Source organism: Lagenorhynchus albirostris, chromosome X (genome assembly GCF_949774975.1).
Source record: "Lagenorhynchus albirostris chromosome X, mLagAlb1.1, whole genome shotgun sequence".
Lineage (NCBI taxonomy): Eukaryota > Metazoa > Chordata > Mammalia > Artiodactyla > Delphinidae > Lagenorhynchus > Lagenorhynchus albirostris.
Window position 1 is genome coordinate 88,273,466 of NC_083116.1, and position 242,879 is coordinate 88,516,344.

Consider the following 242,879-nt stretch of genomic DNA (forward strand, 5'->3'; position numbering starts at 1 on the left):
GTGAGTTCCAGTGTCTTCCAGTCGATGATTGTTCAGCAGTTAGTTGTGATTCTGGTGCTCTCCCAAGAGGGAGTGAGCGCACTGCCTTCTACTCCACCACATTGAACCAATCAGCCAGATTGCCTAATATTTTTAATCTATCTTCTAGTTCACTGATTTTTTTTCTTTTGCCAACTCTAATCTATTGTTGAGCCCTTTTTTAAAAATAAATTTATTTATTTATTTATCTATTTTTGGCTGCATTGGGTGTTTGTTGCTGTGTGCGGGCTTTCTCTAGTTGCAGCAAGCAGGTGCTACTCTTCGTTGTGGTGTGTGGGCTTCTCATTTTGGTGGTTTCTCTTGTTACTGAGCACAGGCTCTAGGCATGCTGGCTTCAGTAGTTGTGGCATGCAAGCTCTAGAGTGCAGGCTCAGTAGTTGCAGCGCATGGGCTTAGTTACTCTGCGGCATGTGAGATCTTCCTGGATTAGAGCTTGAACCCATGTCCCCTGCATTGGCAGGTGGATTCTTAACCACTGCGCCACCAAGGAAGTCCCTATTGTTGAGCTCTTTTAGTGACTTTTTTTCAGTTGTTTACTGTACTTTTCAAATCCATTCACTTTGATTCTTTTTTTAAATATTTTCTTTCTATAATTTTTCCTTTATGAGATATTGTCATCATACCTTCTTTTAATTCTTTAAGCAAGGTTTCCATTAGCTATTTGAGCATCTTTATAATGAGTCTTTGTCCACTAAGTTAATATCTGGGTCCCCTCAAAGGCAATTTCCTTTGTATGCTTTTCTCCTGTACATGGGTCATACCTTGATGTTTCTTTGCATGTCTCAATTTTTTGTTACAATGGAAATTTTAAATAATATATTGAAACAACTCTGGATATAGATTCCCTCTCTCCTGTCTTGGTTTTTATTGCTTGACTGCTTATTTGTGTGTTTTGTGACTTAGCTGGACTATTTCAGTGAGGCCTGTTTCTCCCTTGATACAGAGCTTCTGTTGCTCCTCAAAGGGTACAGCCTGAGGCATGCACACAGTTTTCCTGCCCACCAGGAATGACTGTGATCTTAGTTTGTCTCTCTTTGACTATCTCTTTCCCTGATGTTCTTGTTAAGCTCCTGGCTGGTCTGCTCCTATTAGTATTATACCCAGCTGTTTGCCTCTATTAATTGCTAGCTGATTGCTCTATTGTTTTCAACAATGCTCTGCAGCATAAATTGCTCCACAGTCTGATCTAATTGTAGTTGGGTTCCTTGGCAGAGATACAGTGTTGCCAGTCTTTTAGGCTCACTCAGACCTGCCTCTGGGAAGATATTCTGCATTATAGATCAGGAGCTGAGGGGTGGGATGGGAATAAGAATTGGGAAACTCATTATTCACTAGATGTTCCACCTAGATCCTCCCTCTGGAGCAGGTGATGTATGTGTGTGTGTGTGTGTGTGTGTGTGTGTGTGTGTGTGTGTGAGCATGCAGGAGGCACTGGTACATGCAGGAGGCACTGGTGTCACCCCCAGCTGCTGACACAATGTAGTATGGATTATTTTCAGTTCAGAGCTGGGGAGGATGGGATCTGTAGTGTTCACTGGCCACTGATTCTACCTGGAATAGGTCTTCTACCCTCCAAATTTTGGCATGATGGGAGCTACCACTCGACAGCCAAGTGCATTGGAACAGCTCTCTCATAAGACAGACCTCTGCAGGAAAGAGGGACTATTTTCTTCATCAGCTGCCCTGCCTGGATACTCCCTATATTGTGGGAGTTGGGGTGGAGAACAAGTGCCTCCTGGCTACTGCCACCCATTCTATATAGATCTTCCATGTAACAGAGCTGTGGAAAATGGGATCTGACGATGTTTAACAACTTCTGAAAGCACACAAAATAGCTTTTCCACCCCAGGGGTCTGGGGAGAGAGAATTGCCACTTGGCAGTGGAGACTGATGAAATAGTTCTTCTGCATGGCAGAGCTGTCAGGGATGGCTGCAGTCTCTAGCTCAAATACTATGGCCTCCCACTGTTCTTATTGAGTTTCTATATATTTTTTTAAAAAATGTTTCTTAACTTTTTGTAAGCCCTTTGCTCAATCTCCAAAGACTTTGATAATTTTGACCAGCTTACTGTTTTTCTGGGGTAGAGATTTCCTTGAGCTCCTTACTTAGCCATTCCGGAAGTTGGAAAATCCTCCTTTTTCCTTTTATAGCCACTCTTGTAGAATAAGTTGTTTACACTTAGTCTCTCCAATTCCTCCTTTCATTCCCTCCTCAACCTATTGAAGTCTGGCTCCTGCTCCTACTATTCCCACATGGTAAGGCTCCTGGTGAACTCCTATCTGTCAAATCAGTGGACACTTTTCAGTTTTAATTTCACCTACAACTCTTAGCAGAATTTGACTTTTGAAGTCTCTCCCATCTTGTTTTTGGTGATGCCATCCTCTCCTGAGTCTCCCCCTTTTCTTTCTTTTTCTTTTTTTAATTTAATTTTATTTTTGGCTGCACTGGGTCTCTGTGGCTGCACATGGGCTTTTCTCTAGTTGTGGCAAGTGGGGGCTACTCTTCACTGTAGTGCACAGGCTTATTGCTGTGGCTTCTCTTGTTGTGGAGCATGGGCTCCAGGCACACAGGCTTCAGTAGTTGTGGCATGCAGGCTCAGCAGTTGTGGCTCACAGGACCAGCTGCTCTGAGGCATGTGGGATCTTCCCAGACCAGGGCTCGAACCCGTGTCTCCTGCACTGGCAGGTGGATTCTCAACCACTGTCCCTCCACGGAAGCCCTACTTTTCAAACTATACTTTGATATTATATCTTTTAGATGCTTTTTTACTTACCTTCCTCTTAAATGATGGGTTTTCCCAAACTTCCCTCCCTGTTGCTTCTTCCTCTATAAACTCTCCCTAGGTAATCAAATTCACCCTCTTGGTTTCAAGTACTACTGATATTAAAGTGCCTCCCAAATCTGCATCTATATTACCTTGCCTGGAACTTGATACTTGTGTATCCAAAAGCCTGCTAAAAATTTTCACAGAGATATTTCCTGGGCTCTTCAAATTTAACATCTACAAAACAGGCCTTATCATCTACCTCGCTTCAACCTCTTCCTTCTTCTGTATTTTCAGTTTCAATAAATTGCACCAATATCCACCTAGCCCCTCAGGACAGAAACCAATAAATTATCCTTAATTGCTCTCCCTGATTCCCCCACCAATCCAATCAAGTCACCAAGTTCTATTGATTTTATCCCCCAAATAACAGTCAAATTTATTCTTTTGTCTCTAGTCTTACTGCCCCTGCCTTAATTCAACAACCATTACAACTAACTTTGACTTAATGGTCTCCATTTTCTAGTCTAGCCCTAACACCTCCTCATCCTTCACACAGCAGCCATAATGATGTATCTATAATATACAAATGATGTTGTCATTACCTTTGTAAAAACCCTATGACAGCTCCCCATCACCAATAAGATAATATTCAAATTTCTTATGTTCTATAAAGCCCTTCATGACCCTGACCCTGACCACTTATATGGTTTCATTTCTTACCAATTTCTTCCTTCCTCCATCCCTTCCCATCACATATCCCCTTTTTAACAAACATGTTTTCTCCTTTAGGTTAGGTCTCTGTTCCTTATGATAACAATTCCAATCAATTCATGATCTCTTTGTCTTACTCAGCAAATGAACCAGGCTTTTGATTGCTTCCTCATCTTCTCAGAAGCTCTTCAAAAAGTTAGAGTACCCCACTTACATATCTTGACTGCCTGACAATATCTACAAATTCTTCAAGATTCATTCCAATACCAGTTCCTCCGTGAGGCTATCCTTGACACTCCTGTACTAAATTAGGCATTTTCTCCTTCACTAGACCTGTGGGTTTCCAAGTGTAGTGTTCACCTCTGTATCCATGAGTCCTAGAACAGTGCCTAGTATATAACAGGTGTTCTGTAAATGTTTCATAGATACATGAGTGATAGCTACCACTTAATGAGTTTCCATTATGTGCAGGGTGCTATACCATTGCTTTTTTTATATCTGTTAGTACAACTCTGTCAATAACCCTGCACAATTTGTATTATTATTATCTCTCTTTTATACGTAAGGAAACTGAGGCACAGAGAAGCAAAACTCCTTGCCTAAGATCATATGGCTGATCAGTGGCAGTGTCTGAATTGGAGCTCAATTCTTCAGGACTCTGAAGCCTACTCTTTATAAACTTCTGGAATGAACCTCAGCTTGGGGGTATAGTGAGTAGCATAAACAGAGGTGCAGAACTGAGAAGATAAAATACATATATGGGAAACAGTAAAGAGTTCAGCTGGTTTATAGATTTGCAGAAGCTGGCACAGTAGGAAGAGATCTGAATGCAGATGGCCTCAAATGCCAAACAGAGAAGTGTGGGCTTTATTTAGCAGACATATATAGGAGTTACATGATGAATGTGTCCTTTTGAGAATATTAATCAGGTGCCTGTGCAAGATGGATTTGAGGCCAAGAGACTGAAGGACAGGAAATAAGTCAGGGCCCTTGATGCTGTTCAGCAATCTTGTTCCTCAGCACTTCCCTCTCTCCTTCTTCTCATCATGTTCCAAGCTTTTTAACACTTTTATTCAGCCCCTTAACTGCCCCCATTCCTTGTACTTTCAGCAACTGACCTTTATTGAGAGGAAATTAAAGGACTTAGGTAGGAATGCCTTCCATTCTTGACTCTCTACTGCTAAATTTATCTCTAGCTTGTCCCTAACCTATCTTCCTTAGTAATAGTAGCTACCATATTGAGCACTTACTGTCTCACGTAATCCTTACAACTACACTCTGAGAAAGGTCTAGTTATCCTCAATTAGTAACCGAGAAAATGATGCCTGGAGTGGTTCAGTGCTTCTCAAGTTCTCCCAGATAGCAAGTGGTATTTGGGATTTGAACCTAGGGCTGTCTGATTCCAAGATCACCTTATTACTACTACAGCCTGGGAGTGAAACATATCCATACCACTCTCCTCTTGGGCTCCATTCTACCCATTTCCTTCCACCTCCTTGGGGTCCTTTTCCAACAACTATCCCTTGTCTTTCTCCAGTAAAGTCAACCTCTCTATTTCTGTGGACTTTTTGCTCTTAGTGAATATATACCCTAAAGTTTCATGTACTAAAAAACAATATCAAGCCAACAAAAGAGCCAATTTCACCCACTTTTCCCTGTAATCCTAGTTCATACTCTTTATTCCATGTGCCTATAAATGTTTGTCTACCCTGTCTCTACTTCCTCACCTCCCACACTGGAATCTGGTTTCAGTCTCTACTACTGCATGATATCACTTTTGCTAAATCCACCAAACTGACAAATCTTAGTTCAGTCCTCATATTACCTAGTCTCTCTGTTCCAGTCTTTTCCTCTTTGTCCCTTTTCCACTGTGTCCTCTATTCTCAACTTCCATACCACTACTTTACTTCAGATCCTTCAGATCCTCATCATTGCTTGTCTGGATAAATCTTTCTCCACTCCTACCATCTCTAATCCATTCTCCACACAGGCCATAAGAGTGAACTCTCTAAAATGTAAATCTCACTATATTATTGCCCTGCTTAAAATCCTTCAATTCAAATACAAAACTACATAGTTCATTATACATGGTTCTTATAGAATTATGACACTTCTTTGTCTTTCAGCTTCATCTTTCTCCTCTCCTTCCTGCACACTCTGTGTTCCAGCCATATTTAGTGTCTTGATTCTTCATACCCTCATGCCTTTACATGTGCTTTGCACCCTCTTTTTTCACACATTTCTTCTCCCTGGTCACTGGTTGAAATTCTCTTCCTTCAAGACTCAGTTCAAATGTAGTTTCTTTTGTTCTATCTGATTCCCCTTCCTGCAACCTCTCCACTCCTGCCTTTTCCACATGTCCCAATCTGCCAGACACAGTTTGTTGCTTTTCCCTGTATTTCAAAACAGTACCTCTAATAGCTCTAACAGATTCCAATAATGATCATTATATGCCCTAATGAGACTGGTAATTCCTCAAAGACAAACTGAGTCATAAACATTGTTTTATCTTCAGTGCCTGCTACGTAGTAGATGCTCAATGAATGTTGAAGTTAAAGAATGAATTATATATATATATATATAATATATGAATTATATACATATATATAGTGAATGTCCATATATATATAATGAATGTCCATATATATAAAATAGCAGAGACCCAGCCTATGATAGCAGCCATAGGAATATAAAATAGAAGAGACAATAGGCTTTGACTGGGTATGGAAAAGAGAAGATGAACAAAGCAGCAAAGATAATTGGGAATGTTGGTATCAATGACAGAGAATGGAAGGCTAATAGGCTTGAAGCAAAAAATGCTGAAATAGAACTTGTTATTTTGAATGTAAACATGGCACATCCAGGTAGAAATTCAGAGCCATTGGAAATAGAGGGACAAAGCTTGGGAATAAAGTTGAGGTTTCCAATAACCTGGAAATAGCCCTCTCTCATAGAAAACAGATGTCATAACAGGATTTAGTTTGATTGAAATTTCCCTGTTTCACTTTCTTATCTCCCACAGATTTGGGGAAGATAGTTATTAAGACCTTCCTATTTATAAACCAGAACCAGATTACTGTGGTTGCACGTGTGTGAGTGAATGAGTGATGAGGACAGACATCCAGGTTCCCTTTCAGTCACCCATTTATTCAACAAATATTCAGCAAGCACCTACTTTCTACCAGAATCTGTGCCAGGTGCTGGTCTGAACAAGACAGATTAAGTGCCTGCCTTCATGTGATACATGAGATTGTTAGCAAAACACTATAAAACAAATAATCACGTGGATTTATATAAAAGAAATATAAATTAAAAGTTATGAAAACTATGATGTCATAAAAGTAGAGAATAACTGGGGAATTCCCTAGGAATTCTTTGAAGAAGTGATATTTAAGCTGAGACCTTAATTTTCATCAACTTTCTAAATAGTCAGCTACTTAGAAATAGGGCAGAACCATAAATTAGGAATCATTTAATGTCGGGGAGCTCAGTTGCACATCCAACTGATCCTCTCAACCTCACTCCCATACATACCACCACCACCATCATCCCCATTCCCACAAATCTGTCCAGTTGTAGCTGCAGAGAAGCAAAGACTATTGGAATTAGGGGATAGGATGTGCTTTGTGGTGGCTAGTTTCCAAAGATGATCCCCAATGAACCATACTTCCCAGTGTTCACACCCTTGTATAGTCCCCATCCCACACTGATTCTGGGCTGGCACCATGACTCATTTTCACCAATAGTAAGCAGCAGAAATAATGCTTTGTAACTCCTGAAGTCGGGTCTTAAGGGATCTGAAGTTTTTGTTTTCACCACTTAGTACTCTCCTTCTTGAACCCAGCTGTCTGGCTGTGTGGAAGCCCAAGCAATCTTATGAAGAGGCCTGAGTGAAGGAAAACCAAGCCCTCAGCCGACAGTCCAGCTGAGTTCCCAGTCAATGGTTAGTAATGTGAATGAGACCATTTTGGACCTTCTAATCATCCCAGCACATGAAACAGAACTGCCAAGTCAACACACAGAATAATGAAATGTAATAAACCATTGTCGTTTTAAGCCACTAAGTTTTTCAGCAGTAACTGAAATAAGTCCTAACATCCCTGAAAAACCAAAAGTAAGATAATATGCTAAGCCAAAGTTGCATATCTCCTTTGTGATTTTTGGGTTTTGTTTATTTTCCAACCATTTTTTCTCTTATAAGGATCAGTAATTGCCTTTGTAATTAGAAAAAATAAACATTTTAAGAATTTTAAAGTAGGAGCATACTGGGATGATTTGGGTGCAGTGTTGGCCAGAGGCTTGAGTTCTCAACTTGATAGATGACTGCCCACACAATCCCTTTGCTGACTCTCTGTTGACTGCACAAGTGAGAAATGCATGTTTTTTACCTAGTCAGTGCAGTATTGGTAAAGTATCTTCCTGACTCATGAGTCCAGTCCAGTGTTAGAGGTTGAATAAAAGGCACTCCCAAGTATTTGGATATTTGGAATAGAATGGAGCAAAGCAAGGAATAAATTCAATAATATAGAAAAAAAACACATCATGTAGCTAAAAGAGGCTGGAAGGTTTGGGGTTTTGAGTAGAGAATGGCTGGACTTTTCTGGAAACAGTTGAAACCCTGCTATTGGGAGAAAAGTCTCAAGCAGACCTTTAAGTATCTTAACAGAACACTTGTCCCTCTCAATCCTCACCTTCCTTTTGCTGAATTTCTTTGTTTGGCAAGAGATATGCAGATAATGCAGGTAAACTTCAACTTTCCAAATAAGCAGATCAAAATGATAGTTGGCCAACTGATATTCTCTATCAGACAAGAACCCTTCCTTCCCTTGGCAAGAAGGCATCCCAGTTGGCATCCAGAAGCTTTACAGCAGCAAAACAATGTAGGGGAATTGGACAAAAAAATGCATTTTCATGTCACTTGCCACAAAAGCAATGAGTTGAAAATTGCTATTTCAGCTTTTAAAAAAAATACATTTTTTAAAAAGCTTTCTTCAGATTTATGCCTTTGGCAAAATAAAGGTAAGTTTTGAATCTTTCCTCCTCTGTTATTCCATTCAATTAGCAGGTGACAATCCATTTCCATCCAATCTGTTGATTAAATGTGCATCAACTTATTCAGATTCAGTCAACCAGCAAACTTGGTGACAGTTTTCTCTTCAGTGTGTGTAAATGTAACATAAACAGATATTCACAGCTTGATTATAAATATTTCTGCTTCAACAACACACAACTGCTATTTATTGCTCACCTCCAAATTAGAAATAAACTAAATCAAAGCCAAGTTCAACATTCAAAATAAGACCGAAGTTACTATGAAACAGCAGAATGAGAGAAGTGCTTTAACAATTTCAAGACAAATCATCAGTCCCAAATTTGTGGTTTTGAAAAAAGCTTTGCTAAATCCTACTTGTTGAAAAAAATGGCCAAAGAAATGCACAAAGGGATGTGATTAGTAAGTTCCCTTCTCATACCTTGGTAGTGTGGGTGGTGGACTGTGCATGAGTTGATGGTGCAAGAAAATGGACTCGACAGCATAAAGTGCTCTACTTCTTATTCAAGCAACTGTGGTTTGAAAATAGTCTCCTTTTTATCTTCTACTAGAATTACAAAATGAAATTAATATGTAAATGTGTTCTGGTTCAGGCAAATACTGTGTGTGAAAACCAAGGTCTGTAGAAGCAAGAAACCTTGCCTCAGTGACACCTAGAAAGACTGGTAAGGAGGAGACAGAGAGATGAGAGCTGTTGGAGAAAATGTGGGTTTTGAAATTAATGATGAAAGCTTTAAAACAGGACCAGTTTCTTCAGGCGCGGGTATATAGGGAAGGGGCTTTGCTCTAGTTGATTCTGTAGACAGCATCTGAGGAAACTACAATATTTAAAATTGTACAGACTCATTTTTTGAGTCATCAGGAAAGCTGTAAGAGAATGCTCTCATTTTAACTGAGAAGTGGAATTCATTCATTTACTTATTTAAAATATATTTATTGGGTTACTACACCATACCATGCCTTGTTTTAAGTTCTGGGGATATAGCAGTGAACAAAACAAAGTCTCTGCTCTCACAGAACCTAAATTTTAGCAACTAAATTGAAAATGGCAGTGTACAAAATTTTTAAATGGTTGTAAGAGCAGGATCCATTTGTGAGTGATGTCTGTAATTTCACTTGTACAAACTGTGTCTGACTCCTGAACTGATTTAAATTCCCTTATGGGCATCTCTATATCAACATCAGGGAGCCATCTCCACCGCCAAGATTCTTCCCTTTCTGCTTTTGCTCGTGACTTCCCATCCTTTAACTCCCTGAGGCTGACTTTTAGGGGGACCAGGATGCATAACACCACGTTATGGAATAGGTCCCTCAGCTTGTTCTAGCCTCAAAGGAAGGTCCTAAGTGTCCCAGTCTGTTGGCTGAAGGTCATACTAGATGAGAGAAGCTAGTAAGTGTGAAGGCAGGACATAAGGTGGGGGATGGATCTGAATTCTGAGTCTGGTTGGTTAATTACTTCTAAGAGATACTTTGCTGTGGGACTGTAAAACCAAGACTACATGATACTGCCCAAAAGTAGTCAGAAAGAGATAAACACAGAGAAGGACCATAAGCAGATGGAAAGAATCTGAGATAAAATACAAATAATTGTACTTTCTAGATTAAAGAAATTTTATAACCTCCTGAATAAAAAACTGTATACATTTGCTGCCTTTGTGAGCAAAGGAAAAATTCAAACTGAAAAATAAAGAAACCCTAATCATAATCGATACACATAAGTATAGTGTTAAAACACACCTGCACCAGGATAACTTTTGAATAAGTTTTGAAGTGAAATTAAACATAATGTATAACTAGCATCATCAGGCTCTAATGCACTTGAAACTTTTCAGAAGTCCTCTTCAGAATTTCCACAAAACTCTCAATCTACCACTTCATCCTCCTCTAATTAAACCTGATTTTCCTCAAGCACTAACATTCCAAATAGGTAAAATAATTTCATATTCAATTTTATTGTTTTCTCATTTATTCATTTAAGAGTATAACTTTCTTTTTTTGCATCACAAAAGTTTCCATAATTAAATCAATTATAAAAGATTTTCTTTCTTTTTTTTACACAGACATATTTATTACTATCTAATTCAAGAAATATTTTAGACTATTTTCTCTGATAATGGGTTTTGAATTTCAGTACTTTAGTCTTTTTCCCCCAGATTTATTTAGGAATAATTAACAAAATTGTAAGATACTTAAAGTGTACAAAATGATGATTTTATGTACATTTACATTGTAAAAGCATTCCCTTCATCACCTTACATATTTACGTTTTTTAAATGAGAACATTTAAGTTCTACTCTTTTAGCAAGTTTCAATTATACAGTAGTCAAATATATATATTAAATATAGCCACCATGTTATACATTAGATCCTCAGACCTTACTACAGCAAGTAATAGAAGTAGTATGCAGAATTTATATGATCTCCCCTGTTAGTACTCTCAACCAAATTGAACACAGGGCAATACTGTGTTCTGCATATATGTGTATAGAAATCATTACATTCCCCTCCACATTATGGCCTATCTTTTTCCTGTACTCCTAAACTCAGTAAATAATACCACCACCCACCTATCTGTGCCAGGTGAAAAACCTAGGAAATTTTCCTTGATACATCCTACTTCATTCCCGCTTCATTCGGCGAATCCTGTAAGCTCAACCCCACAAACATATTCTGTACATATTCATCCACTTCTCTCCTGCTATACAAACCTCCACTGCTGCCTCCATAGTCCAAGCCACCAACATCTCTCATCTGACTACCTCAGTATCCTCCCACGTTCATACTTGCCACCTTCGACCAATCCACTCCACACTGCAGTCAGAATGACCTTTACAGAAAGCCAATCTGATCGTGATACACACATTTTAAACTACTCAGTGTTTTCCCACTACTTTTAGAAAACTTCTTAACATGGCTTTCCATGGTTTGTCCCCTGCTATATCTCGAACCACACCTCAAAGCATACACCCCCTACTCTCTATGCTCAGTCACACTAGCTTTCTTTCAGACTTTCCTCCTTCCAATGCCTCAACTGCCATGGGGTCTTTGAACACATTGTTCCTTCAGCCTAAAGTGTTCTTCTTTTTCTTCATTCTTCACCTACTTAGCTTTTATTCATTCTTCAGATCTCTACTACATAGCAATTCCCCAGTCTCAATTAGGCCCTCATAATTATTCTCTCACAGCACGTGGAAGTTTTCCTTCCCAGCACTTTCAAAGTTGGAACTTTAGATTTGCTTGAGTGATTATTTAATTGATGTCTGTCTCCCCCATTAGACTGTAAGCTCCGGGGGTGGGGGGGCAGGGATTGTATTTGTTTTACTTTCCATTGTATCACTGATGTTTAGCACAGTGAGAAACATAACAGTGGGTGCTCAAGAGAAATTTGAATCCAATCTCCTTGATCCCTTGCATTCCAGCTATATTAGCCCCCTTTCTGTTCTACGAACCTGTTCCTTGAACACTCCCATGCGGGAGCTTTGTCACTTGCTGTTCTCATACCTGTAAAACTCTTCCCCCAACTCACTCTCTTGCATTATTCAGGTCTAGGCTCAAATGTCTCCTCTTTGAGCAAATATCTGTGGTGTGAACCCTTGCATAAAGTGTTGCTATAGGTGATGGTGAGGATTATTAACACAGTCCCAGTGAAATATGAGCTTCACGAGAGCAGAGATTTTGATCTGTTTTTTTTTTCACTGCTATATCCCCAACTCCTAAAACAGCACTTGATATATAGTTGGTACTCAACAAATATTTGTTGAAAACATTGGGTTATTCCAGGCACCTAGCCAAACCTGTCTATATTATACAATAGCACAATTTGAAAGACCATTGAAAAATGAAGATCACTGGAAAATTAGTGGGAAGCCATCTGAAACAATTTGTGTGAGGAGGAAATGTCTGAAGATTTACCAGTTCTTGGAGATTCTCTTGAACTTAGCTTCTATCATTGAGGGAAACATCTTGAGGTCTCTCAGAGAGTCAAGTTTGGGTATGAAGAATTTCTCAGCTTATATTGTCTTCCTCCCAGAATTACCTAACACTGACTTAAAAGTTGTTCTCATAGGGATTAGTCTGATCTTCCTAACTACTATACAGTGTAAATTCCTTGAGGCAAGTGACTATATTTCCCTCTTGTCTCTAGGAGAGACTCAATAGGTGGCAAAACACATGGAGTGAGCCCCATTTAGGGAGGTGCTTCTGAAGCATCCTCTTTGCTTTTGCTTGGACCAGTGCTCCATTTCCCTTTTTCTCCCCTTTTTCCAGAAATACTGGAAGTCGTGGGAAGAGAGGAATGGAGCTGTAATTATTACTACAGAGATAATCTCTGAGTGTTCTCAGTTGAATAAGAATACTGTTTTTTTCCACATATGGTCAAATTAGTATATTACAGAAATAGACTAGAGATGTATTTCTTAATATAGTTAAGAGAGCTATAGCTTCTTCTCAATGGATACAAAGGATATTGGACTTCATAACTAAAATCATTGCTGGAAACAAATGATGGAACCAATTCACAACTCTATAGCAAGGTTCATAATTCATATCATTGAGAGAAGGGACTGTAGGATTCATCTAATCAGTATCATGGGGCCCTGAGTATGGTTCAGACATCAAAGACAAAATACAAAGTGTGCTAAAAGAAAGTTTTCATTTTTCCTGAGGTTACTTGTTAACAGACCTAAGATTTTCTTTGTTTATTTGTTCTTCCATGAGTTGTGTGTCCTTTCAAGCTCCTTAAACAGAATATAACAGAATAATGATTACGGAATGCAAATAGCCAGACTTTGGGTTCTTGGGTGAATATGACCTCAAACTACCCCTAACTATTCTTCCTAATTATTTCAGCAACAAGAGGAAAGGCAGTGGATGTCTTTTCCTTTATTCGTGTAAAGATAAGACATCAACTGAGCATTGCCAGGCTGTCTTTATAGAGCTGACAGGCAGTTACACTAGGGAAAGAACCAAACACCACAATATATGCCATTCAAAGCCTTCAACCTACCAGGCCCATTTACAATGGTCCTAATGTGTGGGTATGAAAAAGGTGCCAGGCAGGGGCCTGCATTGATACTGTGAATTGATTCTTGGTAGCTTCTAATCTCCTGTAGAGCTAACCCCCATCCACATGCTAGTCACCTATAAGCCTGTTCTGACATGTGAGACACATATTAAAATGCTCCCAAATATATGGACAAGGGAATGTCCGATGTGTAATCAGGAAAGGGAAATGGACTAGGAAACCAGAACAATCATACAGAATAAGAAACCAACTTCATCATCTTTCATAATTGTTTTTGTTTTGTTTTTTCAAAGGTATCCCCCAAACCCAACTCCTCTGTTATTAACTATCCTGCCTTATGACTCAGTTAGCAGTATCTGGAACCAGGCTGCTTCAATTCAAATTTCAGTTCTGCCATGTGAGCCTTGGGCAAATGAGTTAACCTCTGTGTGCCCGTTTCCTCCTCTGTAAAATGGGGAGACTAACAGTACCTACTTCCTAGGGTTTCTGTGACAAGAAAATATGTTTATAAAGGACTTAATGCAGTGCCTAACTTACAGGACTTTGATGTTCAATAAAGGGTAGCTATTATTATTATTTACCTAAGGGGTAGGGTAATTAATTAGCTGTATCAGCCAAGACAAACTATGCCTAAACTTAAGATCAGACAGCCATGATTTGTAAACTTATTTCCTTCAATATACTGGCATGCTGCTTTCTTTCCCCTTAGCTTTCAAATTTTTTTAAAGAGACTTGAATTCAACTTGCATCCATACCATTTACTATCTGTGTGATATTCATTAAGTTACTTAAGCTCTCTGTCTCCATTTCTTTGCTTACAAAAAAATTAAAATAAGAGCACCTTCATGATAAGGTCATGGTGAAGATTAAGTGGGCTATTTCACACAAAATCCTTAAAGCAATGCCTTCTAGGAAGACTGAGTGGGACAGGGGAAAGATTGAAGAAAGCCCGGGAAAGGGCCAGAAACTATCAAACTCTTAGAGAAAAACATAGGCAGAACACTCTATGACATAAATCACAGTAAGATCCTTTTTGACCCACCTCCTAGAGAAATGGAAATAAAAACAAAAATAAACAAATGGGACCTAATGAAACTTCAAAGCTTTTGCATAGCAAAGGAAACCATAAACAAGACCAAAAGACAACCCTCAGAATGGGAGAAAATATTTGCAAATGAAGCAACTGACAAAGAATTAATTTCCAAAATTTACAATCAGCTCATGCAGCTCAATAACATAAAAACAAACAACCCAATCCAAACATGGGCAGAAGACCTAAATAGACATTTCTCCAAAGAAGATATACAGACTGCAAACAAACACATGAAAGAATGCTCAACATCATTAATCATTAGAGAAATGCAAATCAAAGCTACAATGAGATATCATCTCACACCAGTCAGAATGGCCATCATCAAAAAATCTAGAAAGAATAAATGCTGGAGAGGGTGTGGAGAAAAGGGAACATTGTTGCACTGCTGGTGGGAATGTGAATTGGTACAGTCACTATGGAGAACAGTATGGAGGTTCCTTAAAAAACTAAAAATAGAACTACCATATGACCCAGCAATCCCACTACTGGGCATATACCCTGAGAAAACCATAATTCAAAAAGAGTCATGTACCAAAATATTCATTGCAGCTCTATTTACAATAGCCCAGAGATGGAAACAACCTAAGTGTCCATCATCGGGTGAATGGATAAAGAAGATGTGGCACATATATACAATGGAATATTAGCCATAAAAAGAAATGAAATTGACCTATTTGTAATGAGGTGGATAGACCTAGAGTCTGTCATACAGAGTGAAGTAAGTCAGAAAGAGAAAGACAAATACCGTATGCTAACACATATATATGGAATTTAAGAAAAAAAATGTCATGAAGAACCTAGGGGTAAGACAGGAATAAAGAAACAGACCTACTAGAGAATGGACTTGAGGATATGGGGAGGGGGAAGGGTGAGCTGTGACAAAGAGAGAGAGAGGCATGGACATATATACACTACCAAACGTAAGGTAGATAGCTAGTGGGAAGCAGCCACATAGCACAGGGAGATCAGCTCGGTGCTTTGTGACCACCTAGAGGGGTGGGATAGGGAGGGTGGGAGGGAGGGAGACGCAAGAGGGAAGAGATATGGGAACATAAGTATATGTATAACTGATTCACTTTGTTATAAAGCAGAAACACACCATTGTAAAGCAATTATACCCCAATAAAGATGTTAAAAAAAAAGATGAGGAAACTGAAATACAAAGAGATTAAGTAATTAGTCTAAAATCTTACAGCTAGAAGTGGTGAATCCAGGATTTGAGCATAGTCTGAATGTACTTTTTTCCTAGAGTCTTTTTTCCCTTCCCTGATTCCCCAATTCTCCCTTGCATGAACTGCCTTCTTTGGAGTAGTATATCCACTGGTCCTCAAATGTACCTTTCCCCAGGACATCTTTGCACACACTCTATCCCTTGTTTGAAATGTCCTTTCCCCTTCCTTAACACCTCTCTTGATCAGAGTCTAAATGAAATTCTACCTTGCAAAATGGAGCCTCAGTGACTTGGTCTCCAGCCCACACTGATCTCTTTTTCTCTCGACTCTGGAATTCTCAGTGTCTTCATCAAACTTCTGACGTTATTACTAGTGACTAACACTTACTGAGTGCCTAGTGTGTGCTCAGATATCATGCTAAGCATGATAAATTAAATGCATGATCTCATTTAATCCTCCCAAGAAGCCCAGAGCTAAGTACTTTAACAGCCTCATTTTATAAATGAGGAAACTGAGGCTCAGGAAGGCTAAGTTATTTGTTCATGGTTAATAAGTGGAGGAGACGGTGTTCCCATCTAGGCTATGTGATCCCTAAGACCACACTTTTCCCCATACTATTCCACTGGCTGGTGTCCTTAGGCTTCTCTTCACATGTTTCTCTCAGCTCCCTAGCTTGATTCTGAGCTGACTGAAGGGAACAACCATGTCTTATTTATCTTTATAGTTCCAGTGTGCCTAGTAGCATAGTGCTTGGCAAGGAATGGGTATCATAAATGTCTTTAATAAGAATCGGCTTCCAACTTAATCCACAATTTCACCTTGAAAATCAAACATAAACAAACATGAATCATGTTTATGGATGAAATTAGGCAAGGGAGTGTGGCTTGATCATCACTTCCATTAGTCATTAGTGGCAGGGTGATGTCTGCATATTCTGGAACCTGAGATAAGCTTCTTTTTGTCTTTCTTCACTCACTCATTCAACAAACTGTAATAGAGGTAAAATCATGCATTGGGTACTGTGGGAGCACAGAGAAAAGAACTCACTGGAGGGTGGGGTGGGTAAGGGGAGGGTGTTAGAAAACATTTCTCATAGACGGTGGCATAGCCTCGTTCAGCAGCCACTGCAGTGCCATTTCAATAAGTGAATGCGTAATAAATGGCAGTAATAATACCATTACCTAAATAAATAATGGAAATGGAATAGAGTTGGCAGAGATCACTTGATTTTAGAATTCTTAGTGAAAGCAAGTTAGGGAAAGGATCTCGAGGCTTAAGGGTATGGGATTTGCCAGGGCTTAAAGCATTGGTTCTTTATAAGAAATAAAAGATGGGGGAATAAAAGAAGAATCCCCAGGTACCTCTTACGTGCCATATATTTGATGTATATTATTTCATTTAGCACCCAAAAGAATCAGAAGTGATGAGTTTTTCCTACTATTTTATAGTAATAATGCTGAAGACAGGAAAGTGAAGTGATTTATAAATGGTGAAGATCAGTTTAACTTCAGTTTCAGTGATTCTTCCATGAATACTGGGAGCAAACTCTCATATAGACCTTATTAATTACAAAACATGTTTCTTAGGGTGTTACATTTATTGAGCTATTTAATCCTCTCAACACCCCAATGAGGTAGGTACTAATATTACCATGCTATTTTACAGAGAATGAAATTGAAACACAAGGAAATTAAGCAATTTGCTCTAGATCATATAGCAAAAAATGATAGATCCAGAATTCAAACACAAGTCATCTGTCTCTCAAACCATGTATACTAGGCTGCTTCCAATATGTTAGGCCTTATTAGCTAGGAGGAGTCATTTGCCTTCCCAATTCTACCAGACCATTAGCGCAAATTCTTCCCATAAAGGTGAGTGACTGGGGTAGGTATGATAGAGAATAGGAAAAGAGATCTGGAGTCAGCAGGGGAAATCAGCATTTCTTACTACCTCTTTTCTTCCCCTGCTTTACTCCAAAGTCAGAGAGGTTGTGGGTGGCAGCCAAGGGGCACAGAGGTCACAAACCTCTCCCTCACCCTTGTCTCTGAGTCTAACAAGGGCATAGTCAATCTTTCTAGAGATGCTCCATGATGAACCCCCTCAACCTCATCCTAGAGAAAGGCACAATGATTGGTGCTGGATCCTTAAATTTCTCCTCAGTTTGCCCTATTTTCTGCCCAGGATGTACCATGCCAAAGAGAAATGTCAGAGTTAACTCATGATGGGGGTGTCCCCTTTAAGGAAGTTTGAGGGGAAGCATGACATTTTCTAGTTCTGAACTGCACGGACCCAAGGCAAGGAGTGAAAGAAAGTCCTAGACCAAAGCAAGCCCCGTGAGAACTCACTGTCCTTCCAGCAACGAGCCTGTTGATTTGTCCTCATATAGGTTGTCAAAATTAATGTCTTCCCTGACCCCCTCACTATCCAACTTACCTTTCACTTCTGTTGCCTTGGTTTTTGACAAAGTAGCTGACTGTATGTCATCAACATTTGTCAGGTCACTTTGGTAAATGAGTTTCAGTAATGTTTGTTAGTTGGTTTTAATAGATAGTCAAGTAGGGCAGACAGGAGGGGCTGGTCCCGACTGTGCCTCCTAAAGGCACTTCCATCTGATACACCAATCACACGCTGCATGCCAGTCAATGACATTCAACTCAGGTTCCCCCACACATTCGGAATTGAGTTCATCTTGCCAGATCCCGACTAAGCTGACTAGGATACCCCGGCTTACAGAAAGGCATACACTAATTGAAGTGGGCACTCCCCAGTCCTACCATGAATAAGAAATGGCCCATATACTTGATCACTGCCCCTCAAGTTTCCATTCTGCAAGGCAGTACAGAGAGTGGTTTGTAACAAGCCAGAGAATTACCATTCTAAGTGTTTTCTGCAGCTTGACTTTATTACACCTTGAATTAAACCAATGTTGTGGCACCAACCCCCGGTAGAGGTGATGAATGGAGGTTAGCTCCGAGGATTTCTGAGGAAATAAAGTGCTTCTCCAACCTGTAGGCAGAAAAAAGTGTTGGCTGAAACCAAGCCTGCAGCAAGTGTTGTGTGAAAGGAAAGGGGGAGAGGAAGGGGGAGGGGGAAGGGAGATAAGAGGCTCATGGAGATGGGTGAGAGTAAGTGGAATACTGGATAGCTAAGACCAGAGAGAAGGTGAAGGATGCAACAGCTGCTGATCAAGCCCCATAGCACAGAGCCAATATATCTGGAAGTTTTTTTTTCCCTCTGGGAAATAACCAGATCAGTGAGCATGTTAAGAACCTCATTGAGCAGAACTGTGGCTACAGCCGCTTGGAGCTTCCTTCCGGGAAGGCAAAAGACAATCTCCTGGATGTGGGAATGACTTGACGGGGTCGGGGGGTAGAGGAAGATAGAGAATAGAGCGAAAGATGCAACAATCTGTAAAAGAAGAGAAAACAAACATTAAAGGTGGGATTCAGATGTTGACATTTTCTTTGCTGTTCAATGTCAGAGTCTTGCAGAGGAAGAAAGAATTATATAATCCTCAAGGTGAAAGAAAGACATGTGCCAAATCACTGAGGGGAAGAGAAAACATCAGTAAACCATTCAAATGATGATTTGTTGTCAGGATTAGATATCCAGTGATATAAGTAAATATTCACACAGAGACTGTGTGGTGGGAACATTAATAATTCATACATTGGGTTGCTTCCCAGGGATCTATTTGCTACGATTCAAATCTGAGGCGTGACAGAATTTGATGTAAGTTGGAGGCCCCAGGGATGGCTGCCTATTGTGGGGTTAGAAATAAAGCTACAAAGGAGAGAATCAGATAAATTTTAGAACTAAGAAATCAGCTAATTGAATCCTCCCCTTGACAGATAAAGACACTGTGTTTCAGAAGGGAAAGGCATTTGCCTTGTGAATTACTGTGAGATCTGGGCTTTTAAGCCAGGAACCAGTGCTCATCCACATACAATTGGTCACTGGTGCCATCTGTGTGGGCCTAGGATTGAGGAGAATTGGGACAAAGAGACACTAGAACCAAATGCAATCTCCCACCACCAAACTCATCTCCAGGAATCAGGAAGTGGATAGATCCTGAAATGGGTGTAAACAAAAGAGAAAAATGCCTGTGAGAAAGGTTGGGCCATCATAGCGAGAGATAAATGGGCTTTTCATCTCATTATCTGAATTAATTAAATAGAAACAGCATCATATAATATGCAGTCAAAATGACAGTCTAGCATCATCTATAAATTGAAAAGTATTTTTAAGGTGCTTTTATGTGTTCCATACTGTGTAAGGCTGTGAGAGATGTAGGTGAGACATAATACTTAATTTGCTCTCTCAAAGGAGATCTCCATGTGGGTGGGGAAAACAGCTCTAGCAAGTGAATCTGGCTACCAAAGGCCTGGATTTTCCAGATCAGTCCTCATTTAAAATATTCTGCTCCATGATCCCCGTTGTATATTCATAGCTGCAAAACAGCATCTTAAATGACTTGTTTTAGAAAGTTTGGCTTTTCAGTCATTCAACATATATTTATTGGGTGTCTGCTGTGTGACAAGCACTGTACAAGGTGCTAGGGATACAGTGATGAGCAAGACAAAGTCTCTGGCTTCATTGAGCTCGTAATCTGGTGAGAGACACAGACAAGTAAACACACAGTTACAGTCATGGAATATGGGTTATCATGGAGTTAAACAGTGCTACAGGAACATAGAGGAGGGGACACTTTTATGCTTCCTGGAGGCTGAAAAGAATTCTGAGAGGTGGTGATGGCTAAGGTAAAGACTGAAGGACAAGCAGAAATTAACAAGGCAAAAGAGAGTGAAGGGGATGGAAGGATATTCCTGGCAAAGGAAATAGCATGTGCAAAGTCCCCAAGGCAAGAAAGCTAAATATGGAAATTATTTAAGATCAACTAAGTGTCAAATCGTGGGTTGCAAATATTAAGTATATCAGAAAGAGGGGAAACTAAAGGGGTTTTTGCAGGGGAGGAGGCGGTGAGTAGGAATGAAGTCTGGGAGAAATTCCAAACTAACGGATGTTGGCAAATATAATTTTGACTTTCAAAAAATGGAAAAAGAAGGATTCTGCAAACTATTGACCAGTGTGTTTCGTGTTAATCCAGATCCATATTTCTAAATGTATTGTTAATGGACTAGTTTAAAAACATATTAAAAAAAAAAAAAACCAAAGCAGACCTCACCAAGTGTTACCCATGGCAGGCTAACTTCATTTTCCCTATTTATGGGATTATTAACTCAGGGAAATGCTACAAGCAGGGCATATCTGTGTGCCAGACAGTCTCTCCTGATATTTTTTTTTTCAACAGTTGGAGAAATGAGGCTGAATGATAGTAGAATTTCATGATTCCCAACAGGGTGAATGAGCATCCCCAAACATGCAAGTGGTTGGATATCAGATGTGATGAAAAACAAAATAAAGAGGCACAAAAATCTTTCTTATTGAGACTTCCGGGAAGATGGCGGAAGAGTAAGACGCGGAGATCACCTTCCTCTCCACAGATACACCAGAAATACATCTACGCGTGGAACAACTCCTCCGGAGCACCTACTGAACGCTGGCAGAAGACCTCAGACCTCCCAAAAGGCAAGGAACCCCCCACGTACCTGGTTAGGGCAAAAGAAAAAACTAAACAGAGACAAAAGGATAGGGACGGGTCCTGCACCAGCGGGAGAGAGCTGTGAAGGAGGAAAAGTGTCCACACACTAGGAAGCCCCTTCGCGGGTGGAGACTTCGGGAGGCGGAGTGGGGGAGCTTGGGAGCCGCAGAGGAGAACACAGCAACAGGGGTGCGGAGGGCAAAGCGGACAGATTCCAGCGCAGAGGATCGGGGCCGACCGGCACTCACCAGCCGAGAGGCTTCTCTGCTCGCCCGCCGGGGCGGGTGGGGCTGGGAGCTGAGGCTCCGGCTTTTGTCGGAGCGCTGGGACAGGACTGAGGTTGGCAGCGTGAACACAGCCTGCAGGGCGTTGGTGCGCCGCGGCTGGCCGGGAGAGAGTCCGGGGAGGGGTCTGGACCTGCCGAAGAGGCAAGAGACTTTTACGTCCCTCTTTGTTTCCTGGTGCACGAGGAGAGGGGATTAAGAACGCTGCTTGAGAGAGCTCCAGGGACGGGCGCGAGCCGCGGCTAAGAGTGCGGAGCCCAGAGACGGACATGGGACGCTAAGGCCGCTGCTGCCGCAGCCAGGAGGCCTGTGTGCGAACACAGGTCACTAGCCACACGCCCTTCCGGGGAGCCTGTGCAGCCCGCCACTGCCAGGGTCCCGGGATCCGGGGACGGCTCCCCCGGGAGAGCGCTCGGCTCGCCTCAGGCTGCAGCCTCACTCCGGCCTCTGCCGCTGCAGGCCCGCCCCGCACTCTGTGACCCTCCCTACCCCCCGGCCTGGGTGAGCCAGAGCCTCCGAATCAGCGGCTCCTTTAACCCCGTCCTGTCTGAGCAAAGAACAGACGCCCTCCGGCGACCTACACGCACAGGCGGGGCCAAATCCAAAGCTGAGCCCCTGGGAACTGTGAGAACAAAGAAGAGAAAGGGAAATCTCTCCCAGCAGCCTCAGAAGCAGCGGATTAAAGCTCCACAATCAACTTGATATACCCTGCATCTGTGGAATACTTGAATAGACAACGAATCATCCCAAATTAAGGAGCCCTGTGGATGAAAGGCTCTTGGTGCTGCAGCCAGGAGTCAGTGCTGTGCCTCTGAGGTGGGAGAGCCAACTTCAGGACACTGGTCCACAAGAGGCCTCCCAGCTGCACATAATATCAAACAGCAAAAATCTCCGAGAGATCTCCATCTCAACGCCAGCACCCAGCTTCACTCAACGACCAGCAAGCTACAGTGCTGGACATCCTATGCCAAACAACTAGCAAGACAGGAACACAACCCCACCCATTAGCAGAGAGGCTGCCCAAAATCATAATAAGTCTACAGACACCCCAAAACACACCACCAGACGTGGACCTGCCCACCAGAAAGACAAGATCCAGCCTCATCCACCAGAACACAGGCACTAGTACCCTCCACCAGGAAGCCTACACAACCCACTGAACCAACCTTAGCCACTGGGGACAGACACAAAAAACAACAGGAACTACGAACCTTCAGCCTGCAAAAAAGGAGACCCCAAACACAGTAAGATAAGCAAAATGAAAAGACAGAAAAACACACAGCAGATGAAGGAGCAAGATAAAAACCCACCAGACCTAACAAATGAAGAGGAAATAGGCAGTCTACCTGAAAAAGAATTCAGAATAATGATAGTAAGGTTGATCCGAAATCTTGGAGATAGAATGGACAATAGAATGGACAAAATGCAAGAATCAGTTAACAAGGACCTAGAAGAACTAAAGATGAAACAAGCAACGATGAACAACACAATAAATGAAATTAAAAGTACTCTAGATGGGATCAATAGCAGAATAACTGAGGCAGAAGAACGGATAAGTGACCTGGAAGATAAAATAGTGGAAATAACTACTGCAGAGCAGAATAAGGAAAAAAGAATGAAAAGAACTGAGGACAGTCTCAGAGACCTCTGGGACAACATTAAACGCACCAACATTCGAATTATAGGGGTTCCAGAAGAAGAAGAGAAAAAGAAAGGGACTGAGAAAATATTTGAAGAGATTATAGTTGAAAACTTCCCTAATATGGGAAAGGAAATAGTTAATCAAGTCCAGGAAGCACAGAGAGTCCCATACAGGAAAAATCCAAGGAGAAATACGCCAAGACACATATTAATCAAACTGTCAAAAATTAAATACAAAGAAAACATATTAAAAGCAGCAAGGGAAAAACAACAAATAACACACAAGGGAATCCCCATAAGGTTAACAGCTGATCTTTCAGCAGAAACTCTGCAAGCCAGAAGGGAGTGGCAGGACATATTGAAAGTGTTGAAGGAGAAAAACCTGCAACCAAGATTACTCTACCCAGCAAGGATCTCATTCAGATTTGATGGAGAAATTAAAACCTTTACAGACAAGCAAAAGCTGAGAGAGTTCAGCACCACCAAACCAGCTCTACAACAACTGCTAAAGGAACTTCTCTAGGCAAGAAACACAAAAGAAGGAAAGGACCTACAATAACGAACCCAAAACAATTAAGAAAATGGGAATAGGAACACACATATCGATAATTACCTTAAATGTAAATGGACTAAATGCTCCCACCAAAAGACACAGATTGGCTGAATGGATACAAAAACAAGACCCATATATTTGCTGTCTACAAGAGACCCACTTCAGACCTAGAGACACATACAGACTGAAAGTAAGGGGATGGAAAAAGGTATTTCATGCAAATGGAAACCAAAAGAAAGCTGGAGTAGCAATTCTCATATCAGACAAAATAGACTTTAAAACAAAGACTATTAGAAGAGACAAAGAAGGACACTACATAATGATCAAGGGATCGATCCAAGAGGAAGATATAACAATTGTAAATATTTATGCACCCAACATAGGTGCACCTCAATACATAAGGCAAATACTGACAACCATAAAAGGGGAAATCGACAGTAACACATTCATAGTAGGGGACTTTAACACCCCACTTTCACCAATGGACAGATCGTCCAAAATGAAAATAAATAAGGAAACACAAGCTTTAAATGATACATTAAACGAGATGGAGTTAACTGATATTTATAGGACATTCCATCCAAAAACAACAGAATACACGTTTTTCTCAAGTGCTCATGGAACATTCTCCGGAATAGATCATATCTTGGGTCACAAATCAAGCCTTGGTAAATTTAAGAAAATTGAAATTGTATCAAGTATCTTTTCTGACCACAACGCCATGAGACTAGATATCAATTACAGGAAAAGATCTGTAAAAAATACAAACACATGGAGGCTAAACAATACACTACTTAATAATGAAGTGATCACTGACGAAATCAAAGAGGAAATCAAAAAATACCTAGAAACAAATGACAATGGAGACACAACGACCCAAAACCTGTGGGATGCAGCAAAAGCAGTTCTAAGGGGGAAGTTTATAGCAATACAAGCCCACCTTAAGAAGCAGGAAACATCTCGAATAAACAACCTAACCTTGCACCTCAAGCAATTGGAGAAAGAAGAACAAAAAAACCCCAAAGCTAGCAGAAGGAAAGAAATCATAAAGATCAGATCAGAAATAAATGAAAAAGAAATGAAGGAAACAATAGCAAAGATCAATAAAACTAAAAGCTGGTTCTTTGAGAAGATAAACAAAATAGATAAACCACTAGCCAGACTCATCAAGAAAAAAAGGGAGAAGACTCAAATCAATAGAATTAGAAATGAAAAAGGAGAGGTAACAACTGACACTGCAGAGATAAAAGAGATCATGAGAGACTACTACAAGCAACTCTATGCCAATAAAATGGACAATCTGGAAGAAATGGACAAATTCTTTTTTTTTTTTTTTTTTTTTACTTTTTTTTTTATTTATTTATTTTTTTTACATCTTTATTGGGGTATAATTGCTTTACAATGGTGTGTTAGTTTCTGCTTTATAACAAAGTGAATCAGTCATACATAAACATATGTTCCCATATGTCTTCCCTGTTGCGTCTCCCTCCCTCCCACCCTCCCCATCCCACCCCTCCAGGCTGTCACAAAGCACCGAGCCAATATCCCTGTGCCATGCAGCTGCTTCCCACTAGCTATCTACCTTACTGCGTTTGTTAGTGTGTATATGCCCATGACTCTCTCTCGCCCTGTCACAGCTCACCCTTCCCCCTCCCCATAACCTCAAGTCCGTTCTCTAAGAGGTCTGCGTCTTTATTCCTGCTTTACCCCTAGGTTTTTCATGACATTTTTTTTTCTTAAATTCCATATATATGTGTTAGCATACGGTATTTGTCTCTCTCTTTCTGACTTACTTCACTCTGTATGACAGACTCTAGGTCTATCCACCTCAGTACAAATAGCTCAATTTCGTCTCTTTTTATGGCTGAGTAATATTCCATTGTATATATGTGCCACATCTTCTTTATCCATTCATCCGATGACGGGCATTTAGGTTGTTTCCATCTCCGGGCTATTGTAAATAGAGCTGCAATGAACATTTTGGTACATGTCTCTTTTTGAATTATGGTTTTCTCAGGGTATATGCCCAGTAGTGGGATTGCTGGGTCATATGGTAGTTCTATTTGTAGCTTTTTAAGGAACCTCCATACTGTTCTCCACAGTGGCTGTATCAATTTACATTCCCACCAACAGTGTAAGAGGGTTCCCTTTTCTCCACACCCTCTCCAGCATTTATTGTTTCTAGATTTTTTGATGATGGCCATTCTGACTGGTGTGAGATGATATCTCATTGTAGTTTTGATTTGCATTTCTCTAATGATTAGTGATGTTGAGCATTCTTTCATGTGTTTGTTGGCACTCTGTATATCTTCTTTGGAGAAATGTCTATTTAGGTCTTCTGCCCATTTTTGGATTGGGTTGTTTGTTTTCTTGTTATTGAGCTGCATGAGCTGCTTGTAAATTTTGGAGATTAATCCTTTGTCGGTTGCTTCATTTGCAAATATTTTCTCCCATTCTGAGGGTTGTCTTTTGGTCTTCTTTATGGTTTCCTTTGCTGTGCAAAAGCTTTGAAGTTTCATTAGGTCCCATTTGTTTATTTTTGTTTTTATTCCCATTACTCTAGGAGGTGGGTCAGAAAGGATCTTGCTTTGATTTATGTCATAGAGTGTTCTGCCTATGTTTTCCTCTAAGAGTTTGATAGTTTCTGGCCTTACATTTAGGTCTTTAATCCATTTTGAGCTTATTTTTGTGTATGGTGTGAGGGAGTGATCTAATCTCATACTTTTACATGTACCTGTCCAGTTTTCCCAGCACCACTTATTGAAGAGGCTGTCCTTTCTCCATTGTACATTACTGCCACCTTTATCAAAGATAAGGTGTCCATATGTGCATGGGTTTATCTCTGGGCTTTCTATCCTGTTCCATTGATCTATCTTTCTGTTTTTGTGCCAGTACCATACCGTCTTGATGACTGTAGCTTTGTTGGACAAATTCTTAGAAATGCACAAGCTGCCAAGACTGAATCAGGAAGAAATAGAAAATATGAACAGACCAATCACAAGCACTGAAATTGAAACTGTGATTAAAAATCTTCCAACAAAGAAAAGCCCAGGACCAGATGGCTTCACAGGCGAATTCTATCAAACATTTAGAGAAGAGCTAACACCTATCCTTCTCAAACTCTTCCAAAATATAGCAGAGGGAGGAACACTCCCAAACTCCTTCTACGAGGCCACCATCACCTTGATACCAAAACCAGACAAGGATGTCACAAAGAAAGAAAACTACAGGCCAATATCACTGATGAACATAGATGCAAAAATCCTCAACAAAATACTAGCAAACAGAATCCAACAGCACATTAAAAGGATCATACACCATGATCAAGTGGGGTTTATTCCAGGAATGCAAGGATTCTTCAATATACGCAAATCTATCAATGTGATAAACCATATTAACAAACTGAAGGAGAAAAACCATATGATCATCTCAATAGATGCAGAGAAAGCTTTTGACAAAATTCAACACCCATTTATGATAAAAACCCTGCAGAAAGTAGGCATAGAGGGAACTTTCCTCAACATAATAAAGGCCATATATGACAAGCCCACAGCAAACATCATCCTCAATGGTGAAAAACTGAAAGCATTTCCACTAAGATCAGGAACAAGACAAGGTTGCCCACTCTCACCACTCTTATTCAACATAGTTTTGGAAGTTTTAGCCACAGCAATCAGAGAAGAAAAGGAAATAAAAGGAATCCAAATCGGAAAAGAAGAAGTAAAGCTGTCACTGTTTGCAGATGACATGATCCTATACATAGAGAACCCTAAATATGCTACCAGAAAACTACTAGAGCTAATCATGAATTTGGTAAAGTGGCAGGATACAAAATTAATGCACAGAAATCTCTGGCATTCCTATATACTAATGATGAAAAATCTGAAAGTGAAATCAAGAAAACACTCCCATTTACCATTGCAACAAAAAGAATAAAATATCTAGGAATAAACCTACCTAAGGAGACAAAAGATCTGTATGCAGAAAATTATAAGACACTGATGAAAGAAATTAAAGATGATACAAATAGATGGAGAGATATACCATGTTCTTGGATTGGAAGAATCAACATTTTGAAAATGACTCTACTACCCAAAGCAATCTATGGATTCAATGCAATCCCTATCAAACTACCACTGGCATTTTTCACAGAACTAGAACAAAAAATTTCACAATTTGTATGGAAACACAAAAGACCCCGAATAGCCAAAGCAATCTTGAGAACGAAAGAAGGAACTGGAGGAATCAGGCTCCCAGACTTCAGACTATACTACAAAGCTACAGTTATCAAGACGGTATGGTACTGGCACAAAAACAGAAAGATAGATCAATGGAACAGGATAGAAAGCCCAGAGATAAACCCACGCACATATGGTCACCTTATCTTTGACAAAGGAGGCAGAAATGTACAGTGGAGAAAGGACAGCCTATTCAATAAGTGGTGCTGGGAAAACTGGACAGCTACATGTAAAAGTAGGAGATTAGATCACTCCCTAACACCATACACAAAAATAAGCTCAAAATGGATTAAAGACCTAAATGTAAGGCCAGAAACTATCAAACTCTTAGAGGAAAACATAGGCAGAACACTCTATGACATAAATCACAGCAAGGTCCTTTTTGACCCACCTCCTAGAGAAATGGAAATAAAAACAAAAGTAAACAAATGGGACCTAATGAAACTTAAAAGCTTTTGCACAGCAAAGGAAACCATAAAGAAGACCAAAAGACAACCCTCAGAATGGGAGAAAATATTTGCAAATGAAGCAACGGACAAAGGATTAATCTCCAAAATTTATAAGCAGCTCATGCAGCTTAATAACAAAAAAACAAACAACCCAATCCAAAAATGGGCAGAAGACCTAAATAGACATTTCTCCAAAGAAGATATACAGAGTGCCAACAAACACATGAAAGAATGCTCAACATCACTAATCATTAGAGAAATGCAAATCAAAACTACAATGAGATATCATCTCACACCAGTCAGAATGGCCATCATCAAAAAATCTAGAAACAATAAATGCTGGAGAGGGTGTGGAGAAAAGGGAACCCTCTTACACTGTTGGTGGGAATGTAAATTGATACAGCCACTGTGGAGAACAGTATGGAGGTTCCTTAAAAAGCTACAAATAGAACTACCATATGACCCAGCAATCCCACTACTGGGCATATACCCTGAGAAAACCATAATTCAAAAAGAGTTATGTACCAAAATGTTCATTGCAGCTCTATTTACAATAGCCCAGAGATGGAAACAACCTAAGTGTCCATCATCGGATGAATGGATAAAGAAGATGTGGCACATATATACAATGGAATATTACTCAGCCATAAAAAGAGACGAAATTGAGCTATTTGTACTGAGGTGGATAGACCTAGAGTCTGTCATACAGAGTGAAGTAAGTCAGAAAGAGAGAGACAAATACCGTATGCTAACACATATATATGGAATTTAAAAAAAAAAGTCATGAAAAACCTAGGGGTGAAACAGGAATAAAGACACAGACTTACTAGAGAATGGACTTGAGGCTATGGGGAGGGGGAAGGGTAAACGGTGACAAAGCGATAAAGAGGCATGGACATATATACACTACCAAAAGTAAGGTAGTTAGCTAGTGGGAAGCAGCCGCATAGCACAGGGAGATCAGCTCGGTGCTTTGTGACCGCCTGGAGGGGTGGGATAGGGAGGGTGGGAGGGAGGGAGACGCAAGCGGGAAGAGATATGGGAATATATGTATATATATAACTGATTCATTTTGTTGTGAAGCTGAAACTAACATACCATTGTAAAGCAATTATACTCCAATAAAGATGTTAAAAAAAATCTTTCTTATTAACCAGGCCATAAGTACTCTATAACTAGAATGACCATATAATTTATCATCCAAACTGGAACATTTTGAGAGTGACAGGGGTCATTTTTAACAATTATGTCAGTGAAATATGCATAAACCTGGACTGCTCCCAGGCAGACCGGGGTATACGGTCCCTGATCTGTAGTAATTTATCAAACGAATGAATGAACAAATGCATGAATGAATCTCATCTAAGAACACCACTTCTCCTTAAGTCCTTTTAAGTGTGCCACAGTCAGGAGATGGTATCAAGTATCTTTCTAATTCTCCACTGCTGCTTCCAAAGAATTACTCCTCATGTAAATATCCTTTTTTGAGGTTCGTATTTTCAGTAGGTGATCAATACCATGTAAAAATCTCCTGGTCATTCTTCCACATTTATTGAAGACTTTGGAACCTACCCCTAATATCTCCCTCTCTCACACAAGGTTCACTGCCATCCTCAGGGGACTTCATTGGTCACTAACCCATTCGTCCATGTGGTCTCACAGTTCTTTTTTCTCTCTTTAATTCTGGTGATCTTCTCTTTTCTGCTTCAATTGTAACCCTACCTTAGACTTTGTTGGCACTTGGAGCTGCTCCATTTCTAAAACTTGAACTTGAATATCCTATTATCCAACCATGCTTTCCTATGCTTCTAACTCTCTCACTCCCTTACTCCTAGGATATCAATTCTTCAGTCTCATTGAGACTTTAAGTTACATTCTTCAACCAGCATAGAACCCCTGAGCAATAACTTCACCTCTTTACTGTCCTCTCTCTGCTACTCCCTTTCCAACTTGTCCCTCCACTGTACCCTAACAACGCACCTGCCCTTTTTTCACCTATCCTAGGCTGAGTATGACTGGAGAAAAATCACACAAGCGTGTGGATTACTACCACTATAAAATCTTGATCTCAACCTTTGCCTGATCTTCAAATGATCAGAAAATCTTCCTATGTGACCCTAATCAGATTCCCTTTTCAATACCCTCAGTGGCTATTTGAAACTTTCACCAAGCACTTCAAGTCCCCTACCCACCATATCTCCCAATACATTCAGTAGATGAACTTGCCTCCTATTTCACTAAGAAAGCAGACATCATCAGGACAAAAACTCTCTCAACTTTATTCCTCTACCTAGAAACTTATCTTCACCTGCAACTACCCTAACCTCATCCCTCATGCCTCAGAGAAAAAGAGGTGTCTCCTTCTAACCAAGGTTTATTTCTTCATCAGTGCTCTTTATCTCACATTCTGTTTCCTCAAGAACCTTGCTCCATTATCTTTTCTCTCTTCTCTACCTTCAACATCTCCCTTTCTACTGAAATGGCCATTTTCAATGTCTTCAACTTGGACACAGTCATTTTCTTCAAAATTTGTTTAACTTATTTTGAAATAATTACAGATTCACAGGAAATTGCAAAGATAGTACAGAGTGGTCCCATGTACCCTTCACCCAGTTTCTCCCAATGATTATATCTTAATTATAGTATAATATCAAAATAGGAAATTGACATTGGTACAATGTGTGTGGATAGTTTAATGTCATTTTATCATATGTATGTATTCCTGCAATAACCACTGCAATCAAGATATAGAACAATACCATCACCATAAGGGTGTTCATCACGCTACTCCTTTATACTCCAAACACCTCCTTACCCCTGTTATCCTTAACTCAGTTAACCATTGAACTGTTTTCCATTTCTATAATTTTGTGATTTGAGAATGTCAAATAAATGGATTCATATAGTATGTGACTTTTTGAAATTCGCTTTTTTCACTCAACATAATTCCTTTGAGATCCATCCAAGTTGTTGAATGTATCAGTAGTTCATTCATTTTCATTGCTGAATAGTAGTCTATGATATTAATATACTATACTTTACCCATTCACCTGTGTAGGACATTGTGGTTGTTTCCAGTTTGGGGATATTAAAAACAAAGTTTTTAAAACTATTCTAGAACCTGTTCATTTCCATATAAATTTTATAACAAATTTGTTTAATGTCTACAAACAATCTTGTTGGGATTTTGATAGGGTTGCATTAAACCTGTATAACACTCTGGGGAGAACTGTCATCCTTACTATGTTGAATCTTCCAATCCATGAACACGGTATATATCTCCATTTAGATCTCTTTTTTTAAGTCTTTCATCAGCATTTTGTAATTTCAACATACATATCTTATACATGTTTTGTTAGATTTACACCTAAGTGTTTAATTTTTATTTTTTGAATGATATTATAAATGGTTTTGTATTTTGAATTTTGGTTTCTACATGTTCATTGCTAGTATATAGGAATAAAATTGACTTTTGTAGTTGATCTCATATCCTGTGACTTTGCTGAACTTACTCATTAGTTCTAGGAGTTTTATTGTAGCTTCCTTGGGATTTGATACATAGACAATCATGTCCTCTGCGAATACAGACAGTTTTATTTCTTCCTTTCCTATCTGTGTGCCTTTTATTTCCTTATTGAACTGATTAGAACTTCCAGTGCTGTGTTGAATAGCAATGATGAGAACAGAAATCCTTGCCTTGTTTTAGATCTTAGGAGAACATTCAGTCTTTAACTATTAAGTATGATGTTACCTGTGGGTCTTTTGTATATGTTCTTTATCAACCTTAGGATATCTCCCTCTATTCTTAGTTTGCTAAGAGTTCCTGTTGTAAAAGAGTGTTGAATTTAGTGAACTGTATTTCTCCATCAATAGATATGATCATGTGATTTTTATTATTTAACCTCAATGTGGTGGATGACATTGATTGACTTTCGAATATTGAAGCAGTCTTGAATACCTGAAATAAACACCAGTTGTCTTTCTGTTAGTGATTTCTAGTTTGATTCTATTGCAGTCATAGAACAAACTCTGTATGATTTCATTTTTTTTAAATATGTTGGTTTGCTTTATAACCCAGGGCATGGGCTCTTTTTTTTTTTTTTTTTTCTTTTTGGTGTATGTTATTTGAACACTTGAAAAGAATGTGTATGCTGATGTTTTGGGGTAAAGTGCTTTATAAACATCAATTAGATCCTGTTGAGTTCTTCTATATCCTTGTTAATGTTCTGAAAAGTTGTTCTATTGATTGCTAACAGAGGAGTGTTGAAGTCTCCAACTATGAGGAATTTGTCTATTTCTTCTTTCAGCTCTACCAATTTTTGCTTCACATATTATGTACTTTGTAGGTTTGTTTATATATATTTAGTATTCTTATGTCTTCTTGGTGGATTGACCCTTTTATTTTTATGAAATATTCCTCTTTTTTCCTGGTGATTTTCTTTGCTCTGAAGTCTACTTTTATATAAAATTAATTTAGCCACTCTTGCTTTCTTTTTATTAATGTTCTCATGGTATATCTTTTTCCATACTTTTACTTTCACTCTATGTATATCATTATATTTGAAGTGAGTTTCTTGTAGACAGCATTTAGTTAGAACATGTTTTTTTTTTTTTCAATTCACTCTGTCAATCTCTGTCATTGAATTGATGTGTTTAGATTATTTGCATTTAATGTAATTATTGATGTTAGGGCTTAAGCCTACAATTTTATTTTTAACAAATCTGGTTTTCTGTTATTTGGTTTTTCAGTTCTCTGTTTTTTTCTTATCTCTCTGTAAGTTACTTGAACATTTTTAGTTTAGTTTTTAATTTATCTCTTTGTATAGCATTTTAGTGATTAATCTTAGTTCTCTGCTATACATGTATAACATCACATTCTACTGGTGTCAATATTTTTTCTAGTTACAGTTAAATATAGAGACCTTACTTCCCTTTATGTTCCTTTGCTCTCCTCCATTTATAACATAATTGTCTTAAATATTTCCTCTCTATACATTGAGCACAACATCAGTGTTACCATTCTTCTTCAACCATCAAATATAATTTATAAACTTGTGAGAAGGAAAGTGTATTAGTTTACAAGGGTTGCCATAATAAAATACCATAAACTGGGTGGTTTAAACAACAGAAATTTATTTTCTTACAGTTATGGAGGCTAGAAGTCCAAAATCAAGGCATTTTTCAGGTTTGGTTTCCTCTGAGGCCTCTCTGCTTAGCTTGCAGATGACCGTTGTCTTGCTGTGTACTCACATGGTCTTTCCTTTGTGTGCATTTCTGTGTCCTAATCTCCTCTTCTCATAAGATCACCAGTCACATTGGATCAGTGTCCACCCATATGGCCTTATTTTATGTTAATCACCTCTTTAAAGGCTCCAATACAGTCACTTTCTGAGGTCCTGTGGGTTAAGACATCAACATATGAATTTTGGGGAGACACAGCTCAGTCCATAACAGAAAGCTTATTGTATTTACCCATATTTTTGCTCTTTTGGCTGTTCTTTCTTCCTTCCTGATGTTTCACGATTCCTTATTTTATAATTTTCTTTCTGTTTTGAGAACTTCCCTTGCCATTCTTTTAAGGTAAATAGGTCTGCCAGCCATGTATTTTCTTAGCTTCCTTCCTCTGAGAATGTCTTTATTTCTCCATCATATCTAAAAGATATTTTACTAGGTATAGAATTCCAATTCTGATGTTATTTTCTTTTAGCTCTTAAAGAAATCTTGTGCCATTTCCTCCCAACCTTAATGAGAAATTCACTGTCATTCTAATTGTTTTTCTTCTATAGGAAACATCATTTTTCTAATGCTGCTTTCAAGACTGTTTTTATTTGTCTTCAGTTTTCAAAAGTTTGACTATGATGTGTCTTGGCATGGATGTTTTGAGTTAATTTAGCATCTTGAATATGTAGGTTTGTGTCTTTTGCCAAATTAGAGGAAATTTCAGCTGTATTTTTCTCCAAATACTTTCTTAGTCCCACCCTTTTTTCCCCTCTCCTTCTGGAACGCCAATGACATGGAAGTTAGTGAGGCTTTTTTTTTTTTTTTTTTGGCTGTGTTGGGTCTTTGTTTCTGTGCGAGGGCCTTCTCTAGTTGTGGCAAGTGGGGGCCACTCCTCATCGTGATGTGCAGGCCTTTCACTATCGCGGCCTCTCTTGTCGCGGAGCACAGGCTCCAGATACGCAGGCTAAGTAGTTGCGGCTCACGGGCCCAGTTGCTCTGCAGCATGTGGGATCTTCCCGGACCAGGCTCAAACCTGTGTCCCCCGCATTGGCAGGTAGATTCTTAACCACTGTGCCACCAGGGAAGCCCGAGGCTTTTTTTTTTCAGCCTATTATTCACATTGGGTATTTTCTATTGCTCTATTTTCAATTCCACAGAGTCTTTTCTCTGCCTTCTCTCTTCTGATATTGAGTCCATCCACTGAGTTTTTGAATTTGGTTATTGTATTTTTCAAGTTCTAAAATCTCCATTTGCTTTTTCTTTATGTCTTCCATTTCTTTGCTGAGAATTTCTATTTCTTTGCTGAAACTTTCTCTTTTTTCATTTGTTTCAAGCATATTTGTAATTGCTCATTGAATCTCTTTAACAATATCTATTTTTAATTTTTTTGATAATTCTAACATCTGTGCCATCGTGTTGTTGGTGTCTGTTGACAGTCTTTTGTCATTCAAGTGGAGATCACCCTGGTTCTTAGTATGATGAGTCTTTTTTCTTAGTGAAGCCTAGACATTTGGGGTATTTTATTATGGGACTCAGGATCTTACTTAAATGTTTTGTTTTGCAGGCCCTCTCTGATACCACTCTGGTGTGGGACGGGTAGGTGCTGCCTCATTACTTCCACACCGGAATTAAAGTCCAGGTTCTCCATTAGGCCCATGTTGATATTCAGGGGGTGCATTTTTTAAAGTCTCAACTCTCCACAAGCCTTCCTCTGACATCACTCCAGCAAGTAGAAGGTGAGGTTCCTCATTACTGCCAGGTGGAAATGAAAGTCCAAGCTCTCCCTGTGATTTTTCACTGACACCATGGAAGGGTGGTCCTGTCACCTCTTGGTGACGATGAAAATCCCAGCTTCCCATTTACATTCTCTGACATTTCCCTGGCAGGTGGTGGCGTGGGGTTGGGTGCCTTGTTATAGCCTGGCCAGGGTGGAAGTCTGGACTCCCCATTTTGTCTTTGCTGACAATGATGGGGAGGTGGTCCACAGATTTTTCTGTGGTATTTGACTGGAGATTTCTGTCTTGCTACTTTCCCTCTTTCCTTTGTCTGGAGACAACAAGCTTTTCTAGGTCTTTTTATTTTCTGGGCCTATTGTTGTTGGCCTCTTCAGCACCCAATCTGGGATGTATGAAACACAAAGTAAACCCAGAGGATTCACTTCTATATTATTCCTTGGGGTCCAAGATCTCTAGCTGGCCTGCCTTCTTTTTTTTACCTTGTAGTCTTATTTTTGTTCTATAGAAAATTTCCAGGGCTTTTTGCTACATTTAGTGGACAGAATAGGGGAAACTATGTCTACTCAATCTTACTTGAAGTACGAGTCCCATAATCCCAAATGATTATCTTATATCTTTGACTTATTTGACCTCCCTGTAGCATTTAACTCTGTCAACTACACCTTCCTTCTTGAAATTCTCATATTTTGATTGTTATCTTACTCTCTGCTTTTCTTCCGAATCATCTTCCTGCTCATTCTTTGTTGACATTATGGGCTCCTTTTCCCCACTCATCTGATAGATTTGGGGGTTTCCCAGGTTACACATCTGATTTCTAATTTTTCACTCTATGCCCTATCAAGATTGACTTCCAGATCTAACTATCAAGCTCAGTTTCTTTGGTCAAACTCCCCATCCGTATATCCAATTGCCTACAGGACATAAACACTTGAATTTCTCACAGGTTTTGGAAACTTAACATATCAAAAATTAAGCTCATCCCTCTTGCGTCTCCCTCCCTCCCACCCTCTGGGGATATATGTATATGTATAACTGACTCACTTTGTTATAAAGCAGAAACTAACACACCATTGTAAAGCAATTATACTCCAATAAAAATGTTAAAAAAATTAAGCTCATCATTTTTCACCTGAAATCTGATTTTTTGCCCATATTCTTGGAGAGGTGGTTAAGGATATAGTGGTTAATCATACACACTCTGTAGCCTAGATTCCAAAGTTCAGTTTATTACTAGCTACATAGCTATGGGCAAGTTATTTAATTTTTCAGTACATCAGCTTCATCATCTGAAACGTGGGGTAGCAATTATCTCATAGGTTGTAGGATGGATCATTATGACTTAAAATTTTTCGGGCTTCCCTGGTGGTGCAGTGGTTGAGAGTCCGCCTGCGATGCAGGGGACATGGGTTCGTGCCCCGGTCAGGGAAGATCCCACATGCCGCGGAGCGGTTGGGCCCGTGAGCCATGGCTGCTGAACCTGCGTGTCTGGAGCCTGTGCTCCACAACGGGGAGGCCACAACAGTGAGAGGCCCGCGTACCCCCCAAAAAAATAAATTTCAAAAGCTTTTCCCTCCTTCAGGATCCAATTCAAACCCATTACCACAGCAAACAAGGTTCAGTCCCTCTTTTGACACCCTCCCTGTCACTTCCTCCTCTGTCATTGCTAATACAGTCTATACTCTGCTCTAATAAATTTGCAGCTTTCAGAATGTACCATGTTCTTCCTACCCCTACTGCCTGAAAGGTTTTGTCCTGCCCTTTTAAAATAACTCTTCCCATCTTTTAAGAAACTACACAAGCACTCAAACTCAAACTTCTGAAGAGCCTTCCTTGATTTATCTAATGCTTATATAATGCTTACCATGCCCCAGGAAGTATTCTAAAAGTTCCACATGCATTAACTCATTTTATTCTTACCGTTCTATGGATAGGTGATATAATTAGCCTTATTTTATTGATAAAGAGAATGAGGCACTGAAGGATCACACAACTAATAAGAGGATAACTGAATATACCACTCTAGGCTCATCCTTCCCAAACTGAAGCTTAGAATTGGCACCACTTTTATGTGCTTCTATATAACTCTCAACATACTTATTAAAATTTTTTATTGGAGTATCGTTGCTTTACAATGTTGTGTTAGTTTATACCATACAGCAAAGTGAATCAGCTATATGTATACATATATCCCCTTTTTTGGATTTCCTTCCTATTTAGGTCACCACAGAGCACTGAGTAGAGTTCCCTGTGCTCTACAGTAGGTTCTCATTAGTTATCTATTTTATACATAGTGGTGTATATATGTCAATCCCAATTTCCTGATTCATCACACCTCCCCCTTTCCTCCTTTGTATCCATATGTTTGTTCTCTATGTTTGTGTCTCTATTTCTGCTTTGTAAATGAGATCATCTACACCAATTTTTTCAGATTCAACACATGCGTTAATATACCATATTTGTTTTTCTCTTTCTGACTTACTTCACTCTGTATGACAGTCTCTAGGTCCATCCATGTCTCTACAAATGACCCAATTCCATTTCCTTTTATGGCTGAGTAATATTCCATTGTATATATGTACCACATCTTCTTTATTCATTCATCTGTCAAAGGGCATTTAGGTTGCTTCCATGAGCTGGCTACTGTAAATAGTGCTGCAATGAACATTGGGGTGCATACGTCTTTTTGAATTATGGTTTTCCCTGGGTATATGCTCAGTAGTGGGATAGTTGGGTCACATGGTAGTTCTATTTTTAGTTTTTTAAGGAACCTCCATACTGTTCTCCATAGTGGCTATATCAATTTACATTCCCACTGGCAGTATAAGAGGGTTCCCTTCTCTCCACTCCCTCTCCAGCACTTATTGTTTAAAAAAATATAAACACACTTTTAACTTGGCATTTATCTATCAGTCTTTTTATTGTCTATTCTTCCCACAATACATGGAAGTTATGAGACTGTTTTTGTATCCCAGCCCCAGCATAGGACCCAGCCCATTAAATGTTTTCTGAGTGGGAAATGAGTTAATGAGCTGAATGAAACAAAATGAAATTTAATAGGAATGAATGTAAGGAACTGCCCTTGACTCCCAAGAACCAGCTATGCAATGTAGGACGGGCAGCGTGTCTTCACACACTAGCCTGTATAAGAACCATGTAGATGTGTGGTTTGACAGTGACCCCCAATCCAGCCAACTGTAGGATGTAGCTGTCCAAAAATATAAAGGAATGGCAATGCTCATTAGCTCAACCCCTCATGGCTAGAATCACTGCAACTCAGCTCTGTCCTCATCATGAGCCTTCCTGACTTAGGCAAGGCATGGTAGTACATTGCAACTCTAAGATGGCATCAAGTGGGAGATACTTCCAAATTTTAAAAACATCAAAATGAAAAATTGCTGAGGGCCATTGTAAGATGCCATTGACTTTAAGACCCATTCTTTCTTCAAAGAAAAGAAAAGCATGCATCTTACAGTTAAAACATGAGTATTTGCAGTCTTAGCCCTACCACTTGATGGGACCTAAAGGAGCCTCACTAGCAATCCATTGGCAATGCTAAGGCTAAACACAAAGCTTTTGTATAACCTCTGAGTTACAGCACTTTCTTAAAATTTATTTCCCTTTTCCCACTTGTTCCCACTTTTCGATATTCGTCCAGGCACTACAACAGGGTGTCTGTCCTTCCCCATTTATTTCTTAAGATTCTATTCCTCTGGTTCTAAGGACCTACTCCAAACCCAAAGTCTATGTGGATGAGACTGAACCCAGATCTCTGAATCTTCCAGTCCCCAAATGCAATTTACAGTTAATACTGGCATTGAAGACCCCTATATCCTTTGGGTTTCTGACTCTCAACCAGCTTTTTCTGGTGGCCTGAAGCATGCCCTATCCTTTGGACACAATGCATTAGACCCACTGATGATCCCTCAAAGTCTGGCCTCTGCAGCCCAGTTAGTGTCCACAGTACTGCTCTGCTCCTCTATGAAAATCAGCCTCACAGCTGCGACAAGAGCTGCTCCAAAAAACACTTCATCATGGCTTGAAGCCTGCCGCAGTGTTTAAAGCACATTCGCTGCTTGATTATCAGCCTGTGGATCATTTATTACGTGAATTATCTGTGGTCATTTAGAGCCCTTGTTTGCTCCTCCTCCCAATTGCAGAGGCTGCATCCAGGCACCTCCACTTCCAACCACAAGGCCACCCCCCTCCCTTTGCCAACAATTCATGTGTGCTCAAGAAATGCAAACTCATTCTAATACTGGCCCAAGAAAAACAGAATTAGGAACAGAGGTGGCTATAAAAGAAATTCTTAAATCCATCTCTAAGCCAAAAGAAGAGAATTCAGAGCATATCAGTACCAATGATAACCTCGAGTAGTGCATATAATTAAGAGTGGGCTTGATTCTCTGAAGGCACGCTGAGGTACATACTAACATGTAATCTGATGAAATTCATGCAGCGAAAATAGGCACTGTATATATTGTAGCTGTCCAGAGGTAGATCACGTTTGATATCTGGCTGAGAATAGACTAGAAATCAGAGGACTAGATAAAACCCCAGAGAAAAAGATTGGAATGGTCTTAAAGCTCACTGCCACTGAAAAATAAAAGATTTATAGATGCTAAAGAGTTGGGGTGGGGAGATGAAGAACTAACAAATAAGGTAGAGGAAAGGAGGGGAAGAAGAAAAAGGGATGGGAGAAATACTTGTAGACACCCTGGGGATGTTAGATGGTAACAATGATGAAGATGGAGACTTCTGCTGCAGACTAGGGTAATGAAGGGGACTCCAGGGTAGTACACACTCTGGGGTGACTGTAGTTAGCAAGGGGCAGCTCAGGGCCATCTACAAGGATGAGCTATAGGTATTTGAATTCATTTTTCAACAGGCTCAAAATTTAAAAAGACAAGCAAGAGATGGGGAAAAAATGGTAAAAAGAAGTGATGAGTAAAAAGAAAATGAGAAAACGCCACCCTAAAGAGACTGGGACCAGGACAAAGAGAAGCATGTGGTGAAGATTCAAGCTAAAAAGTACTTGAGGTCCAGCTATTTTAAGAGGTGCCTGATGTGGAGAGCCAAATGAGACACAGCCTTAGTCATCATTATGCCCTCAATGCCTAGTTCAGTGCCTGGCACATTGTGAGTGTTCACAAGGATTTTGTACAATTCGGGATAGGTATGTGTGTGCATGGGCATGCCCATACACATGCATACTTCTGTAGAAAGTTAGGTGTGAGCTAAAAAATAAAATTCTCTTCAGAGATATGACAAATCTAGCAGAGTTTATTCCTATATCTATCTGCATGAATGCTTGGTCCTCCAGATCACATCAAGCCTCAATCATGCTCCCCTTCTTGGGACCCCAGCTGCCCTGTTAATGGTACCCATAGTGCTCTGAGAGTCTTATTATATGGATTGTTGCCTCTTCTGTGCAGTCATTGAGCGTAGAGAGCAGTTGCCCACAGCACTTCCTGGAGCAGAGCTAGACACATAGTAGGTGCTCACAAAAATGTATAGAGTGAATTAAATAAGTGGAAAATCCCAGTATTTTTAAGATAAATAACATATTGATCTGATTCAACAAGAAACTGTCTTAAGGTAAAAAGGAATGGCAACTTCCCAGCAATGGTGACTGAAGGCTGCTTATTGCTTCAGAGAACACGGCAGATGGGGCTGCTTGCTCGCTCCCTCTACCTTCTCCTCCCAGAGCATCCTGATCCCAAAGGTCATATGGGGAATCACAATCTCTGTTCTTAGTCAACCTACCTTCCTAAAAGTACCCCTTAATATATTCCTACTGCATGACGACAGCTCTTCTACATGCCAAGTGTGACCTCACATTTTAGGACAAAGGTCAATTTTAAGGCATTCTTATTTTTTCAAGAAAACAAATATATCTCTGTGTATTATGTTTAAGAGTTCCTATGCAGTTTGCAGGGATGAATCTCATCTTGCACACAATCAAAATGGTCCTTAGAAATGCCTTAAGAGAAATAGGATTAGGAGATGATAATGACACCTAACATTTGTGTAACACAATCTAGTTTGCAAAGGTTCCTCATGTCAATTGTCACATTTAATTCTCACAGCAAATGTGAGGTACAGTTTACACTACCATTTTATAGATTTTTTAAAAAACTGAACCACAATGGAAAAGAATATGAAAAAGAATATATATATATATATATGTATGTATGTATAACTGAGTCACTTTGTTGTATAAAAGAAATTAAAACAACCCTGTAAATCAACTATGCTTCAAAAAACTGAGGTTTTGGAGAATTGAAGTGACTTGAGGGCAAATGGTAGATGTAGGATCTGAAGCTGCATATATTGCAAGGATCAGCTCTACCTAGAAACTTTTGCTGCCCAGTCCTACCTTCAAGAGCAGCTTGTCATGCCCTTCTGAAGCTATGATTTAAAACTCTTTCCTTCAGGAACTCTTCTATTCCTCCATAAGAAGTCTAAGCCACAGCCTGGCTTATCCCCCTCACCCACTAGCCTTCTTTTAGAGGGCCCAGTCTTTCTCTTGGATGCAGGTGAGTTGTCTGTGTAAGGTCTGGCTGGATGAACATGAACAAGTCACTTAACCACTATGAGCCTCATCTCACCTCCATGGGGCAGTTATGAGGATAAAGTGTGACAATGCTCGTCAACCTTCCAGCACAGTACTGACAGCAATGACAACAATTGTTGTCAGACTATGTGATCAGCCATGTTTCATTTAAGAAAATATGACACACACAGAAACACATGCTCATACATGTGCACACATGCATGTACACACACACATGCACACATATTCCAAATCCATATTTCCAATGGTTGACTGGGTGGGGGTTAGCCAGTTGTTTACATTAAAATAATGTTAAGCTGTTTATTTGTGTTTCATGCATTTTTCTGTATGTATGCTATATTTCACACACAAAAAGTATTTTTAAAGTTCTGTTGTTTCCAATTGACAAAGTGAAGTATGTACTTGTGGAGATTGTTTGAAGTATTAAAATGTAGTAAGTGATTATAACACAGTGCTTCTGAAATATATAAAATTAATCAATTGTCTTTATTATCTCTGGAACAACATGTCACAAATGATAAGACCTCCATTAACTCTGAAAGCCCATAAAAGCCCATACTTTGCCCCTATTAAATGAAAGCAATCACCTCTAGCAGATCCACAAGGATTGGTTTGGGGTACAAACCTCTGAAAAAAATTGTGTATGTGTGGGTGTTGCTGTCCTCTAGGATCCTGTTGACATTATCTGGAGCCAAATGACTAATTCGATACAATGCTGCCATGGAAAAAACAAACATCCAAGAATGGTCATATCACCTCTCTTTCCCAACCTACTCAGGACTAGTTGGGAATATAAGAATAGTGGTAGCCTACTGCACTATTTGTTATTAGATATTTCTTTGTCTTAACCGAAGACAATTCATTAAGAGTGGCTAGTGGAAAAGAACATGATTGCTAAGGAGCAGTTGTACAAAATATCCTGCTACAGATTCAAATTATGGCAACACAATAAAATATCAGGAAATTATTATCTTCAGTCATCATATCCTCTCTGTCTCTGTCTTCCCCTCCCTGTACACCTCTAATCCTTACCACATGCTGCTTCCTCTGCCTAGAACACTGTCTCCCATTCCCACCCCAGCTCTTACTTGGCTAACCTATACTCATCTTCTATCTCAGCTTAAATGACACCTCCAAAAAGCCTATTGAAGTCTACCCAAGGCTAGACTTGATGCCATTCCTCTGCACTCCCATAGCACCCTGTACTACCCCTCTCATAGTCCTGATCACAGCAGATTGTAATGGCTTGCTTGTGGTCTGGTTCACCATAGTAGTCCCAGCATCCATCACAGTTTCTGGCACTTAGTGGGTGTTCAATGAAGGTTGTTGAATGAATAAATGAAAGAAAATTCAGTTCTATGAAGCCTTCCCCATCTCTCCCAGTCAGAGCAAATTGCTCTTTCCATGTTTCATAGCACTTTTTTACAGACCTCTATTCTAGGCTGTCTCATGTTATAACTAGTTGTGTACTAGATGTCTTCCCTCACAATGTTTCATGCTTCCAGGTGGCAAGGAATTAACCTTATTTATCTTTGTATTTTCCCTAGGACCTCCTTATTTGTACAAAGTAGACCTCAATAAATGTTTGTTGAATTGAATTGAATTTCTCTGCCCTCTAGCACCACCATCACACAGTTAATGATTAGTAATGATTGGTTCATGATCTGTAAACAAAAATTTAACTGCACTAGAGAAATTACTACTTAAAAGAACCAGTTAGCGAATGTTTTGGGATAGCAAAAAAAGAAAAAGAAAAAAAAGAATGTTGTATATTATGAATAATTATCTCTTAGCTTATCTTGTTTGTAAATCCAATATTTCATAAACATGTTTTTCTTCTTGCAAGCAGAAACGTACTCCTGTGATTACTTTAAATTTTGCAATTTTACTATTTTACTGTTTTGGCTTCTTGGAATTAATTCTGTCCCTCCTTTGCAAGGTCCAGAATTAGCATATATATATTAGGGAGGGACAGAATTAATTTTAGAGAACTAAATGAAAAGACACTGAGATGTCATATGCACACACACACACACACACACATATGGGAAAAGGGTTATAAATTAGAGAGAACTTTTTAGTCTCAGCTCTAACCTGAGAGGGTCCCAGTTAACTTAGATGAGAGGCAGCATAATGAACATAGCCTGACACTTTTGCAAGTCACTAATTTAAAGTCAAGGCATGCATATTCAGTCTTTTTAATTTGTTGCTTATATTGCATACTTGTCTGGTCACAACTTTGAAAAATTAAATGGAACATTGCCATCTCTACTCCACTGGTCTCCCAGTAGAAACTTTCCCTTACACAGTCCATTTTCCATACAGCTTGCCAGAGTGTTCTAATGAAAACACAAATTGTATCATATATGTATACTGCTTGCAACTCTCCAATGGGTTCACGTAACATGAGAACAAAAATCCAAACTCCCTATCTCAGTCTAGCAGACCTCAGCTGACACAACCCCTACCTACCTCTCTTAACTGTTTTCCACCTCGCTCTGATTTTTGTTCAGTTACTTGAAGAAGCCAAGCTATTCTCAGTTTAGAGACTTTGCAAATACTGTTCCCTTGTCTGGAATGCTCTTCCCTTAGATCTTCCCAGGGCCAGTTCCTTTCCATCTTCCGGGTCCCCGGTCAAATACCATTCCCTGACCACTCTATTTAGGGAAACCCTCCGTCCCAACATTGGTCACTTTCTAAAGTCATTACCTTCATAACATTTGTCACTGTCTAATATCATTATCTTATTTATATACTTGCTTATTGTGTGTCTTCTTCTTTAAGAAAGTAAGTTCTATTAAAGCAGAGGCCTTATACACTGCTGTATCCTCTGCAGCTAGAATAGTGCCTCGTACAGAGTAAGTGCTTAATAAATATTCATGAAATAAATTATTGTGAAAATCAGTTGGGATCCTTTTCAGTAACTGAGCTAGTTCAGTGTCTTGCCAAAGGCTGAGAAATTCAATCTGATTCGATTTAATTTAGTTCGGCAAGCATTTATTTGTGTTATTCACCTCTGAATCTCCAGAACCTAGGAAAAGGGCCTGGCACATTGTAGATGCTCAACTAACAATGGTTAAATGAAGGAGTGAACTGTGTACCTACTGTGTGCAACATTGAGATAGGGGTAGCCACTGGGGAAGAGGGCCACAATAACAAGAAAAGCAGCCCAGGAGGTATTTGTTGACTGCCAACTGGCCAAAGGCAGAGGCTGGGTCTGGTCTCCATGGCAACCTTTCAATAGAAAGCATAGGAAGGAATCTATCTTATACCTTTTCCCCAGGCCAAATAGGAGCTATAAGAAAGATGAAAAAAGGAGAAGATTTTTTTCCAAGGCTCCACGTCACCTCTCTTTTCCGCTAACAGGGTGTGGATCTTCAAACTGCTTACGGGGTCTGTTTGGGGAGGGGCCTTTCCATCAATCTTGTTCCCACCAAAGCTCACTGATGGAGGAGTACAGTACAGAGCCAGTTTTCTAGTAAGGGGATCCCTTGAGGCCTATCTGAATCACTGCGGAGGAAGAGTTTCCATGGAGAGGGCTGCTTCCCTTAACTCCATTAGGCCTAGGTGAAAGGTAGGGATGGCAAGGGGGAAGGGGCCTAGCCTAGATTAAAGCTGCAACTTGGGGAGCAAGAGACAGGTTCTGTGCCACCTCTGGGGCTCTTCCTATAGCTATATCTCTCCCCTGCTGCCCTAGTTACACTATTGGTGACATCTTTTGGAAAAGCACCATCTATACTGTAGATTTTACAGAAAGGTTCTTTCTAAAAGAACTAGTTGAGCAGGGCTGAGCTGGACTACCTATGAAGAATTGGCCCCAAGATATATTACTTCTATTTCTCCAAACTCTCCAAAGTAGGATAATACTGGCCCCATTTTACAAATGAGAGAACTGAGACTCAAGTTAAGTTTAAAAGCTCAGACTCTGAAACCAGACTACCTGAACTGAGCTCTATCACTTAACCCTTCAGAGCCTCAGCTTCCTCATCTCTAAAGTCAGGGTAAAAATAATACATAACTCCACAGAGATTACACACACACACACACACACACACACACACACACACACACACGCACACTAATCCCTTGAAACTGCTTAGCACATTATCTAGTATATAGTACATCATTGCTCAATAAATATTAGCTGTTCTCATTTCCAAGGTTACCTAAGTAGTGTAGAGCCCAGACTCAAACCCAGGTCTGTCAGGCCCCAAAGCCCAAATTCCTTCCATTATACCCATGTTTTTCAAACCTTAGCATGCATCAGAATGACTTAGAGCACTTGGTTAAAGAGCAGGTTACTAGGCTTCACCCCTAAAGTTTTAGGTCTGGGTGGAGCCTGAGAATTTACATTTCTAACAAGTTCCCAGCTGCTGCTGCTGCTGCTGGTCTGGGGACCATGCTGAGGACCACTGCACAAAACTCCTAAGTTGAAGCTTTGCTCTCAAAGAACATCTAAAAGTGGCTCAAGAGGTTTTAGATGATAATAAGGTGTGAATGCTTTCAGAGCAACTGCATTTTAAATAGGGGATTATGGAAGCTGAGAAACTGCAGCTTTTTTAGCGCCAGGAACTTGCCCCTCCAGTCAAAGTAAGCTGTAAGCCCACTCTTCATCCAGAGACTATGCAGCTATTGTGTGCAACGTAAGAAGGCCTAGGGGAGAATCTTCTCTTGACTGCTCCTCAGAGCCACAGTGACAAACAGCCAACCCTGGAGGGGAGGTGTTTGGGGCTTTTCTAGCCATGTCCAAACCACATTGTTGGCACTGGTTCATGCCCGAGCTCACACCTTGGGGATTTGGGGGATAATGGAAAATATGGAGCCTATAGGTCTGTTTTAACAGTGAATCCTTTTGGCTGGGATGGGCTTTTCCTTTCAGTGCAACAGCTACAAAATACTGCCTCACCAACAATTCATTTCAAAAAGGATAGAACTTTGATACATAGGCCTTCTCAGTTCTCCCACTAACTAAAGTCCATGCTTAGGAATTCTGCACCCTGAAACATTCATATCACCCTTCCTAAACTCCTATCTCTAGTCCAGCTACCATTGGAGTTAATAATGCATCACACATGGCTTATGCAAAGCCCCTCTCCCCACTGCTTCTTAAGGCCCTCTGTCCTATGTTTAATACCCATAGCAGCTATCCACTTCCATTGTAGACCCTCAATTATTTAGTTCCCCCTTATAACAACACCATCATAGGCAACCAGAAACCAGATTTTGATCTACTGATAGACAATATTTCCCAAATTTTCTCAGAAACCCTTGTTCAAAATGTAGTTCTTGGGCATAGGCTCCTCAAAATGCAAGTATCCCTGGCAGAATAACACTCCAAAACACAATAAGTCTTAATGTACAATAAGTCTTAATCACTGACTTAATGTCAGTGATTCTAGGAGTCCTTTTCAAGTGCCAGCAAACTAGGAAAAGATGGGGCATACAACACAAGCTTCTGGAGAGCTGGGTCTATGATTGACATATCTCCATATTCATACTCCCAGGAAGGCCCTGCTTTTATTTTGCCCTGTTTATTTTCATATTTTGTTATTTCTTTGGGAAAGGCACACACACTGTACATTGAAAATGTAGCACACATACTGTACATTGAAAATGTAGAAATTTTACATTACTGTCCCAGGTCTCCAGTTTTGAATTTTATATACAATAGATAGCTGGCTTTCCAGAGAGTGAAAGTCCTCTCTGGCTCTCTCTCTCTCTCTCTCTCTCTCCTTTCTCACACACACACACACACACACACACACACACACACACACACCCCACACATACACACATCTCCTCATGTAATGTTACAACTAGGAATTCCTTAACGATCATCTATTGCCAGTGTTTCTCAGTTGGAGGCATGTATTAAAATCATCTAGGTCACTTTTTAAAACCACAGACACCTAGGCCTTACTCCATATCTACTGAGGCTCCAACAAGGGGACCTGGGCAACCAGATCTGCAAAAAACGTACCTCCTGTTGCTTCTAATGCACACACTTTGTTGATCTAATTCAAGCTCTTCATTTTAAAAATGTAGAACCTGAAATCCAGGGAGGGAAGGCACTTGTACAAGGTTACACAGCCAGTTAGTGGCAGAACTGACTCCTCAGTCCAATCTTGAAACAGCCAATTCATTGCCTTGACTCACAACTTTGTCCAGAACGGCTCTGTCTCTTGTTGGTTTACAAACTTAAGTGCACCCAACAAAAGCTATAAAAGAGAGGACACGAAGAGAAGAGATAAAGGAAAAACGGGGAGAAGGAAAAAGAAAACACAGTGGATTTCAAACGATTCAAGGGCTTAGATGGGGATAAGAACCTGGGAAGGTCTGAAATTTCCAATACTTACTAACTGGACAGAATCTGCACAGAAACTATTTGAGAGTCACACTGCAAACACTATTGGGAGCTATACGATCCATGAGCTCAGTCGCTGTCATGTTTGTATTGCTATTAGTCACCTTAGCTTGGTCTTCCATCCCCCAGTATAATCTCTTCAACTGTCCTAATCCCCAGGCTGTGCTATGTGACACTTTCACCCCACACTGAATCCTACCCAATTTTCTGTCTCTTTGTGAGTCAGACAGGCTTCCATCTATCCTTTCTGTGTTAAAGCTGCTTATGGATGGGCAGAGACAATGTCCCCATGGACCTACTTACATGAGTTAGTTTTCTTTTCAGATTTATTTGGGGAAAGGAGGGAACTGAAAGGCTCCAAAGCTTTTTCTATCAACACATCAATGACATCCCAATCGAGAGGAGGGATTTTTTAGCTGTCACAATTGTCTGTTTGAAATAGGATTCTGAAAGAAATCAAGCTATTATAAATTCAAGATTAAGAAAAAATGGCTAGGGGACACGTAGCATCGATTACTCAACCACCGTAACCTTCTGCCAATAACCCCTACTGTGTGCATTTGTGATTTCTGCCCTTCTGTGCTTTTATAGCAGAGGTCATATAATTATGCTGAAGTCATTTTATACATAGATTTTGGCTCCTCCATTGCATTCCCTAGAGTATCTTTCACATACCTTCTCTGCTCAGTCAAGCCCCCTCTACTCAATCTTGCCTCCCACCTTACTGAAAACAAAGTCATTCTAAGTGAGCGCCATAGAATTCCCTTCTCCCTACATTTCTATGCAACATTCTGTTCCCTTTTTTTATCACTTACCTTCTCTGAAACAACTGCCTCTGTCCATATACTTGCCCTTTCCTTAACCTCCAGCCCTCCGGCTTCTTAGTCCCACCACTCTCCTATACTCTTCTACTTTCATCAGTAAACCCATGAAATGAAATGACAGTTGTAGAGCATATAGCACAGTTCATGGCACAGAATACATGCTTGATGACACTGTAGGTTTTCTCAAACATAAGCAAGCATATGTGTGCACCCATGCATGTGCATACACACACACACACACAAACACACAGGGTCAACTCGAATGACTTTCCCTCTTTCATTCTTTACCTCTTTGTGGCATTTGACACTGTTGACCACTCTCCTTCCATCTCTGAAGTTTTTTCTCTTTTCCTCCTATCCCCTCAAAATATAGTCACAGCCCAAGGTTCACAATGGAAATCCCTTATCTCTCTACATTGTCTCTCCCATAGAGCACTGCTACTCAAACCATAGTCCATGTACCAGTGCCGATCCTCACACTGTTAGTTAGTAGTCCACAATGATATAAGAGTCTTGTCCAGAATCACTCACATCACTAAGCACATAGATTAGTTCAGCTGGTATTTTTTGGTAACAAAGCTTTCTCAATGAAGTAAACAGTGTATTGATTTACATTCTGCCAAAAGTGTCTCCTCTCTTCACGGTCTGGTGCCATGAGTACTATTGCCTTTGAGGTCCTTGACATTGTTATGGCTTCAGTACTGCCTCTATTCAACATCTCTAACCCCAGCTTCTCCCTAGAGCTCCAAACCTGCATCTCTAGCTGCGTTAGATCCCAACCACCATCAACAACCTGGATATTACATTAGCTCTTTAAACTCAACAAGTCAAAAATGAAACTCATGCCTAAAATCCTTTTTGAAACAAATAAACAAAACTACACGTCTGCAGATATGTCTTTTAATATAAATTTTAATCATATGCATAATATGTAAATTCATTTTCCTTATAAAAATTTTTGAAGTTACAGATAAGACTCATTTTGCATACCATCAACAGTCAAGGTCCACTCCTCTCCTCCTCAGGAATAACCCTTGTTGACAGTTTAGATTTTGGTATACTTCTAGATCTTTCTCTACACATTTATATATATATATATATATATATATATATATATATATACACACACACACACACAGAATATGTACTTATAGAAAACGGCATTTGGGTTTTTTAATCTCAGTGTTATATTGCAATGTATCATTCTCAAATTGTTCTTTTCAATCAACAGAATATTCTGTAGATCTTTCCATGTCAATCTACATAGATATGTCTCATTCTCTTTTTTTAAGTGCTGAAAACTATTCTATGGAAAAGACATCCACAGCTTATTTAGCCATTTCCTATTGATGGACCTTGTGTCAGAGACACTATGTCCTCATAGCAGTGAAAATAGACCCACTCTATTTTCCTCCTGGGTACAGAAAAAGTTACAGGTGGACAATATGACTAGTTCTGGTCAATGGAATGTGGATGGAAGCGATACATTCTACTTCTAAGCCTTGGTGCTAAAATACAACAAGTTCCTCGGCTCTCTCTCTTTCCCTTCTATTGTGACCATGGGGGCCATGTGTGGAAGATGGTGGTATTACAAGATGTGTGAAACTGGATCTCTGAATGACTGTGAGGAGTAGATGATCCCTCACTGACTGCATTGGACCATCTGAGCAAACAATATATCATTGCCATATAAATGAACAATATATCTTTATGGCATTAAGTCACTGAGATTTTAGGGTTGCTCATTACAATATCTATTATTATCCTAACCAATATATACCTTTAGGTTGTTTTTGAATTTTAGTCACTTCAAACAATGTCACAATGAACAACTTTTGCACATGTCCAGTTGTTTTCCTGTGATAAATTCCTTTCTACACTTTATCCTCTGCTCTGGCTCAAACCTCATGGTCATTGTTAACTATTCCCAATTTTTGCCCTCCTCCCCATCCAATTAGTTTCAAAGTTTTGGTAATTTTTACTTGATAATGTCTCTTACATTTCTCCTTCTCCCACCCCGGTAATATCAACCGAGGTCAAGGCCTCAACCTCCTATCTGGTCTCACTGCCTCAGTCCTCTACCCACTCTAATCGATTCTCACAACCATAGATGATCTAAATTTCATAAACCTCCACTTTGATCAAGAAATGATCATTAGGGCTTCCCTGGTGGCGCAGTGGTTGAGAGTCCGCCTGCCGATGCAGGGGACATGGGTTCGTACTCCGGTCCGGGAAGATCCCTCATGCCGTGGAGCGGCTGGGCCCGTGAGCCATGGCCGCTGAGCCTGCGCGTCCGGAGCCTGTGTGCTCCGCAATGGGAGAGGCCACAACAGTGAGAGGCCCGCGTAACGCAAAAAAAAAAAAAAAAAAAAAAAAAGAAAGAAAGAAATGATCATTAGCTCCTCATTCCATATAAGATAAAATATAAACTCCTTGACGTGCCACTTAAGGTCACAATCTAGTCCCTTTCTACCTTCCAACTTCGACATTAGTTACTTCCCCAAAGAAACTCCATTTCAATCAGAAATACCTTCCCATAAATCTGAATTTGCTGCCGATATTTACAATGCTGCTTTTTTCCTCCCCTTCTTTATTTATCTGAGTCCTACTATCTTTTAGGACCAATATCATACCCTCTCTCTTCTGTGAAACTATTTCTGACCAGTTTACCTCACTGGAATCTCCAAGTCCACAAATTCCTTCAGCACCTTTATTTCCTCATTTGGCTCATGGACACTCTCTGGTTTTTAACCTTTTGAGCAATGTTTCATATCACCACCCACATCAAGACCTTTCTGTAGAATAATATAGCTTTCCTGCCTCACGACATCATCTGTTCTGAGATTTTCTACCATACATCTATTTTCTGCCCACTTAGGAGTCCTGTGTTACCTCCTTTTTGTCTCTCTTCCACCGCTCATAGTTCTCCTTTTCGTACTTTTTTTCATAAATATTCTCATATCTTCAAGCACAGCTGCTCTTTCTCTTCTGGCTCTTTTCCACTGATTCTCTCATCTCTTGTCCAAATTAGGGTCAAATGGGTAAGGGTGGAAGATTATAACTGTTGCTACTTCAAGGAAAGTGGGAGCAGCAAAGATTTTGTGGTCATGTGTGAGAGTTCTTGGGAATTTCATAAAAGAGGGCAGAGCTTAGGTATAAAAATGGGTAAAAGTCACCCCAGGAGTTCCAGATGAAAGAAATGGATGAAGCAGTCTGGGGAAGGGAAAAACCAAGGCAGAAATTGAAGCAGCTATGCGACTAGGTTCTTGTATGGAGAAAACAGGCTGGATGGAAACTAAGCACCAAGTGTTTAGGAGGTGAAAATGTTACCACTCCTAGGTATCCAAGAATCTATGATGGCCTTAACATTTTCTTCTTTGTTATGTTCGTGATTCAACCAAAAGCTCTAATTATGGTTGATGAGTGTAAAAGCAGTGCTGATGCAACCAAATTAACAAATTGACAGCCATGTACTTTAAAGTGAAATTAAACATGATAAAAAAATGTGCATCATCTTCTAAAGTCCTTGAAAGTGCCAGAAGTCCTATTCAGAAGCTCTACTAAAGCCTTCACCTTATTTTATCCCACTCCTAATTAAACCAGCTTCTCTTCAAGTACCAGCATTAAAACCCACATCTTATTCAACTTTGTAATTCATTATATTTAATTATTAGTACAACATTATTTCTCATACTAATTTTTATAACAAATGTACAGCATTTCAGCTATGTCACAGGACAAATTGGATTTATGGATGCACCTATAAAAGTGCCCATCTTTAGCAAGTTCCTGATATAAAATGCACTCTAAGTTCTAAGCAACCGCCTTACAACCCACCTTTAAAGACACCACCGAGTCTTTACTTTTCTATATGTTTGTTTCTTCCCTCATCAAATAGTCCATTTGAACCTCAAAGTTAGGGAACTTGCCATTTTCATCTCTTATTCCTCCCCAGTGTTTCCTCAACACTAGGCCAGGCATACTGCTCACATCTTCTCCAAAGAAGAGGACAGGGTTCAAATAAGAATTCAGCTAACTGGAAAAATAAAACTATGTTCTCCATAATTGTTCCCTTCACTTTCTCTCTTCCTTCACCACCACACTTCTTAAAAGAGTAGTCTGTCAGGACAAGTCTTTCTACCTCTCTGACTTAGTTTGCACACCTGTATCCTGGGGACACAGTAGTTTACATAATTGATGTAAAATGTTGAGGACAATGTCTGGCTATTTAATGAAAGTAGTCCATCATTATTATCTCTCTTCCTGGCTATCACTGAATTACTATTACAGATAGTGCAAGTCAGACTACCTCCCCCAGGTGTGCTAGAGTGAGAAAAGAATTAAGCACCACTGTCTGAGATGATGCCTCCATGGATTTCAGAGTTTAGTTTTCATAACTGCCTTGAGGATCCCTGGATTCAGGAGTGCTCCCTAGTTTTGATTTGCAGAGAAATCTTTATGCCCAGTAAAGTCACACAGAAAGAGGGGAATTCCCAGCATGCATAAATTCAGATGCTCCCAGGAAGGATTCATACCCTACAGGATAACATTCTCTCTATTCTGGGGCTGGGGCTGCTTTAAGGAAAGTAGGAGCTTTTCCAAAACCAAAGGAGTCAGTAAGTCTGTGGACCTTACTCTCCAGATGGGAGCTCCTAAACTGTAATTGATTGCTTACCCTATCAGAAACAAAAGACACCCTCATATATGTATCTTCATTTATGTGTATATTATATAAACCACAGTAAAATATACAAAAATAAATACTAAATATGAGATACAGATTAAAAGCATCTGTTACTAATCATTGTACCTCACTGTGCAACAGACCCTCAGGGCAAGGTTCATTGTTATTAGAATGTTTATAAATCCATATTTCAAAGTAAAAACAAAAGGGTAATCTCTCAGTCTCCACTTCCTTCCCTCCCATTTGTGTCTCAGCCCCCTTGGCCTGGGCTGCTTCTGGCACAGTTCTACTGAATATGCTCTCTGTAAGGTCACCAAAACCCCAAGTACTGAATCAGGTGGGCCCTGCTCCTATCATCATCTTTCTTGACCTCTGTGCAGTATTTGACACTGTGAACAAGACCTTTCATCTCTCCAAGTTTTCCTTCTATCTCTCTCATTATTCATTCTCCTCCTTCAACAACTTCTCTTCCTGTGCCTATCCCTTAAATATTGCTGTTTCTAGAGGTCCTATTCATAATGCCCTTTTCATATGTCTGCAAACTTTCCCAGGGAAATCTTTTCCACTCCCATGGCCACAACTACTACATTAATGATACATACATTTTAATCTCCAACCTACACATCTCTCCTCTACTCTAGACCCATGTGTTCAACTATCTACTGGATTTCTTCAACTGATCTCTATTAATGGCCCTGTCATCTATCAAGTCACCTAAACTGGAAATCTGGGAGTCACACAAAACTTTCTCTTCTCCCCGGTAAGCACATTCAATTGGCCACAAGGTACTATTATAATCTTCTTTATAATTGCCTCTTAATCATATTCCTTCCTCATTATTTCCACTGTCACTGCCTTTGTTCCAACACTTATCACCTCTCACTTGGATTTTTGACAGGCTTCTAATCAGTCTCCCTGCATTCATTCTTGCCTCTTTCCAAACTGTCCTCCATGTATTTGCTGGAGTGAATTTTATCAGTTGTCAATAATATTATGTCACTCTTCTGTCCACAAATATTCAATGCTAAATCCAAGCTCTTTAAGGAGGTCCTTCATAATCACCCTAATTTACCTTTTTAGCAAGATCACCTGACATTGCTTCAGTCAAACTGAACTTCTTGCAGATCCTTGAACACTCTATGACCCTTTACATTTCTGTTTCTTTACAAATACTGTTTCTTATGCCTGGAATGACTTTTTCTCTTTCTTTGAAACATAGCTCAAATGTCACCTCCTTTGTGAACACTTCTCTGGTTCCCCTGCAGCAAAGATAGATTATTTCTCTTCTGAGTTAGCATTTTGTCTAGGCAACTAATCATCACACTTATTGCTCTGTATTTCAGTGATTTGTGTGTGGCCTTGTCTTAAAGAGAGATCTGTCTGTACAGCTGTAGTTGCATCGAAGGCAGTAAATTGTATGTTATGTGTCTTTATACCTTCAATACCTATTACAATGCCTGGCACAGAGTAGATGCTCAATAGACTTTTGGTGAAAGGATGAATATGGTTAGCTGCCTAGAAAGGCACTAAACCAAAAAAAAAAACATAATAAAACAACCCCCTACCCAGAGTTGCATGTATGCATTGAGACCCATGAATTAGTTGGTACTCAAACATCTGGGGTCACAGTCAATGGCTATATGAACTGTATTCTAAAGGTGCCTAGGGCAATAATGGAGGATTCTATAGCAGCAACCAGAACTACAATAACTAAGAAACTAAGTTACTTAGTTACTTATGGCACTGTGGTATTCCTTTTTATTCTTTAGTACATTCATGCTCGGCGGCACTGAAGAAGAAAAACACTAACCCTTAAGTCTAGTGGTGGAAGTGGGAGTGGAAGGGGGAGTGAGGATTAGCTGACTCCTTCAGTCTCATTCACACTTTTTGGTTTCCATGGAGGAGAGAGAGAGCACACGTGTGATGTCGTCAAGACTACAAAATCTTTCCTCGTCATTCTTGTCTCCAAAGAAGTCAAACCTCTTTTAAGAACTCTATCCTCTGACTTACACTCACCAACATTCACTAGTCACACAAAAAAGAACCTTTATCAGGGGATGAAAATCTATGATATTTCAGTATGTAGTCAGCCAATCTAGTCACCTCTTTTATCATCATACCAGAAGTATGTCTTGATGAAGCTTCATATAGCACAGAAGAAACAGATTTACAGAGAAAGAGTAAAAATCTAACCTGAACTCAGCAGAAAGAAAATGGTTAACGGCAAAGAGTGAGTCATCCCTACAAGCACTACCATAGCTAGTGGTACCTAGGAAAACATGGACATCCATGCAAATATCACCTATGCTTGCTGACTGACTTTGTTGTCAGTGCTCTATATTCTCTCTGTATTGATTAATACTAGGGGGAAGGTTCAATGAGGGCCCAGAAAAGCAGAATGTGATCCTTTGCCATGAATCATGGATATGTTGAAGCCCTAACACTTAATGTGATGGCATTTGGAGGTGGGGACTCTGGAAGGTAATTAGATTTAGATGAGGTCATGAGCATGGAGGCGTTAATGCCCTTTAAAGAAGAGACACCAGAGAGCTTGCTCTCTCTTCACCATATGAGTACATAGTGAGAAGGCAGCCATCTGCAAGCCAGGAAGAGAGCTCTCGCCAGAACCCAACCATCTTGATCTCAGACTTCCAGCCTACAGAACTGTGAGAAATAAACTTATATTGTTTAAGCCACACAGTCTATGGCATTTTGTTATGGCAACCCAAGCTGACTAAGACATCCTCCTAGGCTTTCCCACAGGTTACAACCCCAAGTAATTAGCGGTGGGTTAATTTAGTGTATACTGTGTGCTCCCAGTTCCCTCAACTCTTCCATTTCTCAAGAAGCTCAAAATGCATTAAAATCACTTCTTGATCCCCTTGTTGTCCTCCTCTAGGCTATGAACAATTTAAATAATGTCCATTCTTATGCCTTTTATTCCTAAAGTTGTACAGAAGTTTGCAGATTGGGCAAAGTTCTCCTCCACTCCAAGCCCCTATTTCTTCTATGAAGAAGTTGTGGAGTAGAATAAGGCTGCAGTTCTGTGCTGCAGTTGGAATAAAGCATAAGAGAGGATTTTAAAAGGAAAGAATGGCAAGGCAAGAATGGGAGGAAGTGGTTAATGGGAGGGGGAGGAAGTATTGATAAAGAGCAGATGTCTTCTACCACAGGTATGGAGTGTACAGCAAATAGTAGGAATGGCAGTGGCTAATGTAATGCCCTTCTATCACTTCTAGAGACCCGAACACAATTTGTAGTAAAAACTATTCTCCCCAGAACTTTATTGATTTAGAAAGTATCCACTTGAAGGATCCAATGGTAATGAATCATAGTTGGTATTTACCTCACAGGGCTGTTGGGTAAATTAAATGAAATGATATATGGAAAGGGTTTAGCATGGCTTATAGTAATCACTCCATAAATTGGAGCTGTTGTTGTAGTTGTTGTTGCTGGTGGTGGTGGTGTTTAAATTAAGCTTTCCTTGCCATGGTAACTGTGTTCCTGGCAATGTTAAGTTTGCTCTGAGTCAGTTTTGTGGTGACATCAGTTTTGGTAGTGAGCGGATACAAGTGAGTTGATAGCAGTCCTGGAAAATAACCTGACAAACGGAGAAGCAAGAAATAGATGAAATGTACCAACCATCCTGCTACATGAGCTTAAGAGTCATCAGTGATATCTCTCTCTCTCTCTCTCTCTCTCTCTCTCTCTCTCTCTCTCTCTCTCTCTCTCTCTCACACACACACACACACACACACACACACACACACACACACACACACTCAATCTACCACCAAGCTCTATTTATTTATCCTCTTAAATATCTCTTGATTAGATACATAACTGTTCTCCCAACTTCTCTTATTCCTCCCTCATAGTCCATTCTTCACAAAAAATGTCAGTGTAATCTGCTTAGCATGTAAATTATGACATCCCATTGACCATAAAAATTTGAACACATGCATTTACCTCCACTCCTTTGGCAAACTCACTAAAATGACAGTAATTTGGGGAGAGATGACGATAACAATATAATTTTTGAAGCTAGAAAATAGAAATACAAGTAAAAATGCCTTAGCAGACCTAAGGAAATTGAATCCAAAGTGGGGAAAGTTGATAAGCTACACAATTCAAAACAAAAAACTTCCAAAGGCTCAGCAATTGGTGGTAGAAGTACTTCTGTAAGTGAAGGTGAACATGAGGCTGAAAAGGAGAATATTGCTTGAAATTTTTAGTAAGCAGTTAGATCCCAAGATCCCCTCTACAACTTCTCTGCCCTCCCCCCCCCAGAAGATGTGAGGTTTATTCTCTGGAGAAGAGTAAAACAGAGGTTTTCTGGACTGGGGGAACATTGAGCACAGTTGAGGCAGAGGTACTATATGGGAAACAGAAAAATGAAAAATTTTACGTTTTGATTGTTGAGACTTCTAGCCCTTTATCCCACTTGGTTCTCAGAATGCTAGCAGTCAGACTTACAACCGTCAGGCAGAGTATTGGAATATTACTCTTTGGCAATATGAGAAATTCAAGAAAAGCCTTCAAGATGCTTGCATAAGGGGTTGTCCAATGAAATGACTCAGCCAGATCATATTGCAGTGAAGCCCATTGTGGTAAATAGACCCTAAGGTAATATTCAATGAGTCCCACTTCCTGATATTCATACCTTTGTGTAATTCTCTTTTTTTGAATGCTGTTGGACCTGTGACTTGCTTCTAACTAAAAGAATATGGCAAAGGTGATGAGATATATTCCCATCGTTAAGTTATGCTATATAAGGTTCTGCTGAGAAAGGGTCTCTTCTTCTGGGCTAGATGAAATAAGAGCTCATGCTGGGTAAGCCCACATGGCAAGGAACTGCCAGTAGCCTTAAGGAACTGTGGGTGGCCTCTAAGACCTAAGGGTGACCTTCAGCCAACAGCTAGCAATAAGCCAGGGCCCTCAGTTATACAGGCACAAGGAAATAAATTCTGCCAAAAACCTGAATGAGCCTGAAAGAAAATTCTTCCCCAGTCAAATTTTTAGACAAGAATGCATCCTGACCAACACTTTTATTCAGTCTGTGAGACCCTGAACAGAAGACCCAGCAGTGCCAGGCTCTTGATGCATAGAAACTGTGACATAATCAGTGTGTCTTATTTTAAACCACAAAGTTTGTGGTAATTTGTTACACAGCAATTGAAAATTAGCGCACTCATAGTCTACAAGTCTCAACTAAGCACTCTGATCTTCTAATCACATTTTTTAGGAACCTACTCATAAATATGAGCAGAAAGCCAAGGATGCTGCGGTATTTAAGGAAAACCTCTGATATCAAGGACAGAGCTCTAAACCAACAAATAAACAAAAAATTTAAAAGAAATATAGAGAAAAAAATAACCATTATTATCCTCAAAGAGATTCAAGAAGCTATTGCATCCACCAACCAAGAATAGGATGATATATAAAGGGAAGAAAAGGATACTCAGAGAACAAAAGCTTACTCTTAAAAATTCCTGATCTTGAATTTCTTATTAGAAAGTGTTGTATAATAAGGAATTTGTCTGGTCTCTACCCCAGGTTCCTGGGAAGGAGCTTCTAAACCCTTGGAATTTCTTGAGTGATAGGAGTGTTTTGTTATTCATGGTAGACCTCTGGGACTGTGCCTGAATTTATGCTAATGAAGTGACTGATGGTGGGCCTCTAGATAGTTTCAGAATGGGCGCTGCTCATGCTCGAATGACCAACCACATGATTAGAGAGGTAGGGCTTTGAGTCAGATTATATAAGCCCAACTTGATATCTGGGGAGGGAAGGGGGAGCTGGAGAATGAGTTCAATAATTCAATCAAACATGTCTGTATCATGAAACCACAATAAAACTCTGGACACCAAAGTTCAGGTGAGCTTCCTGGTTGGTGAATACATTGATATGCCAGGAAAATGACGCATACTGATCCCATGGAGTCAGGGGAGGGAGGGTATGGAAGCTCCACTTTTGGGACCCTCCCAGACCTCAACCTATGGGTCTCCTCAATTGACTAGTCCTGATTTGCATCCTTTATAATAAAAATGTAATTGTAAATATAGCACTTTCCTGAGTTCTGTGAGTTCTTCTAGGGAATTACCAAATCTGAGGGGGTACTGGGAACCCCTAAGTTTGTAGTCAGTTTGTCAGAAATGTGAGTAACCTGGGGACCCCTGAATTTGTGGCTGGTATATGAAAAGAGGGCAATTTTGTTGGGAACTATGCACCTAACCAGTGAAGTCTGTGCTAACTCTGGATAGTTAGTGTCAGAATTGCATTGTAGTATTGCAGAAGGGTTGGAAGATAAAACTGAGGAAATCTCCTAGCAGTAGAGCAAACAGACAAAGAGAAACAGAAAATAAAATATACGCAAATTATAAGATCAGTCCAGGAAGTCCAACATAAAAATAATATGACTTCCAGAAAAAGAAGTCAGAAAAATTGGAGAGAAAAATATGAAGTAAATAACTCAAGAAAATTTATCAGAATTAAAAGACAGTTTTAAAATTTAAAGGGTCCACAAAAATGCCCAGCACAATGGAAGACAAGCACTAAGGTACATCAGTGTGACATTGTACATTAAAGGCAAAACAAAGAACCTAACAACTTCCAGAGAAGAAAAAAATTAAAGGTCACTTATAAGAGATCAGATATAAGAATGGCTTCAGGTTTCTCAAAAGTTAGGAACTAGAGGCAACGAAGCAATGCTTTCAAAATTATTAGGGATATTGCAGGATGAGTGCAGTGCCACAGATCTAGAGAGCAAATAAGTCATGTTGGAGAAATTCAAAAGGATATTTCCCAGAAGATGAAATTGATAGAAGAGCCAATGTTCTCAATCTTTCAATCTTCACATATTAGGAGAAGATTTAGTCAGTTGGAGAACAGGTTATACATGAAGTAATGTTAAGTATATAGAAAATTAAGAAATTGAATAAACAAGCCAATTATCAGCTCCATTAAAAACAAACAGATGTGCAAGAAAGGAAAGGTAATCATAGCATGCTACATAACTCGACTGTGAATAGAATTTCCATAGTAATAATAATGTAAACACTGAATATGGACATAATCAAATTATGACATAAACTATACCGGGAGAGTGGTGAAATGGGAAGTTTGTGTTTGTGTGTGCATGGGAGTTGATGGTGATGACGAGCCAAACTCTCCTTTTCCATAGAATGCTTTAATCTGAAAATTATGTATTAGCTTTATAAGTATGTTATTTGGCTAAAGGAGTTCAAAGTAGTTGCCTTTGAGGAGTAGATAATGGGGGGAGGGGACACTGACAGCTGTGACAAATAACTATTTGTTTCTTTAAACTGCATATAAAGTAAAAATTTTAGAAAATAAAAACTACTTTTAGGGGCTTCCCTGGTGGCGCAGTGGTTGAGAGTCCGCCTGCCGATGCGGGCGACACGGGTTCGTGTCCCGGTCTGGGAGGATCCCACATGCCGCGGAGCGGCTGGGCCTGTGAGCCATGGCCGCTGAGCCTGCGCGTCTGGAGCCTGTGCTCCGCAACGGGAGAGGCCACAACAGTGAGAGGCCCGTGTACCGCAAAAAAAAAAACCAAAAAAACAAAAACTACTTTTAAAAGAAAATTCAAATCAGATTATGTCACCAAATTGCTTAAAACTCCTAGTAGTTTACCATTACAATTAGAATAAAATCCTAACTCTTCCCCCATGACATATATGACTCATCATGATCTGAATCATGCCTAACTATCTTACTTCATCTCATACCACTCCCCTGCTCCACTAATATCTAGACTCTAGGCCCTGTGGTCTACTTTCTCTTCCTCAAACACAACAAACTTGTCTCCATCTCAGAGCCTTTGTGCTTGCTGTTCCCTCTGCCAGGAATCACTCTCCCCAGATCTTTGCATGGCTGGATCCTTCTTTTCATTCAGGACTCAGCTAAAAGCTGCCCCTTTAGAGATGCCTTCCACAGTCAAACAAATCCAAACTGAGGGACAGTCTAAAAGTCAACTGACCTGGACTCTTCAAAAATGTCAATGTCATGAAAGAGAAATAAAAGCTGGGACTAGTCTACATTAAAGGAAACTAAAGAGACAAGAACAATTACATGCAATTTATGATTTGACTATTTCTATTTTTAAAAAGCTATACAAAGCATTATTGGGATGATTGGAGAAATTTTAATATATATTGTATATTAGATAATATTAATGTGTCATTGTTAAACTTCCTGAATATGGTAATTATATTGTGTATGTACAAGAATGTTTTTGTTCTTATGAGATATATGCTGAAATGCTTTTGGGTGGAGTGTCATCTTGTCTGCAACTAATTTTCAAATGATTCAAAGCAGAGACAGAGAGAGCGAGAGACACAGAGAGAAAGTTGATAGTTTATAGATATCAAGTAAATGTGACAAAATGTTGACAACTGGTGAATATTAATGAAGAATATATGTGTTCACTGTTTCATTCATGCAACTTTTCTGTAGAACTGAAAACTTACCAAATCAAAAGTTGGTGGAAAAAATCTCGAACTTTATTTAGCAGGTTTGTTGATAGTAGTATTGGTGAGGTAATTCCAAACTATTGATATTTTGCATATGTTATAGGATTAGGCAAATGAGTAAAAATATCGACCAAGGTAGCCCTCTAGGCACTTTCCACCACACCATCCTGTTTTGTTTTCTTCATCATATTTATCATCTCTAAAACATTTATTTTGTTTTTGTATTTGCTTGTCTGTTTAATGTCAGCCCCTATCCCATAAATGTTATTTGAGCAGAGATGGTGTCTGTCTAATTTACTTGAGAATCCCCAGAATTCAAACAAGTGCCTACTTAGCACATAATAAATGTTCAATAATTACTTGTAGAATGAATGAAGCAATCCCCAAAACCCTTGAGTAGAAACAATGGTCAGGCAGCTGCAATTTTGCCCCTAGGGCTAAGTTAAGGCTCTGAGGCTCAGTTGGGAAAGGGTCTAGTTATTGCAGAGACGTGTGAAGTTGAGAGAGGAAAAGGAGAGGGAACTCAGCCTCGTTCTGGCATTTGGAATGTGGTTAAAGGGAACAAAACCTACTCAAAGTAGGAGTGACCCCAAAGGTTACAACTACAGGATAGGGACTTAAAACTAAAAGGTGAATATGATGGGGACGTCCTGGAAATGACTTCTCAATGCTTTAATCTGCATCCAAGACAACTGAGTTATGTGCACCTTGTCCTTGCAAGTCACTTCAATTGTGTAAAGAATATACGTTACCAAATGTAAGGAAGATAGCTAGTGGGAAGCAGCCGCGTAGCACAGGGAATCAGCTCGGTGCTTTGTGACCGCCTGGAGGGGTAGGATAGGGAGGGTGGGAGGGAGGGTGACGTAAGAGGGAAGAGATATGGGAACATATGTATATGTATAGCTGATTCGTTTTGTTATAAAGCAGAAACTAACACACCATTGTAAAGCAATTATACTCCAATAAAGATGTAAAAAAAAAAAAGACTCTTGCCTGAAATTCCCTCTTCCCACAGAGCCAATGAATTGTGCATTTCGAGCTAATGCTCAAGAATAGAAGAAAACTGCAGGGAGAGAGAGAACGAGACACCTAAGAACGCAGTAGCTAATTCTTTGGAGGAAAGGAAAGCTCCCTTACTCCCCAAGTCTTTTCATCACAGCAGTTCTGCTTATTAATGTCTCCTTTTTTTTTTTTTTTTTTTTTTTTTTTTGCAGGATCTCATTTCCTTGACCAGGGATTGAACCCGGGCCTATGGCAGTAAAAGCTCTGCATCCTAACCACTGGACAGCCAGGGAACTCCCCAGCTTCTCTTTTTCTTAATTTCCTTTCCCTACCTGTTTCTTCCTCCTCCATCATCCCTCCCCACCAGGCTGGTGCCAGAAAGAAGTGTTTGTGGACAGTGGTGGCGTAATAAATTAATTTTGTGTAGGGACAATCCTTACTAAAAGAATATTTTTTCATTTTTGGATAAAGACATACACACCACGAGGGTTCTAAGAATCTTTTCCAGTCTTTCTAAACACCATCACCTCAGGAATACTATCAGCTCTATGCTCTCCCTCACCCGCATCCTACCCTCCCACACACCTGTGACCTGTCACACCAAATTGTACCACTACTTTCTCTATGACATTAGAGCAATCTGTTTTCTCTTATTACTCCAAGCTCAGTTTAGGTTCTTGGCAGTTCTGGACTAGATGGCTGTTTCTCATCAGCTTTTCCCCATATCTAAATCATAGTAAGTCAAAGCTTCTACAAAGATCCATTTTTCTTATCCTCCTTCAAATTGTCCTCGATCACTTAATATGTTTTCAGGTCCACAGCCATCCCACTCCTGCCTGCCTAAGAAGACTTTTCTCTCATCTCCTCCATTCTGCTGGTCATTCATCATCAGTTAGAATTTCAAATTAGGAATTCCATTAGCATGTTGAGTCCATTGAAGCCAAATGACACATTATGGACTGAATCCAAATGTATAGGCAGGTGGTTATGCAGGTCAGGCCAGCAGCCTTGGCAATGCAGACCCGAAACTAGAGGTTGCAACAAAAATCAAGAAAGAATCATAATTTCACAAATGACCCCAAATTAACTGGATGCCAGCTCAAGGGGAACAAAGCAGATTTGTACATGCTTCCAAAACTAAGTACACTGTCAAGGATAATTTTTTTTTACTAGTTAGTTTTACCATGTCACCCCTATACTCAATTTTCATTGGCTACCAATTACCTTTAAAATCAAATCTTCAAACCCTTCAGTCTGGCATTCAGTGCCTTTTACATCTTCCCTTCTTTCTACCACTTACTCTGCTCTAACCTCATCTCTCAACAATCCTTGGTCTGTTCCCCTACCTCAACCAGCCTGGCGTATTCTCACGACCAGGTTTCAGTTCTTGCTCCTCTCCTTTCCACTTCCTTCTTACTGATCCATATTACACTGCATCATTCAAGACCCACTTCAAGTATGCGCCCTTCCAAGAAGCTTTCCCTGATTCACTCACAGTGTCACTGATATTTTGTGCTAGAAAAGACTTTAAAGCTAGCTGATCAAGTTCAACTTTATCCTCCCCCCCATTTTTCAGATGAGAAAACTTGAGGCCCAAAGATATTAAATGATATGTATAAGGTCATGCTGTGAGTTTAATGGTAGAAACTTAATCTGAAGCCAGAGTTCCTGACTCCCTTTGCAATTTCCTTTCCATACTGTCACACTTTGTTCCCACTGTCACACCCCCCACACACAATACAAAGTGTGGTGTCATAATCATAAACTGATATCTGTGTTTGGATTGTTTTTCACCTGTATTTGTCTTATCTCAACCACCAAGTTCTAAAAACTCTTGAGGGAAGGGATAGTGTCTAATATTTCTGCCCCATCTTCTCTTTCCCCATGGCACCTAAGAGGGCTGTATACACCTCAGACTGGCAGTAAATGCATCTTAACTGTGGAGTGCTTCACTTCAAGAAAATATAAAAACAGAACCAATAAAAGAAGTATGCTCTGGGTGGATTATTATATAATATACATATTCAAAAGGTTCCTCTAAACAGGGACCTCCTATAGTGAGCTTGGTTACAGATCATTAACTACCATCCAGAGAAAGAGTGAGAGCTGAGAAATCTCAGGATAAAAATGTAAGAATCACTTCTCCTCTTACAGACTCGAGAAATAGAAAGGCATTAAGGTAGGCTTCCCACTTTGCCATGGAGAGGATTTATGCAGCCTCTGTCTCACAACCCCCAACTCAGCACTATGCTCTGGGAGTTGAGTGACACAAGTCCTAAATGTCTGTTCCACCACTAATTATCTCTGTGACCTAAGACATATCACTTAATCTCAAGGGACTTGTGTTTTCTCGTCTGTAAAAGGTTAAGGGGTGGGGTTGTGGGATGGAAGTCCAGACTTGCTTCGCCTCACACATTTGTTGTGAGGCTCAAGTGAGATAATATACGTGAACGTACTTTAAAAAGCAAAAGCATTATATGAATACAAGGTATTAACTTTAAACTCCCAATCCTGGATCAATTAAATCCTAAGAGACTAGAGCAAGTGAAGGCTGATGGGTTTGCATGTTAATCCCATTGAAATTAATTGTCTGAATCCTCTACCTTCCTCAGTAAATGCTGTTCTTCATCCCATCTCTTTATTTTATTTAGTAGAGTATTATAAATGTTGCTATTTTGGCTTTGCACATTGCCAAGGTGGCAGAAGTGGGGGAGGTTGGCAGCTGCTAAGACTCAGGAGAGGCACTTATTTCTTCCCTAAAGGGAGGGTTTAGGAAAATGGAAGCTATTGGTCAAGGAAAAAAGGGCTTGCACTCTAGCTCTGCAGTGTCACACTCTCATTCAACAGTGAAAAGAAAATTTTTAAAAAGGAGGGATAAGAGCTTTAATTTTACCACATTTCTCGGGTTTTCTCTCCTTTGCCTCTCCAGAACTCCTAACACGCCTGAAATCAAGGATCTCTGTTCTGACTTGGATGGACTTTATTTTGAGTGGAATCAGGATAAATAAATGCTGGGGGTGGGTGTGAGATAGCACATTGCATGCTCAAAGATATGAGCCCACAGTACTGATCTATCCTTCATCCAGCGCGATTGGGCAACATATATAACATGACCAAAAGTCCCAGATTAGGGACCATGTCTGCCCCAGGACAGCCAGAATCATGTCCACACAAGCCTCTGTGGAGATGGTCATCATTCTTACTCTTACGTAGCTCTTGGCCCATATGTCAGTATTGTTCAACTAGAAAAGAACCTCTTAGGAGATCATCAATCATCTAAAATATCAAATACTGTTTAAAAGCAATGCAGTAAAAAAAAAAAAAAACAAAAAAGACACCCTAACCAGTAACCTGTAATGAATCATCTATTTAGCAGACATTTCTTTTTTTATTTTGTTTTTTGTGTGTGTGTGTTTTTGTGGTACGCGGGCCTCTCACTGTTGTGGCCCCTCCCGTTGTGGAGCACAGGCTCCGGAGGCGCAGGCTCAGCGGCCATGGCTCACAGGCCCAGCCTCTCTGCGGCATGTGGGATCTTCCCGGACCGGGGCACGAACCCGTGTCCCCTGCATCAGCAGGCGGACTCTCAACCACTGCGACACCAGGGAAGCCCGACATTTCTTTTTTTTGTTTTTTACATCTTTATTGGAGTATAATTGCTTTACAATGGTGTGTTAGTTTCTGCTTTATAACAAAGTGAATCAGTTATACATATACATATGTCCCCATATCTCTTCCCTCTTGTGTCTCCCTCCCTCCCACCCCCCCATCCCACCCCTCTAGGCGGTCACAAAGCACTGAGCTTATCTCCCTGTGCTATGCGGCTGCTTCCCACTAGCTATCTATTTTACATTTGGTAGTGTATATATGTCAATGCTACTCTCTCACTTCGTCCCAGCTTACCCTTCCCCCTACTCATGTCCTCAAGTCCATTCTCTATGTCTATCAGACATTTCTTGAATCCCTACTATGGCCTCAGCCCTGGGTTAGGTTTTGAAGAAAATACACAAGCATCCAAGTAAAGCTTCCTCTGTTAAGAGAATAGTAAACTATGGAGGAGAGGAAGGTATAGACAAGATATGGCAAAAGTGTCTCCGTAAGTCAGACACTAATCAGTGCATTCTAACCATCCTCCCCTTCCCCCCTCCCCCCGCCACACCATGGTCCATGCAAAGCATTATGTTCAACACTGGTCTGAGGAAAGAATAAAAAGCAAAACAAAATGTTGTTGTAACATAAGGCAATAAGGCAGCTTGTGATGTGCTGAGAATTTTTTAATTAAATTAATCATAATACAATCTAGCCAGTATATGTCTAGTAACCCACCCTAATGGAGCAAAAGCCAGACACAAAAAATTATTTTAACATTCACCCTCAAACTGATCTTGCAGCAAGAGTTTACATCATACATTTTGGACTCCTTGTGATTAAGTATAGAATTATAGACAAGAGTATCAATGAACATATATAAAGCAATAGCTCCAAGTTGTCCCCTGGTGGTGTCCTGCTTGATGACACCCGGTCTATGCCAAACCCCACTCCATCACTCTCTAACCCAAGAGGCCATTCTACTCAGTGACTCCTCTGCCTTCAGCCTTTCTAACTAATATGCCAGGGCTTAGTGAAAATAAGATTTAAATGTGAGATATTGGCCCCTTCTGAGGACAGAGATTTCACCAAAGTCTGAAAGCCTGAGAAGTGAGCTCCAAGCATAGGTTTACTGGCTGGTCAGACCTGGCATCTGTATGTTTCTGTCCTGAGCCCTTAGGGTTAAAAGCAGCTTGGCTGCTTGAGTGTGGGATAGAAGAGGAGTGTGGGATAGAAGAGAGGAGAAAGACACCAAGGAGGATGAAGAAGATGAGCCGTTTGTGTGGGTCTACTGGAAGGAGACCTGCCATCAGTGAGGAACTTGATAGACAGGGTTCACCTCCCCTGGACTTCCCCAGCCCCAGAGGTTAAGGATGGTCCCCCACTAGCTTAGTAGCTGCCAACCAGTGTAACCCTTCTCCAGAAGAGTGGGCTTAAGCTGGGATGCTTTAGTGAGGATCTGGGAAACACAGGTATCAGAGATTATGATCTTTGGAGGGGGCTAGGTGAGACTGTCTTCAACAGTGTTATCTACTGCTGGGATGTGGTGTAGGGAACAGAAAAATGCTGCAGGTTCTAGAAAATTCCAGGTGGGTCACTGTCATTTGGCAGAAGAAGAGGGATTAGAGTAGGATATGGTCTGAGAGGAGAGGGTGAAAGGAGGGGCTGCAGAAGGAAGGCTGCCATCCACAACTGCAGCATTATGTGTGTCGGAGATAAATTCACTTGTCATATTTCAAATTAGGTTTATAGGTGCTCCGTCCCCCACCCCCACACAGCAGTGGCTCAACGGGTGGTTTTCTCAATTTTTAATTGAAATTTTTCAGTATATTGGCGTCTAAAGTCTAGGTCCGACTGAAGTGATGGTTTGTATGTATGTGAACGTGTACGTGACTAACAATCGAGAGAGCTGCTGAAGTCTCCCGATGTGGTGGGAAGGGTGTTGCGGCAGGGACCTGCCGTTCTCTTCGCAAGAGAATCTTCCATCCCTAATGTCAGAGTGCTTCCGAGGTATCAGGAGGTGAAAAAGGTGTGGGTGTTGCAGTGAATTTCCCTAGCCCAACACACACACACACACACACACACACACACACACACACACACACATTAAGGAGTTCAGTAAAAAGTCTTCATGATGCCTGGGAAGTCCAGCTAAAGGCAAAAGGCAGTCTCCCATGGCGAAGGCGAGCCAGACAGACGCCCGGATCGCTGCGGAGACCCGCGCAGCCTCAGCTCCGGAGCGCGCAACCCAGCCGCCACTACCCGGGCACTCTTGCCTGGCTCTCGGGGCTACATCAGCAGGCTGCGGAAAGCCAGGGCTGCCGCCCACCCTCACCATACACCTTTCCCGAAGCACCCCCAAACCCTGGACCCAACGGCAAGCCTCTCGGATCTGGCAAAGCTCAGAAATGCAAAAACTGCGGCGGGGGACAAATTTTACTTCAATCCAAAGGATTGAGCGCGCACACACACACACACACACACACACGAATTTTACTTCAACCCAAAGGACTGAATACACACACACACACACACACACACACACACACACACAGATGCAACACCCCCAACCCCGCACCGCTTAATTTCTTTTCCCGGGTTAGAAAAAAGGATTACTTGCCCACAGAGGCTTGGAGATGAGGGGCAAGAGGTTGGTCCGAGGCTAGGATCACCTGCTGCTGAGGTGAGAGAGCAGACACAGGATGGAAGCTGTTCTGAGCAGCAGCTCACACTGAGTGGTTAGGGGGATTGCAAAGACCCTCAAGTTCGCCTCTAGCTTTTTTTTTTTTTTTTTTTTTGCATTCGCGTCACTAAAGGGTTAAACGCGGCCGGGCTTCAAACACTCCCCCCCCCAACGCCTCCCCACTCCCCCTCCCCTTTTTGCCCCCCCCCACCCCGCGCGTCGCTAGGAGGTCATCAAGCGCTCTGTCCAGTCCGCGTTCGCAAGCCCCTCTGCTTCCCGCCCATCGGGCCCGTGGCTGCTTACGAAGAGGTGTGCGCTCACCGAGGGGCGTGTTCCAGCACTGGGAGACGCCGAGCGCCCCCGGGTTAGACCTCAGAGCGGAGCCAGCCATGGAGCGGGGCGGGGGAAAGTTTGGCACCCTGGAAGGGGTTGTCAAACTAGGGTGGGCGGGGCGCCCGAGGGTACTTTAGCCCTCCGAATTCAGGGTCGCCCGCTGCCCGGACCTGAGGCGGTGTGCGGCCATGGACCGCGGAGCTGCCGCGGCCCAGGGCACTGCCCCGCCTCAGGTTGGCGAGCAGCCCGCGGAGTCTCCAGAGCCGCCGCCGCCGTGGCCACCGCCGAAGCCGCCGCCGTCACCGCCGGCGCGAGCTCCTCAGCTGCTCCACGCGCCTTCGCCGACACCGGCACCGCAGTTCTGTCCAGAGCCTGCTCCAGAACCCGGTCCGGAGGCGATCCCAGAACCAGCCCCAGAACTAGACACACAAGCGATCTCAGAACCAGCCACGGAACCAGCCCCCGAGCCGGCCCCAGAACCAGCCACAGATCCGGCCCCTGAGCCGATCCCAGTACCAGCCGTAGAACCGGCCCCCGAGCCGGCCCCAGAACCAGCCACAGAACCAGCCACAGAGTCCTGCCCTGAGCCGGCTCAAGTGTCCTGTCCGGAGCCGAGCCCAGCACCACATCTATTGCAGTGTCCGGTGGTCGCTCCAGAGAAAGGTCTAAGGACCTCGCCATCGCCACGAACGCTAGTGCCAGTGCCGTTGTCCAATATAAAGGTAAGAAAAAGATCCCCTGGGGCGGGAGGGAAAGAACCCAGGCGAGGCCGGATGGCTATCCAGCTTGCGGGACTCTGGGCACCCTTAGCATCCCATTTGGTTGCCACCGACTAGCAAAGATGCTGGGAAAGATGCGGGGATGGGGGAGCCCAGGGGACTGGGAAGCGGTTGGGAGGCGGGAAGCAACATGTGGAAGTGAGAGTGGGCTGTTTGGGGCTAGAAACGGGGGTGATAGCACCGGTTGGGAGTCGGAGCAGTTTTCCTCATGAGGAGAAGTGACAGTGCGGTGAGCGCCTATATCTTGAAAAAGAAGAGGAAGCCCAGGGAGCGCAAGAGACCTAGAGAGGTGTTAGGGGCTGGCCCAAGGTACACAGGGACGGGATTGGGGAGGGGGTGGGCGGTGGGATACACCTCTTAGCCGCGGTCACTGCCGCAGAGGCCCAAGCTGCGGAACAGCAGCGTCTGTTTGGCCCCCTCCCTGCCATTGGGGAGGGGGTTCCTCAGCTGGGGCACAACTGGCAACGCTCCAGGGAGGGGCCCGGAGCCTCTGTTGGCTACTGGGCGCTGGTACTCCGCGTGGGGATGAGGGGTTGGGCGGCGCCCACGCGCACTGCAGGGGAAGGGCAGGGTTCACAGGGGAGGAGGGGGAGAGCATGCGTATGTCGAAGCCACCATTCCATCTCTCTGCAGGATTTCCCGGCAGGTAGGTGCAAACACGGTGATACAGTGATGGGCCGCGTCACAAACGGTCAACTGGCATCCCGCACTGGTGCCAGTTGGGATGGTACAGGAGCCCCAGTTTAGATACACGAAAATGAGTTGGTATTTGAGAGCATGTGAATGGGAACCCTCATCTCTTCCAGTCTTCAGAGACGACTTCTTAAACGTTGCACTTAGCCGGAAGAAGACCAGTGGAGAATCCTCGGGCACCCGCCCACGGGGGAGGGAGGAGGAAGAAGGTTTTCAGTCCGAAGGTTTTCGGACCCTGAAACCCCGAAACCCAGTTTTCAGTCCTTGCGTTGGACCCTGAAACCCCGAAACCCAGCTCTTCAGAAGGAGTCTTTCTTACTTTCTCTGTGCTCCCCCTACTCTTCGTTTTTCCTAAACTTTGTTCCACAAGATTGTGAAAATCATAATAATGCATACATACACCTTCATTTAGCTTCCCCGCAGAGAAAAACAACAAAACACGGAAACAACACATCACACCAACGATGCCCGTCCATCCTGCTGCTTAGCAGGGCATAGGAACACGGCTCAGAATCCTTCTGCTCTGGACTGTACACTTGTAGAATGTAGGGGAAGGGGGTAGGGGTTGGCATCTCTAAATGGAAATGGAAGGGCTGGTTGCTTCCTGAGTTATGACTAGGGAGGCTTGAATTTGCAAAATAACTGAAATGATAAACGACTGAGAAAGAGGAACTCTAAAGGGAAAAGTTTCACAGGGAAAAAAGGGTGCAGAGGTTTCAAAAGAAATAAAATAGAACTGTAGGGTACTAATATATATATATATATATTTTAATCCAACAACCCCGCTCTCACCAAATGGTGGATCTCCACACACACACACACACACACACACACACACACACACACACACACACACACCCTTCCTGCATCAGAGCAGCCCTTCCCTTCAGTGATCTCAAGAAGGGAAAGGGCGGGGCAGCTAGACCTGGGAGGTCACCCTAACCAGGTGCTTGCTCTTGTCTTTTTGGAAGAGTTTGCATAAAGCTGGTGAGAGGGAGACCAATAAGGACCACCTAACTTGTGGCCTTCTTAAGTGACATTCCACGAACGTGACTGAGAAACTGACATCTGAGGGCTTAATTACCAGGATAGTCAGTGAATGTATGGCCTCTTTGGCCTCTGGAAGACTGACTGGAGGTCGGGAGCTCCAGGGATGAGCCCTGTGATAGTGGGAAAGCATCTCCCAGCAGCTTGACAAGAAAATTTCTATTGCCAGACAGATAAGGAGGATCAAGGTAAGGGGAAGCAGGTTAGCTTCCTCTACATAGTATCCATTCAGGCGTGCTGGCCAACTGACCCACGGGCACTTGGCAGCCCTGGCAGGGGACCAGGACCACCTCCCCCAGTTTCATTTTGCCAAGTAGAGCTGGTCTTTTGTTCAGTCACTTATCTTGCAGAGTGGGCTTCAAAAGGGCCATATAAATGAACCCTAGAGGATTTTGAAGGATGCAAAGATCTGGGTAAATGCTAAAATTCCTGGGAGGAACCCTTCTCCAACACTTGAGGTGTTGCTATGCTATTGCTTTCTGATGCAGATGAGAACATCTGATCTTCAGTGATAGGATCATTCTCTGCTGCATTCTCCTCAGGCAAATAGCACCCATAGCCAGCTGACTTGCATCTTAACATTCAAGGCAAACAGGTTGCCATCTTAGCTAGGGTTGCATTATTCTCAGACACTGCCTCCTTGAGGCAAGCTTAGGGAATGACATACGTGTGTGTGTGTGTGTGTGTGTGTGTGTGTGTGTGTATGTGTACACACACACAGAGAATCTTAGAGCTCAAAACTAAATATAGCTCTCATCGTACAATGAAATCCTACGTGGTAAGACACAGTCAGTACCAGTAGCATGAAACTAGCCTGATAAGTCAAAGGATAAAATGAGCAAAACAAAGGGTTTGAATGTGACTACAGATTTCTCCCAGATAACTTTGCCGACCAATACTGCAGTAAAAAACCCAACATCTTCCAGTGTGTGGTCTGCTCTCTTTGGGGGTTTCAGAACCTGCTGGTTGCAAATCTATGACAAGCATGAGGGTAGGGACTGAGAAAAGGGGGCTCATGTTTTCTTTCTGAATGCCTACTTGGATAACAGTCTGTGAACCAAACCTGTCTATTTCCTTCCTTTCTGAAATGGTTTAATTTCCAGGAAATGAGCCGTGGTCTCCCACCTGGTGGCAACAAGTGTAAGTAAAGATGTGTGAATTGGTTCTTTAACAATGCTATAACTCTCTTTGGGGGTGGGGGTTTACATGTAGACCATATTTGCTTCCTTTCACTCAGCTGTGGTTGAAGAAAGACAGTTTATATTTTTATTCATTGGGTTTTGACCAGCTATGAAATTATAATCACATCATACAGGTGATTAATGAAATACACTTTTATGGCTTTTATTTCTGGGTTAGAGAGGGGTCTCTGTATCTCTCACTCCTAATGACTACACAGCAATTACTATTACATCCCAAACTATAACAGAACAGTTTCCTGGTATTTTTTGCACACATTTTCTTGCAAAGTAGCAAGCATTTGCTTATATGACATCTGGTAATTCTTGCCTGAATGCTTCATATCTTACCTACGTCTGAGCTTCTCAAAGGTAGATACTGTCTCTCCTTCCCAGTGCCTAATATAATTCAGCCCTCCCTATTTTTGCTCAATACACTTGCTGAAGCTTGAAACCTAGCAATTCCATTTTCAACAATGACGTAGAGACTGCTGCTGTGAATGAATTAAAAAAGGCATTCTCACTCGTTTCAGAGTGAGAAGTAAATGCTTATTTAAATAGCCTGGAATATATAGCCCTTAGGAAATGCAGTCAATCTCTCCATTTTCAGAATGGATGTTAGAACCATAATTAAGAAGAAAATTACTAACAATTAAAAAAAAATGATTTGGAAAGTGTCCTTATCCCCTGCAGTCCCGGCAGCAGCAGACTAATGATGATGTTGTTGGTTTCAGGGGTAATAAATTTTTTTCCTAAGTGAACAGAATATCTGCAGTGACTGTAAACAACTTCAGGATGTAGTTCTAATGTTTAACCTGTTGAAGGTCAGGATGAAATTACTTTCTTTCCTCATAGGTTCTTTCTCCCCTCCTTGCCAGGTTTTGATGATACCATCTGATTTATTTGGTATATTCTGAGAGCTCCTGAGCATTTGCTGCAGGATGTTTTAGAAACGATAATGAGATATTTGTCCAGTGGTCTTTCTTTTCTGAGAATACAGTTCTTTTATGTTTATTAAAATCTCCAACTGGGGCTTCTGCAGAAATGCAGCCCAAAAGGCAAGGCTGAGCCATCAGTTACCCAAAGTGCTTCCAAGAAAAGGGGAAAAATCCATAGAGGCCAGGAAAGCATTCAGGGGCCTTATAATAAGGATTATATAATCCCTACTGCTAGTATGGCACTTTACAGTTTGCAGAATGCTTTCCTCTGCATTATTAACTCTTTTATTCCCCTGAAGAAGGCAGCAGGGTGGGAAAGAGCAAAAATAGAACTTGACACCTAATAGGATATAACTATTAATTTATCTATTATGGATTTTTAAAAATATCCAACATATGGCTTTCTGTGACATGTAGGATACTCATTTGTCTAAGAACAATCTTTTAGCTGACATTCCATCAGCCTTGATTTTTTTCCAAAGCAGTGATTGCTTTTCCCTGTCTGATACTCCCAGAGGAGGCCATCATAGAACAGGAGCCTGAGACGGAAGAAGAAGAGGCACAAGACCCTGAACCTATTACTCCCAAAGAAGGCCTTTTTTTTTTTGGAAAGAAAATAAATAGAAATTCTGCTAGGGATACAGTTCCCAACCTTTCCAAAGCCCGCCGACTGTAATTCTCTCAGTGGAAAAATAAAAACTTAAAGCATTTAAAAAGGAAAGCAGCCATTCCTAAAGGGAGATGCCCCCACCCTCACCAAAGCAAATAAACCTTATTCTCAAAATAGAAAAACAAATTTACAAATTTTTTAAAAAAGAAAGGGACAGTGACCCCAGATAATGAAACTTATACCTCCCCTGAAAATTATTTTAAGAAAAAAAAAGAAATTCTAAAGGGAGGAGCTCCTTGCCCTTTCCAAAGCCCATGAAACATATCCCCAAGAGAAAAATTTTTAATGAAAAGGATGAGAAATCATCTCAAGGTAAACAGTATTTTTAACCCTAAAATTTTCTTGAAATTTATAAACTTTATTTGCACCTCATGGCCCATGCCCAATCTCTCACAAAAATTATGGGGGCAAAAATAAGTCTCCCAAATGTTCACCAATCTCACCAAAGCTCCCTACAGTTATTTCTTCTAATTATACGAAATGTCCAAAATAGGCAAATCCTTAGAGACAGAAAGTAGATTAGTGGTTGCCAGGAGGTGAAGGAAGGGGGGAGGGGAAGTGTGGGTGATAGCTAAAGGGTACAGGGTTTCTTTGGGAGATGATAAAAATGTTCTGAAATTAGACAGTGGTGATGTTTGCACGACTTGTGAATACACTAAAACCCACTGACTTGTATGCTGTAAAATGGTGAATTTTATGTTATGCAAATTAGATCTCAATTTAAAAAATAAGTAAAGATCGTTCATCCAACTATATGATAATGAACCTACTACCTTCCCACAAATAAGCAAACAAAACAAATGAATAAATAAGGAAAAAAAGAAATTTTAAAAGAGGGGATCCTCTTAAGGACCTCCAACCTCACCAAGAAAAATAACTTTTATTCACCCCCAATTTTTTTTTCTTTTGAGAAAAACAAACAAAAAAGGAAATCTCTTCAAGAGCAGATACTTTCAAAATCATCAAAATCGATGAAACTTACTAATCCCTCCACCCAGATACACACAAACATTTTAACTTAACAAAAAGAATGAAATATTAAAGGTTAGGGTCCCTAATCTTACCAAATCTCCTGAATTTTTAATTCCCATAAAAGGAAAAAAAAGGAACAAAAGAAATAAATCCCCCCAAAGGGAGATGCCCCATCCTCACCAAAGCACATGAATATTATTTCAATTTCTTTATTGAAATATTTTACAATTTCTTTAAGATTTAAAAGAAAATTAATGAAGGAAGGATGTGTATATTGGTGGAGGGGATAATACCAATGAAACGAAAACAAACTCCTCTTAAAAAGAAGTGCTCCAACCTCACAAAGACACATGAACTTTTCTGTTCAAACACAATGAAGACAAATGCAGAAAAGAAGAAAAAAATAAAAGGAAATCCCTCTAATGAGAGGTGACCTGAATTCATCCAAACCCAAAAGCTTTATTTTTAATACAGGAAAATTTTAACTTGGAAGAGAAAGGTAGGAGAGAAACAGAAACAAAACCAAGAAAACCCTCTTAAGGAAAGATGTCCCCAGTCTCCACAAAGCTCCCTTTTCTCAAAACAAGTACATACATTTAGAATTAGAGGGGAAAGAAGGAAGAAAATGAATATATTTTAAAAGAGAAACCTCCTTTTTAGGGAATGAAGAAGCCCCCAAACTCACCAAGTCCCTGAACATTTTTTCTCCAAGAAAAAAGAGAGAGAGAGAGAAACAAAGAGGGAGGTGAGAGAAGAGGAGGAGGAAAGGGAGAGAAAGGAAGGGAGGAAAAAAAGGGGGTAGAAAGGGAGGAAGGGATGGAAGAGGAGGAAGAAGAAAGTTAATTAAGGGATAATTTTTAAAAAGAAGAAATTCTCAGGGAAGATGAACCAATGAAAATAACGAATGTTATTGAAAATAATGAATGTTATTCCTGATAATCAATGCATTCCACCCCCCATAAAAAGGAGAAAAACCCACAAAATTTCCTAAAGCTTCTTCAAAGGGAGATGCACCCAATCTCACCCAAACCCAGGTGCCTTATCTGTCGTCCAGCCTTCAAATATTTATTTTTTTAATAAAAGGAAAGGAAAAGAAATCCTTTCAAAGAGAGATGTTCCCAATCTTATTTCTTCCAAATAATTTATTTTAAAGAAAAGGAAAGAAAAATCCTCCTAAGAAGGGCTCCCCAACCTCATTAAAGCCAGTGGCCTTTATAGCTCCTCTCCACAAAACCTAGTTTTCAAAAAATGAAAATCCTCCAAACCTGAAGACAGATGCTCCCTCAACCCTACCAAAAACAATGAACCTTTTCCCCAGAGATGATTTTTAAAGAAAAATACTTCCATCATACGAGATACCTTCAACTTCACTAAAATCAATAGACCTTATTCCTCTCCACACACAAAAGGAAAAAAAGAAAAAGAGAAATTTAACAGGAAAAGAAGAGAAACCCTCCTAAGGCAAGTTGGCCATAATCTCACCAACACCATTGAACTTTATTCCCCTAAAATTTTTTTTAAAGAAAGAGCCAAAAAGAGAAAAAAAAAGGCCTGTCTTTTAAGAAAAAGTATCCTCTCCACCCATCCCACTCTAAAGACTAGAAAGTGTTATACAAAGAAAAGGTAATATCATTCGAGAAAAGTACCAGTGAACCTTAAATTCAGCACGTGAGGCTGAAGGGTAGTCAATGGTTAATCCCAGGCTGGCTTCCCTCTGCCTCCAGCCCATTTCTGGTTACCTTTCCAATCTGTCATTCAGGCTGTACACTCAGTAAAGGAAAACCCTGTCCATGGAAAACAGAATTAAGAAGGCAAAGCTTCTGAGGATAAATCATATACCTCTTTTCCAAACCAAACAGAAATGATTTGGGAATTAGCTGCATCATCATTCTGCTCTAATACTATAGAAACTCAAGAGTTGATGATAAACTTTAAAGCAATGACACGCTTACTATTAATTTTCAAATTAGATAAACACCCCTACCTAGCACAGAAGGAGCTTAGCCAATTCAATAATGGGGTTCTGACAGTGGTTTAATTATGTGCTCACTTAAATGTCTGTTCTCATAGAGCGATAAAGAGCTTCACTCACAAATACATACAATTTGCAAGTCAGATTTATAAGCAGAGAATAAGACTCAATGTTTTCCAAATTTTTTAATTCATTTACTTATTTAAAAATTAAAGTGAAGGACCTACTGTATAGCACAGGGAACTATATTCAATATCTTGTAATAACCTATAATGAAAAATAATATGAAAAGGATATGTGTGTATATATATATATATATAATATATAACTGAATCACTTTGCTGTACACCTGAAACTAACACAACATTGTAAACTAACTGTACTTCAATTTTAAAAATGGTTAAAATATTTTAAAAATTAAATTGAGTACCTGCTCTATGTCCTACATCCTTAGCACTGAGGAATCCACGGTGGGCAAAATCACATAGATGAGATTTCCTTTAAGAAGCAATGGTAAATGAGGGACCCAATTACCAAAACAGATGTACAGGGAGTGATTATTTGTTTTACCAGATGTACTTTACCAAGGTATTCACTCAGTCAATTCTCTCAGCATACCTCTTCTTAAACAAAAATGTAATGTAATAAAATAATGGAATATATGCTAATTTCAGAGAATGTGGAAAATCATGAAAGCTTCCAGAAAGTAAATAAAAATTATGTAGCACCCTGCCATTCAAGGGATAATTACTGTTAATATTTTGATATATTTTTTCCATTTATTTTCTCTGAATATATGCTTATAGTCTACAATAGTAAGACTTTAGGGAATGTGCAATTATGTCTCAGGCTTCCCCCGTCCCAGTCACCTTTCCCACTTAATTATTAGATTACGTACATTGTTCTACATTATATTTAGGAAACACTCATTAATTTTAGCTTAAAGTGTATCTACCTGTATGATCTGCTTGATAAACATGTGCTTGAAACATAACTGTTCAGGGATGTATTTGCAGTGTAAAGCAATGAGAGTATACATTTTATGTAGATACAATTGTTGTATCTACACAAACAAATGTCCCATATATAAATAGTTGACTGAGCTCACATTTACTAACAGCACTTTCTTGGTCATCTAGATTTCATTTGTCCAGCTAGCTTTTGTGACTTGTGTTTCGAGGAGACCCAGAACAAAATCCACCTTCTTCCTACTGTTAAATTCCCAAAAGGAAAATCTAAATTTCTGAGACTCTATTGGGTCACTTTTAGCCATATGCAAAGATGTACTGATGGTTTTGTCTCTTTAACACAAACTCACAGCATCGTGCTCTTCTGGGTGCCTCCTACCCAGAAGGGAAATACGTATGTGTGAGGACATTAACAACAATTATTAGGAGAAAGACTATTCAATTCATCCAGCTTTCATTAACCAAATGTGGTAGAAAATTGAGAGAGTTAATAAACTGTATACAATCCAACCAGGGTTGAATCAGTAATTTAAAAGGCGAGTGTAATGCAATTCTTTTAAGATCAGAATCTTCAGCCTTGTCTGCAGCACTTAGAGATTTTCATCTTCCAAAGCATTACAGGCATTTGCTGTTTAAGCCTTTTGCTTTTAAAGAGCCTATAAAAGAGATATTGGCCCCTGAGAGCAAGGATTCCCGTTGCCTTTTTTCCCTCCCAGCAGCACAGGGCGAGGCACGTGATACTGTGGGATTCTGAGAGATAGGCATGATGCTCCCACCCAGAGTTTTGTCAGTTCTTCTGAAAGGAGAGGTGATGGGCATGGGGACTGAGCCTGGCCCCTGCCTACAAGAGTAGGAGAAGGCTGGAATCACTGCTTGCAGGGCTCAAGTAAGAACATCCAGAATCCTGAATGTTCATTCATTTGCTTTCTCCTGCAGCTAATATCCCTTCTGGGATTTTGCAGCTTGAGGCAGGAAATGAAAGGTACCTGCTGAGTAAAATTTGTTAATCTCCTTGGCTGTGAGTACAGATACTTGAAACCAGGAAAATTTTCATTAAGCCCAGGCTTTGTCAATTGAGTCCCCATTCTCCTGAAGTGGCTCCAGCATGACAGCACCATCCTCCAAACCCCAACTCTAACAGTAGTCTCTGCATCTCATTTTAGAATTACCTTGATTGTTAACTTTCCCTTAATAAGTGTCATTTGCATCTATTACTACCTTTAACATATTATTTCATGGTTTACTTACATCACTGTACATCTCCCTTTCAGTATAAAAGGAAAATGTGATGTAGCTTTACTAAAACAGCTAAGCATAAACAGCAGAGAGGCTACAAAACAAGATTACTGATTTCAGAAAATTAACAAGTTAGTGCCCTTCTCACTAACCTCAATTAATGCTTACTGTGACAATTTCCCTCCTGCCAGGCTTGAGTAGAACATAACTTTTCTCTTACCCATAATTTGGATATTGTTGTCACTTTCTCCCTCACTTTAATTGGTTTGACTGTTAAGACTAATTAAAATGATAATTTTGGTGTTTGCTGTGGTCTCCTTTGCTTTAATGTACTCAACTGGGTGACAAGACCTCCAGGGCAGTTTTGTTTGTTTTTGGCTTCACTTTGGTTTCACATGGAATCAAAGCACCCCCTCAGTGGCTCTTGTCATGGTTTTCCTATTATATTGCTTCTCACTAGTGAGTCCTCTGTCTAGAAGTTCTTGGAAAAGCTTTATTTTGTCTTTCCATCATCCCTCATCAGAACTAAACTTTTAAAAGTTTTTAAAAAAGATGAAAAAGTCTTTCCTTCTAATGGTGCAAAACAAAGATAGACATTCCCAGGCAGCTTGAAAGCCTGCTTTTTATTTATTTATTTTTTTTGGTTTGTATCCACTATAGTATAAGCATCATTGTGAACTACACATATCTGCTAATTAATTCATTAAATGTTAATAATTAGGCATTGGTGTTTTAAATGCTTTACAATATGATACATATTTGGAGGACTGTTACAGAAGTATTTTAGAGTGTTTTACTGGTATTTGAGGAAACTGGTTGGGGGTTTGGAAGATGCAATGGGAAGGCATTATTACTTTTTCAATTGAGAAGAATGGAATAAAGTTGACCACTATCTGAAATTCACTATCCAGCGTTTTCGGGGATGGACTAGATTCAGATATGAGGGATTACCTGATAGCAAATTCACGTTGACATAAGAAATTTAGGGGAAAGAATGAAGTTGTCTGAGGTAAGTGGGAACAATATATCTTCCTCAAACCTAGAGAAAAGTGGAATTAAATTAAATTAAGCAATGACAGTGAAAAGTATCAGACAGAGGTGCAGCTATGCCTGATTTGGGCAGGTTAGGCCAGGGCCTACAGACAGGAGAGTGAGGTATATGGACTTAGAAAAAAGGCGACTTTGATAAAATTGTAGAGTACAGATTGAAATCTTGTGGAAAATAAAGTAGATTGGGGAAAGTCCTATTGAAACTTTGAAGGCAACCTGCAAAATTGTGTATATCATCTGATTGATGAGGTATAACCATTGGAGGGCTGTTGATTAGTAAAATAATGACTGAAGCAGAGGGTTGGCTGATGGGGCATATAATTAAACACTACAAAACTTTCAATTTCCTTGTATACCAAATTCCAGACTGTCCTGAAAGGGACCTTTGGAGATCAGCTAGTCCAGTGTTTTAAAAACCTTTTTAGCCATAGAATCTTTTTATGCTTTTCTCAATGAAATCAAGTGAAAGCCTACAAGAAGTATTTCATTAGTCCTCCTCTATGCTAGTTTGGGTTTGTAACTGACATGCCTTCCCAGCTCTTTATTTTAAGCTAATAAAAAGTGAGTTTGTACTCCCTGTTTATTACTGGCTTCTTAGCAAGGATGCTGGTGAGGTAGGAATACACTGTATAGTAAAAAAGAAACAAGTCAGAGTTTAACATTTGGCCTAAAATATTCCAGAAAGTAGATAATACTGTCCTGGAAACATGTCATTTTAGAGTTCCTCCCTCCTCACTCACCCTAGGAATGTATTACAACTATCTTATAAAGTGGGTTGTCATAATGTACGCTGTCTTTGCTTGTAGGAACATTTTTATTATTGGGGATTGTGTTCCTGACCAAGGACACCACACCAAGTAAATTGTAGATATAACTAAAAATATGTAATAAAAGCTAATATATAACTGTAAGCTTCTGTAATAATTTAAAACAGCAAAATTGTTCCAACACCTATAAAATGGGCATAAATGTACCATACACACTGATTTTGTAAGGGGCCCCAGTGTACTATAAAATGTACATGCAGCACATAAAAGAGCCAATTCTACATAAATTTAATCTATTGTTATTATTTACTTAGAATTTGCACTCTGCCCGCATCCAAAAAGGATATAAAGTATCCTACAAAATTAAACACATATAAAATAGGACAATTAAGCACAAATAAAAACAGAACAAAACCAATTCAAAGCAGTGGTGAATGAGACTTTAATATATGCTAGTTGTAATAAACCCTAATGACACATTTAATTAGCAGTACTTTTGTTTGCTGCCTTTGGTGGTAGAAAAACTTTGGGGAATGATTTGAATGACTCAGGCCTCTTAAAGTTGGTATCTGAGGAAGTCTGAGCTAATGCCTCATTTTTATGCAATACATCTTCCTGTAGCAAGCTGCAGCAACCACAGAACGAAGAACTAAATGTTGCCAGGATTGTGGTAGAGGTGTTAATTAGTTGTCCTAATTAACATAGGTTTGGGTTGTTTTGGTGTGCCTGAATTTTTCTAATATTCTAATGCATGTATGCAACTGTGAGGCATATGAGTATTGGACCTTCTCAAATAAAATTCTATTTCAAATAAAATTTATTTCTGAAATAAGTCCAAATGGTACCTTGCAGCCAGACATTCAATAGTTTGGACTCTTTCTTGGATTGGGAGTTACTTCACATTGATTCTAGGCCTGATTCCACTTTACATAGCTGTGTAATGTGGGGTAAATTGCTTAATCTTTCCATGGCTTAGCTTTTGTGTCTCTTAAATTAAGCCAATAATGTGCAGCTGACTCAGCTCAGCTCAGCAGTCTCCTCCAGCAAGTCTTCACTGTTATCCCATCTAGGCTGGGTGCCCTTCTTCTGGGCTCCCTACCACCCTGTACAAACTTCTGCTTCTCATTTGCTTCTCATAAACTGAGATTATCAACTTGAATATCCCATTAGGGCTATAAGGATAAAGCTCTTAGGGCCTAACATACTGCCTGCCACTCAATACATGGTGTCTGAACTACTTTATGAAAATGCCATAAAGGCTGAATGAGAAATTAGATTTTAAACATATATTTTAAAAATAAGAAATATGCAAATGCTAGCTTATTTTAGTATCGTTTGTATATGTGCCATGATATTTGCTATCATCACTTTCTATCTTTAGGTATGTAGGTAAGTTTTAATATATTCACCCCTCAAAAAATGGACTTAACAACTCAGGTGCATTGCCAGTAGGTGATTGTAGGCAGGGCTGCCTCATATCCTCCCAGAGGGCTGTAGTTTTTTCTAACTCAGACAGAGGGACCCTACACATTAGTAGCAGCCGTGTATTGATCATGTGGATTTGAATTACTAGTCTTTGGTTATATGCATAGTTAATCTTGACAAAAATGAGAATGATGAGTTATCTAGTCAGTTCTTTTAAAAAAACAAAATGCAAATTTATTAAAACACTCAAGTATAGCAACACTAAAGAATATTATACTTAATTATAGTATATAGAGAGCAGGGTTAAACACATAACTAGGTACCAGTTGGTAGTCTTATCACTAATCTTAACTGTTAATTAGGATTTAATCTATTTATGGTATTCTTTTAACCATAATTGAAAAGCTCCTGACTCATTGCCTTGGTGTTAAATTTCTCCTGTATCTGACACTTGAATTTGGAGCTAGGTGTCAATATGACTATTCTGAGGTTCTCCCTTTCTTGTGAGGAATAAAAAGCAACAACTAAGCTTTGATGTCCCCTTGGCAGTCCAAGTTTTATCCAAAATAGCTTTCTACTAGTTACAGGAAAAGCCTTAATTTGTTTCACCAATGCCTGAGCACCCTGACCTTGAAAATGGTCTGATCAAGAAAGTGAATACAGAGTCTCTACTTAGACAGCAGGAAACCCTAATGACCATCTTGTTTCCAATCAGAAGGAACTTTTTCATTAAAGGAGGTAGAAAACTTCTACCCTTTCTAGAATAGCTACTGGGCAGGATCACCACATAAAGTTGTACAGGTTGTACACTATGTGAGGCTGCCATGACTAAGGGGAACACCTTTCACAAAGTAGACATCATATAGATGGATATAGATATAGATATAGATAGATATTTATTCTAAACAGTTTTCCTGAAGATGGCAGTCAAGTGCCTCATGCTAACAAAATCAGTTGACCCCTGAACAACTCTGAGGTTAAGGGCACCAACCTTCCACGCAGTCGAAAATCCTCATATAATTTATAGTTGGCCCTCCATATCCGGGCTTCCTCCTTATATGCACTTCCTCCATATCCAAGGTTCCGCATCTGTGGATTCAACCAACCACAAATCGTGTAGTACTGTACTATTTACTATTGAAAAAATTTCCACGTGTAAGTGGACCTGCACAGTCAAACCCATGTTGTTCAAGAGTCAACTGTATTATGACAATTTTCTGACAAATGGAACTAAAATATTTTTAGCAAATGGTGCCTTTTCCTGATGTGCCTTATGGGCTGATCCTGATACTAATTCTTTACATTTAAATACAATGGCTCTCTTTGTAACTCCCTAGAAGCCTATAAACCATATGCTCAGAACTGATTTCCAAAATATCCTATTTTATTTCATATCACATTTACATTGGGCATCATTTTATGGGCCCAGCATGCTTCCACTGTGCCACTCTGCTAGGTGTGACCATCATTTTAAAACAGAAAATTGTGACAAGGATTTGAACCAGGAATTTATAGGGGCACAGTCATGGGCAGGCATGCATCCACAGGTACACAGTGGTACATTTGCTCCCAGGAACATACCCAAATATACATACTCCAATAGCTGAACAGCCTGGTAGGTAGGCACAAGTGCACACGTGCGCGTGCACGCGCGCGCGCGCACACACACACACACACACACAAATAGAGATTTAGTTGGACATTGAAGCATATGAAGGAGGAGGCTCTGGCTGCTCACTGTGGTGCCAAGCTCTTGCCCAGCTCTCCTATTTAACCTATTTTCAGCCTGTTTCACTCCCACAAGGCAATGAGTTCCCTAAAGTTTGCATGCTCTCATGTGAGTTCATTTCAACAAACCACTTTTAGGGCGTACTAGTGACAAAGAACTGTGCTAAGTAGATATAGGGACCCACTCAGTCTTGGAAGGTTATTTGAGGGAGGTAAGATCTGAACTGTGTCTGAAGTTTAAGTAGGACTTTGATAAGTAAATGTGGGAAAAGAGACAGGAGGCAGAGGGACTATCTTAAGCATAGACATGGAAGAATTAGAAAGGGTGATGCTCTGAGAATCCCACAAAGACGTTTGGAACATTTAGTGCATCAGGAAGAAAGGCTAGAAAACTTAGTTGGGAGGTAAATTGCAGAAGGCCTTGAATGCCATGTGAAGGAACACGTGTTTTATTCCATAAGCAGTGGAGAATCATGGAAAGTTTTTGATTAAGAGTAACATGACTAGGCTTAGATTTAAGAAAACTGTCAATATATAGGATGGGTTAGCCAGGAAGACTCTAGAGAAAGGGGCATCAATCTATGCAAGATATATTGAGGACCTAATGCAATCAGTATGGGAAAAAGTGGATAGAAGAGATGCTGTTGGGATTTGGTTTGTAATTGATTAAGAGTGGATGGTGGGGAAAGAGAAGAATGGAAGGTGACTCTAAACTTTCTAGCCTGGAGTTGTTAAAATTATAAAAACGACAGGAGCAAAAGCAGGCTTAGGTAGTTTCCAGAGGAAGATCATGAGTACAGTTTTGGAAATTTTGAGTTTGAAGTGTTGGTTATGCTCAGCACAGTGATTAGAGAAGGATGAGAACTTAAGGGTTAAAGGACCAAAGTATGTATGTTTTACCATGAAAAGTAAGCAGGGTGGAAAAAGTTTGTTGCTCCCCCCACTACATACACACTAATTGAAAGCAATGAACAAAATCAATAGAATCAGATAATGGAAGAGAGATGAACATGGACAAATAATGTTTGGGGAAATAGGCAGAGAAAAAGTTATTGATTTTGAAGTTGAAGTATTGAACAAGAAGGGAGAAAGAAGAGAATGTGTAATTTTTTTACAGGAACATTTTCTTTGAAAGTGTCAATCCTGAGTAATTTTTTTCAACAACTTTTCTATCCTCTCCTTTGGCTGTTTTCTCTTTGTTGAGAAAAATCCTCTGAATGGTCTTGAAAGGAGAGGGGATATTGTTCATGTGTTGTCCTCAGATAGAATGCAAGTAGCTTTTCTCTTATTACCCAAGTCTTTATTTGTAAGCCTAGGAATATAGTGTGATTTTGGAAACCAGTAAGGTTAACAGTTATCTAGTTATTAATAGAAGGAGCATGAGAACATTTCTCTTGTGTTAAAGAAGAATATATTCTCTATAACAAAGATTCTATTTTAAAGCTCTTCATATATAGTAGACACTTAATAACTGTTGAATTTATAAGAAATAACAAAACAGTCATAGATAGATAGATAGAGATATAAATATATAGATATTAAGATATCTCCAGAGACAGCAAGCTAATATATACTTAGGGTATTGTAAGATTAGCTCTGAAAATGTTGAGGGGAGGTAGGGACTTTCTTAAAGAAAACTATTCTTACCAGGTAAACTTTGTCTTTTAGGTATGAATTGAATAATAAGCCCCTTAACATAGCAGCAGAAAGTGGAGGAAACAAAGGGCAAGCCAGATGGAATAATCAGGGAATAAATTGACAAATGTTTGAAAGTGTGAACTGAAAGCTTGGTAGGCCCCCAGCCCTTTGCTAGTTGGTGTGGAAAGAACAAGGGTAGATGTGAAGGCTGCAATCTCACTTGGAAAAAAAAACATGTACACCAGAGACAGGTACATAACAATACAAGAAAATATACGATTAGGTTACAGCAAGTGTAGGTCAGAGAGTAATGCTGTATGATTATAAAAGAGGGGAACGATAAGGGATGGAGTAGTTAAGGAAGGCTTCCTGATGGAGGTGAGATCAATCAAACCTAGATCTGAGAGCAACATACACAAAGACTTGGATGCAGCAAGGACTCTATTCAACTGATATCAAAGAGTTTTGAGAGAAAGGCAGGATTTGGACTTTATTCTGTACAGCAGGGTATTATTTAATGTTCTTGAGTAGGAGAGTAACATAATAAAAGTAATTTTATCTGATATATATTGTGATAGTGAGAAAGATAGATTGGAGGGGATAAGATAGGAGGCATGGAGATTACCTAGGCTGTTGCAAAAATCCAGGTGAGAGATGACAGTGGCCTGCTTATTGAAAGCAATGATGATCATTTGTTCATTCACTTAAAATCATTTCTTGAACACCTACTCTGTGTCAGGCACTGTGCCAATAACTGTAAATTAACTGAAGGAAATTATAGCTAAGTAAAGAAAATAAGACCAAGTATACAAATAACTACAACCCCAAGTAGAAAATGACAATGGCCATGAGAGAAACTCTGAGTTCAAAGGAGATAAGAACTGATTGGAGCCTAGCAGGATGGGGTAGACTTGAGTTCGGAGATGAGTAAAAGTTTTCTTATTTGAGAAAAGATGCTGGGAAGAGTGATAAGAAGGGAATTCTAGGCAAACAAAACAGTGTGAGCAAAGGAACCAAGGTGAGAAAACACTGGGTATTTTTTGGAGACAAGAGCATGTGAAGCTTGGGGATGCAGACAGAAATGAAGAGCTAGGAGAAGGTGGGGGTAGGACAAGTGAATGGAGGTGGATGGGTAAGGAGGAGGGGAAATGGTCAGGGAAGATAGCATAGGACATTAATAATTTCTAATGTTATTTCTACTTTGCAACTCACACTTTGCTCAAACTCTGTCTGTATTCTTTCCAAGGGTCTGGGATGCTTTTGTTTCATTCCTGGCCTACCCACTTCTATGCACCATCTTCTCTGATGTGGGAGCATAAGGTCCTGACTGATAGAGGTGCCCTAGCCTGAGAAAGGAACTGATTCCCGCATGCATCTCATACAAGGCTAGTTTCGACACTAAGTAGTATCTATATTCAATCTTTGGTGTTCAGGGACATCTCTCAGTCTCGGTTTTGCTGCCTGTATATACCTGTTTGACATACCTTTGGAATGCCTTGTCATGCGTTTAAGGAGAACTGTTCCTAATTTGTTTCTCAGTACATTTCAAACTGAGCCTTCAGAGACACTTCTCAATCAGTTACGTTATAGCCATAAAAAGTAGTGGTCTTTCTAGACTACTACTTGATATTTGTATCATACTCTACAGCCTTCTAAAATGCTTCCATATTTCCCATGTCCTATGTCCTTGAATTCTCACCACAACTCTGTATGTGGTATTGGTTTCACCCCCATTGTGCAGATGAGAAAAATGAGGCTAAAGGATAATCAGAGTCAAGATTCAAGCCCAAGGCTCCTGACTCCAAAACCAATCCCTAATCCATGTCAGGCTATTTAGTACCAGGTTTTCAAAGCAGTCCTCTTGAGCCCAAAAATGATATAGTTTCCTCTAAACAAAGTAGGATAATGGGGGCCATCTGACTTTACCTCAGGACTAATTACCTTCCTTAAAGCTAACAAAATCCACAGGCTTAAGATGAGACACAGTTTTAAGGTGGTTGTAATGGTTGTTTCATATAAAACTCTTTTGGATGCTTATAATGATGATTCATCGTGTAAATAGTTTGGGACTTCCTAAGATCAGAATGCTCAGAAGGTTCTATAATTCTTAAGAGATTAAAAAACACACCAGTCTAGATGTTTGGGCCCAGAATTGAGATTTAAGAGGCTGATTCTATTCCTAGCTGTGCCTTTGCGATTTGAGGTAAATCCTTTAACCTCTCACTTATTTATCCATTGGTAAATAAGCATAATTCCCACCATATAGTAACTGGGAAGCACTTTAAAATTCTAAGCTCAAAGGTATTTTAAAGCCTTAAAACTTCTGTAAAGCACTTTGCACAGCTTCAAAATGACTGTGACATCAATACACGGTGGAATTAGTTAATTTAAAACGAGTATATGGAGACAGGGTTAAAGCACAGATTTCTGCCTGTCTACTACTGTTTTTAATAGGCACAGCTGAAGTCTGTGTTCCCCTTTCATATCTGCCACAATGTGGTGTTGCCACAGCAAGTTGGCTCATCCTGCATGCTATCTCCTGCAGGATCATATGTCACTACAACTAATATCCCTGGGTAGAGATTTTTCTAAGGTAGAAGCCTAGTGGAGAAGGTTAATTCTCTATTTCATTTTTCCCCTTTGAAGCCTGGATTGTGTGGAAGGGAAAATGTTTTAGACTTTTTGTAATAATACTTCTCTGTCCTATGCCTTAATGTCCCTGTCTATAAAATGGAGTTACTAAGATCTGCTTCTACCTGCAGAGGCAATATGTGAGCCTAACCGTGGGAGTTGCAGTGTAACATAGTGAGCTTCACAGTCAGACACATTTGGGTTGAAATTCCAGCTCTGTCATTTCCTAGCTCTGTGACCTTGGGCAAAGACCTTCACTCACCTCTCTGAGTCTCATTTTCCTCAATTATCATATGAAATTAATAATTCCCACTTTGTGTGGTTGCTCTAAGGATCCATGGCATAGAAAGTGTTTAGTTCAGTGCCTGGTACCTGATTAGTTCTTTTAAAAAAAATGGTAGCTGCTATGATATGAAAGACACTGGTTTCATTTCAAGCAAGTACTATACTCACTCACTGTCTCTGCAGCCCCTTCCTGTTCAAAAGGGGTGAATGTTCCACGCAAAATAAGGAAAACATGGGAACAACAAGAGTGGCTATCATTGCTTTTTAACACTGCATCTTAATATCACAGTCATGGACCCCCTTTACTTACTGCTGTTTTCTTCTGGTTAAAGGGGCATGTCAAGAGAGAGACTTGCAATTCAATTCAACAAGTATTTTTGAGCACTTAGTAATCGCATCTCTGACTTCTTTCATAATAAGTTCTCTCTTCTTTCTATAATTTATTGGTAATGGACAGGTATTTCATTCATATTAATTAATTATAGAATTCTAAGTTTCTAGTTAATTATTTCAATCCTTCCTGACATTTGAGTCACTGATACCTCTCAAGATTTTTTTTTCCCAGAAAAGCAGCAATTTTAATTTGAAAGCAATTTTATGTATGAGTGAAAGAGAGGAAAAAGGAACCCCCGAAGAGCTGCAGGGCAAAAATCATTCAGCGGCAGCACCCTATCTCTGCAGACCTGCAGAGACAGAAAGAGAGAGAGAGACAATAGATGATAGATAGATAGATAGATAGATAGATAGATAGATAGATAGAAAATAGATTAGATAGGATAGATAAATATAGAGACAGATACATAGATATAGATGATAGATAGATACATAAATAGATAAATAGATGATAGATGAAACATAGATACATAGAAATGATAGAGAGAGAGATGATAGATAGGTGACATATAGATGATAGATAGATACATAGATAGATCTAGATGATAGATACAGATAGATACATAGATATAGAGATAGATAGATAGATAGATAGATAGATAGATAGATAATCTCCAGGGTACACAGAATTGGCACCAATTTAATTTGGGTGGGCCTCCAGCAAGAATGTCGGTAACACTTGAGTGATCTTCCTTCAAACATCAAAGGGGATGATGAACTTTCATGATAAAGGAATGAGAATTTACAAAGTCCAGTGTTAACTTTATTCCAACTTTTGAAGAAGTTGCTGCAGAAACCGAAGTCCTGAAAGAGACTTTTTTCATTTGGAGACTCTCCTAGGGAGATTTTTCAAGCAGATAGGATTTTCCTAGTACTGCTTTGTAATTTGAGGTTGCAGCATAGCAAACATAGCAGGCACAAACTCTGACGCATGGATTTATATCTATGAGGAGAAATGGAGGGAACAAGGATGTTTATGCACTGATATTACTACAATATTTGCTATTAAGAGACCTGAGCTCTGATATCAAGTTTGGCTGCATTGACAAGGTCTCTCAGATCCTAAGGCTCCTCATAGTGAACAATATCATGTATAACCAACTCTCCATCTCTAGGTGAAATGAAGACAGATTTAGGTATTTAATCCATGGTGCCAAGTAGCCTTGAGATTTTATGGAGGAGGCTCATGTCTGAGCACGTCTCCTGTCTTCTGAGAAATTCTTGGACTCTGTAGTTTAAAAATAACATTAGAATTCCAAAGATAGTCATTTAGATACTGCTGTGGTTAAGTGGTCGTATTTGCTAAGCACACACCTCAGAAGACAGGCAAATGATTATAAATAACAGTACAGATGCAGCACTGCACTTCTGGGAAGCAAGAACAAATCCAGCTTATGTGTCATCCTGCAACAGGATCAAGTTCTGTCCACAGATGACACTCAGTGGAAAGCTACCACTTAAAACCCACCAATGGAACAAGGAGGGCAGTATCAAAAAGTCAGGGCAGCAACATCTGAGTTCCCATCACACCTCAACTCCTCTGAGTTGGTACTCTGTGGATTATAAATGGAAGCTGGAAATTCAACAATCGGTATGTGATGAGGTGAGGTAATCAGAAGCCTACAGGATAAAGAGAAGCTTCCAAGACACACTGAAGCATAGCATGACTAGACCTTGGACTTCTAGCAAATGAGAGTGTATGTACAGGCCATTCTAGTCAGGAATTCTCAGAAGTAGCATATCTTTTTACATATTGATATTTTCTACTACAAATATAAATCTTAGTAGCAAAGTTATGAAAAACACCTGGCATGAGTAGTGGATAAGGCCAGCCTCAAGGATAGGGTTCATGTGTAGAACATGGAAGAGATTGCCCCCACACTAAATATTTACAGCCATGTGTATACATGACTAGTCATTACTCTCGCCTGTGCCACCTTCCAGCATGAAGGACAACTATGTGTGCCTTGTTTTTCAAGTCCACATTTCAGAAGGCTGATATACACATTTTCTATGACTTGGGGGAAGTGGAGAGGAAGAGAAAAAGAAAAGAAAAAAACACCACACAAACCTAGTCATCCTTTCTAGGCTGAAGCCAATCCTAGGAACTGACTCGTGGTTGCCAGGGGGAGTTTTATGGAAAAAGTTAAAGTAGTGTAGCTGGAGAAGTCAGGCATGAAAGCTTCAACTCACTGTAGGAGCTGTTTAATCACTCTACACTCTAAGTGTGTCTGAGCAAGGGTGGGCATCATACCAACAGTGTAACCAGTAGCACTGGGGTGGTTGTGAGCCAGCCTAGCTCTTATGACCAGAGTGCTTTATTATTGGTTTTTCTTTCTAGGGAGCCTGGTAACTGGGGTATATGCATGACCCATTGCATTCTTTGCTCAGTGGCAGCATAGGATATCTGTTCCCTGGCATGTAGCTTCTTTCTAAGTCTGGAGTGGAGGGAGGAAAAGCAAACAATTAAAGTAGTAGTTGGCCTTCTCTTTCCTCAGTGTCTTCTAGTCCTATTGGTGTTGAACTTTGTCTTAGCTGTTTTAATCAAGGCTTCCACCACAGCAGACATTTCCTTTGTGGGATGGCTGTTGGTGGGGCATTTGGGTATGTAATCACCTTCAGGCAGGCCTTTCCCAGTTTCCGCTTGAGGAGGGGAAATGTGGGAGGAGTAAGGGAGGAGAGGAGGCTCCAAGTGGGTAATATCTCAGATTCTGCTATTTTCCCCTTCTGACCACTCCCTGGGCTGCCATCCTAAGGCGCACATGGTTCCTGGGTTTTAGTGTCACCATGTGGTTTAGCATGTTACTCATACTCCAGAGCTTGGACTTCCTGCCTAGCAGCAGCAGTGTAGTGGTGACCTCAACAAAGAAGGAAGTTGATATTCTTTGTGAGAAACAAAACTAGTGTGGGCAGGCTGCTGATGCTATGGGCTGATGACAATGACCTCCTCCTTAACCTGCCCCTGCTCTAAGAAAAAGGGCCCAACAAATCATTATAGGTAAAGATAGCACTCAGTTCATTCTAATATCCTGACAATTATTTTCTCAGGTTGGATACAGAGTCACCTCCCCATCTCTCCCAACTTCATATGTCCCTGCAGTTCCTCTGGGGCAGTGAAGATCATTATTTGTAGCGAATCCTGCAGGAGGAGTTGCAGGTCAGGGGGCAGGATGGAGCCCTTAGCTTTTATGGAATGCAGCTTGGTTTACTGTTGGGGCACCTTCCACAGTGACTCATAGTAGGCACCTGATCTTCTGACTCACCACTATTAAGGGAGCATGGTCATCCAGTGCTCATTATGAGCCCCTGATATCTATGCAGACTTTACAGACCCTAAGAAGTATAGGAGAATCTATTTTGAATCTCACCACCCGCTACTGCACCCCCTCTATGCATTATTGAGTCCATTTGTGGCTTGCTGTATACTTATGCACATTCATATGGATTTGCCCCTGCTGATGTATGTGTGCTTCTCTTCCTACCAGTGTGAGTTAGTGTTTTTGTGTAGGAGTCCAGCATTATATTTTTACGTCAAGTCCTGTGAGGGGCATTCTCAGAACTAATAAAGCAATTTGTTTAAAAAGAACTTCCCACCTCCAGATGTCCCTAAGCAGACCAAGCTGATTACAAAAAGGACCAGTTCAAATCAGAACTCTTTGAGGAGTTTCCAGAAGATCAAATAGCCCAATATCAGATCAGCCATTTGTGGTCTAGGGAAAGATATTGGGACTAGAGCCTACAAAATGGAGGTACTGAGGATGGGATGGAAAAAGAGGAGGAGAGAAAGGAGGTTTGGTAAAAGGTTAAAAAGAACAACAACAAAAAAGGACATAGCCCCTGTCAGATGCCTAATTTCTCTTTCAATGTTTGGAAATACCACACAAATAGCTCTTGCATTCGAGTTGTCCAGGCGGCTGGAGATCTATTTATTTTGCATTTAACCAAGGGTCAAAGGATCTTTGCTGATGTTTTTGCTTAAGGGTTGTGAATAAAATTTCCACCATGCTTATCTGGGAGTGGACCGAGGTAGAGGAGGTTTGTCCAGTACTTAAGTTATTTTTAGATCACCTTTAAGTCACTCCTTTGGAAGAAAGCAGCATTTATGTCCTGAAGGATTTCTGAAAAGAATACAGAAAAGCTGGGTTACTGCCCCCTTCATTCCTGACTCTGAAAAGATTTCCCACTGGGAATCCGAGTAAGTCACTTGGACTCTCTGTTTGCCCTGATCTCAAAGAATTATTGCTCAAATAACTGGAATTGGTCAAATAGTGGTAAAACCTAAGGCAACATATCAGAGATCTAGCCCTACCTTACACTAAATTGAGTTTCAACGGCTGATAATGACAACTAGTCAGTGCTTGGTGATATAAACTCATGGAATCTGACGGTCCTCATATGGAACACCTAAAACCAGTGTCCTGCTGTGTCTCTTTTTACTCAATTTTGATTCTTGTTATCTACTTACTAAAGTAGGTGTTTCAAGCATTTGTTGTACAGTAGCCCTCAAGTCTCGATTTCTGCAAAAGTATACACTGCTTCTCCTAGAAGCTAAAGAATTTTAGCTTTTGTATTTTTTGCCGATGTCTGACTACATAATTTTCAAGGTAGAAATTTCACAGATTTATTATATAACATTGTATATATACTAGTCATGCTTCTCTATTTTTTCTAAATGGAAGACAGTATAATTCAAAGAGGAATTGTAACTTTATGAGCTATTTCTCCCCTGCTCACATCAGGCATGGTAAATAAACTCTCAAAATTCACTATGTGTATTTTGTAGTATTATACTCAGCTCCAGGAGCTGCATAGTAGTACAAATGCGTTAGTAATTATGCACAAGCAATAAGCTCAAAATCTTTTAGTCAGGCCGGTCAGCGTGCATGCACGCACATGCACACACACACGGAAAATCCTCCAAAGGCATTAAAGATAGCAGAAAGTCATGGTGAATGTTTCTCCAAAGGTGTTATATAATAGGCATATAACAATATGATACCAAAAGCATGATCCATAAAAATAAAAATTGATATACTGGACCTCATCAAAATGTAAAACTTTTGCTCTGTGAAGCTTGTTAAGGGGATGAAAAGGCTAATTACAGACTGGGAGAAAATATTTTCAAATCACATATTTAACAAAGGACTTGTTTTTGGAATTATAAAGAACTCTAAAAACTCAACATTTTAAAACCAAAAAAATCCAATTAGAAAATGGGCAAAAGACATACATAGACATTTCATCCAAGAGAATATACAGATGGCAAATAAGTGTATGAAAAGATGTTCAATATCATTAGTCATTAGGGAAATACAATTAAGACCACAGTAAGATGTCACTACACACCTATAAAATAAAAGAGTAGTGACACCACCAAATTCTAGAGAGGATATAGAAAAACTTGATCATTCATACATCGCTGGTAGGAATGTAAAATGGTACAGGCACTCTGAAAAATAGCTTGACAGTTTCTTTTCAAACTAAAATAGGTTTGCCATACAGCCCGGCAATTGCACACTTGGGCCTATATGCCAGAGAAATGAAAACTTACTTTCGTGCAGAAATGTGTACACATATGTTCATAGCAGCTTTATTCATAATAGCCAAATACTGGAATCTACCCAGATGTCTTTCATTAGATTGAATGGCTAAACAAATTGTGGTACATGCATACCATAGAATACTATTCAACAATACAACTTTGATGAACCTCAAGGAAACTATCCTACGTGTAAAAAGCCAATCTTAAAAGGATATATACTGAATGATTCCATTTATGTAACAATTGTGAAATAAAAAATTAGATGGAGAACAGATTTGTGGATGCCATGGGTCAAGGATGGGGGCAGGGGTGCAGAGGAAGTAGGTGTGGCTATAAAGGAGTAGCACAAGGGAGTGGTGATGGTACCACAATAGTGGTGATGGCACAATTCAATATCTTGACTGGCATGATCTTTACTAAAAGCTACAAATGTGATAAAATTGCATAGAGGTACACACACAACACCTACAAAATGGGTTCATGTATAACTGGTGAAATCCAGATAAGATCTATGGATTGTACTAATGTCAATCTCCTGCTTTTGATATTGTACTATAGTTATAAAAGATGTTAACACTGGGGGAGGATGGGTGAAGAGTACACAGGACCTCCCTGTACATTTCTTTGTACCTTTCTGTGAATCTGTAATTATTTCAAAAATTTTTAAATGTTTTCTAAAAAAAACAAGGGTAATATTTTTTGGATGCTGTATATTTTGTTTCATATGTAAGGCACAATTAATTTCTTTATTTTGTGCATTACAAATAAATCCTGTGTATTAAAATTAATTTTGTCTTTTTTTGCCAAAATATAGCATAATATTTTTTTTAATATAGCTTCTAATGTAAAAATATGTTAATTCTCTGCTGTAGGGATGTGATTGTGGAAATGGGAGATATCTAACACAGCCAAACTCAGGTTTTATAGCTCATTGTTAAACTGTAATTGACAAATTTAATAGGATTTTTTGTTTAGGATTTTGTAATGATCAGTCCTCAGTTGTGTTATAGCTAATTAAAATACATTTATATTTGGCTTTTAGCACTGGTTTTATGCTTTCACTTAAATATGCTTATATAAGCCTGAGTGACTTCATATTGCATTCAGAAAATAGATGGCAATAGATTACATCTTAATTTCATGCAAAGTACAGAATACCGTCTTGAGACTTGAAAAATGTATATTTCACAGATTTCTTAGCTCTTAGTTGCTCTTGGTTGTTTATGATGTGGAGAAATGGCTTTGTGACATTTACCATGAGGAAATTAATCAAACATTTTGATTCAAGAAGCCTCTTTTGGTTGCATTAGAATTCAAGAAGAGAATACAGAATGTTATCAGTAAACTTTCTCAAGATTCTTTGTTGAATTCTATCAATGAGTTCCAGAAAGCATTTGGGCCTAGGAGAATGAGATCATTTTTATTTATTTATATCAATTTACTAAAAGGTTTATACCTTTGACTAATATATATATACACACATATTTTGAAAAAAGCATATAAGTGGTGATACTACAAAATTAACGTGGTCTATAACACACTTTGACACTTCTTAGAAATAGATGCTATTGAGAAAATACGACATTTTACTTACATTAAACTTGGAGAAGGAAAAGCACTAAGTGTACCTATTGAGGCAATGAGTTACAAAGATGATAACCTACTTTCTCAATGGCTTTGTGTGATGTTGTAAGGATATTTAAGCTTCATGTAAAATGTATGCTTGAAACATTTTTCCATACAATAAAAGATTTTATGCAATGAATTCTTTCTTTTTTTTTAACATCTTTATTGCAGTATAATTGCTCTACAATGGTGTGTTAGTTTCTGCTTTATAAAAAAGTGAATCAGCCATACATATACATATATCCCCATATCTCCTCCCTCTTGCATCTCCCTCCCACCCTGCCTATCCCACCCCTCTAGGTAGTCACAAAGCACTGAGCTGATCTCCCTGTGCTATGTGGCTGCTTCCCACTAGCTATCTGTTTTACATTTGGTAGTGTATATATGTCTATACCACTCTCTCACTTCGTCCCAGCTTACCCTTACCCCTCCCTGTGTCCTCAAGTCCATTCTCTATGTCTGCATCTTTATTCCTGTCCTGCCCCTAGATTCTTCAGAACCATTTATTTTTTTTAGATTCCATACATGTGTTAGCATACGGTATTTGTTTTTTTCTTTCTGAACTACTTTACACTGTATGACAGACTCTAGGTCCATCCACCTCACTATAAATAAATAAGTGTTGTTTCTTTTTAAATTTTTTAACATCTTTATTGGAATATAATTGCTTTACAGTGGTGTGTTAGTTTCTGCTTTATAAGAAAATGAATCAGCTATACATATACATATATCCCCATATCTCTTCCCTCTTGCATCTCCCTCCTTCCCACACTCCCTATCCCACTCCTCTAGGTGGTCACAAAACACCGAGCTGATCTCCCTGTGCTATGCAGCTGCTTCCCACTAGCTATCGATTTTACATTTGGTATTGTGTATATGTCCATGCCACTCTCTCACTTTGTCCCAGCTTACCCTTCCCCCTACCCGTTCCTCAAGTCCATTCTCTAGTAGGTCTGCGTCTTTATTCCTATCCTGCTCCTAAGTTCTTCATGACCTTTTTTTTTTTAATTCCATATATATGTGTTAGCATACAGTATTTGTTTTTCTATTTCTGACTTACTTCACTCTGTATGACAGACTCTTGGTCCATCCACCACACTACAAATAACTCAATTTCGGTTTTTTTTATGGCTGAGTAAGATTCCAATGTATATATGTGTCACATCTTCTTTATCCATTCATCTGTCAGTGGACATTTAGGTCGCTTCCATGTCCTGGCTATTGTAAATAGAGCTTCAATGAACATTGTGGTACATGACTCTTTTTGAATTATCATTTTCTCAGGGTATATGCCTGGTAGTGGGATTGCTGGGTCGTATGGTAGGTCTATTTCTAGTTTTCTAAGGAACCTCCATACTGTTCTTCATAGTGGCTGTATCAATTTACATTCCCACCAACAGTGCAAGAGGGTTCCCTTTTCTCCACACCCTCTCCAGCACTTATTGGTTGTAGATTTTTTGATGATGACCATTCTAAATGGTATGAGGTGATACCTCATTGTAGTTTTGATTTGCATTTCTCTAATGATTAGTGGTGTTGAGCATCCTTTCATGTATTTGTTGGTGATCTGTATATCTTCTTTGGAGAAATGTCTATTTAGGTCTTCTGCCCATTTTTGGATTGGGTTGTTTGTTTTTTTGATGTTGAGCTGCATGAGCTGCTTGTAAATTTTAGAGATTAATCCTTTGTCAGTTGCTTCATCTGCAAATAATTTCTGCCATTCTGAGGGTTGTCTTTTCATCTTTTTTATGGTTTCCTTTGCTGTGCAAAAGCTTTTAAGTTTCATTAGGTCCCATTTGTTTATTTTTTATTTTATTTCCATTTCTCTAGGAGGTGGGTCAAAAAGGATCTTGTTGTGATGTATGTCATAGAATGTTCTGCCTATGATTTCCTCTAAGAGTTTTATAGTGTCTGGTCTTACATTTAGGTCTTTAATCCATTTTGAGCTTATTTTTGTATATGGTGTTAGGGAGTGTTCTAATTTCATTCTTTTAGATGTAGCTGTCCATTTTCCCCAGTACCACTTATTGAAGAGCCTGTCTTTTCTCCATTGTATATTCTTGCCTCCTTTATCAAAGATAAGGTGACCATACGTGTGTGGGTTTATCTCTGGGCTTTCTATCCTGTTCCACTAATCTATATTTCTGTTTCTGTGCCAGTACCATACTGTCTTGATCACTGTAGCTTTGTAATGTAGTCTGAAGTCTGGGAACCCGATTCCTCCAGCTCCATTGTTCTTTCTCAAAATTGCTTTGGCTATTCAGGGTCTTTTGTGTTTCCGTACAAATTGTGAAGTTTTTTTGTTCTAGTTCTGTGAAAAATGCCATTGGTAGTTTGATAGAGGTTGCATTGAATCTGTAGGTTGCTTTGGGTAGTAGAGTCATTTTCACAATGTTGATTCTTCCAATCCAAGAACATGGTATATGTCTCCATCAATTTGTATCATCTTTAATTTCTTTCATCAGTGTCTTATAGTTTTCTGCATACAGGTCTTTTGTCTCCTTAGGTAAGTTTATTCCTAGATATTTTATTCTTTTCGTTGCAATGGTAAATGGGAGTGTTTCCTTAATTTCACTTTCAGATTTTTCATCAGTCGTGTATAGGAATACAAGAGATTTCTGTGCACTAAGTTTGTATCCTGCTACTTTACCAAATTCATCGATTAGCTGTAATCATTTTCTGGTAGCATCTTTAGGATTCTCTATGTATAGTATCATGTCATCTGCAAACAGTGACAGCTGTACTTCTTCTTTTCTGATTTGGATTCCTTTTATTTCTTTTTCTTCTCTGATTGCTGTTGCTTAAACTTCCAAAACTATGTTGAGTAATAGTGGTGAGAGTGGACAACCTTGTCTTGTTCCTGATCTTAGAGGAAATGTTTTCAGTTTTTCACCATTGAGAATGATGTTGGCTTACACACTGAATTGTGCCTTCCTAAAATCACTTCACTGACACCTTTTCCTCTAATTTAGATTTTTCTCTTTGATTCGCCTATCCACTCACTCCAGAACTACCTTCTTTCATCCAAATGTCCATATACCCATCCTAGTTTGAAGCCATCAATCCACATCTTCTCTCACCTCTGAACATGCTATTTGGAGGACATGTATATGTGGGTCTAAATTAGGAAATTGAGATAGACCAAAGGGCATGCCAAGGCACCCCTGAGTTCTTGAATGAGGAGATGACATGTATATTTATTTTACACATTTTGTAAAGTACAAATTTGGGGGTCAGAAAAATTGTCTCCTTTCACACTTACTCAAGGTTCATGAGGTTTTCAGTTTGCATTTCCCTTGTTATTTTTCATCATGTAATTTGCTTCTCCTGGCTAAAAATGGTTCAGCAAATCATGAGCCTGGAAAAGAGTCTTACCATGTCTCCAGGTGAGGAGGACCTGGATAAATCAAAAAGCCCATCAGTTGGGAATAACAATGTGGGAATTTCTGCCCATCAGGAAAACCCCAGGGATTGCAGGCAGACATGGAGAGCTAAGAAGAATGAGCATCTCATTTCTCTGCATCAAGGGTAAAAGGAGGAGAAGGAACTTTTAAGAAAAGTAAGAACAGCCATTTGGAGGGGATAGCTTAGGTATATAGTCATCTCACATAGCCATGGGCAAGTAGATGGATTTGTTGACTGTGAAGTCCAATCCAACCATCTTAAGCTTTTGAAAGGAACACAGATAAAATGCAAAGATACATTTGCCAGTGTTTGTTGCATAGCTGTGCATTTAGACTTCCCTTGAGAGCCCAAGGCACATGAATGGCAAAGTAGAATAAGAAAGGATTGGAATTTTTACTTTAGGATAAGCACATGGCAGAAGCTGTTATGTGGGTAGTTGCAGATTTCTACGTTCTGTCCATTGTAAAAGATCTAGTCAGTTGGTATGATAAAACCCTGATTTTAGTTATTTATGTGGGAAAATGGCCCTGTGATATTTACCTTTATTTCATTTAACTAGTTCTAAGTTTGCAAGTTTATACCTCTAAAAGCAAATGATTTCTTCCTAGATAATTGGCCCTGAATTAAGAATACTATCAGTAGAATAAAATGCCACCAGGTAAATGGTGGTGCTTTAGACATGGAAGATTATAGCTGCTTTTGAAACTGCATTTCCCATAGTTGTGGTTAATGGAATACAACAGAAGAGGATGTTTTCAACTCAGTTATCCTTCTTGTCCTTCAAAAATTGCCTTGCTGTTTTAACGTAAACACTAGAGAGGATTAAATTTGAAATGTCTGTGTGCTAAATTTAAAGAGATACAAACACTTGGGTTCACTAATCCTAACTGTTCTAATCACCACTTGTTCTCACACTGGTTTCTCTTCCAGGCTTGAATAGAACATTCCTCTTAACTTGCCTTAAATATTCAGACCTACCATCAGAAGCCCTTCTGATGTTCTAAGATTCTTTTTTTTTTTGAGAGAGGGGAGTTCAAAATTCCCAGCATTATGAGTATCTTTATGGGGACAGCAGGCACAGATTCTTCTCCAGACTTAAATTTGATTTTCTATTTATAGTCTTTGTTTCCTTTCTCAGCCATCCGTGTTCTGTTACTCATGGGAAGGAGAGAGTCTGTGCTTGCATGGAATAATCCACAAAAATCAAAAGCACACTAATAGCTGGTACTAAAGACCCACTGGGCTTAGATTATTAGTATGTAAATTATGCTCCCAATTTTGGCTCAAATACTGATTTCAAATCAATCCCCCAATACCCCACTGCAACCACATATATACTTACACTTGATAAGTCTTGTGGTCCAATTTAGGAGTCAAAAATATTGCCACCATATCCACAGAAGGAAAGAAGAAATATGTATTGAATTTCTACTTGGCACTAAGCACTTTCATGTATTCCCTTGATCTTTATTAAGAGTTGAGTGTCACTGTATGTGGTTTTGTAGGTAAAAATGCTGAGGTTTGTAAGTTAAATTACTTGCCCAAAGACAGACACATAATAAGAGATGGAGCTGAGTTTCAAATCCAGGTTTATCTGATTCCAAAATCTACACTCCTTTTCACTGCACAAATTGGGTTTTGCCAGTTGTGCTTAGAAATATAAGGATCTTCATGTGTTTCCTACAACAGCAACTGGCTTTTAGAAGCCAAGTGATAGGACATGGATCCCTGAACATTTGAGAACAACTTTTTTCATTGTCCTCCCTATGTGTGTTTTACTTCACTCAATTTCATTTTATAAACATTTGTCAAGTACCTACTATGCATAGGTTGTGGCACTCTGGGCACTTTGCCTATCGGACATAACTCAGCTATGACATATTTTGTGATTTACCAAGAAAGCTTTATACTGAGGTTTGCCTTCCTGACCTGCTCAGTTTTGAAATAATTTCTATTCCTGGGCCCAGGCCCTATCTTTTGCTGCCATGTTTAATTTGGTAGGAGGTTACTTTATGGCAATAGACCTGAGCAACATTAGCAGTTTTGTTCTGTTATGTCTTTGTCTTCCCTTGCTGAAGCAAGTGCCAAATTTTAGCATATTTATCCACAGCTCTTAGTAAGGAGATGGCAGCTTGGGGAAGGGGCATGACTTGCTTACATAGCAGTTTACTGGAGCTGCCCAAACTGTATGCAATTCATAGTCCATTAATCCACTGTCTTCTCCTGGTGCCATATCGCTGCCCATACTGCACCCATGTACAAATATTTCTGTGAAAACTCACAAGTTGGATCATTCAGATCTCCTGTGGTTTTGCCAACTATCCACTCTCTCTCTCACCCCAAATCAATCCTCACTTTCCAGGAGAGAGAGGCTAGGTGTACAGTATAATGAATAGAAATGCTTGTAGGCTTTAGAATCAGACAGACCTGGGTTCAAAGTCATCCTCCTTTGTAACTGTGTGTGACCTTGGAAAACTTGGTAGATCATTCTGAGCTTCAGTGTTTCATCTGTAATATGAGGCTAATAATACTTACCTTGCAGTATTGTGAGTATTAGCACTAACGGATACAACTTGCTTAGCAGGATACCTAACCATAGTGGATATTTCAGAAAAGGTGTTGATTTCAGACTTATGTCTGTGAGTACATTACTTGTTAATCATATTATGAGGGGCCAAAGGGGTTACCTGTGTCTCTATATTTCTCTGTATCAATTTTGGTGTATGTATATTGCTATTAGTGAGACTGTTTAACACTGACTCTCCCCTGCCATCTCCTCTACTCCTTCCCTTTCTTAAGCAATCCTAGTTTTTAGGTCCTGTTTCCAATGAAAGGACAGTCCCCTCCCCCTACAAGAGGACAATTTTGCCTACAGGTCTAGCTGTTCCCCAGATCTCAGTTGATAATCCTTCTCTTCCCATTTTAGTCAGCACTACCTTCTCCCCAGCAAACTTAAAATAGATAGTTGCACACACTGGTTAGGGCACAGTCTCAGAGCCAATGAAATGGTAGTTGAGAGATGGTTCCAGGATGAGTGAGAGTCCTATGCATCACTGGTGGGGAAATGAACCTCTTGTGTCATCTGTAAGTCTATGAGTGTTTTCAGCCACCCCCCAGCCACCCCTCCATGCTCGAACTAGTCATTGCTTTTCTACTCCTCCTCTCTTCCCCCTTTCCAGGCCTGTCAGCTTGACTTAGAACACCACTGATCTCTTTCTTCCTCTCTCTCTTTCCCTCTCTCTTAGTGCATTTGTACTTTTAGGTGGCCCCTTCTGGATAAGCTATCAAGAGTTGAGCAGCACAAGATCCAGATGATAACAGTCAGCATTGCTGTAAGCCTTGGCCAGTGGGTGTTAGAATTTGATTGCTGTAGTTAGTAGACATTTAGGAGTTGAGCAGTCTTAATCCCTTAAACATAGCCTGGCTAGAGAGAGTGGTGTTCTACCAGGTGTTTGCCTGCAGGGAGAAATTAGAGAAGGATGCAGGTCTGAATGGTGTTTCAACAGGGAAATAAATGAAGGTCTAAAACTATGAAAAGCTTAGCAGTAGGTCTTAGGGTAAAGCATCTGAACAAGACGTGGGAAATGGCCCCTGGGGAGGGAGGGGAACAGTAACAGCAATGTTCTCAGTCTTTCCTAGTAAGATCCTTGTAGAATGCTTTTCTGCAGTAGATGCACTGCCAAGTTAATTTTTCATTATTGCTACTAAGAATCATCCAGGTCAGAGAAGAGCTTCCCTTAGGGCCCAGCATGGCACTATCATCATTAACCATGAGTATGCATAAAAATGGCACACTTGACTATGCCTATACTTCTTTACCAACAGTGATAGCAGAGATTTATACTGCTGGATGGCAGAAAAGGGATGAGAAGGCAAAATTAGGCTTTGAAAATACAGACTACTAATTAAAATGATATCAAACAACACAGAAAACATAAAATATAGAGATACAGTGAAAAGAGCCTTGTGCCAGAGCCAGTTTACAACATGGTGACCTTGGGCAAGTCACTTTACTTCCCTGAGTCACAGTGTTCTTATCTGGAAAAGAGTCCTATAGCTGATTCACTTTACTTTTTCTTTTTTTAACATCTTTATTGGAGCATAATTGCTTTACAGTGGTGTCTTAGTTTCTGCTTTATAACAAAGTGAATCAGCTATACATATACATATATCCCCATATCTCCTCCCTCTTGCGTCTCCCTCCCACCCTCGCTATCCCACCCCTCTAGGAGTTCACAATGCACTGAGCTAATACCCTTGTGCTATGTGGCTGCTTCCCACTAGCTATCTATTTTACATTTGGTAGTGTATATATGTCCATGCCACTCTCACTTCGTCCCAGCTTGCCCTTCCCCATCCCTATGTCCTCAAGTCCATTCTCTACCTCTGCGAATTTATTCCTCTCCTGCCCCTAGGTTCTTCAGAACCATTTATTTTTTTTAGATTGCATATATATGTGTTCACAAACGGTATTTATTTTTCTCTTTCTGACTTACGTCACTCTGTATGACAGTCTCTAGGTCCATCCACCTCATTACAAATAACTCAATTTCATTTCTTTTTATGGCTGAGTAATATTCCTTATATACATTTGCCACATCTTCTTTATCCATTCATCTGTCAGTGGACACTTAGATGGCTTCCATGTCCTGGCTATTGTAAATAGAGCTGCAATGAACATTGTGGTACATGACTCTTTTTGAATTATGGTTTTCTCAGGGTATATGCCCAGTAGTGGGATTGCTGTGTCATATGGTAGTTCTATTTTTAGTTTTTTAAGGAACCTCCATACTGTTCTCCATAGTGGCTGTATCAATTTACATTCCCACCAACAGTGCAAAAGGGTTTTTCTCCACACCCTCTCCAGCATTTATTCTTTGTACATTTTTTGATGATGGCCATTCTAAACGGTGTGAGGTGATACCTCATTGTAGTTTTGATTTACATTTCTCTAATGATAAGTGATGTTGAGCATCCTTTCATGTATTTGTTTGCAATCTGTATATCTTCTTTGGAGAAATGTCTATTTAGGTCTTCTGCCCATTTATGGATTGGGTTGTTTGCTTTTTTGATATTGAGCTGCTTGTAAATTTTGGAGATTAATCCTTTGTCAGTTGCTTCATTTGCAAATAGTTTCTCCCAAGATGAAAAGAGGGTTGTCTTTTTATCTTGTTTATGTTTTCCTTTGCTGTGCAAAAGTTTTTAAGTTTCATTAGGTCCCATTTGTTTATTTTTGTTTTTATTTCCATTTCTCTAGGAGGTGGGTCAAAAAGGATCTTGCTGTGATGTATGTCATAGAGTGCTCTGCCTATGTTTTCCTCTATGAGTTTTATAGTGTCTGGTCTTACATTTAGATCTATAATCCATTTTGACTATGGTGTTTATTTCTGTGTATGGTGTTAGAGAATGTTCTCATTTCATTCTTTTCCATGTAGCTGTCCAGCTTTCCCAGCACCACTTATTGAAGAGGCTGTCTTTTCTCCATTGTATATTCTTGCCTCCTTTATCAAAAATAAGATGATCATGTGTGTGACGGTTTATTCCTGGGCTTTCTATCCTGTTCCACTAATCTGTATTTCTGTTTTTGTAACAGTACCATACTGTCTTGATTACTGTCACTTGGTACTATAGTCTGAGGGCAGGGAACCTGATTCCTCCAGCTCCATTTTTCTTTCTTAATATTACATTGGCTTGTCGGTATCATTACTGTTTGCATACAAATTGTGAAATTTTTTCTTCTAGTTCTGTGAAAAATGCCATTGGTAGTTGATAGGCATTGCACTGAATCTGTAGGTTGCTTTGGGTAGTAGAGTCATTTTCACAATGTTGATTCTTCCAATCCAAGAACATGGTATATCTCTACATCTGTTTGTATCATCTTTAATTTCTTTCATCAGTGTCTTATAGTTTTCTGCATACAGGTATTTTGTCTCCTTAGGTAGGTTTATGCCTAGATATTTTATTCTTGTTATTGCAATGGTAAATGAGAGTGTTTCCTTAATTTCTCTTTCAGATTTTTTATCTTTAGTGTATAGGAATGCCAGAGATTTCTGTGCATTAATTTTGTATGCTGCTACTTTACCAAATTCATTGATTAGCTCTGTAGTTTACTGGTAGCATCTTTAGGATTCTCTATGTATAGTATCATGTCATCTGCAAACAGTGACAGCTCTACTTCTTCTTTTCTGATTTGAATTCCTTTTATTTGTTTTTCTTTTCTGGTTGCTGTGGCTAAAACTTCCAAAACTATGTTGAATAATAGTGGTGAGAGTGGACAACCTTGTCTTGTTCCTGATCATAGAGGAAATGCTTTCAATTTTTCACCATTGAGAATGATGTTGGCTGTGGGTTTGTCATATCTGGCCTTTATCATGTTGAGCTAAGTTCCCTCTATGACTACTTTCTGCAGGGTTTTTATCATAAATTGGTGTTGAATTTTGTCAAAAGCTTCTTCTACATCTATTGAGATGATCACATGGTTTTTCTCCTTCAATTTGTTATATGGTGTATCACATTGATTGATTTGTATGTATTGAAGAATACTTGCATTCCTGGGATAGGCCCCACTTGATCATGGTGTATGATCCTTTTAATGTGTTGTTTGATTCTGTTTGTGGCATTTGGTTGAGGATTTTTGCATCTATATTCATCAGTGATACTGGCCTGTAGTTTTCTTTCTTTGTGACATCTTTTTCTGGTTTTGGTATCAGGGTAATGGTGGCCTCATAGAATGAGTTTGAGTATGTTCCTCCCTCTGCTATATTTTGGAAGAGTTTGAGAAGGATAGGTGTTAGCTCTTCTCTAAATGTTTGATAGAATTTGCCTGTGAAGTCATCTGGTTCTGGGTTTCTGTTTGTTGGAAGATTTTTAAACATAGTTTTAATTTCAGTGCTTGTGATTGACCTGTTTATATTTCCTATTTCTTCCTGGTCCAGTCTCAGAAGGTTCTGCTTTTTGAAGAATTTGTCCATTTTTCCCAGATTGTCCATTTTATTGGCATAGAGTTGCCTCTTGTAATCTCTCATGATCCTTTGTATTTCTGCAGTGTCAGTTGTTACTTCTCCTTTTTCATTTCTAATTCTATTGATTTGAGTCTTCTCCCTTTTTTTCTTGATGAGTCTGTCTAATGGTTTATCAATTTTGTTTATCTTCTCAAAGAACCAGCTTTTAGTTTTATTTATCTTTGCTATCGTTTCCTTCATTTCTTTTTCATTTATTTCTGATCTGATTTTTATGATTTCTTTCCTTCTGCAAACTTTGGGATTATTTTGTTCTTCTTTCTCTAATTGCTTTAGGTGTGAGGTTAGGTTTTTTATTTGAGATGTTTTTTGTTTCTTGAGGTAGGATTGTATTGCTATAACCTTCCCTCTTAGAACTGCTTTTGCTGCATCCCACAGGTTTTGGGTCGTCGTGTTTTCATTGTTATTTGTTTCTAGGTATTTTTTATTTCCTCTTTGATTTCTTCAGTGATCTCTTGGTTATTAAGTAGTATATTGTTTAGTCTCCATGTGTTTGTATTTTTTACAGATTTTTCCCTGTAATTGATGTCTAATATCATAGCATTGTGGTCGGAAAAGATACTTGGTATGATTTCACTTTTGTTAAATTTCACAAGGCTTAATTTGTGACCCAAGATATGATCTATGCTGGAGAATGTTTCATGAGCACTTGAGAAGAAAGAGTATTCTGTTATTTTTGGATGGAATGTCCTATAAATATCAATTAGGTCCATCTTGTTTAATGTATCATTTAAAGCTTGTGTTTCCTTATTTATTTTCATTGTGGATGATCTGTCCATGGGTGAAAGTGGGGTGTTAAATGCCCCTACTATGACTGTGTTACTGTTGATTTCCTGTTTTATGGCTGTTAGTATTTGCCTAATGTATTGAGGTGCTCCTATTTGGGTGCATAAATATTTACAGTTGTTACGTCTTCTTCTTGGATCGATCCCTTGATCATTATGTAGTGTCCTTCTTTGTCTCTTGTAATAGTCTTTATTTCAAAGTCTATCTGTTCTGATGTGAGAATTGCTAGTCCAGCTTTGTTTTAATTTCCATTTTCATGGAATATCTTTTTCCATCCCCTCACTTTCAGTCTGTATCTATCCCTATGTCTGAAGTGGCTCTGTTGTAGACAGCATATATATGGGTCTTGTTTTTGTATCCATTAATCCAGTCTATGTCTTTTGGTGGAAGCATTTAATCCATTTATATTTAAGGTAATTATCAATATGTATGCTCCTGTTACCATTTTCTTAATTGTTTTGGGTTAGTTATTGTAGGTCTTTTCCTTCTCTTGTGTTTCCTGCCTAGAGAAGCTCCTTTAGCATTTGTTGTAAAGCTGGTTTGGTTGTGCTGAATTCTCTTAGCTTTTGCTTGTCTGTAAAGGTTTTAATTTCTCCATCGAATGTGAATGAGATCCTTGCTGGGTAGAGTAATCTTGGTTGTAGGTTTTCCCCTTTCATCACTTTAAATATGTCTTGCCATTCCCTTCTGGCCTGCAGAGTTTCTGCTGAAAGATCAGCTGTTAACCTTATGGGGATTCCCTTGTATGTTATTTGCTGCTTTTCCCTTGCTGCCTTTAATTTTTTTCTTTGTATTTAATTTTTGCTAGTTTGATTAATATGTGGCTTGCGTTTGTCTCCTTGGATTTATCCTGTATGGGACTCTCTGTGCTTCCTGGACTTGATTGACTATTTCCTTTCCCATATTAGGGAAGTTTTCTACTATAATCTCTTCAAATATTTTCTCAGTCCCTTTCTTTTTCCCTTCTTCTTCTGGGACCCCTATAATTAGAATGCTGCTGCATTTAATGTTGTCCCAGAGGTGTCTAAGACTGTCCTCAAGCATTTTCATTTTTTTTTATTCTGCTCTACATTAGTTATTTCCACTATTTTATCTTCCAGGTCACTTATCCGTTCTTCTGCCTCAGTTATTCTGCCACTGATTCCTTCTAGAGAATTTTTAATTTCATTTATTGTGCTGTTCATCATTGTTTGTTTGCTATTTAGTTATTCTAGGTCCTTGTTAATCATTTCTTGTATTTTCTCCATTCTATTTCCAAGATTTTGGATCATCTTTATTATCATTACTCTGAATTCTTTTTCAGGTAGACTTCCTATTTCCTGTTCATTTGTTTGGTCTGGTTGGTTTTTACCTTGCTCCGTTATCTGCTGTGTGTTTCTCTGTCTTCTCATTTTGCTTAACTTACTGTGTTTGGGGTCTCCTTTTTGCAGGCTGCAGGTTCACAGTTCCTGTTGTTTTTGCTGTCTTCCCCCAGTGGCTAAGGTGGTTCAGTGGGTTGTTTAGGCTTCCTGGTAGAGGGGGCTAATGCCTGTGTTCTGGTGGATGAGGCTGGATCTTGTCTTTCTGGTGTGCAGAACTGTGTCTGGTGGTGTGTTTTGTGGTGTCTGTGACCTTATTATGATTTTAGGCATCCTCTCTGCTAATGGTCGGGGCTGTGTTCCTGTCTTGCTGGTTGTTTGGCATAGGGTCTCCAGCACTGTAGCTTGCTGGTTGTTGAATGGAGCTCGGTCTTAGCGTTGCGATGGAGATCTCTGGGAGAGCTTTCGCCATTTGATATTACATGGATCCGGGAGGTCTCTGGTGGACCAATGTCCTGAACTTGGCTCTCCCACCTCAGTGGCACAGGCCTGACACCTGGCTGGAACACCAAGACCCTGTTAGCCACATAGCTGCTCACTTTTCTAGTTCTGCTCCAGAATCACAACAGAGCTCATTTCCTGGGCCCTGGGCCCCCCACCAGACAGCTGTATTCACTTGCAAATGCCTAGACTGGTGGAACTTGTTTTCTGGCTATTGTTGAAGGCAATTGTTCCTGTGAAACCCCAGGGCCCAGCGGAATTAGATCCTTTGGTGTGGATGAGTGAGCAAGCCCAACCAGGGCTTAGCAGCACCCCCTGGGGAAGGGAAAGGGTTTGGCCTCACTTTGTTATACAGCAGCAACTAACACAACAATGTTAAGCAATTATACTTCAATAAAGTTGTTAAAAAAAAAACCCCCGAACTGAACCAAATACCTGCGATTCACACCATCAGTCTCCCCCCCCTCCCCGCCATTCTGCCTCCTTCAGTCAATTGACATAGGATAGGGTATATCTTGCAATAAGACCAGTGGTTTAAACCTTACTTTTTTTTCTTTCAGTGAAGGAATAACTGGTCTTCCATGTCCTGTAAAATCCAAGAGAGATATTAGCTCTGCCATTTATTAACCTATTAAGGGAAGTTACCTAATCTCTCTAAGCCTCAGTTTCTCAATCTATAACGTGAAGGTTGTTATGGCACCTACTTTTTAGAATTGTTATTGGGCTCAAATGACATACCCCATGTAACATGATTTAACACAGTTCTTCCTACATAGTGAAGACTCACCAACTGTTAGTAATTCATATTACTACTACTATTACTACTGCTACTACTACTCAAGAAAGCTTATCCCTGGTGGCCTCCTTTTACCAACTGGCACAGTTTTTCAACTTTGTTACCTGGCCAGTAATTTCTCTATAACCAAGGCCCACAACATAGTTTCCTCCTTGACAGATTAGTGTCTCCTGCAATCACAGCTCTTTCCTCCATTTTCCCTCCAGGTTTTGTGGGCTGTCAAATTACCATACCTCATACCCTCTTTCCTCCACATGAGGCAATTTTGTTCAGCCAGGGACAGTCCTCTGCTCAGAGGCAGCAAGGCTATCCATAGCTTTAGGCATTGGGTAGAGTCTCCCATGGGTCTGTCCCTCACCCTGCCCCCAAGCTCTTCCTACCCCTGAGGTGTCCTTACCTGAGACCTTGCTCCTGCTCTCACCTACCACTAATGGGGCAAATTGGGCAAGCACACACACACACCGCATGCACACAGGTTGCCCATTCCCCCCAACACAAAACCACTAGTGAATTACTGAATTTAATCTTCCCTAGACTACTATTGCTGCAAGAAGCAAGGAAACCAACTGGTTCTAGCATCAGTTTCTGTCTTCCAACTTCATGATTCTTGTCAACACCAGTTCATAAGGCTGAGAAAAAAATGAAAAGTCACACATCCCCTGTTTATTATCTAACCACTTCATCCCCAGAGGACCTGTTAGTGAATGTAGTTTTAGATCCTGTGTGCATCTTCAGATAGCTATCTGCATGGGGCCAGTTTGGCAATAAGGCAATGTCCCCAACTCCCTAAGAACATGTGGTTAGGTGATATGGGCTCACCACGCCTACTTTATTATAGGCACTTGAAGCCATGATTGGAAAGAGGTAGTTCTAAAGACCAAAGCACAGGAAGCACCAATTGAGTCTTCATTGCTTTGCTCTTAGAGTGAGTTGTAGCCAAATGAACTACATATTTGCATACTTGCAAGGTTCATTTTGGCCTTAGGTTGCAAACATTTAAAAATACCTCTAAAGGCTGAAGTTCCCACGTTTAGGAGCTCCTAGACGGTCCAGCATATTGTCACAAAGTATCAAAATATGCAAAATATGGGATTATGACATTTCAGGCCTTTCTCCAAAAAACAGTTTTTTTCCTCCCCTTTGTGAAATAATTTGTAGTACATGGTCTCTCTCAGCTAAACAAGTGGGAAATCTGCAGATATTACTGTCCATGGCTTTTCCTCCTAGGTGAAATTGTGGCCCCTAGGGGAAGAAATAAGTGGACTGAAGTGATCCTCAGGTTGGACCTGACACCCAAGCCAGATCATTATGACATCATCCTTTAGATGCTTAGGATTTGGAGGGGAGAGGCAGTAGAGTCAAACAGACCTGGCTTTAAACCCCATCTCTGCCACTCACTGTGACTTAGAACTAATCACTTAACCTCTCCTCAACTTCTCCACCTCCACAACAGGACTGTTTCTGTGGGCATTAAATGAGATAATGAATGTAAAGCAAGAGCAAATAGCAGAGATTTGTCATCCAGGAACAACTCTCTTCCTCTGGAGTGGGATAATTGAAAAGAAACTTAGAGAAGATGCTGCCTTGGCTGCTTCTATGAGGACATCGCCAGAGTCTGAACAGGAGCCACTGGTCTCACAGAAGGTGGTTAGGATAAAGAAGGCATGTGGCTTGGTGGTGGGACCCAAGGGCTAGAAGCAATGGGGGGAGTGTCTCTGAGAGAAGAAACATCCACAGGATATTAAAAGAACCTATCCATCTCTGGCTGCTGATGGTCAGGTGAAAGGATGGGGAAGAAAGCAGTTGGAAGCAGGCATGTTTTGTCATTCCTTGTAATTCAGTGACACTAGATATGATAGTTGCTGTCCTGGCCTCTGTGACCTTGGTTAAGCTGAAGACCCGTGTCCAAAATTCCATGATATCTTTCCTTTAGGGACTTTGTGTGACCACAGAACTTCCTTTTCTAGGCAGCAGCAACTGCAGCTGTAGCAACAGGGGTCTTCTGCTAAGCTTCTGCTTATACCACTCCTTTAACTGGATTTCCTGCTTCTGAGATTTTGGTTCTCCCAAGGCTCAAAAACAATCCTCCTCCCCCTAGTTGACACCTTTCATCTTCCCTGCATTTGCAGAGCAAAACCAACCTTTTGCAGGAAGCGTTCCCCTTAGCCACTCTTCTCAAACTTCCAAAGCTCTGACCCAGTCTGTCCTCTTGATCCCAGTCTTGGAGTCAAGCCATGTTCCTGCTGGTATCCTCGCACCCCTTTCCATGCTCTTCCTCTGAAGCCCCTCAAAACTATATACCTGTTCCAGGAAGTGCTGCCAATATAGAGCAAACTCAATGGCTGTGGTTATAGGGCCCCTCCACTCACATGAAGGAGGTCAGAGAGGATTCCCCACATCACTGAAATAGAGTGGCCAGAAGCCCAGTACTGGTTCTGTCACAAATTTCCTGTTTGACTTGAAGTGTAGCCCCTCTGGGGCCCTATTTTCATCATCTTTAACAGGGTGGGGAGGGAGATTACTCATTGCTAAGGTCAGGTTAGCTCTGAAAGTTAAAAGGCTGTTTTGTGGCAAGAGCACAGACTTTGAACTACATAGACCAAAGCTTGTATCCCCACCCAGAGCCAAGTTACTTATAATCTCTCCTAGCAGTGAAATGGCTTGTTCAAGGCTGCACAGTTCAAACCTGTGTGTAGGTCTGGAAGGACTCAGCCAAGCTCTTCCCACTTTGTGGCTGGTGCTAGTCCCAGGGCAATTACCAAGAGCCAGGTTACTGCTTTCTGCAGTTTGTCAGCCTGGGTCCAAATTGTTCATCTCCTCCCCAATCTGCAAGCAATTAATGGTCCTTACCATTCCTAGGAAACTCCAATAACAGAAAAAGAAAGGAGAGAGATTTGAGAAGACATATCTTTTTAGGCTTTATGGTCCCAGTGGACTAGTTTTAAAGTTACCAGCCATTGATATTTATCTTATCAATGTACTCACACCAATGCAAAATGACATGTATATACAGAGAGTCATTGCAGTATTGTTTGTGATAGAATAAGATTTTAAACCATTGTCCATCAATAGGGAACTGTTTAAATAAATCATATTATATCCATACAGCAGAATGCTATGCAACTGTAAAAAGAAATGAGGCAGCTCAGTATGTACAGATATTGAAAGGGCTCCATGATATATTAAGTGTAGAAAGCAAGAGACAAAACATGCGTAGAATGTTATGATTTACGTGAAGAAAGAATATATGTGTATAAAATATCTTTGGAATGATATGGAAGAACTGGCTAAAGTTTTTACATAGTCAGAGAAAAATGTAACATCATTTTCAACTGTCTTTTATTTCACTCATAGAGAGCAGGGATGTGGTTGAGGCTCTATAGTTCTTCCTTAGCACAGGAAGCAGTGGGAGGGATTTGCAGCTATAGCCCTTGCAGACATGAGCAGCAGGAAGACCTAGCACCTGAGTGCTAGGGTGACAAAAGGTCTCAGTTTGCCCATGACTCTTCTGGCTTTAGCACTGAAAGTCCTGGGAAAACTGGGACAGTTTGTCACCCTATTCCTCATTCTTCTGCTTCAGTCTTTAGCCAGCCCGGCTTGCTAGTGCCAGAGAGGGGAGCTCCCAGTAGTGAGATGAATGGAGTGCTTGCCTCCACAATCCACAAGGGACTCACAGTTATAGAATGGCTAGCAGGCACATGCTGTGCAAGGTATTTTCATCTAACAGACAAGGAAATTGAGGCTCAGAGAGGTTAAGTGATTTGCCCAAGGTCACACAGCTAGTAAGTGCTGGAGCCAGTCTGTCTGACTCCAGCTATGTCAACAGGACCCTGGGGAATGTAAAGCTTTCAGGAAAGCAGAGGGCCTGGCCTTTCTGAAAGCCTAAAGCACCCATAGTTGCATTTTAACCAAATCAAACATTGTTTCTCTGAATCAACTTTGGCAGTCCTGTGTTAGGAAATGGCTTTCTTCCCATCACCCCAGCCCCCAAAGCAAAGAGAATACATGTTCCAGGTTTTGGAGCCATAGACAGAAAGCTGGCTTCTCTAGCTGTGCTCATAGTGGAAGTCTGGTTTTCACTGGAGGAATAATAACCTACTCATCCCAACTTGATCCAGCCTCCCTCCCAAGAGCCGCATGAGAAAGTAAAACAGCAGAGCAGCCAGCTAATAACAGGTAGTGGTGTATGTTATGATGCTTGCTTACTTTTTGATTGGGTGGGGGTGGAATTCAATTTGGCTATGTAATAGGGGCTTCTTTTGCTAGGAAAGGGTAAGAGAATCCTCCAAAGCCTCATACATCAAAAACCCACCGAGCCACAGAAAAACAGACCTAGCAGATAGTAGAAGCTTTGGGGGATTTCAGAGGAGCACAGGAAAAGGTCATAGAAGCAGCTGTACTTGCCCTTTCCCAATTAAGCAGCAGGCAGGTGTTAATTATATATAGGCAATTGGACTGCTTTATAGACCCTGTTGAGATATTCTATAGAATATATTTTATAAATATGGAGCAAGGGAAATGCTTACCATCACTGTTGGCAATTAATTTGTACATGCTGAGTTGCAGAGCACTGGGGAGAGAGATCACTGGTACCAGAGTGCAGGAGTTTCTGGGAATGATGAATTGGGGGATTGGCTTATTAAAGATGATGCAAAAAGAAACTGCTTTCTCTGCAAGAGCTGCCACAGGTTAGGCAAAGACATTTTGTGTGAACGCTGTACTCAAGACCTGAATGAACTATGCCTCGATAAATCCCGTGCTCTTGGATTTGAATGAAGTCAGTTGATGACTGTGGTGATTGAATTCAGCACCACACTCACTCCCACTACTAAACTTCCAGCCTTGAGAGTTTTAGAGACGGATTTTAATATCACATAGAACTGCCTGCAATATGCTCTGGTTTAAGAAGCATTAGGTGGGTCACGTGGCATTTCAGTATGTACAAGGATCCAATGACCCTTCCTAACTTCTTCCTATCTGCAGCATCACAAATATTGCTACAGGAATGTGACAGCTTGGACCAAGAGGGTTACAGGTGTGCCTCATTTTATGAACTAGCTGTGTGCCTGTAAACTTGGCCACCAAAAAACAATTCCCGTATAGAATCCCGTTCCTCATTGCCTTCCATAATAACACTGGAGATGCATTCTTCTGACAAATATTGTAGCCCCAAGATGCTGCAAAATCTTAAAAATGTCAAACATTGACAATCTTACTTGAGAGGAAAAATGTCAAATATGTTGATAATGTCTTAGAAATAAAAATATAAGCCACTGGGAATTCCCTGGTGGCACAGTGGTTAAGAATCCACCTGCCAATTCAGGGGACACAGGTTCGAGCCCTGGTCTGGGAAGATCCCACATGCCGTGGAGTAACTAAGCCCGTGCACCACAACTACTGAGCCTGAGCTCTAGAGCCCGTGAGCCACAACTCCTGAGCCCGTGTGCCACAACTACTGAAGCCCACGCACCTAGAGCCCGTGCTCTGCAACAAGAGAAGCCACTGCTATGAGAAGCCCGCAATGAAAAGTAGCCCCCGCTTGCCACAACTAGAGAAAGCCCACGTGCAGCAACGAAGACCCAAAGCATCCAGAAGAAAAAAAAACATATATATACATATATATATATATATATATATATATATATATATGCCACTTAAAGAAACCGGAGTTCAGGGTGTCTTTCACAGGACAGAACTGAGTTAGATGCCTTTCACTACCTACTTCAGAGGGGTGCTTGGAAGATTCAATAACAAAAGTAAAAGCACTTTATCCATTCCAAAGTGCTGTATACATGTGAATTCTCCTTACTCTTCTAGTTATTCTTGGACAGTCACTTTAAAGAAACAGGAGAACTACTGATCTAGAAATTGGAAGTAACACTCCACATGGTTGTGGCAAGGAGTCAATGAAATGATGTTATCTGCAAGAAACCAGGAACTGGAAAGCACTGTGAAAATCCTGTTACAGGATAGGCGAGGGCTCTTCTACTAATGCCTCACTTTACAGGATGTATTTGTTTGTTTGTTTGTCTCTTCCAATTTTTGTCTCATGTCCTTGTTAAGCTTAGTGACCCTAGGCAGGTAAAGGTTCATTTGCATGCATATTTTCTTGACTTGAGGTAATATATTGATTGAGTGATTTTTAGCTTCTGCTTGTTTAAACTGGCTTCCAGGGGATGCTTGTTGGGTTTTTAAGTAAACCATGGTTTATTTAGAAACATCTCCCAAAGGGGGACAGAGTTTAAAGGGAAAGAAACTACAGGAACTTTACCTTCTCCCAACCCAGGACATTTGTAGAAGTTCAGAGTTGACAATATAGAGCCTGTGTTTAGAACTTAAGAAACTCTTATATTGTCTTCTAACCTTTCTCCCTCCAATACATAAATAAAGTTATCTGCTACCAACTTGGTAATATATATCTCACATGTACAGGCTCCTCGCACACAAACTCTGAACTCATACACTGCAACCTCTTCTATCGCCAGGAATACCTACCACTCACTCACTTTGTCATCTTGAGAAATTCACAGTAGTTATAGTTCAGAAATTGCAAATTGGTTGCCTATGGGCAGATTTTGGCCTCATCCATGTTCTGTTTGGCCCTCACAAGTTTTTTGTTGTTTTAATTTAATTAGTAGCTAGTATTTCCATATTCCAAAACTTCACACAAATTTTCACTTGGATTGCCAGCTTGTCTTGAAAAATGGAATGAACTGGTAACACCAGTCAGCATTCAATCACAATCACCTAGAACTTAGCAGCAGCTGGGCTTGGGCTCCTCAGTTCCCCTGCTAGGTTGTTGACTTCTGTTACCAGCTAGCCTTCTATGGGCATTGAGTAGACAGTCCTGCACTTAAAGCTAGTGCATACAAAGCAACCAGTTTAATATCATGGAAAGGAGAGGAGATAATTGTGATTTGGCTGGTGTACCCAATGGCAGGATGTGTGAGTGGATAGCCACTGTCTTAGTGGAACCTCTCATTTGAACCAGAAGGTAAACATTTAGCACAATGAACATGAAGCTCCCAGGGCTTTTTTTGCTTTTATTTATTTATTTATTTATTTATTTATTTCTGGTTGTGTTGGGTCTTCGTTTCTGTGCAAGGGCTTTCTCCAGTTGCGGCAAGTGGGGGCCACTCTTCATCGCGGTGCACGGGCCTCTCACTATCACGGCCTCTCTTGTTGCGGAGCACAGGCTCCAGACCCGCAGGCTCAGTAGTTGTGGCTCACGGGCCTAGTTGCTCCACGGCATGTGGGGTCTTCCCAGACCAGGGCTCTAACCCGTGTCCCCTGCATCGGTAGGCAGACTCAGCCACTGCGCCACCAGGGAAGACCCAGGGCTTTTTCAAATGGTTCTCTGAGCTCACATAACCTCGTGTTTGTCTCCCTCCCTCTCCACTCCCACTGTCCATATCTCCATATCTTTGTGACAGGGAATATGCCTGTAACTTCTTTAGCTGCCCTGAAGGGCCTAGCAAAAGATAGAGTCAGTAGTAGAAGCTCAGAAAATACAAATGAAGCACTCTATCCAATTATAGATGCACCATGAAGTCTTTGTTTTCTTGACTGTGACAAATGCTGAGTTCATGGAATGGGAACTGAAGGTTTTGATGACTTGCTGTGTCCTCAGATTAATGGATTAATTAACTAATTAATTAATTGGTTTGCTGTGTCCTTAGATGGATAACAGGATGTTATTTATTAGCAGGGCACAAGTAAGGGAAGAAAAGGGAACATTTCTTAAGTACCAGGAAGGGGAATTAAATAGTGCTCATTACTACGGGTTGACAGAAGGAAGTAGCTGGGGAGAAGAGGCTGAATTCTACTTACTTTAGTATGTCAAATGAACAGGGTATGGGAATTTTCTGAAGGAACCAGAAGGCCCAGGGTTGTGGGAATCTTCTGGAGAAACAAATCCTCTTCCTTGTTTCATCATTGCCACCTCACCCCATCATCCTACTCCTGAAAGAAGAGAGCTAGGCATGGCAGCAAGGGTAAGAAAAAATAGTTGAAGGGAGGTTTTAAACTGAAAATAGAAGGAAGGGTAAAATATTCAGCCAAAAACTGTAAATGGGCTATTACAAGGGATACTATACATGATAAAATAAGAACAATGGAAGCGTTTAGTAATTGACAAAGTAGAATAACTTGGGAAAGGGGCAGAATGGGTGTGGCTTCAGTTGTACAAAGTTGGAGCAGTTAAAATTTTGAACTTAAGTCTTTAGCAGAAAGGGGTAAATATGACTGTCTAGGTCTCATGAAGACTTAGTGTAGAAGAATATATGGCATAAAGGTGAGAAGGTTGGATAAAGAATACCAAACACCATAAGTGAGAGTGTATTCCATAGGCTATCTGACCAGAGAACGGAAAGAGTGATGTAATCACAGTGTCTACACAAGAGTTGTTTTCTCATTGATGACTCAATTTCAACAATTTAAATGTAATTTCTCAGTCTCCATGCCACCTTCAACTTTCCCACAAGATCTTATTGATTTCTTGTCTTGACTCCTTGGCACCATTCTTTTGTAAACATATCGAGGGTGGTACAATAACCTTGAAACTCCCATAAGTTATCAAGACAATTCACGTAAACTTTGAATGCTATGAACTACGTTTCAATTGACATACAGAGGTTCTGTCCATTGGTACTAACTTACTGGTTAAATAATTGAACAGGTAATGTAATAGATGTGTGTATATTTGGGAGAATGGGAGTAGCAAAAGATTGTTCAGACAGGGTTCCAAACTTAAATACCTGCTGGAGTCCGGTGCCCCATCTGAAGGGAGCAGCTGCTACTCTGTTCCAGCAGATTGTTGCCATGTGAGAAGATAGGTCCACTGTTACCAGCTGTTCTGATTTTTTAAAAAAATGGAAACTTGGATTTTTATTTGAAAATTTCTGCCTTTTAAATATTATGAACTAATTAAAAACTGAAAAAACATCAGATGGGCCAAATAAAACACTTCCACAACCACCAAATGGTGAATTCTAATTTAGATGTTGGATGGAATTCATGGTAGAGCTTTGATCCGATGACTTAACGTCTGTCTCTTCGTCCATTCAGCATGGGCTTTGTTCCACCTTGGTGGGTTTGAGTACTTCTCCCAAATGGTAGACTTGCATATTGATTTGTATTATATAAATGTAACTGAGAACCTCCCCAATTGTAACAGTGGTAAGTAGACTCTATGCTTGGTTAGAGTCAGTCTATCTGACAAGTAACTGAAAAATCAGTTGGTCAGACTATGAGATATGTAAAGAAAGTAATCAAATGGTAGTTCCTTTTTGGTGTCCTTTTTGCTCTCACCAGATCATGAATCCCTTGAAGGCCATGGTAAAGACTTGGGATTTGGTTCTAAAAGTGTTGGGAATCCATTGGAGGCTTGTGAGCAGGGAAGGAATGTGATCCAACTTAACGTTCTAAAAGGAACACTCTAAAAGAGCAGAGAGGAAGGCCCTGTCCAGGCCTACAATCTGGAGACTTCCAGAAAATCTGCCTTTACTGAATTCAGCCTCTTTCCCGACCATTTGTTCTTCCCTAGGAATGTAGTTCTTATATTTATGTGCTCCGTCCCTCCTTCCCACCTCCCACCACCAATGGCAATGTTCTCCATGGTTCTTGGGCCATGTATCCTTAGAAACTTAGAGCCTATATCATCCTGAATGTGTTATCCAAGGGTAACCAATACCCTTTCTGATTGAACTAACTTCCTCGTCTTCTTGCCTGGACCTTGAGCCATTCCTCAGATATGTGACAGAAAGCTTTCCAGATATCTGATCTTCTCAAATGAGAGGACAAGTGATATGGTCTTGCAAATTGATCTAATTACTCAACACTATGCTGCTATCTTTCAGAAAATACTGAAGGAAGGACCTCTGCTGAAGAACTGTAACTCCTTCAAGAGGTGGAAACTCAGATATTTTCTGGTTCGAGGACAAAGGCTCTGCTTTGCACACCATCCTGCGGTAAGAGAATATATATATATTCTTGTCAGTTGGGTTAATGGGTGGGTACCAGGAAATGTTTTGTGGGGAGATGGGCCAACATGTTGGCAAGCATTAAGGTGGCTAACCCTTACCTGCTCCACTAGGCCCCTAGATAGACCATATCCCATTATCTTCTCCAGCGTAAACCTTTAGGTAGCTGAACTACCTAAGCCTTCCTATAAATCCACATAAAAGTTTTGGGAAGAGTTGTGTTTTTGGTTTAGTTTGGTTTGTTTTTTGTTTGTCCCATGATATATCAATAAAAACCATGATGCTAAATAAATCCCAGCTCAAGCCAAAGAAATAATGGGATCATGACTGCCAAAAATGCCTAATAGTGTGCATGTGTGTGTGTGTGTGTGTTTACCTTTTAGTGTCTCTTTGCCTTATTAACCAGATGGTTCCTTTTCCCTCTCCCTCTTATACCTTTCCAGTTTGCACGCTTTGAAACAATTGACCTGTCTCAAGTTGCCTTGGCAGAAAGCAGCTGTAGAAACCTTTGCCACAGTTTTTGCGTAAGTAAGATTAGGAATGACTGAATGGCCAGGGGTGGGAGCTAGTTGGGAGGAGGGGTTGCCATAACCACCTGTTGCCTCTTTAGAGTTCAGATTTCTCAAGTTTCCTTTGATCCCAAAGTGCGTATGGAAATCCACTTAAAGTAGCATTGCAAATGAATGCTAAAGATTATTCATGTGAATATTTTCTACCAGCCCACTGATGGGAAAAAAAGTGATGGCCCTGTTCCCTACTACCAGCCTGATATAAAGCTGAGCTGATTTTGGGGCGGGAGGAGTGACTATTACAAAAATCAATCCTCCTGGTGAAGATAATTTAAATGAGTGTCATTGGGAGGCTTTCAAGAGACTGCCAATATGTTGTAGAATATATCAGGATAATCAAACTACATGACATTCTCTCCTTTGATGAAATAGGTAAGAACGTAAATCCAAATTGAAAGCTATCCTATGCTGAGATTACTGATGAGAGTACTTCAAGGAAAGCAGAGGATTTTCTAGGGAAGTATTTAAGGGCTTGTCACTGCTGAAATGTCATAAGGCTTTGGTCATTCACGTAAATCCAGAATAGAAAGCTCACTGAAAAATAGCAAGTCCATTGGCCCAGGAATCCTCCTACCCACCTCCTCCCAGAAATGCTTTTTCTCAGCCTCAGTGGTGGGTTATGGAGACCAGGGTTCCTCTTCAGGCAGGTAGAGAGTGGTACTTAGCAGACTAAAGAGCTATGGGCCCAATACCCTGATTCCATGGCTGGTCCACAGTCTATTCTCCTTTGAAGGGAGAGCAGTTGGATATAAGAGGAAGATCCTGCTCTCATTTCTCTCTTATTACATCATACTGACCCAGGACAAAGCTGAGGTTTCTGTTGACCCAGTCCCAAAAATCTTAACCTTTGGGTGATGAACATGCAAGATAATGTTTTTGGTCTCCATTCTACAAAGAAATTCCAAGGGTTAGGTTGCCCCTTAGCCTAATTAAAACACAGAGGCACTATTCATCAGCCCCACACAAGAATGGGTTTGGACCAAAGGAGCGGCTATCTATTGTCACAATTCCCACTAGTTCCTATTGCCATTTATCACAGACACATGCACAAGGAGAAAGAAGTTGCTTGTTGGTGTGGTAAGCTCTAGCTCCAAGATTTGGGCTTGGGGTGGGGGCCGCTGGTAGTGAAGGCAAGTAGGGCCATTGAAGCAATGACTGATGCTACAGCTATCCATGCTCCCTCCTGTCCTCTGTGAGAAGATGAAGCCCTGATCATGGCCTACCTCTGCTAGACCCTCAGCATGGCTTTCTCATTGTTCCTGAAAGGTTTTTGCACCATGCAGGATTAAGAGAGATGATAGTAAAATCCTCTTCAGGTTGTCCCAGACCATAAGAAAGAAAGAAACTGGATTTGTAGTTTCCCCACTCCATTCTCACTCTCCCCTCAAACAGAAAGAGGCACACCCTGATGAAAAATACACCCTTTCACCCTTTTCAAGTAGATAGAGCAGCAGTAAGCAAGTAGGATTTTCACACAACCTCATTTGACTAACAGATGGGTGCATGGCTTAGTGTTTAAGAGCATGTGTGCTGGAGCCAAAGAATCTAGGTTCGAATTCTGGCTTAGCTTTTTACCTGCTAGGTGGACGTGGGCAAGTCATTTAACTCCCTTTGCCATGGAAAAATATCCTATTAAGTGGGAAAAATAATAATGCCCAGATCAAGGGGTTGTAAGGAAGATTGAAATAAACAATATACATAAAGTACAATAGAACAATGCCCAGTACGTAGTAAGTGCCATTAAAATATTGTTTATTATTATTACCATTATTATTAGTTGAGGTGGTTATCTAAGGAACTGTGAGTGGCTCTGGGAGCTTCTGTCTTATATTTAAGAAATGGCTTGGGATGTGCTTAGTAGATCTGTCTAGTTTCTTGGAGAGTTCAAAGGCTTTGTTTGGGGGCAAAGTTTTGGAGTGGGAACCAGCTAATAATGTGTTTTTGTGTAGGTGATCACACCACAACGAAAAGTTACACTGGCTGCACCCAACCGGAAAGATATGGAAGAATGGATTAACGTCATAAAAACCGTGCAACAGGGAGAAATTCGTAAGGTAAGGGAAATAATAGAGAATCTACACAACTCTCACGGGTAAACACTTAATTGATTGCATTAGCTAAGCTACCTTTCCAACAGGGAACTAATAAGATGGAAGCAGATACAATCTGGTCAGGAATTGTGGGTGGATATCATTAGGAAACCTGTTTATAAATAGGAGTAATTCACTTAGACTCAAACCTTGTCAGTTGGGTTATGGGTGGGTACCAGGAAATGTGGGTGGATATCATTAGGAAACCTGTTTATAAATAGGAGTAATTCACTTAGACTCAAACCTTGTCAGTTGGGTTAATGGGTGGGTACCAGGAAATGTTTTGTGGGGAGATGGGCCAACATGTTAAGTAAGTATGTGGTTTAGATACCTCTGTACACATCCACTTGATATGTAGATGTCACTGTATGCTCAATGTATGAGGCACTCAAGATGTACGTGAGCAGCTAACTTAGATGTTCTTCTGTTAGCTTAGCTGCAATCAGCAGTCTTCACTTGGGTCTGCTGAGTGACTACAGTAACAGCTAAGGAAATTGAGGCTCAAAAAAGAGAAGGAACCAGACCAAGATGAAATAATTACTCAGTAGCAAAGCCAAGATTTGGACCCAGGCTGTGTGACTCCAAAGCCTATGTCCTTAACCATTATGCCATTCTGCCTCTCTGTGTACCATCTACAACAAAGGAAATGTAGAGGGAAAAGCAAGGAGCAGTCCTCCCCAAAGAATGGCAGGCTTCCTTTTCTCCTTAGCAATACAAGTTATGTAAGTTTCAAGAGGGGAGGGATTTTGTCATTTATTTACTTAGCACAGTGTCTGCCACACAGTAGAGGCTCAATAAATATTTTTTGAATGAATAAATGAATCTGAAGGTAATCTTGGAGCCAGGATTTAGAAAGAGAATGATACATGGTTCATCCTAAAGCAAAGTTCTGCTGTGAAGGTCTTAGAGATAAAGGGGAAGATGAATCCACCCTTAAAAAGAACCTGATGTCTTAAGTAACTAGCAAAGGGTAGAGGATTTTTATAAACATTTGGGGTGGAGCAGTGTAAAATAATGGGTAATAATGGGTTTTATATATAAAAACAATGCCATGGAGAAAAAACATCTGTCCTCACTCCCCTAGGACTTCTCAGGCTTTTGACCACTTACTTTCATAACTATTCATTCTACTACTCATGGCTATGAGTATATGACAAGTTGACTGAACTAGGGACTAGGTACGTCTCCACATATCATTGAGACCTCTCCTGGTCCCACATTGTAAATGCTTAATTGAGAGCTTCTTTGCTTAGAATCTGATGATGGTCTTTACATGACTTAGCACTCAGCATTTCACTCCTTTGTTATTTTCTTCTTCTTTTCCTAATGGAGAAGCACATCCTGTCCCTCCTGCCCACCCCCAATACAGTCACTATGACTCAGCATTAAAGGTAGCCACAAAAAGTTATGATTTCCACACTCCTCTCCTATTCTCACCCCTGTAGACCAATCTCTTTCATTTCCTTGGCTTATCTCTACCCACACTGGAGGACTTCTCAATTTCAATTTGTCATAAAAGGTCACATAGAAGATCTTGAATTTTAATTATCAGTCCAGGAATGCAAGAACTTCTAGAGAAAGCCATCAGAGCATTGATGTGCCATTCCTGACTCAACTGAATTAAACACCTTCTTGTTGACTACCCAGCACAAACTAGAAAGGAAAAAAATCTGCCTGTTAACTCTCTTGAAAGAGTTGTGAATTTCAGTTTATAATCACAACCTCTGTGGAGCTGCTCCAGGGACCTAGATCTATTAAGGAACACTTTTAACCAATAGTAAAATATCTCACTACCTGCATCTTAGCAATTTGTCCTGCTTGAGGCTTGAAGAGTCAAATATGCTTTCTCTCATATGCACCTTATCAGCTGTCAATGCCTGACACGGGGTGAAAAAAGGTTAATCATGGACTTAGTGGACTACTAAAGTCACTACGAAGTAATGGGGTAACCTATCTAAAACCAGTCAGTACACATTAAGAAGTGAGCCCCTACTAGGTGCCCAGTTCTGTTCCATAGAGAGTTGAAAAGAAGGTGTAGCCTTGGTTCCTGATCTCAATGAGCTTTTTAGATAGTTGGGGAGATAAGATACACACCAAAGAAACAGTTAAATGAAAATATTCGAGACAAATAAGTTTTCAAAGATGTTACAAGGCAGATGCTTGATTGCCAGATGAATGAAACAGACAGTATAGTGATATGGAAGTTCAGGGGAGGAAGAGATTAATATGGTCTGGAGTCCCCTAGGAAGAGTTAATAGAGGAGAGATTTGAGACTGACCTTGAAAGATGAATAGGATTTTATTGGTGGTAGGGGATTAGGGGCAGGAGGAAGTCCTGAGCAGGGGACTTGGTATAAGGAAAAGCTAAGTAACAAAACAGAACCTTTTTGGAATAGAGTAAAATGGGGACTCCATTTGACCAGAAGAGTTTGGGAAAGTTTAAATATGTCTGAAGAGGTAGATGGGGCCTGATTGTGGAGGATTATCAATGCCAGAATAAAGAGTGGAGAAGAACTTCATTAATCTGTATATGTCTATATATTTACCTTTACCTGTGAGATTTATACTTTCATGTTGCTGTTTAGCATGTTTTTTTTAATTTCAATTTGAAGAACTCCCTTGAGCATTTCTTGTAAGGTAGGTCTAGTGGTGACAAATTCCCTCAGTTTCTGTTTGTCTGGGAAAGACTTTATCTGTCCTTCATTTTAAAGGATAATTTTGCCAGGTATAGTATTCTCAGATGTAAGTTTTTTTCTTTCAATACTTGGATTACATCATCTCACTCTTTCCTGACCTGCAAGGTTTCTGTTGAGAAAACTGCTTATAGTCTTATGGGGGTTCCCTTACATGTGATGAGCTAATTTTCTCTTGATGCTTTCAGAATTCTCTCTTTGTCCTTGACTTTTGACAATCTGATTATATTGTGTCTCAGTGTAGTCTTCTTTGGGTTGATATTGTTTGGAAATTTTTGAGCTTCATGAATCTGGATGTCCATTTCCCTCTCAAGATTTGGAAAGTTTTTAACCATTATTTCTTTAAATAGCTTTCTGCCCCTTTCTTTCTCGCTCTTCTCCTTCTGGGTCTCCCATAATGTATATATAGGTTTGCTTTCTTTCACACTTTTTCATTCTTCTTTTTCTTCTCTAACTAGATAATTTCAAATGACCTGTTTTCAGATTCTTTCTTCTGCTTGATCAAGTCTGCTGTTGAAACTCCCTTTTGCATTTCTTCATTTCATTCACTGTATTCTGCAGCTCCAGAATTTCTGTTTGGTTCTTTTTTATGATTTCTGTCTTATTGTTGAACCTCTCATTTTTTCAGGTATTGCTTTCCTGGTTTCATTGAGTTGTCCATCTATGTTCTCTTATAGCTCACTGAACTTCCTTAAAACAATTATTTTGAATTCACTTCCAGGAAATTCATAGATCTCTATTTCTTTTAGATCAGTTATTGGAAAATTATTGTTATTCTTTGGTGATGTCATGTTTCCTTGATTTTTTTGTGTGTTTCTGGTAGTCTTGTGTTGATGTCTGCACATTTGAGGGAGCAATTGCCTTTTCAGGACTTTATGAACTGTCTTCAGGGGTAAAGACTTTTACCTATAGGTGGGTGTGAGAGTGTCAACTGGTTTGGATATGGTGACTCCAGCTCCAGGGTGTGCAGCAGTGGTTCTGGCTTCAGGGAGGGCACAGAGGCATAGTCCTTATAGAGCTCCATCAGCTGAGGTCAGTGTCAGCAAAAACTGCAGAGGACCTCAGTGACAAAGGTTGTGAGTTTACATAGTGATGGTAAGGGCTATTGTGTTCCTTGCTGGTGAAGACTGCTTGGTCCTCCTGTTCTCCTTTTCCTCCACAGGAGGAAGTCATTGCCAAGGGGATCCCTCTTGTTGCTGGGTCCAGCACACAGTTACACATGTGGTAGCAATGATGCCAGGATCAGGGGCACAGACACATTTGTGGAGGCAATAGTGTTGGTGTCTGGGGAGTGGGCACCTGCAAAGTGGCCATGGTACCAGGGTTGGAGCTCAGGAGCATCTAGAACAACTTTGGTACCTGGGGCTGGTGGGCAGGTGTGTTCACCATGATGGTAGCCTTAGTATGTGAGGCATGGGTGTGTGCTGAACAGCCATGGAACTGGGGTCCAGGGTGTGTACATGCTTTCAGACGGGAGGACTGTGACTCTGGCAGGGGGAGCAGGATGCAGTGGTGTCAGCTTTGATTGGAGGGATGCATCAGCACTTTCCCAGTGAGGGTGCAGTGGTGGCAGCTTCTCTGGGAGGGGATGCTGCAGTACCTCTTTCTAGGGAGTGGTCGCAGCAGTTTGGGTTCCAGGCAGCTACATCACCTGGATTCAATGGCAATGAAGAATTCAGGGCACCACCATGTTGAAAGATGCTTGTGTCCACAGCAATGATGTAGGCTACTGAAGTCCTCCTGCTCTTCTTTCCACTTGTTGGGAGAGGTCAGGCCAAGGGGGTTCCTCTTGGCCCCAAGCTCTGTCAGACTGAGGGATGGGGCAATGAAGTTAAACTGCTTACTACACTTTTCTATGTGACCATTCTGTCTCTGTGCTCCATGAGTTTCTGCAGCTTTTTTTGTTGTATTCTGGAGCTCTTTCAACTCCAGAATATTCTAGATGGCATGTAGTTGTTTATTTGTTGTTTTTGTGGGGGAGGGGAAGAGCATTGGGAGCTTCTAGTCCATCATCTTGCTGATGTCACTATGAAAAATTAATTTTCTATACAACATGCTCAGAAGCAATTATGTACATAGTTTGCTTTAAATATTTCCAGTGACAGGGAGCTTTCTACCTCAAGAGACAGCTGATGACATTCTCAAAGCTCACACTGAATGTTAGAAAGTTCTTCTAGTAGGCCAAAGATTTGGGAAAATCTTTCTAAAATTTAGAGCTTTAGGAATATTGAATGGACTCTTTTGCAAGAAACTTAGTCCTCCACCTTTGGAAGCATTCAAATAAAGGCTATATGACTTGATCTAAAGATGCTTTAGAATCTAGAATCTGGAGTCTAGATGACATTTTTTTAGCTGACCTGTGTGGCTTGTAGGATCTTAGTTCCCCAACCAGGGATCAAACCCTGGCCCTCAGCACTGAAAGCATGGAATCCTAACCACTTGACCACCAGGGAAGTCCCTAGATGACTTTAAGGTTCATTCCTGTTCTCATAGGCAATGGTTCCATTAGAATTCATCAGAAGGAGCTAACCTTTTAATCTAGTCTTCTAAGCAGCTCATTATTTCCAATTTTCTCCTTTTTATTCTTTCTTTAAGTCTCCCAGGCTCAAACCTTTCATCAGTCTGAAGTGTTTCATTAATGATAATGGTGCATGAATTACTTTTAACCCTAATATAAAAGTTAGTAGATAAAAATTTGTTAGCGGATACACAATATAAAAAGATCAAACTCTGACCAAAAGAACATAAAGTATAAGTGCTGGGGGGAGTAAAAGTATTTTGGTATGCTATTAAATTTAAGTTTTTAACAACTTAAAATAGAAAGATATAACTACAAGATATTTTATGCAAACCTCGAGCTAACCACACACACACATACACACACAAAATAACACCTATAATAAACAAAAGACATAGAGAAGGAAACCAAAGCAGATCACTATAAAAAAATCATCAAATAACAAAGGAAGACAGCAAGAGAGGAAGAGAGGGTCAAAAGAACTGCAAGAAATCAATTATCAAAATGGTAATAGTAAACCCTCACTTATCAATAATTATCTTAAATGTAAATGAATTAAACTCATCATTCAAAGAGCACAGAGTGGCTGAATTGATTTTAAAAAACAAGATCAGAAATACTCTGTCTACAAAAGACTCACTTTAGAATAAAGACACCATAGCCTGAAAGTGAAGAGATGGAAAAAGATACTGCATGCAAATGGTAACCAAAAGAAACAGGGGTGGCTATACTTATATCAGGCAAAATAGACTTTAAATCTAAAACTGTCTCTAGAAACAAAAGACATTATATAATGATAGAAGGGTCAATTCAACTGGAAAATATAACAATTATAAACATATATGCACCCAATATCAGAGTACCTAAATATATAAAGCAAACAATGACAGATTTGAAGGCAGGAATTGACAGCAATAAAATAATAGTAGGGAGCTTCAATACTCCACTTATAATGTGTAGGCCATGCAGACAGAAAATCAATAAACAAACAGCTGACTTGAATAACAATATTGACCTAACTGACATAGACAGAAATTTCTGCCCAACAGCAGCAGAAGACACATTCTTCTCAAGGGCACATAGGACATCCTCCAGAAAGATAACATTTTAGGTCACAAAACAAGTCATAACAAATTTAAGATAATGGAAATAATTCTAAGTATCTCCTCTGACCATGACAGAAAATGAAATAGAAATCAATAACAGCAGGGAAATAGAAAAATTCACAAATACATGGAAACTAAATAATACACTCTTGAACAACCATTAGATCAAAGAGGAAATCCATAGGGAATTTTAAAAGTATCTTGAGAAAAACAAAAATGAAAACACAACATAATAAAAATAGGGATGTAACAAAAGCAGTTATAAGATGGAAGTTTATAGCAGTAAACACCTCCATTAAAAAAGAAGGATCTTAAATAAACAACATAACTTTACACATTGATGAACAGGAAAAACAACAAAATAAGCCCAGAGTTAGCAGAACAAAGGAAATAATAAAGATCAGAGCAGAACTAAATCAATTAGGGAAAAAATTATAACAAGTCAACAAAACTAGAGGTAATTATTTAAAAGATAAACAAAATTGACAAACTCTTAGATGAAAAAAAAGGAGAGAAGATTAAAATAAAATCAGAAATAAAAGAGAAGACATTACAAAAGATTCTTCAGAAATAAAAAGGATCATAAAGACCTATTATAAACAAACTAGATAACCTAGCAATGGATAAATTCCTAGAAACATACAAACTACTAAAAATTAAATCAGAAAGAAACGGAAAACCTGAACATACCAATAATAAATAGGGAGATTGAATCAGAAATCAAAAATCTCACAACAAAAAAAAGCCCAGGACCTGATGGCTTCATGTGTGAATTCTACCAAACATTCAAAGAAGAATTAATACTAATCCTTCTTAAACTCTTCCAAGAAATAGAAAAGGGAATACTTCCAAACTCATTTTATAAGGCCAGCATCACCTGTTACCAAAACTAAAGAAAGTTACTAAAGAAAAGAAAGATGCATGTCAGTATTCCTGATGAACATAGATGCAAAAATTCTTTTTTTTTCTTTTTAATGATACCTCTTTCATTTCTTCACAGTGGGGGCCCATCTACTAAGCATTATACAGACATTACACCAATCACTTATACTTCTGTTTCATAGATATCAACATGTTCTATTCTCTATTACAATGAAAGTCTGACATGATAGTACCCAATGGGATAAAAAAGGTCTTAGGGGAAGTATACACAAAATAAACATTATCATAATGGTACTTTTTGATATATAATTTATAAATAAAAAGTTAGAAAATGTTGAAACCTACAGAAACAAAACAAAAGAAATTTAAAAGCTGTTAATTTTTTTTAATTTTCTAGTACAATTTATATGCATATAAATATGCACAAATAAATTGCTATGACACTGTATAATCGACTTTACACTATATTTTTGTTTCATTTGATGTTTTCCAATATTTAAAGCTTATGAGATTGTGATTTTTAATGAATTTCTTGTTTTCCATTAGTTAGATCAACTATAATTTATTTGGCCATCGGCCTTTGATTGAAATTTAGCATGTTTAAAATAATTTTGTTAACATATTTATATAACTGCATTACAATGGTGTGTTAGTTTCTGCTTTATAGCAAAGTGAATCAGCTATACATATACATATATCCTCCCATATCTCCTCCCCCTTGCATATCCCTCCCACCCTCCCTATCCCACCCCTCTAGGTGGTCACAAAACACTGAGCTGATCTCCCTGTGCTATGTGGCCACTTCCCACTAGCTATCTGTTTTACATTTGGTAGTATATGTAAGTCCATGCCACTCTTTCACTTGTTCCAGCTTACAATTCCCTCTCCACAGGTCCTCAACTCCATTCTCTACATCTGCGTCTCTATTCCTACCAGCCCCTAGGTTCTTGATAACCTTTTTATTTTTTTTAATTCCATATATATATGTTAGCATAAGGTGTTTTTCTCTTTCTGACTTACTTCACTCTGTGTGACAGTCTCTAGGTACATCCACCACACTACAAAGAACTCAATTTCATTTTTTTAAGGCTGACTAATATTCCATTGTATATATGTGCCACATCTCCTTTATCCATTCATCTGTTGATGGACCATTAGGTTGCTTCCATGTCCTGGCTATTGTAAATAGAGCTGCAATGAACATTGTGGTACATAACTCTTTTTGAATTATGGTTTTCTCAGGGTATATATACCCAGTAGTGGGATTGCTGGGTCGTATGGTAGTTCTACTTTTAGTTTTTTAAGGAACCTCCATACTCTTCTCCACAGTGACTGTATCAATTTACATTCTCATCAACAATGCAAGAGGGTACCCTTTTCTCCATACCCTCTCCAGCATTCATTGTAGATTTTTTGATGATGGCCATTCTGACTGGTGTGAGGTGATACTTCATTGTAGTTTCGATTTTCATTTCTCTAATGATTAGTGATGTTGAGCATCTTTTCATGTGTTTGCTGGCAATCTGTATATCTTCTTTGCAGAAATGTCTATTTAGGCCTTCTACCAATTTTTGGATTGGATTGTTTGCTTTTTTGATATTGACCTGCATGAGATACTTGTAAATTTTGGAGATTACTCCCTTGTCAGTTGATTCATTTACAAATATTTTCTCCCATTCTGAGGCTTGTCTTTTTTACAGTTTCCATTGCTGTGCAAAAGCGTTTAAGTTTCATTAGGTCTTTCCATTTAGGTCTTTAATCACTTTGAGTTTATTTTTGTGTATGGGGGTAGGGAATGTTCTAATTTCATTCTCTTCCATGTAGCTGTCCAGTTTTCCTAGCACCACTTATTGAAAAGGCTGTCTTTTCTCCACTGTACATTCATGCCTCCTTTATCAAAGATAAGGTGACCATATGTGCGTGGGTTTATATCTGGGCTTTCTATCCTGTTACATTGTTCTATAATTCTGTTTCTGTGCCAACACCATACGGTCTTGATTACTGTACCTTTGTAGTATAGTCTGAAGTCAGGGAGCCTAATTCCTCCAGCTCCGTTTTTCTTTCTCAAGATTGCTTTGAAGACACAGACTGGCTGAATGGACACAAAAACAAGACCCATATATATGCTGTCTACAAGAGACACACTTCAGACCTAGAGACACATACAGATTGAAAGTGAGGGGATGGAAAAAGATATTCCATGCAAATGCAAACCAAAAGAAAGCTGGAGTAGCAATTCTCATATCAGACAAAATAGACTTTAAAATATGACTATTATAATAGACAAACAAGGACACTACATAATGATCAAGGGATCGATCCAAGAAGAAGATTTAACAATTGAAAATATTTATGCACCCAACAAAGGAGCACCTCAATACATAAGGCAAATACTAACAGCCATAAAAAGGGAAATCGACAGTAACACATTCATAGTAGGGGACTTTAACACCCCACTTTCACCAATGGACAGATCATCCAAAATGAAAATAAATAAGGAAACACAAGCCCTAAATGATACATTAAACAAGATGGACTTAATTGATATTTATATGACAATCCATCCAAAAACAACAGAATACAATTTTTTCTCAAGTGCTCATGGAACATTCTCCAGGATAGATCATATCTTGGGTCACAAATCAAGCCTTGGTAAATTTAAGAAAACTGAATTTGTATCAAGTATCTTTTCCTACCACAACACTATGAGACTAGATATCATTTACAGGAAAAGGTCTGTAAAAAATAAAAACACAAGGAGGCTAAACAATACACTACTTAATAACGAAGTGATCACTGAAGAAATCAAAGAGGAAATAAAAAAATACCTAGAAACAAATCACAATGGAGACACGACGACCCAAAACCTATAGGATGCAGCAAAAGCAGTTCTAAGAGGGAAGTTTACAGCAATACAATCCTACCTTAAGAAACAGGAAACATCTCAAATAAACAACCTAACCTTGCACCTAAAGCAATTAGAGAAAGAACAAAAAATCCCCAAACTTAGCAGAAGGAAAGAAATCATGAAGATCAGTGCAGAAATAAATGAAAAAGAAATGAAGGAAATGATAGCAAAGATCAATAAAACTAAAAGCTGGTTCTTTGAGAACATAAACAAAATTGATAAACCATTAGCCAGACTCATCAAGAAAAAAAGGGAGAAGACTCAAATCAATAGAATTAGAAATGAAAAAGGAGAAGTAACAAGTGACACTGCAGAAATACAAAAGATCATGAGAGATTACTACAAGCAACTCTATGCCAATAAAATGGACAACTTGAAAGAAATGGACAATTTCTTACAAATACACAACCTGCCAAGACTGAATCAGGAAGAAACAGAAAATATGAAGAGACCAATCACAAGCAGTGAAATTGAAACTGTGATTAAAAATCTTCCAACAAACAAAAGCCCAGGACCAAATGGCTTCACAGGCGAATTCTATCAAACATCTAGAGACGAGATAACAGCTATCCTTCTCAAACTCTTCCAAAATATAGCAGAGGGAAGAACACTCCCAAACTCATTCTATGAGACCACCATCACCCTGATACCAAAACAAGATAAGGATATCAGAAAGAAAGAAAACTACAGGCCAGTATCACTGATGAATATAGATGCAAAAATCCTCAACAAAATATGAGCAAACAGAATCCAACAGCACACTAAAAGGATGATACATCATGATCCAGTTGGGTTTATCCCACGAATGGAAGGATTCTTCAACATAGGCAAATTAATCAATGTGATACAAGATATTAACAAATTGAGGGAGAAAAACCATATGGTCGTCTCAATAGATGCAGAGAAAGCTTTCCACAAAATTCAACACCCATTTATGATAAAAAAAAACCCTGCAGAAAGTAGACATAGAAGGAACTTTCCTCAACATAATAAAGGCCATATATGACAAACCCACAGCCAACATCATCCTCAATGGTGAGAAACTGAAAGCATTTCCACTAAGAACAGGAACAAGACAAGGTTGCCCACTCTAACCACTCTTATTCAACATAGTTTTGGAAGTTTTAGCCACAAAAAAGGAAAGGAAATAAAAGGAATCCAATCTGGAAAAGAAGTAAAGCTGTCACTGTTTGCAGATGACATGATACTATACATAGAGAATCCTAAAGATGCTACCAGAAAACTACTAGAGCTAATCAATGAATTTCATAAAGTAGCAGGATACAAAATAAGTGCACAGAAATCTCTGGAATTCCTATACACTAATGATGAAAACTCTGAAATTAAAATCAAGAAAACACTCCCATTTACCACTGCAACAAAAAGAATAAAATATCTAGGAAAAAACCTACCTAAGGAGACAAAAGACCTGTATGCAGAAAATTATAAGATACTGATGAAAGAAATTAAAGATGATACAGATAGATGGAGAGATATATCATGTTCTTGGATTGGAGGAATCAACGTTGTGAAAATGACTGTACTACCCAAAGCAATCTACAGATTCAGTGCAATCCCTATCAAACTACCACTGGCATTTTTCACAGAACTAGAACAAAAAATTTCACAATGTGAAAAAAGACCCCGAATTGCTAAAACAATCTTGAGAACAAAAAACAGAGCTGGAGGAATCAGGCTCCCTGACTTCAGACTATACTACAAAGCTACAGTAATCAAGACAGTATGGTTCTGGCACAAAAACAGAAATATAGATCAATGGAACAGGATAGAAAGCCAAGAGATAAACCCACGCAATATGGTCAACTTATCTTTGATAAAAGAAGCACTAATATACAGTGGAGAGCGGACAGCCTCTTCAATAAGTGGTGCTGGGAACACTGGACAGGTTCATGTAAAAGTATGAGATTAGAACACTCCCTAACACCATACACAGAAATAGGCTCGAAATGGATTAAAGACCTAAATGTAAGGCCAGAAACTAACTCTTAGTGGAAAACATAGGCAGAACACTCTATGACATAAATCACAGCAAGATCCTTTTGGACCCACCTCCTAGAGAAATGGAAATAAAAACAAAAATAAACAAATGGGACCTAATGAAACTTAAAAGCTTTTGCACAGCAAAGGAAACCATAAACAAGACCAAAAGACAACCCTCAGAATGGGAGAAAATATTTGCAAATAAAGCAACTGACAAAGCATTAATCTCCAATATTTACAAGCAGCTCCTGCAGCTCAATAACAAAAAATCAAACAACCAAATCAAAAAATGGGCAGAAGACCAAATAGACATTTCTCCTAAGAAGATATACAGACTGCCAACAAACGCATGAAAGAATGCTCAACATCATTAATCATTAGAGAAATGCAAATCAAAACTACAATGAGGTATCACCTCATACCATTTAGAATGGCCATCATCAAAAAAGCTAGAAACAATAAATTCTGGAGAGGATGTGGAGAAAAGGGAACCCTCTTACACTGCTGGTGGGAATGTGAGTTGGTTCAGCCACTATGGAGAACAGTATGGAGGTTCCTTAAGAAACTACAAATAGAACTACCACATGACCCAGCAATCCCACTACTGGGCATATACCCTGAGAAAACCATAATTCTAAAAGTGCCATATACCAAAATGTTCATTGCAGCTCTATTTACAATCGCCCAGAGATGGAAACAACCTAAGTGTCCATCATGGGATGAATGGATAAAGAAGATGTGGCACATATATACAATGGAATATTACTCAGCCATAAAAAGAAACGAAACTGATTTATTTGTAGTGAGGTGAATGGACCTAGAGTCTGTCATACAGAGTGAGTTATGTCAGAAAGAGAAAGGCAAATTCCATATGCTAACACATATATATAGAATCTAAGAAAAAAATGTCATGAAGAATGTAGGGGTAAGACAGGAATAAAGACACAGACCTACTAGAGAATAGACTTGAGGATATGGGGAGGGAGAAGGGTAAGCTGTGACAAAGCGAGAGTGTGGCCTGGACATATATTCAGTACCAAACATAAAATAAATAGCTAGTGGGAAGAAACCACATAGCACAGGGAGATCAGCTCGGTGCTTTGTGACCACCTAGAGGGGTGGGATAGGGAGGGTGGGAGGGAGGGAGACGCAAGAGGGAAGAGATATGGGAACATATGTATATGTATAACTGATTCACTTTGTTATAAAGCAGAAACTAACAGACCATTGTAAAGCAATTATACTCCAATAAAGATATTTTAAAAAAAGATTGCTTTGACTATTACGTGTTTTTTGTGTTTCCCAACAAACTGTGAAATTTTTTGTTCTAGTTCTGTGATAAATGCCAGTGGTAGTTTGATAGGGATTTCCTTGTATCTGTAGATTGTTTTGGGTAGTAGAGTCATTTTCACAATGTTGATTCTTCCAATCCAAGAAAATGGTATATCTCTCCATCTATTTGTATCATCTTTAATTTCTTTCATCAGTGTCTTATAATTTTCTGCATACAATTCTTTTCTCGCCTTAGGTAGGTTTATTCCTAGATATTTTATCCTTTTTGTTGCAATGGTAAATGGGAGTGTTTTCTTAATTTCAGTTTCAGATTTTTCATCATTAGTGTATAGGAATGCAAGAGATTTCTGTGCATTAATTCTGTATCCTGCTACTTTACCAAATTCATTGATTAGCTCTAGTAATTTTTTGGCAGCATCTTTAAGATCTCTATGTATAGTATCATGTCATCTGCAAACAGTGACAGCTTTACTTCTACTTTTACAATTTGGATTCCTTTTATTTCTTTTTCTTTTCTGATTGCTGTGGCTAAAACTTCCAAAACTATGTTGAATAAGAGTGGTGAGAGTAGGCAACCTTATCTTGTTCCTGATCTTAATTGAAATGGGTTCCGTTTTTCACCATTGAGGATGGTGTTGGCTCTGGTTTTGTCATATATGGCCTTTATTATGTTGAGGAAAGTTCCCTCTATGCTTACGTTATGGAGGGTTATTATAAATGGGTGTTGAATTTTGTTGAAAGCTTTCTCTGCATCTATTGAGATGATCATATGGGTTTTCTCCTTCAATTTTTAATATGGTGTATCCTATTGATTGATTTGTGTATATTGAAGAATCCTTGCATTCCTGGGTTAAACCCCACTTGATCATAGTGTATGAGCCTTTTAATGTGCTGTTGGATTCTGTTTGCTACTATTTTGTTAAGGATTTTTGCATCTATGTTCACCAGTGATATTAGCCTGCAGTTTTCTTTCTTTGTGACATATTTTTCTGGTTTTGGTATCAGAGTGATGGTGGCCTCGTAGAATCAGTTTGGGAGTGTATTTCCCTCTGCTATATTTTGGAAGAGTTTGAGGAGAGCTGTTGTCTCTTCTCTAAATGTTTGATAGATTTTGCCTGTGAAGCCATCTGGTCCTGGGCTTTTGTTTGTTGGAAGATTTTTTAATCACAGTTTCAATATCAGTGTTTTTTATTGGTCTTTTCATATTTTCTATTTCTTTCTGATCCAGTCTCAGAAGGCTGTGCATTTCTAAGAATTTGTCCATTTCCTCCTTGTTGTCCATTTTATTGGCATATAGTTGCTTGTACTAATCTCTCATCATCCTTTGTATTTCTGCAGTGTCAGTTGTTACTTCTTCTTTTTCATTTCTAATTCTATTGATTTGAGTCTTCTCCCTTTTTTCTTTATAATTCTGGCTAATGGTTTATCCATTTTGTTTATGTTCTCAAAGAACCAGATTTTAGTTTTATTGATCTTTGCTATCGTTTCCTACATTTCTTTTTCATTATTTCTGATCTGATCTTTATGATTTCTCTCTTTCTGCTAACTCTGGCGGGTTTTTTTGTTTGTTTGTTCTTCTTTCTCTAATTGCTTTAGGTGTAAGATTAGGTTGTTTATTTTAGATGTTTCTTGTTTCTTAAGGTAAGATTGTATTGCTATAATCTTCCCTCTTAGACTGCTTTTTCTGCATCCCATAGATTTTGGGTCATCGTGTTTTTCTTGTCATTTGTTTCTAGGTGTTCTTTGAATTCCTCTTTGAAGTCTTCAGTGATCTCTTGGTTTTTAAGTAGTGTGTTGCTTAGCCTCCATGTGTTTGTCTTTCTTACAGATTTTTTCCTGTAATTGATATCTAGTCTCATAGCATTGTGGTTGGAAAAGATGCTTGATGCGATTTCAATTTTCTTAAATTTACAAAGGCTTGATTTGTGACCCAAGATATGATCTATCCTGGAGAATGTTCCATGAGCACTTGAGAAGAATGTGTATTTTGGGGGTTTTTTGGATGGAATGTCCTATTAATATCAATTAAATCCATCTTGTTTAATGCATCATTTAAAGCTTGTCTTTCCTTATTTATTTTCTTTTTGGATGATCTGTCCATTGGTGAAAGTGGAGTGTTAAAGTCCCCTACTATGATTGTATTACTGTCGATTTGCCCTTTTATGGCTCTTAGTATTTGCCTTATGTATTGAGTTGATCCGATGCTGGGTGCATAGGTATTTACAAGTTTGTATCTTCTTCTTGGATTGATCCCTTGATCATATATAGTGCCCTTCTTTGTCTCTTGTATTAGTCTTTGTTTTAAAGTCTGTTTTTTTCTGATATGAGAATTGCTACTCCAGCTTTCTTTTGATTTCCATTTGCATGGAATATCTTTTTCCATCCCCTCACTTTCAGTCTGTATGTGTCCCTAGGTCTGCAGTGGGTCTCTTGTAGAGAACATATATACGGGTCTTGTGTTTGGATCCATTCAGACCATCTATGTCTTTTGTTTGGAGCACTAAATCCATTTACATTTAAGGTAATTATCGATATGTATTTTCCTATTACCATTTTCTTAATTGTTTTGGGTTTATTATTGTAGGTCTTTACCTTCTCTTGTGTTTCCTGCCTAGGGAAGTTCCTTTAGCATTTGTTGTAAAGCTTTTTGGTGGTGCTGAATTCTCTAAGCTTTTGCTTGTCTGTTAACGTTTTAATTTCTCCATCAAATCTGAATGAGATCCTTGCTGGGTACAGTAATCTCGGTTGTAGTTTTTTCTCCTTTATCTCTTTAAATATGTCTTGCCTCTTCCTTCTGTCTTGCAGAGTTTCTGCTGAAAGTTCAGCTGCTAACCTTATGGGGATTCCCTTATGTGTTATTTGTTGTTTTTCCCTTGTTGCTTTTAATATTTTTTCTTTGTATTTAATTTTTGATACTTTGATTAATATGTGTCTTGACGTGTTTTTCATTGGATTTATCCTATATGGGACTCTCTGCACTTACTGGACTTTATTGACTATTTCCTTTCCCATATTAGGGAATTTTTCAACTCTAATCTCTTCAAATATTTTCTCAGTCCCTTCTTTTTGTCTTCGTCTTCTGGGACCCCTATGCTTCGAATGTTGTTGCATTTAATGTTGTCCCAGAGGTCTCTGAGGCTGTCCTCATTTCTTTTCATTCTTTTTTCTTCTTTCTGCTCTGCAGTAGTTATTTCCACTATTTTATCTTGCAGGTCACGTATCCGTTCTTCTGCCTCAGTTATTCCACTATTGATCCCTTCTAGAGAATTTTTAATTTCATTTATTGTGTTGTTCATCACTGTTTGTTTGCTCTTTATTTCTTCTAGTTCCTTGATAAACGTTTCTTGTATTTTCTCCATTCTCTTTCAAAGATTTTGGATCATCTTTACTATCGTTATTCTGAATTCTTTATCAATTAGACTGCCTATTTCCTCTTCATTTGTTAGGTCTCGTGGGCTTTTGCCTTGCTCCTTCATCTGCTGTGTGTTTCTCTGTCTTCTCATTTTGCTTAACTTACTGTGTTTGGGGTCTCCTTTTCACAGGCTGCAGGTTCGTAGTTCCCGATGATTTTGGTGTCAGTCCCCAGTGGCTAAGGTTAGTTCAGTGGCTTGTTTAGGCTTCCTGGTGGAGGGGACTAGTGCCTGTGTTCTGGTGTATGAGGCTGGATCTTGTTTTTCTGGTGGGCAGGTCCACGTCTGGTGGTGTGTTTGGGGGTGTTCGTGGCCTTATTATGATTTTAGGCAGCCTCTTTTCTAATGGATGGGTTTGTGTTACTGTCTTGCTAGTTGTTTGGCATTGGGTGTCTAGCACCGTGGATTGCTGGTCGTTGAGTGGAGCTGGGTCTTGGTGTTGAGATGGAGATCTCTGGGAGATTTTTGCCGTTTGAGGTTACATGGAGCTGGGAGGTCTCTTGTGGACCAGTGTCCTGAACTTGGTGCTCACATCTCAGTGGCACAGCCCTGCTGCCCAGCTGGAGCACCAAGAGCCTGTCCTCCACACGTCTCAGAATAAAAGGGAGGAAAAAAGAAAGAAAGAGAGAGAGAGGGAGAGAGAGAGAGAGAGAGAGAGAGAGAGAGGGAGGGAAGGAGGGAGGGAGGGAGGGAGGAAGGAAGGAAGGAGGAAGGAAGTAAGGAAGGAAAGAAAGAATGAAAGAAAGAAAGAAAGAAGATAAAATAAAATAAATTTATTAAAATAAAAAATAATTATTAAGAACAAAATTTTTTAAGTCTTAAAAAAAAAGACAGACAGAACCCTAGGACAAATGGTAAAAGCAAAGCTATACAGACAAAATCACACACAGAAGAATACACATACACACTCACAAAAAGAGAAAAAGGAAAAAATATATATATATCGTTGCTCGCAAAGTCACCTTCTCAATTTGGGATGATTCGTTGTCTACTCAGGTATTCCACAGATGCAGGGTATATCAAGTTGATTGTGGAGATTTAATCCGCTGCTCCTGAGGCTGCTGGGAGAGATTTCCCTTTCTCTTCTTTGTTCACACAGCTCCCGCGGTTCAGCTTTGGATTTGGACCCGCCTCTGCATGTAGGTCACCTGAGGGCGTCTATTCTTCACTCAGACAGGAGGGTGTTAAAGGAGCAGCTGATTCGGGAGCTCTGGCTCACTCAGGCCGGGAGGAGGGAGGGGTAAGGATTGCGGGGTGAGCCTGCAGTGGCAAAGGCCGGCATAACGTTGGTCCAGCCTGAGGCACGCCATGTGTTCTCCTGGGGAAGTTGTCCCTGGATCACGGGACGCTGGCAGTGGTGGGCTGCACAGGCTCCCAGGATGGGAGGTGTGGATAGTGACCTGTGCTTTCACACAGGTTTCTTGGTGGCTGCAGCACCAGCCTTGGCATCTCATGCCCGTCTGTGGGGTCCGTGCTGATAGCGGCAGCTCGTGCCCATCTCTGGCGCTCCTTTAAGTGGTGCTTTTAATCCCCTCTCCTCGCGCTCAGGAAACAAAGAGGGAAGAAAAAGTCTCTTGTCTCTTCGGCAGCTCCAGACTTTTTCCCGGACTACCTCCCAGCTAGTGGTGGCTCACTAGCCCCCTTAAGGCTGTGTTCATGCAGCCAACCCCAGTCCTGTCCCTGGGATCTGACCGAAGCCAGAGCCTCAGCTCCCAACTCCCACCCGTCCCGGCAGGTGAGCAGACAAGCCTCTCGGGCTGGTGTGTGCTGGTCAGCACCGATCCTCTGTGAGGTAATCTCTCTGCTTTGCCCTCTGCACCCCTGTTGCTGCGCTCTCCTCCATGGCTCTGAAGCGTCCTCCCTCCACCACCCGCAGTCTCCACCCGCAAAGGGGCTTCCTAGTGTGTGGAAACATTTCCATCTTCACAGCTCCCTCCCACTGGTGCAGGTCCCGTCCCTATTCTTTTTTCTCTGTTTTTTCTTTTTTCTTTTGCCGTACCCAGGTACGTGGGGAGTTTCTTGCCTTTTGGGAGTTCTGAGACCTTCTCCCAGCATTCAGTAGGTGTTCTGTAGGAGTTGTTCCACATGTAGATGTATTTCTGACGTATTTGTGGGGAGGAAGGTGATCTCCATATCTTACTCTTCCACCTTCTTGAAGCTCCTCCTGTGCAATCCCCTTGTATGTTATTTGTTGTTTTTCCCTTGCTGCTTTTCATATTTTTTCTTTGTATTTAATTTTTGACAGTTTGATTAATATGTGTCTTGGCATGTTTCTCCTTGGATTTATCCTGTATTGGACTCTCTTTACTTCCTGGGCTTGATTGACTATTTCCTTTCCCATATTAGGGAAGTTTTCAACTATACTCTCTCTTTTTTTAAAACATCTTTATTGGGGTAAAATTGCTTTACAGTGGTGTGTTAGTTTCTGCCTTATAACAAAGTGAATCAGTTATACATATACATATGTTCCCATATCTCTTCCCTCTTGTATCTCCCTCCCTCCCACCCTCCCTATCCCACCCCTCCAGGTGGTCACAAAACACCGAGCTGATATCCCTGTGCTATGCGGCTGTTTCCCACTAGCTATCTACCTTACGTTTGTTAGTGTACATATGTCCATGCTTCTCTCTCGCTTTATCACAGCTCACCCTACCCCCTCCCCATATCCTCAAGTCCGTTCTCCAGTAGGTCTCTGTCTTTATTCCTGTCTTACCCCTAGGTGTTTCATGACATTTTTTTCCTTAAATTCCGTATATGTGTGTTAGCATACGGTATTTGTCTTTCTCTTTCTGACTAACTTCACTCTGTATGACAGACTCTAGGTCTATCCAGCTCATTACAAATAGCTCAATTTCGTTTCTTTTTATGGCTGAGTAATATTCCATTGTATATATGTGCCACATCTTCTTTATCCATTCATCTGATGATGGGCACTTAGGTTGTTTCCATCTCCGGGCTATTGTAAATAGAGTTACAATGAACATTTTGGTACATGACTCTTTTTGAATTTTGGTTTTCTCAGGGTATATGCCCAGTAGTGGGATTGTTGGGTCATATGGTAGTTCTATTTGTAGTTTTTTAAGGATCCTCCATACTGTTCTCCATAGTGGCTGAACCAACTCACATTCCCACCAGCAGTGTAAGAGGGTTCCCTTTTCTCCACACCCTCTCCAGTATTTATTTTTTCTAGATTTTTTGATGATGGCCATTGTGACTGGTGTGAGATGATATCTAATTGTAGTTTTGATTTGCATTTCTCTAAAGATTAATGATGTTGAGCATTCTTTCATGTGCTTGTTGGCAGTCTGTGTATCTTAGGAGAAATGTCTATTTAGATCTTCTGCCCAGTTTTGGATTGGGTTGTTTGTTTTTTGTTATTGAGCTGCATGTGCTGCTTGAAAATTTTGCAGATTAATCCTTTGTCAGTTGCTTCATTTGCAAATATTTTCTCCCATTCTGAGGGTTGTCTTTTGGTCTTGTTTATGGTTTCCTTTGCTGTGCAAAAGCTTTGAAGTTTCATTAGGTCCCATTTGTTTATTTTTGTTTTTATTTCCATTTCTCTAGGAGGTGGGTCAAAAAGGATCTTGCTGTGATTTATGTCATAGAGTGTTCTGCCTATGTTTTCCTCTAAGAGTTTGATAGTTACTGGCCTTACATTTAGGTATTAATCCATTTTGAGCTTATTTTTGTGTATGGTGTTAGGGAGTGATCTAATCTCATTCTTTTACATGTACCTGTCCAGTTTTCCCAGCACCACCTATTGAAGAGGCTGTCCTTTCTCCACTGTACATTCCTGTCTCCTTTATCAAAGATAAGATGACCATATGTGCGTGGGCTTATCTCTGGGCTTTCTATCCTGTTCCATTGATCTATCTTTCTGTTTTTGTGCCAGTACCATACTGTCTTCATTACTGTAGTTTTGTAGAAGAGTCTGAAGTCAGGGACCCTGATTCCTCCAGCTCCGTTTTTCGTTCTCAAGATTGCTTTGGCTATTCGGGGTCTTTTGCATTTCCATAGAAATTGTGAAATTTTTTGTTCTACTTCTATGAAAAATGCCAGTGGTAGTTTGATAGGGATTGCATTGAATCTGTAGATTGCTTTGGGTAGTAGAGTCATTTTCACAATGTCGATTCTTCCAATCCAAGAACATGGTATATTTCTTCATCTATTTGTATCACCTTTAATTTCTTTCATCAGTGTCTTCTAATTTTCTGCATACAGGTCTTTTGTCTCCTTAGGTAAGTTTATTCCTAGATATTTTATTCTTTTTGTTGCAATGGTAAATGGGAGTGTTTTCTTGATTTCACTTTCAGATTTTTCATCATTAGTGTATAGGAATGCAAGAGTTTTCTATGCATTAATTTTGTATCCTGCTACTTTATGAAATTCATTGATTAGCTCTAGTAGTTTTCTGGTAGCATCTTTAGGATTCTCTATGTATAGTATCATGTCATCTGCAAACAGTGACAGCTTTATTTATTCTTTTCAGACTTGCATTCCTTTTATTTCCTTTTCTTCTCTGATTGCGGTGACTGAAACTTCCAAAACTATATTGAATAAGAGTGGTGAGAGTGTGCAACCTCGTCTTGTTCCTGATCTTAGTGGAAATGCTTTCAGTATTTCACCATTGAGGATGATGTTGGCTGTGGGTTTGTCATATATGGCCTTTATTATGTTGAGGAAAGTTCCCTCTATGACTATTTTCAGCAGGATTTTTATCATAAATAGGTGTTGGTATTTGTTGGAAGCTTTCTCTGCATCTATTAAGATGATCATATGGATTTTCTCCTTCAATTTGTTAATACGTTTTATTACATTGATAGATTTGGGTATATTGAAGAATCCTTGCATTCCTGGAATAACCCCCACTTGATCATGGTGTATGATCCTTATAATGTGCTATTGGATTCTGTTTGCTAGTATTTTGTTGAGGATTTCTGCATCTATGTTCATCAGTGATATTGGCCTGTAGTTTTCTTTCTTTGTGACATCCTTGTCTGGTTTTGGTATCAAGGTGATGGTGGCCTCGTAGAATGAGTTTGGGAGTGTTCCTCCCTCTTCTATATTTTCGAAGAGTTTGAGAAGGATAGGTTTTAGCTCTTCTCTAAATGTTTGATAGATTTCGCCTGTGAAACCATCTGGTCCTGGGCTTTTGTTTGTTGGAAGGTTTTTAATCACAGTTTCAATTTCAGTGCTTGTGATTGGTCTGTTCATATTTTCTATTTCTTCCTGATTCAGTCTTGGCAGGTTGTGCATTTCTAAGAATTTGTCCATTTCTTCCAGGTTGTCCATTTTATTAGCATAGAGTTGCTTGTAGTAATCTCTCATGATCTTTTATATTTCTGTAGTGTCAGTTGTTACTTCTCCTTTTTCATTTCTAATTCTATTGATTTGAGTCTTCTCCCTTTTTTTCTTGATGAATCTGGCTAATGGTTTATCCATTTTGTTTATGTTCTCAAAGAACCAGATTTTAGTTTTATTGATCTTTGCTATTGTTTCCTTCATTTCTTTTTCATTTATTTCTGATCTGATTTTTATGATTTCTTTCCTTCTGCTAAATTTGCGGTTTTTTTGTTCCTCTTTCTCTATTGCTTTAGGTGCAAGGTTAGATTGTTTATTCGAGATGTTTCCTGTTCCTTAAGGTGGGCTTGTATTGCTATAAACTTCCCTCTTAGAACTGCTTTTGCTGCATCCCATAGGTTTTGGGTCATCGTGTCTCCATTGTCATTTGTTTCTAGGTATTTTTTTATTTCCTCTTTGATTTCTTCAGTGATCACTTGGTTATTAAGTAGTGTATTGTTTAGCCTCCATGTGTTTGTATTATTTACAGATATTTTCCTGTAATTGATATCTAGTCTCATAGAGTTGTGGTTGGAAAAGATAGTTGATATAATTTCAATTTTCTTAAATTTACCAAGGCTTGATTTGTGACCCTAGATATATGATCTGTCCTGGAGAATGTTCCTTGAGCACTTGAGAAAAATGTGTATTCTGTTGTTTTTGGATGGAGTGTCCTATAAATATCAATTAAGTCCATCTTGTTTAATGTATCATTTAAAGCTTGTGTTTCCTTATTTAGTTTCATTTTGGATGATCTGTCCATTTGTGAAAGTGGGGTGTTAAAGTCCCCTACTATGAATGTGTTACTGTCGATTTCCCCTTTTATGGCTGTTAATATTTGCCTTATGTATTGACATGCTACTATGTTGGGTGCATAATTATTTACAATTTTTATATCTTCTTCTTGGATCTATCTCTTGATCATTATGTAGCATCCTCCTTTGTCTCTTGTAATAGTCATATTTTAAAGTCTATTTTGTCTAATATGAGAATTGCTACTCCAGCTTTCGTTTGGTTTCCATTTGCATGGAATATCTTTTTCCATCCCCTTACTTTCAGTCTGTATGTGTCTCTAGGTCTGAAGTGGGTCTCTTGTAGACAGCATATATATGGGTCTTGTTTTTGTATCCATTCAGCCAATCTGTGTCTTTTGGTGGAAGCATTTAGTCCATTTACATTTAAGGTAATTATCGATATGTATGTTCCTATTCCCATTTTCTTAATTGTTTTGGGTTCGTCATTATAGGTCTTTTCCTTCTCTTGTGTTTCTTGCCTAGAGAAATTCCTTTAGAATTTGTTGTAAAGCTTGTTTGGTGGTGTGGAACTCTCTCAGCTTTTGCTTGTCTGTAAAGGTTTTAATTTTCTATCAAATCTGAATGAGATACTTGCTGGGTAGAGTAATCTTGGTTGCAGGTTTTTCTCCTTCATCACTTTCAGTATGTTCTGCCACTCCCTTCTGGCTTGCAGGGTTTCTGCTGAGAGATCAGCTGTTAACCTTATGGGGATTCCCTTGTGTGTTATTTGTTGTTTTTCCTAGCTGCTTTTAATATGCTTTCTTTGTATTTAATTTTTGACAGTTTGATTAATATGTGTCTTGGTGTATTTCTCCTTGGATTTATCCTGTATGGGACTCTCTGTGCTTCCTGGACTTGATTAACTATTTCCTTTCCCATATTAGGGAAGTTTTCAACTATAATCTCTTCAAATATTTTCTCAGTCCCTTTCTTTTTCTCTTCTTCTCCTGGAACCCCGATAATTCGAATGTTGGTGTGTTTAATGTTGTCCCAGAGGTCTTTGAGACTGTCCTCAGTTGTTTTCATTCTTTTTTCTTTATTATTCTCTGCAGTAGTTATTTCCACTATCTTATCTTCCAGATCACTTATCCGTTCTGCCTCAGTTATTCTGCTATTGATCCCATCTAGAGTATTTTTCATTTCATTTATTGTGTTGTTCATCATTGTCTGTTTCATCTTTAGTTCTTCTAGGTCCTTGTTAAATGTTTCTTGCATTTTCTCTATTCTATTTCCAAGATTTTGGATCATCTTTACTATCATTATTCTGAACTCATTTTGATGTAGACTGCCTATTTCCTCTTCATTTGTTAGGTCTGGTGGGTTTTTATCTTGCTCCTTCATCTGCTGTGTTTTTCTGTCTTCTCATTTTGCTTATCTTACTGCGTTTAGGGTCTCCTTTTTGCAGGCTGCAGATTCGTAATTCCCGTTGTTTCTGATGTCTGTCCCCAGTGGCTATGGTTGGTTCAGTGGGTTGTGTAGGCTTCCTGGTGGAGGGGACTAGTGCCTGTGTTCTGGTGGATGAGGCTGGATCTTTTCTCTCTAGTGGGCAGGTCCACGTCTGGTGGTGTGTTTTGGGGTGTGTGTGTACTTATTATGATTTTAGGCAGCCTCTCTGGTAATGGGTTGTGTTGTGTTCCTGTTTTGCTAGTTGTTTGGCATACGGTGTCCAGCACTGTAGCTTGCTGGTTGTTGAGTGAAGCTGGGTGCTGGTGTTAAGATGGAGGTCTCTGGGAGATTTTCGCCGTTTGATATTATGTGGAGCTGGGAGGTCTCTTGTGGACCAGTGTCCTGAAGTTGGCTCTCCCACCTCAGAGGCACAGCACTGACTCCTGGCTGCAGCACAAGAGCCTTTCATCCATACGTCTCAGAATAAAAGGGAGAAAAAGTAGAGAGAAAGAATTAGTAGAAGTAGGAAGAAAGAAAGAAAGAAGCAAAGAAAGAAAGGAGGGAAGGAAGGAAGGAAGAAAGAAAGAAAGAAGAAAAGAAGGAAAGAAGGAAAGAAGGAAAAAAGAAAGAAAGGAGGGAGGGAGAGAGGAAGGAAGGAAGGAAGGAGGGAAGGAAGGAAAAAAGAAAGAAAGAAAGAAGATACAGTAAAATAAAATAAAGTAAAATATAATAAAATTATTCAATTACAAAATAATTATTTAGAAAAAAAGGGATGGATAGAACCTTAGGACAAATGGTGGAAGCAAAGCTATACAGACAAAATCTCACACAGAAGCATACACATACACCCTCACAAAAAGAGGAAAAGGGGAAAAATCCATAAATCTTGCTCTGAAAGTCCACCTCCTCAATTTGGGATGATTCGTTGTCTAAAGGAGGGAAGGAAGGAAAGGAAGGAAGGAAGGAAGGAAGGAAGGAAGAAAGAAAGAAAGAAAGAAAGAAAGAAAGAAAGAAAGAAAGAAAGAAAGAAAGAAAGAAAGAAAGAAAGAAGAAAGAAAGAAAGAGGAAGGAAGGAAGGAAGAAAGAAAGAAGGTAAAGTAAAATAAAGTTATTAAAATTAATTATTTAAAAAAAATTAAAAATAAACAGACGGATAGAACCCTAGGACAAATGGTGGAAGCAAAGATATACAGACAAAATCTCACACAGAAGCATACACATGCACACTCACAAAAAGAGGAAAAGGGGAAAAATCATAAATCTTGCTCTAAAGTCCACCTCCTCAATTTGGGATGATTCGTTGTCTATTCAGGTATTCCAGAGATGCAGGGTACATCAAGTTGATTGTGGAGCTTTAATCCGCTGCTTCTGAGGCTGCTGGGAGAGATTTCCCTTTCTCTTCTTTGTTCTCACAGCTCCCAGGGGCTCAGCTTTGGATTTGGCCCTGCGTCTACGTGTAGGTCACTGGAGGGCATCTGATTTTTGGTCAGACAGGACAGGGTTAAAGGAGCTGCTGATTCAGGGACTCTGGCTCACTCAGGCCGGGGAGAGGGAGGGGCGCGGAGTGTGTGGCGAGCCTGCGGCGGCAGAGGCCAGCATGACGTTGCACCAGCCTGAGGCCCGCCGTGCGTTCTCCCGGGGAAGTTGTCCCTGGATCCTGGGAACCTGGCAGTGGCAGGCTGCACAGACTCCCCGGAAGAGGAGTGTGGATAGTGACCTGTGCTCGTACACAGGCCCCTTGGTGGTGGCAGCAGCAGCCTTAGCGTCTCCTGCCCGTCTCTGGGGTCCGTGATTTTAGCCACGGCTCGCGCCCGTCTCTGGAGCTCCTTTCAGCAGCGCTCTTAAACCCCTCTCCTCGCGCACCAGGAAACAAAGAGGGAAGAAAAATCTCTTGCCTCTTCGGCAGCTCCAGACATTTTCCCGGACTCCCTCCCGGCTAGCCGTGGTGCACTAACCCCTTCAGACTGTGTTCACGCAGCCAACCCCAGTCCCCTCCCTGCACTCCGACCAAAGCCCGAACCTCAGCTTGCAGCCCCGCCCGCCCCAGCGGGTGAGCAGACAAGCCTCTTGGGCTGGTGCGTGCCGGTCGCCACCGATCCTCTGTGCGGGAATCTCCCTGCTTTGCCCTCCGCACGCCTGTTGCTTGGTCTCCTCTGGGGCTCTGAAGCTCCCCCCTCCGCCTCCCGCAGTCTCCGCCTGCGAAGGGGCTTCCTAGTGTGTGGAAACCTTTCCTCCTTCACAGCTCCCTCCCACTGGTGCAGGTCCCGTCCCTATTCTTTTGTCTCTGTTTTTTCTTTTTTTCTTTTGCCCTACCCAGGTACGTGGGGAGTTTCTTGCCTTTTGGGAGGTCTGAGGTCTTCTGCGAGCATTCAGTAGGTGTTCTGTAGGAGTTGTTCCACGTGTAGATGTATTTCTGGTGTATCTGTGGGGAGGAAGGTGATCTCCACGTCTTACTCTTCTGCCATCTTCCCCTCTGCCCCTCAACTATACTCTCTTAAAATATTTTCTCAGTCCATTTCCTTTTCTCTTCTTCTTCTGGGATCCCTATAATTCAAATGTTGGTGCATTTAATGTTGTCCCAGAGGTCTCTGAGACTGTCCTCAATTCTTTTCATTCTTTTTTCTGCTCTGCAGTAGTTATTTCCACTATTTTATCTTCCAGGCCACTTATCCGTTCTTCTGCCTCAGTTATTCTGCCATTGATTCCTTCTAGAGAATTTTTAACTTCATTTATTGTGTTGTTCATCATTGTTTGTTTGCTCTTTAATTCTTCTAAGTCCTTGTTAAATGTTTCTTGTATTTTCTCCATTCTATTTCCAAGATTTTGGATCATCTTTACTATCATTACTCTGAGTTCTTTTTCTGATAGACTTCCTATTTCCTCTCCATTTGTTTGGTCTCGTGGGTTTTTACCTTGCTCTTTCATCTACTGTGTGTTTTTCTGTCTTCTCATTTTGCTTAACTTACTGTGTTTGGGGTCTCCTTTTTGCAGGCTGCATGTTCATAGTTCCCATTGTTTTTGCTGTCTGCCCCCAGTGGCTAAAATTATTTCAGTGTGTTGTGTAGGCTCCCTAGTGGAGGGGACTAGTGCCTGTGTTCTGGTGGATGAGTCTGGATCTTGTCTTTCTTTTAGTCAGCAGTGCATCTGGTGGTGTGTTTTGGGGTGTCTGTGACCTTATTATGGTTTTATGCAACCTCTCTGCTAATGGGTGGGGTTGTGTTCCTATCTTGCTAGTTCTTTGGCATAGGGTGTCCAACACTGTAGCTTGCTGGTTGTTGAGTGGAGCTGGGTCTTAGCATTGATATGGAGATCTGTGGGATATCTTTCGCCATTTGATATTATGTGGACCTAGGAGGTCTCTCGTGGGCAAGTGTCCTGAAGTCGGCTCTCCCACCTCAGAGGCACAGATGCAAAAATTCTTAATGAAATACTAGGAAACTGAATTCAATAGCACATTTAAAGGATTATACACTGTAACCAAGAGGGATTTATCCCAAGGATGCAACAATATTTCAATATACATAGTCAAACAATGTCTTACAATACATTAACAAAATGAAAGAAAAAAACCACATGATCATCTCAATAGATGCAAGCAAAGCATTTGACAAAGTTCAACACCAATTCATCATTAAACCTTTCAACAAAGTAAGTATAGAAAGATCTTACCTCAACACAATAAAGACCATATATGAAAAGCCCATAGACAACATTATAATTAATGGGAAAAAAACTGAAAGCTTGCCCTCTAAGATCTGGTACAAGGCAAGTCTGCATACTCTCACCACTTCTTTTCAACATAGTACTAGAAATCCAAGCCAGAGCAATTGGGCAAGAAAAAGAATTAAAAGGCACCCAAACTGGAAAGGAAGAAGTAAAATTGTCTCTGTTTGCAGACAACATGATCATATATGTAGAAAAACCTAAAGACTGAACAAAATAATTGTTCAGTAAAGTCATAGGGTACAAAAAAATTCAGTAAAGTCATAGGGTACAAAATCAACATACAAAAAATCACTCAGTTTTCTATACACAAACAATGAACTATTTGAAAGGAAAGTTAAGAAAATAAGACCATTCACAATAGCAACAAAAAGAATAAAATATTTAGTAATAAACTTAAACAAAGAGGTGAAAAACATACACTGAAAATTATAAAACATTGATGAAGGAAAGTAAAGAATACATAGATAAATGGATAGACATCCCATGTTCATGGATCATAAGAATTAATATTGTTAAAATGCCCATACTACACAAATCAATCTACAGATTTAATACAATCCCAATCAAAATCCAATGGTATTCCCTACATAAATAGAAAGAGCAATCCTAAAATTCATATGGAGCCAGAAACAACCCCAAATAGCCAAAGCAGTTTTGAGCAAGAAGTGCAAAGCTGGAGGCATCACACTTCCTGATATCAACATACATTACAAAGCTATAGTAATCAAAACAATATTGTACTGGCATAAAAACAGACATACAGACCAATGGAACAAAATAGAGAGCACAGAAATAAATCCATGCTTTTACAGTCAACTGATTTTCAGAAGGGGGTGAAGAACACAAAATTGGGGAAGGGTAGTCTTCAATAAATGGTGTTGGGAAAATTAGATATCAACATGCAGGAGAATGAAATTGGACCATTACCTCACACCATGTACAAAAAATCAACTCAGGCTGAATAAAGACTTACGTGTAAGACCTAAAACTATAAAACTACCAGAATAAAACAGAGAAAAACCTTCTTGACATTGACTGGGACAATGAGTTCTTGGATATGACACCAAAAGCACAAGGAACAAAAACTAAAATAAACAAGTGAGATTACATCAAGCTAAATCAACTGAGTGAACAGGCAACCTAGAAATGGGAGAAAATATTTACAAGCTATATATCTGATATGAGGTTAATATCTAAAATACATAAGGAACACCTACAACTCAATAGTTTAAAAAACCCACAAATAATCTGTTTTTAAAATTGGTGAGGGACCTGTATAGATATTTTTCCAAAGAAGACATAAAAATGGATAAAAAGTTAAGTACTCAACACCATTAATCATTAGGGAAATGCAAATCAAAACCACGATGAGATATCATCTCACCCTTGTTAAAATGGCTCTTATCATCAGAATAGCTATCATCAAAAAGTCTACACATAATAAATGCTGGAGAGGGTTGGAGAATAAGAAACCTTCCTACACTGTTGAAAGGAATGCAAATTGGTGCAACCACTATGGAAAACAGTACAGAGATTCCTTTAAAAACTAAAAATAGAGGGGCTTCCCTGGTGGCTCAGTGGTTGAGAGTCCGCCTGCCGATGCGGGGAGCGCGGGTTCGTGCCCCGGTCCGGGAGGATCCCACGTGCCGTGGAGCGGCTGGGCCCGTGAGCCATGGCCACTGGGCCTGCGCGTCCGGAGCCTGTGCTCCATGGCGGGAGAGGCCACAGCGGTGAGGGGCCCGCGTACCGCAAAAAAAAAAAAAAAAAAAAAACTAAAAATAGAACTACCATATGACACAGCAGTCCCATTCCTGGGTAGATGAAAACTCTAATTCGAAAAGATACATGCACTCCAATGTTCATAGCAGCACTATTTACAATAGCCAAGACATGGAAACAACCCAAGTGTCCGTCAACAAACTATTGGCTTAAGAAGATGTGAGATATATATACATTGGTATATTACTCAGCCATAAAAAAAGAATGAAAGATTGTCATTTGCAGCAACATGAATGGCCCTAGAGAATATTACACTTAGTGGAGTAAGTCAGACAAAGACAAATATTGTATCACTTATATGTGAAATCTAAAAATCAATACTAACGAATCTGTGTACACAACAGAAACAGACTCACAGACATAGAAAACAAACTTATGGTTATCAAAGGGGAAAGGGAGTAGGGAGGGATAAATTAGAAGTATGGGATTAACATATATACACTACTATATATAAAATAGATAACAAACAAAGACCTACTGTATAGCACAGGGAACTATACTCAATATTCTGTAATAACCTATATGGGAAAAGAATCTGAAAAAAATGAATATATATATATTATATGTAACATATATATAATATACAACTGAATCACTTTGCTGTACACCCGAAACTAACACAATATTGTAAATCAACTATACCTCAATTTACAAAAAGCAAATCAGTCTTTAACTACTAATAACTTGGCTCTCAAATTTAGCTGCACTTTACAACTTTTAGTAATCAAATTAATCATAGGACAAAACCAATATATGAATGTATATTTTCAAAAGATTGTATGATGTAACTCTTTTTTCTTAAAGAGATATATTCTGAATCTTTGCTAAAATAAAAAATATATAATTATTTTTAAAAGATCTGAAAAATATATATATATGTATAACTAAATCACTTTGCTGTACACCTGAAACTAACACAATATGTAAATCAACTATACTTCAAATTAAAAAAGAAGAAAAACAAAAGAAAAGCAAAAAAGAGGAACTTCCCTGGTAATTCAATGGTTAAGACTCTGAGCTTACGCTGTAGAGGGTGCAGGTTCAATCCCTGGTTGGGGAACTAAGATCCCTCATGCCATGTGATATGGCAAAAAAAAAAAAAGACAAGAGACAACAAGTGCTGGCAAGAATGTGGAGAAAACAGAAAACTTGTGCACTTTTGATGGGACTATAAATTGGTACAGCCATTATGGAAAGTAGTACTGAGGTTTCTCAAAGTATTAAAAATATAACTACCTTATGACCCAGCAATCTCACTTCTGGGTATATATCCAAAGGAAATGAAATCAGCATCTTGAAGAGATATCAGAACTCCCATGTTTCTTTCAGCATTATTCGCAACAGCCAAGATACAGACACAACCTAACTGTCCCTCAATGGATAAAATGGATTTTTAAAATGTGATATAGATATATACATACACAAATACAATCGAATATTGTTCAGCCTGAAAAAAAGAAGGAAATCTTGCCAGTTGTAACAACACAGATGAACCTGAGGAAAGTATGCTACATTAAATAAGCCAAACAGAGAAAGACAATACTGTATGTTCTCATTTATATGTGGAATCTAAAATCGTTGGAACTCTAGAAGCAGAGAGAAGAATGGTGGTTACCAAGTGCTGAGGAGAGGGGGAAATGGGGAGATGTTGGTTAAGCGGTACAAAGTTTCAGTTATGCAGGAGAATAAGTTCTGGAGGTCTAATGTACAACAGTGTGACCGTAAGTAACAATCATTTATTTTATACTAAAATTTGCTAAGAGAGAAGATCTTAAGTGCTCTAAACACACATACAAAAAAAAAAGAAGGAAAGAAAGTGGTAACTATCCTAGGTGGTAAGTTAATTAGCTTGATTGTGGTAATTATTTCACTACATATGTATATCAAATCATTAAATTCAATATGTACAATTTTAATTGTCAAATGTACCTCAATTTTAAAATTCAATTTAAAAAAGAAAATTAGTTTTTCTGGTGGGTAGACTAGATGAATTCAAGCATTCCTTTCAACTTGAAAAACTTATGATTCTAAGATTTCATTAAGTAGGTGAGAAAGAAACCTCAGAGGTGTTCAGTTGCCTTGCCTGAAATCACGTAATTTATTGTGGCAGAATTGAGATCTTAGCTCTCCTAACTCTAAATCCATGCTCTTGGAAAGACATCTTAAATTTTACCTAATTATCTTTTCTCTCCTCTAGTCCCCACCCCTTGTGAGTATGTGGTAGCCCGATAGGCAACTAAGTGGTACTAAGCCAGACAACTAGGCTGTATAGATCAACAAATAGATTCAAATTGGATAAATGACTCTCTGGCTCATGTGTAGCATCTCCATGGCTAGTGGTTTTCTCAGGATGAACACAATTTACACTTATTGTTCCAGCATAATTACATACTATACCTCCCCCTTTCACTGTTCAAAGTGTCCTGATTTGGATGATATGGTCACCCTACCAATGGCCAACCTGGGAGGCCCTAACATTCTGTAGTTTCCAAAACCTTGATATAACAAAGAAGTTGGCTTCAAGTTACAGTACAAACCACTAGTTTTGTTTTATCTAAACACAGCCTTTCATCAAATAAACCATCCCAAACAAGATTCTTTTAAGGAAACACATCTTTAGAAGATTTTGTGCTTTATGGGATGTTTCCTGAGACTTTTATGCACTTTGAAAATACTTAATATTATTAAGTCCTCATGCTTTAACAGTGTTTTAGAGTTTACCAAACACCTGGACTGACAAGATCTCCTTTAATGAATAGACAAATAATTAATGAACCTATCTGGGTTCTGGATTATACTGAAAGGGATTCAGGAGATGGAGAAAATAGCCTTAGCTGCTCTAAAACAGTGAAGAATCAGATTGGAGTGATGATCTCTGCATGAATGCATTAACCTATGTATTTTAGAGAGCATAAAAATCAAACATAAAACCCAACAACCACACATTAAAAGCCTTAACATTCAGAGATCAGTGGTTTGTATACATGCCACAGTTCTTCATCTGTCTTCAAAGTCAATTTTTAATCTGTGTCACTTAATAGAAAGGCCTGTAATGACATACTGTGTTAGTTTCCCAGGACTGCCATATCAAATCCACAAACTGGGTGAATTAAGATACTTCTCTCACAGTTCTGGAGTCTAGAAGTACAAAATCAAAGTGTTGGCAGGACTGTGCTCTTTCTGAAGGCTCTAGAAGAGAATCCTTTTTTGCCTCTTCTTAGCTTCTGGTGATTGCAGGCATACCTTGGCTTGTAGATGCATCATTCCAATCTCTGTCTATATCATCACATGATGTCTCTCCTGTGTCTGTCCAAATTTCCCTCTTCTACAATGAGATACCATCTCACACCGGTCATAATGGCCATCATCAAAACATCTACAAACAATAAATTCTGGAGAGGGTGTGGAGAAAAGGGAACCCTCTTGCACTGTTGGTGGGAATGTAAATTGATACAGCCGCTATGGAGAACAGTATGGAGGTTCCTTAAAAAAACTAAAAATAGAACTACCATATGACCCAGTGATCCCACTACTGGGCATATACCCTGAGAAAAACATAATTCAAAGAGTTGTGTACCAAAATATTCATTGCAGCTCTATTTACAATAGCCAGGACATGGAATCAACCTAAATGTCCTTCGACAGGGGAATGGATAAAGAAGATGTGGCACATATATACAATGGAATATTACTCAGCCATAAAAAGAAACGAAACTGAGTTATTTTTAGTGAGGTGGATGGACCTAGAGTCTGTCATACAGAGTGAAGTAAGTCAGAAAGAGAAAAACAAATACTGTATGCGAACACATATATATGGAATCTAAAAAACAAACAAAAAAATGGTCATGAAGAACCTAGGGGCAAGACGGGAATAAAGACGCAGACCTACTAGAGAATGGACTTGAGGATACAGGGAGGGGGAAGGGTAAACTGGGACAAAGTGAGGGAGTGGCATGGACATATATACACAACCAAACGTAAAATAGATAGCTAGTGGGAAGCAGCCACATAGCACACGGAGATCAGCTCGGTGCTTTGTGACCACTTAGAGGGATGGGATAAGGAGGGTGGGAGGGAGGGAGATGCAAGAGGCAAGAGATATGGAAACATATGTATATGTATAACTGATTCACTTTGTTATAAAGCAGAAACTACCACACCATTGTAAAGCAATTATACTCCAATAAAGATGTTAAAAATTTTTTTTAATTTAAAAAAAAGAGGGAAAGGACACCAGTCACTAATCCATTATGACAACATCTTAAATTGATTATATCTATAAAGATTCTATTTTCAAATAAGGTCACATTCACAGGTACCAGGTACTTGAACATATTTTGGCAGGGGACACAATTCAGCATACAACATGTACTCATCCAGGGTGGTATGCACCAAAGTTTTCTTATACAATAGGATGCACTTAAGGAATAAAAATCCCACCTCCTCCACTGCTGAACCAAAGCAATGTCCATTTTATATATTTTTATATTCTGTAAATAATTGGAGCATGACATTCAATATTCCACCCAGGCAGAGTTCATCATTTCTTCCGTTTGTCCTGTAGAATCTTGAACATTATAGGAGAGCTCACTTTTCACTCTACACTGGAGTCATCTGTTTAGGAAGTTGTCTCCTACAGTAGACTATGAGCTCCGTGAGGGCAAGAACTATGGGTCATTCATCTCTGAATCTCCAGTGCCTAGCTTTATAGATGACACAAAGTCGCTCTTAGTAATTATTGGAGGAAAGAAGGAGGTTGGAAGGAAGGAAGGTACTTGTAAAGTTATAATCTAGTGGGAAGTAGAAAGGTGCTAGTTGCTCAGCATGTCAAAGCCAAGACTATGTCACTTCCTCAGGACTCTCCACTCTCTACTTTGATCTTCTTGGAACTTTGCCAGGGTTTCAATATGCAAAAAATAATACAATCACAAAGTGACTCCATACTTGGTGAGCCTTTAGTGCATCAAAGTAGCTTTTCCTTCCAGAAGCTTCCTGGTCATTCCAACAGCAGCTTAGCACATAAACGGCATGCCAGAGGGGGAAGGAGGGATCAGGGAATACCATGTACAGGCTATGTTTTAGATGATGAATTCCTATAAATTGATCAAGGTTGAACACTAAATATGGCAGATCCCTCAATAGCACTTTCTCTCTTTCCCTCTCTGTCTCTCTCTGTCTCTCTCTCTAGTGGACCAGTATCAGCTAGCATCAGGAAGAATATATAGTTCATTTTAAAGTCTTATGCCTTTACACACCCAACCGATTATAACATCCAGAATAAAAAGCTGAATGCATATGCTTATGTCTACATTCCAGAGGAAGGCAGAGAAGGAAGAGATCAGACATTCACAGGAATTATAGAAAAGGTGGAAGTGTCCTGTGGAATGCACGCCCAGAACAAATTTGGAAGTTTTTGGTGCCCACTCCTCCCCTTCCCCTTTTAACCCCAAAACTAGTTTCTGGTATGCCCTGTGCCAGCCCCACAGTCATGAGAGTCAGGCTGTGATAAACAAATGTAGCATTTATAGGGAGGTTAATAGTAAATGTCAAATTGAATACCATGAAAGAGGACACCAAACAGAATGCCATTCCATGAGGGCAGAGACTTTATCTTGTTCATCAGTGCCTTGAAAAATGCCAAGCACATAGCAGTTACTCAGTAAAAATTTAATGAATTTTGAATAAATTAAATTGATTAACCAGGAAATTGCTATAGGCAGTCAGAGCATGTTATTCAGAAAAGAATACTGGGACCAGAAACCTCTGAAATGAAACTGTTGTCCCAGCAATGCAATGCTCTCCTCACTTGGCAGCAGCAGGTCCAGGAAGGGTAATGTATATCTCCAAGAGGTAGCTAAAGCCTGACAAGCATTCCTTAGCCTAGAGTCAGAGCCCTGCCTCCTCCCTTTCTTGCCTGGCAAGAGGGCTTGGATATCACTGAATTTCCTACTCACAACCTCCTTTTGCTGACTACTCAAAGAGGGCCAAGGCCAAGATTAACAGAACTAATTTTGCTTAGGCTAAACCAATGAAATGGTTTAGCCAAGGAGTATAAAGATCATCACTCCTGCCTTCAGTCCCTGTTCCAGGATCTAGCACCCCCTCATTCCTTTTCCCTTTTTAAAACCACTGGGAAAAAACAGAGATGGGAGATTTGTTAAGCATTGGCTCAACTTTGATTCTTCCTCTTCACATGCTCTGACACCTTATGTAGCTGGCCATTTCAGCCTTAGCATTCAGATCTTCTGGCCTTCCCTAATCCGTCTCTGTGATTAACTCTCTATTCTTTCTTCTCTTTGATTTATTTTAGATACCTGCAGCAGAAAACAACCCTTTTCTTGTTGGAATGCACTATTGGTACTCAAGCCACAGTCCCCGGACCCAGCACTGCAATGTTTGTCGAGGGACCATTCCTGCCTTATCTCGAAATGTTATCATCTGTGAAGGTACATTTCTGATTCCTTTAGGAAGTGGAGCTCAATGGGTGGAGATGGGTGTGAAGGAGCTCATGAGACTTTAGTATCATTGACTCACACTAGGTCACTGATTCTAGTGTAAGGTTAACCCTGACACTTAACAGACAGGGGAAAGGAGACAGGAGGAAACTGGCATGAGGGGGAATTCTCATTAATCAAAAGGGAGGGTTGGGTCTGGGAGGATTGGACAGTACAGTCACAGGTTTGGAAAAATAGAAATCACCTCATTCTTACCATCAATTTCAATTCAAGTCAGGTAATAGAAAATTTGGCTGGGAAGAATACAAAGAAACTGAAATATATGGAAAATAAGCCTTTGGAGTTAAGTCACAACTACTTAGATGCATCTAGGTTCTAACTTTTAGAGCAGCTTAGGGAAGGAAGTTAGAATCTTCATTGTCACCTGATTCACATCCATCTTTTTTTCTTCCTCTTTCACAGTGTGCAAAGTAAAGTCTCACAGATTATGTGCTTTAAGAGCAAGCAAAGATTGCAAATGGAATACATTATCCATTACTGATGACCTCCTCATGCCTGCAGATGAAGTAGTGAGTACCAGCCATGCTTTCTCATAATCACCCTTTTCCATCTCCCATTCAGACATGACACGCAGGGGAAGGAAGGCTTCTTCCTGTTTCCAGACAACCCAAGTAGGCTTCATTCCCAGGCTTATGATCCAACAAATCTAGAAGAATGAAAGCCTTCCCCGCAGCTCCCACCTGTCATTTGTCACTAGCATGGGAGTGGGGAGGGAAGGATGATGGAAAACTTCCTTGGGGTTGTCTAGTGTCCTCCATGGGGTAGTATAGTTATTCCAGCTGGCCCTTCCTCTCCTTATATTTCTAACTTCTACCTCTTGTCTCTTTTTATCCTTCAGAAAACTATGCCCCATCAGTGGGTGGAAGGAAACATATCTGTCAGTTCTCAGTGCGCAGTATGTCACGAGAACTGTGGCAGTTATCAGAGACTTCAAGATTTCCAGTGTCTCTGGTGTAATTCTACGGTAAGACGCTTCTCATCTCTTTGATATTTAGAGAGCTGACTTCTAGAGAAGGGGTGGGTTGGAGTTTGATTGCACCTACACATAGATAGAAATCTCAGAGACCCTTACCCCAAAATAGATTATACAGATTCCATAGTATAGAGCTCAGTATTCTGCCTTTCCAGAATTAGCTATGGAATCTTTGAGAGAAAGATTTAATACTCCCTCTTATCTTTGAAGGTGAGGACTACTAGCAAATGGGAAGAGCTGAATTCTCTTATGACAGTAGGGGCAATTAAAAAGTTAGTTCTGAGTATACCTTTAAGAAACCACCTCCTTTCCTCATTCACCATTTCCTAGGAAATTGCAATCTTTGTTAATTAATAATGGTTAATAATATTAGCACATTATTATTGCCACTATGTATTGAGTGTTTTATATACATGATCTCATTAAATCCTTACAACAACCCTAAACCAGGCCTCGTTGTTCCCATTTACAGAAGAGAGGAAAATGAGGTTCAGAAAAGTGAAGGGATTTGCTCAAGGTCATGAAGCCAGTAAGAAAAAGAGTCTTGATTCATACATAATTGTGTAAAAACTGTGCTCTTAACTACAACATTACCATGCCTTTAAACCAGTGGTTCTCAACTGGGGGTATATTCCCCCACCCGCAGGACACATTTGACAATGTCTGGAGATATTTTTTTATCTAATGATATTCTGATGGAATTTTTTTATTTATCAAGGTATAGTTGATTTACAATATTATGTAAGTTTTAGGTGTACAACATAGTGATTCACAATTTTTAAAGATTATACTCTATTTATATATATTATAAAATATTGGCTATATTCCCTGTGCTGTACTGTATATCCTTGTAGCTTATTTATTTTATGCATAATAATTTGTACCTCTTAATCCCCTACCCCTATCTTATACCTCCCCCAAACTAGTAAACACTAGTTTGTTCTCTATACCTGTGAGTATATATTTTTTGTTAAATTAACTAGTTTTCTTTATTTTTTAGATTTCATATATAAGTGATAACATACAGTATTTGTCTCTCTCTGTCTGACTTATTTCTCTTAGGATAATACCTTCCAGGTCCATCCATGTTGTTGCAGATGGCAAATTTTCACTCTTATTTATGGCTGAGTAGTATTCCATTGTGTGTGTGTGTGTGCGTGTGTGTGTGTGTATGGCACTTGTTCTTTATCCATTCATCTGTTGATAGACACTAAGATTGCTTCCATATCTTCACTATTACGAAGAATGCTGCTGTGAACATTGGGGTGCATGTATCTTTTTGAATTAGTGTTTTCTTTTTCTTCAGATGTATACCCAGAAGCAGAATTGCTGGATCATGTGGTAGCTCTATTTTTAGTTTTCTGAGGAACGTCCATACTGTTCTTCATAGTGGCTGCACTAAATAACATTCCCAAAAACAGTGTAGGAGGGTTCACTTTTCTCTACATCCTCTCCAGCATTTATTATTTGTAGATATTTTGGTGATGGCCATTCTGACTGGTGTGAGGTGATGCCTCGTTGCAGTTTTCATGTGCATTTCCCTGATGATTAGCAATGTTGAGCATCTTTTCATGTTCCTGTTGGCATTCTGTATGTCTCCTTTGGAAAAAAAAGTCTATTTAGGTCTTCTGCCCACTATAAAATTTTTTTTCATTTTATATTGGAGCTTAATTGATTAACAGTGTTGTGTTAGTTTCAGGGATACAGCAAAGTGTTCAATTATTCATATAGATGTATCTATTCTTTTTCAAATTCTTTTCCCATTTAGGGTATTACAGAATATTGAGCAGCATTCCCTATGCTATACAGTAGGTCCTTTTTGGTTATCTATTTCAAATACAGCAGTGTGTACATGTCAATCCCAAACTCCCAGTCTATCTCTCCCCCCGACCCTTCCCCACTGGTAACCATAAGTTCGTTCTCTAAGTCTGTGAATCTGTTTCTATTTTGTAAACAAATTCATTTGTATCACTTTTTTTAGATTCCGCATATAAGAGATAGCATATGATATTTGTCTTCCACCGTCTGACTTACTTCACTTAGTATGATAATCTCCAGGTCCATCCATGTTGACTCAAAAGGCATTATTTCATTCTTTTTAATGGCTGAGTAATATTCCACTGTATATATGTACCACATCTTCCTTATCCATTCATCTGTCGATGGACATTTAGGTTGCTTCCATGTCTTGGCTATTGTAAACAGCACTGCAATGAACATTGGGGTGCATGTATCCTTTTAAACCATGTTTTTCTACAGATATATGCCCAGGAGCAGGATTGCAGGATCATAGGATTCCTCTATTTTTAGTTTTTTAAGGCACATCCATAATGTTCTCCATAGTGGCTCTATCAATTTACATTCCCACCAACAGTGCAAGAGGGCTCCCTTTTCTCCACACCCTCTCCAGTGTTTATTGTTTGTAGATTTTTTGATGATGGCCATTCTGACTGGTGTGAGGTGATACCTCACTGGAGTTTTGATTTGCATTTCTCTAATGATTAGTGATGTTGAGCATCCTTTCATGTACTTGTTGGCAATCTGTATATCTTCTTTGGAAAAATGTCTATTTAAGTTTTCTACCAATTTTTGGATTGAGTTGTTTGTTTTTTTGATATTGAGCTGAATGTGATGCTTGTAAATTTTGGAAATTAATCCTTTGTCAGTTGCTTCTTTTGCAAATATTTTCTCCCATTCTGAGGGTTGTCCTTTCATCTTGTTTATGATTTCCATTGCTGTGCAAAAGATTTTAAGTTTCATCACATCCCATTTGTTTATTTTTGCCTTTATTTCCCTTACTCTAGGATGTGGGTCAAAAAAGATCATGCTGTGATTTATGTCAAAGAGTGTTCTTTCTATGTTTTCCTCTAAGAGTTTTATAGTGTCTGGTCTTACATTTAAGTCTTTAATCCATTTTGAGTTTATTTTTGTGTATGGTGTTAGGGAGTGTTCTAATTTCATTCTTTTATAAATAGCTGTCCAGTTTCCCCAGAACCACTTATTGAAGAGACTGTCTTTTCTCCATTGTATATTCTTGCCTCCTTTGGCAAAGATAAGGTGACCATATGTGCATGGGTTTATCTCTGGGCTTTCTATCCTGTTCCATTGTTCTATATTTCTGTTTCTGTGCCAGTAACATACTGTCTTAATTACTGTAGCTTTGTAGTATAATCTGAAGTCAGGCAGCCTGATTCCTCCAGATCCATTTTTCTTTCTCAAGATTGCTTTGGCTATTCGGGGTCTTATGTGTTTCCATATCAATTGTAAAATTTTTTGTTCTACTTCTGTGAAAAGTGCCACTGGTAGTTTGATAGAGATTGCATTGAATCTGTAGATTGCTTTGGGAAGTATAGTCATTTTCACATGTTGATTCTTCCTATCCAAGAACATGATATATCTCTCCACCTGTTTGTTCATCTTTAATTTCTTTCATCAGTGTTTTATAGTTTTCTGCATACAGGCCTTTGGTCTCCTTAGGTAGTTTTATTCCTACATGTTTTATTCTTTTTATTGCAATGGTAAGTGAGAGGGTTTCCTTAATTTCTCTTTCAGATTTTTCACTATTAGTGTATAAGAATGCCAGAGACTTCTGTGCACTAATTTTGTATCCTGCTACTCTACCAAATTCATTGATTAGCTCTACTAGTTTTCCGGTAGCATCTTTAGGATTTTCTATGTGTAGTATCATGTGATCTGCAAAGAGTGACTGTTTTACTTCTTCTTTTCCGATTTGGATTCCTTTTATTTTTTTTCTTCTCTGATTGCCGTGGCTAAAATGTCCAAAACTATGTTGAATAATAGTGATGACAGTGGGCAACATTGTCTTGTTCCTGACCTTAGTGGAAATGGTTTCAGTTTTTCACCACTGAGAATGATGTTGGCTATGGATTTCTCATATATGGCCTTTATTATGTTGAGGTAAGTTCCCTCTATGTCTACTTTCTTTAGAGTTTTTATCATAAATGGGTGTTGAATTTTGTTGAAAGCTTTGTCTGCATCTATTGAGATGATCATATGGTTTTTCTCCTTCAATTTGTTAATATGGTGTATCACGTTGATTGATTTGCATATATTGAAGAATCCTTGCTTTCCTGGAATAAACCCCACTTGATCATGGTGTATTATCCTTTTAATGTGCTGTTGGATTCTGTTTTCTAGTATTTTGTTGAGGATTTTTGCATCTATGTTCATCAGTGGTATTGGCATGTAGTTTTCTTTCTTTGTGACATCCTTGTCTGGTTTTGGTATCAAGGTGATGGTGGCCTCGTAGAAGGAGTTTGGGAGTGTTCCTCCCTCTTCTATATTTTGGAAGAGTTTGTGAAGGATAGGTGTTAGCTCGTCTCTAAATGTTTGGTAGAATTCTCCTGTGAAGGCATCTAGTCCTGAGCTTTTGCTTGTTGGAAGATTTTTAATCACAGTTTCGATTTCAGTGCTTGTGATTGGTCTGTTCATATTTTCTATTTCTTCCTGATTCAGTCTTGGCAGGTTATGCATTTCTAAGAATTTGTCCATTTCTTCCAGGTGGTCCATTGTATTGGCATAGAGTTGCTTGTAGTAATCTCTCATGATCTTTTGTATTTCTGCAGTGTCAGTTGTTACTTCTCCTTTTTCATTTCTAATTCTATTGATTTGAGTTTTCTCCCTTTTTTTCTTGATGAGTCTGGCTAATGGTTTATCAAATGTGTTTATCTTCTGAAAGAACCAACTTTTAGTTTTATTGATCTTTGCTATCATTTTGTTCATTTCTTTTTCATTTATTTCTGATCTAATCTTTATGATTTCTTTCCTTCTGCTAACTTTGGAGGTTTTTTTGTTCTTCTTTCTCTAATTGCTTTAGGTGTAAGGTTAGGTTGTTTATTCGAGATGTTTTCTGTTTCTTAAGGTAGGATTGTATTGCTATAAACGTCCTTCTTAGAAACGCTTTTGCTGCATCCCATAGATTTTGGGTCATCGTGTCTCCATTGTGATTTGTTTCTAGGTATTTTTTGATTCCCTCTTTGATGTCTTCAGTGATCACTTCGTTATAAGTAGTGTATTGTTTATTATTTTTTACATCTTTATTGGAGTATAATTGCTTTAAAATTGTGTGTTAGTTTCTGATTTATAACAAGTGAATCAGGTATACATATACATATGTTCCCATATCTCTTCCCTCTTGCGTCTCCCTCCCTCCCACCCTCCCTATCCCACCCCTCTAGGTGGTCACAAAGCACTGAGCTGATCTCCGTGTGCTATGTGGCTACTTCCCACTAGCTATCTATTTTATGTTTGGTAGTGTATATATGTCCATGCCACTCTCTCAGTTTGGCACAGCTTACCCTTCCCCCTCCCCATATCCTCAAGGCCATTCTATAGTAGGTCTGTGTCTTTATTCTCCTCTTACCCGTAGGTTCTTCATGACATTTTTTTCTTAGATTCCATATGTATCTGTTAGCATACGGTATTTGTTTTTCTCTTTCTGACTTACTTCACTCTGTATGACAGACTCTGAATCCATCCACCTCAGTACAAATAACCCAATTTCATTTCTTTTTATGGCTGAGTAATATTCCATTGTATATATGTGCCACATCTTCTTTATCCATTAGTGTATTGTTTAGCCTCCATGTGTTTGTGTTTTTTACAGATCTTTTCCCGTAATTGATATCTAGTCTCATAGCGCTGTGGTCGGAAAAGATAGTTGATACGATTTCAATTTTCTTAAAGTACCAAGGCTTGATTTGTGACCCAAGATATGATCTATCCTGGAGAATGTTCCATGAGCACTTGAGAAAAATGTTTATTCTGCTGTTTTTGGATGGAATGTCCTATAAATATTAATTAAGTCCATCCTCTTTAATGTATCATTTAGAGCTCGTGTTTCCTTATTTATTTTCATTTTGGATGATCAGTCCATTGGTGAAAGTAGGGTGTTAAAGTTCCCTACTATGAATGTGTTACTGTCGATTTCCCCTTTTATGGCTGTTAGCATTTGCCTTATGTATTGGGGTGCTCCTATGTTGGGTGCATAAATATTTACAATTGTTATATCTTCTTCATGGATCAATCCCTTGATCATTATGTAGTGTCCTTCTTTGTCCCTTGTAATAGTCTTTATTTTAATGTCTGTTTTGTCTGATATGAGAAGTGCTACTCCAGCTTTCTTTTGGTTTCCATTTGCATGGTATATCTTTTAACATCTCCTCACTTTCAGTCTGTATGTGTCCCTAGGTCTGAAGTGGGTCTCTTGTAGACAACATATATATGGTTCTTGTTTTTGTGTCCATTCAGCCAATCTGTGTCTTTTGGTGGGACCATTTAATCCATTTACATTTAAGGTAATTATCAGTATGTATGTTCCTGTTACCATTTTATTAATTGTTTTGGGTTTGTTATTGTAGGTCTTTTCCTTCTCTTGTGTTTCTTGCCTAGAGAAGTTCCTTTAGCATTTGTTGTAAAGCTGGTTTGGTGGTGCTGAACTCTCTCAGCTTTTGCTTGTCTGTAGAGTTTTTAATTTCTCCATCAAATCTGAATGAGATCCTAGCTGCATAGAGTAATCTTGGTTGTAGGTTGTTCTCCTTCATCACTTTAAATATGTCCTGCCAGTCCCTTCTGGCTTGCAGAGTTTCTGCTGAGAGATCAGCTGTTAACCTTATGGGGATTCTCTTGTGTGTTATTTGTTGTTTTTCCCTTGATGCTTTTAATATGTTTTCTTTGTATTTAATTTTTGACAGTTTGATTACTGTGTCTTGGCATGTTTCTCCTTGGATTTTTCCTGTATGGGACTCTCTGTGCTTCCTGGACTTGATTAACTATTTCCTTTCCCATATTAGGGAAGTTTTCAACTATAATCTCTTCAAATATTTTCTCAGTCCCTTTCTTTTTCTCTTCTTCTTCTGGGACCCTTATAATTTGAATGTTGGTGTGTTTAATGTTGTCCCAGAGGTCTCTGAGACTGTCCTCAATTCTTTTCATTCTTTTTTCTTTATTCTGCTCTGCAGTAGTTATTTCCACTATTTTATCTTCCAGGTCATTTGTCCGTTCTTCTGCCTCAGTTATTCTGCTATTGATCCCCTCTAGAGTATTTTTCACTTCATTTATTGTGTTGTTCATCATTGCTCGTTTCATCTTTAGTTCTTCTAGGTCCTTGTTAAATGTTTCTTGAATTTTCTCTGTTCTATTTCCAAGATTTTGGATCATCTTTACTATCATTATTCTGAATTCTTTTTCAGGTAGACTGCCTATTTCCTCTTCATTTGTTAGGTCTGGTGGGTTTTCATCTTGCTCCTTCATCTGCTGTGTGTTTCTCTGTCTTCTCATTTTGCTTATCTTACTGTGTTTGGGGTCTCCTTTTTGCAGGCTGCAGGTTCGTAGTTCCCGTTGTTTTTGGTGTCTGTCCCCAGTGGCTAAAGTTGGTTCAGTGGGTTGTGTAGGCTTCCTGGTGGAGGGGACTAGTGCCTGTGTTCTGGTGGATGAGGCTGGATCTTGTCTTTCTGGTGGGCAGGTCCACATCTGGTGGTGTGTTTTGGGGTGTCTGTGGACTTATTATGATTTTAGGCAGCCTCTCTGCTAATGGGTGGGGTTGTGTTCCTGCCTTGCTAGTTGTTTGTCATTGTGTGTCCAGCACTGTAGCTTGCTGGTCGTTGAGTGAAGCTGGGTGTTTGTGTTGAAATGGAGATCTCTGGGAGATTTCCGCCATTTGATATTACATGGAACTGGGAGGTCTCTTGTGGACCAGTGTCCTGAAGTTGGCTCTCCCACCTCAGAGGCACAGCAGTGACTCCTGGCTGCAGCATCAAGAGCTTTTCATCCACACGGCTCAGAATAAAAGCAAGAAAAAGTAGAAAGAAAGAAAGAAAGAAAGAAAGAATGAGGATAAAATGAAATTAAATAAAGTAAGATAAAATAAAATAAAGTTATTAAAATAAAAAAATAATTATTAAGGAAAAAAAATTTTTTAATGTAAGAAAAAATACAGACGGACAGAACCCTAGGACAAATGATGAAATCAAAGCTATACAGACAAAATCTCACACAGAAGAATACACATACACACTCATAAAAAGAGGAAAAGGGGAAAAAATAATAAATCTTCCTCTCAAAGTCCACATCCTCAATTTGGGATGATTCGTTATCTGTTCAGTTATTCCACCAATGCAGGGTACATCAAGTTGATTGTGGAGATTTAATCTGCTGCTCCTGAGGCTGCTGGGAGAAATTTCCCTTTCTCTTTTTTCGCACTGTTGCCGGGGCTCAGCTTTGGATATGTCCATGCCTCTGCATGTAGGTCGCCGGAGGGCATCTGTTCTTCGCTCAGACAGGACGGGGTTAAAGGAACAGCTTATTCAGGGGCTCTGGCTCACTCAGGCTGGGGGGAGGGAGGGGTACGGATGTAGGGCGAGCCTGCGGCTACAGAGGCTGACGGGACCATTGCACCAGCCTGAGGCATGCTGTGCATTCTCCTGGCGAAGTTGTCCCTGGATCCTGGGACTCTGGCAGTGGCGGGCTGCACAGGCTCCCCGGAACGGAGGTGTGGATAGTGACCTGTGCTCGCACACAGGCTTCTTGGTGGCAGCAGCAGCAGCCTTAGGGTCTCATGCCTGTCTCTGAAGTCCGCGCTGTTAGCCGCAGCTCACGCCCATCTCTGGAGCTTCTTTACGCAGCGCTCTTAATCCCCTCTCCTTACGCACCAGGAAACAAAGGGGGAAGAAAAAGTCTTTTGCCTCTTCGGCAGGTCCAGACTTTTTCCTGGACTCCCTCCCAGCTAGCCGTGGTGCACTAACCCCCTGCAGGCTGTGTTCACGCTGCCAGTCCTCTCCCTGCACTCTGTCCGAAGCCCAAACCTCAGCTCCCAGCCCCGCCCACACTGGCACGTGAGCAGACAAGCCTCTCGGGCTGGTGAGTGCCAGTCGGAACCAATCCTCTGGGCGGGAACCTCTCCGCTTTGCCCTCCGCACCCCTGTTGCTGTGCTCTCCTCCGCGGCTCTGAAGCTTTCCCCCTCCGTCACCCACAGTCTCCGCCCGTGAAGGGGCTTCCTAGTGTGTGGAAACCTTTCCTCCTTCACAGCTCCCTCCCACTGGTGCAGGTCCTGCCCCTATTCTTTTGTCTCTGTTTATTCTTTTTTATTCTGCCCTACCCAGGTAGGTGGGGAGTTTCTTGCCTTTTGGGAGGTCTGAGGTCTTCTGCCAGCGTTCAGTGGGTTTTCTCTAGGAGTTGTTCCACGTGTAGATGTATTTCTGATGTATCTGTGGGGAGGAAGGTGATCTCTGCGTCTTACTCTTCCGCCATCTTCCCCCTCTCCTAGGTATTTTTTGATACTATTTTAAACAAGATTTTTTTTTGCTTTCTCTTTCTACTATTTCATTATTAGTGTATAGAAATGCAACAGATTTCTGTGTATTAATCTCATATCCTAGTACTTTGCTGACATGATTTATTAGTTTAATAGTTTTTGTGTGGAGACTTTAGTGTTCTATATATAGAGTATAATGTCATCTGCAAATAATGACAGTTTTACCCCTTCCCTTCCAATCTGGATACCTTTTATTTCTTTTTCTTGTCTCAATGCTGTGGCCAGAACTTCTAATGCTACCTTAAATAGAAGTGGTGAGAGTGGCCATACTTGTCTTATTCCTGAATTTGACAGGAAGGCTTTCAGCTTTTCTCCATTGAGTATTAAGTTTGCTGTGAGTTGGCTGTAAACAGCCTTTATTATATTGAGATATGTTCCCTCTATACCCACTTTGATGAGAATTGTTATGTTGAATTTTGTCAAATGCTTTTTATACATCTATTGAGATGATCATGTGGTATTTGTGTTTCTTTTTGTTAATGTGCTGTATCACATTGATTTTTTTAACATCTTTATTGGAGTATAATTGCTTTACAATGGTGTGTTAGGTTCTGCTTTATAACAAAGTGAATCAGTTATACATATACATATGTTCCCATATCTCTTCCCTTTTGCATCTCCCTCCCTCCCACCCTCCCTATCCCACCCCTCTAAGTGGTCACAAAGCACCGAGCTGATCTCCGTGTGCTATGTGGCTGCTTTCCACTAGCTATCTATTTTATGTTTGGTAGTGTATATATGTCCATGCCACTCTCTTACTTTGGCACAGCTTACCCTTCCCCCTCCCCATATCCTCAAGTCCATTCTCTAGTAGGTCTGTGTCTTTATTCCCGTCTTACCCCTAGGTTCTTCATGACCTTTTTTTTTCTTAGATTCCATATATATGTGTTAGCATATGGTATTTGTCTTTCTCTTTCTGACTTATTTCACTCTGTATGACAGACTCTAGGTCCATCCACCTCACTAAAAATAACTCAATTTCATTTCTTTTTCTGGCTGAGTAATATTCCATTGTATATATGTGCCACATCTTTATCCATTCACCCGATGATGGACACTTAGGTTGCTTCCATCACCTGGGTATTGTAAATAGAGCTGCAATGAACATTTTGGTACATGACTCTTTTTGAATTATGGGTTTCTCAGGGTATATGCCCAGTAGTGAGATTGCTAGGTCGTATGGTAGTTCTATTTGTAGTTTTTTAAGGAACCTCCATACTATTCTCCATAGTGGCTGTATCAGTTTACATTCTCACCAGCAGTGCAAGAGGGTTCCCTTTTCTCCACACCCTCTCCAGCATTTATTTTTTCTAGATTTTTTGATGATGGCCATTCTGACCGGTGTGAGGTGATATCTCATTGTAGTTTTTATTTGCATTTCTCTCATGATTAATGATGTTGAGCATTCTTTCATGTGTTTGTTGGCAATCTGTATATCTTCTTTGCAGAAATGTTTAATTAGGTCTTCTGCCCAGTTTTGGATTGGGTTGTTTTTTGTTTTGTTTTGTTTGTTTGTTTGTTTTTGTGGTACATGGGTCTCTCACTGTTGTGGCCTCTCTTGTTGCAGAGCACAGGCTCTGGACATGCAGGCTCAGCGGCCATGGCTCACGGGCCCAGCCGCTCCACAGCATGTGGGATCTTCCCCATCCGGGGTACGAACCCATGTCCCCTGCATCGGCAGGCAGACTCTCAACCACTGCACCACCAGGGAAGCCCTGGGTTGTTTGCATTTGTTATTGAGCTGCATGAGCTTCTTGTAAATTTTAGAGATTAATCCTTTGTCAATTGCTTCATTTGCAAATATTTTCTCGCATTCTGAGGGTTGTCTTTTGGTCTTGTTTATGGTTTCCTTTGCTGTGCAAAAGCTTTGAAGTTTCATTAGGTCCCATTTGTTTATTTTTGTTTTTATTTCCATTTCTCTAGGAAGTGGGTCAAAAAGGATCTTGCTGTGATTTATATCATAGAGCGTTCTGCCTATGTTTTCCTCTAAGAGTTTGATAGTTTCTGGCCTTACATTTAGGTCTTTAATCCATTTTGAGCTTATTTTTGTGTATGATGTTAGTGAGTGTTGTAATCTCATACTTTTACATGTAGCTGTCCAGTTTTCCCCTCACCACTTATTGAAGAGGCTGTCTTTTCTCCACTTTATATTCTTGCCTCCTTTATCAAAGATAAGGTGACCATATGTGTGTGGGTTTATCTCTAGGCTTTCTATCCTGTTCCATTGAGAGCTCCATCTCAACACCAAGACCCAGAGAACTCCATCTCAACACATTGATTGATTTGCGTATGTTGAACCACTCTTGTGACCCTGGAATGAATACAAATTTATCGTCATGTATGATCCTTTTTATGTATTGTAAGATTTGGTTTTCTAATATTTGGTTGAGGCTTTTTACACCTACATTCATCAAAGATATTGGCCCATGATTTTCTTTTTTGTAGTGTTTTGTCTGGTTTTGGTATCAGGGTAATGGTGGCCTTATAGACTGAATTTGGGAGTGTTCCCTCTTCTTCAATATTTTGGAATAGTTTGAGAATATAGATGTTAACTCTTCTCTAAATGTTTGGTAGAATTCACTTGTGAAGCTATCTGGTCCTGAACTTTTTTTTTTGAGAGTAATGTTTTATTACTGATTCAATTTCATTACTAGTAAGTGGTCTATTCATATTTTCTATTTCTTCCTGGTTCGGTCTTGGGAAATTGTACATTTCTAGGAATTTGTCCATTTCTTCTACATTGTCATATAATTGTTCATAGGAGTCTCTTATGCTCCTTTGTGTTTCTGTGCTGTCAGTTGTAAATTCTCCTTTTTCATTTCTGATTTTATCTGCTTGGACACTCTTCTTTATTAGTCTGGCTAAAGTTTTATCAATTTTGTTTTTTAAAAGAACCAGCTTTTAGTTTCATTGATCTTTTCCATTTTTTAGTTTCTATTTCATGTATTTCTTCTCTGATCTTTCTCATTTATATCCTTCTACTAACTTTGGGTTATGTTTGTTTTTCTTTTTCTAGCTCCTTTAGGTGTAAAGTTAGATTGTTTATATGAGATTTTTCCTCTTTCCTGGGGCAGCCTTGTATCACTATAAACTTCACCCTTAGAACTGCTTGTGCTGCATCCCATAGATTTTGGATCATTGTGTTTTCATTTTCACTTGTCTCCAGGTATTTTTTAATTTCCTCTTTGATTTTTTCAGTGATCCATTGGTCGTTTAATAGTATAGTATTTAGTTTCCACATGTTTAAGTATTTTGCAGCTTTTTCTCATAGTTGATATCTAGTCTCATAGTATTGTGGTCGGAAAAGATGTTTGATATAATTTCAATTTTCTTAAATATACTGAGATTTCTTTTTCAGTCTAATATGTGATCTATTCTGGAGAATTTTCCGTGTGCAGTTGAAAATAATTTATTTTCTGCTGCTTTTGAATGGAATTTATATATGTATATATATATCCATTTTGTCTGATGTGTTAAGGACAGCATTTCCTTATTGGTTTTCTATTTTCTATCTGGATGATCTCTTCATTGATGTAAGTGGGTTGTTAAAAACCCCTCCTATTATTGTAAATTTCTCCCTTCATGCCTGCTAATATTTGCTTCATGTATTTATTTGCTCTTATGTTGAGTGTATATATATTTTCAATTATTATATCTTCTTCTTGGATTGATCCCTCTATCATTACATAATGTCCTTCTTTGTCTCATGTTACAGTCTTTGTTGTAAACTCTATTTTGTCTGATATAAGTATTGATACCCTGGCTTTCTTTTAATTTTCATTTGCATTGGATAGTGTTTTCCATCCTCTCACTTTCAGTCTGTGTGTGTCTTTAGATCTGAAGTGAGTTTCTTGTAGGTGCATATATATGTGCCTTGTTTTTTATCCCTTCAGCCACTCTGTATTCTGTTTGGAGCAGTTAGTCCATTTAAATTTAAAGTGATTATTGATAGGTATGTACTTATTGCTATTTTGTTAATTGTTTTAGGGTTGTTTTTTGTAGTTCATTTTGTTCCTTTCTTCTTCTTTTGCTCCCTTCCCTTGTAATTTGAAGACTACCTTTAGTGTTATGTTTGGATTCCTTTCTCTTTTTTGTATGTATCTATTATAGATTTTTGGTTTGAGGGTACCATGAGGTTTAGATATAGCTGTGTGTGTGTGTGTGTGTGTGTGTGTGTGTGTGTATTATATATATATATATATAAATATAATTATTTTGGTTTTGATCTCTTAAGCACATATGCATTTTAACAACCCTGCATTCCCCCCTTCAAGTTTGCTCTTTTTGACATCAGATTTTACATTTTTTGTTTTGTTTATCCCTTAACTGCTTATTGTGGATATATATGGTTTTCCTACTTTTTCTTCCTACTACCCTTATACATCATTAATACTACCTTTACTATATATTTTCCTTTACCAATGAGATTTTTCCTTTTGTGATTTTCATATCTCTAGTTGTGGCCTTGTCTGCTTACAGAAGTCCCATCAACGTTTCTTGTAAAGGTGGTTTTGTGATGCTGAACTCTTAGCTTTTGCTTATCTGTAACCCTTTTGATCTCTCCATCAAATCCAAATAAAATCCTGGCCAGGTAGAAAATTCTTGGTTGTAGGTTTCCTCCTTTCATCACTTTAAACATATTGTGCCCCTCCCTTCTGGCCTGCAGTTTCTGCTGAAAAGTCAGCTGATAGCCTTATGGGAGTTCCCTTGTACATAACTTGTTGCTTTTCCCTTGCTGCTTTTAATATTCCCTCTTATCTTTAATTTTTCCATTTTAATTACAATGTGTCTTGGTGTGGTCCTCTTGAGGTCAAGCTTGTTTGGGACTCTCTGTGAATCCTCAACTTGGATATTTGTTTCCTTTCCCAGGTTAGGGAAGTTTTCAGCTATTATGTCTTCAGATAAGTTCTTTGCCTCTTTCTCTCTTTTTCCTTCTGAGACCCCTATAATGTGAATGTTACTACACTTGATGTTGTTTCAGAGGTTTCTTAAACTGTCCTCATTTCTTTTTATTCATTTTTCTTTATTCTGTTCAGCTTCAGTGATTTCCACTCCTCTGTCTTCCAAATTGCTGATATGTTCCTCTGTATCTCACTTAAGCTACTGCTGATTCCTTCTAGTGTATTTTTTATTTCAGTTATTGTTTTCTTCTTCATCTCTGTTTGGTTCTTCTCTTTGTTGTGTAACTCTTTGTTGAATACTTCTAACTTTTCACTCTGTTCATCCAATCTTTTCCTGAGTTCATTGAACATCTTTATGTCATTACCTTGAACTCTTTATTGTGTATGTTGCTTACTTCCACTTCATTTAGTTCTTTTTCCTGGATTTTATCTTGTTCCTTCATTTTGAATATGTTCCTCTGTCACCTTATTTTGCCTAATTTGCTGTTTTTATTTCTATGTATTCGTAGGTTGGTTATATTTCCCGACCTTGGAGAACTGGCCTTTTGTAGGAGACATCTTATGTGTCCCAGCAGTGCACTCTGCTCTGGTCACCAGAACTATATGCTCTAGGGTTGTCCCCTATGTGGGCTTCATGGGTCTTTCTGTTGTGGTGTGCTGACTGCTGTGGGTGGTCTGGTAGGCTGGTTGGCACCTGGTCTGGTTGGTTGCCAGGCCTCACCTTGTGTGCAGACTGCCAGTTGCAGGTGGGTGGGACCAGGTCATGAAGCAGCTGGCTATCAAACCGTTTTGGGGGGGGCAGGGCTAGTGCTGGCCTACTGGTCAGCAAAGCTGGGTTCTGTGGTGGTAGGTTGCAGGACCAGTGGTCCTTGGTCTAGTGTTGGCTTGCTAGTAGGCAGGGCTGCTTCCTGACACAGCTGACTGCAGCATCTGGGGTGTCCCAAAGCTGGTGTCAGTGTGCTGAGTGTGGCTGTATCCCAGGGTGATTGTCTGAGGGGTCCAAGGTGTCTCAGAGCTGGTGTTGGTCTGCTGGTGGGCAGGGCTGAGGCTCAAGGGGTTCTGGGGCTAGTGCCAGTTCACTGTTTGGTATATCCATGTCCCAGGGTCTCTGGCTGCAGGGCCTTGGGGGTCCTGGAGTTGGTGTGTTGACCTCCTTGTTGGGCAGAGTTGGGGCCCAGGGTGCCCTGGGGCTGGTGTGTGCCCACTCGTTGGTGAGGCTGCTCCCAGTGCTAGTGCTGGACCACTGATTTGAAGGACCAGTTCTGGGATCTCTGGATGCAGGGCCCTGATTTTCCTGGAGTTGGTGCTGGTCCATTGGTGGTGAGACTGGATCCCTGTGGCTAGCTGTGAGGGCCCCCATGGAGTCCAGTGGCTAGGTCCAGTGCACTGGTGTGTGGGGCCGGGTCCTGGGCCCTCTGATGTAAGGGTTGGATCACAGGTGGCTGTGGGCTCAGGAGGTCTTAATGCAGCCCCCCTGCTTTTGGGTGGGGCAGTGTCCATGCCTGACTAGCTACTTCTTCTGAAGCATCTCAGTACTGGTGCCAAGAGGCTGACAGTTGGGGCTACGTCTCTGTGCTAATAAGCTGGAATGAAGATGCCAAAATGGCCCTTGCCAGCACCAGTGTCCATGTGGTATAACGCACTCCCAATAATGGGTGCTGCCAGTGTCTATGTCCCCAGCGTGAGTTCCAGTTGACCCTCTCTGGGAGGCTCTCTAAGATCAGCAGGTGGGTCTGACCCAGGATGCTTTCAAACTACCACTTCTGACTTCGTTCCCAAAGCATGTGAGATTTTATGTGCACCCTTTAAGAGTGGAATCTCTTTCCCCACCTTCCTCCGGCTCTGCTGCTGACCTTCAAAGCCAAACTGTCTGGGGGCTTGTCTTCCTGGTGCAGGAACCCTGGGTTTGGAAACCCAATGAGGGGCTGAGGCCCTTTGCTCTATGGGGAGAACCTCTACAATTATAATTATCCTCCCACTTGTGGGTCACCCACACAGGGATATGGCTCTCGACTGTACTGTGTCTCCACTCCCCTAACCATTTCATTGTGGTTCCTTCTTTATCTCTTTAATTGTAACACTTTCATGCTAATCTTCTGGTCTTTCTCATCAATAATTGCTCTGTAAGTAGTTCTAATTTCTAGTGTGCCTGTTCAAGGAGGCAAGCTCAGGGTGTTCCTTCTCTGCCATCTTGACCGATCCCGACTGTTGATGACACAATATTATATAGAGAAAACCATAAAGACTCCACCAAAAAACTGTTAGCATTAAAAAAAATTCTGTAAAGTTGTAGGATTCAAAATCAATATACATTTAGGTCGCTTCCATGTCTTGGCTATTGTAAACAGTGCTGCAATGAACATTGGGGTGCATGTATCTTTTTGAATTATGGTTTTCTCTGGGTATATGCCCAGGAGTGCAATTGCTGGGTCATAGGGCAGCTTTATTTTTAGTTTTCTAAGAAACCTCCATACTGTTCTCTGTAGTGGCTGTACCAATTTACATTCCGACAAAAAGTATAAGAGGGTTCCTGTTTCTCCACACCCTCTCCAGCATTTATTGATTATAGATATTTTAATGATGCCCAATCTGACTGGTGTGAAGTGATATCTCATTGTAGTTTTGATTTATATTTCCCTAATAATTATCAATGTTGAGCATCTTTTCATGTGCCTCCTGGCCACCTGTATGTCTTCTTTGGGGAAATGTCTATTTAGGTTTTCTGACCATTTTTCAATTGGGTTGTTTGTTTCTTTTGTTTGTTTGTTTGCTTTGTTTTGTTTTGCTGTATGCGGGCCTCTCACTGTTGTGGCCTCTCCCCTGCGGAGCACAGGCTCCGGACGTGCAGGCTCAGCGGCCATGGTACACGGGCCCAGCTGCTCCGTGGCATGTGGGATCTTCACGGACTGGAGCATGAACCCATGTCCCCTGCATTGGCAGGCAGATTCTCAACCACTGTGCCACTAGGGAAGCCCTGTTTTTTTGATATTGAGCCTCATGAGCTGTTTGTAAATTTTGGAGCGTAATCCCTTGTCAGTTGCATTGTTTGCAAGTATTTTCTCCCATTCTGTGGGTTTTCATTTCATTTTGTCTATGGTTTCTTTTGCTGTGCAAAAGCTTTAGAGTTTAATTAGGTCCCATTCCTTTATTTTTGATTTTATTTCCATTAATTTGGGAGACAGCTAGAAAAAAATATTGCTGCAATTTATGTCAAAGAGTGTTCTGCCTATGATTTCCTCTAAGAGTTTTGGTTGTTTTTTAGTTGTATTTTTATTTTTTTAACATCTTTATTGGAGTATAATTGCTTTACAATGTTGTATTAGTTTCTGCTGTATAACAAAGTGAATCAGCTATATGTATACATATATCCTCATAACCCCTCCCTCTTGAGTCTCGCTCCCACCCTCCCTATCCCACCCCTCTAGGTTGTTGCAAAGCACCGAGCTGATCTCGCTGTGCTATGTGGCTGCTTCCCACTAGCTATCTGTTTTACGTTTGGTAGTGTATATATGTCAATACCACTCTCTCACTTCATCCCAGCTTACCCTCCCCCCTCCCCTTGTAATCAAGTCCATTCTCTATGTCTGCATCTTTATTCCTGTCCTGCCCCTAGGTTCTTCAGAACCTTTTTTTTTTCCTGATTCCATATATAGGTGTTAACATACAGTCTTTGTTTTTCTGTTTCTGATTTACTTCACTCTGTATGATAGATTCTAGGTCCATCCACCTCACTAAAAATAACTCAATTTTGTTTCTTTTTATGGCTGAATAATATTCCATTGTATATATGTGCCACATATTCTTTATCCATTCATCTGTCAGTGGACACTTAGCTTGCTTCCATGTCCTGGCTGTTGTAAATGGTGCTGCAATGAACATTGTGGTACATGACTCTTTTTGAATTATGGGTTTCTCAGGGTATATGCCCAGTAGTGGGATTGCTGGGTCGTATGGTAGTTCTATTTGTAGTTTTTTAAGGAACCTCCATACTGTTCTCCAGAGTAGCTGTATCAATTTACATTCCCACCAACAGTGCAAGAGGGTTCCCTTTTCTCCACACCCTCTCCAGCATTTATTGTTTGTAGATATTTTGATGATGACAATTCTGACTGGTGTGAGGTGATACCTCATTATAGTTTTGATTTGCATTTCTCTAATGATTACTGATGTTGAGCATTCTTTCATGTGTTTGTTGGCAATCTGTATATCTTCTTTGAAGAAATGTCTATTTAGGTCTTCTGCCCATTTTTGGATTGGGTTGTTTGTTTTTTTGATATTAAGCTGCATGAGATGCTTGTAAATTTTGGAAATTAACCCTTTGTCAGTTTCTTCGATTGTAAATATTTTCTCCCATTCTGAGGGTTGTCTTTTCATCTTGTTTATGGTTGCTGTTGCTGTGCAAAAGCTTTGAAGTTTCATTACGTCCCATTTGTTTATTTTTATTTCCATTTCTCTAGGAAGTGGGTCAAAAAGGATCTTGCTATGATGTATGTTGTAGAGTGTTCTGCCAATGTTTTCCTCTAAGAGTTTTATAGTTTCTGGCCTTACATTTAGGTCTTTAATCCATTTTGAGCTTATTTTTGTGTTTGGTGTTAAGGGGTGTTCTAATTTCATTCTTTTACATGTAGCTGTCCAGTTTTCCCAGCACCACTTATTGAAGAGGCTGTCCTTTCTCCACTGTACATTCCTGCCTCCTTTATCAAAGATAAGGTGACCATATGTGTATGGGTTTATCTCTAGGCTTTCTATCCTGTTCCATTGATCTATATTTCTGTTTTTGTGCCAGTATCGTACTGTCTTGATTACTGTAGCTTTGTAGTATAATCTGAAGTCAGGGAGCCTGATTCCTCCAACTCCATTTTTCTTTCTCAAGATTGCTTTGGGTATTCAGAGTCGTTTGTGTTTCCATACAAATTGTGAAATTTTTTGTTCTAATTCTGTGAAAAAATGCCATTGGTAGTTTGATAGGTATTGCATTTAATCTGTAGATTGCTTTGGGGAATATAGCCATTTTCACAATGTTGATTCTTCCAATCCAAGAACATGGTATATCTCTCCATCTGGTTTTTTCATCTTTAATTTCTTTCATCAGTGTCTTATAGTTTTCTATAAGGTCTTTTGTCTCCTTAGGCAGGTTTATTCGTAGGTATTTTATTCTTTTCATTGCAATGGTAAATAGGAGTGTTTCCACAAATTCTCTTTCAGATTTTTCATCATTAGTGTATAGGAATGCAAGAGATTTCTGTGCATTAATTTTGTATCCTGCTACTTTACCAGATTCATTGATTAGCTCTAGTAGTTTTCTGGTAGCATCTTTAGGATTCTCTATGTATAGTATCATGTCATCTGCACACAGTGACAGTTTTACTTCTTCTTTTCCGATTTGGATTCCTTTTATTTCTTTTTCTTTTCTGATTGCTGTGGCTAAAACTTCCAAAACTATGTTGAACAATAATGGTGAGAGTGCACAACCTTATCTTGTTCCTGATCTAAGTGGAAATGGTTTCTGTTTTTCACCATTGATCCTCTAAAACTTTTATAGTGTCCAGTCTTACATTTAGGTCTTTAATCCATTTTGAGTTTATTTTTGTGTATGGTGTTAAGGAATGTTGTAATTTCATTTTTTTACATGTAGCTGTCCAGTTTTCCCAGCACCATTTATTGAAGAGACTGTCCTTCCTCCATTGTATAGTCTTTCTTTATTATAGATTAATTGATTGTATGAGTGTGGACTTATTTCTGGACTCTCCGTTCTGTTCCATTAATCTATGCATCTTGTTTTTGTGCCAGTACCATACTCTTTTGAATTCTATAGCTATGTGGTATACTCTCAAGTATGGGAGTGTGACACCTGTAGTTTTGTTCTTCTCTCTCAAGATTGCTTTGGCTATTTGGAGCCTTTTGTGTTTTCATTAAAATTTATATTTATTTTTTCTAGTTTTGTGAAAAGTGCCACTGGTATTTTGATAGGGATTGCGTTGAATCTGTTGATTTCTTTTGGTAATATGGACATTTTAATGATATTGAATCATCCAATCCATGAGTGTGGCATATTTTCCAATTTTTGGTGTGTTATCTTCAGTTTCTTTAATCATTGTCTTATTGTTTTGAGGCTACAGGTCTTTTAACTCCTTGGTTAAATTTATTCCTAAGTATTTTATTATTTTGGATGTAATTATAAATGGGATTGTTTCCTTCATTTCTCTTTCTGTTGGTTCATCATTATTGTATAGAAATGCAACAGGTTTCTGTATATTAATTTTTTTAATAAATTTATTTATTTGGGGCTGCATTGGGTCTTCATTGCTGCACCCAGGCTTTCTCTAGTTGCAGTGAGTGGGGGCTATTCTTCATTGAGGTGCGCAGGCTTCTCATTGCAGCGGCTTCTATTGTTGTGGAATATGGGCTATAGGTATGCAGGCTTCAGTAGTTGTGGCACGAGGGCTCAGTAGTTGTGGCTCATGGGCTCTAGAGTTCAGGCTCAGTAGTTGTGGTGCACAGGCTTAGTTTCTCCATGGCATGTGGGATCCTCTTGGACCAGAGCTCGAACCCATGTCCCCCGCATTGGCAGGCGGATTCTTAACCACTGAGCCACCAGGGAAGTCCTGTATATTAATTTTGTATCTGCAAGTTTCTGAATTCATTCATTAGCTTTAATAGATTTTTGGTGGAGTGTTTGGTGTTTTCTGTATATAGTATTCTGTCATCTGAAAATACTGATTGTTTTACTTCTGACTTTCTGGTTTTGATGCCTTTTATTTCTTTTTCTTGCCTCATTTCTGTGTCTAGAACTTCCAATACTATGTTGAATGAAAGTGGCAAGAGTGAGCATCCTTGTCTCATTCCTAATCTTAAAAAAAAAAAGCTTTCCACTTTTCACATTGAATATAATGTTAACTGTGAGTTTGTCATATATGGCCTTTTATTATGTTGAAGTATGTTCCCTCTGTACCCACTTTGTTAAGAATTTTTTATCATAAACTGATATTGAATTTTATCAAATGCTTTTCTGAATCTTTTGAGATGATCATGTGACTTTTATCCTTCCTTTTGTTAGTTTGGCATATCACATTTATTGATTTATGGGTGTTAAGCCATCCTCACATCTCTGGAATGAATCCCACTTGATCATGGTGTATAAGTCTTTTAATGTATTGTTAAGTTTGATTTGCTAATATTTTGTTGAGGATTTTTGTATCTATATTTAGCAAAGATATTGGCCTGTAATTTTCTTTCTTGCAGTGTTTTTGTCTGGTTTTGGTATCACGTTAATGGTGGCCTTGTAGAATGAGTTTGGAAGTATTCCTTTGTCTTCATTTTTTGCAATAATTTGAAAGTGATAGATATTAAGTATTTTTAAATATTTGGTAGAATTCACCTGTGAAGCCATCTGGACCTTGACTTTTGTTTTGGGGGAGTTTTTTGCTTACTGATTCAATTTCATTACTAATAATCTGTCTATTCAGATTTTCTATTTCTTCATGATTCAGTGTTGGAAGATTATATGATCTAGAAATTTTTCCATTTCTTCTAGGTTGTTTAATTTGTTGACATATAATTGTTCATAGTAGTCTTTTATGATCCTTCATATTTCTGTGGTGTCAAGTTGTAATTTTTCCTCTTTAATTTCTGATTCTACTTATTTAGGTAATCTCTTTTTTTCTTGATGAGGCTGGCTAAATAAGTTTCTTGATTTTGTTCATCTTTTCAAAAGGCCAACTGTTATGTTTATTGATCTCTTGTATTTTTGTCTCTATTTTATTTATTTCCTCTATGATCTATTATTTTTTTCCTTCTTCTAACTTTGGTCTTTACTTATTCTTCTTTTTGTAGTTCCTTTAAATGTATATTTAGATTCCTTATTTGAGATTTTTGTTTCTTGAGGTAGGGCTGTATCACTATGAGCTTCCCTCTTAGGACTACTTTTGCTTTGTCCCATAGATTTTGCTTCTGCTAAATTTGTGGGGTTTTTATTCTTCTTTCTCTCATTGCTTTAGTTGCAAGGTTAGGTTGTTTATTTGAGATGTTTCCTGTTTCTTAAGCTAGGATTGTATTGCTATAAATTTCCCTCTTAGAACTGCTTTTGCTGCATCCCATAGGTTTTGGGTTGTCGTGCCTCCATTGTCATTTGTTTCTAGGTATTTTTTGATTTCCTCTTTGATTTCTTCAGTGATCACTTCATTATTAAGTAGTGTATTGTTTAGCCTCCATGTGTTTGTATTTCTTACAGATCTTTTCCTGTAATTGATATATAGTCTCGTAGCATTGTGGTCCAAAAAGATACTTGATATGATTTCAATTTTCTTAAATTTACCAAGACTTGATTTGTGACCCAAGATATGATCTATCCTGGAGAATGTTCCATGAGCACTTGAGAAGAATGTGTATTCTGTTGTTTTTGGATGGAATGTCCTATAAATATCAATTAAGTCCATCTTGTTTAATGTACCATTTAAAGCTTGTGTTTCCTTATTTATTTTCATTTTGGATGATCTGTCCATTGGTGAAAGTGAGATGTTAAAGTCCCCTACTATGATTGTGTTACTGTCGATTTCCCCTTTTATGGCTGTTAGTATTTGCCTTATGTATTGAGTTGCTCCTACGTTGGGTGCATAAATATTTACAATTGTTATATCTTCTTCTTGGATCGATCCCTTGATCATTATGTAGTGTCCTTCTTTGTCTCTTCTAATAGTCTTTATTTTAAAGTCTATTTTGTCTGATATGAGAATTGCTACTCCAGCTTTCTTTTGATTTCCATTTGCATGGAATATCTTTTTCCATCCCCTTACTTTCAGTCTGTATGTGTCTCTAGGTCTGAAGTGGGTCTCTTGTAGACAGCATATATACAGGACTTGTTTTTGTATCCATTCAGTGAGTTTGTGTCTTTTGGTGGGAGCATTTTATCCATTTACATTTAAGGTAATTATCAATATGTATGTTCCTTTTCCCATATTCTTAATTGTTTTGGGTTTGTTATTGTAGGTCTTTTCCTTCTCTTGTGTTTCTTGCCTAGAGTAGTTCCTTTAGCATTTGTTGTAAAGCTGGTTTGGTGGTGCTGAACTGTCTCAGCTTTTGCTTGTCTCTACAGGTTTTAATTTCTCCATCAAATCTGAATGAGATCCTTGCTGGGTAGAGTAATCTTGGTTGTAGGTTTTTCTCCTTCATCACTTTAAATATGTCCTGCCAGTCCCTTCTGGCTTGCAGAGTTTCTGCTGAAAGATCAGCTGTTAACCTTATGTCCCATAGATTTTGGACAGTTATGTTTCCATTTTCATTTGTCTCAAGGTATATTTTTATTTCTTCTTTGATTTCTTCACTGACCATTGGTTGTTTAGCATCATGCTGTTTAGTCTCCATGTGTTTGTGTTTTTTCCAGTTCTCTTACTGTAGTTGATTTCTAGTTTCATAGTGTTGTTTTCTGAAAAGATGATTAATATGATTTTAATCTTTTTATATTTAATGTGACTTGTTTTGTGGCCTAACATGTGATGTATCTGGAGAATGTTCCATGTGTACTTGAAAAGAATGTGTGTTCTGCTGCTTTTTGATGGAATGTTCTATAGGTGTATATATTAAGGTAATCTCATCTAATGTGTTAAGGCCAGTGTTTCTTCATTGATTTTCTGTCAGATGATATATCCATTCGTGTAACTGGGGTATTATAGTCCCCTACTATTATTGTATTTCTGTCTATTTCTTCAGTTATTTCTGTTAATATTTGCTTTATATATTTAGGTGCTCTTCTGTTGAGTGCATAAATGTTTACAAATGTTATATCGTCTTGTTAGATTGACCCCTTTATCATAACTTAATGTCCCTCCTTGTTTTGTTACAGTCTTTGCTTTAAAGTCTATTTTGTCTGATATAAGTACTGCTACCATGGCTTTCTTTTAATTTCCATTTGCATTGAATACCCTTTTCTATCCTATAACTTTCAGTCTGTGTGTGTCTTTAGATCTGAAGTGAGTTTCTTACAGGCAGCATATATATCGGCCTTGTTTTTGTATCCATTCAGCCACTCTACATCTTCTGATTGGAGCATTAGTTCATTTAAATTTAAAGTGATTATTGATAGGTATTTACTTATAGCTATTTTGTTCATTGTTTGCTGGTTGTTTTTGTAGTTCTTCTCTGTTCTTGTCTACTCCTCCCGGTTTCTTTCCTTGTGTTTTGATGGATTCCTTTAGTATGATGTTAGGGTTCCTTAAGAAAGTAAATCTTATAACCAACAAGGACCTACAGTATAGCACAGGGAACTCTGCTAAATATTCTGTAATAACCCAAATGGGAAAAGAATGTGAAAAAGAATAGATACATGTATATGTATAACTGAATCACTTTGCTGTATACCTGAAATTAACACAACATTGTTAATCAATTATACTCTAATATAAAATTTAAAATTTTTTTAAAAAGAGAGTAAATCTTAAAAGTTCTCATCACAAGGAAAAAAATGTAACTATGTATAGTGATGGATGTTAACTAGACTTATTATGGTGACCATTTCACAGTTTATACAAATATCAAATCATTATGCCGTACACCTGAAATTAGTGTAATGCTTATCTCAGTTATATTGTAATAAAAAAGAAGATGACTCTGATTGTCCTCTGGATCTCTTTTAATTGTTTTGCATAATTAGGCCAGATTCATGTCTTCTAGGAACTGTGTAGCTTTCCAGGAAGCGATGCTTGAAGATATCAGAAATCTGGGAAATATGCCATTAGTGGGGAAGGCAGCAGAGTCTCCACCTTTTCACTTCCCAATTGTTTGACCTTGAGCAAGATCCTTTACCTCTCTGAGCTTTGGTTTCTTCATTTCTAAAACAAACTTAATATGTCTTCCCTACAGCACACAGTTGTTGTAAGGAATGAAGCATAACAACATGTTATCAGGATTTGCACTCTTATACTGCAAGTAAACTACCCATTGTGTAGGCCACTAAAATTGTGCCCTAGGCCTGGCATCTGTGCAGTGCCTGTGATATGTATCTTCTGAAAGCCACCTTTGAAAGGAACAGAGTTCAGAGGTCACACTCAGGGATGGTGCAGGCTCAGAGTGGAAAGAGAGATTGAGTCAGGGGTATGTGTATGGCACCAAATCTCAGAAAGGGAGTTTTGAATACTGAGCACTTAAATTTTAGAATTGGGACAAAATGCTGATCTATCTTATCCTTTTCTCACCCCACTCAAGTTTTTTCTTTCTTCTCCTGTTGTTCCAGGTGCATGATGACTGCAGGAGACGGTTTTCCAAGGAATGCTGGTTTGGAAGTCATCGATCATCAGTCATTCCTCCCACTGCCCTCAGCGACCCCAAGGGTGATGGTGAGTAGCTAAACTTTAATACATTGGGGAATACATTGGGGAGGGAGGGAAGATGTAAAGCCTAGAGAAAAAGACTGCAATTAAATTAATCTGGTCAACCAATCAAACATTTCTGGGAGTACGAGTGTGCATATGTGTATAGACAGCTCATGTTTTCCTTTAGACTTTTGGGATGGTGAATATTGCTTATGGTGTATATGTATGTGGGCATGCTCTTTGTAGCCTCTGTCAAAATTGTTTCCAAATGATCAGAATTGATTTCAGCTTTTACATGATTTCGAGACAGTAGATAATCCATGAAATAATTTTTTTTGCTTGCTGCCTACTTCATTGCCAAGGAAAAGCCAGCATTAGCTAGGGGGCAAGGATTCCTGTAACCATTACAACAGTTTTAGAACTAGACACAGCACATGTGTACGTGTGTGCACATACGAGTACATACACTCTGAGCCACTCTAGTCTCTTCCAGTTCATTTCCCAACCCCAACACAGATACAGACAGACATTGATACATGGAATGAGCCACTCACACAGTTTTCTGCAGGCAAGCATACTCATATGTCCCCATAATGACATGCACAGACACACATCCCCCACTCAGGGATGCATGCATATATTATTCTCAGAACTACTCAAATATTTATCCACATAGAGTCACTTACCAGATAGCTGACTAGAGAGATGATGAGATTGATGACTTGGTATATAAGAGACACTTGACTGGCTAGGAGAAAGAAGGGCCTAGGGGCAAGATGGAAAAGTATCAAACTAGTCAGCCAAGTCTACTCAGGCTGCTAATGAAAGTCAATGAAGTCTTGAATCTGAGACTTTGCTCAACCCCACAGGGACCTGGGGAAGATGTCTTTGGGCAGACTGAAGGATGGCCGCCTCAGCATCTTATAAATCACCCCCAAATAGGTGTTAAGGGGCTGCCACCTCTCCTTTGTAATTGGCCCAACATGTTCTGTGTTCTTGTGGAAGTTGGGTTTTTTAGTTTGTTTTTTCCCATCTTATATCATTTCTTATTCTTGTTATAGATGGTCAACTGATAGCATTACTACTTTCTTTTGCTTTCCACCGATGACATATTATTGCTTAGAAGCACCTGTGCTAAGCCATTCTTTTTGTGTAATGTCTCATACAATGCCCCATGAGTTAGCTTTTAGCCTTTCATCCTAGTCATCTGCAATCTTGATCCAATTGAATGTCACTCTTGAGAGCCCTTCTTTCTATCATGTGTTACTTGGCCTGTGGTTTCTTAGGAGTATTTTTTGAAACCTCCATATCTTCTTGACTCCTTCTGGCTTCTTGGCCTAGGCAAATACACTCTTTAATGTTCCCTGTTGGGAAGTCCCACCCATCTTAGAGATGATGAGGTCATTAAAGATGATCTGGTCCAACCCTCTGGCCAGGCTAGGGAATCCCTTCTCCAGCATCCAAGGTGGCGGTATCCATTTGATGACTTTCTGAGGAAGCACATGCCATTGCTGATTAGCATTCATTCATTATTTATTCAGTCAACAAACTCTAATTTCTGATGTCTTCTAATTTCCCTTTTTCCTACCCTATCTGTTCTCTCATCCTAGAGGGTGAGAGCAACGTCAAACACTGTCTCCTGTTTAAAGACTTCTGTAATTGCCCCTCCCCATTTCTCCAGACAAATAAATTACTTCCTTTGCTGTAAACCCAGAACACATATCTCAGAGCACTTAACACACTATATTATAGTTCGTCACATGTATGTCTCCCACTCCAGACTGTGAGCTCTTTTATCACTAGCACTTAACTCAAACCCGATACATGGTATATTCACAGTCAAGATTTGTTATATGAATTCATTAATACATTTACTGAATACTGCGTATATGTAAGGCTCAGTGATAACAATGTAGAGAATAAGATATGACTAAGACAGGATCCCTGATTTATATGGGGGCAAAACAGTATAATGCAGTATTTGTCAAATACAAGAATGCCTCAGAATCATCCAGAAGGCTTTTTAAAACACAGATTTCTAGGCCCTATGCCCCTGCCCCAGAGCTTTTGATTCAGTAGATCTGGGTAGGGCACAAGAATTTCCATTTCTTACAAGAAATGATGCTGATACTACTACTCCCGGGAGCATACTCCATCATTTACTAACTGTGTGACCTTGGGCAAGTTACTTAACCTCTCTGTGCCTCATGTATCATTTGTTTTCTGCCAATAGGGAATAAAAGTTATACTCAAGTGCGTTATGCGTGTTAAATGAGTTAGTATCTTAAAAGAGGATTTTAAAATACAGGAAGGGAACAGGAAGCCAACCTTATGCTAATTTAGCATCTTTCTGTGGTATGAACTGAACAAATTTGAGAGGGACTCTTGGCTCCTTGGTTTTGGGCACTGTGATTATATTAACTTAGCTCAAAGAAGCACGATCCTTTTTTTTTTTTTAAGCTCTTTCAGACTGTTGACTCATCTGGAGCTTAAAGTCAAGTAAATCCCCTAAGCCCTTTTCACGCTTGATGCTGCCAAGCCAAGTTCCTATTGTCTTGTTCTGCTGCAACTTATGTCCTTATGCCTAAAGGCCAAGCTTCACATTTATCCCCTTTTCAGCTTGTTTACTTTGACCCTACTGCCTGTTAAGGTCATTTTTCAATCTTGATTCTGTCATCCAGTGGCTCTCCCTCCTGCTTTAGGTACTTCAAAGTTGACAAGCTAGCCTTCCATGTTTTTATTTAAATTGGTTAACATTGTTGAATAGTACTGGACATTCCCTTACAATTAACATCAGCCTATTCAAAAGCAACCTTGTGGACATGATCATTTACCTGGTTATGAATCTGCCTAATATCACTATATTCCAGCCCAGAATACCATTTTTGTCACCTTGTTCACAGGATTCGTCTAACATTTTGTTGTCATTTTATGTGGGCCCTGTAACCTCTCTCCCTCACTTACTCCACAGCAGCCATGCTATTCTCTTCACTGTCCACAAACATCCCAGGCAGTCTCCCTTCTCTGGGTGGGTTCTTATTCTTCCTCTTGACCCCCAAAAAACTCTTCCCCCAGATACCTGCATTGCTCACTACCTCATTTCATTCAAATGTCATCTCACCAGAGAAGCCATCCCTGGCCACCTGTCTAAAACAACACCCCCATCAGTCTCCATTCCCCTTTTCCTGCTTTATTTTTCTTCATATCACATTATTTTCTATATTTATTTGTGTATTTATTTATGGTCTGCATCGTTCCATTAGAATATAAATTCCACAAGAGCAAAGATCATTTATATCTTGTCTATCACTGTATATCGGAACATAACAAGGACAGGCACAAAGAATGCCCTCAATACATATATGTTGAATGAATGAATGAATGTCTTAACTACCATTGTGTTAACATATATTTTGTAAAATAAAATATTGAAAAGGGATAACATGTTCAGGGAGGGTAATTACTTCCAAGCTATGCTACTGAAGGGACATAGCAGACTCCCCTTGCAGCTATGAGCCCTGGCAAACCCTGAAGTTTTGGTGCATGACAGGCTAGCTGGCTTAGGAGGTCTTCAAGCTCCACTGGCCAGTGAGTAGAAATTGGCCCATAGAGGAAGCTTGCTTTAGATTTTTCCAGGCAAAACAGCCATGAAATCTGCTCAAGTCAGCAGTCTTCCTCTTCAGGCTCCCTTTTACTCAGGTTACAACAAATGGGACACTTCAACTTGCCTCTCTCCCTGTGGCACACACCATTCAGGAGCAAGCCACATGCTTTTTTCCCTTTGCATTTATTTTTGCTGGGGCATCCCTGGCAAGCCACGAGCTCAGAGGTTTGGAGGCTCACAATTTGTCTCGCATCTCCTATGAGGCCATTGCTCACTGCCTGTCTCCCTGCCAACAGGCTCTATGACCCAGTATGAGCTGGCAGGCTATGGCAATTTAGACTGCTATAACTCCACTTCTCTATGGGGAACTTCAGTGTTGGGGATTATTAAAAGCCTCTCTCTTGTCCAGACAATTTCCCTATAGTCTTGTTTCCCCTGATAATTGGTATGATAACTTAGATTGCTCTGCCAGAACTTTAGAGGAGCCATTAAAGCTCCCTGCTTCACTCCACATTGATATGTTCTGTCATTAGCTCCTGGCTGAAAGGCAGCCTTTTCTCCCCATCTTTCCTGACCTTGTATCTTCTCAGTGTAAGAACTGAGCTATCCCAGGCAGAGAGAGGACAAGTTGGGTGTGCTGATCCTCCTCCTGGGCTCTCAACCTTCTCCTTCTTCAGTTTTCCCTTGACATTTTATTGATCTTTGGTTGTGGCACCAATTTTTTTTATTCCTTGTGTTCCAATACACTGCTGTGTATGAATCTGTCTCCCCAGCTTGAGGGCAAGAGCTAGACCCCTAGCAGTATGTAGCATGATGATTGGCATATAGTAGTTGCTCAGAAAATGTTGGTTACCTGGCAACAGCTGGGCAAAGACCAGCTATTGTTGTTTTCTTAAATAAAAGCCCCTTTGGTTTGCATCTAACTTCCCCTCTGTCCCTCAGTCTCAGAGGCACAGGGAAGCTGTGGGAGGTGTTGGATGTCTATTATCTTGATTGTGGTGATGGTATCATGGGTGTTTGCATATGTCTGAACTCATTAAATTGTACACATTAAATGTATGCAGTTCTTTGTATATCAATTATACCTCAATAAAGTTGTTTTTTAAAAAGTCTTTGCAAAATTTGATGTTAAGTCATGCCTTGCTTCCATCTAAATGGCCCTTTTCTTTTTTTCCCTTTTCTTTCTGTTGTATGCATTATTAGGCCAATTAGTAGTATCTCCAGATTTCTGGAATCTTGATTGGTCTTCAGCCTGTTCATGCCCCCTTCTCATCTTCATCAACTCCAAAAGTGGCGATCACCAAGGGATCGTCTTCCTCCGGAAATTCAAGCAATACCTTAACCCGTCTCAAGTGTTTGACCTTTCGAAGGGTGGACCTGAAGCTGGGTAAGCATGGGGTAAGGGATGTAGTTGTGGGTACAGAAGGGACTCCCCCCTCTACACATTCTAGAGTAGGATAGGCTTCCTGGAATTAGTTCTAGTACCTGGGCAGGAAAGGTCTATTTTCTCAAGTCAGGACACAAACACAACTCCACAGCATCTTGAGTTGGCTGGCTGGAGGACTTTTAGCCCTCTCCCAGAAATCCTTTCAAGCCTATGTCCTGCTCTCAGATTTGCTTCACCTTTTCCAGTTGGAAAAGGTAACTATGTCTCCTGACTTCAGAGGAGGAGGCAAATGGATATTATTTTCCACCATTCCTGTCACTCACTCTTTTTCTTGGGGGCAAGTAGATACATCTCTACTACAGGCCTGTTTTATTTAGAGACCATCTGGCTGTTCAGCCCTGGTTTCTGTGAACCCACTGGCAACTGTGCAAGATATTCTTCCTGGGCCTCAGCAAGTAGATTAGGCTAGGCAGCTAGTAACTTCCAGAACAAGGTTGGGCAAAGAAGAGTGTAGGTTGAGGCAAGGCCTGATCTCCAGGATTGCCTGTGGGAGCATTCCCTATGATCTTAGGTACACAGAGAGATAGGGGTTAAGGGAAAGGAAACATGTAGCCTGATAGCAGGGTGCAGAAGCAGCAGTCCTTAGCTCCTGGCACATTGTAGGAAAGAGTTGTAAAACTCATCAGCTCATGAAATAACTCCCCTTTCCCCTCTTCCTTCCAGGCTCTGCATGTTCAAGAACTTTGTTCGCTTTCGCATTGTGGTTTGTGGTGGAGACGGCAGCGTGAGCTGGGTCTTATCTCTGATTGATGCCTTTGGATTACACGAACGGGTGAGTCCCTAGCTGACTTAATTTAGCCATTGCTAAAGAGACTGGCAGTGTGGCGCTGCTTATCCCAAGAAGTCCCTGGTCTTTACTCTCCTTGTCTGTAAAATACTTGATCTATCCTGGAGAACATTTCCTACTGGTTTCACAGTCAACCTGACTGGTAGATTCCCAATCTAAGCCTGCTCACCTATACCATTTTCTGGTTATCTAATAGTAGGAAGGAAGAAAGAGGAAGTTAGCAGAAAAAAATGAGCAGTGCTCTATTTCCCAAGCCCCAAAATGAAGATTTGAAGGGGAGGAAAGCAAGAAAAACAGAAGTGGCATCAGGCAGCATTCAACTCCCAATTCCCTACCCCTTCTGAGGACACTGAGTTTCTTCCCTAAGTCTCTAGAGTAGCAGAAATGTTCCTCTACCTCTCCCCCCTCTCCCTAAGCAGCCCCCTGCTCTTCTGACTGCAGTGGCTTTGTCTCCTTAAGGCACCTTACCTCTTTGGCCCAGCCTAGATAGAAATTTGTGGCTATATATCTCTTTTAAAAGCATGGCTACAAATATTGTCATATTCCAGCAACGTGTCCCCTTACTGAGTAGGTTCTGTATTGCCAAGAGTGGGACCCAACTCCTTAGGGAAAATTTCACTCAACTTCAAACATCTTCCTATTACACTTCCTAAAATCATAGGTCCCTTATTGCCACTAGTTTTGAGACCATATTTTTTCCCCAAAAAGCACCCTCTGGGTTCTTTTATGGGTGGATCTTGGTAGGATTGTCTGAAAAGGGTGCCCGGTTTTGTTCTTGCAGTGTCAGCTGGCAGTCATCCCTCTTGGAACCGGTAATGATCTGGCCCGTGTCCTCGGCTGGGGTGCGTTCTGGAACAAAAACAAATCACCTCTGAACATCCTCAACAGAGTGGAGCAAGCTAGTGTGAGGATTCTAGACAGGTGAGTAGCTGAAAGATGAGGTCATTGTGGCTTTTCCATTCCCTTGCCAGTTACTCCCAGTGACATCATCTCAGTCAGGAGTGTTCTAAACTCCCTCACAGAGCTTCATTGCCTTTCTGGCTTCGGTGCAAGGAAATTTGGGGGACTTTGCCTATTAAGAAGCCAGGGTCTACTGTGTATCCTTTAAACATCACTGAAGCCCCTCTTCAAACTTAAAAGATCCTAGAGCAGGAGCACCCATTGGTAAATTTCAAGGGTTCTATAAACCTACTTCAAATTGCATAGCTATTTATCCATGTAAGCATATTTTTTCCTTGGGAAAGTTTCCATCTTTCTGTTCTATTCTAGGATAGTATAGAAACTATTCTATAGCTTCATCAGGTACTCAAAGAAACTCAAAAAAAGAGGGCTCATAAACAACTGGCCTGATTATCTGTGCCCTAGAGAAGAGACAGTATTCTCCTCCAATCTTCTGAGAAGAAAGACTTTCTATGTGGGGGCATAGTATTTGATTTATGGCTGCTCATAAGGATAACCTGGGGAGCTTTTTCAAGGTACCAAGCTGGGCCCTACCACAAATATTCTTATTCAGTAGGTCTTGGGTAGAGCCCTGGTATGTGTATTTTACAAAAGCACCTCAGGTGATCTTGGTAGTTACCACTGCTTGAGAAGCACTGCTCTCTGAGAACTCTGTGGTGGAATTCCTTCCATCACACTGGCCTTGAGAAGTCATGAAGCAGAGGTCTCTCTTGGGATATACCTTGAGATCAGGTGACCTGAGATAACTTGGGCAACCCCTACAACTCATCCCTACCCATCACATAAATATTTTGACCCCTTTCGTGACATGTGAAGCATTGGTGCCAACCTGTGATGAAACAGAGCCCTAAATATCTGTCTAAACTTCATTTCAGATGGAGTGTGATGATCCGTGAGACTCCCAGACAAACCCCATTGCTAAGAGGACAAGTTGAAATGGATGTACCCCGATTTGAGGTAACAACTGCCTAGCTATAATTCAGGCCAACATCTTTATTACACATTGAAATAATAGGCTAAACCCAGAGAGAAGCTTTTGTATAGTCCATGGGCTTGATAAGGATGAGATCATTCAAGATTGGGGACATTTCAATTAGCAGTTATTTACCAAAAACTGTGTTAGGTGTTGGGGATATAATTCAGTCAGCCATCTACTTATGCAGTCACTCAAAATATTTATGGAAAGTATGGATTAACTACAGTGTGTTCCTTCCTCTTCAATTTTTGGAATAGATTGAGAAGAATATGTATTAACTCTTCTTTGTATGTTTGGTAGAACTCCCCTGTGAAGCCATCCAGTCATGGACTTTGGTTAGCTGGGAGTTTTTTAAATTACAAATTCAGTTTCACTATTAGTGATCAGTCTGCTCAGATTGTTTATTTCTTCCTGATTCAGTCTTTAAAGATTGTATGCTTCTAGAAATGTGTCTGTTTCTTCTAGGTTGTTCACTTTGTTGGCATATAACCGTTCATAGTATTCTTTTATGATTTTTTGAATCTCTGTGGTATTGGTTGTTATGTCTCCTTTTTAATTTCTTATTTTATTTGGGTCCTCTCTCTTTTCTTCTTGGTGAGCCTCACTAAAGGTTTATCAATTTTATCTTTTCAAAGGACCAGATCTTGGTTTCATTGATCTTTTCTATTGTTTTTTTGGTCTCTGTTTTATTTATTTCCTCTCTGATCTTTATTATTTCCTGCCTTCTGATGACTTTGAGTTTTGTTTGCTCTTTTTCTAATTCTTTTAGTTGGTAATATAAGTTGTTTGAGATTTTTCTTATTTCTTGAGGTAGGCCTGTATCACTGTAAACTTCCCTCTTAGAACTGCTTTGCTGCATACCACAGATTTTGGAATGTTGTGTCTCCACTTTCATTTGTATCGAGGTATTTTCTGATTTCCTCTTTGATTTCATCATTGTCTCATCTTTTTTTTTTAAACATCTTTATTGGAGTATAATTGTTTACAATGGTGTGTTAGTTTCTGCTTTATAACAAAGTGAATCAGCTATACATATACATATATCCCCATATCTCCTCCCTCTTGTGTTTCCCTCCCACACTCCCTATCCCACCCCTCTAGGTGATCACAAAGCACTGAGCTGATCTCCCTGTGCTATGTGGCTGATTCCCACTAGCTATCTATTTTACACTTGGTAATGTGTATATGTCCATGCCACTCTCTCACTTCATCCCAGCTTACCCTTCCCACTCCCCGTGTGCTTAAGTCCATTCTCTATGTCTGTGTCTTTATTCCTGTCCTGCCTATAGGTTCTTCAGAACCTTTTAAAAAATTTTTTTTAGATTTCATATATATGTGTTAGCATACGGTATTTGTTTTTCTCTTTCTGACTTACTTCACTCTGTATGACAGACTCTAGGTCCATCCACCCCACTAAAAATAACTCAATTTCGTTTCTTTTTATGGCTGAGTAATATTCCATTGTATATATGTGCCACATCTTCTTTATCCATTCATCCGATGAAGGACACTTAGGTTGCTTCCATGTCCTGGCTATTGTAAATAGAGCTGCAATGAACATTGTGGTACATGACTCTTTTTGAATTATGTCCCATTGATTTATTTAGTAGCATGTTGTTTAGTCTCCTGTTTGTGTTTTTCCATTTTACTTTCTGTAATTGATTTCTAGTTTCATACTGTTGTGGTCAGAAAAAATGCTTGATATAATTTCTATCTTCTTAAATTTGTTGAGACTTGTTTTATGGCCTAGCATGTGATCTATCCTGGAGAACATTCCATGTGCAATTGAAAAGAATGTGTATTCTGCTGCTTTTGGATGGAATGTCCTGTAGATAAGTCTAACTGTTCTATTGTGTCATTTAAGACACCATTTCCTTATTGATTTTCTCTCTGGATGATCTGTCCATTAAAATAAGTGAAGTGTTGGGCTTCCCTGGTGGCGCAGTTGTTGAGAGTCCGCCTGCCGATGCAGGGGACACGGGTTCATGCCCCGGCCTGGGAAGATCCCACATGCCGCAGAGCGGCTAGGCCCGTGAGCCATGGCCGCTGAGCCTGCGCGTTGGGAGCCTGTGCTCCACAACAGGAGAGGCCACAACAGTGAGAGGCCCACGTACTGCAAAAAAAAAAAAAAAGTGAAGTGTTAAAGTCCCCTACCATTTTTGTATTATTGTCAATTTCTCCCTTCATGTTTGTTAATATTTGCTTTATATATTTAGGTGTTCCTGTATTAGGTGTGTATATGATAAAGAGTGTTATATCCTCTTATTGTATTGATCATTTTATCATTATATAATACCCTTAATCTTTTGTTATAGACTTTGTTTTAAAGATTATTTTGTCCTATATGAATATTACTACCCCTGTTTTCTTGTTTCCATTTACATGAAATATCTTTTTCCATCCTCTGACTTTCAGTCTGTGTGTGTGTCTAACTCGAAGTGAGTCTCTTGTAAGCAGCATATAGATGGGTCTTCTTTTTTCATCCAATCAGCCACCCTATGTCTTTCAATTGGAGTATTTAGTCCAATGACCTTTAAAGTGATTATTGATAGGTATGTACTTATTGCCATTTTGTTAGTTGTATTCTGGTTGTGTTTGTACTTCTCTGTTCTTTTCTTCTTTTAGTTTCTTCCTTTGTAGTTTGATGGTTTTCTTTATTGGTTTGCTTCTGTTCCTTTCTCTCTAGTTTTATATATCTATTGTAGGTTTTTAATTTGTGGTTACCAAGGGGTTCCTATATGTTGACCTACAACTGTATCTACTTTTTAAAAACTGTTACTCATTTAACTTCAAACACATTCTAAAATATCTACTTTTTTTACTCCCCTCCCCCACATTTTGTGTTTTTAATGTCATATTTTACATCTCCATGTTTATCCCTTCACAGTTTATTGTAGTTATACTTGATTTTAAATTTTTTTCTTTAAATCTTTGTACTAGCTTACTTACTTGGTTGATCCTCAGCCTTTATTATATATTTGCCTTTACTAGTGGAATTTGTTCCTTTCCCATAGAAATTTACTTTTTGTTATAGCCTTTTCAATTAGAGAAAACCCTTTAACATTTCTTTTAGGGTAGGTTTAGTATTGCTCAATTCTTTTAGTTTTTGCTTGTCTGAGAAGTTCTTTATCTCTCCTTCAATTCTAAATGATAATCTTGCTGGGAGAGCATCCTAGCTTGCAGGTTTTTCCCTTTTAGAACTTTATATGTATATATGTCCTTCCTTCTGGCCTGCAAGTTTTCTGCAAAATATCAGCTGATAGCCTTATGGGGATTCCCTTATATATGATTCTTTGATTTTCTCTTGCTGTCTTTAGAATTCTTTATCTTAAACTTTTGCCATTTTAATTATTATGTCTTGGTATGCATCTGTTTGGGTTCATCTTCTTTGGGACACTCTATGCTTCTTGTACCTGGATATTGGTTTCCTTCTTCAGTTTCAATAAATTTTCAGCCATAGCTTCGTCAAATACATTTTTAAGCCCCCTCTCCCTCTCTCTTCTTCTGGGACCTCTATAATGCTTATGTTGGTATGCTTTGTGTTGTCCCAAATGTCCCTTAAACTGTTCTCATTTTTTTTAATTTACTTTTTACTATTCTGATTGCATGATTTCCATTATTCTATCTTCCAGATCACTTATTCATTCTTCTGTATTACCTAGTCTGCTGTTAATTCCTTCTAGTGTGTTTTTCATTTCACCTTTTAAATTTTTTAATTTCCTTGTTAAAATTCTGTGTTCATCTATTCTTTTCCCTAATTCAGTTAGCCTATCTATTACTAATGATTTGAATTCTTTATCTAGTAAATTGTTTATTTCTGTTTTATTAGTTGTTTTTTTTTTCAGGGGTTTTCTCCTGTTCTTTCAATGAAACAAATCCCTCTGTCTTCTCATTGTTCTTAACTTTTACTGTCTCTATTCTATGAAATTAGATGAAACAGTTACCTTTTCCAGTCTTGAAGGTGTGTCCTTGTGTATGAGCATCCCCATACAGTCTGCATGTGCCCAGTGACTTTGGTGAGAGAGCTAGATCTGACTTGAGCACAAGTCATGTCTTTCCCTAGAGTGTGCTGGCAGCTATCACCTTGGTAGGAGGTGGTGCTGCAGATGGAGCAGCGAGAGCTAGAGTCATGTGTGAGCCAGGGCTTCTCCCTTTTTCAGTGGCCAATACCACCCTCTTGGGGCTGGGGGCAGGTCCCAAATTGCTGGAGCAGGAGCACTGAGGGTCAAGTCCAAGATGGCTCCATTCCCTCTAAGTGTGTTCTTTCCCCCATCCCAGCACCATCACACTAGCCCCAGAGGGGAACAGTGCTGGAGCAAGAGGGGCTGGAGCAGGCATTTGGCATGGGTGTGGGCCTGGGTTCAGGCTGTGATGTCCCCAGTTCCACTTGGAATCCTGGAATACTTCTGATGTGGTGCCTCCATAAACACCAGGTTGCTGCCCCTGCCCCATTCAGATGCCATTTGGGGTCTGTGCTGGCCTAGTCCCTCAAATCTGAGCACTCCCCTCAGCCACCCTCACCCTAGTGTAGAGCTGTTATGGTGAAGCAAGTGGGGTAGAACAGGTGCTTGGTTCAGGCTGGCTGTGTGCCAGAGTGGTTGCAGGAAACTGGCCAGAGTCCCATTCAGTTTCAACCTGTTTTTTTCTGCCTTGTTTCAGGAATAAGCAAGTGTGTGTGTGCTCTTCACTAGCAGAGTGTAGGTTTCTTTTGTTTGTTTGTTTGCTGTACAATATATCAAAGTTGCTTATTTATTTTATACATAGTGCTTTGTATCCTTAATCTGATACCCCTCCCTATTCCCTTTACACTGGTAACCACTAGTTTGTTCTCTATGTCTATAAGTCTGTTTCTGTTTTTTAAATATACATTTGTTTTGTTTTTCACATTCCACATGTAAGTGATAAAATAGAGTATTTGATTTTTCTCACTGACGTATTTCACTAAGCACAATACCCTCAAGGTCCATCACATTGTTGCAAATGACAGAATTCCATTCTTTTGTGGGGTGCTGAGTAGTATTCCATTGTATATATAAACCACATCTGTATCCATTCATCTGTTGATGGGCACTTAGGTTGCTTCCATATCTTGACTATTGTAGATAGTGCTGCTATGAACATTGAGGTACATGGATCTTTTCAAATTAGTGTTTTCATTTTCTACAAATACATACCCAGCACTGAAATTCCTGGATCATATCATAGTTCTATTTTTAGTTTTTTAAAGAAACTCCGTACTGTTTTCTATAGTGGCTGGAAACAATGTACAACCCCACCAATAGTATAATAACAAACCCCAACATTTGTTATTTGTAGACATTTTGATGATGGCCATTCTGACAGGTGAGGTGATATCTCATTTTTGTTTTGCATTTCTCTAATAATTAGCAATGTTGAGCATCTTTTCATGTGCCTGTTAGCCATATGTATGTCTTCTTTGGAAAACTTTCTATTCAGGTCTTCTGCCCATTTGTTGACTGGGTTTTTTATTTTTTTGATATTGAGCTGTATGAGCTGTTTGTGTATTTTGGATATTAACCCCTTGTCAGCCACACCATTTGCAAATATTTTCTCCCTTTTCATATGTTGTATTTTCATGTTATTGATAGTTTCCTTTGCTGTGCAAAAGCTTTTTAAGCTTAATTAGGCCCTATTACTTTATTTTTGCTTTATTTCCTTTGGCTTAGGAGACGGACCCAAAAACATATTGTTACGATTTTTGTCAAAGAGTGTTCTGCCTATGTTCTCTTCTAGGAGTTTCATGGTGTCATGTCTTACATTTAGGTCTTTGAACCACTTTGAGCTTACTTATATACATGGTCTGAGGGAATGTTCTAATCTCATTGTTTTACATGTGGCTGTTCAGTTTTCCCAGTACCACTTGCTGAAGAGACTGTCTTTTCTCCATTGTATATTCTTACCTCCTTTGTCATAAAGTAATTGACAATAGGTGTGTAGGTTCACTTCTGGTTCTCTATTCTGCTCCTTTGATCTATGTGTCTGTTTCTGTGCCAGTACCATGCTGTTTTGATTTCTGTAGCTTTGTAGTATATTCTGAAGTCTGGGAGGGTTATACCTCCAGCTTTGTTCTTTTCTCTCAAGATGACTTTGGCAATTTGGAGTTTTTTGTGGTTCCCTATGGATTTTTATTTGTTCTCATTCTGTGAAAAATGTCATGGATATTTTTATAGGGATTTCATTAAATCTGTAGATTCCTTTATGTATTATGGCCATTTTAACAATATTAATTTTTCCAATCCAAGGGCACAGGATGATATCTTTCCATTTCTTTGAATTACCTTCAATTCCTTTCATCGATGTTTTATAGTTTTCAGATTATAGGTGTTTCACCCCCTTGGTTAAGTTTATTCTTGGTATTTTCTTCTTTTTGGTATGATTTTAAACAGGATGATTTTTTACTTTCTGTTTCTGAAATTTCATTATTAGTGTATATAAATGCAACAGATTTCTGTATGGTAATCTTGTATCCTTCAACCTTGCTGAATTCATTTATTAGTCCTAATATTTGGGGGTGGAGACTTTAGAGTTCCCAATATAAAGTATCATGTCATCTGCAAATAGTGACAGTTTTACTTCTTCCCTTCCAATTTGGATGCCTTTTCCTTCTTTTACTTCTCTGATTGCTGTGGCTAGAACTTCCATTACTATGTTAAACAGAAGTGTAAGAGTGGGCATCCTTGTCTTGTTCCAGAACTTAGTGGGAAGTCTTTCAGCTTTTCACCATTGAGTATGATGTTGGCTATGGGTTTATCATAATGGCCTTAATTATGCTGAGATATGTTCCCTCTATACCCACTTGGATAAGAATTTTTATCATGAATGGATGTTGAAAGTTTTCAAATGCTTTTCCTGCATCTACTGAGATGATCATTTGATTTTTATCCTTCCTTTTGTTAATGTGCATCACATTGATTGATTTGTGAATGTTGATTCACCCTCTTGACCCTGGAATAAATCCAACTTGATCATGGTGTTTGATCCCTTTTATATACCGTTGTATTAAGTTTGCTAATATTTCATTGAGGATTTTTGCATCTATATTCATCAAAGATATTGACCTATAATTTCTTTTTTTGTGTGTGTAGTTTCCTTGTCTGGTTTTGGTATCAGAGTAATGGTGGCCTTGTAGAATAAATCTGTGAGTGTTCCTTCCTCTTCAAGTTTTTGGAATAGTTTGAGAGGGATAAGTATTAGCTCTTCTTTATATATTTGTTAGAATTCCCCTCTGAAGCCATCTGGTCCTGGATTGCTGTTTGCTGGAAGTTTTTTCTTTTATTACAGATTCAATTTTACTTGTAGTGATTAGTCCGTTCAAATTGTCTGTTTCTTCTTGAAGCAGTCTCGGCAGGCTGTATCTTTCTAGAAATTTGTTCATTTCTTCTAGGTTGTCCAATTTCTTGGCATATAACTGCTCATAGTATTCTCTTATGATTTTTTACATTTCTGTGTTATTGGTTGTTATGTCTCCTCTTTCATTTCTTATTTTGTTTATTTGGATCCCCTCTCTTTTCTTCTTGGTGACTCTGGCTAAAGGTTTATGAATTTTATTTATCTTTTTAAAGAACCAGCTCTTAGTTTTATTGATCTTTTCTATTGTTTTTTGGATCTCTATTTTATTTATTTCCCCTATGATTATTATGTTTATTATTATATTATATTATTATTACTATTATTTTATTATATTATTATTATTTCCTTCCTTCTCCTGACTTTGGGCTTTGTTTGTTCTTCTTTTTCTAATACTTTTAGGTGGTAAGATGTTTACTCAAGATTTTTCTTGTTTCTTGAGGAAGGCCTGTATTGGTTCTAACTTCCCCCTTAGAACTGCTTTTGCTGCATCTCATAGATCTTAGGAAGTTGTGTTTCCGTTTTCATTTGTCTTGAGGTATTTTCTGATTTCCTCTTTGGTTTCATCATGTCCCATTGTGGTTTTTTTTAACATCTTTATTGGAGTATAATTGCTTTACAATTGTGTGTTAGTTTCTGCTTTATAATAAAGTGAATCAGTTATACATATACAAATGTTCCCATATCTCTTGCGTCTCCCTCCCTCCCACCCTCCCTATCCCACCCCTCTAGGTGATCACAAACCACCGAGCTGATTTCCCTGTGCTATGCAGCTGCTTTCCACTATTTATCTATTTTACGTTTGGTAGTGTATATATGTCCATGCCACTCTCTCACTTTGTCAAAGCTTACCCTTCCCCCTCCCCATATCCTCAAGTCCATTCTCTAGTAGGTCTGTGTCTTTATTCCCATCTTACCCCTAGGTATTTAATAACCTTTTTGTTTTCTTAGATTCCATATATACGTGTTAGCATACAGTATTTGTTTTTCTATTTCTGACTTACTTCACTCTGTATGATAGATTCTAGGTCCATCCACCTCACTACAAAAAACTCAATTTCGTTTCTTTTTATGGCTAATATTCCATTGGATATATATGCCACATCTTCTTTATCCATTCATCTGATGATGGACACTTAGGTTGCTTCCATCTCCTGACTATTGTAAATAGAGCTGCAATGAACATTGTGGTACATGACTCTTTTTGAATTATGGTTTTCTCAGGGTATATGCCCAGTAGTGAGATTGCTGGGTTGTATGGTAGTTCTAATTTTAGTTTTTTAAGGAACCTCCATACTGTTCCCCATAGTGGCTGTATCAATTTACATTCCCACCAATAGTGCAAGAGGGTTCCCTTTTCTCCACACCCTCTCCAGCATTTATTGTTTCTAGATTTTTTGATGATGGCCATTCTGACCAGTGTGAGATGATATCTCATTGTAGTTTTGATTTGCATTTCTCTAATGATTAATGATGTTGAGCATTCTTTCATGTGTTTTGTTGTCAATCTGTATATCTTCTTTGGAGAAATGTCTATTTAGGTCTTCTGCCCGGTTTTGGATTGGGTTGCTTGTTGCTTTGTTATTGAGCTGCATGAACTGCTGGTAAATTTTGGAGATTAATCCTTTGTCAGTTGCTTCATTTGCAAATATTTTCTCCCATTCTGAGGGTTGTCTTTTTGTCTTATTTATGGTTTCCTTTGCTGTGCAAAAGCTTTGAAGTTTCATTAGGTCCCATTTGTTTATTTTTATTTCTATTTCTCTAGGAGGTGGGTCTAAAAGGATCTTGCTGTGATTTGTCATATAGCATTCTGCCTACGTTTTCCTCTAAGAGTTTGATAGTGTCTGGCCTTACATTTAGGTCTTTAATCCATTTTGAGTTTATTTTTGTGTATGGTGTTAGGGAGTGTTCTAATTTCATACTTTTACATCTACCTGTCCAGTTTTCCTAGCACCACTTATTGAAGAGGCTGTCTTTTCTCCACTGTATATTCTTGCCTTCTTAATCAAAGATAAGGTGACCATATGTGCGTGGGTTTATATCTGGGCTTTCTATCCTGTTCCATTGATCTATATTTCTGTTTTTGTGCCAGTACCATACTGTCTTGATTACTGTAGCTTTGTAGTCTGAAGCTACAGTATAGTCTGAAGTCTGGGAGCCTGATTCCTCCAGCTCCATTTTTCGTTCTCAAGATTGTTTTGGCTATTCAGGGTCTTTTGTGTTTCCATACAAATGGTGAAATTTTTTGTTCTAGTTCTGTGAAAAATGCCAGTGGTAGTTTGATAGGGATTGCATTGAATCTGTAGATTGCTTTGGGTAGTAGAGTCATTTTCACAATGTTGATTCTTGCAATCCAAGAACATGGTATATCTCTCCATCTATTTGTGTCATCTTAATTTCTTTCATCAGTGTCTTATAATTTTCTGCATACAGGTCTTTTGTCTCCTTAGGTAGGTTTATTCCTAGATATTTTATTCTTTTTGTTGCAATTTTAAATGGGAGTGTTTTCTTAATTTCACTTTCAGATTTTTCATCATTAGTGTATAAGAATGCCAGAGATTTCTGTGCATTAATTTTGTATCCTGCTACTTTACCAAATTCATTGATTAGCTCTAGTAGTTTTCTGGTAGCATCTTTAGGATTCTCTGTATATAGTATCATGTCATTTGCAAACAGTGACAGCTTTACTTCTTCTTTTCTAATTTGGATTCCTTTTATTTCTTTTTCTTCTCTGATGGCTGTGGCTAAAACTTCCAAAACTCTGTTGAATAAGAGTGGTGAGAGTGGGCAACCTTGTCTTGCTCCTGGTCTTAGTGAAACTGTTTTTTTAGTAGCATGTTGTGTAGTCTCCATGTGTTTGTTCTTTTCCCATTTTTCTTTCTGTAGTTGATTTCTAGTTTCATATTGTTTTGGTCATAAGAAATACTTGATATAATTTCTATCTTAAATTTAATGAGACTTTATTTGTGGCCTAGCATGTGATCTGTCCTGGAGAACATTCCATGTGCACTTGAAAAGAATATGTAATCTGCTGGTTTTGGATGGAATGTCTTGTAGATATCTATTAAGTCCAACTAGTCTATATTGTCATTTTAATCCACTGTTGTCTTATTATCTGTCTGGATGATATGTCCATTGATGTCAGTGGAATGTTAAAGTCCTCTACTATTATTGTATCTTTGTCAAATTCTCCATTTATGTCTGCTAGTATTTGCTTTATATATTTAGGTGCTCCTATGTAGGTGCATATATGTTAACAATTGTAATATCATCTTGTATTGATCCCTTTATCATTATACAATGCCCTTGTCTTTTGTTATAGTCTTCATTTTAAAGTCTTTTTTGTCCTTTATGAATATTGATATCACCACTTTCTTGTCGTTAATGATTTCATGAAATATCATTTTCTATCCCCTCTCTTTTGTTCTGTGTGTATTTGGCCTGAAGAGATTCCCTTATAGCAGCATATTGAACAGTCTTGTCTTTTAATCCAGTCAGCCACCCTATGTCTTTTGATTGGAACACTTAGTCTCTTGACATTGAAAGTAATTATTGATAGGTATGTACTTATTGCCATTTTATTACTTGTTTTCCACTTGTTTTTATAGTTCTTCTCTGGTCACTTCTTCTTTTTGTTTCTCCCATTGTGATTTAATCATTTTCCTTAGTACTATGCTTGGGTTCCTTTCTTTTTGGTTTTTGTGTGTCTTTACCATGGCTACCATGATTTGTGGTTACCATGGGGTTCAAGTATACTGACCCATAATTATATCTATGTGACTTAAACTGATAGTCATTTAAGTTTAAACACATTCTAAAAGATCTACATTTTTTATTCCCCTCCCCAACATTTTGTGTTTTTTTAATCATATTTTATATCTTCATGCTTATCCCTTTACTGTTAATTGTCTTTATACTTGATTTTACATTTTTTCTTCTTTTAATCTCCATGCTTGCTTATTTAATTGATCTTAAATCCTTACTATATATTTGCCTTTCTTATTTGGGAATTTCCGTTTCCTATAGATTCTTACTTCTTTTCTATTTAGAGAAGACCCTTCAACATCTCTTTTAGAGTAGGCTTAGTATTGCTCATTTCTTTTAGTTTTTGCTTGTGTGAGAAGTTCTTTATCTCTCCTTCTAGTCTAAATGATAACCTTGCTGGGTAGAGTGTCCTATAGGTTACAGCTTTTTCCCTTTCAGGACTTTGAATATATCTTGTCATTACCTTCTGGCCAGCAATGTTTCTGTGAAGAAATCAGCTGATAGCCTTATGGGGGTTCCCTGGTAACTGACTATTTTTCTCTTGCTGCCTTTAGAATCCTCTTTCAGTTTTGACATTTTAATTATGTGTCTTGGTGTGGTGTGGGTCTGTTTGGGTTCATCTTATTTGAGACGCTCTGTGCTTCTTGTACCTGGATATCTGTTTCTTTCTTCAGGCTTGGGAAGTTTTCAGCCATAATTTTCCATCTTCTGTCTCTCCTCTCATTTTGGGACCCCTATAATGTGAAAAATTCCACACACACACGCACACACACACACACACACGTATATATACTTTTTGCTGTTCTGATTGTGATTTCCATTTTCTATCTTCCAGATCACTAATGTGTTTTTCTGTATCACCTAGTCTGCTGTTAATACCTTCCAGTGTGTTTTTCATTTCAGTTATTGTATTCTTCAGTTCTGACTAGTTCTTTTCTTATATTTTCTAATTCCTTGTTAAAATTCTCACTGTGTTCATCTATTCTTTTCCCTAATTCAGTTAGCTTTCTTATTACGAATGCTTTGAATTTTTTATCTAGTAAGTTATTTATGTTCCATTAGCTGTTTTTTCAGGGCTTTTCTCTTTCTCTTTCAATTGAGACAAATTCTTCTGTCTTCTCATTTTGCTTATCTTTCTCTGTCTCTATGAAATTAGGTGGAACAATTACCTATGGTGGTTTTAGAGGGATGTCCTTATGTGGGAGTATCCCTATACAGTCTACAAGGCCCCAGTGGCTTTGGTGGCAGAGCTGGATTTGATGTGAGCACAAGTCACACCTTTCCTCAGAGTGTGCTGGTAGCTGTCACCTTGATAGGAGGTGGGGCTGGAGATGGAGATGCTAGGGCCAGAGTAATGTGTGAGTCAGGGCTTCCCCTCTGTTCAGTGGTCATCACCACCCTATTGGGAGCAGGGTCAGGTCCCAAGGTGCTGGAGGAAAAGCCCTGAGGGTTGGGTCTGAGCTGGTTCAGTTCCTTTTAAGTGTGTGCTCTTTTCCCTCCCAGCACTGGCACCCTCACCCGAGTGGAGCAATGCTGGAGAAAGAGGGGCTGGTGTGGGTATTCAACAGTGGTGGGGGCATGGGCTGCGGTAGTCTGATTGCCATCAGAGATCTGATCTGCCCCTGATGCTCCACCTGTGCAACTGCCAGTAACAGCTGCCCCCTGTGCTCAGATGCCACTTAGGGTTTGAGTCACCATAACATCTTTTTTTTATTGACGTATAGTTGATTTACAATGTTTCAGGTGTAATATATATATATATATATATATCACACACACACACACACACACACACACACACACACATGTTCTTTTTCAGATTCTTTTCCAGTATAAGTTGGTACACCATAGCATCTTACAGCCAAGCTTTTTCATTGTTGTGGCAGCCCTTAGTCCCATGTGGAGCTGCCATATGAGGCAAACTGTGCTGGAGAATTTGCTTGGCTCAGGCTAGGATGCATGCCAGAGTGGTCACAGGAAACCAGTCAGCCAGCTGGGTGGTTTCAATCCACCCTTTCTGCCCTGCTTTGGGAGCTAGCAAGTTTTCACGGCCTCCTCCCAAGCAGGGTCCAGGCATCCCACAGCTGTCCTATTAGTCCCACTGGTCCTTCAACCAGCCAAGCGGGCTCATCTTCCCTTTGTTGGACCCAAGGTCTGTGGCACCCAATCTGTGGCTCGACCCACCACTCCCCAGGGAGGATCTCTACCTGTGTAATCCCCTTTCTCTTCTGAGTCCCCTCCTAGGGGCACAGGTCCCAACCTGATCGATTCTCTTCCCTTACTATCTGATTCTATGTGGATCTTTCTTACAGCCTTGGGTATATAGGAGTCTTTCTGCCAGTCTCCTGTTAGTTTTCAGTGAGAATTGTTCCACATGTAGATGTATTTTTGATGTATTCATGGGGGAAGGTGAGTTCCACTTCCTCCTACTCCTCCATCTTGAGTCCCTCCAAGTCTAAGTTTCTTACAGCCCTCCCGTTAGTCCCACTGGTTTTCTAACAAGCTAAGGGGACTTGTGTTCCTGATGTCAGATTCCAGGGCTGTGGTGCCCAATATGTGGCTGGAGCTGCTCACTCCCCAGGGAGGCTCTCTGTCTTTGTAATCCTCTCCTTCTTTTGTGTTCCCTCCCAGGGGCACAGGTCCCAACCTGATCACTTCTCTTCCCTTCTTATCCAATTTTGTGTGGATCTTTATTACAGCATTGGTTGTACAGGAGTCTTTCTGCCAGTCTCCAGTTAGTTTTCAGTGATAACTTCTCCACATTTAGATGCATTTTTGATGTGTTCATGGGGGGAATTGAGTTCCATGTCCTCCTAATCTGCCATCTTGATATCTTCCCCCAGAAAGTTTGAACTTCTATCTAAAAGCAATAAGAATTATATAAGGATTTTTCTTATTATGAAATTTTCAAATATATAGGAAATTTTAAATGGTAGCTCCTACCATTAATATTTCACTATACTTTCTTTATCACATATCTATCCATCTATCTATTCTCCTATCTAATAGAAAGGTTTAAAACAGAATATTTACATGTTATGTGGAGAAAAAATTGAAGGAATAAAGACTAGAGGCAAGGAAAAAAGATAGGCAGTGATGTAATTGTGTAGGCAAAAGATGATGGTGATTTGGACTGGTGAAGTGGTAATAGGAATAAGAAGAAGTGGACATAGTTAAAACATATTGAAGAGATAGAATCATCAGGACTTGGTAGATGTTTGAATGTGGGGGGTGATGGAGAGGGATGAGTGTAAGTTGTAGTTAGGAGTACAGACTCAAGAGCCAGACTACCTGAAATCAAATCCTGGCTGTGACATCTATCAGCTGTCCCTTCCCTATGCCTCAGTTTTCTGTTCTGTGAAATGGGGATAATAATCCTTATTTCATAAGATTGTTATAAGGGTTACCTGAAAAAATATATATGTATCTTAGAACTGAACCTAGCACATAGTAAATTCTATATAAGTGGATACCATTATTATATTTAACATTATATATAAGAGGTGACCCTCTGATTGGAAAGATGTGGGTTCAAATCCCAGATCTATTATTTACTAGCTATGTAATATGAGATTGGTTTTTCATCTGAAACATGGAACAAATAGTAACTCCTTCATATGAGTTTTTGAGTATTAATGTAAATGAGAGGAAACAATATACGTCTTATTTTTAGAATGACCACAGATCTAAGATTATCTGTGGAGATCTTCCACAAGAATTCTTTAATTGTGATTATTTTCAGAGAGACAGTTGGGTTGCTGGTAAAGCATCAGTAGGAAGTAATGAGGGGGGTGAGGATGGGTAGCACACTATGTCACAGTGCTAAGATTCCAGGGCTCAACACTCCTTTTCCCCCTAGGCTGCTGCCATCCAACACTTAGAATCTGCAACCACTGAGTTGAACAAAATCCTGAAGGCCAAGTACCCGACAGAGATGATCATTGCAACCAGGTCAGTCTTCCTTTGGCTCTGTACCTTTGGGATGTTTTTGCCCCTCATGGGCTGTTCCTCAGTCAGAGATGGGGCTCATTTTAATAGCTTGGGGGGTTGAGGCCAAGGAAAGCATATGTTTACCTTCCCAAATCAAATTTCTTCCAACTCAAACCTCCTGAATAGAAAGTTTACGAGGGGAAAAAAAAAAAAAGATGAGATTGGGGTGAGGGCTCTTGCTACTCCAAAAAGACAAAATTGTAAGCCACAGATTTGGAAGAAGCGTTACAGAAGGGAAACACAACATTCCATACCATTCAAGAGCATAGCATAGCTCCCTACAGTAGGGAGACCTTGTTTTCCATTTAATACCTGGAAAATTCTCTGTGGTACCTGCTACAGCTGCTTTCTCATAGCTGAGCAATACATTCTCCCCTTCTAAATACATGGGTCATTCATTCCTCCTGGGACTCTGGTGGGTTCATTCCAAATCTACCACATTCTCTTTTGAGAAACAGTCCCTACAGGGAACATCGTCCCAAAGTCATTATGTTTGTATTAAATTAGCCAGGCCCTTGAACCATAGCTGATTTGACCCAGGGTGAAATCCTGACCCATGTTGGACTGACTGAATTCTGTTTCCTGGAAATTTGGAATTTGGGCTAAGAAATGCTAGTTAAATTCTCTTAGGTACTGGCATATTTCATCATATGCACATGAAGAATCAGAATAAACAAAGAGGGGAGAGGGAGTGGGGGGAGAGGGACAAAGAGAGGGAGGGAGGAGAGATCAGGAAAGAGAGAGGGAGAAGGAAGAGGAGGAAGATGGACACTAATGACATTATAAGAGAGAAGGTCTCTGGACCTCATGGTCCATGTCACATTGTGTCATCTATCTTATATTTCCAGATTCCTGTGCTCAGCAGTGGAAGATTTTGTAGTTGATATTGTAAAGGCCTGGAGCCGGATAAAACAGAACAATACAGCAATAGAGTCTGTGATTTTGAAAGTAAGTTTCCATCCTTTTTTCTTGTACTCTTTGTGGTGCCAGGGCCCCATTTTTAATAAAAGCAAATATGCCTCTCACTGGGAATTGTAAAAGAGCAAGGAGGAGCAGCTGGTAAGCCTCCCTGATGGGGGAAATCCTCATCAAACTTCCACCTTTCACCAAATGAAGAGTGGCACTATACATGCTTATCCATGTACCATGTACCTAAGCATATGTCCACACCGAGACACAAGTGTACACCAACATGTTATGCACATGGTTGTATACCAGAACATTCTTGAAAATACATACAAATACATGCTAGAAATACACCCACAGTCACCTCTATAACAACCACAGTAACAATAACAGCTAACAATTATATAGCACTTACTCTGTGCCAGGAACTGTTCTAAGCACTTATAATGTATTAACTTATTTAATCTTCACAACTACCCTAGAATATAAAAGCACAAATAGATTAAGTGACTTGCCTAAGTTTACAAACTATTAAGTGATTAAGAGCTGGGGATCAAGCCATAATCATGTAGTACACCCCCAAACATACACACAGACAAAGGCAGACACCAGGCACCCATGCAGAGCCACATCCACATTCATAGGAGCATGCCCATGAAAACACCAATCCAGAAATGTTTATCTTTCCTTAGTTTTGCCATATTACACATCATTTTACAGGCCACTCTGACATGAGAAAGACTAGGCAACATATATTGATGCCTGCAGCTGTTCTGTAACAAATAGTGTCTCTTTGACCCCCTAACACCCTTTGGCTATCTTATCACATCTACCCAAGCAGTTCTTTCCCTAAACTTTCATCTCCCCACATTTAACTTTCTATGCTCAGTGTTTCCAGCCAACTAGTACCCCTCCCTACCTCTCCCCATACCATCTGACTCCTCATTCTGTCCTTTCAGGCACAAATCCCTCATAACAATGCCCTGTCTCCTTCCCCATATAGAGCGACTTAATGTATGACAAGCTCAGTGTCCTGATTGATATCCTTGCTGAGGATGCAGCAGTTGAGAAGAGTACCACAGCACATGCAGACAGTGCCAAGGCAGATGGAAAGCCCTTCATCCCTCAAATAGACCACATAGCCAAGTGCAAGTTGGAGCTGGCCACAAAGGCCCAGAATCTCCAAAAGTCCTTGAAACTCATCATATTCCAAGTTGAACAAGGTAAAGGCCCCAGGGTTGTGGTGATTGAGGCAGGGGAAAGAGAAGGTTCCTGTGGGTAGTTTAATGGTCTCCCTTGCTCTGGGTCTACTATTTGACAACACTACCAAAACTTGACTAGATTCTGCATTCATAAAGCATCCAAAGTCCATCCTCAGTCTCCACTGATTTGAAAAGCCTCAGTCCTGATAAGCTGCCCCTTTGGCTCCTCCTACCTCCCAGGCACTCAACTCTTGCTACTTATTTATTTTTGGAACTAACAATCATCCTAAACAATTACAGCTGCTAAGTGGCTTTGCTCAAAGGTCTGTCAGCTTCAACCTCCACCCATGGAATCTTTTTCCACCTGCTTCTGTCTCCTTCCAACCACTGAGCCTATGATGATTTTAGAAAGAAAATAGTGTTCATCTCTGCATGTCTTGCACAGTATTAATCAGGCACAAGGGCTCTGAGAGTGGTCCTGGCAGCTCTAGCATTGATTGCCATTTCCCATAACTCATGACAATCTGCAAGCTTCCAACTCAGTAAGAAAACTCTTTCAACTCCTCCAACTTCTTACTTTAACATTTTGGTTCCCACTTCTTCTCCACAATGCTTCTTTGAAAAACAGATCAGAAAATATAACACCAAGTGTGTTCTACCTGAGCTATTGGAATTGAACAGAAGTCCATGTAGCAGGGAAGTCCTTTTGGCTGGCCTTTGACCTTTAGCTACAATACCTTCTCCTGCCTTGGTACCTTTAGGTACAACCTCAGCCAAGTTTCTAAGAAAGAAAGGAAATAACCCTTCTGCACTGTGAAATCATTAAACAGCCAGTTTGCCTCTATTTCTGTAGGTAGTTTCCAAGTAGCAGGGATCAGATCAATCTGATGTAGCCATAACCCTGTCACAACTAATCCTCAGCCTGCTCCATCAATACATAAATCAGATTTAGAAGTGCAACCTGTGGCTCTGGGACAGAGAAAGGCTCCCCTGGCAGCACAGGGATTGAACCTATGAGCTTTGGCATAGGCTGAGCACCTGAGCTATACAATATATAGGCTGGTAAAAGAAAGGCGATTTCTCAAATATTCTGGGTATTGGTGAGACATTTGCTTGAAAGAACGGCCTGGTCCTAGAGGCTTAAGTTTAGAACAAAGGTCATGTGAGTAAAGGAATTAACAAAGAGGTGAGAATGGAGGTAGAAGAACAGAAAGTTTCCCACCCTGCTCCCCCTACCCCTGGCCCCAAGCTTCTACTCACAGCCACATTTACTGGACGATAGGAAAAGAGTAACAAGTAAAACAGAGAAAGCTCAGGCACGGATGTGAAGAGACATGGCAATACTGTAAGAAAGCTGAAACCACAAACAGCATCATGGAGGAGATGTGATGATCAAATGGGAGTCTCCATTTGTCTCCCCACACACTGACTGGTATTAACTGAACAAAAGAGATGCTCAAGAAATGTGACCAACCCTCCCTCCCTCCTTTCCTCCTTTTCTTCCTTCCTTTCCTTCCTCTCCTTCCTTCCTTCCCTCCTTCCTTCCACTTTTTCTCTATAGTTCTTGATGAGCAAAGCCGACAGACAATATCAGTCAAGAACTTTAGTTCAACTTTCTTCCTGGAAGATGACTCAGAAGATATTAACCAGATGAGCCCAAGACACCGTAATGATCTTTCTCTTCTCCTTCCTTTACTCTAAGCTTCATCTCTGTCTTCTAGTTCCCAGAGAATAAAGATGTATTTTCATGCATCTTCCTTTAGCCATAATCCTACTCTGCAGTAGATATCCCTCCCTCTTCTCCAGAAACCTCACACTATAAGACCCCATGCCTATGTCCAGAAGTAATGACCCCATTAGATACTTTGAAAAGGCTGGCCTGATGAAACCCAAGATTTGAAGCTGTTTCACTGCCAGCAAGCAAGCAGCCCAGCCTTACTATTCTGTCAGTGGAAGTCCCTGTCCATCCAAGATGATCCCTCTTTGGAATGAGAACCCTGAATATTATCGAGGAGAAAGTCATTGAGCTTGATTCTGCTCCAACAGAGAAAGTGGGGTGAAATACAAGTGGGGGGAAGGGCTTTCTTGTTTGTATCTGACACCAAGGTGACATCTTTTGTGTCTAGGTTCTCGTCTTGGTACTCTGTCTTCTATATCTTCTCTCAAAAGTGAAGACCTGGATAACCTCAATTTGGAGCACTTATATTTTACACCTGAAACTATGTAAGTATTTAAGCCTATAACCTTCCTATGGCTTCTCCCTTTCTCTGGTTAAGAGAATAGTCTAAGGATACCCAGAGTCAAATGCTGACTATACTTACTAGTTGTGTGACCTTACACAAGTAATTCAACCAAACCTCAGTTTCCTCATGTATAAAATGGAGATAATTGTAGAACTTGCCAGATAGGTTTGCTGTATTTATTGAGTTTATATATCCAAAGTACTTGCATTGGGCAGTGTTTGGCACCCATAGTTCGGTGCTATATGTGTTACAGTTATTATTTTTTTTAATTAAAACAACTTCATTTCATTTCAAAGAACCTGTTTTTCACTGTTGCCTTTAACAGTAAATGATTGGAGTTGCTAAGAAGTAAGTGGGCATTGAGGGGACTAGCTAGCAAATCTAAAGACACCTGTCTCAATAGCCCTACCTCTTTAGAATATTCCCAGTAGCCAAGTTCCATCACATTCACTTATTTTGAGTTCCATTAAGAAAATCAGTTACATCAGTTAGAGAATCCCCAATTTCTGGACTGTGGTCAAGGAAGACAAATCTCATGTGAGAGATGTAGGGTCAGTTTAGTAATGAATAAAAAAAATCTGTGGTTAAGTAGATAAATTGTACCTATTTTCAGTTTCTCAAAAGAAGGACACAGCTAGCAATTATTTAAGTTTTCTGCAGCTTCCCAGTTATTCCTATATTCAACTCCCATTCCCCTCCACTTTACCATTGGATTAAGCTCATATATGAGGCCTCAATGGACCTACCTAATGAGTTTTGATCAATGGTGTGCTGGAAAATGTTTAACAACCAGCTCTCTGTGGGGAGGAAAGCCCTGATTTATTCCTGGTGTAAACCTTTCCATCATGGCCTATTTCAAGCTACTGATATAATGTCATTGAATGCAGAGTTGGGAATTATAGGCATAATCAGCTTACATAAACTGGTATGAACTGGCTCCAGCACACCACTGGTTTTAATGGATGGATGCAGAAGAATAAAACAAACTGCTTGGTTTTGTTGTTGTTGTATACATATCTACCCTCTTTTAACAGTTTTTTTTTCCTTCAAATGTATGGTCACTTTGCCCTTTGATGTGAAATTGCTACAAAGGAGTTCAGACATCTCTGGAAACAGTAATACAGACTTTACTCTCAACATATATTTTTATCTGAGATACTTAAATCTTCTTTCTTTATGGGAATAAGTCAATGACTCTTATTTCCCTTTATTTTATGTGGAGAAGATAATGGCCACTCATATCTGACAGCCTCCAAAGATGACTTCTTTATTATGAATCCCAATTCCAATGAATCCGCCCAACTGGCTGAGTGTCCTCTCTTACAGCTAACAAGTTAGTAGTTAACACAATAGGACATCTACATGTGCCTCTCAAGAACATTAAGCCTTGTGCCCAGTGTAGAGGGGGACTTCCCTCAGTGGTTGTTGATCACGCAGATAAAGTCTGCAGCCCAATGATAACAGCACTTCTTTCCTGCACCAGTGTCTATTCTCTTCTTCCCTTTGGCTAATTTCAGACGCTTCAAAGAAAGGTGTGTCATGAACAACTATTTTGGAATTGGACTAGATGCTAAAATTTCTCTGGAATTCAATACCAGAAGAGATGAACACCCAGGACAATACAAGTAAGGAAAAGAAACTCCCCTCCCTACATACAAACACACAATCACAATATACACATGTATTCCCACATCCCCTACCTTACAGACAAGAAACAGAAAGAGTCCGTCCTTTGGAAGTAAAACACATTAGTCCCAAGGTTAGTCTAGTGGGATATCTTGCCCCAAATATTGACCAGATCTGTGATGACGCTGCACTGGCATCCTGAACTTGGAGCTGCTTTCATAGTCTTGACCTGTGTTCAGCTAACTGTGTTACTGTTACTGAAAACAGATTACATTGACTCAGTTCAGCCAATTGCCTATCTTTGTTCTGTCTCCAAGAACTTGATGAGGTCCTAGTAGTGGTTTTAGGTCTGTTCTTGCTTGGCAAGGCTGCAAAGTATCAAAGATCGCCCTACTGGTTCTTAGTGTTCCTAACTTGGTTCCCCAGGACCTACTGATTTTACCCCATCTTGTTTGGTCTGCTTGGCGCCTTCTGGTACTTTTGTGCTACAGACATACACTAAGGCAGCCTCAGAGTTCTTGTGGTAAATTTAAATTACGAGTAAAAAGAAGCACACCCTCCACCCATCATCACCACCCCCTGCCCACCTGCCACCAGAACTTCTTTCTCAGAGCAGGCCTGGGCTGAGGAACAAGTACTTTATCAGATGTGTCTTGCAAATATTGCTTCCCAGTTGCTTGTCTTTTTTGTTATTATTGCTTGTCTTTTCATTTTTAACGGTCCCTTTTGAAATACAAAAGTGTTGAATTTTGATGAGTTCCAATTGATCATTTTTTTTTTACAGACCATGCTTTTGATGCCATGTTTAAGAAATCTTTGCCTAACCCAAGATCTTAAAAATTTGCTGTTTTCTTCCAAAATTTTTGGTTTTGCTCTTACATTTAAGTCTGTGATCTGTTTCGAGTTACTTTTTATGTATGGTATTAGGTAAGAATCTGAGTTCATCTTTTTGCATATGGATATCCATTTACCACAGCACCACCTTTTAAAACTATCCTTTCCCCCAATGAATTGTGTTGGCACCTTTGTTGAAAATCAATTGACCCTAAATGTAAGGGTTGTTTTCCTAGACTCTCACCTATGTTCCATTGATCTATGTGTCTATCCTGTGCAAGCACCGCGCTGTCTTGATAACTGTAGCTTTATAGTAAGTTTTGAAATTGGGAGATGAAAGTCCTCCAACTTTGTTCTTTTTTCAGAATTGTTTTGGTTGTTCTAGGTATTTTGCATTTCCATATAACCAAACTCCAATTTTTAATAGATAAGGAAACTGAAGTGCCCAGAGAACTTATGGTTTAAAACAGAGTGCAAATAATTTTGTGCTATGTGCTAGCCTTCTTACGTTTCAAAACCCACGCCCTGTGGTGGCTCATTTCTGTGGCTGTACTTTAAAAGCTCACAGTAAATTCTATCCAGCCTTTATAGTGATTGTTAAGTACCCTGCCTGTTTTTATCAGAGACTCTACAGTCAACAGGACCTTGTCCTTCCCACCTCCACCACAAGTCTCCTGATATCCTTGCCTGTCCCATATTCTCTCCACTGGCTCCTACTCTACAGTCTTCCTAGTAAGCTTATTTCTATTCTGTAGCATTGAATTAAGTGTTTAACATACAGGTCTTGGAAATCCCTCCACTTTGCCAGAAAAGTTATGCTTCAAAGAAACTGCAGTCTAAGAGTCACATGTTTCAAATGAAATTGATTCCAAGTGGCTGAAATCTTGAGCTCCCAGAGTGGCACTTGCCAGGGTAGCTGATGTGTAGTAGCCAGTTATGCTCACAGCTTTTTATGAGCCTTACTTTCTAAATATAGCCTGTCTCTTCCAAGCCTGAACCAATATCAGAAGCAAGTAAAAATGACAAATCAATGGGATGCTGATGCCTCAAGGAGACCCAGGAACCCATTGCAGCTGGTGTTCGCATAAGGATACCAGTTACACTATCCTAGCATTCCCTCTTGTGTCCAGTTACCATTAAACATGACTCCTCTCTATAAGAAGGCACTTGACGAATAAGATGGTGTCTCCTCTTACTTTTCTTCATCCACTTATCTTTATATTATTCACCCTCTGACTACCTTTCTCTACCTTTATCTCCCTGTAGTAGCCGCCTTAAGAACAAGATGTGGTATGGCCTTCTGGGAAGCAAGGAACTTTTTCAGCGCTCTTACAGGAAACTGGAAGAACGAGTGCACCTGGAGGTTAGTGGAAAAGAGGGTGATCCTTCCTGGGCATGAAGAAAGGAAATATCATGACCCTGGGAATCAACTTTCCTCTATATCCTTAGTTCTTCCCAAGCTTTTTTTTTTTTTTTTTTTGCGGTACGTGGGCCTCTCACTGCTGTGGCCTCTCCCGTTGCGGAGCACAGGCTCCGGACGCGCAGGCTCAGCGGCCACAGCTCACGGGCCCAGCCGCTCCGCGACACGTGGGATCCTTCCCGGACCGGGGCACGAACACGCGTCCCCTGCATCGGCAGGCGGACTCTCAACCACTGCGCCACCAGGGAAGCCCCTTCCCAAGCTTTAACTCTGATCCTCACTCATTGCTCATGGTAGGAAATCATGAAGATAGATTTCCATTTTATGGATAAGAAAATAATAGCATGAAGGGAAGACAGAGCCCTTCCCCCATCTCTGTAAATGGCCCTTCACATTGGTATCTGAAGAGCCAGCCAATAAGGGCTACTCTTTTCTTTCAGTGTGATGGAGAAGCCATCTCCTTGCCAAACTTGCAAGGCATTGTAGTGCTCAACATTACCAGCTATGCTGGAGGTGTCAACTTTTGGGGAAGCAGCACAGCTACCACAGTGAGTATGGAACAAGGAACAGGGAGGAAGAAAGGCTTGACCCCTCTAAAGTCTATCAGAAAGGAGAGTTGAACTGACTGGAGTGTAGGGGAAGAGGAGGTGGGCTGGGGACCTTTATTGGCAGCAGCTGTATGATGAGGTTTTTTTTTTTTTTTTTTTAAGGCAATTACCACCCCAGAGCACAAGAATCAACCAAAAACCTCAGGATCAGATAAATTCTTCGGTGTTGCCTGGACTTTGAATTTTCCATTCCTCACGTTTGAAAGATCCTTGAAAGGTTACCTAGGCCATGCCCTTTTCTCTAAGGAGGTCTGTCAATAAAATCTCCTGAGAAATTGGCCATGAATCCTTTCATCTGAGCTCACCCAAGAAGGCCATGAGACCAGTGGGACTGGCCTTGGGGATTTATGATGCTAGATTGGACAGGGAGAGAACCAGTTAAGAGTTGTGATCTCAAAAGGGACTGAGTTTTTATCTCAGTGCCCTTTTCCCAAGTTGGCTTCCTGACCACCTTCTTCTCCTTTTAATAATATAGTAGTTTCTCCACTCTTCATTAGCTAGAAAAATTCTCACCAGGAGCTTTCAAAGCATACCTGCTTGTGATAGGCAAGGTGTGGTTTCTCAAGGGTGAGATGTGTGACACAGTTCTTCCTCCTCAGGAATATGAGGCTCCTGCGATAGATGATGGGAAGCTAGAGGTAGTGGCAATCTTTGGTTCTGTACAGATGGCAATGTCCCGTATCATCAACCTGCATCATCATCGCATCGCCCAGGTAGGCACGGGCCTGGTGGGCAACAGAAAGGGTTTGAGCTCTGTGGCTACAATCCAGGATGTGGGGTAGTCTCAGGAATTAGCCAGGTATAAGAATGACAGGGTGGAGGGAGCACGTTATCTGGTAGGAAGCAAGGTACTGGCTGAAGTTGGAAACAGAGGTGGTAGGGACCAAAGGAGCAAAAAGCCCATAGCAAACATGTGTTTCCTCCCTGGGACAATCTGATTCACATTTTTGCCAGTCCTGTTCAGATACACATTTGGCCATGACTGTGAGATTATCAGATTGGTCTACAGTCGTTACCTCATTTTTCTCCCCCATTCTCCCTCCTCCTCTTCTCTGGCAGTGCCGTGAGGTGATGATAACCATCGATGGTGAAGAAGGTATCCCAGTGCAGGTGGATGGGGAGGCCTGGGTTCAGAGGCCAGGCCTTATCAAGATTAGATACAAGAACACTGCCCAGATGCTGACAAGAGATCGGGTAAGAAGGGAAAGGCTCATCTGGGGCTCCTACGTTGTCTCATCTATAGCTATCACTTGAGTACTGAATACTTCCAGTCAGGCAGAATTCCTTAAAGAGAGGTCTGCATAATACTTATCTCAGAGTCACCTTGGGTGCTTGTTAGAAATGCACATTCCTGGGCCCCACACAGGCCCACTGCATCAGAATGGAGATGGGTATTTCCTGGGAACTTGCATTTGCAGACAAGCTCCCTGAGACATTCTGATATACATAGACACTTGCAAAGCACTGTCCAAGAGAGTGAGACAAGAAGCTCCCTTCTGTAGTTTTCCACAAAGTTGTACTCCTCCCTCCACTGCACAGAGTTAAAGGCCTCAGGTGGTTATGGAGAAATCTGCTCCCTTCAACAAGAGAGTCTTCATTGAATATGGTCTTTAGGTTCCTCTAAGGCGTCTTAAAATACTGCATTCACAAATGTCACTCACCTCAGCTAAACCACCTAAAGCTAGAAAGGAGCCATTATTAATCAGATGTTCAATGCTTAGAGGCTTTCTTCCACTCTGGCCTGTGGACAGTCCATAGACACAGCAATAGAGAAGGGATGCGATGTCTAGTTTATAAGCTACCTACTTTGTGTTGGGCACTTTACATATATTCTCTCAAGTAGGTCCTCTCAACAATCCTATGAGGTAGATACACTTATTCCCATTTTATAGGTGAGGAAAATGAGGACCAGAGAGGTTAAATACTTTGCTAAAGGTAACACAACTAGTCAATGACAGAAGCACAATTCAAAATTAAATGAGATATGTCTAGCTCTAAAATCCATCAGAATATATTGCCTAGATTTGGCAAAGAAGGGAGCTGAAAAGGGCTCCACTTTCTTATTGGTCATGATACCTACCTATAGGAGCTTCTGGAAGGCAGACATCTGTCTGATTCAAGTATGTTGTCCCAAGACTTGGCACGGTAACAGCAACAACGACAGCAACAACAAAAAACTAAAACTGCTTAGTATGAAAGAGACATTGAATAAAATGTTAGACAGATGTATGGGTGTGGAGATAGGTGTATGGGGGAATGGATGGGGCCCTCTTTCCCCTTTCCCCACAGTACCCACAAATATCAGGCTCACAGACAGATCTGTCACATGCTGTCTTAGCTACAGCAATCTTTAGGCTCTGCCACTGTCTTTATCGCCAGGACTTTGAGAACTCAATGAAAATGTGGAAGTGCAAGCATTCTGAAATCCAGGCTGCCTCTCAACCCCAGCTGGACTCCCAGGAATCTCAAGATAGCCTCTCTGATGAGGAGTATGCCCAGATGCAGCACTTAGCTCAGCTTGCAGAAAACCTCATCAGCAGGTAAGTGGACTGGCCCAGATACAGGGCTGGGAATCCCAAGAAGAGATAGGGAGAAGAAGCCAACTTGTATCTATTGGCTACTGGAGAGCCTGGCCTCAGAAAGGAGTATTGCTCAGAGCTCTGAGGATTGACAGGGACTCTGACATTCTAGGTAGGAAATAGTCTTTGTGGTCAGCAGTAAGCCAGCTTGGACCTCTACCATTAGGCCCAGAGATAAATTTTGATCTCCTCTTGCTGCCCCAGACCCAACAGGACTAAAAATGCTTATCCTTGCCCTTAAATATCAGGAGGGCCTTAGAGTTTCTGGAGTCAGCTCCTTCCTCTATTCTAGCCTCCCACTCTCCCAAAGCACCCAGTATCTAATTCTGGTGAGACAAGGATGGACAAAAGTGAATAGCTAGAGAAGAGTAGAAACATTTTCTGGCATAGGTGGCTCCCTAGAAATGAGAAGAAATAACAGGAGAGAGTAAAGAATACAATTTACCCTTAATCCCAACCCTCACCAGCACCTCAGGCCAGATATCCTTCAGAACTCTAGACTCATTTATCTGTCCTTGCTTTATTACAGACTTACTGACCTGAGTAAGGTCCACCAGCATGTGTCTGTCCTCATGGACTCTGTGAATGCCAGTGCTAACATCCTGAATGATATATTTTACAACCAAGACAGTAGCAATGAGGCAGGTGCAGCTTCCTGCACTCCCATTGAGGTAAGGGGGGAAGCGGCAGATGAAGGAAAGGAGTCAAACCAAATAGGAAAGGGAAGGAAGGGGAGCTGGAGGCTGGGTAGAGAAACTGGGCAAATGACATGGCAGGAAACTGATGGATAGAGTAGAGGGGGAGGCAGATATTGTTTGACTTGTTACTGGGAGAATGGTTGCTGGGAGAATGGTTACTGGTCCAGAGTGGTTACTGGGAGAATCCCATAGCAGATTTCATCAGCCTGATAACTATCTACCACACTGGCCTCAAGGAGAAATAGCCTGAGAATGGAGAGGAACTTGGCTTAGGCCCTTCCTCATTCCAGGAGGATCCCTATATAACCTGTTAAGGTGACACTTGTCATTGAAACTTGTGCTCCAGGCTGCCTTGGTTTTCCTCTCGTGGGGAAGGTCTAGATTAGATTCTTGATGTTAAATGTGCCATCCTGTGACTTTACCCACTGGCAGAAGATTTTTAAGTGATGCTTTTAAAAAGTAACTTTAGTGCTAGGCAAACAATACAAAAGGGCCACATACAGGGTCAGGGCCTCCTAAAATGTAGGTTACCTATTTATTTGGGGCCGGATCTTAGTTGGAAGAGGCCTGGAGCTCCAGGCCTGGAGTTTCAAGAAGACAGATGGTTAGGCCTAACTTCATGTACCATGGGAAAGGTGGCTTCAGCCTAGTGGCAACAAGTGGCCTCAAACTTACTATCTGGTTTGCATATTCCCTGTTTCCCTATACCCATAGCACTCAATCAGTGATGCCAAATGCCAAGTTGTGCTGTGCCACAGCATACAACACACCAATACAGCTGTACTGGTAGTTGATAGCTGGCATCAGTTTTGACTGGTTGGTGCCCATGCTGAACTACTAGTTGTGCTATATCGTGAATATTACTTTTTCACTTATAGCCACATCCTACTAGCCTGCTCCTACCCTCCCACAGAGAAGCCAGCTGCATGCTTACTAACCAACAACTCCTCTGTCTTTGTCCTTTCCCTTCCTTTCTTTTCCTTTCTTCTCCTCTCAGACTCTAACCAGAAATGATGCAGTAGATGTTACATTTAGTCTTAAAGGGCTCTACGATGACACCAAAGCTTTCCTGGATGAAAACTTGGTGAGTGGATGGGGTTGGAACAGGGAGGGCAAAGTATCCCATCTGAATATGGTCACAGCCTGTGCTTGGTTCTAGAGCATTGGAAGACATGTAGGAGCATTTTGGCCAGGTGCTTACCTGGCAGTCCCTGCTGTGTCATCTTCACCCAGAGTTGTCATTGATCGTGTCACTTTATAAGTTATGCGAATCTATAGGGACTACCATATCCTTGAAGAAAAGTCTATCTCCTTTGGCAAATGTCTCTTGGGTCCAGACTAGGCCAAACAAAAGCAGCGTTTTCTCATCATACCTCATATAGTTTCAGTAGAAAAGGGTGAGCTCTTTTGAGCTGCTCTGCATCTCCCAAGTTTCCACATACGTCTCTCACCATGTGGAAAGACAGTAAGGAATAGTGGGGAAAGTTGGGGGTCTCTGAGTTCAAATCCCAAATCTGCCCATTACTAGCTATATTAGTTTCCTAAGGCTGCTGTAACAAAGTACTAAAACCTGGGTGACTTAGGACAACAGAACTTTATTGTCTCACAGTTCTGTAGGCTAGAAGCCTGAAATCAAGGTGTCAGCAGGGCCATGTTCCTTCTGAAACCTGTAGGGAAATCCTTCCTTGCCTCTTCCTAGCTTCTGGTGACTTGCTGGCAATCTTTGCTGTGTTCCTTGGCTTGTAGATGCATTACTCCAATCCTCCATATTCACATGGTGCTCTCCCTGTGTCTCTCTGTCTTCCCATGGCCATCTCCTTAAAGGATACCAATCTTACCGGATCAGGGCCCACCCTACTCCAGAGTCCAGACCAGACCAATGATCCCATCTTAATAATTACATATGCAATGACCCTATTTCCAAAAAATTGAGGTACTGAGGGTTAGGATTTCAAGATATCTTTTTGGAGGGGACACAAATGAATCCATAACAGTAGGTACGTGAGGTAACTTCACCTCTCTGGATCTCAGTTTCCCTACCTACAAAATAGGAATTAAAATCTCTACCTATCCAGGTTGTTGTGAGGATTAAACAAACTACTGTATATTATGTGCCTAGCTCTTCCTAGCAGCTTGACAGATGGTAGATTTTATTAGTGTTAGGGAAAATGGACTGAGGCTCAGTTTTTGAGCTACAGGAAGAGTTGCTGTTTCTCATAATGCAAAGCCCATAGGCACACCTGGTGAGTGTGCTTTAATGAGTCAACTGATCATGACTACTCCACTTTAGGTTTGCTGCTAAGGCCCCTAGGAAGGTACTGTTCTGCCTCTCATCTAATTAAGGTTTATTTGAAGAGGGGCCTCTGAGTTGATTTTTGCAAGAAGTGCAGCCACTTCCCCCTTTCCATTTGCACATCTAACTGGCACACTGCACAGGTGGAAGAGTGGTTAAGGCAGTCAGGCCAGGCTGTCCCAGCATCTGAGCCCCAGGCTAGAGTCTTTCAGCCTTCAGCGACAGCAACAGAAGTACCTTCTATATATAGGCAGAGCTAAATGGCCTTGCCAATTTGGGCAGCAGGAAATATGGGAGCTTGGCCTCTTATTGCCACTCAGGATTTCTTGAGGCTCATGGGGTCATGAAAATTGGTTTGTGCCAGCCAACAACCCAAATTGAGCTCATATCATACTTAATATAGAACCTGGTAAGGACCCACACACACACATACACACATCCAAACGAGACCTGGGTGCAAACGGCTGCTAAGAATGACCATGTATCTCCAGAAAGGCCATATCATAGAGGTGGCATGGATGTAAGGCTTATTTCATTTTTTTAAATTTATTCTTATTTTATTTATTTATTTTGGCTGCATTGAGTCTTTGTTGCTGCATACAGGCTTTCTCTAGTTGTGGCGAGTGGGGGCTACTCTTCATTACGGTGCACAGGCTTCTCATTGCGGTGGCTTCTCTTCTTGTGGAGCATGGGCTCTAGGCATGCAGGCTTCAGTAGTTGCAGCATGTAGCCTCAGTAGTTGTGGCACACAGGCTTAGTTGCTCCGCGGCTTGTGGGATCTTCCCGGACCGGGGCTCAAACCCATGTCCCCTGCATTGGCAGGCAGATTCTTAACCACTGCACCACCGGGGAAGTCCAGGCTTATTTCATTTGAATGTTGTTATTCCTCCCCTTGAAGAAGGAGAACAGTCAGTGTTGGGAGAGGGATGTAGCCTTTTTTTTTTTTTTTTTTTTTTGCGGTACGCGGGCCTCTCACTGTTGTGGCCTCTCCCGTTGTGGAGCACAGGCTCTGGACGCGCAGGCTCAGCAGCCATGGCTCACGGGCCCAGCCGCTCCGCGGCATGTGGGATCTTCCCAGACCGGGGCACGAACCCGTGTCCCCTGCATCGGCAGGCGGACTCTCAACCACTGCACCACCAGGGAAGCCCGGGATGTAGCCTTTTGATGAAGAAAATCCCACCCAGTAACTCCCACTTCCCTTATGTGGCAAACTGGCTTAGTGATGTTAGAACAGAAACCAGGAAGTGAGTAACAAAGTCCCCTGAGTCAGTTTGCACATTTATCTCAGAGAAGAGTCCTGAACAAGGTCTCTATTGAAGCCAGAAGGACAAGAGAACAGAGCATAAGATTCAGGCCCAACCATATACTATTTTTCAGAGCCCGAGTCTCTAGGTGCCAAATAGGAAGTCATTAGGAAGCCATTTTATTCCTCTTCTATTATGATTAGGAATCATTTTCTAAGACCCCAATTCCTCTTTCTTCTCTGTGGTTTTGGGTTTGCCTATCAAATCCCTTTTGAGCACTGCTGGTAAGTATGCCCCTAAGAATCCCTGCCCCTTTCCCCCTTATCTTGAAGTGATGGCCATTTCTACTTGACACCACTGTTCCCCGTCCCACCACCATGTACACACACGTGTCCTGTGCATCCGGGCTACTCCGTACTGTCCTAAATCATTCGTTGTAAAGCAAAAGCAAGAGATTATTTGACAACATGACTTGTTCCCCTCTCATATCCCATCCTGATTGGTCATAACCTCCAATCCCATCCCTCGCTCATTCACCTGTCACCCATTTGTGACAGACAGCAGGGTTCCACTTAAGGCTGGCCCATGCACAGCAAGAAGCTACATAAGTGCCAGACTGAAAGTAGAGCACATGCCAGAGAGGAGAGATGAAGCCAAAGTAGGTGGGCTGGAAAGCGTGTCAGAGCTGATGATATCAGCATGCATCTGTTCTCCCAGCTCACTATTTAATGGAACATGAACTATCTCACTTATGTTGTTGGTTTAGAACTTGGTTCTTCTGAGTTGGAGATGGTCCCAGAATAATCTATTTTAACTCTCCCATGGAGCATACAGAGTTCATCCTGTGGGTGCTGGGGGTTACTAGGGAATGCTTGAGCTTTGTTTCCTAAACCCATGGGACAAGCCATCATTCACTAAGAGTGAATAGCTAGGGGCTAAAAGCACAGCCTGGGGAGGCAGACCCTCTTTGCCAGGAAGGGAAAATTTGAGCCAATCTCTCTCTAGCCCTCCCCTTGCTTCACAAAGTAGCCTTTAAATTATGGTAACTGTGTAATAAAGATTCCCCCCACCCCAGCATCTGGCCACCCCACGTACCCTTTCTGGAATGGTGTGGTGTAGAGGGTAGGCTATAGAGTTGAATAGATCTGGGTTTCTGTCTAGTCATGTGATCTTGAGCACTAAACTTCTTTGAGTCTGTTTTCCCACCTATAAAATGAGAACAATAGTACTTTGTAAGGTATTATCAAGCTATTGGGAAGATGGAATGAAACTATGTATGCACAGTGCCTGGCATATAGTATTTGCTCAAAAATTGGTAGCTATTATTAGGGGGGCACTTGGGTGTCTCCAGGGGCTTGAGGGTCAAGGGTAGGACCCTTATCCTGGACCCTAAGCTGTAGGGGTACAACTTCAGCATTAATTGATAGTGGTCAAAGGGCCTCTCTGCTTGCCAAACTGTGAGCACGCCAAGCCCTAAGGAAAGCATCACTGTCTGGTTGTCTCCTGGATCTCCCTATTGAGAAGGTAAAGAGCTGGCTATACTTTCCACTGACACCATGAGCCAAAGGAGATATAAGTTGGCACACTGTGGTCTCATGGCCACTAGCAGGGACTGGGAGTTGGGGAGAAGGCAAGAGTCTATGAAGGTAGGGTGCTTAGCATTGGATACTCACTCTTTTTCCTGTCTTCACCAGCTGAGAAATGCTGAGTATGAGGCCACACTGCAAACTTCCCTGGATGCCATGAATAAGGAGTTTGAAAAGCTATCTGAGATTGACTGGATGAATTCAATCCTTTCTCCAGAGGTATGTGACCTGTGGATTGGGAAATAAAGGGGAAGAGGGATTCTTCCTTGGTACTTTGCCTTCCGGTGTGGGCCAGGACACAGTGACTGATGTAGCATAGGGAGGCCAGTAGTGGCTTTCAGCTTGAGTTCAATGGAGCCTCCTCCTCCCATCTCCTCACCATAAGTATACAGGACAAGGCAGAAGGCACACTGAAAAACTAGATGACCATGAGAACATAACCAGAAAGAAGAACCACTCTGTATCAGAAGATTGGGAGAGAATAAGCAAGAATGGTCTTTTTCTGTGCCTTTCTCCTGGCTGCAATTCCCCTCCCCTGCTCAGTACCTGCTGCTGGGACTGAATTTTGTCTGGTACATACCATTATGGCCAATACCAGGTGTTTACAGCCAACATCTGTTCTAAATGGTTGGTGCCCAGGCCATTCTGGTGGTTAAATCTACCAAATATCACCTCTCCTTGCTGCTTTCTGTCCCTCCCACTCTGGGAGGAAAGTAGGCTATCTCAATGCTTTCCCCTAGTAGGTGTGTGGCTTAAAAGAAAATCAAGCATGGCAGCTGTGGCTATAATATAGCTGTGGGGATGTCATCATTTTTTGACAATTCTGAGTGCTCTCCTGAGATTGAAAAATAGTCCCATTTCATAAATCAAATGACTCAAAGATGTCCACCTACCACCAGGTAAATTATACCTTTTACGGTCTGACAGGGTTTTTCTTTAAATTTCTCCACCATGGAACTGCTCACTTCAACCTGTAGGAATACTTGGTTCTCCTACTCATTATGCCTGTTTTCTGGCTTCATACACCAGTTATATGCATGTGAGCAAGCCATACAAGCATGTTTGGACTAGTGCAGCAATTGGGCTACCATTTAAGAGAAAAAGCCATAGGCAAATTTAGGTCTTAAAGGATTTAATAACTTTCTCATATGCCTTTGCTGCTCTTGACCAGTAGCCCCCTGGGGAAGAAAAACATGCTGTTATGCAGAAAAGGAAGCACACTCTTGTAGCACCCCATTCTTACTCAGTTCAGCTATCTTGCACCAAGCTCCTGACCTAGGCAAACAGACTGGATATTGAGAGAAATGAAGCAAACAGTCCATGCTCTGGGGTCTCAATATGGGAGTCTGCCTGGCCTGGGCATAATCTCTTTTCTGGACTTCAGCATTTCCATAAAGATGAAGAAGTGAGGCTCTAAAGAAGGGCAGAATAGATTGAAAGAAAGACAGGAAGATGTTGCTCTTTCACTTGATACCAAACTTGCTCACCTTAAGGCCACAGAAGGCGCAGATCCACTTTGGTGGGGAAAAGCTGAATGAGAGTCAATTATTTATTGGACTTTCCAAAGCTTTGGTTCCAAGGGAAGGTCCTGTGCCCTTCCTTTAGGTTTCTTCTGAAAGGCAATTCAGAAGAGCATTTATTAACATGAGATCATTTATTAAAGCTTTTAGCAAAGTACCTGGCACAGAGTAGGATCTTGGTAAAGATCAGATGCCTTCTAGGGCACAAGACTAGTGAGTAGGGGTATCTCCCATACCTGGATAGATAGCAGATCTGCCTGCTTCTTGCAGCATCCTCGTTCACCACCTTGCCAGGCCTCTAGGAATTGTTTCTGACTATTAGGCAACTAACATTTTGACCTTCCTCTTGTTGTGGTTTGCCAGGAAAAGTCTTCAGATACTGACAGTAGAAGCCTCGGATTGAAAGTTAAGTTCCCCAAATTGGGAAAGAAGAAGCCAGAAAAGGAAGACAAACCTAAATCAGGCCAAGGCATCCAGGGCTTCATTGGTAAGTTTCTCCCACAGGCATCGAGGTCATAAAGGATTCCCCAGCAGCCTGGGTACTTCCCAAAGACCTGAAGCTCACATTAGAAATGTGCACGGGTATGGTGGTGATGGAGGAGGTGGCCGGCTGGGAGCCAACCTTAGGGGATGCCAAGCAGTCTCTTGGACAAGGTGTGAGTTAGAAAGTGATATGGAGGGAATTCCCTGGCTGTCCAGTGGTTAGGACTCCACGGTTCCACTGCAGGGTCACGGGTTCGATCACTGGTTGGGGAACTAAGATCCCGCATGCCACACGGTACACCAAAAAAAAAAAAGAAAAAGAAAAAAAAGCTCCTTAAAAAAAAAAAAGAAAGTGATATATGGATACTGACAGGGAGAGAACCTGAGAGGCAACCTTGCTTTGTGATCTCTGTGATATAAACAGCTGAAGAGAAAAATGAGAACAGCCAGTACCTTTCTGCTTGACCCATTCCTTTCCTCAGTGGATAAAGTATGGCAAAACAGTCATATTTAGATCTATTTCCCAGTCAAATACAACTACAAGCTTTTGGTCCTGCTCCAGAAAGCACTATTATTTGAGATGGGTTGGGGGTGTCAGTGCTGGGCACCTACAGGGTCAGGAACAGGTTCCACGACCTATCTAAACACTCTTATTCTTTATCTGTTATAGTAAATCCCTGGAAATGCAAAATTTGTTTCATTATTTGAATTTTGGTTCCACCCCTTCTTCAGAATTGGACTTAAATGTTCTTGATATATCAGTGGGGCTCAAAAGAAGGTTCCCTTAGAATTGTCGGCTATGCCAATTCTGATGTCAATCGTCTCTCCTAAATTCTGAGCCTAGATGACCTGGAAGCTTGAGATGGGGGGAAAGGGATGGAGGGTGGCAGTTTGTTTTGTTTTTTGAGGAACTGAGACTTCATACAGATGCCAAGAGAGAATCTCCTGGACCAAGTTATGTTTGGTCCAACTGGTTTGAGTCCCTAAGAATCTGCCAGTTGGGAGACCCATGGTGCTTGAGAGTCTTTCTGAAGACTCTGAAAGGGTCAATAGCAGTTTCATGGATTATCAGGTTCTGAGAACTCATCCCATTTGTGTTTGGCTTGCATGACATCAGCTGGTTTTCTAAGATGGTTTAAAAATGGTTGGTACAATAGGAACAAACCAGTCTCCTAAAGGACTCTTTGCTCTCTTTAGCATCCATAAATTTAGGCATCTGGCAATGTGCTAACCTCATTATTTCTATACTTGCTTTTTTTCTATAAAGGAAATTTGTGGCACCGCAGACATCATGAAGATGAAGCAAAAGATGATGATCCTCCAACACCATCAGGATCTCAACTATAACCCTTGAAAGCTGGAAGGAGAACTCACAACATTTAGGATTCTACTAAAAACTCTTGAAACCTCAATACAGGCTAGACTAAATTATTTCAGAACAAACATGAGCACCACCAAGAAAGATCCTCCAATTCTTTACACTAATACATTTTTTTCCTGGACTCAATCAGGTCTCCTTAGAGGTTTACATTTTCTCATTGGCCAAAGATTCTTGTTCCGAGTTGTCTTGTTCAGTTCTCCTTCTCTTCGTGCATCTTGAGCAACTACAGTATTTAATTGAACTAAGCTTTTTGTGAATGGCCTGGGATCTACAAAAGATTCAAGGGAGTTCACCTTTTCAGGGAGTTGGGGAATGTTTTTCTCTGACTGGCAGAGAAACTGTTGATGCTAGGGAATGAATGAAAGAAATACTCTCAGGGAGATGAGGAGAGGGGTCAGGACAGCCAGGCTTGGTGGTGTTTCTCCCCCAATCCCTGTCAATTGCAACTTGTGACTTCAGAAGGTCTCTCCTAGTTGGCCTATTAAGATGAGAACTAGGTCCTGGGGGCTTGTCCACTTGCCTCTTACAATGACCATGTGAAATCTTTTCTTGTGGTGACTGCTCTCTCTGCAAACCCTTTCTGTTTTTCCATGTGCGCATGTATGTCTTTGCACATGTCCAGGTGGTGCTCTGGTGGCTGGGTGGGCCCATTGGTTGGAACTCACCCCTATGGCAACCATACAGGCTCCCTTCCTACTGCCTTGATCCTAGCCTGCATGCCTCCATGGAGTGTTTGCCTGCATTCTTGCTGGATTTTTAGACTAAATGTTTTGCTGCTGTGCTGCAGTATAGTTATGTATAGAGACATATAAAGATGTATATATATAAATATATATATATATATTTTTAAGAACTGAAAATACAACTCGACCTCTAAATGACCCTATAATTTATTGTGCTAACCCAGGAATCCCTCCCCACCCTGATCCCATCCTCCACCCCCATTACCCTACACACACATATGCCTCTACCAACTGCCCTAGTTCTTGGTGGAGCTTCTAATCTTTTGGTGCATTTTCAGTGTCTTAGAAGTGGCTGGGATCTACCTATGGCCCAGCTGATTCTGATGCCCCCTTAAAATTCTGAGCCAGGCCACAGAAAGGGGAACAAAAACACCAATGCCCTAGAGAAGGGGGCTAAGCTGGCATGCTGCCTTTTTCGCTCTATCTGTCCTGGACTCTACATCAGCAACTGCCCAACCTGTGCTGTCCCCTTCCCCAATAAACACTATATGGAGCAACCAGGCCTTGAGCTCTGTGACTCAGATGTCTGAGCTAAGGACTGCCTGACAATCAAGTCACAGCCTAGGCCCTTCCCCACAAGCTCCATCTTGGCCTGCATCTTCTGGGCAGGCTGTTGGTTAAGTCCCCAAATCACTTTTGAATCTCCCTTCTTGCTCCTTTCCCTTGAGTACGGAGGGACATTCAAAGTGACCAGAAAGAACATGACCCTGGGAAAATGGAGGCTAAAAGCTTCTGCTTCTCCCATGGTTCTTCTTCCAAATTTCTCATGAAAACAAACCAGGCCAAAATTGCTCCAGATCCCAATTAGCATTTTTTTGAATGCCTGCGCCCAGTCAGGCAAATCTAATCAAACTCCAGTATTTCTCCAGGGGTTCTCTCATGTCTGCCTTGTATCCCCACCCACCCTCAACTTATACCTTTGAGTAAGTGTCCCTTCCCATTTATCAACAGAAAGCCAGGAAACTGGCCTCTCCCTACTTCTCAGAAAAACTTAGCGTGCTCAATTACCTGACTCAGTCCAATCGCTGGTTTATCGAGGTGCACAATCCAACTCTAAGCACTGGTTCTCAACTCTGGAACTCCACCAGCCTAGCCCACTTAAACCAGCCACCTGTGTTCCACCTCTGCAGGGGTGAGGAGAAAAATACTAACAAGGGGATAGTCCCCAGACGTCTGATTGCTGTGCCAAACAAACAAAAATGTCCTAGCTCTACAACTAGGGAAGAAAGTTAATGGAAAAACATTGAGAGAAAACATTTAAAACTTATTTAAGCATCAGAATATGTTAACTTACTGTATGTATTTAAGTGGGGAATGTGCTGTTGCTGTGTCTTTGGCTTTCTCCGTATTACTCTTTCTTCCCAGGAGGAGGTATTAGATCAAATCAATAAGGTCACCGTTGCAGCCCAACTTGGCTCCTCCGTGGCTGCACACATTAACAGCTGCACACACGTTCACTCACAGAGTTGGGAACCAAGTTGCATATTTTTCAGAAGAGCCTTTTTCAAAATGAAAAATTTCCAAATGAGCAAATTTTAGGAAACAAAAGGAAGTCCTGGGAGAGGGTAGCTTTTACTTGGCAGTGCCTAAGCAGGGCTGTGTCTTGTAATTATTTTTATCACCAATGACAGTAAACTGTAATAGTACTCCATCTCTTGTGTTTACTTTGCTGACTTACTATCCATCTTTGTATGTTGTAATGCTACTCTTGCTCTGTTGTACCATCTGGATTCCCTTTTACCTACCCTATCCTCCCACCCTGAATCAGAATGATATTGAATGAAACCACTAAGATTGGAGGCTGGAGTCAACTCATGGAGCAGAATTGATAGGGGATGAGGCCCAGGAGCAGGTGTGGCTTGCTAAATCCCTTGGTTACCTCCTAAACTGCTTAGTTACCAGTTGTTTCCCAAAACAAGGAAGACAGCTTTGCTGAGCACTTGTTTTTGCACATACTAGCTTGAAAACAAAGCAAGAAGTGGTGATCTCTTTCTCAAGGGAGGTGGCCCATCCTCTGGAAGCATAAGCTCCTTTCAGGACTTCATGGTTAACTACTTGCAGTAATATAATTGTTCAGGTGGTGGGACCAGACACCAAATATCCATCTCAATTATGTTCAAAGTTGACATCAAGAGCCAAAGTTCTGGGGTTTGGTTGCATCTTTTGGAGCACTTTCTGAGGGACTGATTGAATGGGCAATTCCTAGCAAGAAGAACAGTGGGGAAGGAGAATGCCAGTGGATTTGGACTGCCATCATCTGCTTTTGGTGTCAATACTACAGGAGGTCAGCAGCTATCATTCACCTCACCAGAAAAGGGCCTGTGTTTTGTCTAAAGGGGCAAGGGAAGAATAAGGAAGACATTTTCAATTTAATAAATTAGGTTAAAGTTGATCAGAAGAAACAGTTGGGGTTAATGTCATCTTCCCTCAGGACACAAGTAGAAGAATTTTAATTTCATAAGAAGTAGAAACTAATACCAAAACAACCAAACCCATTAGCACCATTCCATCCTGTAAAGGACCTTGATTGGCTTTATGGTTTGTGGAATTGCATTTGTCTACTTGTCTGCTAATCTTTAATCTGTTTTTTTGTTTGTTTTGTTTCCTCAGAGACCCCTGCAAGTAAGCAGCAGGGCCAAGGGCTGATTGGGGGAGGAAACTGGGGTAGTTATGGGGTAACAGGAAAAAGCAGAAAGAAAAGGTCCACAAAGTGTGCCTATTCCTCCTCCCCACAAAATGGAACACCAGTCTTCAAAGTTAATAAAGTTTTGCTTCTTAAAGTATTTTAATAAATGGATAAATATAATCAACACCAGTGTCTCATCATTTACCTCAGCATGGGAGGAGTTGAATGGTGGTGGAAATGGGGAGTGGGCTTGGGTTGTCATCCAAGCTCTAAACAAGCCACATGCATGTAGGGATGGCAGGTGGCGAGGGGTGGGGAACAACAGCAGCACAAACTAAGACTCTCCATCAGGGTGATCATAACACTGAAAGGGCTGCTACAAAAAGTTCTAAAACCTGAAACAACTCAGGACAATCCTATGGGGGAATACCTGCCACTGTATTTGTTTTAGAAGCCAACTCTCTGCAGGATCCAGATTCCAATGAAATGAATTAGTTACAGGGGAGGAGAACTGAGGTAGAGTACAACCCAGATTGCTAACTAGATGCATACATGCAAAAAGTACCTCGAAAAACTTTCGACAATACAATCTGCTCCCCTAAACCATACATCACATACTCCTCTCCCTTCCATAAAGGTTGAAGTGGGAAGGAGTGTTCTGTTCAGATGCAAAATTGGCTAGGCCTGGGATTGAAAGTGGTTCAATTTCTGCCCTACTAATAGTGACCCTGAGGGAACCAGTTATTTGTCACATTTAATAGGGAGGCAACTGAGGCTGTACTAGACCAGGATTCCACAAAATGCTACACCAGTGTGAGAACTCAGATATTCTAAATCCTCGACTTTCCAATACTAAAAACTGTCTCTTACTTAGAGACAAAACAGTTGTGACCTTCAGGACCACAGTCTACCTCCATAAAAACAACATTCTTATGCTTTATGAGGGAAACAGCCCTATTTCTGAGGAGCTACCACCAGGGTGGGCCCTGTAATTCCTGCTAAGAAGTTTAGACTACATCCTATAAAGCTAGTAAAGTACCATCAGAATTGAACTTGTCTGTTTTTTAAATTATCATATGATAAAATTGCTTTTTTTTCTTTTGGTGTATAATTCAATGAATTTTAACACATGTAGATATTCATGTAACCACCACCACTACCAGGATACAGAAGTTTCCACTATCCCATTAATCTCCTTTATATCATTCCTTTATAGCTACACCTTAACCCTACCTCTAACCACTGATCTATTTTTCCATCCTTATAGTTTAAGGAATGAATGTCATAGAATATGTAACCTTTTGAGGCAAGCTTCTTTAACTCAGCATAATGCCTTTGAGGTTCTTCTGTTGTTTTGTGATCAACAGTTTGTTCTGTTTATTGCTGAATAGCATTCCATTGTATTGATCTACCAGTTTGTTTATCCATTTAGCCATTGGAGGACCTTTAAGTTGTTTCCAGTTTTTGGCAATTATGAATAAAGCTGTTATGAACATTCATATCCAGGTTATTGTATCCACTTCTCTAGGATAAATACCCAGGAGTGTGATTGCTGGATTATATGGTAAAATCGTGTTTAACTTGATAAGAAACTTCCAAATTATTTTCCATAGTTGCTGTACCATTTTGCATCCAAACCAGCAATGCTTGGAAAGTTCCACTTGCTCCACATCTTCACCAGCTCTTGGAATTCAGTAATTTTTATTTTAGCCATTCTAATAGGTGTTTAGTGATACCTCATCATAGCTTTTCCCTAATAGCTAATGATGTTGAACATCTTTTTATGTGCTTATTTGTCATACTTAAATCCTCTTTGGTAAAATGGCTGCAAATTCTTTTCTCTCTTTTGTAATTGTGTTTTTCATTTACTTATTGTTGAGTTTTCAGAATTCTTTAAATATCCTGGATCCAAATTCTTTGTCAGATATATGATTTAGAAATATCTTCTGCCAATCCATAGTTTGTCTTTTCATTCTCTCAACAATATCTTTCAGAGGAGAAGTTTTCCATTTTATTTATTTATTTTTTAGGCCACGCCATGCAGCATGCAGGATCTTAGTTCCCAAAACAGGGATCAAACACATGCCCCCTGCACTGGGAGTGTGGAGTCTTAACCATTGGGCCACCAGGGAAGTCCCTAGTTTTACATTTTTATAAAAATAACAATTCATCATTTTTTTCTTCTATGGACTGTGCGTTTTTGCATTATATCTAAAAATTCTTTCTCCAACTCAGTGGTTCTTAACCAGGGGGGACTTTGTCCCCAGGAACATTGGGCAAAGTCTGGATACATTTTTGGTTGTCATGACTTACGGGGCATGGTGTTACTGGTCTCTCATGGGTAAAGGCTGGGGATGCTACTATATATCCTACAATGCACAGCAAAGTTTCCATGACAAAGAATTATCAAGCCCAAAATGTCAGTGGTGCTGCTGCTCAGAAACCCCCATTTAACCCTATGTCACAAAGATTTTCTTTTACATTGATTTCTAAAGGTTTTATAGCTTTATGTTTTAATTTTAGATCTATGACTCACTTTGAGTTAATTTTTGTATAATGAATGAGGTTTAGGTGAAGGTTCATTCTTTAGCATATGGATATCCAACAGTTCCAACATCATGTATTATAGTAAAAAAGACTGCTTTTATCACTGAATTTTTTGCACCTTTCTCAAAAATCAAACAGCCATAATTGTGTGGGTCTAATTCTGAACTCTCTACTCTGTTACATTGTTCTGTCTCTCTCTTCCCCAATAACCACACCATATTCATTACTTTGTAAGCTTTATAGCAAATTTTCAAATTGGATGGTGTGGTTCTTTCAACTTTATTCTTTTTCAAAATTGTCTTAGCTATTCTAGTTCATTTGCCCATGAAATTTGAGAATCAGTTTGTCTGTATGTACAAAAAAAATCCTGCTGGGATTTTGACTGGTATTGAGTTCAATCTACAGACCAATTCAGAAGTGACATCTTTACTCAGTTGACACTTCCATTCCATGAATACCATGTTTCTCAATTTGCATGATTTCTTTTATCAGCATTTTGTAGTTTCCGCCACATAGATTTTGTAGATGTTTTATCAGATTTATACCTAAGCATCTCATTTTGGGGACCTACTATAAATGGTATTTTAAAGTTTTAATTTCCTTGTATGTACATTGTCAGGATACAGAAATGGGATTGATTTTTATGTGTTGATTTTGTGTTCTGTTACTTTGTTAAGCAAACATGTTAGTTCTAGGAGTTTTTCTCTCTCTTTTTTATTGTAGATCCCTTGATATTTTCTACACATATGGTTATGTCAGCTGCCCAAAAGAAGTCAGTTTTACTTATTCTTTTCAAATCTGTATTCTTTTTACTTCTTTTTCTTGTCTCATTGCACTGGATAAAACTTCTAGTATAATGTTGAATAGGACTGGTGAGATTAGACATCCTTGCCTTGTTTCTAAGGCAAGGGGAAAGTATTCAGTCTTTCACCACTAAACATGATGTTACATGTAGATCTTTGGAGACAACCTTTATCAGGTTGAGAAAGTTTCTATCCTTAGTTTGTTGATAACTTTTATCATGGATGAATGCTGAATTTTGTCAAATGCTTTTTTCATATCAATTGATATATGATTTTTCTTCTTTAAACTGCTAATATGATTGATTACATTGACTTATTTTCAAATATTGAACCAGGTTTGCATTCCCAAGATGAACTTCATTTGTTTCAGTCATACTATTTCTGGATTGGATTTGTTAAAGATCTTGAGTCTATGTTTATGGGTGATACCGATCTGTAATTTTCTTTTTTATACTGTCTTTGTCTGGTTTTGGTTATATGGATAAAGCTAGCTTTGAAAAATGGGTTGAAATGTTCCCTTTTCTGTTTTCTGGAGAGATAGTGTAGAATTGGTGTTAATTCTTCTTTAAATGTTTGGTAGAATTCACCAGTGAAACCACTTGATAATGGAGACTTCTCTGGGGGGAGGTTTTCAACTATGAATTCAATTTCTATATTAGTTATAGGACTACTCAGATTATCTATTTTATCTGGATGACATTTGGTAGTTTGTAGTTTTCAGGGAATTGGTCCATTTCATCTAAGTTGTCAAATTTATGTGCATAGAGTTGTTCTTAGTATTCCCTTAATAGTCTTTTAATGAATATAAAGTCTGTAGTGATTTCCCCTCTTTCATTCCTGATATTGATGATTTGAATCTTTGCTCATTTTTCCTTGTTTAGCCTGGCTAGAAATTTACGAATTTTACTGATCTTTGCAAAGAAGCCGTTTTGGGTTTCATTGATTTTCTCTATTTTTTTCTTATGTTTCCTATTTCATTGATTGTTGCTGTTTCTTTCCTTCTGCTTGATTTATTTAATTCTTTTTCTACTTTAAGGAGGAAGCTTAAGTTATTGATTTCAGATCTTTCTTGTTTTCTAATATGAGCATTTAATGCTATAGAGTGCCCTAAAACCACTGCTTTTTGCTGTATTCAACTAATTTTGATATATTTTCATTTCCATTCTGTTCAAAATATTTCTAATCACTCCTCGGACATTTCTTTGACACATAGATTATTTAGAAGTATATTATTTAATTTCTAAGTGTCTGGAAATTTTACGATTATTTTTCTGTTACTGATTTCTAGTTTAATTCCATTGTGACTAGAGAACACATTCTGTATGAGTTCAATTATTTTTAATTGGTTAAGGCTTGTTTTATGACCTAGGATATGGTCTATCTTGGAGAATGTTCCACGTACACTTAAGAGAATGTGTATTCCTGCTGTCATTGGGTGGAGTAATATATCAGTTGGATTCAGTTGATTGATGTTGTTGTTCATTTCTTCAATATTCTTTCTGATTCTGTCTGCTTATTTCCATCAATTACTAAAACTATAATTATAGAGTTTTTCCACTTCTCTCTGCTCTGTCAAGGTTTGCTTCTTGAATTTTGAACTTCTGTTATTAGAAGCAAATACATTTAGAATTACTAGGTCTTTGTGGTGAATTGACTCTTTTATCAATATATAATGTTGTTCTTTACCCCTGGCAATTTCTTAGCTCTGAAGTCCATTTTGTCTGATGTTAATATAGCCATTCCAATTTTTTTACATTAGTTTTTTTCTGGTTTATTTTTTTAATTGAAGTATAGTTGATTTTCAATATTATATTAGTTTCAGGTGTTACAACATAGTGATTGAATATTTTTATAGGTTATACTTCGATAAAGTTATAAAATATTACCTATATTCCCTGTGCTGTACAATATATCCTTGGAGCTTATTTATTTTATACAAAGAAGTTTGTACCTCTTAACTCCTTACCTTTATGTTGCCTCTCCCTTATTCCATCTCCCCACTGGTAACCACTAGTTTCTTCTCTATATCTGTGAGTCTCTTTCTGTTTTGTTATATCCATTCATTTTTTTAGACTCCAACATATAAGTGATAACATACAGTATTTGTCTTTCTCTGTCTGACTTATTTCACTAATACCCTCCAGGTCTATACATGTTGTTCCAAATAGCAATATTTCATTCTTTTTTAAGGCTTTTCATTCATTTTTTTTCTTTTTAATGTCCTTATTGGAGTATAATTCCTTTACACTGGTGTGGTAGTTTCTGCTTTATAACAAAGTGAATCACTTATACATATACATATGTCCCCAACTCTCCTCTCTCTTGCGTCTCCCTCCCTCCACCTTCCCTATCCCACCCCTCTAGGTGGTCACAAAGCACCGAAATGATCTCCCTGTGCTATGCAGCTGCTTCCCACTAGCTACCTATTTTATGTTTGGTAGTGTATATATGCCCATGCCACTCTCTCACTTTGTCCCACCTTACCATTCCCCCTCCCCTTACACTCAAGCCCATTCTCTAGTAGGTCTGCATTTTTAATCCCGTCTTGCCCCTGGTTCTTCATGGCCTTTTTTTTTCTTCTTAGACTCCATATATATGGGTTAGCATATAGTATTTCTTTTTCTTTTTCTGACTTAACTTCACTCTGTATGACAGACTTTAAGTTCATCCGCCTCACTAAAAATAACTCAATATCGTTTGTTTTTATGGCTGAGTAATATTCCACTGTGTATATGTGCCACATCATGTTTATCCATTCATCTGTTGATGGACACTTAGGTTGCTTCCATGTCCTGGCTATTGTAAACAGAGCTGAAATGAACATTATGGTACAAGACTCTTTTTGAATTCTGGTTGTCTCAGGGTATATGCCCAATAGTGGGATTCCTGGGTAGTATGGTGGTTCTATTTTTAGTTTTCTAAGGAACCTCCATACTGTTCTTCATAGTGGCTGTATTAATTTACATTCCCACCAACAGTGCAAGAGGGTTCCCTTTTCTCCACACCCTCTCCAGCATTTATTGTTTCTAGATTTTTTGATGATGGCCATTCTAAATGGTGTGAGGTGATACCTCACTGTAGTTTTGATCTGCATTTCTCTAATGATTAGTGGTGTTGAGCAACCTTTCATATGCCTGTTGGTGATCTATATATCTTCTTTGGAGAAATGTCTATTTAGGTCTTCTGCCCATTTTTGGATTGAGTTGTTTGTTTTTTTGATATTAAGCTGCATGAGCTGCTTGTATATTTTGGAGATTAATCCTTTGTCAGTTGCTTCATTTGCAAATATTTTCTCCCATTCTGAGGGTTGTCTTTTGGTCTTGCTTATGGTTTCCTTTGCTGTACAAAAGCTTTTAAGTTTCATTAGGTCCCATTTGTTTATTTTTGTTTCTATTTCCATTTCTCTAGGTGGTGGGTCAAAAAGGATCTTGCTGTGATTTATGTTATAGAGTGTTCTGCCTATGTTTTCTTCCAAGAGTTTGGTGGTGTCTGGCCTTACATTTATGTCTTTAATCGTTGAGTTTATTTTTGTGTATGGTGTTAGGGAGTGTTCTAATTTCATTCTTTTCCATGTAGCTGTCCAGTTTTCCCAGCACCACTTATTGAAGAGGCTGTCTTTTCTCCATTGTATATTCTTGCCACCTTTGTCAAAGATAAGGTGACCATACGTGTGTGGGTTTATCTCTGGGCTTTCTATCCTGTTCCATTGATCTATATTTCTGTTTCTGTGCCAGTACCAGACTGTCTTGATTACTGTAGCTCTGTAGTATAGTCTGAAGTCAAGGAGCCTGATTCCTCCAGCTCCATTTTTCATTCTCAAGATTGCTTTGGCTATTCAGGGTCTTTTGTGTTTCCATACAAATGGTGAAATTTTTTCTTCTAGTTCTGTGAAAAATGCCAGTGGTAGTTTGATAGGGATTGCATTGAATCTGTAGATTGCTTTGGGGAGTAGAGTCATTTTCACAATGTTGATTCTTCCAATCCAAGAACATGGTATATCTCTCCATCTATTTGTAACATCTTTAATTACGTTCATCAGTGTCTTATAATTTTCTGCATACAGGTCTTTTGTCTCCTTAGGTAGGTTTATTCCTAGATATTTTATTCTTTGTGTTGCAATGGTAAATGGGAGCATTTTCTTAATTTCACTTTCAGAGTTTTCATCATTAGTGTATAGGAATGCCAGAGATTGCTGTGCATGAATTTTGTATCCTGCTACTTTACCACATTTATTGATTAGCTCTACTAGTTTTCTGGTAGCATATTTAGGATTCTCTATGTATAGTATCATGTCATCTGCAAACAGTGACAGCTTTACTTCTTCTTTTCCAATTTGGATTCCTTTTATTTCTTTATCTTCTCTGATTGCTGTGGCTAAAACTTCCAAAACTATGTTGAATTGTAGCAGCGAGAGTTGGCAACTTTGTCTTGTTCCTGATCTTAGTGGAAATGGTTTCAGTTTTTCACCTTTGAGGATGATGTTGGCTGTGGGTTTGTCATATATGGCCTTTATTATGTTGAGGATCGTTCCCTCTGTGCCTAGTTTCTGCGGGTTTATATCATAAATGGGTATTGAATTTTGTGGAAAGCTTTCTCTGCATCTATTGAGATGATCATATGGTTTTTCTCCTTCAGTTTGTTAATATGGTGCATCATGTTGATTATTTTGTGTATATTGAAGAATCCTCGCATTCCTGGGATAAACCCCACTTCATCATAGTATATGATCCTTTTAATGTGCTGTTGGATTCTGTTTGCTAGTATTTTGCTGAGGATTTTTGCATCTATGTTCATCAGTGATATTGGCCTGTAGTTTTTTCTTTGTGACATCTTTGTCTGTTTTTGGTATCAGAGTGATGGTGGCCTTGTAGAATGAGTTTGGGAGTGTTCCTCCCTCTGCTATGGTTTGGAATAGTTTCAGAAGGATGGGTGTTAGCTCTTCTCTAAATGTATGATAGAATTCACCTGTGAAACCATCTGGTCCCAGGCTTTTGTTTGTTGGAAGATTTTTAATCACAGTTTCAATTTCAGTGCTTGTGATTGGTCTGTTCATATTTTTTATTTCTTCCTGGATCAGTCTCAGAAGGTTGTACATTCTAAGAATTTGCCCATTTCTTCCAGGTTGTCCATTTTATTGGTGTATAGTTGCTTGTAGTAATTTCTCATGATCCTTTGTATTTCTGCAGTGTCAGCTGTTACTTCTCCTTTTTCATTTCTAATTCTATTGATATGAGTCTTCTGCCTTTTTTCTTGATAAGCCTGGCTAATGGTTTTTCAACTTTGTTTATGTTCTCAAAGAAGAACCTTTTAGTTTTATTGATCTTTGTTATCGTTTCCTTCATTTCTTTTTCATTTATTTCTGATCTGATCTTTATGCTTTCTTTCCTTCTGCTACCTTTGGGCTTTTTTTGTTCTTTCTGTAATTGCTTTAGGTGTAAGGTTAGGTTGTTTATTTGAGATGTTTCTTTTTCCTTAAGGTAGGATTGTATTGCTATAAACTTGCCTCTTAGAACTGCTTTTGCTGCATCCCATAGGTTTTGGGTCATTGTGTTTTCACTGTAATTTGTTTCTAGATATTTTTTATTTCCTCTTTGATTTCTTCAGTGATCACTTCATTATTAACTAGTGTGTTTTTTAGCCTCCATGTGTTTGTATTTCTTACAGATCTTTTCCTGTAATT

At 39.8% G+C, this 242,879-nt stretch overlaps 1 protein-coding gene across 1 annotated transcript; it reads left to right on the forward strand.

Moving 5' to 3' along the window:
• The first annotated feature begins 70,307 nt into the window (after positions 1–70,307).
• On the forward strand, positions 70,308–230,446 carry DGKK (diacylglycerol kinase kappa). The gene is made up of 28 exons (XM_060138458.1): positions 70,308–70,841; positions 121,320–121,430; positions 121,886–121,966; positions 123,961–124,065; positions 160,247–160,382; positions 160,854–160,957; positions 161,290–161,415; positions 186,882–186,984; positions 191,768–191,951; positions 192,675–192,783; positions 193,580–193,719; positions 194,634–194,715; positions 209,727–209,818; positions 210,706–210,805; positions 211,767–211,986; positions 213,527–213,631; positions 214,092–214,188; positions 215,726–215,833; positions 217,935–218,031; positions 218,529–218,636; positions 219,296–219,409; positions 219,756–219,890; positions 221,076–221,236; positions 221,805–221,946; positions 222,971–223,057; positions 227,205–227,315; positions 228,980–229,103; positions 230,367–230,446. The coding sequence occupies exons 1-28, from the start codon at positions 70,308–70,310 to the stop codon at positions 230,444–230,446; spliced, it is 3,696 nt and encodes a 1,231-aa protein (XP_059994441.1).
• The last annotated feature ends 12,433 nt before the right edge of the window (positions 230,447–242,879 follow it).

What these genes read in the sequence shown, in the direction of transcription:
- DGKK (XM_060138458.1), top strand. Translation starts at nt 70,308, where the DNA reads ATGGACCGCGGAGCTGCCGCGGCCCAGGGCACTGCCCCGCCTCAGGTT. An exon ending in ACCTTTGCCACAGTTTTTGC is followed by an intron (nt 121,967 to 123,960) that starts GTAAGTAAGATT and finishes GTTTTTGTGTAG; the next exon opens with GTGATCACACCACAACGAAA. An exon ending in AACAGGGAGAAATTCGTAAG is followed by an intron (nt 124,066 to 160,246) that starts GTAAGGGAAATA and finishes GATTTATTTTAG; the next exon opens with ATACCTGCAGCAGAAAACAA.